At 39.3% G+C, this 267,627-nt stretch overlaps 2 protein-coding genes across 5 annotated transcripts; both read right to left on the bottom strand.

Moving 5' to 3' along the window:
* Positions 1–39,080: 39,080 nt before the first annotated feature.
* On the bottom strand, positions 39,081–214,433 carry STAU2 (staufen double-stranded RNA binding protein 2). 4 transcript variants are annotated; one of them, XM_082308942.1, is made up of 15 exons: positions 214,364–214,433; positions 195,131–195,338; positions 193,904–194,034; positions 189,321–189,480; positions 186,833–186,968; positions 157,950–158,109; positions 152,721–152,828; positions 146,574–146,786; positions 142,883–143,020; positions 139,482–139,613; positions 135,328–135,388; positions 120,906–121,213; positions 101,906–102,019; positions 41,034–41,122; positions 39,081–40,182 (listed from the first exon to the last, which is right to left on the bottom strand). In XM_082308942.1, exons 2-15 carry the CDS (start codon positions 195,327–195,329, stop codon positions 40,089–40,091), a joined length of 2,043 nt encoding a protein of 680 aa, XP_082165068.1. In that variant the 5' UTR covers positions 195,330–195,338; positions 214,364–214,433; the 3' UTR covers positions 39,081–40,088. The 4 variants fall into 4 exon arrangements, with proteins under 4 accessions (XP_082165068.1, XP_082165069.1, XP_082165070.1 ...); XM_082308943.1 differs by lacking the exon at positions 214,364–214,433 and adding an exon at positions 209,803–210,272; XM_082308944.1 differs by lacking the exons at positions 39,081–40,182; positions 41,034–41,122; positions 101,906–102,019 and adding an exon at positions 114,162–114,290.
* Positions 214,434–218,154: 3,721 nt separating this feature from the next.
* UBE2W (ubiquitin conjugating enzyme E2 W) lies at positions 218,155–261,052 on the bottom strand. The gene is made up of 6 exons (XM_082308703.1): positions 260,956–261,052; positions 242,040–242,131; positions 238,757–238,859; positions 236,077–236,232; positions 234,863–234,938; positions 218,155–230,929 (listed from the first exon to the last, which is right to left on the bottom strand). Exons 1-6 carry the CDS (start codon positions 260,968–260,970, stop codon positions 230,916–230,918), a joined length of 456 nt encoding a protein of 151 aa, XP_082164829.1. The 5' UTR covers positions 260,971–261,052; the 3' UTR covers positions 218,155–230,915.
* Between the last annotated feature and the right edge of the window lie 6,575 nt (positions 261,053–267,627).

The following is a 267,627-nucleotide window of genomic DNA, read 5'->3' as shown; positions in this document are numbered from 1 at the left end:
AAGTAACCGGTCAAAGAGCTTTTGAAGAATATTCACTTTGGTTTTCTATAGATCTTTTAGATCCACATAAAAATGACCTGGTGTGGATGCAGTTTTAATGAATTAACAAGGAAATGTAGTTTCAGCATGGCTGCAGTTATTACTGAATATAGATATATATAGATATATATCTCACACAAAAAAAAGGTATCTGTGTGGAGAATTGTGTTGTTAACTAAGCTTGTTTAGAAATTAATCTAAAGTAGAAGAAACTGTTTACATTAACCCTTAGTCCAAATTCCATGCTCTTTTGAAAAAGCCTCTTAATGACTTCCCCAGGGCCAAATTAACTCCCATGTTCTTACAGCAAAGGCACTAAGAGCAAGTACAGCAAATTTCATTCTATTACATAGCATCATTTTAATGCACATTTGTTTTTCAAAGATGTGTCAATCTATATTGCTGTCTCAGACTAAAAAGTGACTTTTAAAGTTTGATATATTCATACTCAAGACACTTATTAGCCTGAAGGAAAAGGAAAAATAAGCGGCTGACCAGTAATATCAAGTTTCTGTAAAGCATCGTGCCAATTTACAATGGTTATAGACTTACTTAAAAAGCAAGTTTCAGGGCTTGTAGAGTTCTACTTTAATTATTGAATATTTTGTCATGCTGGTTTCTCTGAATGTGCTAGCATTCCAGAAATATCACGATCCATCTCAGTTCTTGAACTGTGTGGCTGAGGGGTGGCTTGTGACTGGTGCATTCTGTGAGCATGTTTCTAAAACTTTTCAGACCCTTAACTTTTAATCTCCTAATCAAAAGTCAAGTAGATCCATATAGAGAAAGGGGATACCAGATACCTTGTAGATCTGATGAGAATTGCTTAAGTGCTTGTGGGGAGGATCTTTGAGGCTAATTTTATATTTTTCTAGTTTGTCAAGTAATATCAAAGTTGTTGCACGCAACATCCCTGGAGACAGCCCTGGATCTAGACTTAATGAAATGGATAGTGCTTGTCTTGCAGAATGGGAGACTGAGCTTAAATTCAGTTCAAGCCTCAAGAGAAACAAATTCAGTGCTAGTTTTTTCCTGATACAGACAAGCTGTTCTAGAAACAATGCTGAAACTTCTGTCACCTCTAGTCGCACCTTAAAAAAAATAGCACATAAAGAAGCTTGTCACCTGTCCAAGAGGGTTTTTTGTTGACTTGATGGCTTCTCAGTTGCATGGGTGACTCCTACGAAGCAGGAAGAGAAGACTTGTGACTGAGGATGGAGTGGGAACTGGGGTTTCCCCTGTTTAGGTTACCCAAAACTGCTGCAAATACCATGTGATGCTGAGAGTTTCCTTTATGATCAGAAACTACGAGAATTACTGTGTCTCTTTAGGGTTGTGGCTACTCACCAATTAACTGATAGACTGCATTATTTCAGCATAAAGCCAGTGCAGTTTAAGGAGCTCAGGTAAAAGTTTCAAATTAACACTTTAAACTGGTAACTTGGCGTAGGAGCTTTTTCCTTCATTCTGTAGGACAAAGCCTCAAAAGTTTACTGTTACCCCAGGTGAGCCAATATGGGTGTGCCTCTTGGTATCTTCCTGTCTTTGTCTTGCTGTAACAACCAGGTGGGATAGGTACCTGATGGAAGTTTTCTCAGAAAGCTCTTACATTAATGGTGCTAAGCTTATAGTCATGTAAACGAGGTGTTTGAAGATCATTCTATAGCAATGTAGTTCCCAGTAAGGAGGACAAACTACACCCTTGTCTTGGCACATCTACAGTCGTGCTCTAGGGTTAACAGTCAGTGGAGAGAAATCAATGCTGCCAGATTTAGGGACCTGGGGTTTTTTTGGTGTGTTTTAGTGGAGTTCCTGTCTGATGATTAGATACTTTCACAACACAGGAGTTGGCTGCTTTGTCGCTACAGAAGATGTCTGGATGACAAGTTCAGGCATTACTATCTGTGCTTGGTCAGAGGAACGGTACCTTAAGGGTTTGTGTATGTTCTGTTTAAACCAAGGCTCAGAAGGTGTGAGAGAACTTTTCCCTCTCTTAGGAACAAACTTCCTCACATTTGCCCCATGGTAAGTATACGTGCATAGACAGTTGCTGCAATATAACTGGTATGTCAGAAGTGTGTTCACAACCAGGCTTACGTTGTGGTAGCTTTCTCCTGGGCTTATGCTTTGAGAATTTGTCTGTGTAGTTCCCATGTGTACTATTCTACACAAATAGTTCTTTAGCGCCAGGCTCTCTCCAGTGGTGCCCGGAGACAGGGAAAGGAGCAATGGGCACAAACTGAAACAGGAGGTTCCTTCTGAACATCAGAAAACACTTTTTCACTGTGAGGGTGGCCAAGCACTGGCACAGGTTGCCCAGAGAGGTTGTGGAGATATTCAGAAGCCATCTGGACATGGTCCTGGGCATCCGGCTCTGAGTGGCCCTCCCTGAGTGGGGAGAGTTGAGGGTCCAGAGGTCTCTTCCCACCTCAGCCATTCTATGATTCTTCCAGAAAAAAGGGAGCCTGATTTCTGGTTAGTAGACATGCTATGAACATGAATTAGCATTTCTAAGAGCTTGACCATGTAGGAAGCAAATGTAGAGTAATCTGAATTCACATCTCCTATACCCACCTCCTATATGGACAGTCCCAATGGGCAGTAGAGCCTGGATTAATCTCATTAACTTTATGTAGCTAAATAGGAGCCTGTAAACCTAGACTTTCCCTCTATCCATGTGACAAAGGTGTCTGGGGGAGCAAACTCATCCCTGTAAAATCTGAGCTGTTCTCAAAGTGAGTCTTCCTTCTCTTCCATTCCCTAGTCTTTAAAAGGAATCTGAGGTCACCAGGTTTCTAAACTGCGTGTACCCATTAAGTAATTGGAGTGAGATAAGAGAAGTCTGGCCTTCAAGTATCTTTGCTTTTGGTGTTAGTAGTTTCTCATACCACGTACTACTTGGTTAATTTATGTATTAATTTAGTTGCAGCTTGGAGCACATAAGCTAGATGCCCAATATAGTATAACATATTCTTTCCCCCACACCCCGGTAGGCCTGTTCCGGTGGTGTATGTAGAGTTGTTAATGCACACTAAGTGCATACTTTAACTTGCATCATACTGACTTGCGCAGAAGACCTCTAAATGAGGTAAGCTAATCAGGAACAATACCCTTTTACGTCATAATGAATAAATAATTCAGGAGCAATCATTATTCTTTACATCATCGCCTGTCATAACTTTTGTGTGTAGGCAAAATCTGACAAGCCTTGTCTTCAGGAGCAACTTGGGAAAATTCGGAGGAATCAAAGCTGTGTAGCGAATGCACATAAATTAAAGGATTAAGTTACAGACCACTATGGTTCTCAAAGCGTGCATCTGTGCAAGAGTTTAACGCATATAAAAGCATTAACTTAACCTCTGAATTTGATTCCTAATTTTTCTCTGTGTCTCTGAGTAGACAAGTCCTAAGCATCTGTTCAACAAAACCAGATGATCATAACACAAATGGTAATCTGGTAAGTATTTAGCCTCAGAGTCTGTTTCTATCCGTTAATGCTTTAAATCCAAGTTTTCCAAGTACAGAAACTTTGGGGCTCTGCTCAGTTTTCCATTGCTGCCAAGTTCATACCCCATGAACAGGAAATAAAACTGTCTCTCACAGAGATAAGGTCTTCTAACAGCCCCCGAAACAGGGGGTTAGGCAGAACTGGTTGATGAGGGCACCTGATTTAAGGCTGACTTTGTTGTGAAGCTCCTAACCCTAAATTCCAGCTGTTCAGTCACACAGCTGCTTCCCTCCCTTGCAAAAAAAGTTGGGAAGTCTAGGGACGGTCCCCAACAAAGTGTATGTTTTATGTAGTTACATAAAACCCCCAAACCTGGTGTCATAATTAGCCTGTCACGTTTCAGCCTGACTGTTAAATGCTGATGTATGTAATGACAGAAAGTATGGTTTTATCATGCCATCAAAGAAATGAAGACATTCTTACCAACTTTATTTAAACATAGTTTAAGTGGACAACCCAAATATTTAAAATACCTTTAGAAGTAACATTCCAACTTACATACTTATCTATCTGCTTAATGCTGACAATACACAAACAATTCGTTTCTTCCACAAAAAAAAAGCTTTTGAGCTAAATTATGAATGTGCAGAAGTCAGGATCAAGTGTTTGTGCATGTGTGTGTTTGTGCATAAGTTAAATTGGCAGGATGTTTGTTTCCCTTTTCCTAAACAGGGCAATTGTAGCTCTTAGCCAAGGAGCCGCAATGTATTTTGAAAAAATGAAACCTTTAAGCACATCCCTGTCTGTACAGGCTGACCAAACTGCCTTCAAAATATTAGCCTGTTCTGATTGAAAACATTTTGGCAAACAATGTGCCTGGGCCAGTGTCTATAGCACTGGGATAACTGGAGCCTTTCTTTCCTAATCCAATTATCGATAAAAGCTGCTGTGGCAGTGAGACATAGGGAATAGCTAGAGCTGAGCCACTAGGAAAGCTGGTAGCTGTATCCAGGGACAGGTTTTTAGTGGGAGAGGAAGAACGGGGTGCTAAGATGGCTCTAGGGATCTCCCCTCCATGCCCTGCGCTAGCAGCGTCTGTTGCAAAGTGTGTGCACGCACAGCGTCCCGCTCGTGTGCTGACATCCAGCCCTCTCTTCTTATCGCAGCTGCAGGCAGCCCTAGTCCTGAGCTCACCTACCAGTCCTCGTCTACACCCATCCCTACTCAGAAGTTATTCTGGGATAACTACACTTAAGTGTGTGCCTGTGTTTGTGCATCGGTGTGTGTACCCTTATGTTCTGCAATAAGCATAAACCATTCCAGCCTAACTTAAACAAGAACAAGGCTCTGGAATAAGAAGTTCTGTGCTCTGGGACTTATTCAGGACTACCCAGTGCATTTTGAATGCCTGTCATACTCTCATCTACATCAACTGTCATGTCTAAACAAGCCCTTAGAAGATAATTACAAACTTTCATTGGGACGCACCCACTTAAGCTAAGGATAAGCAAAGTTAGCTTAAACTTGTTTTGTTTTCTTAACAGGCAAGAACATTTTGATCCACTGTTTAGAACAAACCTTACTCGATATAAGTTAGGTCTTTGCATACGTCAGTAGTTAATAGGCAGGCGGAAGTGTGCCAGGGTGATTAAGATGTTAGGTTTTCCTGCCATGATGAGAGCCAGGAATATTGACCTTTCCAGCTGTCTTAGAAAGGAGCTCCCAGCTAGTTAAACCTCTGGCATGTAAGGTGAGGAGTTTCATGTCAACAGCAGGATCGGAGGAGAGGGTGGAATTAAGGTCTCCCAAGTATCCCAAAACCAAGCTAGTGTCCATGCTCATCATTTTATGGGTGCCTGCAGAGAGGTTTCCTCACCAGTTCTTGTCTTGTTACTCCTGCTAGTGCAACTTTGCTTCTGGTAGCAACAGTGGGAGCCCTAATGCAGATACAGCTCCAAGGGACCAGTGTTTCTTCAAGGCCTCCGCTTTCCCAGGGCTTGCCTGTGAACTGCAATGCTTGAAATGCTGAGGATTGCCAGCTTCTTGTCCAGCAAGTGCTCACAGTGGTGGGAAATAGGCGTGAGGCAGATGAGACCATGGCTTCCAGTGGAGGGATCATAAACTGGAACAGTCCAGCAAAAACATTGATACATGGATTTTCTCATCTCTCACTTGTATCCACAATCCAAACAACCTGATAAGAAATGCCAGCTTTTCTCTGCTTGCAGTGACTCAAAATAAAAATAATTTAAACAATTGCTCTCTATATTTTAATTCTGAACTTACAGAAGTGACCACTTCTCTGGTCGTTTAACTAACAATTTTGACATTTAAAAATAATGTGTGGCTCACATCATACATCATCTGTTAGCACGTGTAAAATAAGGCACTTTGTTAGCCCCAGGGCTAAACTGAGAATTTCTGAGGAATATTAGGGGGGTTCTGAAAATGCAGGTTGTTCAAGCGATAGTTCAGTCTGGTCTAGCATTCTTTCACATCTTAATTTGGTGCAGCAAACTAGAACAAATGGAGCAATTAGGAGATGTGTAAGTGTCCTTACTAGACGAGCGAACAAACTAAGCTCTCTGCAGTAATGCCAGGTCTATGAAAAGGTTATAAGTGGGAGTAAGTTTTTAAAAATAATTTGAACTATATTTTAATATGGAAACCTTATTTATAGGCAGAGCACTGCTGAGCCACAGCTGTTGGTGAGATGGTGTTTTCTCAAGGAAATAACTCATTTCTCCTTTACTGAAAGAGAACAGTAGTAACTTTCACCAAGCCACTGTCTTACTCAGGTTGGGGCTGGGACTGGGACAGGGACTGGAAGAAAAGTTCTGCCCAAGTTCTCCATTCCTGGAAAAGACGCAAGATTTTAGCTGAAATTAGCAAGGACAATAGACTTGGAGGTAAGTGTTCCCAGAGTCTCCAACAAGCAGCTTTTAACTTTCTCTGGCTTTTTGGTATTATAAATATTTGCAGTCCCCTGTGAAGGTTCTCCTCTGAAGACCTAGAGCATCTAGTAAGAACAGTCAGGTCAGCCAAGGCAGCCCCTTTTTATTGAAGGGGCAAAATTGCACATGAAATTCCACGACCCTTAAGCTTGTGGGACCCAAGTTTCTTGTTTTCTCAAAAAAGGCATATTTTCATTTTTGCCTTCCTCCTGATGCTCGAATGATCAGATGTGGAGATGCTGTCAGTGTTCCTGGGATTCACCTTGGGAAGCCGAGCCTTTGTTACTAAATATTTGGAATCGGACCTAAAATTATTCTCTCACTGGGGACTCATAACACAATCTGCTGCCTTGAAAATTCTTACACAGAACAGCTTGTGGGACCAGGATGGATGGGAAGCGGAGAAACTAATACGGCACTCTGGGCCAGAGGGAGCAAGGCAGAGCAAAAGCTAAAGCCCCACTGGGAAATTCATTAACCACAGCTCCTACAGCTGCTGTAACTTCCTGTTCTGTCACTGTCTGGAGTTTTTCCTCAAGTCCCACTCCCTGAAGACAATTCCAGTGTCATGGTCAGGACTCTGAGGTTTCTCACCTGCTGAGGTGCTGCATCCTCGCCTCCTCTCCCTGCCGAGGCTGACGGGTCTGACCCCGGGGGGCCAGGAACTCGCATGGGCAATGCGAGAGCTCCCCATCTGTCGTGTCATTCTCACAAGGGGAAAAGGGAAGTTATTTACCATCATCTTTGTCCTTTTGCTTCTCTCCCAGCCTACACTGGGAAGTTTCAAGTGCCCACAATGAAACAGGAGAGAGTTACCACTTGCAGGCTGGGCCACACATGGGGGTGATTTTTCTAGCCCAGCCTTTGGAGAAGTTGCCCCTTGAGCCACTGTGCTGCGTTGACCACCTACAGCCCTATGAAAGCATCTCTAGCCCCAGAAAAATAAAACACAAAGCCATAGGCAGAGAGCACATATCCTAACACCCATGTCACCTGGCAGAAAAAAAGAGTGTGAGAATATATGTGCGTGAATGTACATAGATGGTTAGGAATCTCTGACCCCTCGGGCAGAGCGGTGTCTGCAGGTAGCTCCAATGTTCCCGTAGGCAGTCGTTCTCTGTCAAGCACCTTTGACTTCTCCAGGAGCCAGCTGGACATGCAGCTTTTTCAAACAGAAAGTCACCACACATGGGAGAACCTCATCCCTTAAAAAGGACAAAGCAATGCATCAGTTGCTGAAACATGGAGACAAGCCCTTCCTGACCTTGCCAGTACCTTGATCTCTGAAAGGCATGTCGTGCCCACCAGTGCTATCAGCCATGTACAGCGGTACCCTCAAGGAATGGCTCCAGATCATGTTAAGCCGTCCCACGTGGCAACCGTGGTTGAACTGCTTACTTTTCAAGGATCAGGGTTGTTAGGCCAGATATGTCGCTTGAAGCCATCCAGGCAGGCTCCGATTAAAATTAGTGGGGCTCACTGGGAGGTGGAGGCTTTCTCTGTTGAAACAGCCACTGCTTGTGTGCCAGCAGCAGCAGAACAAAACCATAGGATTTCTCTTTTACTCTATAGATAACCATCTTCTCATTAGATGGCCTGGCAGTAGTCTGGTCTGGACATATTGTTGACTTTCCAGCTGGTGTGCCATGAAAGGGTCCTACTGCCATTCTGTTGTATGGCTTCACCTGTCCTGTGCCAGTGCTGAAGTCCCTGGCTCACAGTAACCCAGCCGTGAGTTCAGGCTGCAGCTCCCCAGCCAAGCAGAAGAGCTGGAGAAGGACTACTGAGATGCAAAGGGAAAGAAGGCATAAAGGCTTGCAGGAGGCCCTCCTCAAACAGCACTGTGTAGCGGTACTGTGTCTCCAGCCATTAAATAACTGCCCGCTGTGCCTCTGAGCGTTCCACTGGATTGTTCAGGCTACAAATTCCTGGTAAAAACTGTTATCTGGATCTCACACATTGCTAAAAAAAAAACGGGTTGCATGTCATCTTAACTACTGGATCATCTCTCTTCTTTGCAAATCCTTGCTGCATGAGTACCTCTGCCTTCTTCCCTCGATAGTCATGCTGTGTTAGATCAAACCACAGATTTTCATCCTGGTCTAAGTCTTTGAGTTTGCAGTTTACCTCGCTTGAACACTTCATTTAACTTCTAAATCTGCTTCACATGTCAGATCTGTAGATGTCTAAGCAGTGAGTGCGCTTGCAAAGAGCAGTGGTTATTAGCAAGCACACACGCAAGGCAGACTGGCATTTGAAAACAAAGCTCAAACACAGAGAAACAGAGCTTTATAGCTGTCTACCATGCATGAAAAGCAGATCCAGCACACGAAAATAGCCCCCTAGTTCTTAAATCTGTATTTTGAACTGACTTTCAACCAGGTGTTTCCACTTTAATTTGATCCCAAGCATTCCTAGAGGTGATGTAAGATCCAGATCCACAAGGTAATAATGAAGTCAAGAGTTGAAAAATTATCAAGGCCTAATCTGGCAATTTAGTCCCTTGTAAATCATTGCGGTTAGTTATTGCAGGGCCATTCTTACCAACCAAGTTCTCTTGAGACTCAGCATTAACTTCGCCACCTGCTTGACTGTCAAAGAGATAAATTTCCTTGAAGGGAATCTTCCACTCCTGACTTTATTTATGACTGGGGGGAAGAGGATGGATTGACTGGGAAACTTCAATGGCAAGGGTCTGCATATGCTGAATCACTGATGCAATTCATTTAATCTGTTTGATATTACACATAAGGTCCCAAAATGAAACATATAGGATTAAGAAATTCTTCTGGCCTGTTTGCTGGACAGAAAGCTCTAATGAAATGTAGTCAATTGCTGCTTTTTCTTCTTTTTTTTTTTTTTAAACAATCAGACCCAGAAGTCAAAAGATCACATCAGAGCTATTCTGTAACCTAATGCTGCACCTCTTTCAGAGCACCTGTGCACTCAGCACCCCAATGGCGAATACCCAAAAAGTCTATCAATGAGTCTGAAAAAGCTTCTCTGCTGGGAGATAAACAAAAACCCAGGATAATAAAAATAGCTCAGTGGGATGGATCCTTCAGCTAACTGCCTAGGTTACAGGAGCAAACCATGTGAGAACTTGTAGGCGCTGAGCTGTGTTAGTGAACTGAGCAGCTTGTGTCTTGAATCAAAGATAAAGCAAAATACTTTCTCAAGCTCAAGCTTGAGACTTCTACACAAAGCATAAGCTCAAATTGCTGCTCAGACTTTTCTTCTTTTTTGCTAGTTTTAGGAAAGTCCTTTGAAACAACTGAAACTTGAGTGGACTAGAAGTAAAGAATAAAAAAAAGATTTTAGGTTTTAAATCTATTATTTCCTGCACACACCAGTTGCTTCTGACAATATTTTCTTGAGTTTCTTCAGTTTGAAATGATACAGCTTATAATGTGGGGTTTGTAGAGAGAGGTACTGGGTATGGACACACACACACACACACGCCGCAAAACTCTCAGTCTCGCCTCCTCTTATTCAGTGCCCTGAATCTGCATCCAAACCACACAGCTTATTCTGTGTAAAATCTGTCCACGTGGCAAGCAATTTTCTACTGCTTGCAGCAGTTTTGCATATATTTGTCATAAGTGGTACTATATTAAACCCAGCCACTTGATGCTGCCTCTGCTGAAAGGCAAGAAAACAGCTTCCACAACTTCTCTACCCCATCAGTGTTCCTGACCACACAAAGCAACTAGCGTAAAGAAACCTTTTACCTGAATTTGCACAGAGTGTCTCATTTCCTAGGCTTTTTAGAGGTACTTGTTTTGTTATTTTGTGCTCTTGGAGACCGCTGGAAGCAGTGGAGGGGAGGCTGTGCCTCCATTGGCACAAGAGCAGAAACCTCCTTGTTCCTCCAGGCTGATTTACCTGCCAATGCAGTGAGAATAACCAACAAGCTGGTCTTTATCACCAGGGTTTTTTCAAAGATTTATGAGAAGGTATGGGGTTGGAGGGGGAGGGGACATCCTTTCAGCCAAGGAGAATATCTGTATTGAGAGATGTAAACTAAGGAACAGATCGATGGAGAGGAACCCCCAGATCTCTGGAAGATGCCATGAGCGAAGCTCGGAATAAAAATGCATCTTAAGGAACTGGACAAAGTAAGTAAGATGACATAGAGTTAAGGCAATACTCAGGGTATGATTCAGAGATGTTTCTTTTGAGGGTGTCAATCCTGCATGCTCCTTATATTCAGCTGTACAGTGGGCAATGCCAGGACTGTGGTCTTCAGCACTGGTCCCATGCTCACTGGTAGGAAAAGGGGAAGCAGAAACGAAGCCCTCAAGCACTTTTGAGGGTATTAGAAATGTGTCCATGAAGGTGGAAGCCTTTCTAGGCTCCCTGGAAACACAGGGTCAATCAAGCTGTCGGAGAGCACAATATCCCTTCTAACACCCGCTGGCATTTCTGGAAAAGACTGACAAGTTTCAGGTCCAGAATCCCAGCAGTCCACAGCCCAAAAGACCTTGGGCTGTTTAGAAACCATTCACTCAGTTAAATTCATTACATTACTTTTGATTATATTAATGTTACCCTTTTTTTGACCCAAACTTTAGCCAAATTTGTAGAGCTGCAGGTGTTGCACGGGAAACTGAAGATGGAGTCAGCTGTCTCTCTGAGGCAATCCTGTTTACTTACAAAAAAATTCAGGAACTATGCTTTCCCTGGAGGTCTCAAGCTGCAGGTGACACTCCTTTTGCTCGCTGTTTCACGTCGCTGTCAGCCAGCACTCTGCTCAGGATACTGCATCTCCCCAGGCTTTTCTCAGAATCACATTTGTGGACAAATTTAGCAATGCAGGAATCACCCAGGTGACATAGGAAGGGGCATGACACCACAGCCTGTTTTTGGGGAGCCTTGGTAATGCATTTTGAAAGGGGCTGGTCACTGAGTTAAAAAAGAAAATACAGAAGAGACCAGAATTCCATTGCTTTCTAGACAAGTCCCACCATGTCGACCCACGGTCCTGTCCATGCTGTCTTGCTGGCCTGAGAGCCTTGCTTGCTTCTGGCCCAGCTTCAACCAAGGAAGGCTCCGGGAAGCTGCACGGTGAGAAAGGTCCTTTCTCATGCAGGGGTGGTTTTGACTACTGCTTCTTTCTTCAGTCAAAATGTTTCAGGTTTGTTTCCTAGAAGAAAGACCCACCCTTTGACAGGGGCTCAGTTTTCTTCTTTCTTTTCTTGGCCTACAGGTCAAATGAACATTCAAAGCAAGCTGGGAGTGCATCTTGATGCCCCAGTGATAAAACGACTGGGGAGAGCAGCTTGCAGATTTGATTTCTTGCTTTTTGCCTAAGTCAGGACAGCCAGAACTGTAAGCTTCTTCCTCCGTGCAACAAGAGATCTTCCAATTGCCAAATTTTGAGCAGCTCAGGCAACCAGATGTCCACAGCTCCCTGACAAATTACTTCTGCAGCACATCAGCCTCACTCATGACACATGAGCAGTCAGTTCTGTGCATGCATAGGGTGTTCTATGTGCCCGGGCTGCTCAGCTCAAGCAAATGTCCTATACTGCCAGGTTGGCTTTAAACTCTCTCTCGTCTCTTGCCTTTAGTGCTTATGGCCTTCCTTTGCCTTGATTTGCAAACTTGGGCTATTTTTATCCTCTACTGACCTGGGCAGACTGCAGGCAAAGTGTATGGGAGACTTGCTGACAGAAGGTGTATTTGTGTACATGCAAAATAATTGCATGATCTACAGCCAGTTTCCCTCCACTGTGATCTGCCAAAGTCTTCAGTGAGAACCACGCTTTGATAGGAGAGCCGGGAGATGGCTGTGGCTTTTGTGGGCCAGGAGCTTAGGAGCAGGGTGGAAAAATAGGGTAAGATGAGTGAGAGGCCATGATCTGATGAGTGCTTTGGAGGACTGGGCTTGGCTGGCCAAGGTGACAGGGACCTGGGAAGACAGGGAGGGCAGAGGAAGCTGATAAGAGCAAGCACCAGAGTGAACAGGGATTGACCCTAAGTGGAAGCCATCATCCTGTACATAAGCATAAGAGAAGTGAATGGGCTTGTGCAAGCAATTCATTCTGGCATTTCTTAACTGTTGAGCCCTTGGATCACTTAATTACACTATTTTTCACTGTGTTGATAAGAACATATAAAACATACATATGCTCAAGATATATTAAAATGAAAAAAATACCCCAGCACTTCCAAAATAACATTGGTCTTACAGAAAACTAATTAATCCTTTCCCAATCCTTCTTTCTAAGTGTTATCTTTTGAAAAATGAGCAAGAAAGGCTGTAAAATATAAAGCTGAAAAAGGAAGAGGCAATATAATCAGGGCTGCGCAGAAATTTGGGGTTAAGTCCCACCGGCTATTTTTAAAATCCAGCCCTATAGACAGAAGAGTTTGTGTGTTCAAAGGTATGAATTAAGGCCATGTGAGTCCTAATTCTGAATTTCCTGGCTCGTGTCGGTCGAAGCCATTGTACAAATGTGTGTATAGGGGTGTGGGTACTTAGTTCATGCCTTTCAGCTATCTGGGATACACTTTTGTGTTGTTTGTGTATGAAATTTAACAAATTGCTTGGAAGAACAAAGCCTGGAGAAGTAAATCTTCAGTTACAATTAGAATACACACTCTTAATTATGGGAAAACAGCCAAATCAGCCATTAATTTTCCAAACATCCGAGTTTAAGATGATTTACTGGCAATTGGGTGTGCACACACGTACACACACACACAGTTGCTTGCATCCAGCTTTACAAGAAATCTCGGGAAATATCGCAGTCTGCTTTACAGAATTACAGGAAGAAGAATGTGACTCCCTTTGCCATTATGTTTGCTGCCAGTGATTCAGGCGGAGGGGGGGAGTGGAAGGGGGAAGCTTTTGGCACAACAGCTCAAGGTCCCCCTACACTTGAACTTTGAATAAGCAGTGACTGTATCTTCAGGAGAACTGTGGGTGTTAGAGCAGGACAGTGAGATAGAGTGAGAGTGAAAATACCTCAGCAGGGGTTTTCCTTCTGCTTTATGGAAAATGATGCAAAACCATTCGTGAGTTCCTTGTAATGGGAGTGAAAAGGGACACAGGATTTATTTTTTTTCGATTAAGGCAGACAGCGGTTTTGTGAGGTCATCATTCTTAGTCACAGCTATCTCACAGCAACTGAGTAGCTTTTCTGTCTTCACCTGGCTGCATTGCTCATCCAGTGCCCTGGGAGACTCTCCTCCTGACCAGGGCTGAGAGGGCTGTTTGGATGAGAGGAGCTTTTAAAAACAAAGTTTACTTCCTTGTGACTAATCCCTTTCTGATTTCTTTTTGGTGATGCAGAGCCATCTCCGGCCGAAAGTGTGGCTGATACTGCATCTATCAATCACTCCAGGGACTTGCCCATTTGTCTTTGCCCTGGAGGAACAGCTCAAGAAATGTCTGAGAGGGTTGGAGCCTTTCCCATCGTCCTCGCACGTGTGGGACTACCGGAAAGTGAGGGTTAAAGGGCGGTGCGACCCTGGCGCAATTCCAGGATCCCAACCCTGGTGACATCCCAGGGCTGGGAGACTGAGCCCAGCCCTCCTGGGGTTTTGCTGGGGGAAGAGCCCCCTGCTCAGTCAGCCTGTCCCCACAGTCACAGGGACTTCACAGCAGTCAGGCTTCTTAGTGGTGTTTCCCTCCAGCCAAGTCCCCCAGGAACGGGTGGTGAGCAGTTGAACCCCATCCTGTGTTGGCACCATGCTTGCCTCCACCCGTGCTTAGGGCACGGAGAAGACCCCGTTACAACAGTCTCCCAAATGTTTGAAATGAGGGATGAGGAACCCCGGTGCGAAAGAAGAAACATTCACGTCTCAAAAATCAGAGAAAAAGCTGCATTGCAGACAACAGCCTGTGAGAAAGGCATGTTGCCCACTGAAAAAACATAAGTGCATTTACCTGCACACACACAGATACACCCCATTTACACAACCAGCACCCACTGGGCTCTCCCTCTTCCTGCCTTAACTTAACCAAAAATATAAACTTATTTTCCACAGAGATTTTGATAAAGATGTGGGCACTTCAAGTATATCTGTCTCATGTGTTATGATTAAAACCCATGTTAGACCAACCCATATAACAAGCTTAAGTCTTTCCTCTCACTTCAGTGGTCATTGGATCAGACCTGCAGCCAGTATCTAAGAGCTGACTGCTTATAATTAAACTGTATCCCTGAAAATATCACTAAATCCTATCAAATTCTTCTCATATTTCCTTCCAAAGCAACTCTACCCTTATGAGTTGACAATTACATACTATGCCTCATGGCAGGTTTTTAAATAACATACCAGAACTGTGTTTGCCACTTGCTAGCCCTAGTAAATTTGATATTTACACTGTCATCAGCTAAAGTGTGTTGGGCTCCTGTTGTGTGACTTTGGGGATTTGCTGGGGTTTCTATAAAACACAGGCCAGCTGCAACAGTGAAGGCAGTTCAGTTTAATAAGCTAATAAATACATTTAATGACTCTCATTATGTCTCGCAGTGATATCTGGTATTAAAGTGCAAGTGTTAGCCTGAGTAGAATGTAAAATAGAAAGTCCCCTGCTGAAATGGTGCAGTCTGTGTGAGCATGTGTATATACATAAACACACACATATGCATATAAACCGATTGGAACATTCCTACAGGAGAATGCTATGGCATTTATTTTTCATTAATTCTTGAGAGTTTTCAGCTCTCTTTGCAGCTCAGAAAGAGGAAATAATTTTAAGTTGCAAGAGAGTAGGGTAGATAGGAGTCGTGGGATAGAACTACACCAATATGAAAGTAAATGGCTGCTCGCTGGCTAGCAGACACACTGCACCCATGTCTGTGCCACTGGTGGGTAGCCAAAATAATTCCCCACAGGGCTTCTTGTGCTTTCTAATGGATTGGGGGAGGGGAGTCTGAAAGCCCCACGACTTTGAACTGCAGTGGTAAAACTGGTCACCCCATTTTGTGTGTTGAGTGTGTGCACCAAGAGGCTCCCCTCAGGGCTGACAGATGGGAAAACAAATCAGTCACCTTCATTAACACAACTTGGAGACAATGCAGGCAGCAGAGTCCCTGTACCCCTGTGGAGCTGTGGGCTCAGGGTGCTCTCCTGAGAGGATGCCACAGAAAATCCTCTGGGCCAGGTCCTGGAGTGATCTTCCAGCCGCCTGTGAGACTCTTTTTCTTCAATGCAAGGGAAGGGGCAATGCTAAGAAGGTGTATCAGCTTGCTTAGCCAAACGTGTATTTGCAGCAGAAAAAGCCAAGCAGGAGCCATGATCATGAGGAAAGACAAAAGCTCGTGCATGCCTGCACATCATACGGTGAACACCACACAAGTCACAGTACACCAGTAGGTACCCAAGCCAGCTGAAATGAGTTACCTCCGGGACTGGAACTGGCCAAGATGAGACAGCACAGCTCAGGGTGGACACCATTATCCCCAAGGGATGTCTCCAATACTCAGACTCCTTCAGGCTCTGGACTGGCTCAGGCATAGCACCAGGACTGCTGTCGGGAGGGCAGGGAGGTTTGACATTTCAGGTTAAGCAGAGACTATAGGAGGTTTTTAAAAATCCCCTCCCTGATCAGGTTCGTGATTTTGGAAAGGCAAAATGAAAGGGAGATGTTGTATGGAAAAAAAAATGTGAAGTAATTAAGTCAAAAAAGACCAGTTTTGTATTTAAAAATAAAGCTTCTGGTAAACTATTCAGCATGTAGTTGCTGAATCAAAACATGCCAATCACTAGATCATCTGGGCCCAAATGTCACCATGTGCTCTAGGCATAGACATATCTTTTTTATGCACAACATAGATAAATTCATGAATTAACTGGCTAGTATGAATTTGAGCACTACAGAAAGCAGAGGAGAGAGGCATGAGTGGTTTCTATTGTCACCACAAAAGCGAGATTATCCTAGAATTCCAAATATGTCCAATCTTTATTTTTAGTTAATATGTTAATCCACTTAACAAAATCTCCTTGTCTTGCAATGCCCCTCTGCTTTCCTGCTTGCAGGATAGAAAATTATCTTGATTATAAAAGAATCCTCTCAGGCCTTGCTTTTGGTCATTTTACCATAAACACAGAAACTCTTCTGTGCTGGTCAGGCAATGCACTAGCACGATGACTTTCCAAGCCAGGCAACATTTCTGCCACCTGAGCACGGTAAGCGGATCGGAGGGAGCACCGTGTGTGCCCACGTGCCCTCTCTGCTCTGGGCTCTCCTCAGAGGCTTCCGAAGTGCTGGAGTCAGCTCTGCGTTCGTTCGCTCTCCACGCAAGGTCAGTCTTTTCCCCCCATAGGGACCCCAGCTAACTTGCTAGCCCCAGCCAAGCCCTTTTTTTGGAGGCAGTGTGCAGCTAATTACGGTTCCAGTTAGCTCAGCTGCCGTGAAGATGGGTGCCCACAACAGATATGCTGTGGGGTTCTCTGATTCTGGCAAGTACAACAAGCCACATTTTGGCTTTGAACAAATACTCTCACCAGGAACAAACTGAGGAATGGTAACTTTTGGAGAGAGATTTTGTAGTAGGTCAGGGAGATGTGGGACAGGCTGTAGAGCACTGGACCACAGGGTTTCAGAGACAAAGGAAGTGTTTGGACAACAGGCTGCAAGCAGGGAGAGCCAGAGATGAGGCTGGGACCTGTAAAACAAGCTGGTCACCCAGGGCCAGAAAGATTGTCCTCCTTGGAGTTCAATAACACTATTAGTCACCATGAAAATATTGGAAAATGTAAACTATGGGTGAACTTCTCATGGACTAGAAAGCTAAGCTGACTCCCAGAGCATCCCCTCTGAACTGGAGATGGGAACAGTATGCAACCGCAGGCTCTGAAGTCAGCGACCCACGTTCAATGACATGGCCTGAGCTCCTGTGTCCCCAGGAAGAGGCGGGGGGTTAGAGTTAACTGTCTCTAACCAGCGTTGCTGTGTTTTCCTTCGTCTCACCACAGAAGTCAGTGTGGCCACCTGCTGTGACTCTTCCTGGGACATCCTGTACTGTTTTTCCTAGAAGTCCTTGCGGCAGAGAGAAGCTGTGAGAAGCACAAGCCTTGGAGGATCACAATCTCAGAAGGCAACAGAGGAAGAGACCAGTCCATTATAACAATAGTTTAAATCTCAGGGCATTTTTTGAAGTATGATTTTGTGAGCCTTGAAATGGCGGTAGACTCGCTGGCCCTGTTGCTTGTTTCCACAGTGGACCTTTCTGTAGATGGACATGGATATTTACAAACAGCTTATTTTCTCATTTCCAAATGCCATGTGTATGCCCCCACAGTACGGCGATGGCATTTGGGAGGCTGGTGCTGCGGCAGTCTGGCCACTCTTTGGCAGAGCATCGGGTGGCTGGTTACATGCTAAGAGACAAACCTCGTAAGCAAGGGCAGCCAGGGAGCAACAACCTCTACGTCAGATATTTCCTCTCAACTATTACCAGGTCGTATTCCAAAATGCTGCAGACTGCACAATGGACAATTCACTACTGCTTCGGACAGTTCCGTGCTGAGCTGTGTATAAACTTGTCCCCGGTGTTACGATCATGACAATACCGCTGTGATTCATGCGATGGCTGATTGCGTTCCTTAAACACCCCAGCTGCTGCAGCACATGACTCTGTTACTCTTGCTATTTGGTTTTGTTGCCTTTTTTTTTAAGGGTGAGTTTCCCTTCGTAATGGACCATTGCAAGATAAGGATGGGCGTGGAAGTGGGCTGAAATGTGACCTGGTGATGTTAGCATCAGCAGACCTGCCGACTCACTGCCTTCTACCGTGGGTGTTTCAGATTATTTAAGGACTTCCCAAACCAGCATAGCCACACCGCTAATCACAGGAGAGCCTGTAACGGCCTTTGAGCCTAGTATTGCCCCAGGGGCCACACGCCGGCAAAAAGGTAAAAGCTCGCCATCTCTGTTGGACACGACAGGATCAATGCAGAGAATTTCCTTCGTGTGCCACAAGAGGTTCACTTGCATTTTCCCTAACAGAAATGTGCTCCCAGTGAGTCCGGGAGAATGTGACTTACCTCCAAAGGAGAGGGCTGCGTTTAAAGAGATCTGGAAGACCTTGCACCCCACAACAGCACAGCAAAGCCACTGTGCCCATTTCAGCCTGAGGAGGAAGCAGATGCGCCTCGGTGAACTCACCCGGGCTGGTGTGGCCTGCTGGTGCCCTTTAGTAGGAAAATCACAAACCGGCCTCATTCCACAGAACCTTTGAGGGCCTTCTACTCTTCTGTGAGTTCATGGAAAAGTGTAATACCTTTTTTTTTTTAATAAATTTTCTTGTTTCATATTGTGATGATGACAGTCCAGAAGTTTGAACCTCTGTCTGGCTCCCGTAGTCCCCACTAGCTTTACTTTGACAATAGGTGCTCATTGGCTTTGACAAAAAGAGATGACTCTTGCTGTGGCACTTCCTAGTGTTTTGAAATCGGAAGGTGCTTTTCCGAGCACTTTGCCAGACAGCAGTCCTGCACCTGCCAAGGGAGTTAGAAGGAAGTTGAGCAGGCAGCTGGCTCAGCGGGCAGGCAGAAATGGAGTCAGAACTGGTACATTTCCAGTTAACATTTCAATATTTTCAACAGAAATCAGTTTCAATATATTTGTATTTTCAGCAGAAAGAAAAAAAGTTTATCTAGAAAACCTTTAACTGGCTGTGGTGGCAGGCATGCTGCCACTCTCTGGGCCATAGGTACTATAGGAAATATTTCCCTTGTCCTGAATCAGCTCTGAAAGAAGCTCTTGTACATTATCAGGAGGAGGACACACGGTTCCTTATACAGTCACTAAATTGCCCCTTCCAGACTTACTACGCATTGCACCACTGGCAGTGGTTTGGCCTGAACAATCTAATCATTAAAATGAGGTGTCTGGTATTTCTGGTGACTAAGAACTGAAGAAGAAAAGAGCTTTTCATTACCACTGCTCACAATGCCTTCCCCAATTTTTATTCATCTTGATAATCTCAGCCATTCTCTGCTCCCAGGCGAAAAAGAGTTGAGCGAGTCTGGTTGAAACCACACTCTTTCTGCCCAGACAAAGAGCTGCACCACATCATTACAGTGACGAGAATATTCAGGCTGGGGATACATCAAGGGCTGTGAGCCCATTCTTTCATGTGAAATGGAAGAGAGGTATTTCATTTCTTTGTATTCCTTTGAAAATGCCCACTGAGATGACACAGACACAAAGCAGACTCAGCCTACGCAACCCTGACTGACAAGCCCCCATGTGGGATAGGTAGTGAAAACTTCCTGCTCAGTGAAACCCAGATTATTTGAGAAGCATCTCCGGAAAGAAAATTGAATGCTCTGCCAGGCAGGAGAATCAAGAGGTATGATTTATCGGTGTCTGGCCTGCCTCTCCAGTGCTCATACCCCACCTTAATTCTTCCTTGTATGCTTTCTGTCTTAGGCTTGTAAGCCCAAGGTGTTGAGGGAGAAGAAGGCTGACTGAATGTTCATTTCCTGCAAGGGTTTCCTGTATGATGTAAGAACGAAAGTGGGAGCAGCAAACAGCTCCTCAAACATTAACTGTGTTGGGATGTTTGAGATTGTGTGAAGCAAATGGTACTCAGAGGCTCAAAGGAAAGTTTTTTTCATTGGTGAGTTTAATCATTAGGGAATTATTTTTTTTTAAGTTTTCCTTCTCCCCAGCTCTCATAGGAATTTGAAGGTTAAGAAGGGGCCCAACAAGCTAAAAGGAAATGTCCCCTCTCTTCAAGTTTATTATTGAAATTGGCCAGATGTCATTTGTTTGTGACTAGAAAAGGGAAGTTATATTACAGAATGTGACACTTCAAACCCCATGGTAAAAACAAAAGCGAAAATGGAAAAGCATTCAGCTGCACTCATTTACATTTGTGATCCACAGCCTGGGGCCCTTCGACATGGAGATAAGAACTGAATTTCATCACATTTAGGTACATTGTGAGCGTTGCATATCCTTGTACATTCAGTTGGATGTTGGTCAGATGAATCTGAAGCCAGCTGGGAGGGTGGGTGGCGGAGAGCTAGTGGAGGAAATGCTCTACATGATCTGGTTTGAAGTAATCTAATGTTAATGCTTTTTTCTTTCCCAGACCCAGCTGGAATGCCCTCTTGTACTTGCAGTCAGAGCTGTGAATCAGTGCCTTGTATGGGATATGAGATCTGCTAAGAAAAGTGATATCAAGTTCTTTAGCAACAAACTAATTATTCTGGCACTTGATTCTGAGCAATAATCAGAGTGAGGGAGGCAGAAACGCCATAGCTTGTAGATATCCTACTAACTTGAATAAAGAAGAGGCACCAGGCAAAAACTCTGCTACCATTCATGGATTTGTATTAACATTGAGGACCTTCTGCCTTTGCCAAAGAATGAGATGGCTTATACTACCCTGTAGTGCTTACACCAGCAAGACTTCAACATGCCCACTTGAAATTACTTAAGCTGTTTTTCTTTTTCAAGGCACGTGAAAGAGATAAATTCACCAGTGAACTCATAGGCTACAGCAGAAATTATATAAGCACCATGACATCAGATTCAGGCTCCCTAGACCAAACCTGTTGCTATGAACTACTTTGGTGAAAGAACATCCCGGAATAAAAGACACATTCATGCTACAAGTATGATTCACCCTACCTTCCCCATAAGTCTGCCAACAGCCAGTCACAATTTCTATGCTGTGAATAGCCAAGGAGTATGAACAAGAGACAAGACCAGCAATTCCTGTCCCATAGGCTTCCAAACATGAGCAGAATGTCACAACTTCCAGCTATATCACCAAGTGCTGGTTGTATCCTGAAAAACAAAAATCTCTGTGCTGTCACTCAAATTCTCTGCAAATTCTTTCTCGCATATGGTCACTTTCTGTGCATGTGCATGAGACCAGGTGTTACTTAAACAAATGCCACAGGAGTGGTGTCCAGAAGTATTTTTTTACTAGCCAGGAATTACTGCCCTTGAGTAATTACATCTTGAATCTAGGAGTTCTTAGACTGGGAAGGAGGTAAAAAGTGCTCAAGTTTCTTTGAGTAATATAATGGAAAGAATAAAATGAGATCTATTCCAGACATGTTGGCTATTCCTGTGTTAGTAAATTAAAGAGTATCAAAGAACGTCCCCAGGCACCAAAACGTATTTATGTTGTTAAATTGTTGTTGGGGTCCCTGGCACAGTTCTGGTTAATGCCAAGTAGCATTCTTCTAAAATCTTCCCAGTGTGTGTCAGGAGGTGGCACAGGCCATGGGCCAGATCCATTAGGTCGAGCGAATGTGCCTACCCCATGCTTTGGTGGACAACAAAGTTCAAGAGTATGGATGTATCTAGAACATGCCTCTGGGTCTCAGAGTTGGCAGAGTTTGAAGTACTAGTATAGATATAGCTACTGGTGACAGAAAATGTGAAATGATTTTTGCTAATTCCACTCCCACTTCATTAGACATACAACCAACGTTTTGGAAGACTACAGGAGACATACTAGAAAACTACTGGAGACAAACTCCACACTCTCTGGGGAAAAAAACATGGAAGGGGGACAAAGAACATGCCCGAGCACTCAACAGAGAAAGCAGCCTGCCTGGGACAGGCAAAGATTGCTCTGAGCCTGAGGGTCCCCAAGTGTGCTTTCTCGGGTGCCACCACAGAGCAGCTGCTAGCTGTGTGCCAGGCCATGTAGAGGCAGAAGCATTCAGCTGTTCAGGCTGTGTTTGCATACCACTTTGAAGAGGTTTGACTATTGTTAGTGACACCTGTGCCACAGGATAGGGCTCTTTCTGCTCCAAGGTAACTCTCCATAAAGAGAAGCTACCTGAGGGAAGAAGAGAGGATGACTCAGAAGGCCACCTAATGGGTACCTTTCTGGTCATACTGTCATCAAGAAATGGGATTTCATCAGGAGGTCTGTAAGATCATCTTGGGTAGCAAGAAGAGAAAGGGTTGATAAGCCATCAGCAAAGGGATATACAGCACCATTCACAACCTGATCAATGGGATGTGCTTTGAGAAAGAAACAACTGTTCATTCTCAAGGAGATCTGCAAAGTAGCAGTGAAGGAGCTGGGTGCTCGCCTCAGTATCAGAGTGAACAACTTTGCCTGGGCTAAAGGAACAAGGCATGCTCCTTACCATATCCATGCGTGATTGTCCAGGCACTGCAACAGGGTTGAAGAGTAACTCAAAGAGCTGTACAAAGTAATCACCTGTGTAGTCAATACCTACCTACTCGCAGCAATCAGAGGACTACAGAGGGTCAATGTGGATGCAAACTAAACGGGTTTTCATTAGAATAAAACTGGGGTGGGATCATTCAAAACCTCTGGAACAACACGACACCTGTTAGTTACACTGAATGCTGTTACTGCCTCTGTGAGATACAACTATTGGCTCTGTCTTGTGTGTGTCAGCATTATCCATCCCAGCTGGTCGAAATATTCTGGATTGCTTCACAGATTTGGTACAGATAGGCTGTCTCTGAGTCAGTGAACTGCCAGGTCACAGTGAAAACATGTTTTTCCTCTGTGCTGTCTTTCTTCACTAGTAATAGCCTAATTGCCTTGGAATTTGACATATACAGGTTATGAGTGATTTTGTACATTTTAATCTGATCAATTGCTCACAGTAATTTATCATTTTTCAAAAGTGAAGAAATAAAGGTATTTCAAAACGGAAGTCCAATTCCTAAGTCTTCCGTTTAGGCTGCACAAACTATAGGAACTATACCCTTGCCTTAAATGTGCAATCACAGAACAAATACGAGTGGTGGACCCGACACAAATCAGAGCAGACTTGATCTAGTTTGAGCATTGAAAGAATTTTTTTTTCATTTGCCATGCAGCCTAAGCTCAGACTGTCCCAACTGCAGACAATACAAAACCCTACTATATATGAGGGGTAAAACTTTGATAGGCTCATTTGGCTTATTTTGCTATAATAACAATACTAAACAAATGGCTGACACAGGACTCAGAGGGCATCATCCAGCAGGCAATCCACAGGACCAGCTCCAATTGTGGTGCAGAGTTCAACTCCCCTCCCTTCCCAAGTGTGATTTATGCCTAGATGGAGCAAATCTTTGACATCCTTGTGTGGAGCAGTCATCAGTCTTAACTGGCCAGGACAAAGCCGAAAGGTAAACAAAGTGAGTGAGAAGAAGCCATTTCAGTTAGAAAGAGGATCTCAGAGATTTGTGTTCCTGGCATATTCCTATATTCAGCGGGGCTTTCCAGCATAAATTAGCAATGGACCAATTTATATGTGCTCAGTGGTTTGGGCTCACAGACCGAGATCAGCCAGAGGATTCCAAGAACATTCCTAGAGGAGCAGTATTTGCCCTGGAACTGGACGCCGTCCGTCCAGAAATACACCAGATGAAGAAGCAGCTGCTAGAAAGGAGGCAGAAAGCTGGCTGCCATGAACCCTGTACGTACTGCTTTGTGTCTAAATCCATGAGGAAAGGGGGATTCTGTTCTGGCTCATGGATTTACTAAATAGGAAGGACAGATGATGAGTTTATGCTGCAAAATAAGGTACACTGACATAATACGGGTGAAATGTCAACCATGTGGAAAAAAATCAGTGATACAAAGGAGTGCTATGAGTACAAGGCTGGACATGGCAGAAGGAGCATCATCAGTGTCTTCTAGCACAGGACATGAAAGGAAGGGGTCAAGCCTGGAAAGGAGGATCAAGTCTATCAGTGAAGAGCCCTTGAGATTGAATGACAGAAGACAGGAAAGGCATATGGCTATACTGATCCAGGTCAAACATAAGTAATGTTAAGATTATGGAACAGAGAGTCCAAACCTGGAGCAGCCTGTAGCCCATCTAACAAAGAGCGTGATGAGGGAGTATGGGCTCATTTGTGCAGCAGTTTTGAAAATGGGACAAAGCGGGCATCTGAGTTAGTGCAGTCAGCACCTGGCTGTTTGTGTAACAGGGCTGTGGGAGAAGGAGCAGCACAAGGTGAGTTCAGAAATACTCCTGCAGAGATGCTTCGGTGGGTACATAGAGCCAGCCCAGCTCCTGTCCTGGTACAATGTTGCCAGCTGGGTTGGGACGCTCTTGAGCCTCTGTGTAGGGGTATCCCTGCTGTTGTCCCCTTCAGTCTGGGGACATGATATAGTGACACCTGTCCTAGCTCTGAAGGCAGCCAGCTCAGGCTCAGCAGGACGCATCTGTTCGGGCTCCATACTACACAAGAACAGCTAACCCATTTTCAGGCCCAGGCTCACTTTGGCCACCGCAGCGGCCTCCTGATATCACTAATGTATGATTGTCCACTGATGATGGAGAAGACCTGAGTGAAGTGGGTCTTATTACAGCTGGATAACTGTGGGTAATGCAGCTGAATATATGTTTATGCTCCAAAAAGGGATTACACAAGACTTAAGCTGATTATTACTTGGAGATCTCTACATGCCCGTTGTAAAGCCAGTTGGGATTTAGAGCAAGTCTCGCTCATGTTTAATTTCTTAAATAGCACAAAGCTATTAGAGTCAAGATAGTGAAGCATCAGCCATGAATATGCATATAACTGAGGTAGTTGTGATGTACCTGCAACAAGGATGTATTCTGATGAACTTGGAACATGTGTCATGTAGCTGCTAATCACGGCTGTGTCAGAGAGGTGCTGACTGCTGGCAGTGGAGGTTCAGGCTTGTCACGTTCCCTTTTCTGAAGCATAATACAAGCAACCTCGTTGGGTGGCGGATTAGTCTTGAAGACTTCCGTTACCTCTCAGCCAGGGTGTAGAGCTCCATGAGTCCTTATTCTCCTTAGCACATCTATTAAGTTAAATATTTGGGATGATCATCTTTGTGAATTCATAGGAAACTGCTGCTAGTATATGAGCTTGTCATCATAGCTTATCATCATCTAAATGTAAAACCACTTAGAGACAGAGATGGCCAGGAAGAAAGTTTTGTTTCACAGTGGTCATAATTGTCTAAGCATGAAAAGGTGCAAGAAGGGTTTGCTTAGATGGTTTCTAAACAAACATGCAAGTGAGACAAGGTCTGGAAAATATAAGCCATGACAATAAATTTTTCAGAATGACATTTACAGGTTATAATGGAAAATGTGTTGCTCCTTTGGCTCAGAAACCTGGGTGCAATTTAGAGAAACACCAGAGTTTGTGTTGCTTCCTGCTGAATGAGGTGGGGGTCCCACTTCCCTGAAGCATTTTGGAAATCTCTACTCCTTCTCTTCATGATCTGTCATGCAACGTGTCTGTGTGGGCTTGAAACACTTTCTAACAAGGCCATTCTTACAAGTAGCCTCACTGAAGAGATCTGACCACGCTGCTGAACATGTGTTTACCCAGGCTGGTTCAATAAGGCAAGACGCTGTTAAATTCTGACACTGTCAAAAAACACATTGAATTTTCTTCAGTGGTCTTGAATCTCTGCGATTACATCTTTAACACATCAATAACTTAGCCTCTGGTTAGCAAGGATCACTGAAGCATGACTAATCAGCAGATGAAAGTGTCTTTGTGGGGATTAGCTTTAATGAAAAGAAAAGGGATAGTTATTTTGGTAGTTTGAAATCTTCCATAAATCAAAGCGAATACTGACAAAGCAGGTTCATACGGTAAGAATGAAGCTATTGTGAATAAAATTAAGGAACAGCAACTTTTATATAAATCACAGGCCAGGACAGCATTTGTAAGAGAGTTCATGGGAACAAGATCATTTAACTTCTTCAGGTGTAAATAAGTGATATTTAGCTAATGTTAAAGCATTCCTAAAGAAAAACAGATGGATGAGGGTCCTTAGTAGGGAGTTTCTTTTTTTTGGTTTTCATTTTCATATCTTTTTTTGCATGCAAAGAATACCCAACTAGTTTATCTTGGCCACTTTGTTCTGTGCAGGGACAAACAGCCAACATATAACTTGTTTTTTACCACTGCCAGAGAGGAGGTCATAGCCAGAGAAACTTTAGTCTGGATCACTGATAGCATCTGTTTCTGGCTGGTGTAAATTAGAAAGTTTCTTGGTCTTCTATAATGTGGCTTGGAGGATCTCACGGGGGCCATGGGGATAGTGGCAAATAGAAAGAAATGCAAACTCCACACCTTCTGGGGAGTATTCATGTTCAGCTCCTGAACTTTAGACCTCCTATATACTCCTGTGCAATTAATGTGCTGTATAAATAATCACCCCTTGAGCTCCTCCGGGCAGTGACTCAGAGCACCCACGCTGAAAGCTTAACCCTCTCTGATGACTGTATGGGAAGCCTAAAGTTAGATTGTATGTGTTTTTGTACCTAACAGCTCCCTTCCCTTTATGTTCTGTTGGTTTATGCTGTGCCTTCTCCATTGCTTTATTGCAACTTTTAAATTTAATCCTTGTGGATATGAGAATGAACCCCAAACTCATAACCGTAATGTCAGAGTGGGTGTGTCTGACTTAACTGAACATCCTTTCAGGTAGCTGGAGGCAAATGGAAAAACCACTCAGATCCAGGTTCCCTTGTTTTCAGCTATGCTTTCCTCAGGTACTGCTGTCATATGTACTTTTTGAAAAAAAGCTATTAAAACACTTGGTCTGCACATTGCAGGAACTCTTGCTAAATGGTTCGTTGGAAATCACAAATGCTTGCTCATCACTCTAAAGACATGTGGCATTAAAAGTAAGGCTCTACTTAGAAATATCAACTTACGGTACTGCTCAGTTACCATATTGGAGGGCTTCGCATGCTCTGGAGTCTTTCAGTTTGGGGCATTTTTTTTCTTGTATGCTCTCTTGTGCTCTCACAGCACAAGCTTTCAAGGGATTCCTAAGTGAGTGACAGGGCTCTGCTGAAGAGTTTGTGAATTAAGGTCTTACTCTGATCTTTTTAGAATGCAACTTGTTTTCACATTTTTAAGACAATTTCCACATTAACTGAGGCTAACGATTAAATATTTAATATGGACCACTATTCTAACCATTGCCAATTTTTCCTTCTTCCTATACAAATGTGCTTTCTATTCAAAGTCAGTCAGAATGTGTACGTGTGTGTGCGCGCACGTATGTATTTGGGTTTTAAAATCATGGTTCAGTTATTGCAAGTTTTCTAGGGAAATTGAAGCAAATGACTGTGTGGTTACATAGTGACAAGAGTAGGATTAAAAAATAATTTTCATGGAAGAATTTACCGTACTGCCTGGTATAATTACTCTTCCACTACGTAGTTTTTAGGATCACGGTGAAAAAATAAAAACCCCCAGACCAACAAAACTCTGTAATTCCTATGTTTACATGATTCATAATTTACAATGGGAAGGAAAAAGAACGTTATGTGAAAAAATGCTATGCACATTTTTGCACAACATTCTACTGATGTATGAATCATGCTTGTCTTTGGTTAACTCAAGGGAAATAATCCCAGTAATGTATGTAAGGCAGTCATGCCCACATGTCTGGGGTTTTTTATATCCAGATTTCAGTGGAAAGAGAGATACTTTTTAAACAGATGGCAAACAAGCCCCTTTCCCCCAACTACTTAGCGAATTTAATGACATAGCTAATTATAGGACTGTATATGTTAATCCATTCATGTGCTTGCTCCATATATTTAATGTCACAAGTCAAAGGGTTCTATGGAATTGCTGGGCAATGGCAGCTAAATTACATGCAGACAATATTGGCTCTTTAAGTATACTTTTGAGACCAAATCTCTTGGGACTTCTGTTGACAATTCAGTACAAAATGTAAAATTCTGTAGCTGCAGTCTGACAGTGATGTTAGGAGAAGCTGAAACATGCTCAGAAGCTGCATCTGCCTGGTCTAAGGTGATGTCCCATGTGATTTTTATTCTCAAGGGTCAGAAGGAAGAAGGTGAGGACGCTCATTCCCTGTGAATTTTGCCCTTGGCTGCTGGCGGTGTCATGGGGCTGTGGCGCTCCCAGGGCTGTTGGCAGGAATGCCACAGCCATCTGCTGAGTTGGAAGTGCCATTCCCTTCCTCACTCAGAGCTATTGCATCTCTTTTAATCTTTCTGGACCCTCCACTCCACTAAAGAGGACCTGGTCACAATTGATGAAATACTAGACAGGGTCAGCATTGATTCAAACATGTCAAGCATCTACATACTACTGAGATCTGCCTGTTGAGGGTCAGCAAGGACTAGGAGCCACCACTTAGACATATGAAGCATCAGCCCTACCTTTTTAAGTAGGAGAGAGCGTGAGTGCTTCCTGGTGGTGCATCTAATGTTATTTTGCATGCGTTACAGCTGAAGTATGTGTGACGCCATTCATGCTGGAGGTCAGAAGCAACTTTGAAAACATGCCTCTATGAGGGGAGAGGCATTTTAATTATCTGTGAGGACAATAGCTCATTTCACTGTGACTGACAGTCTGGAGTACCTTGTACCAATAAAAGCCTGATCACAAGTGTCAGATGCACTGAGTAAATATAAACAGAGTTCTTATATCAAAAACTGTCTGTACAGTAAGGAAAACAAGCTCAGAACCAGACCATCTCTTGGTTAGTTTTATATTTGTCATATGTAAAAGATTTGTCAGTCAGGAAGATCTGACTGTTTACATCACCAGTTCTTTTTATGTAGAATTCAAAGCATATTACTAATAAAGTATAAAAATTCAGGTTAAAAAATGTGAAACTTGTAGAGAAAACAGTAATACTGTCTGGAACAGGTTAAACACCAAAAAGGGCAGAGAAAATTTAGAGTATCCAAGTTCCATAATCTATGGATCTGCCTACACGTATCTGTTTGCTTCAAGTGCTCTTTGTGATCTGTCAGAATTATTTAAAAACTTTTAAAAATGTATGGAAACTAATTTAGTCACATATCACAGACTACCTCAGGAAAGAGAAGAGTCTCACAAATCACAGAGGGATTAAGCTGGGGGGGATTCAGAAAAGTGAGGGTTGGTGACGTCTGTTTCTGTGCAAGTGCCATCCTCACCCTCCAAGTGTAGGGGCGAGGTGTCTCTCGGTTCATTTAACCATTGTGGCACCCATTTGGTTCCCACAAAATGCTGAAAACAAAATATTCATGCTGCAGAAAGTGGCTGAAAGCTAATCTCCCGTTTGAGTTCCCCTGCTAATTTCTGTCATTTTGTTACTTTCATAATTAAAATTCTTTTCTCCCCGATTTTAACTCTTGGAGCTGTCAGAAAAGCAAATCTGCAGTGAATTTAGAGGCTCCCACACTACCCCCACAAAGGCAGGGTTTTTCTCCAGCCACTTGGTCCATTCACACAGCCCTTGGTGGGGTGGAGGTGCTGATGCTCTGGTCTGCTGCTCGCCCCATTTCTGCTGCAGGCTTGTGCAGACCGACAGTCCCACATTTCTGTGCAAAAGTATTCACCTGAAAAAAACCTCCCAGGAAAGATTTTCATTGAGACCAGGCAAGCGACTCAGCCCTCTGCTACTGCTGGCTTCCTCTGGGGCCTCATCCCAACCCCATAGCTAGTCCGTGCCTTTACTCTGAAGGCAGCACCCCTTCCCCGTGGATGGATCTCTGAAGTGCCTTGCAATCCTGCAACAACCCTTCCCCTGCCCCCCAAATCCTATATTCTTCCTAAAGTCTGCTTTTAAAAATAGAGCATGCCCTGGCTGCGTCTCACTGGGCAGAGGGCCTACTGCCTGTCATCCTTGATGTCTCTCTTACTACTTGTTTCAGCTGGTTGTTTTCTCAGTATTTAAAGGCTCTGTTGTGTTCCACACTTTCAATTAAGGAGGAAAAAATGCTCTCTGTGTTGTAAGAGTGAAACTGGCAGTTGTGTGCTTTGGTTTGTAGCATAAACAGTTGCACAAGGATTCATTGGCAACCTTCCCTTCACTAAGGAGGCTATCAGCTAAATGTCACAGATGTGGCTGGGTCTTGCCAAGAGCTGGAAATGTACTGGGAAAATTCTGAAAATGCCCTCAATTAAAAAAAAAAAAAAAAGCACTCAAGGATGTAGTGTACACGTGCTAGCTGCAGCAGAGGATGGAGACTCTGCGAGCATATGGTCAGCATCTCTTCTTGCGCATTCCTCCTTACCTCTGGAGTCCTCTTCTTCACGTAATGGGCTGTGCCTCTCCCCCGGCTCGAAGCGACTCTTCCTCCTCAGCAGCTCAGTTCTTCCGTGTGGCCTATAAAGCTGAGCTTTTCCTTCTTGGTAACAGGATCACAAATAACATAAAACATTAAAAACGCCCTAACCCCTTGACACCTTTGTTATAACCAAAGCAACCGCATGATCTTATTGCTGGAACGCTTGCCCTCCCTTCCCTCATCACCCATGATCACTTCATGGTTTAACTACAGCCTAATCCTGCAAACACTTCCTACCCAGCAGAGCACTTACCAGTGCCTAAGTAGCCCACTGACATCAGTGGATTATTCCGGGTAGTACGTCCTAGGAAAGCTAAAGAGGTGTTTGTACCACTGGGCCATTTGGTTTGCAAGCTCTTGGGGGATATTATCTTTTGTCTATAAAGAATCATGCACACGCACAGTGCTGTATAAATAATTAATAATAACAGAACTCACATCAAACTAGCACATATGGGAATTTGGACCACTGGCTTTCCTGGCTGCTAGAAGAAAAATCACAATTATGGAGTTTTGAGAAAGCCTCCTGATAGCATATCTGTGTTTGTGGAGTCCGCCTCACTTTGGGGAAGTGTTTTCTCTTCCTCTGCACCAGAGGAAACATTGAAGGACCTTCACCTGGCAAGAAATGCACAGGAAGCATATTTTAAGTTAATCCAAAATCTGAAGAATATCTCCCAAAGGTAAATTAAAGCTCTTATCACCCTGTCTAACCTTTAATTGCATAACACAGGACGTCTGCGTTTTATCAAACTATAGACTCTTTTTGTGTTAAGATTTCTTTGGATTTCAGCAATGTTGCTCAAATTGTTCCTTGGTGAAGGCTGTAAGCAATAAAATAAAACTGCTAGTTTTATTTCCAGTGCACTCACACTTCTTGTTCTCAAATTTTGCTGTAGTCTTTTCTCTCCGAAATATGACAGAATGAATCTGAACGGATCCAAGTTATCAAACAAAAACAAAATATTGAACCAGGGAAAGCAAATATGCAAGCAAAAACAGACCTGAGAGGCCACAGAAGTTTGGAGCTCTATGTGATGCTATAATACAACTTCTGGATTAAAGAGAAAAGCAAAAGAGTCCCCTTTTTAAATATGATTAAGAAGGAAAATAAACATAAGGTATTTGTTAGAAGATAGTTCCATCTTGACTTCAGATGCAATAGATGGTTTCTGAGTCCGAGAATCCATGAGAATGAGCCTTTCTGTAAAGATACTGAGTATGTCATGGTCATACATTTTTCAGGCTTACATCACATGTTGCTCAGAGGGAAGGTCATCACTCAAGTGCAGTAGTCATGAAGGAAGGTAGTTTCCTTCTCAGTAAGAAGACTTCTGTTTCCTTATGGGGAGGGTGGCATACGTACATCATATTCAACTGCTGTACTTTCCACATGCTTTTGCAGACCAGACTGAATTGTAAGATACACAGGGTGAGATTACTATGAATTTTTGTTAGCAGGTAGAATATACTTCTCCACCTTCAAAGAATGCTTTAGCCACCAAAACATGGAAGTCTCTGGGCTACTTTCCATCTCAATGGAAAAAAACTGAGAACACCAGGCTCCTCCTATCCTATTCTGCAAGTACCGTAAGCACCAGGTTATGGGAATACTTTTCCTTTCTCACTCATTTAGTGAATGCTGAATAGATCTGTCCAAAGTGAAGAGGACCAGCTGGAGAGATGGATGACACCCTGCTTCAGCAGAGACTACAGCCTGGCAGCTCACGGCATTCTCCAAAGCAAGGTGGAGAGGAAGAAATTAATCTCCAGTCTTAGCTACTGAGTAAAAAGCAGATTTTTGTAGGCAGGAATTCGTCCTTCACTTTTTGTATCTTGTATCTTGTATCTTGTATTCTTTGTACCTTGCCCAAACTGGTAAGAGTCCCTGAGCATCTGCAGGATAGGGTATCCTCTCCTTGGGAGAAAGGGAGCATCCAGCTTCAGAGTCCCAGAGTGTCTGGAGTAGGAAACAGTTCATGTGGCTAAGATCAAAGTGCTTCTGAACATGGCCAGAAATGGAGATTTACAGGGGCAATCTTCTGCTTTGGGAATTTGGCTGTCTGTGGACTTTAAGACATTTTGTGTTAAGATCTGGGGTGCACAGAGATTTTTCCATACCTAGTTTGCTCCCAAGTAAGGCACTTAAACATTTGTGTATCTAGAATGTAGGTGCTTCTTAAAATAGCATTCTGTTTTCAAATTGGCAGATAGATCATTTGTATACATATATTTAAATACACACAGACACACAGACACACACAAATGTGTAGTTTGAATCTATTCACACACACAGAATCACACAAGTATATATATATATCATATTTAAGCATAGTATGCATATATAATGATACATAAAATTAAATTATTTATTTGGGAAGGGTTTCTTAGGGTTTTTTGGTAAACCAAAATTTAGAAGAATATAGCAAAAAGAAATCATGGGAGCTGTTAAGTCTCTGATTTCTCATAAAGTTTTGTTTCATGAAAATGTCTTCACAATCTTTTTGAAATCTGTATGGAAAATTTTGCATCAGCTCTTGTGCATATGCATCAGTTAGGAGAACAACTGATGCAGAGGGAAGGGACAGAAGTCTCCTGCACTTACCTTCAGATGCCTGCAAAATCTGTTGCAAAATTTTGTACATGAGGGTGTCAAGGCCTTGACAGTGTCCTTCCTCCTCAATAAGCCACTTACTTACTTTTGTAGGTCTTCACAACAGGCTGATAGATATGCTGGTGTTTCAAAATCAGTTTCAAAATTACTCCAAAGGTGATATTCAAGATAATTGTGCCCAGTTGGGATCAGATTTTCAGAAGACATCAGAAAATCTCATCCTTTCTGGCATATTTTAACTAGGTCAGTGCTATTAACATTCTGGCCCTGGGTTATTTTGTCTATGAGTTAGAAGAAACGTTGAAATAGTAGCAACATCTTTCTCTGAACTGTGTTGATCACATGCAACAAATATTTCACAATAATAAGAGTAGCTTTGTTGAAGTGAGCTGCATAAATTGATTGCACAGCCTTAGGTCTAGTGACTTTTCTTTTGTAAGGAGCTATTTCTTTTCTGTGCTTATTTAGTTGTTTACTCCTACGATGTATTGTACATGGGAGTTGTAGTCTCTGCTTACCAGATACCTACCTATAGTATTTCTAGTGCATCTGTAAACAATTCCCTACTTTACGAGTTATCATTGGAGTTGAACTTTCAATCACCAATAACCCTAGTGATACGACAATTGGGGATTTGGTTAACAAGGCTGTGTGTAAAAGCTTGTTGGAGTATAGTTACTGTGCTGCACTCTGGACTGGTACACGTTCCTCGACAAGAAAAAATTTCTGCGCCTCTTTTACTTCCTATTTTCTTTCTGTATGGGAGGAAGTCAAGCTTGGGGTGCAATAAATTGTCATTTTATGATAATAAAAGGCAAGAAAGTTTAGTTTAAGTACTTGGGTTATCACACTTACATTTGATCTACATGGCTTGGGGGTAAAATATTGGATTAAATTCAGGTTCTATTGAAGTCAATGGACAAACATCTACTGTCTTCAGCAAAGCCTGGATGGAGCTCAGTTGTTCAGTTTCAAAAAAATCACGTATATTTTAGGCAATAGGTAGTTCAATTTTTGCACCACAGACGGATGTCACATTTTGATTTCTTTTTCCCTACCATATTTAAATATGTCTTCTTTGCTTTGAACCACATATGAAGACCTCCTATCTTTAAACCTAAATAAATTAAAAAACCGCAAATCTATTTCCAGCCCAGTTCAACTACAGTGAATTGGGGGCGGGGCAGGGGGTGGAAACAGGCCATTTTAAGGCAGAGAATTTGACTTTGTTATTATTGCCCTTGAACATTTTTAACAGGTACCAGTGGCTTATAAAAAAGAAAATCTATGCTGCACATATAATCACAAACAAAAATAAATAAGCAGACTTAGGTGACCTGTTTTAATGCACAAAGATATTTTTAATATATTGTAGTGAGAGGCATAAACTGTTTTATCCAGGTTAATTTTCCTCTCATTTATTGTGTGCTGTTGGATAAAACTTCATGGGTATCCAGGCTCCCCTAGATCCTGGTTATCGTAAATAAAGGAAAATTTGGTCCTTAAATAGGTTACATTTTCAGGTTAGCAACCACTCTGTTTTGCTTTCCCTCTTCTCATAAAACAATTATTGAGGTCTATTTAATTAAGAACAGATTAGAAACATTTTCATTGTTGTTTTTTAAATTTCCTTTGTACTGAAGTGCTACAGAGTTAAAACACCAAGCACAAAAGTGCACAGCCAACCATGACTAACTGCATAAAGCAAATAACAAGCTGTATGATCAAAAACGAAAGCCAGTGCCATTCATGTGGAATAATAGAAATCATACCACCAAAACACTTCGTACACATCTCATCTACCGACCTACACACTTGCTCCGCTCATATCACGCCTCAGGAATGCAGATACAAACAGAAAGGGATCTGCATGAGAGGTAAATACCCAGAGGGGAAGCCGCGTTTCCCTGTGCTTCATCCTGACGGTACCTAACCCCTTCAGCCTGAGGTTCATTGGCTTTGGGAAGGGAAAGGCAGAGCAAGCTGTTACTCAGAACATTCTTCTCTCCTTCCAGCTCTTCTGGAGATGTCCTCAGGGAGCTACGCCAAATATACACGCTGAACGCTATTGCTCAGTGCAAATAACTTGCCATGTTTGAGCCCAAAGTCTGGTGAAGGACAGTCACTATCCATTCCCGCCGATCACAGAACGATGTCCCTCCAAAGCACAGAAAATCATCATGCAATGTTGTATTCAGGGCTCTGATGTTATCCCTGTCTTCATCATCATTAAAAAGAACCTCCCACCCTCTGCTGATTTTTCTCAGGGGTTGCAAAGGCCATTCTTATTTGAGCAGAGAAAACCTTGCCTGCTTATGGGTGCAACTGAGAGCAGGGAAATGCTGGATGTTTCTGGGAGAGGACAAAGATTTTACCAAGCGTATTTTTTTTACGTAGTGTTTTGAAACAAGCAAACAAACAAAAAACCAACCCTCTGCCTATTAACTGGAAAACAAACCCAGCTTAAAATTTCTGCTCAACTCTCGCTGCAGGAAATGGGAAATTTTCTGTTGTTTCGTGGGGAATGGGAGCAGTCCAGGGAGATGAGAACAACAAGCAGCCACCCATCAATAAAATGCATGTAGTAAAGTACTGTCAGAGAGATCAAAGGCTTTGCATACACTTTAGGAAGGATTTGATTTCATTGTCACTTCAGGCCAAGGAGGAGGAGATTCTATATTCCTGTGGTCATTCATCCCAACTACTCCCCTACTGATTTTTAAAATCTGTTGTGGCTCAGCCCTTTCCTCATGCTTCTGGCAGGAGAGATGGCAGAGGGAACAAGAACTCCTGAGGTTTCTCTCTACTTGTTATCCAAAGACCCTTTAAAAATGCTGCTGTCAAGCGCTAAATCTTTTAAATCCTATGGCTATGACTTCCATCAGGGGAAATTATATGCCGGCATAATTCTCTCTTGAATTCAGTGGGGACTCTAGCTGAGGGGCAAATTCAGCTCCACTGTAAATGGAAGGTGAATGCTGGGATGGCTGGGGACAGAAATCTGCACCCTCTTCTCCAGCTCTATGGCCCCGATGCTGCTGCGTTTTGCATATGTTGGAAGCAGCACATCTGTCCCTTTGGAAATCCGTGCTATATGTGTCAATGAGAGAACAGAAACTTCCAGTGTGTTGAGTTGTTGACAGGCCAGTGTGCAACTGGAGATGATAATTCAGATACAAAATTAACCGTGTGAATTCTTGTCCTTCGAGGAGTATCAGATACCCCCATTCACTCAGTGATGAGCCTTTTCCTGTGCAAATTCTTAGTTCACAAACCCTCAGAAAGTGTTGAGAAGATTTTCTGAGAGGATACCTGAGGGTCCTAATTTCTCTTTAGCATAATTCCTCCCAATTAATGAGTGTTATAGGTCCAGAATTTATGACAATTTGGGTTCTGAGTCTTTAAAGCGTTGAACACAGTGTTCACCACAGTGCCCTCAGTAGTCTACTAGATAGGCAGATTGCCTGTCCTAAGCCTTGTTCCTTATTCCTGCCTTATTCCTGAGCACCTCAGATCCACCTCTGTAAAATATGGCATTTGCTCATCTTTGAAAGTGCTCTGAGATCCAGGATGAGAGGTGTGGGATGCGTGCTAAACAAGGAACTAAACTATTCTCGGTGCTTTGCAAACAGAAGTTTGACAAAGTCTCTATCTCAGAGAAGGTATAATCTAAAAAATAAATTAAAAAAAAAATATTAACTGCTGTCAGAAAAGTAAACCCAACCCTTTTAAAACTAATAATGACATTCAAACATATTGATATTCTTCCAGTGTCCATCATCAGCTAATTATTAAGCAAAATGAAATATAAAGTTTGCTCTGTTGCACATGCCCCTATTTACAAACTCATATCTAATTTTAGAAAGCAAAATTAGAAAAAAAACCAGGTTACTGAAGGAAAATAAAGTGGGTTTTAGATCATTGGACTTAAGCTCTCCTCAGCAGCTTTCAGATGCTGCCAGCTCAGGAGCTAAGAGGAACAGCTGTGAACCAACAAGACTGAAGATCGGAGACAAGTCAACTGGTGCTGCAACGTCTCTGGTGCAAGAATTTTCCTTAGGCTCTCAGGAGGTTGCTAGTGATAATGCCAAACTACATTTAAAGTGCCTTTCTGTGTGTGTGTGTGAATACTGCAGGATTTTCTCTGAGAAACTTCTCATGCTTGATATGCAGGTGGACAGACTGAAACCTCTTCATTGAGACAGGAGCATTGGAGTGCCCTAGTGACACCAAAATGACATCACTGAGTTCAGGTGCAGTATCTTCATGAGCTCCATACTGAGGTCTCTGTGATCCTATCCATACCTGTAGGGAGCAGGAACTCTTTCTTCAGATTTATGCCAGGAAAAGCTCTTGTCTTAGCCTTCACTGGACCCTCTTCGGCGAGGCTTTTAACCTGTGGCTTGAGAGGTGCTTTAAAACTCCCATCTGTGTGCACTTTACCTCAGGCTGCACAGAACTTTCTCACTTGTGATTACAACAATTATTAGTCAACCCTGCATTTGGAAAATAGTTAGAAATCCTGCTACTATTTGACCCTCCCCCCACAATCTGCTCCAAGTTTCTATAGTTTTGAGAAAAAAGAGTGAGCCCTCCAACTCAGTTATTTTCCTTGGTTTTTGTCAGAGTCAGAATCAGCGTGCTTCTGACGAGCAAGAGGACCTGAGATGATAACAGTTTCATAGAGATTATTTTTCTTTACTGTTGTCTTGATTGGAGGGGCTGAATGAGCCATCTTAGGCCTAGACAGCTGGTTGCATGCCTTTGGTTGCAATTTGCTCATTTAAGAGTGGGGCGAGCATCACTTTTCTGTTCTCCACATGCACTGGAGCAAGCCTGGCACTCAAGGAAGAGGCCACCTGCAACCAAGCAACTAATCTGAAGTTTACGGGGCACATTTGTGGCTGTGCCTAGAGAATGGCACCAAGTATCAAGCTGTACCTTGAGCTTCTGAGCAAATCAGTACAAACGGTTTTTCCGTAGTGCCAGGACAGGGAACACACCACGAAGGTTCTGTTAATGCCAGGGAGACCATACTGCCAGTCTCCTTGTCACGTTCTCCCCAGCACGCTCAGCCTCTTGCCCTTAGGACAGAGTTGTCAAGGAACGGATTTGCCTCTTCCTTTTGTTCTCTGTGGGAGGGGACAGTAATGCCATTTGTATTCTGCATACTGGCAGGTACTGCTAAAGCACAGACTGAGCCTGTTTTTGAGCTCTCTGAACTGGCTGCTGAGGTGAAGGAGCAGTAGAATTTCTGCTCTGGTTGCCAATTAGGCAGGTAACATCCCTGAGAAAGACGGTGTGCAAGATCTAATTATTTTTTTATGCTGCTGCCTGAATAACTTGAGTCTGCCAGGTGCCAAATGCCTCTGGAAATCTCCCAGTTCTGTGGGAACTGAAAGGTTCAGCTTGTTCCTGACTCTTCTATGCACTCAGAGCCTAGAAAACTGCAAACTTTTAGCACAAAGGCTCCTCATCTGCTGGTGGGAGAGTGAATCTTACCCATGAGAAACACAAAGTAGAAAAAAGCACTCCACATTTTTAGTGACCACTGATTCTGTAAGAGCATGATGCATGCTACCCTGAAAGCCTGTCCCAGAGGCAAATCAATACCACTGTACCTTGCACCATTTCCTTACATTGCCATTTGTCTGCTTTCCTGCATGAGTCACTTGGGTTGTGATCCCTGGTTTACATGCTTCTAAAATCTTGTGCAATGTTGTCGTGACTGTTATGCAGTTGGTAGAAGCTTTATGTGTTCATTGCATTAGGTTTACAGAAAATAAAATATCTGTATTTTGCATAAATAAATGACTTTTAAATGCCAGGATGACTGGTCTGACACAGTAAGTTTGTAGAAGGTGGTGGCATGGGGAAAGGTAGGTTGAACGCTGGCTTTGGCATGGTAGCCAGTTATTCGTTAGTTTGTAATTTTTTTTTTAACTTCATTCTCTCAGTTGTCTACCTGTGAACGATAAAGAAAGAGACGACACTGTCATTGTACACATGAACTGATGTGGTTTTACTGCATTTGGCCACACACTTGAAAGAAATATGCTGGTACAGAGCAGCCACAGGTCTTATCACTGCTGCCACTCCTTTCACAAAAGAATGATCTTTACATCAACAGTTTTCCAGCCTTGGCTTGATAACGTTGCAGTCCTACCTTTTGCTCTTGGTCCAAATGCAGAGGTTAAAAACACTCAGTTGATGCAAACGGTGGGTTGATACAACACACAGAATGGGGTGTAGATGTGCTTCACACAACAGAGAGCAGAATTGAAGGGGAAAATGTTGCTTGGAGGCAAGACGCCTCTTTAATTGATTATGGCAAGGAAAATCAAATACCATATCTGCTTTTTTCCTGGAGTATATCGAGACTGATCATAACTAACATCTGTTCATGTTAAGCAAATACTTGTCATGATTTAAACTTCTGTTTGCATACAACTCTGAGTAGTGCATCTTAAAGTCATACATATTCATATAGAATGAAGAATGCATAATGTCTGCATAAAAAGGTAAGCTGTATGACTATATATGAAGACAACAACTACAATTCTCACAGCACTGTCATTGGTTAATTTTAAAATATTCAAGCATTATTTAAAAAACAGTAAGCTGAACTTAAAACTACACTATGAAAAAATTGTATAACTGAACCAATGCTGACTTGTTTTCCTCAATATTAATCAATTGTAAAGTTTCCCTTTTTTTTTCTAACACTTTTTGTTAATTAGTTGTTATTTTAACCTCCAGTAACATGATCAGACTTCTTCTGCCTCTGGGCAATTGAGTTATGCTCTGATCTCGAGTTCTAAGGGAAATGTTCAATTTTATTTTTTTCCACAGTTGAATAAACAGTACCATGTATACTATCTCTTGTGTTAGAATAGTGTTGTCTTCACATAAGACTCAAATAATGGTATTAGTCATTCATTTCCTTGTACACATACACCCTATTGCGTGTTGACAGGTTTATAAGGATGCAGTGGCAGCCGTGGGTGCTGGGAAGCTCCTAGACGACAGCCTTTGAATCCTTGCAGTCCTGAGCAATGGTGCCTGAGTTAGTCTGTTTATTGTCTGCTTTTTCTCCCAGATGCTTGACTTGTCTGAAAGATTAATACATTAACAAGAGTGGTAAGGTCCAGGGTTGCACATCTTTAAGACATGTTTATTAGCAGATGGCACATGAGATTCAAAGGTCACTGTGGAAGGTAACATTTTAAAGTGAAACAACAATATTTATGTTCAAATACTATGCTGATGAGATCATATGGAAAAATGCTTCTGATTAAATTAGTTTATAAATAGCCACAATATATCTATTGAAAATTCCAAATGCCACTTTTAGTCTTCTTTCTTTTCTTCTATTACTTCCTAATTTATTTAGTAACACAAGACTACCTTCTTACGCAAACAGACTAGCAGCTGGAAAAAAAATCTATACTGGAGAGACACAATCCCACTTTCTTAAATAATTGAAAATCCAGTGTGAAACCTGGCTCTATTGGCTACTACTTCAAACTAATAGTCCATATAAGAGTTTTTTACAACCTGGAAGAAATTTTAACTCTGAAATTCTCCAGGGTAAAATTCATCTTGCAGACATAAGGACTTATTAGCAGATAGCTATCCTTATTTACAGGCAAAATCATCTGCTACAACACATTTGACAAAAATCATGTTACGCTACTTACACAGAATCCATACAATGAAAAGAAAATCCTTTTCTTCAGGATTTCCATAGGAGGACTGACTGTCTCATAGCTCATTAGTAAACATTATCAGTAACACTAAACCTGAAATCTTGTTTATCCTCTCAAATTGTCATAAACTGTATGTAAATTCCAGAGGAAATAGTTTTGCACAGGTTTAAAAGGGCAACTAAGCTCTTAATTAACATTTCTTATCTACCACGCCATGCAGGCATTAAAATGCAGAGGATTTAAATGGTACTTACTTTTCATGGGATCCGTTTTCAACTTTCATAGCCCCTTCCACTGGATCCAGTCCTTGTTCTGAAAACTGTTTCAAGGCACTTAACGCTGCCTAAAGAAAAAATGAGTTGTCAAAAAAAACACTGACACAACTGTCTTAACACCAAAAGAAGGAAGGTGTGTATTTTGATATTCTAGATTTAAATAATTTCCTGTATATTGAAGCCGTTTAGGCTACAGAGCTAACAGAGTGGGTACATTACAGCTCCATGATAAACAGCTGTGCTTGTGCATGGGTTTGAGGATATCTTCTTCCTGGGTATATGAATGACTTCCATTTGTGTTAATGCAAGCTTCATCACCTACATGAAGAACGTGATATCCTTTTAGGACTCTTGTCTCTCTGGCCTGTAAAGTCTCTCCAGCTTCCCCATGTGCTTTCCTAGAGCCCACGCTTTCCAGAGCTCCTATGGACAAACTCTTGTCTTGTAGATGATTGCAGAAGGTGTGAGCAACGGGAAGAGGGTCAGCAGGACACTACCAACACTCCAAGGCTGGATCTCAAACAATGCAGCAGATTGATGTCTTATACATAGGCAGTGAAGTGTGCTAAACAGGGTGAGCCAATATGGGATTATTATGAAGAATCAGCAATAGAAGAATGATCAATTTTCAGCTGACGTTTTTCTGTGCAAGTGCATTCTTTATTGACCAGCTTCTCTTTCATCTTCATGAGTCCTGCTTTAGGACTCAAAATTGTTCTTCTCTCCCTCCTCACTGCTTTGGTAAAAGACAAATGATTTTTTGTAATTAATTTAGCAAAGGTCAGTTATGAAACTCTTAGACACCATGTGGCTGACTTCGAAAACACACCCAGTGCAATAAAACAGTTGAGGTCAGTTCTGTCTTGATGGTGAAATGTAGAGCAGAACTGAAAAACGCGTTTTTCTCTTTAATCACTCCCATCTAAGATGCATTCAGAACTTATGATGGGGGAAAAAAAAGTAACTTTTCACAGACACTGCCACCTAAGGTAACATCTCAAACACTGGAACTGACTGCAGGCCCTATGGCACTGTTTTTCACAGTGAGGCAACAACTGCTGTTTAGAAAATTAGAAGTTGCTCTCTTCTTAATTGTTGGGACAGAAAGAATCCATGTCTCTATCTTCATTTCCCATTCCTCTCAGAGAGCAGGGAACAGGAGCAGGCATTGTAATGAAGTACTAGATTTGCTTTTGTACTAATTCTTTGCCTGGATTCTCTCAACAGCTCCTTCCCTTGAAAGGTATGTTTATGTAAGTTAAATATTATTAGAAAATGTGTATTTTGGTGAGATGAATAACAGCACAAAAATTGCCAGGCTGCTCTAAAGTAAAAGACCATGTATCCCAGGTTTGTCTATAGTAATGACTAGCTGCTAAAGCTTCAGAAGGCTCTACAAGGTACTCCCACCCATAATGCATGAAGGTGGAATCTTTCTAGTCTGTGAAGTTTTATGGTTTTTGCCCTAGCAAACAAATAAAAAGCTAAACATTTTATAAAGTGTCTTGGTAAACCTCAGATTGTCACCATTACTTACCCATTCACTTTTTAGCTTTACCATGTGTTCTGAGCCCCATGTATCTGACAGCTAACCTGCTCTCTGCTTGCTCCTTCTTCTCATCCATTGACATAATTTTCCCCTTCATCTTAAAATCTCTGCTGCCTGTGTCTTTCTTTTTATCCTTTTTCCATGCTATGGCTAAGGCCTGAGCCTCAGCTTCACCTCAATAACAACTTCTCCCATTACAGGATCTTTCACTTTTATCACCCATTGAGCTCCCCAGTGAATGAATTCTCCCTTTCCTCATTTCTTCTGGTTTTCTTAACATTTTGATATATTGGCATTTTTTATTAGACAGCTCTTTCTCTACCACCTCATAGTGTCCCTTGTAGTTTTAGACGTGCATTCTCAACTCTATAAACTCTAATCACCATCTGCCTTTCCATCCTCAGTCTTGACTGCACAGCAAAATCACTGTTTGTTCAACCCAAATAATTTACCCCAGTGGCAACAAGGGTTTTCAGCTACTCTTCTCTGAACTTCTCTGTTCCAGTAACCCGACACATTTCTGCGTCCCAATTTCTCTCTTCTCCTCCTCTCCCTGGGGTCCTTTTCATCACAATGCAAGTACTACTCATTATGTGAGGAAGGAGAGTGATTTGGGCTTCTGTGCTTCCTTGCACAGGACTGCTTCTCTGTTGTACTTTAGTTGGTCATGGTTTAGCAACTATGACAACCAATCAATTCAGTGGGTAGGGGCTGGCACACAAGAATCTCCTGTCTTCTCATATTCATTTTTCCTCATGCACATTAGCAAAGCAATCAGGATCGCCTTTCTGCTTATGTATGGTAATCCAAAAACCATTACCAGGCAGCACTGCAAGGAGAGAAGGAAGCTGAGACATCTGCTCCTCCTATACAGTTTAACTGCTACCTCATCTGTTTTTGAACCCACCTTGTTTACTTTTTTATATCCATTCTTAGCTTCCGGGTCTGACGTGTGAGTTGTAAACTTGTGGAAGAACTATTTGTTCAGGTTATTTGTTTGCACAGTGGCGTGGGCAAAAAGGCCCTGATCATAGTTGGTAAGAAGAGCCAAGTAATGTTTCATTCAAGATTAGATCACAGGTTGATCATGTGATATACAGAACAGTCTGATCTTGATCAGTGGCCACTGAAATCCCCAAATTATCATCAGATTAATTAGATCAACCCAAACTTCCTAATTCCTTTCTAGAATTGCTCTGAATATGAGTATATCTGTTACTTACTACTGTTTTACTCATAGAACTGGCTTTTGCAAGGCATACCACATACATTACAGAGCATCTTTCAGGACTGCTTTCCAGAAAAACTTCTTTGGAATTTCCTGGAGGAGTATTAGCCACTATCTCAATAGAAACAGACCTTGAGGGCATCTCTTCTCCTCTAACAGCAAGGGAAGAAGTCCTACAATATAAAATAATGAACTCTTTGCCTGTAAGCACAGTTTGTTACTATATGGGTATCAAGGAAGCAAATATGGACCAGTTAGATGAAAAATATAAAATGAAGGTATGATTCAAAGTGTTTAATGGTAACCATGTTTAATATCAACACAACATCCAAATCCTAATGCTTGTAACATGGTGCAGTTTCATTTCTCCATCTCACCCTTCTTCAAGCCGTGCCCTTCCCAAACTGAAATGTGATATAAAGGATAAGATCTCAGACCTATTGTATTTCTGAAACCAAATATCAGAGAGGGGTAGCAGCAGGAAAGCAGTCCTGTACCTGTATCCTTGATCTTCCAAGTAGAGGTGTCAGGGTGTTTGTGTGAGCACTGGCGAAGAGCCAGCCCTTTGCGCCGTCTGTCCCTCATCACTAGGCTTCTCACCTTTGCTGCTGTGGAAGCCAACGATCTCTTCAAAAGCTCATGCTTCTTGCTACTGACTCCCCACTCCCCACATCTTCTGCCTCAGTCCCACATCTTTCCCAAGCCACTCCAGTGCCCCTCGTCTTCCCCTCCCTACTATCCACCCCAGAGCTCTGACTTCTTTTACAGCAGGAGAGATCACCTCTACTTCTTCACAAATCTCCCCCCACCCAGTCCCCTACTTTTTCCTGCTCCTAAATGCTCTCTCACTCAGGACCTCCCGCTGCTCTCAGCTCCCAGAGCTAAACTTTCCTTCCCCAAGTCCTGCCAACCTCCTACACCTCACAGTCCCTCTTTATCTTCCAGTTTCCTAACGTGTTCCAGGTTTATATGAGATCTGATTTCTTTTTCATGGAACCATGTCTCTCCCTCCATAGATACCTGTGGGGGAAGCCTAACTACTTATATCCCAACTTTTGCAAAAACATTTGAATTTTGGTAAAGTTTCTTTCCTTTTTAAAATGTCCATTCATGGGATGTGAGTGAAGGGCAGTAGATGAATGGTAGAGAGCGCCTTGCAGTGTCTTAAAAACTCCTCCTTTTCTTTCTCCCATAGCCTGCTTACATTTGGAAGGATCAGCAAAGCTGAGAGAAGCTGGTAAGTAAACAATACTTTGGACCTTAATAGATGTCCTTAATGTTTCTCCTCTCCCTGTTGTGCCCCTAGACAGACATGAAGATGCTGGATTCAGGAAGGAAGCTGGTAGCTGAGAGGCTGTGACCTGAATAGTCAGCAGAGTGACACAGAGACCAAGTAATCTGCAGTGAAGAAGAGTTACAAGCAGACACTGGGCTAATTTAATCCATGATTCAATTCTATTAGTCCCAACAGATTTACACGACTTGGCTTAAATATAACTTGTGAATGGCAGATAACTTAGGTTAAATGAAAAGGAAAGAAAAGAATGGAACATTTGACAGTGAATCTGGTGAACAATTTCCTCTTTTAAAGGCTCAACACTTCCTTCCATTGATATTTTTCTTACAATAGAGCATCTGCACAGATATAGAGAAATTTTTCTCTCCCCCAGAAGATTTTACAACTGTTTTGTGAGTGAAGCCCCATAGGTTACAGAACAGATGTCCTTACACATTTCTTGTATCACTTGTTTTCTGTGTAGCTACAACAGTGCCAAAAATACGATGCCAACAGGATGCACCGCACTGCTAACTGTTTGTCTTGGCTGCCATTTCCATTATTAGTATGTGTGTGTATCAGGATGGGGATGGATGTTTCCAGTCATTTTTTAGCTTTCCTCAAGTCAATTGGCAATTAGTAAATAGCATTGAAACTTGTGAATATTCTTCCTGTTTCTCGCTCTGGGGATTATGCGTCTTATAATGACAATCTAGTAACATTAGATCATTCTTTTAGCAAGAACAGCAGACAGGCACTACACTAGCCCATGTGCATTTAAGACCACATCCTCACGATAAAATTTTCACATGTTTGTTTTAGCACAATATGTGGTTTGTGTTTTTCCTCTTAAATCTATATTACATTTCAGATTATTCCATGAAGCTGAAAATTGTAAAAGTTTGTTGTTCTCTGTGGCCCTTCCAGTTGACTTTACCAAGGAGGTCTGAGACAATTCTAATAAACACACTGCTTGATACTGTTAGTTTACTGGTGATATGTCTTCTAACATCAGTTTTCTAAGTACATAAAAAAACATATTCAGCTTGGCCTTAAGCAGTGTTTTCTGAAGACATAAAATTATGGGCAGAAATAGTTATGCTGTAAAACTGAATTAAGTCAGCATCCAGAGTAGGTCATGAAGGACAAGATTTTACTGTCTCTAGTAGCTGGGTCTTAGTTCAAGGTTGAGTTTGCAGAGTCAAATGACTCATTGTAGTCATAACACCGGTAGCCACATGCCGTATACATGAATAAGTCTCAGGCTGTGCCCGAGTTTAGGCTTGAGAAAATGCTTGCATGCCAGGTTAAAATGATAGCCAGATCTAACTCTAGTCCAATTTCCCTTGCAAGCCAGAAGCCTAGACAACAGCAGAGTTAATGCATGAACAAAACTGGTAGCAAGTATATTTACAAACAATCAATGTTCATTTTTTTTCTAAGCCAAGAGAAAAAATGCCCCCCATATCAGGGAGATTCTTCCCCTCTCCCTGACAACTGAGGCCTCAGAAGGCAATATCATCTGTGCAATAACATCACAGCAAAGCTGTCTGCATCAGTAATGAGATGCATTTCATGACTTTTTAATATGTGGATTTAAATTTCACATTTAAAGGCTATTGAAAAAACCCCAACAATATCACAGCTGTAGAGGTGAGTTTGAGGACTTAGTGTCCCAAAGCTGAGCAAGAATTTAAATTTGTATGTATTCAAAATTATTGTTGGTGATTGTTTTTGCTTTCTCTTGATGAAGAAATTTTTGACCAAGCTTCCACCTGGCTTTAACTTGTCCACACCCAAAATTGCATGTATACAGAAATGCACAGAGGGAAGATATATTTGCTTGTGTCGACTTACATACATACAACAAAGTAGCTAAAATTTGACTCCTTAACATATCCATTTAATTCTCTTGAATTTACCGGGTTGGCTACATACAAGCTAAACAAAAACTAGGTGATGGGTATTGCAAACAAATCCCTTTTCCCCACAGCTTCTGTTGTAAATGAATTTACTGTATCGCAAGCAATAACTTCTGCAAGGAGTTTTTGCCACTTTCCTCACAATGTGCCGTTCTCCCCAGTTGATTAGATTTCATGTGAACCAATGTTAACATCTGTCTAAAAATTAAATTCAGAAAGGCTCTTCACACTGCACAATGTAAACCTTAATTAAATGACTTTAAGCCCTTTCCTCACACAGTTTATGATATGCATGAAAAGCACAGGGTTATAATCTGATTAACTCATGTAGTTTACATGGAAACAGCATTTTCCAAACTGATTAATCTCTGCACAAAGGCATAGTCACCTGATAGGCACTACAATTAAGGCTACTAATTGCACCTGTCAAGAGAAGGAGCTTGGAGGATAGAAGGAGTCCACTATATCTTCAAACAAAGAATGCTGATTCACAGATGTAGCTTAGAACAAGTCCTGTGTAGTAGTTAATGCTACCCCCAGGCAACTCATGCAGCCAGAATTTAAATGACACACAATCCACGTACAGCCTGACCTTGCCAGCTTTCTGGGTGTAATCCTAACGTAAGGATTAACTGTTCTTGAACAATTTTTCCAATATATTAAGTAAAGCTTCTATCAAGAACAGCATGCATGTCACCTTCTTCCACCTAGTTTTATCAGACACGTGTATTCATTCATGCCTCCCAATATTCCAAGAAGTGGATGGAGCGAAAGACACTATTCAACATGGAATTTTATTTCTGTAGGTTTTCAACTTCAACAATCTACTTAGGTAGACCGCTTGAGTTAACAGTAGAGAGAGTCAATTAGGCATGGCTTATTTTTGCATGTGAAACACCACACTAGAAATCTGACCGCCATTCTAGGGACTATGCAATAATTCCAGGAGTAACAAATGGCAAAGCATTCTCTCAAAGTCCAAGAAAGAGCCGCATGATCACCTGGGGTGAAACAGTTCTATTGCTTTAATGGTGATACACAAAATTTTCTAGTCACAAAGAGAAAAAACCATGCCGAAAAGCACCTAATTTTTAAAATAATTAAAAGGTATGAAGAGTATTTGATAAATAATACTGAAAGTCAAACTTAATGAATTTAATACTAATGTAAGAGATTAATCCAGCATAGAGAGGCTAGTCTGGTTGCCAAGTTTAGGTTGCGTTCTTACTTGTGGATGGGAATAAGAGGGGAAAGGTTTGCTAAAAGATTTGTACAGGACTCGGACTGTACGGGACTCAGACTGTACGGGGCTGTTCTTAAATCTGTATCTTCTCAGACTCCTCCCTCTTCACATATTCTCAACTGAAAGGAGCAACGTTTTCAAGTGCTACCAAAATGCTAACTGTTGACTCTGTGGCAATCTATGCTGGAAACCAGTAAGTTGGCACTTCTTCATGAGCATCTTGAAAGAGCTTTCAGGTTTGATACCAGTGTCTACTGAGGTGCGTCTGTGTCCTCTAATGGTGAAGTGAGGTGTGAAAGTTCGACCTCAGTATCAGCAGTTAAAATAAATCCTAATCAAGCCTCTTTTGTCAGATAATTTCAGCACATTTTCAGTGTATATTCTTCAGTCCCGGTCTAGAAATCTGGAAGTTCTTTTAAAGTAAATTTATTTCTAAATTCAAAACTTCATATTTCGCTTCAATTATTACAATTGAAAGAACAAAGACAGAAAGAATCATGCATCATCACAGCTTATTTATGAACACGAAAATAAATGTTTTAAAATTAAATTTCCAAGCGTTTACACTACATATATACAACCAAATTTCACCAGACAGCAATTAATCTTAAATTAATCTTGCTTATAATTTTGTATTCTCAGACAAAAGCTACTTAAACACTAACTTGCAGAAGGAAGCAAACATCCAAGTAATATAGGTGCTTTTAATAATTAGAGACTTCCAAATGAGAGCATTTAGATGGCCAATTATTGTATGGGTAGGTAGAGGTTTAAATCATGCAATTGAGACAACACTCAAGCATGGTTGAGAAGCTGCAGACAAAAATTATAGCAGATTTTAAGAAACATGGCTTTAAACCTAAAACTGAAAACAGCAGAAATGTATATCCTCAGGCAAAATCCTGCACCAGCAGGGAAGAAAGGCCATGAATCACTGTCTCTTTCATCACTGATGGCTGGAAAATATCCTTGTCAGCTGTGTTCTCAGAACGATTTGGTTTATTTAATTATTTATTTATAGGCATTTCTCCACATCACTGCCATAGATTTGTGAGTCCACCGTCATTAACCCTATCTCTACTGCAGGAGATTTTGACTTCTTGATTTTAAATAAGTGGATTGAGGTTCTCAGCTGTGTAAGAGTTCACAGTGACTTTTAAAATATCCTGCAATAGACAATCCTCTTCATCTGTCTGATCTCCGCAGTTCCATCTTGTCTTTAGCATCCTTCACTACCTAGGCAGTAGTACATAAATGAGGCAAAGACCATGTCATTCTCCACCAGGGAATGGGCCCTGACCCATATCAGCAGTGTAGATGTAGCCAGAACTGTTTTAACAAAATGAATGAGCTCTAAACTTTAAATAAGATATAAGCATGTATTCTGTTCTAAGTGGTTTTCTTAGGTAACTGCTTGTGCAGAGTGGGCAAAAAATTGGATATTAAAAGATTTTTATGAATTCTCAAAGATCGACACCAAAATTAGTATACAACAAAGTACAAACTATCAAGTATTACTCAATGCTTACTTCAACGCGGTTACTCTTCCACTTAGTAAACTGAACTTGTAAAACACACTCACTAGTGTTTAAATACTTTTTACTTCTCCTTGCAAATATCCTCTTCTTCATGAGGCAAAATGGCACTAAGGACCAGAGGTAGTTTTATTATTACTATTTTTAAAGAGAAGGAAACTGAAGTGAAGGGAGAGTACATGAGCACTTAACGCGCTGGCCCAAGGTCAGGCAATAAAAGTAAGAATCAGTTTTACTAGTTTACATGCATTTTATTATAGTCCAAGATAGACACAAAGAGATTCTGAAAAAAAGGTATTTAATGATAGAAAATAAAAGAACAGTCTACACTGCGGCCACAATTTTAATTCAAATGCCTCATTCCTGTCACTATCACCCAGCAAGCTATAATCTTCCCATTAATGCTAAACTTTCCATGACAGTGGAGAAAAAGGCCCCCTTTTAGGAGTAGAGGACAAGTGAGAGCTTCTAACAAATTTGTTTTGCTGAAATACTCTAAAGAGTACTTTTTTCCCCCCAATTTTTACAAATTTTTTTTTTTTTAAAGCTTGACATGTGTCTCCTTCCAAAGACCATACACTTTGCTTTAGACATGGGAGTAATTTCCTAAATATCAGATTCCTTGGGTTTAGCAATTTTAAAATGAAAGAATGTTTGTTCTCTCATACCAAGACCATTACCTTAGATTTTAAGTGCATGTCAGTCTAAACATGACTAGAAACTTTGGTTTGAAGACAAAAGCAATAGATTACACTTAATGCAAAGGACTGCCCATTGGCTTCTCCAAGCAGCACATTGTAGTTGCAACAATAGGGGAGTTTAGGGCTGTAGCTTCTTGCATTACAACATCTGTAATGAAGCCCAGGTAGTAAATTGTATCGTATCTCTGCTTCTGTGTAACTCTACTCCTGTGGCCCGCATATCGGCATTTGGAGAAGGATACTTCCACCCTCAGAGCCCTAATGACCAATCCCCCTCTTCACTCTCCAAGTCTCATTTTACAAGCATGTACGTACATCCAACAAAGTACCAAATCTAGATTGACAGCTAAAAGCATTATATTTAGCATATATGGCATGTAATTAGAAATTTGAGTGTTTCCAAAAGGCAAAAGTTTTTGATTCCGATCTCAGAGTATTTTTACACTGCATTAACTGGTATTTTTCTCCTAATTGAAGTTGATTTAAGTGAGATCAGAGTCAGGCCCAAGAGCTACAGGCCGAAGTTCTCACTGAAGTAGTTTGTAATGTAATTTCGTCCTTGCTAACTGTTGATGGCTTGTCCTCATCCCATTTTAACCTACAACCATCAGCTCCTTTAATGGAAGTGTCTATAAAGATCTTCTCTAAAATATGCTTTTCCAGCACACTTAATGTCTTTTAATGTCTTTCCAATTAAATCCAGATGTGAAAAGCTTAAGGAACAGTTCTCAGGACTGAAAAAGATGACATAAATCTTGCAGCTGACAGAGATCCCACTGAGCTCAGTTGGGGAAACTCACAGAGGACTTCTTGTGGGCCAGAAAAGCTGCTGGGTATAAAGGCAGATGTGTATACTCCTATTAAAAAAATTTAAATAAAAACTGACTCCTACAATGAGGTATCCACAATTATCAGGGACATTACTAACTCAATCCCTCAATGTGCTGAGCACATCCTGTGCAGTACAGATTTCCCTCATCTTTTCGGGAAGTTTATCAGAGTTGAAGAGGGTCACATCTGTTTGGGAAAGAGCCCTTCACCTTTCAGGATTGCAGCTCTTAAACCAGTGTAGGGGCTGATTCTGGAAAACACTGTCTGTCTTGGTCTCATACTGCTATCAACAGGCAGATAATGTACTCGGCAAAGCAAGACTCTGAATTTCTGCCCTCACTCCTTTACCTCCTCCATAATCAGGTTAGCAGATTAAATTGTGGTTTCATTACAGAAGAGTCCCCAAATGTGCTATTAATTATAAATTCTTACCAATCTGGTGGGAAACTGGGCATTCCTAGTAGCTGACTACCACTGCTGGGTAAATGCTGTTTGTGCAGCTGTCAATTTGGGGTTTGTTTTGCTGTAATCACTTGTACACTCTCAGGATTTTTTTATTTTTTATTTTAACAACAGTAGGTCATCTTATTTTGCCCCTCCTGAACTGTAAATATGGGCTCAGCTCAAGCCACATCTTTCAGAGGGACAGGAAATAACACCGCGCCCCCCCCCCCCCCCCAGCCTGTATTAAAGAAAGTCTCTAGAAAACTGCCCAGTGCTAACAGCTTTAATACTTTCCTACCCTCCTGCTACTTACATACTTAATTTTGAAATTGGTAAATTATCCGGACAGATCAATGATTTTTAAAGAGCAACATCCTCATGAGACACCAGAAAGAAAAAAAGGAAAAATGTTCCAGGATAGAAGAAAAACCCATTTCTAACTGAAGATTAAGTTTGAGTCCATGTTCATTACTGACAGGAACTTCACCAGAGACATTTTGGATAATATTACTTAATTTCATCGCATTTTTCTAATGCCCATAGAAAGATTTTATTACAGTTTGGTGTCATGAGTGAGTGTATGGAAACATGAAACTAGATACCTGAATTAAAGGACAGTCTTACATACTCAAGTACAACAGTAAGAGATCAAATATGAGATCTGGACAATAGCACAGACCTAACACTGAAAAGGGTAGGCTCCTAAACACATGCACAAGAGCTCTTCAAGATAAAATTCCTTCAGTTCTCAACTTGCTTTATTTTCCACAATGGCCAGCACTTTTCAGTCTATCACTCCTGCAGGGTTGAAGGCTGGATCTGACTCCCACCAAAATCAGTGCTTCGTGACCATCACTCAGGAGACACGAGGAATGCCCTTCCCTTGGAATGAGCTGCTGCCTCCACGAGGATCCCACTCTTGGCTAGCTCAGGGAATGAGCTCAAATCTCCTGTGCTTTGCTGCCAGGGACCACCAGGCCAGCTCTGATTTATAGCTTTTTCTTTGCAGTTTTATGATACAAGAATGTTCACTTGTAATTACAACAGCATTTTGTTGGCTCCCTGCCTTTACTTGGGTATGCACACCATATCTTTCATTCCAGTCTTTTTATGTCAAGACTCAAAATTTGAGAAGGAAAGTTCACCAGAAGTATTATGAAGATGCTGCAGATCTTGCTACTCCTCAAAGAGGGGACTTGTACATATTTGCTGGGGGACACGTGACCAGCTGGATGGGACACTGAACCTGGAGTCAGGAGGAGAGCTGGTCAAAATTCTTTCTCAGAAAAACACTAAATCAAGAAACAAACCTTTTTATGAGAATATGTCAGCTCTGAGAAAAGGTTTTCTACGCCCAGGATAGACTCTCTGGTCAAAATATCACAGACAAGTGCCATACGTAACCACTGGGCTAATGACTATGCTTGGGGTGGCACATTCATATACTTGTTGGTTCTTCTGAGTGAAAAAATTTCAAGAGCTCTCTAGTTCATTTCAAAGTGAATGAAAATACTTGAACTCTTGATGTGTTCTGTGGGATAAAAAATCTGTTCCATTCAAAAGACACTGACTCTGCCACTAATCTGCTGTGTGACCTTGGAGAAGCACTGTAGCTTGGTATTTTTCAGACATATACTTAGCTCCTGACTTTGAAATCATCAAGCAGTACATTTCCATCACTTGTGCTGTAAATTTGATTTTGTCATTTTCTGTAGAGGCATACACTTTTTTAGAGGAAATTCCAGGTATTTTAGATACCATTTAATAGTTAACTGTCAAACAATTTCCAGGTCTTTTAAACAAAGAGTACTTCTGTGCTAGCTTAATTTATAGAGCCATATATGTCCTATTTAAAGTGGCTGTGATTAAGAAGTAACACTAAGCTTAGATTTTTCTACTAAATGAGAAAAATTTAAAGCCAATAAACTGTATCTAGGATTTTAGCTGGGAGATGAAATAAAGGGCACATTTGTTCCTGGTCACTGAATTTTTAACCTGGGTCTGTTGCTCCTGCTGTTAAGCTCCTGTACATTCCTTACTAGCCCGTAGCGTCCAGCAATCCCAGCTCTCAGTGTCTGGAATTTGAGGTGAACTGCAAAATAAAACCACTTTTTGGGGAGAGGTAGTGTATGGTGCGTGCCACATATTCTGACAGAAGGTGGCAGCCGAAGAGGTTAATTTTTAAAAAGAGGACTTCTTCAACAGATTTTTTAAAATTTTAGATTAGATATATAAATTCCAACTTACCATTTGGATCTGAGAATTCTGACAATATCTGGAAAACCTGGAAGATGCTGCTGAATCCGGTGGATAAAATGCAAGCTGTACTTTGTTTAGCCCCTTAGTACAGAAGAGGAGAGGTTGAGCCTTATGCTTGGACTCAGCTTTCTATCTCAGGTATGAGAATAACTTCAAGTGCCCCAAAGCTTGCCTTTATTATACAGCAAGGAGGAAAGAAAAAAAAACTAGTTTTCTAGCAACAAAACAAAGCTATACTATTTCTGTCCTCCCATCCCTTTTCAAGCTTATATTCATATTTTTAATAATTTTTTTTTTAAGTAAAATATTTTAACCTGCCTTTTTGCAATACAGGAGCAGTATCATGACTTCATTGCTTCTACTTTTACCTCAAAATCCTGTGAGGGTATTTGGGTATTTCCTAAAGGTAAAACAAAAAACTACTCTGCCTCCAGTGACTCATCATTCCAGTGATCAAGTTAAATGACAGCATTGCAGAAAATTCTCGTAATACTTATTTTTCCCCTGCCTAGTCCAGTGCTGCTATTTTACACACAAATTCAACCATTTCTTCAGCAAATGCATCTTGAGGTGAAGGATTAGTCTTCACTTAAAATCAGTACCAGCTACCTTCTTACTCATTTTGTGAAGTGGCAGATGTACTATTTATTGGATTATTTTATATTTTCTACTGCTTGCAACTCCCCTTTTTAATGGAAAGGCCAAATCTACCCTCAGATTCAGCTTCTACTGCTGTTTGTATGCTGATTTAAGTAGGAACCGTCTGTGTGCACCTGGATTTGCTCTACAGTCATTAAATCCTACTTCTGGCTGCTACTGCAACACAGGTAGAAAGAGAAAAGGGTACTAACGATGTGGGACAGATCAGGCACTTCCAGTCATCTCCATGAATGCTGTCCTACATGCTTCTCTGGTAAGAATGGCATACATCGGGTACTACGTCGCTCAAAAAGTGCTTCAAGAGAGACATTAACAAGCAGGAACCAGATTTCCTCAAGAACTCTGACTTCTTAAATTTAGGAACCTCTCCAACTGGCAGTTCAGCAATGCAGATTAGACACTCCTTGACTCTGATTAACTGAGCTCTGCAACTATGGACCTGCTTTTCCTCCATTTACAGTTACAGTCAAAAATATAGATATATGTCCAACAACTTTACTGAACAGCTGGCTTTTAGTCTGGAAGATCTGCTAACGGCTATTTTATCATTTCATCCTAGCATCTATTATTAAAGTCCATTAACCATAGCTGTCAAAAAGAGCTTGTTCAAAATCTTGCTAGTTACAAAATAACCTGTCAGGGTTAGATTCAATAAAGAATTCGGGTGCTTACAAATTAGGCACTGGAAGAGTGAAGTTTTAAATAGCATGTCCCTGGAATAAAATCAAAGGTCTAAAGTTAAGTAAGTACTCAGTTTCTTTATTCGGTGTTAAGAGGAGAGCCAGATTTCCCTGAAGAACGACCCAAGAAAGCTACATGCTGAGTATGGAGCTACCTGCAGGCAATGAGGTACTCCAAGCCCAAAGGTGAACTCCTGCTCCTCTCTGGAGATCAGCTGCAAAGCCAGGACCACATGCAGAGGGCCTGGCAGCTTGGTCAGCTAGTGTCTACAGATGCACAATCCCCTCTTCAAGACAGCTGGCTCTTCCAGCTCTTCGACAGGCCTGAGCAGAGCTCATTGTTTTCACTGAGAAGAGGACCGCTAGGGAAGCGGGTGAGACTCCCCTTTTTGTCAATGGCAGAGATGTGAGAACACTTGTCAGAGTACAAGAGATGAGATAGATACAAATTTTAGATTTCTTAGCTTTAGGTCAACAAACCACACATCCCACCTCCTAGGTGACACTCTAACCTCCAGGATCAGTGACAGCGAAGATTCAGCTGTTGCAGAAAAAGTAACTCAACATTCATGGGTCAAAGAAAAGATAGTGCAAGGAAGAACCTGACTCCATTGGCTAATGATCACAGCAGTTACTGAGCTGTCCTGAGAATCACCCCATGCTCCCTAGAGAATTTGTGTTCTTTATCTAATTGATACTTTAACACCAAGTTCAGAAGTGATGAAAGCAGGAAATGCAATTCAGTACTTCTGCATTTCAGTGGCTTCTTTAACCGGTAGGATGCAATAATATTCCTTCTCATGCTTTCTCTGTGCAATCCTGACTATTTTAAGTTTTTGTTATACAGTGTCTCTGGTTATCTAGGAAGGTAGATAAATAGCTGTACTTGCATTTAGACAGTCTCCTGTGACATGTCATTATGAATACCTTAAGGCTGTGGAAGGAACTGAGTCCGAGTTCACGTTTCCTAAGTCTATGTTACTGTGTAAAGCATGGAAATCACTAGCAACTGCTCCAACCACAGCTAAGAAAAGCCTTCAGGATGCTGTTTTATCTAAGATTTTTCCATGTGAGGCACGTTAACTAATATACAGCTCTATCTTAATAAAAGATTTTATTAAGATAGATAATAATACTCCTTCACTACTCACGCTCTCTTTATGCAAATGACTCCAATAAGCCTGCTCATGTATGCAAACTCTATGAGAGGGTTTCCAGGATCAGGCCACAAGCAGTTTTACTCTGCCATGATAGAGTAAAATTAAGTTACTTAAAATCAACACACTCACAATAAAAGTAGAAATACTAATGTAACTTAAATGGCAGTAGAGACTAAAACATTATGCCCAGTCTCAGTTAGCTCTAAGAATTTAATACTTTTAGCTGTCACATAAACAATACAGTCATAGCATGAAGGAAACACTAGCTTTTTAAGGCTGATACCAGAAGCAGGGAAAATAATACACTCATAACCATGCATATTATACAGTAATATTTTTCAAGCACAAATCAGACCTAACTGAAACCATGCTTGAGATAACTGTCATGCTATCAAGTTGCAATAAAGAGAAGAGGAGATCAGACTTATTCTTTCCTTCACAATGAAATCAGTATAAACAAATCATACAATGTTTGGACACCAAACTCCTGAAACAAAGAAACCTAGAAAATCTCTTAAAACCACCCACAGACTCTGCATGCTGGTCTGTGATTATACAACTGGAGAAGATCATCCAAACTGCGATGTAAACCAATGTCAGTCTGCAAATGATAGTACTACAATGGTTCTAACAAAAAATAAAGCAAGTCCCTGGTAGAGCCATCAGTAAGGAATACTTTCATGTTTACCTAACCATTTTCCCCATAAATGAGGAATACTTTTTTTAAAACTTAGAGAAAGAAGACAACTTAATCTCCATGCTGAGGATAATAGCTCTCTTGTGTGTCTTTACTAAACTGCAACACACATCCAGCTAAACAAAAATGAGCCTGGGACCAACAGTAAAAGAGGTTTCCTAAAGCACCCCAGTGCCTACTGCATTTCAACCTGCTCCACTATGAAACTAATTTTGTCCTCATTATTTGTTATGTGGGAATATTCACTCTCATTTTTAGAAATATATATCTCTTTCTCCTACAGATGACACACAAAAATAGAATATCAAATGCTGAAAACCTTTCAGTTCTTTCAGGAAAATACAGTGTTTCTGTAGACCAGATTTCTACCTCAAAACTGTAGTTTTTCTCCTTGCCTGGCAGCCAGAAGCAAATTATTCTAGATCTGAAAAAACATGTGCCTGTCTAGAAGAGACGTGAAAGAGTATGGCCAGTTCTCTGTCTATAGATATCACCTTGAAAGTGTAAACCTCTGTGTACTTGTTAGGTGAGGCTTCACGAGATGCAAGACACAAAATATTAAGGATGCTAAAGCAGTGGACTAACCCAATTGCCCTGAAGGTGGGGTCTATGATCTATCCATTTTTTGGCCTGTTTCTACTCAATTTAAGATCCTATAGGGCTGAAAAATGTTTTACTCAAGAAGTTAATGATATGATACAAGCACATTCCCTTTTGCAAATGCTGTGAAAAGCAGTGGCATTTCTTTCCTTCTAGCTATGCCATAGAGGAATTTGATCATTCAAACATGTATTTACTAAAGGAACTTCATTAAAATCAACCACCCTTGCAAATTGGTTAATAATTTATACTTCCCTAACGTTAATCTCATTCTTGTCTTTAAGCCACAATTGACTGAACTGTAACTTGGTATCAACAATGGGTATTAGCCATACAAAAGAAAACAAAAGAAGCAGTAATGAACTGACAAAGCTTGTTAGTCTTCTCCAGTAAGGGTGCAACAATTAACAATACAGTGAATGAATATCAATCATTCAAATGCAGTAAAAAAATCTCTCTATATAAATAAAAGATATGAAGAATGGTAGCTGACAAAAACTCAACAATCTTGGAGAAAAAAAAATCTAATCATTATTACACTTGAGAGACTGTGAAAGAACACTTTATTAAGAAGATAGCAAAAAAAATTTGTACTAAACCGAATAAACTGTCATTCTTAAGAAAGTATCTTCTGCAGTGTTTACACAATGCTTATTCCCTCATATAGTCATATATGCTTCTTATATTGCTATACTGCTAGCATTCAGTCTTTTCTAGGTCTTACAATATCGTCCTTGGCTAAAAGCTGTGCTACAGGCATCAGTGTTACCAGCAGTCGTACGCTGAGTTAACAACACACTTGTACATGAACAGTCCTTTTCAGGAAACGTGAGAAAAAACATTTCTAGCTGTTCTTTGTGATCACTAGCTCTCCTGTGTTTTAACTATTGCAGTGATTTCATCAAAGCTGGTCATATAAGAAGAGCTAAAGTCAAATAATTTTCCCCAATATTTTGATATGATTTTCAATATGCAATTTTAAATTATAATATTTATAATTGAATATAAATTATTATGAATTCTAACGGCAAAACACAAAAGTTAAAAAAAATGTATTTTTTAAGTTGCATGTTCAATCAAAATGTAATTCCCACCCTTCTCTGGGGTAGGGGCAGGAAGGAGTTTTCAATAAATTGTCAGAATTGTATGCTGATATTTTTTGTATCGCAGTTATAAGTTCACAATGTACACTACATATTTTAATAATATTAGCTTACTTTGCTAATAATTTCTAAAAAGAGCAAACCCCTCCTTATAACAGCTGCAGTGGCCCAGAAGTCACAAAAGCAGAATGCCTTTGCTATGCAGGGGAGGGGCAGGCCTTCCCTTTGGGCAGGCATGTGGAGGTCCCAGCCAGCGCCAGCCTTTCGCAAGCAAAAACACATCGTGCCCGATGGGGCTTGGCCACGGGAGAGGGCAGGAGCATGTGCAGAACTGGTTCAATGAATAGAATATGAAATTAATTTATTTGTTGCTGTACAGATGGTAAAGGACTTTCAGATCTGGCTTGCTGAGTGGGAAACAGCAGCTCTAGCCCCATGCCTCAGTCTCCCTATTGCATCACAGTGCAACTGCCCAGTTTTTCTGATTTGGCAACAGGATCAAGCTCTAGCCTTGAAAAAATTACTCCATAAAAAATACGATGTGCACATGCCGAATAACAACTTACCAAGTCGTCAGAGTTGATTGTTTCTGATGAACAGCAAAGTTTGGCAGGCAGAGGAGCTGCCCATGCTGTTTGGCTTGTGGGAAGATACCATTTTCTATTGTTGTCTCTACAAAGTTCTTAATACACTGTTAGACTGAAAAGAGCAAGCAACAAAAGCACTTCTGGAAAACAGCAAAGCTTCTTCCTTGTAAAGCATTGTGGAAGGCCCTACCTGGTAGTGGTAGAAACTCCAGCCCTCCCCTTTCCCAGGGAAGCGGCAGCACAGAGCTCCTAGCCTCCTCCCAAGATTATTCTTCTCTCTGTCCTTCATTCATGTTTTTCACCAGTTCCCCTCAGCAGTGAAAAATCAGTCATCATGCTCATTTCACTGTTATGCTGTTTCAATCTGCAGGTTGCATTGGCTGACAGGGTAGATGCTATCCCTGGGCATCCAAAGAGCTAAGCATGGGGTCTAATGGAAATGGAAGAAACAGCTTTTTGCCTCTAACATCCCGTAACAAGAAAAGGGTAAGCAGAGGGTGAGGTGAGGCTTGAGACCAGACAGAAACTGATCTGTGATCCTCATCATGCAAATGAAGGACTTAGTCATGCAGTTTTCTCTTTGGAGAACGCTACCAGGCGGGAGTAACTTGACAGCTGCGCTCTCATAATAGCCAGTTTGGATTCCTATATACTCTTCAGTCCTGTATATTGTTTTATTACTTTGCATTTAGATCTAGAAGACTCCATGCACCTGCACTACACAGCATTAAACCCTATATCTACTAAATCTGCCAACGCAGAAGCCAATTCAGCCGGTGGAATTATTTGATGTGGTCACTCACTACAAAGTGGGTTGAAAGCACAAACTTCTCTCAAGCCCACCACTGCGGAAACAACTGTAGTGTTTTACTGATGTGGGAAGGACCCAAGTGAGAAAGGGCAATTTGCAGCACGCTTGAAAAAGAAGTTATTTTTGAAACAAAGAAACAAAGTTCCTTTGTTTGGTTTTAACGTGTTTCGTGACTTGTATTACCCACTTCTCCCTTTCCCATTCCCAAGGAAGGTTCCATTAATCATCCCTCTAATGGAAACACTTGTGTCTGATCACTGAGCAGTGGACACAGGCATAGTCTTGGGCATGCACTGAACAAGAAGCCCAAGGGAAGCCTAGCTGAAAAGTTTGGGAAAGCAAGGATGCCTTTTTAAAATAAACTTTGGAGAGGTCAGCAGGACAGCAAGGGGTCAGCACCAGGCAGCCAGTGGGTGGATGGCACAGGAGAAAGACAACAACACTTGTCATTAATTATATCTGTTGGAATGCTACACATTTTCCCCCCCAAGTGGTAGTACTCCAGACATCCAAGCACAATCTCTCCCACGTCCTACTCGACCCCAGGCAGGGCACATGCCAAGAAGCTTTCATACACTAGAAGCCAAGAAGTAACTAATACAAGCGGAGGTTAAAGAATTTAAATTGTCCCTCCACTTTGAAACATTTTTTTCTCTAGTTTAAAGCCATCCTCTCATAACTGTCTCTTCTACCAGTGAAATACAAATTCTCTTAGAGCTAAATATGGCTAGATTTCTGTGCCCAGCCTCAAGCTAACAGCACTCTGACTTTCTTTGCAAAGGAATAACTACTGGGAACTGGACTGCTCGGAACAAGTACTCCACTTCTAAAATTGATCCTGCAAGATCCTAATACCATGTACCACTTACCCAGGTCTAGATGTATCTGATCTGCAAAGGTGTTTTCTCCTATAAACATTTTTTGCAAAATGTCTGCAAACACTGGAGTGCATCACTACAGGTGATGCTCTTTCAAAACTTTGAAATATCCCTATTTATAAAGATAATTGTTTCATAACCAATAGTATCTTTTATTTTAATAAAATCCCCAATAAATCATTGATTGGGTAAGAAATGGCAGGCTAATAATTCATGGATGGATCCATTCTCGCTTAACCCTGAGCTCGCCAAGGACATAGCCAAAGTTCATTGTCTATTGTGAGCAGGAGACAGGTATCTCTGGAGCACGATTTATCCTGTCCTAAATAGACAGGTGGGAGGAATCAATCTCTGGAAATGTTTCTCTCTGTACTTTCACTATAGAGAAACCCATAAAACTAGTCCAACCTAGAAGCGTTGTAGGTGTCTGAAAGGTATGCAAGATGTTTCAGTGACTATATAGTTTATGAGGAAGCTTTGGGTAGTAGAACTCCTGCACAGTAGTTATAAATTATAGTACTTATAAATCAGGGAATGATATTACCTGTCCATGTTGTGAAAATTTCTGCCCATTTCTGCAGAGTGGCCTGAGATGTCTTAAAATCAGCTTGTGGGGTTCTTTAGTGTATATGGAACAAAAAAGCAGAATTCAGGGGGGTATCGTGCCAGAGAAAAGCAGGGTGTCCCCTATACACTGCAGAACCTTGTTTTTCACTAATGGAACTAGACAGAGATAACAACTTGAGCAAGATCAATCTGGATATGCTAAGCCTTGCTAATGGGTGCTGATTATTAAGTGGGGAAGAAAAGAAAAGCCTGCGCTGGGGCCACTGAAAAACACTGCACTACTCTGTGGCTTAAGGAGAAATTCCCCCACGATGCAGGGAAACCCCCTACCCTAAATCCATCTCTTTAAGATTGCAGTACAAAATAATATATCTTTTTGTAGAGAACAAGGAGATCTTTAGAAAGAGAGAACTCCTCCAGTAGATAAAAAAACAGACCGTGGCTGTGTTTTCATTCGAATGATGCATCCAACAGGGAATACTCAAACTGAGTGTTTGTCTGCCAGTTCAAGATCCAAGATGGGCTTTGAACCCACAGCTTCAGAGCCCAAGTTAAGTCACCAAATGTTTTCGAGAGCTTTTATTTAACTTTTTTTCTGTAGTTTTCAACCTTTCATACACTCATAAAACATGGGCAAAAATAGGCTCACTCTGCAAACAGAAAAATATTGTGGAAGGAAACATGCGCTGTGGTAAGGCACAGTATCCACAGGAAAGTATTAATCATTTTTTTACTGAAAAAAAGAAAAAACTACCCAATGCTGAAAAAGTAGTAGCACTGTAAACTTTTAGATGGATAAAGAATTCCAGAGTGACCCACAGTGTTTGGCACTTGGAGGTCTGTTCTTCAGTCCCCGCACTGAACAAGAGAGGTAAGGATAGAGACTAAGTTACACATAAGAATTGAAAAAGCAACCTTCCTGCCTTCCCCTCAGAAAACAACAGCAAACAAGCCAAATAATGAGCCTGGTTATGTTGACTTAAGCCATTTGCAAAACTGCAGTTCCGAGTTGTGCTTGTATTAACCAGAGACCGGATGCCAGGCTTCCTTTCCTATTTTGAGAAATTCATCATAGCTAGAAATTGCTTCTACAGGAGATGGGGAGACAGGGCTAAGACACAACACGAACACAATGAATTCACTACTCAAAACCCCAAAGAGAAGTGAAAAAGAGACCTGATCAAATCATCAGTTTCAAAAAGAAGCACCCTCAGGTAGCAGAATTCATTCCTCAAATTTTATCTGAGACCTCATTATGAAAGCAACTTGGCACCACACCCCAGTACACTTCCTTTGATTTAGCTCCTCTCCTTCTCTGAAGATGTGCATTGATTTTCCTGGTCTGTGCTACTTGGACTAGTGATGAAAGTTACAGGTTAGTGAGATTTCTGTTCCATAGTTATAAACCACATACAGACATGAATTCATAAAGCCAGAAGGGAATCTGAGTTGGTCTAGTCTATCCTCCTGTATGTCCTACTACGATAGTGCTGTCCTTGCGTGTTGACCAGAGAAATCCTATCCTATTTCACAGAATGTCAGAGACATTTAGCAGCTTCTTTCCATGGGTAAGCGTTTTTCTTCTCAGAACTCATTCTTTGTCATCTGAATTTGCATACCTTCAGATCTTTGCTATTGGTTCTCATTATGTCCTTCTCAGCTAGATCAGAGTCCCTTAGGAACCAAATTTTTTTTCTTCATAAGTACTTTGACAGAGTCAAGTCAGCTCCCAGTTTTTTCCTTTAGACATTACACCAAAGAAGCTTTCAAGTTTCTCGCCAGAAGGCATCTCCCCCCACTTCCTCCAGCAATACTTTTTTTGTGGCTGCTTTCAGAACTTACCTCAGTGTTTTCATATCCCTTTAAAACTGCTGACATCAGGAGTAGATGAATTCTTCCAGCATCAGCTTGACCAATGACCAATGCCGTATACAAGTATATACCTTGTAACTCATACTTACTATTATCTGTGACATTTGTGGTCAAGTACTGTAATGGGAACTCTTATTCAGTTGCCCATCTTATATGACCCCTGATCAGCTACTTACTTTCAAGCTAAAATTCTCCCTTCTGTCAGTATGGCTTGGATCCCTTGTTCCTTGATGAATAATTGCGCATTTAGCTGTGTCAGGATGGACTTTGTTGAATCAGCTAGGCTTACTGCATTGTATTCTACAACTTACCACTATTTAACACTCTGCTGGTCTTTGTGCTATCAGCAAACATTACCGATAGACAATTTTATGCTTACTTCCAGACCACTGATGAACATACTGCATATAACCCAAGACTGAAAATTAAAACTTAATTTTGAAGTGTGTATTTCTGTATAGTATAGAGAAAAAGCACGAGAGTCTTGTGTGCTGGAACAGATTTCTCAGGATAACTCAGGAAATGCTGTATATAAAATAAAAATAAAAGGTCAGGTCACACTTTCTGCCCTAGTCTCCAGTTTTGTGTAAATGAATGATAGGATTAAAATGGGGATATTTATATGTGCCAAGAAGACACTGCAGGTCAAGCTATCTGATTTCTGTGCAGATTAGGTACGTGGACCCTCCTTTTTGAGCCTAGTACATGGCATGTTCAAAATCCATGGCCTTCTCACACTTCTTTGGCAGATTAGGCTTAAGGAATACATATGAGATCAAAGTCTTGAACTCTATATATTAGCCTGCTGCATTCTCAACAGAGCTAACAAAGGAGAAAAAAAAAAAAAAAAAGGGATAGCTAGCCCACAACTCTCTTATAATATGAGAATAAGGTTGAATATAGCCAGCAATGTAAACTATCAAACTTGAAGCTGGGAGCTTTCAGTACTATACACCTTGTTAACACAGAATACTATATTCTGCTGAAAGGAAATGTTTGGAAGTGTCCAAAGAGATCTTACCTAGTTCTGGTGGGCTGACTCTGGTTGGTAGCTAAGCCCCCATCCAGCCACTTGCTCACTCCCCCCAGCAGGATGGGGGAGAGAATTGGAACGGCAAAAGTGAGAAAAACTTATGGGTTGATAAAGACAGTTTAATAACTGAAGAAAAAGGAAATAAAACCAATTGACGCAAAGGCAATCACTCACCACCTCCCACCAGCAGACTGATGCTCAGCCACTCTCAAAGTGATGGTTACCTTGGAAAAACTCCCCCCCTGCTTTATTGCTGAACATGATGTTATACAACATGGAATACCTCCTTGGTCAGTTAGGGTCAGCTGTCCCAGCTGTGTCCCTCCCCAGCTTCTTGCCCACCCCAGCCTGCTTGTATTGGGATACAGTGAGAAACAGAGGCGGCCTTGACCTTGTGCAAGTACTATTCAGCAACAGCTAAGACAGTGGTGTGTTATCAACACTGTTTTTGTCACAAATCTAAACTGTAGCATCATACAGGCTGCTATGAAGAAAATTAACTCCCTCCCAGCCAGACCCCGTATACTACTGGGCAACAATGGAGCGATAACAGGTACTGAATGCGGATTATGAAAGCAAGTGGTCAGATTGCTAACAGCTCTGCTCTAGCCCAAGTGGGTGTTTATCTTATTTGGCTATAGAGTACATAAAGTCATAAACAGCTGTATATCCTGAATTCAACAGCCTGAGACTGTAGATTGTTATAACTAACAGAGCTATAAATGCCCACCTCCTCTAAACAACACTGTGTTTCTTTCAAGAAAAGAAAAGATATCTGTATAATAAATGATAGGACTCTCTCCACATGAGAAAAACAAAGGCTTTCTTAAAACATGAGCTGTGCTTCAGTGAACTTGTACTGCTTTTTTTATAAGTAGGTTTTTATATGAAGCCAATTTGTCTTTATTGCCTTGCAGTCTTAGACTTTATGCTCTGCTTGCTTCAGTATTTGAAAATCAATTATTTCAAAGTATTAATGTTATGAAGAGTTAATTGCACAGATTACCCTGAAAAAGATTGTTCAAAACATTCAAACTGTTTGAAATTATTTAGGGTGGCCTTACTTAGATGTAAAAACAATGACTATCCTTACATCTTACTCTTTTATTAGCTTACCAGCTCATCTTAATTCTCAAAACTCACGCACTTATATACTACTCACTGTGTAGTTGCAGCCTGCACTGTTTCAATGACAGGATATTAAATACCCTGCACTCTGTTTCAATTTACTGTAGAAAGGAATCTAGGTCTGTTGCATCCAGAAATGGAATTAAGTTATCAGAGAATATTGATTGAAACATTGAGAAATGTTGTGGCTTTGATGAAAATTTTAATTGTGAAATAAAGTTAAAATAAGAATAAGATAGAATGTCATCTATTAATTTCAAATAGAGTATTAGAAATATGAGGCAAAATGAAGTTCTGAAAATTCAGGTTTCTGCATCATCCTCACTCAACTGTGATGTTATTGCTGGCCAAAACCACTTGGTTTTGTTCCCATAGCTTAGCTAAAAGTTTATTTGTTGATATATGATCCCAGAAAAATCATTCTCTGAGTTGGGATAGGAAAACAGCTTAGACATCCAGCCCTTCCTCTGGAAAGGTTTTCTAAAAGCTCCATTGCTTTGGTCAGACTCTTGTGTCTGGGCTCATAATCTTGGAAGAGCAAAGCCAAGAATCCCCCAAAGTTATTATTTTATATAAAGTGACCTGTTCTCAGGCTGTTATTCCAACCAGGGAGGCTGGCAAGAGAGATGGGGGTTATACCTACCTATAGTATAATAGGCTCTTCCCACTAAGCTCCTGAAAGATGAAACACTGTGGATTTTCTATCTTATAAATATCCAATTTAAGAAGAAAAAAGGATCAGGTAATCCATGAATTTAAGTGATGCTGGGATCCCATTATAAGCAGAAACCTTTGGACCTTTCTAAGTTTTACATTCCATCGCCTGAGGCATATTCTTGAATTATTTCTTGCAGAGTTCAGTGTGTTGAACAATGGGATTTGAAGTTTGGAGGAGGAAGATTCGGATACACTGGAATCATTTGAGATGTGAACATCAGGTGGGAGAACAGCCATGGTCCACAGACTTCCAGCAGTCTTCAGGGCCAGACCCCAGCATATTTCATTCACCTTGGTGACTACCCCCAGGGTCTGCATCGAAGCAGTTCCCGTGGTGCATACACTGAACACTGCAGGAGCAGTTACCCACTGCCTGCTCCAGGGGCCTTGCTGCAATGCCTCCTCCAACTCATGTGCTTGGTTTATGTCCGGGGAAAGTCAGGGTGGAGAGAAGGCAGGAAGGAGGGCTGCTGGGCACCTGCTTCTTGTCCCTGTATGGGCTGGGAGATAGCCAGTGTATACCAGCCTCAGGAGCTCAAAAGTGATTTTCTAAATAGTGAGCTCAAATATTTTTGCCAGTAGTTGTATCAAATAGATCAGAAAGTTGGAGAAAGTAGGTGGTAGGTCATCTTATTAATCTAACCATACAGATATTGAAAATTACATTATTCTGAATTTTGCTCTTTTCTAGACCTGCCAGAAACAGGATGTCCTCAATCCAAGGTTTCCACACATGAAAAAACATCAAATCACATTACAAATATTCAGGCAAATGAGCTCTGTCTTATGACAAGTCATATTCAATTCTCATTATTATCTATCAACAGTTTCCATCCTCAATGAGAAATTTTTAATTCCCTCTTAAGTTTGAAGGAAGTACACAGGATGGTTTTGAAAAATGACCTTGTGTTCTTCCATTTAATATTAAATCTGGTTTTCTTTTTTTTTTCCATGAGGAAAGAAACACCGCTTCTTTACGTTCCCTTGAAATATTTTTTTCTCACTAGTTCTGATGAAAGTTCACTACTTCTGATGAAGGAGGAAGTGGAGATGCCAACATTTGATGCTGATTCAGAGGCACCCACCACATGTTGAAAAAGCTGCTGCCTAAAAGGGATTATGTGTTCCTTGAGCTATTATACGCTTAAGAAGAGATGAATAAACTTCCAAATTCCAAAATGATTAAAAAAATAGAAATACTCCCACAGAAAAGAAAAAAAAGAGAACCAAAAAGAAAGTTGATGAAATGGAACCAATTCATGCCAAATTTTGCCAACACATTTTATATGAATAAGATGTCAGATGTCCTGGAGTTATTTGTACAACTAATCTACAAACAGGAACTGTCAGTACCAGAAAAAGTGGGTTTCATCTGCTTATTTTTCAGTTCCAGAACATTTACAAACCTGTAGCAAAGAATAATCCAAAATGACTGTCATGTTCAGTAGATTATACAACTAAGAATCAGAAGACTACTTTGTTCTGCTGTAATTTACAGCAGCATTGAGGCTGATTGAGTCATGCTAGAGGCTGTACAGACCATACATGATGTACAGCCTTCTTTGACCTCATCTTCTAGATCCTAGTTCAGAGGGTGAAAAACATCTGAAAGGAGACTAGCTTTTCAGATCTTTCTTAGTCAAATATAGTCTATTATATAGACGTGATGGTCACTTTTTGCTGAGGCTAGTTTTGTTGTCACTATTCTCAATCATCTCTTTGAAACACATTTAATAGCTTCAGGTCACTATTCAGTTTTTGATAAGTGTAAATTATTATCTCCTCCTTGCTTTGAAAGGTTCAGACAGAGAGAAAATAAAAGTTAGGCCCTTAACTTCACTAGTCTTTGGCATTTATCAGAGGATTTTTTTTAATCAACAAAGAACCATAGTTGCTGAAAATCTGAATGTAACAATCCAGGAATTACTGAACCAAACTATTTCATAATATATTGCAGTTCAGTTTCAGTACAACCCTAAGCTTTATTGCATTCTTCTCTTTAGAAGCAAATCTGCCTTAGGCATACTATTTTTGACAGTCTAGAGTACATCCTCCATAAACCTAAAATCATATGGTAAGCTCTTATTCTTAAATCCAATTTTATCCTTATTTTGGGAGAAAAACTAAAGATAAGGATCAGTTTCTACACTTTCCCTTAGCTGCTTCAGAAAAAGGAATGCAAACTGACAAAGCTTCTTTTTTCTACTTATTATTCTAATTACTTATCTGCAGTTTGGATCATGATTGCTTCTATTTATACTGGGAGCCTACACATGGCACTATTTCTGCATGACTGCTTGTCAAACAGACACCTCAAACAACGATAAACAGCTCCCTTTTATAATTAGAAATTTAGAATTTTTCAGGGGAAACAAGTGAAACATTTTTTAGATAGAAGGTGACTGAGCTGCGAATTGGAGCTGTATACCTCAAATTTAGTAACACAAACAGCTAGAGGTAAAACAAAGTCCTAAAATAAAGATAAGGGCTCACAGTACATGAAGTAAACTTTTATTAATAAAGCATATTTACACATATGAAATATTCAAAGGTTTTAACATGTTATGCAGTATGCAGCTATACTCCTTAGATTTTAAAAGTACTTTAAAATTACCTCCAATGATCCTGTTCTGACTAAAAGGTTACCCACAAATAGCATGAAACGAATGGGGTTTTTTACTAGGGAGAACAACAAAATTGTATATAGGTAGCTCTGCTTCTGTTTTGAAGGGTCATAAGAAAGAGGATGAATGTGAAATACCAGTTTTCCTTTACAAACAAACCAACATTTTAGGTCTTGCTATAAAGCCTTTACACACGGTACAGTTAGGAAAACAAAACCTGCACATCATTGTATGTTAGGAAATGATGCAGTTAAGTTGAAGTGACAGTCAAGTTTGTATCTGAAAATTAGGGCAGCTAATGGGGAGCATTGACACAAACTGTTTTTAGCCTCCGTGTAAGAACTTGACGTGCCAGTGACATGCCCTACAGGTCTGACTCACAGGCTGCTCTGCGTGACAAACTTCCTCCTTCACACACTGCAGAGCAAAGTAGCACTAAGGAATTACTTGAGAGAAAGTTTGTCAACCCCTACAAATTTTGGCAGAAAGAAAGGCACAAACGATTTTAAGAGAGCAGTACTTGATTTCCTTCCAAGGAAGCTAACGTAATGCAGTCCACTTGTTAAGAGCCTGCTGTGGCGAGGTGTTGAGAGCACTCCAGTTCAAGGGGCTGCAGTCAGTGTGGGATGCTGAGCACATTTCAAGTTGCACCCCAAATCATGCAAGCATCCAATATGCTCACAACAGTTCTAGCAGTCATCCCGAAGATTTGCACATAACCCACGGCCACACAAAAAGAAGGTTGAAGCATATGGCAAGATTTTTAATTGCTCCAAAAGACATCAGAGAACTTTACATGCAACTGCAAAATATTACAGATCCAAATGCTTCAAAGCTGTTTGTAAAATATCACTATGATGCTGTGGGACTGATTCTGCTGTCATTCTCCTCCACTTCAGTAACCCCTGCTGAGAATCTGCGAGTGCACTGGCCCCACAGCTCTTCATGAGACAGCATTTATTGAAAAATACCAGCAGAGAAAACATGGAGCTGTAGTTAGAAGATGCTGATGTAAGTGTAACTCCTTCAGACACTAACGAAGGTACATGTATACAATTACAATATTGTGCAGGTTCAGATTTGTCCTGTCATCCACCCAGTCTATCTGCTCCAGCTTAGCAGTTTCAGGAAGGTGAGCATGCTCCTGAGCAGGTGATGTGACGTCTGCGAAATTCCCCTCTTGTCCCCAGCCCCTTCCTCCCCCATTCATCCTGCCTGAACAACCAGCCCTGAATATGCTATCTAATCCTAGAAGCTCCTTCTAGGACTAACTTACTTCCCGTTTTGGTCAGTCAACTGCTTTATCTTAGCCTATACTCAGGGCTCAGAGTCGCACCTGCTTTGACTGACAACAAGAAGCAAATTGCATTACCCAGTTAATCTTTGAGATTGTCACAACGATTCACAGTGTGGCATGTTGGCAGTGTGGTTAAACTCAGCCCTTCTGCTCCAAAAGCAAATGTCCCTTACACTTTAGATAAAAGAAAGCTTTTGCTAAACCCTTACTACAGCAATGGTTACACAGATACTTCTTTTTGCCAATATCTGCTTAAGCAGTTCTTCTCCACTCCTTTTCTCTTCACTCCCCCATCACCATTCCAGCCCTTGTGTTGCTTCATTAATTATGGTGCTACAACTGTCTATCAGGAGATCTCAGTGACCTGCCTACAATTAATTTGCCAGGAAAAAAGAAGTTATATTTAATGGCAGTCCGTTTTGTCATCTCATTCATCCTACGGGCCTGAAGAGTTGCACCAAGACAAGGGGTGGCACGTCAGGTGTACATGTTAGTGTCACCACTAACAGATGGTCTGTGCAACCATGCCTGATGAACTACATTAGAAATATGATTCATTGGGAAAGTTAATTCAGTTATACAGGCTGACTCACAACAGGAACCACAGGTTTATTGTGGAATAGTGTAATTATGCTATTCTGTACAGAATGCCAAGGCTAGTTTGGCAAGACGGCTAAGCCAATCTAACATTGCGTCACTGCTAAAATTAGCTGTCCAATCTCTCTCCTCCCACCCCAGCAGCATGCTCCTGCCCCTGGGCTTCCACCACCATGGGCACCTTATCGGCCCCCAAGTGGAGCCGTAAATCTATTCTTGTATTTTCACAGGGTTCATTTTTTCTAGGTCTAGACCTCTGAACCGAGTTCCAGTGGGGCCAGGTGCCTGTGCAAAGGAGCCAGGGTGACCATGCCATTAGGAGCGAAATGGCAGGAGAGAGATGAGACCGCCTCTTTTGGTAGCAGCTAGCAATTAAGTTGGTTTAGCTTTAGTGTCAAACCACATAATAACTAATGAAACACAAAGAAGTACTACCTGTCTGTTAGTCAGTCCTCCAGTGAGCATAAAAGAGTAGGAAGGTTCATTCTCCTGGCTTAACCTGGTGGCATGTGTTAGAACTGGGCAAAGAAAGTGGATTAATTGCTGCTGAGCCAAGAGTTTTGGGAGGATAAGAGGCATGGCTCATTAGCTCCAATAGGTGTAGGGGAGGCGAAGGTGACTTTTCACCTAGGGCCTTAGGTAAACACAGAAATTTGCAGGAAAGTACTTTAAGCAGTCAAGCTTGAGAGGAAACATCAGACTAAAGTTTTCATCTTAGCTGTCTTTTTAACTAACAGTGGAGATACATTCTATGGAAATTACATGTATAGGATTAATTCTGTTTAATCTCTGTCCTGTGCAGGTTGTCATTTTTTATAGCCTTTTATTGATTCTTCGTAAAATGTTTCTGAAATGCAACTTCTATCAGTTGGTGGTTTGACGATACACAGACTTTGGCAGTAATACCAACTATAGAGTAAGAAGGGCTGATTCAGCATCCCTCTTAGCCTCAGATTTCGCACTTCTTATAAGTGCCTATGCACTAAATGAGAGAAGCTAGGCTGTGCAGATGAAGAAAGTCTTGTAATAAAATATTATGGTGCTTGGAAGCATGCTCTTCTACTCTGAATACCTAGATCTAGTGGAAGGTATCCCTGCCCATGGCAGGGGGGTTGGAACTAGATGATCTTTAAGGTCCCTTCCAACCCAAACCGTTCTATGATTCTATGATGATTCTATGAATATAGACACAGGAACAAAAACAACAAAAAAGAATTAGGGGGGGGAGGGGAGAGATTTTATCCCCTCAGATTATTTCTCTCTCTCTCACCTTGCCCACATCACAGCCTCAGCTGGGGGTGCTCTTCCCCTCCCACTGAGACTGCAGCACTGTGCAGGCAACAGCTTAAGGTTCCCAGCAAGAGAAGAGACAGCTGCCTGACTCTGTAGGTGGTCATCCGGGAGAAGACAGACCTGGATTTCATTTTCTACTATTAAGATTTGTTGTCTATTTTATCTAAAGTCTTATTTTCTAAATATATGAAAAGTTTTAGGTAATTTTAAGGTATAACAGTAAGGTGTATTTGGAATTAAGCTACCATTAATATGATAGGAGCCTAATTGTTTATAGGGTGAGGTACAGACCCATAGCTCTTGCATCTTATGGTTAATCAGAACATTGGAGGGTTTATTAGCACCTATTTTTAAGTAGTTAACTCTTTGACTGGCTATAACTCTAAAGACCTGTTAAAAGTCAAAAGATCCAATGAATTTAATCCCAGTCTGTGAGGACTCCACAGAATGTGTCAGGAACTTGGGCCATCTGTGGGTAACACTCTGCATAGCCAGTGCTACCTCTATGGACATCCAGCAACGGGCTTGATGGATATAACCTGAGAGGTCATCGAGAGCCTGAGCAGACCTCAGTGTGATAGGGGGTGCCATTTGTTTAGCTTTTGTAGCCTGCATCCAGGTTTAGCAATACACTGACCACCCCAGTTAGCAGCTTACAGCAGTGCCAGTGGACTTGAGGCTAGAGTGCTTCTTCACTGGTGACATGTTTTCTCTCGAACAAGCTCTGTCAAGTCAGTTTTTCTTTTTAATTCTTCTAATCGAAGATTTGGGGCTAAACAACTGCCATTATAAATGGGATGAAACTGTGACTTCTCTGTTATAGAATCCAGACCTTCAAAGTTTAGGCGGTAATTCCAGGTTGTTTTCTTATCCAGTATTGCTTATTCACCTGTTACCAGCCCCACAATGTTTTCATTCAACAGAGAAAAATTTGCTTGATTCCTACCTCTCAACAAACAGAAATTAACTGGCTTGCTTGCAACCATGCATGAAGACATTAGACCCAGCTGCTGTATATCTACAGAAGGCCTCAAGTTAAGATTAAAGCGGTGTACGGTGCCAAGTAAATTGACCTAACCAGCAGTTTTCTCTGGAAAGAATACTGAACAGAATTGTAATATACCTCCTCTAATTTTCTTGCGTCAGCACTAAGGATAACATTAGTTATTTGCTTCACATCATTTACAAGGAAAAAAAAGTGTGCATGGGAAAGTGTAGCAAGGAGCTGAAGTGGTAAGAGAAAAGACTGGTGAAAGGCAGGTTTGCAGGAAGGAATCTGGGACAGAAGTAGTGAAGGGCATTAAACTCTTTCCTTTGGCATTTGCTTTCTCCAGGGCTACACCACAGAGTAACACTCACGCTTAAAGAGAATAGCCTGCACAAAGCGGTTCAGGACAGGCTCCTGCTTCACTTGCATGACCTTACCCTGGCAGAGGGCTTGCATGGGGTGTGGATTTCATGCCGCTTCCCCGTGCAAGCACAGCACTGCCAGCAGAAAGCCCCCATATCCCACCCATGTCCTCACCCGCCACCCTGAGGCCAGGTTTCCACGCGGTCCCTGCTCCGGCAGCTTGCATGGCACTGCCAGCAGAGATTACTAATTACGGCAGTGTGGGTCTGTAGTGCTGACACATGCCTACCCAGACTGAAACTTGCAACTTCCTTCACAGGGGCCTCCTACAGACATCACATTTGAACAGCTGTCACTCACCCGTGCCCTGGGCCAGATTCATGCAGGTGACCTGCAAGTGAAATATTTTCCCCTACTAACCCCTAGTAGCCATCAAGGGCTCTCTTTAACAACATAAGATGTCACTATGTCAAACAAAAATGGTACTAATTTCTGGTTATGAGGCGAAAGTTAAATTTTGTTTCCTAATAATTATTTATATCAAGGAAGAAGAAGACCGAATCAGTGACCCGTCCTTTACCTTTAGTTTTCTTTGAGCCCTCTGTTCCTTGGGACAGCAATAGCCATGGGAATCACGGCTCTTTAGGGCCCGGCAGCTCCACAGCCCAGCAAATCTGCTGTCTCACTTTGCCTGTGGTTATGCTCTAGCGAACAAAGAGCAGCAAGAAAGCTGAGCATTGAATGGCCAAGGGGACCAGGGACCAAAAAACATTTCACCTCCCCGCTTTGGAGGAGTGATAACAGGACAGGCAAAATCTGTCTGCTAAATATGGTCTGGAGATGGCATCATCAGTGAGGACTTCTTAACGAATACTGAAGTCACTTGTAAGAAAGAAAATCAAACCAAAACATGAGCTTGGAAGTGAATTAACATTTAGATATTCATAGCCCAGTTGATATGTCAAAGCATGTACTTGCTCCCTCTGCCAATAAAATTGTAAGGATCTAGATACTTGGGATTACATACAAGAGAGAAATCTTAATTAATTCAATATGGCACCTTTATGTTGCTTATTTTATATGACTACTCAAATACAGATATTTTAAAAACATAAATGTATTCCTTCTGTGGGGAGACAAAAATATGGCTATTGTCCCTCTGTTGAAAAAACAGCTTATGTGGCAATTTTTAGCTATATTTGGTTTAAAAATGAACTATGCAGATAGAAAAAAATACATCTTTTTCTAAAGAGAGGCTTTCAAAGAGCCTTATGAAAATTAGCTATGCATTGGAGCCAAATATTTTACAAAAAGAACTTGGAAACAAAATACTAGTATTCTTTCTTGGATTACTCTCAAACAGGCTTCTGACTATAATAGTATGCAGCACTTGCATGATACGGACAATTGCCTTGGGACTGAGAAATCAGTTCTGCAAAGCACTAAAAACGTTGATGATCAGCACTTTGCGGGATACCGCCGATACTCTTTCTGGGACCAGTTAGCTGCTGAGACACCCAAACTGACTCAGTGCTACTGATACATTTCAAATGTTAAACATGATCTGCAGATCTGAATACTACTTTATTAAATGATGGTTCCTTCAAGCATCTACAGATAAATCCTTTTAAGTCCCTCCTGCAACAGACCAATGTTTGTAAGTATATAAAAAATTCTTCAAGAAAAGCTGTGGATTAACTTTGTAGGTCAAGGTATACACGTCATGCAAAACTGTGTTTTGCTGGAGATGGTTAAATCTATTGTTTGGGAATGGATTAACTAATTTTATAGAGAAAATACTTAGGAAAAAATAACCAGGTAGATGTTTGTGGCTTAAGAAGATCTAATGGTAAATAAAGGATCTATTTCATAAGCCATATATGGACTACAGCCATTTTACAATGTCTTAGATTGTTTAATTATTCAGAACAACTTAATCACCAGTTTTTCCTATTCAGCTGCACTACTTCTGAAACAAGCTAATACTTACAGATTAAAGCGGTGTTCCAGATGAGTAACTAGAGTCCAAAAACTTTATTGTGCAGATTTAGAAAAGGATTAGCAAGAGTAGCTGTGTCAGTGTTGGTTGACTTTCAAATACCTGCCTGTGGCTTGATTTTTCAGAAAACATTTGCTCGGTCCTGAAAAATCAGTTTCTCTGATGACTTTTTTTTAGACCAAAGCATCTCCAATCACAGGTCACTTGAAAATCTATTCTTTCTTCCTACTAACACTTTTTGATAACTACACTTTTTACACTTCTAACTACCAGTAGTGAAACAGTGAAGAGAGAGTTTCTAAAACTGAATCTTGTCAGCAAATAAATCATTGGTATGCCACTTAAATAGCTTCACTCTTGGCATGCTAAATTTTCATGCTCTGATAAGATTTTGGCATGATCCTTTAATTATTCTTGCAAAGAACACAAATAATTAAATCATGAGGCACTCAGTTTTCTTGGTATTGTTCCCAATCAAAGGCAATATGACTATATGCAAAACATCACTACTGCTATGACAATGTAAATAAGGCCATAAAACCCTAATAAAGAGATAAAAAGTAAACCACCACAGTGTATGAACTCTGCAGAAACTAAGTGGTCAGCTTCGTCACCCCCTGAAAATATGGAAAAATAAAAACTGCTTTAAAATGCCTATATAAAGGCTGAAGAAGTAAGTGGCTTTCCTTACGGAGTTTCTCAAACTCTATTCTACAGCACAATTGGCTTTGTGTATGTTTGGGGAAAAGGGGTCCAAAAGCTTCGTGAATTATTCAAGAAATCTAGAAGTATTACAGAGGACGTGTCCCAGAACACTTTGTCCCTGGCTCGGAGCCTCTGCTCAGAAGCACAGACTAAAGGAAAGCATATTCTGAGGCTCTATAGTTGGTGCCTACTGGTGATTATTTTCTTTGCACAGATCTCCAGCACCCGCTCACTTTCTTCCCCTAAGTGCCAGTGTAGGTGCAGAGGAGCGGTCTTCTTCGCACTCCTCCTCTTTCGCCATGCTCTCTCTTTCCAATCTGATCTCCCTGGCCACATGGATTAGGCAGAAAAGGCAAACGTGCCAGGCCACAAACTGCTTTGTTCCTGCCTGCAAGTGGAAAGCACACATGGAAAATTCTGGGTTATGACTGAAAGTCACAACCTACCTGTCACTCTGATACCATTGTATAAATTCTGAACAGGGACTATGGTACAGAAACAGATATAAATGCTTAGTGTGTCCTCAGAGCCAGCTGTGGGCAGCTCCTTTTTCAGCTACAAACTTATCTGAATTATGTGTCTGAGATAACTAACTCTATCTGCTGCCATGCTATCTATCTGCTGCCAAGACAGCCACAGCCTGTGGAAAGGAACTGAGAACTGGGGCTAACAACCTAATATACAATTATAGCCTATTTCATAGAGCTTCAAGCGCTTGATCAGACATAGTCCATATTACTGTAAAACTGAAGACTGAAAAATATCACAGCGGCATTGGCTATGAGACTGCCAATGCAACCTTGGTATGGTCCTTCATGTGTGTGCAGTATGGCACAATCTTTAAATACATGCTCATTCCATTCCTGTCCAATGTCACTCACAAGACAGGCATATTCAAAAGAGCAGCTCTTTTCCAAACTTGTCCCATCACAAACCCAAAGTTTCCTGATAAAGAAAGTGGCAAATTGAAAGGATGCTCTGGTATAAGGGAAAACAGCAGAGCCCACTAAGTAGAGCACAGTACCAGGGTTTGTAGTTCCAGGTTTGTCACCAGGTTTGCTGATTTTTAGCAAGGTGCTGAGCATCCTCACGCCCCATTTCCCTATCTGTAACATAAGCAGAATGATATCAACTTTCTTGGTAAAGTATTTGAGATATGCCAGTGAAAAGTGCTATGCAATAAGCGGGTCTCTCTTTTGAGAGACAGGAGTTACGCACCTCATACAGCCCTCCCTTGTCAGTGGAAAGACTGAAAAAACTTTTCAGTTTAAACAAATCTAAACATTCCTAGTCCTTGGATCGCACCTGGAACTATTTATTACCAAGATCTGATCCTGTGATGGGATTAGTTCAGCCTCAGTGTTACAGTAACTCCACTGTGGTTTCACTCTTGTAACAGGGAATAAAAATACATACTTCTGGAGTTATGTTTCATATTAGATGGTGAGCATATTTGTATGAGCCCTCATTTTCCCATTCAGCTTCAGAGGATCCCATTACAGAGTTTTGTATGGTTATTTTCTACTTCTGCATTGGGTCAAGCTTTCCCCAGGGTACACTTCTAATTCATGGTCTTCTACATTATTATTACCCTTTTGACCTAAATGATTAGCCAAAGTTTGAGGCCCTGAGGGCTGTTTCTATTAGGAGGAGAAAATTATGAAGTCAAGCATCATTTAGGCATATCTAGTTAAAAAAACACCTCCAAAGTCACCCGCCCCCAACTTCACTCTTGTTTCCTTGAATGCAGGAGATAGATACACAACAACAAAAAAATATCTCCATCCCTTCTTGAAGCCTTTTCAGCCAGCACTCAGACTTTTGTAGGACTGTCATAGTTCTCATCTAATTCTTTTTTTCATCTTCTTTCCCCCCTTTGAGTCTTTTGCTACACTTTTTCTTCTGCTTTATCTGTTTTTCCTTCTTTTCCTTTTGTCATTCTCTTTCAGACATACCCAAATTCCATAGAGATTAATTTAATATCCAGTCATACTCTTCTTCCATGTAGTTCAAATGCCTGAGTGTCCCCACATATGCGTTTGTTTCAGGAGGTGACATGTGCCTGAGATTAGGGTGGAGGCTGCTATTTTTTGAACTGCTGCTAGCACGAACTTACCTGTTTCTTAAAGGAGGAATGTAACATTCACCAAGTTCCGCAGTATTTCACCCAAAGACACATGCCAAAAGCCTGCATTTTTGGAATGCTGTGCAGACCCTTCTAGTTTGCCTACGTACCCCACTCAGCTGGCTCCAGAGTCTGCAGCCAAACCAACACTTCTGCTGGTTGTGCCAGCGGTGTGAGTGAAGGAAGCAGTCCTGTCCTCCCCCAGCCTCATCTCCCTCACTGCTTGCAGGATAAACATCTGCAATAGCTCAAAGGAAAGCGTGGTAGAGGGTCAGGAATGAGAAGCCAAGAGTGGGGGGAAGGCAGGACAGCACTTTTGGCATTGGTGTCAGCACACCTGGCTTGAAGTATTCATCAAACTAGCCTCATCCATTGAAATCTCCCTGAGCCTTGTGCAAGCAGAAATGCTTGTAGACGCCAGTAGCTGCCAGTTCTAATTTGAGAATTTGGATAGAAACTATCCACATTCTATATCACTATATGGAAAAGCGGTGAATTTTTAAATTATGACATTATGAGCATAAAGGGCCTCAATGCTTTCTACCCAACGTATTTAAACATCTATGCAAATGAATTAGAGAACATAGCAGGAAACATGCTCATGATAATCTCTACCTTGATCCTGCACCAACACAAGCAGTTTTTTGTATTTCATAGCCTTAGTAGCTGGAACCCTTAAAAATTTTACGAATATGAGAATCTCCAAAAGACTGCTATGACAGAGGAGTACAATTTAAAGAGTGGTTTGCCCTATGGCAACGGTGGCATTTGTGGCAAAGCACCCTTGTGCCTACATCCCCATCTCCTAGCCCATCTGATCACAGTGCTTTCCTCACAACGGGAGTCCAACTATTATCTTCAAAGGGGAAAACCCTGTGTGAGTAAGCTGTAAAAATAGATAGAGAGAAGCACATCAGAGAATGCCCTGCTATTACTTCCTCTTGCAGATGAATATTTTCAAATAAATCTCCAGCATCGGTTCTTGAGGCAATACATGCAGCATTCTCTAAACTACTTAAGCAGTTGTGCTATACCTATAACCCCAATCTGTAACACAAATATTAAAGTGGAAAAAGTGTGCATAAAATCTATATTACCACATTAATCTTAAAAGGACATTTGGCTAATATAAAATTCAGCATCATCTTCATTGATGGTTCAGGGAAATAAAGTTGTAATAAATTGCTGCAAGGCAAAGTACTAATGATTGAATGAGGCTATGCAATTAAGATGTAACTTTTTAAATCACCTTTGAGGTTAAACGTGGAAGAATTATGAGTAAAAGGGCAATTAAATGCCAGACTTTTAAATCTAAGGTCTCCTCATCAAAGATTCAGTTACCTAAATTGTTTTTCACTATTTCAGAGGAAGAGCTGGGTGTAACAATATTTCATCCCCCACAAGAGGAAGTAAAGAATACTCTTTCAAACAAAAGCATTACCAGGCTATCAAAATCTTTACAAAGAAAAATAAACTAATCAAGATTGATCTACGAGGGCTCTCAAGTTCCCAAATTCCTAAATGTTAACATTAGGTTATAAAAGGGAAAAGAAGTGTAAAATGTAGCCATTATCATCTTCGTATCACAACCTTGAGTAATATATATCTTAATGAAATGTGAGTTGCATGAGCAGTGCGCTTGATATTTCTATAATCTGTAACTTTTTATATAAATTTGCATGCTGTGTTTAAAAATACTTTCCATCTGAAATCTTGTAAGATTTGTTTTTGAGGAGAAACATAGATTCACTTATGCTCTGATCCTGCCGACCCTTACGTATCTGACTGACTTTAGTGTATATAACGTCTCTATTGAGTAAAGCTATTCAAATGTAAGTGTTTTCAAGATTGTGAAGCCAATTTAAGTTTACTTCAGGGGACACATGAAAAATCCGATACTTACTGACTGAAAAATTAAACTACCTGCAAGCTACAGTTGTGCGTGAAAATTATAAAAATATGCTTTCCATAGTAGTTAAAATAGTAACCATTTTTCTACATTTCCTTTCTCTTTCCAAGTGACAATGTGCTAGTACATTGGTATAAATCAATGGCAGAATTTTGTATTGTCATATCATATTCCATCCAAAGTTTCCAAGGCATGTTAAGATGCAGCAATTTAATAACCTCACTTGTTTTGCGCCCCTGTTTCTAGCAGAAAGAAATGGGGAAAAAGAAATATAAGGAAAAAGGAATATAAGAAAACAGGTTACACGCCCAAGATCAGTAATATTTCAATGACTGAGCTGTAAGATTTAGACTACTATATCTGCATCATATAAACAAATAAAGACCACATGCAATTGTCCCTTGGGCAGAATGAAGAAGGGAGAAAAGAAAGAAAGAAAGAAGCACATTTGACAGATGCTAGTCACATCACTTACTGCATGTCTCGAAAGACCTTAGAAGGCATATCTATTCCAAAATAACTAAATAAATTCAAAATTCACACCAGTTTGTTGCAAGAGCTCACAGTTTTTATTTTAAACTAGGAATGTGCTATTTTGTTTTAACTTAAAATAGCCATGCACAACCCTCCTTTGAAGAAATACCACACTGAAAAATGTTCCCTTAAGATACACAAGACAAAACTGATTCTCTTACTGATTGAAGTTAAACCAAAGTATCTCTAATTAAAAACTTCTATTTCCAGAGTGGATAAAAGAAGAGTTTAGGAAGACGGGAGAAAAAGAAGTATATTAAAATGTGGTGCTTTTTACCTTGTGCAAAGTGTATATCTTTATCTGCTCTTCATTTACACCATTAACCCTGTAGCAACTGTTGCAATGGTACTGTATGACTTTAATTGTACATCAGTTTAAAACAAATAATGTTACTTACTGCTTCCATTTGCATCAGAATAAAAATTCAGTTCTCTCATTTTCAAAAAACTTACAAGCCTCCTCACAGAGCTGTTTGCAATGGCCTTTCCAGCTTAACATTTCTGAGATACGTAGGCAGCTTTCCTGACACATGGCAAAGAGTGCAAATTACTTGAGTATTCAGCATCATAAAACTCAGTCACTGATATAAAAGCTGAAAATGTGCATACCAGCTTTTTATTGTGCGTTTACAGCCCAATTGATGTTTATGAATAAAGTTTCATTAAAAGTTGAATTATTACATATTGGGTATGCTGGCATTATATTAGCACTAAACTAAGAAACAGTCAACTGCATTTCTACTTGCTGTATGCGTTTGAGCTTCTCTACGTACATCTGTAATTTTTAAAAATTCTTCCTGCTTCTACAACAACCTTCTGCTAATTTTCTTCAATTTTCTGCTCCACTAACTTAAAAGTCATTTCCTTAAGAAAACAGATGACAGACAACCTGAGTGACTGATTATATTGTGCCATCACTTTGTTTTTTCTCTGAGGCCTTGGTTTAAGAGGATGGATGTTAGTGTAAATGACAGAAAGGGGAGCTTCGCATAGGATTTCACTTCTGTTCAAAGACAAGCTAATGCAACCTCGCTGAGGTGCAATCAACTTGACAAATGGATGCTGTGCAGCCCTGTGCCTCCCACTGAAACCCGAGAGTCTGATTTACACAATATTCCCCCTGTAAACGGAGGGAAGCCCAAATTCCAATCAGACTTAACGCTCCTCGGCTGTATAATGGGTTGATCTGATAATTCCTCCCATATAATGAAATCTGATAATAGTGGGAAAAAAAATACATCAGAGGGAATGGAATACATTAATGAACTTGTAAAAATACACTTAAGTCTTAACAGATTTAATAAACAGAGGAGGGATGGCTGAAACCAGGAGTCTTCATATGTGGTCAGCAGTTCTCGGGTTTAACAATGAAGCTGACTGAAAATACAGAGTTTCTATTTACAATTGACTACATTCACCACACCTTTTTTCAGATGGCCAGGAAAAGAAAAAAAAAAGCATTTAAATATCAAAGTAAGCTTTGTAATATGTTTACATGTCTTGCCTTGTTCTGTTTCCCCTTCAAACTAAACTAATTCTATGATACAAGCTGTTTTCTCAGGGAAATGTGAGTCAGATAGAAATGTTTTCCTACCCAAGAAACAGCGTTTCACTTACTAACTGGAAAAAATAGGAAACATTTGCTTTTAGACTTTTAAGATTTTTTTGGAATTGAAAAACAAAGACAATTGCATTACAAAACGCTTTTCACACAAGTTCGACAGCTGGCACAAAAATTAACCAAATGTTTACACTGGAAAAATGTCACAGAAATGTCTATTAAAATCAGTATTTTTTGTGTATCATAATAAACTACTCCCATTGCCATTGCTCTCTACAAATAAACATTTTGCCTTAGCAGCTACAATTGCGACCAGAAGCTGTTCTCACACATATACGAGTTGAGTAGTGCAGGATTTTTAGAGTTTTATTTACTTTGCTGTTGTCACAAATAAAAGAAAAAAAAGAAGAAAACTTATGCAAACATTTCATGCTGAAGTGAATGGATTTCAACAGCTGCTGATTTGGTGACATCGAGAACCCCAGTGGAGATGTCCTGCTGAATTAACGTCTTGGAAATGTTAAAAAGAAACTTCAAACAGCCCTTGTTTAGCAGGCGGTCGAGGCTCGCTCTCGGTGGGGATCATGTGAAGACTAGCAGAGCAGTCACTCAGTCATGAATCAGACTTGTCAATAGTTGCCTATTTTCTCAACAGGTGTCTCAATCACATGCCATAATCCTTCCCCCCATAGGCTTCTGTTTAACAGAAATCGCTATCGCACAGGACGCTGGTTTTGCTTATATGAGACATATATCGATTTCTTAATAACCAGCTCCCTCCTACAGTCTCTACTGAACTTTATATTTGGTATAAACATGCCTCTCTCGCCTATGTGAGCTAGCAGGGAAAGTATGAGAACTGTAACACAGAAGCGAGGAAGCATTTAATCCTTTGTTATTGCTGCAGATAAGCACGGCAAACACTGACTGATCATCCGCTGTTTTGTCAGATAATTATGAAATGCTATTATATTGAGGTACCCTTTGTGAATCACTATGCAGTAATCACTTGGTACTCAGACAGAAAAAGGTATCACTGACCTATAAGATGTTACTGTAAATAAAAATGTAGGGAAATACTTCATATTGACTAAATAAAATAAAAAGTTTAAATTAAAAACCTAGGAAGCCATTTTCAAAAAGATTTTTTTTTATAACTACCTTTCAATCATGAGCTTTTACAGTATTTTTTGTAATGAAATTATTTTTGCTAAGTTTTGAAATCCTCATTTCTTTTGTATGACTCATACATACATGTAACTACAAAAGTAAATTAAGTCCTATGGGTCACAGCTGTCAGAATCCTGAAGAAATACAAGTATTCACAGAAAATTTTAAATTACATACTGTTTTTACCCTATAAAAAAGTATTTATGCTTACAGCTATGCTCTTTGAGCCACATCAGTATTAAGCAACGCAACAAAAAGATTTTTTTTTTTCTTGGCTTTTCTGTCAAAAAGCAACAAACCAGTAAATATTCTACAACTCTTACTGAACTTGCACAAATTATATCATCTATGATGTGAATTAGAACCAACTTTGTATCACCAAACTAATCTGGGCTTCCTGTTGTTACCTTTGTTTTCCAATTTCACCTATTATATGTACACAAAATACTGATGATCTGAAGTAATCTTTTGTATTTTCATGCCAGTCTCTTCCTGTATCAGTGGAAGAAGTAAGTTTGTAAAAAAATGTGGGCAGGTTAGTAGCAGTGTGCTTCGCTTTTATAGTAACAGCTCCTGTAGAAACTACGGCTTCTGCCTGACTCGCAAATTAAACATAAAAGGAGATTTACCAAAAAATATATCACCTTTATGCAATGTTTTCAGATCATAAGCCCCCTCGTATCAGACTTTATAAAAAAGTTCCCCAAGGAAGGTAAACTCTCCAAATGTAGCATACAATTTAATAATTTCCAAATACCTTTGAAATTCATGTCAAATGAAGTTAGACAGTAAAACTGGTGCAGTTTGATCATTCCAGCTGTATGTCAAAATTCTTCCACGTTGTTGGATAACATGAAAGTGCAGCACCAGTTCCTGTCACCCTCAATTTGAAAACTTTTGATATACTACCTCTGAGCACGGAGCTGTTTAAATACTATCTCTAACATCAGTAAACTGCATGTACCACCTGCACCATGACTTGAATTACTGAAACACAACACTACACAATTAAAGAGATCATCTCAGATTTCAGCAGAAAAAACATTGTACCGAAGAAATTTATATCAAAAGAAAATATTTTAAATATATTTCAAATGTGAAATATAATTTGATTGTGTATCTGATGTATACACAGATTATTAATTTATAAAGGATACACCACAGTGACAAGTTGTTTTAAGTATGTTGATAGATGCACATAGTCTGGGCCAGAGCTTGAAAATGCTATGTAACTGAGTGACTTTACGTACAAGTAATCCCTGTGAATTAATTTTAACTACTCGCATAAGTGCTTTGTAATTTGACATATAAGTTTTTGTCATTTCTGTAAGAATGAACATAAAATATATACATTAATTCCTATGTTGTACAGACAGCATGTCAGCGTATTTTTTTTTGCTCTGAGGCGATTTGTAAGAATTTTGTTCCTACTCATAGACTTAATTTTATTTTATTCAACATTGTATAAGTATTTTGACATTGGACTGGATTAATCAATCGGTTTCAACAGGACTGCTCAGATGTATGCTGCTTCCTGTGCATTTGTAGACAGAAGACTTGCATTTTTTAAGGTTTATTTTCTCTATAATTTCTGACAGTATGTAAGGCTATTATGCAGAGAATACACCAGGTGATTATTTAGAGAACACAAATACATCCTCAGCAAATGCAACCTTTAATGACATTTACTTACGAAACTCGCCGGGCACTGATTGATTGATTCTGAATGGGAGCCCAGCCTCTTACAGACCACATTCATCAAAAGCATCCTAATCATACCAGCATATTCACATTTTGAACTTTACTCCCAGTACACAAGGAATGCAACTCATATGAAATAATGAAATTTAGGGGAAATTGAATCTCGTTTTCTATATGTAAAGACCTAGTTTCAACACAGATAATGCATTCTTACTGCATTCTCTGCTTTCTCTCCAGCAAAGAGCAAGAACTAATTAAAAAACAGCTATTTTGGAGCAAACCCCTAATGTTGACATGTAATCGTTGTAAAAATGGAACTTTCAACAGGTAATCTGCAATGATGCAAGTTCCATCTCATTCAGATGTAGCTCATTTATTCCAGAAAAAAGGACAAAATGGAACAAACTACACTAGCAAAAGTAACGCAAAGGCAAAAGTGTTGTTACCAATAGAGATAGCATTGATATTCTAGAACTGGACCATGCTTAGCTCTAAGGTCCAAAGTTTAAAAGGTATATTGACAGATTAGATGATTCTGAAAAAGAGTTAGAAGAATAAGGTGAGTATGCAAAATCTTCCCTGTATTTCAAGACTAAAGAAGCTCATGCTATTCTGCTTATGAGAACGTGGGTAACCTAACAGTGGACCTGCAGTACCTACAATGAGAGAGATTTGCACGGAGATGTCTCAAAAAGTAACAGATAAAGACAAAAACAAGATCTTGTAAAAGCAGAGGAAGATTAGACAAGAAGAAAGGCACACAGCTTCTCTCAGACTACAATAGGGTAAGAGTGCTATTGAGCCTTTTCTTTCTTCTGCCAGACAAGGAATGTAATGAAAACTTGAGCTGTAAATGCTGAAACATTGTCTTTAGCAAGTTTCCAGTGCCAATGCACTACACCGGTGTACTCGTACTGTCCATTTCAAGACCTGAAAGGACTTTTCTGACTTCTTCATATAATAGAAACCAAAGCATGTCACCTGGTTATACCACTCTTAGGTGGCAACTTGGCTTGCTTACCTTCTAATTTCTACTTGAAATGGAGAACGTGGTCAGGAACACAGAAGTACGTTAACATACACCCTAGAGTTTTGTTCCATCTGATAAAGACCATCCCTGTCAAAATTGCACTCCTGCTCAAATAATCAGTCAAATACCAGTCTTTGATACTCTGGGCTGCTGCTTTCTCAATTATGAAATGATATGTGATCCGGAATGAGGTTTTAGAAGGGAGGTCTAGGAGAGACGTAAGAGGCATTACCCAAAAGGAAACCTATGAGACACTGGCTCTTCAAGATACAACCCAGCACACATATCTGTTCTCAGGACAAGGGCTGCGAATTCCTGTGATTCCAACAATGAGCCTTTATTTTTCTATACTTCCCTCCACCTCTTTTTCTAAAACCACAAACAAAATTTTCCCCTTCAGTCACTTTTGGCCAGCAGGAGGCAATGGGCATGCAAGTACCAGCTACAATCACTTGTAAAAGAAAATAGAAAGAGCAAAAGGGAGTTCAAAATACAAATTATTCATTCTACTATAAAAATTGTGATATGGCTGGAAACTCTAGCTTTCATGCAGTTTGGATGTTAAAAACTAACTGTAGGAACATCAGTTCTCTAGTATGACTGTGTTCAGAGATGCCATGTTTTACTCTCATGCACTTAGACAAGATCTCAGCCAAAACAAAGATGGGATACTAAACTCAGGCAATGTAGCTACGTTTGGTATTTCAACTCATATCAACCTCCATTCACATCTGTTGAACTTGTGTTTCTGACTGTCTGTGCATTTGCACAGACCGATCATCAGGTAATCTAATGGGACGACTCATATGCAGACCTACATGAGTATGAAAATGTTTACAGGATCGGGACATTTAGCCAGAATTTCTTAATGAACTAGCGGCGTGGATACTCATAATGGGTAAAGCTCCTGTAAAAGATAAAGCGTGCATCTGTTTAAAAGCTGTGGGTGCTCTTTGTTTCTGAATACTGTAGTTTAAGGTATCTCAAATCAGAAGTCCAGAATTAGAGGGTGTATTTGAAACGTAGGCTTTAATTTATCTCTCGAGGCTTTAATTTGTACTTTAGACTTTGAATCACAGTCCATATTATTTTTGAAGCTTCATGATTAACCTTTAACTGTACTAAAACTGTTCAGATATCATGAGTGCTACTATCCTGTTACACATGGCACTGTCCTTAGGCTGGTGATAGAACACATCTTGCCTAAATATCTCAGCAAGTGATAACCTTTGAAGCCACTTCTGGCGGGCTGTTACATCAAACTGTTTCATACCTTTTCATGCTGTCTTTCATTTAAAAAGTCTTTCAAGCAAATAAGAATATATTCCATTTTTTTTTAATCTTACACTTCATTTTAAAATGCTACAGTTTTTTATTTAATCAAAACAGTCTTCAGTACCTTTTAATCATTCAGCTTTTTTGTCTAAAGTTGAAGGTTTATTGAAAATAGCCACTTCTTATCGCTTTTCTCACTGTTTAGTCATGATCAGAAACAAGATGTTCCTTAAGATATTTCATAATTTCATCAAATTCTATACTTCCTGTTTTTCCAACTGGTTTCAGTACTGTTCTCTTCATTCCACTGCTTATTTTGTCACATTTCCCAAGTCTTACTATAACTCAGTGCTTGTTATATTGCTGTATGTTCTAGAGGCTATTTAGATATGAAGCCCTCCTGGCTTGTTATCCTAAAAGGCATATCTTGTACACAGAAAATAATCTGCTTCTGAAGTTAACACTTAGCTTGCTAGTATTCCTTTCAGTGACATTCATTGACATAAAGTAGAACTGTGACAATTTTATTTGGTCATTGGCTTAATGCAAGTTATTTTGGTTTTTGACAGGTAAATAAAATCCTGCTGTTTTCTCATGACTTGCCAACACTGTTAAGATAGGAAGATGTATGGCTAAACATATTAAAACACAGATTCTTAAGGCAGATGCAGTATGACCTAAAAAGTGTATTAAAGCACTCATTTCTCTAGTTGAAGAACTAAGACATATTGCACTTAAAAGGGGTGTGTTCAGGGGAAAGTGTGGAAACTCATTGCCATGCTGCTCAGCTGACTCTTCAAGAAGCTCCTTTGTTGCTAAAAATGTATTAATGAACTTCCCTCAACAGTAAAAGTTACTTTCACAGAGCAGCTCCAGCCGTATTAAAGCCATCAGCTTTTGCTTTTATTTTTCACATTTCATTACGTCTGTTAAAACATTTGTTAAAGAGCAAAACTGAGAATCCAAACTGCAAAGTTTCTTTAAAATCCCAAATACTGTTCTTTACTGAATGTTGGTCTTGTATCACTTAACCCTCAGAAACACTCTGACCTGAAGAGAGACACAAAGCCATCAGAAATAAGAAGGATGCAGCCAAAATTTTTATTTTTCAGTACACTATACATACTTCTACTCCGATTGAAAGTCGCAGCAAAACAGAGCCTTTGAGAAATGAGGATGAATTTTGACTCTTTCCATCTACATTTGTCTCAGGTGTTACTTTTTCTAAATGTAAAATGATTCATTTAAAAGTATAACTTTCCCTTTTCAATAAAAATATATATTGTCCCAAACACAATTTCCTTACACTCTACTAAACACAGACAGGGATGGCTAGAGGCTACAAATCTTTAGGTTCTCCACTGATGCATTAACTAAACAAAAAAGACAACCTTACTTGTTTCAGAAAGCTTTATTAGAATAGGAATCTTTGAAGACAAACACAAAAGATTCTAATATGTTTAGATTTTATAATGTAAACAACTAATTTAATGCATCACTAGCAATATACAATAGTCGCCATCTTGCAACATGAATGCAAGGAAGAAACTGATGTAATCTGTGAGATATTTCAAAATAATTAATTTGAGAATAAAAAAAGAACTTTTATTGTGTAAACTCTCCCTGTTTGCATTTTTTAAAAGGATCAGAAAACTGCAGCAGTTGAAACTTGCGAAATGAAGATAACAAGCAATCTTTTGAACTGGCCTCTAAATTAAGAACATGTAATTGCCTGAGAAAGGGTACTTGATCAAGATGGTTTTAAGTGTCACTTATCAGGAGAGTTCCAAAAAACGCCACAAGATCCAGTTTATTTAAATGAGGGCCAAAGAACTTTCAAATTTTTGCAAATTTTGCAAATGGCTAAATTGTGTATTTGCCAGCATGTCAGACTTCTTCTGTGCTAATATTTTTGTTCTGTAAGGGCAAACAGGGCTTTAAGCATTTTTGGGTCAAGCCAATGTTTGATGCCTCCATTTAATTTCTTTAACTCCCTCTCAAACCCATATCTCCTTGCTTAACCATTTTGCAGCTTAGAAAATTATATCTGATATTCCTTTCTGATTTTTTTCCTTTCTATTATTTTCCTCACAAGCACTGACAGACACATGAGGACAAAAAAAGCTCTATACACTGATCGCTGTTTATTTTTTATTTCATTTGAAAGAACGATCCTGTTTTCTGGCACACTCCAAAATCCAGCCCCAGGTCCTGCAGTATTATCTGCACTGATGAACTGAGGCACCCTGGGAAGCCCCTCTCACATGAACAAAGCTTCGTGTACGTCCAGCTGTCCCCTAAATGACTGACAGTGTATTATTGTACCACTTTGCATAAATGACAATGGGGTGTTGAATCAAATATGACAACATAGAAATCTCCTCAATTCATAACTTTATACAGCATGCTGTGCTAGAAAAAATTACCCCAATTATTCGAAACAATGTTAAATTATGAAATATTTAGGGAGTAGCCAAATAGGACTGAGCTGTTGAACAGCCTGATGTTTTGAAGTAATGGCTAAACAAGCTTTTTCATGATCTTACAAACCAGCTAAAACCTTTAAGTTACTGGGATGAGCCTTGTAGCCAGTATCAGTAAAAGTGTGCTTTTCATGTAAATAGTTGTGGCATGATGTGCATAGGGACTGGGACTGCTCAGAGCCCCACTGCTATCAGCACACAGAGAATCCAGCCTTCAGCACTTGTCTTACTTTATCAAGCTGCCAATATAAGAGATTCAGCAACAGTAGAGGTATAAATGCATGCCAAGATGTCCTTTATGAACGCATGCCATGTAACCAAGTTTTAAAAATCCTGAAGCAAATGTAAAGCTTTTTACAGAGAGCTGGAGAGCTGAATGATGAGGAAGGGAAGCTTTCATGTTCTCTGCAGATTATGCTTAGAGGAATTACACAAGGGAGGAAGAAGACGACTTTCTGGGTACTGCTGGGGAGCACAGTGACTCCAGCTGAACATGTCTTACTACCTTAAATTGTCTTTGTAGCCTGACCTAGCAGTCCCTGCTTGGGATCCATGTGGCAACTTCCAACCAGGAGGAGCACATGGCTAGGAGGTTTGAACAATGCCGCCACCAGCTGGATATGCACTGGTGGCAGGGATGGGCTTGGCCGTAGAGCAAGGCAAGCATACTCTTCCTGAAAAATATATAGACATTGGAAAAAGCAGTTTTGTATTGGCTAAATCTGCCCCCGGACTTGGGACAGGTATTCTTCAATTTCAACTGCAAATAACTTTAGAAACTTTGAAGTTATCTGTTATAGGTTGCTTAGCTTAGGCCATTTGTAGTGAAAACCACAGGGCAAGATTCACTTGATCGTCGATACTGGACTGTGGAAAATCCTCTTTGACTCCCAGAAGGATCCAAATCCTTCTTTTCACGTTTCAGAACAGCACCCTAACTGCTGTCTTGTGGGGTATTACAAAATGAGAGTCCCCCCAAACTTTTCTGCTCAGGCAGCAATACTGAGCACGCTTTTTAAGCAGTGACTCAAAGAAGGGGACTACTCTGTGGTTATCTCTTTGTGTCCCTGTGGCTACCCAGCTGTGCTGCTCTGTAGCATGAGGAGGGTTCCTACAGAGGATTCATGCTCCTGCAGGGACCGGCATAGAATAAAATTTACATCTTCTGCATCTTGCATAAGTGCATGAACCGCTGAGCTTGTAGGTAAAATAATTCCCACCAGTTTTGTGAATCTCAGCCATTTTCCTAGTTTCACTACAAATGCCCAAGTACAGAATTAATTATTTTTTTTGGCTAGAAGCATTTTTTTCTTTATTTTGGACCAATTTGAACTGTTTTTTTGAGGGGATGAAGGATGAGAGAGGAGATTTTGGACTGTAAAATCAATTATTTGTACAGCCGTAAGGATCTGTGGAAAACTAGGTCTCACAGTCTCTCTAATGATGGGAAAGAGAAAGAATGAATATGAAGAAATACGTATAAAATTTAAAGTTTAACTTGAGTTCACTGTTTTGGTTTTGTTTGATACCTCCATTTTAGTGTTTATTATCTCAAGTCCTGAATCCTTGAGAGAGTGAATTACTTGGAAGCAGTCTTAGATTTAGCATATGTGTAGGATCTTGCTGGAATGAAGCATTAGTATTGGAGCACAAACAGTCCATAAGGGCTACAAAATGGAGGACACAAGTACATACGGAGCTTCTGGGAATGCAAGAACTCCTGTATCAAGTGAGGATATTGCACATTTGATGCCTTGAAGAGAAGGTTTGTTGGTGACTTCTTCCGGTCTCAAACAGTGGGATGTTCTGACTCGATGATCTGAGAAACCCAGCATGACTACAAAAACCTGGATGTGAAATGAGTTTGGGAGACAAGAGAGGGACTCGGATGCTATGTTAAATGAGTTATAGGAAAAAATATAAACACCTTTTTCCCTGGAGATGTCTAACACTTTCCATCAGGGCACCAATGGCAATCATATAAAAAAGGAAAGTGAAATAATTTTCTTTGGTAAACCATTAGTGATCAAGCTAGGCTAAGTCTTCAGTTCTTTCTTGATGGGGTATTTAAAAAACCGTCCAAGGAAGAAAGTGGGATGTTGTTGCACCATGGATGTGTAGGAACTGAGTTTAATCTTAGCGCTCCTAAACAGCTCCACAACTTCCTCATGCTCAGCAGAGATCCAGACCTTTAATGTACCGATCTGTGTTAGAGGTAGCATAGCTAAGAGAGTAACTGAACTTTAAATTGTACAGGAACTTGCCACAATCTGCATGCATGCATGACTACTTTTATACTCTTTCCATTACTTAACAAAACTATTCCTTTGTTTTCCCGGTAATCCTACCTCTGCCCAGAATAGAAACAAGTTGGCCTACAACAGACTGAGAAAAGTGCTTCAGCACTAAAAACATGGCCAAACTACATGCAGGTGAGTGTGTAAGTTATGTAGACACAACAGATGACAGGAGTTTGCTGTGGGAATGTGGTGCTGGAAGAGAGTCCAAGTTTACAGAAGGGCTTAGACTAGCTCACCACCAGGGCTGGGTATGTTGTGTAGACCTATCTCAAAAAGAAGGAAAAGTTGTTTAAACTCTGAGCAGATAGTCAGAGGAAAATTGTACCGATTTGATGAAACTAAAGTGGTGACACAGAGGAGTGCTCAGTTTTGTTATCCCACTGTATTTCACAGTACATAAGCTTGGCTATTCCTCTGTAATTGCTTATAAAACCCAACTTCCTTCATTTCCCTTTAAGTCTATTGTCGGAACATTTATTATGAGATCCTGGCTTCTTAAAATGAATTCTTGAAACGAAGGGGTGTAGGATGTGAAATTTAGTTTCTACTTGCATTATGTAGATCCAGGGGTTGTATGATGATTATGTAAACAAAAAACTATGAAACTTCATTTGTACTAGGTGAATCCATAATGCCAGCCATGTGATGTCATTTCAAGAGAAGTGGAAAAATTAGGTGGCAAACACAATTTTGGCAAAAGCACAGTTCTTCAGATGCAACATGTGCAAATCATTATTTTGTCTTGCAGAATGGTTAAGGAAATGTATTTTGAAATGGCAATTATAGAATTAGTGTGTTAAGCAACTTCATTGAATGACAAGTGATTAAACACATATCAACAAAGAGACATAGCATTATTTTGATTAGTGTGTGGAAAATGCCACAGAATAACTCTGGCAAGTACAGGGTGGGCAACAAAGTTGAGTGTATGTTTTGCTAACACCTTTCTCTGTCTGAAATGGAGGTGCCTACAAAATAGGGAAGTGGGTTTTGGTTGAGTGTTAGTTTTAATTCATAAAGTTTGAAAGGCTTTACCAGTCCTAGAAACTAAAATGAACATAGCTATTAAAATGAAAATCATCATCATCATCATCAGGGGTCAAGATGAAAAATGCAGATCCTTGTCAATCCCAACTGCAAGACAAGCTACTAGGCGGGGTCTCCTTCCACTTCATTTTTGCCTCCATCTCTGTCACCAACTTTTGTCTAGTAGGTGTATGTCTATCCATTTTTAACTGTTGAGTAGGAGAAGAACCTACCTCTGTTGTCTTCCCTCTGTTTTTTCCTGCCAGGGAAAAAGCTGTTAGATTTCTTGATACTGCAAGTGGGCTGAATCTCCTGCTGCAGTGTGACAAGGCAAAAAACTAACTGACACTTTTAGCTTTTCCAAAGTTCTCCAATACCTTTCCCTTTTAAGCTTCTTCCCTTCCCTAAGAGCCACAGCAGCAAGAAAATTCAAGATTTTTATATTTCACCATTGGCCAGCTGAGCCTAAAGTAACAGCAAAACAAACCAAACCAGAAACAGATTGCAAACTAAGGATAGCGAACAGCTGGCCCATGGTCCATGGAAGGCTGGCTCATTGCATGTTGTTAATGCCTGTCTTTTCACTTCCACATGCTACGCTGCACCAAAAGCCTGCTAAGGTATTTTAATGCAAGCAACTATGAAGGGTGCAGTTCCAAAGCAGCTAAGTTTCTCTAGGTCAGGGCTGCTATGATCTTGTTATTCCTCCCTCCTTCTGTATGCATTCCTGTTCTCCTCTTTATGCCAGATCATGCTACTGCACAGTGAACAGGTTTAAGGGTACTAAACAAGACAAACATCTCTACAAGAAAACCACTTTTCTGTACAGTTAATTTTTGCCTCATCCTCTTCAAGTGACATTTTACAAGGTGAGTAAGCTGATCTAATAGCTTGCTGCTGTGGAAGGGGATGGGTCCCCCTCCTCTTCTCTTGGTGGGCGGTCCTGATGTCTTCCTTCTTTCAGCTCTGGTACTCATCTAAGCCCCAGAGGGCCAGTTCAACTCAGCTGGCTAAAAACTTGAGTTAGTTTCTGCCAGCTCAGTAGTTTAAGAAGCAGCCAGGATTGGAGATGAAGTCAAGGGGAAGGAACAACCAAGTGTTGTGGTTTAGCCCCAGCCAGCAACTAAGCACCACACAGTCGCTTGCTCACCCCCTTCCCCCAGTGGGGTGGGGGAGAGAATCGAAAGAGTAAAAGTGAGAACACTTGTGGGTTGAGATAACAACAGTTTAATAATTGAAATAAAATATAATAATAATAATAATGATAATAATAATAGTAGTAGTAGTAGTAATAATAATGGAATGAAAAGGAAAATAATAAAAAGAGAGAGAAATAAAACCCATCACTTGTCTTTAAGTGATGCAAATGAAAAACAATTGCTCACCACCAACCGACTGATGCCCAGCCTGTCCCCAAGCAGCGGCTGCACCCTGGCAGGCCAGTATGAGAAGCTGAAAAGTCCTTGACTGCTTAGCAACAACTAAAACATTAGTGTGTTATCAATCAACATTATTCTCATCCTAAATCCAAACCACAACATTATACCAGATACTAGAAAGAAAAGTAACTCTATCCCAGCCAAAACGAGGACACCAGGGTAGAGTCTCCCACCTTGAAGATATTCAAAAGCTGCCTGGACATAGTCCTGGGCAACTGGCTCTAGGTGGCCCTGCTTGAGCAGAGGGGTTGGACCAGATGACCTCCAGAGGTCCCTTCCCACCTCAACCATTCTGTGATCCTGTGAACCTCACCAATCTTATGAAACCTCACCTATAGTTGTCACCAGGATATTTCACCATTTTTTTTTTTCCAACAGAGAAGGAAACAGTCCCCAAAACATACATGGTCTTTGTTTGTCATCGTTTACATGCCAAGCATGTAAGATACCCAGAGACTGCAACAGTAGCATTTCATATCCTGCTGACATTACTGTGTAAACAAACATGCATACACAAAGCACTGCAAAATCCTCTTCTGCATCTTCAGCAAGAGGCAGTCACGTTGGGAAGCTACTCGGGAAGCCCTGAATGAGAGCACTGAAAGGGTCTGGCAGGGAGATAGCTGTGCCTTGGTTTACATTCTGTTCCCATTCCACAGTGAATTAGTAACTCACTTTTTGAAAATGAAAGATTACACATCCTGAACAAATACAAACGTTTTATCTCAGGCTCATCAAGGAAAACTTCAGCAGCTGCCAGGGAAAAGCAAATGTTCTGTCACGTACATCCAGATTGAGATAATGCGAAACAGAAGATGAAGACTACAGAGAGAATGTACTAACGCTTCCACGCACAGTCGTGGTGAGCACAGCAGACGAGGAAGAAGTACCAAATAGCAGAAAACAACGTAGTGAGCCTAACTAAAACCTGATGGGATGACTCCTGACTGCAATGTCAACCTAAGCGGTGCAACTTTCCCCACACAACAAGAGCAGAGTGAAGTGTGGTGCTATATATCAAAAGCAGTTTATATTTCTGTCCCATGTGAACTGTCTCTTTTGGAGCACAGAGCGTTCAGCTGTGACCATGCCTGACCCTGAAAGGTACAGAGTCGTCAAGGAGAAGGCAGCAGCCGGCCAGATCACACTGGCAGGAGAAGGAGACCTAGTCGTGAGATGTTTTTACAAGATGAGGTAGGAGTCCTGATGCTGAAAGGGCTGTGAAGGAATCACCAAGCCTTGGGAAAACTGCTAGATTTTTACTCAAACTGACGTTTTCTCATTTTATTGAAGAACCCACCCCAAAGAAATGAGAGCTGCATTTTCAGTAAATCAAGTAGAAATGAGCTGACAAGTGAAGCACATAACACCAGCCAAAAAAAAGGGAATACATGTATTTTTAAAAGAAAATCCTAACTTTTTCTCATTTTTTGGCTATGTCCAGGACACAAACACCCAATGTGAAGTAAATCTGAACATCTAGAAAATACTAATTTTGCCTTAGAACAAAATTAATTTTAAGCAGGAATTAATGTAGTGTCCAGCAAATATTTTTTTTTTCTGATGTAGAAAGGTATCTTAACAAAAAACCCAATCTCATTCATGGTTTTTGGTTACAGCATTGGGCAAATTCTCATCCTCTGCATACTCACTGACTGCACCATTAGTTTTTTTGGCTTTTGTTTTTCTTACAGAGTCCTCCCTGCTGGACTCTCTTATCAAGTCTATCTCATCAGCAGCTCTTCCACTTCTACAATTTCTTATTCTCTTTCTAGCTGTTTTTATACTTGATAATAAAAGTGGTAATAGTGGTAGATTATATATAACATCATTACACAATTGTTATCATCTGTCCTAGAAAATAAAAGTATTCTATTTTATGCATTGTAAAGTGTAGAAGAGTTCTAAAAAACGTGGTCTAATATACAACACAAATATAATGGATGGGATTAAGAAAGCATGGACTAAAAATATAAGTGTAAAAGATTCATTGACATCATTTTAACCACACATCTCATTGGGACTATTGGGTGAAGTAAACAGCAGAAGTCAGTAATGAACGAATGAGCAGTATTGCTGGCTCCAAAAAACACGCATATGTTAAAACCTCCAAAATCATCAAAAAGTATTAAAGTAATGAAACTTTAAGAAAATGCACTGGTCTTTGATCTGTCTCCTGAAATTTAAGTAGAGAACTGGTCAGCCCTCAATGAACATCAAGTTACTGGAGGTTAAAAACACAGTTGTACAAGCAGAGTACTCCATGGCAAGCATTCAAAATCTCAAAATGAGCCCATTCTGTTCTTTCTCACCACCAAGACTGACTTGAAAATAATTTTATTAAAAAATGAATGTTCATACTTTCAATTTTCCTGCTGTTCAGCAAGCCTTAAGAATGCACCCAAGATGTTTTTTCCAGGGTTTTCTTCACAGGTATGACAACCACAGGGGTATGATACCCCTGAAGCAGAGCTCTACAGTCACTTAGAGCTGAAGCATTCAGAAAAACAGCAATTATTACAAAGCCACTAAAGATGTTTCCAAAATACACATGCAAACATGGAAGCTGAGTTTGACACTGGCTTGTTCAAGACGTAGCAGAAGTAGTCACTTCTTAGATTGAAACTATGTCACAGGCCATCTTATATGACACAGACTGCCAAGTTTAACCTAGCTACCATTACAGTGAGCTCAATAATTTGTGTTAAGTGAAGTACATCTCTTAGCAACTCAATGGCATTGACTAGAAGTCTTTAGGGGAAACAGAAATCTCTATTTCCTTCAATAATTTGCTCCGACAGCATTACATCTTCTAACTAAAAGTTCTTGGTACGTCTGTGCTCAAGAATTCAAAGAGCTCTTCATATAACCCAGTTTGCTAAAGCTGAAAGGTATTCATTTGTATCGGTAACAAGCAATTCAGTGTTCAATACTTTGAGAAGCTAAGCAGGCAGAACTCTCTAAGACTTTCAGACTAAGCAGTAGAGAAGATGTCTTTATTCATTTTGGTTGGGTTTTTGAGCACCCTCTTCCACTTAGCTCTAACTTCCTCTCTTTATCCCACTTCCATGGCCTTTAGACATTCACTGCCCCATTTCCCTGCACTTTCTTAGTTTTCTACTCCATTCCACCTATTTTTGCTTTTTTTCTGCACCTATTTTTTGCCTCCTATCTTTAAATTTTTCCTTTTTCTGTCTCCCACCCCTCATGCCTTGAATTTTCTTAGTGACACAAACAGAACAACTACCTGGACTTCCTTTCTGTTTCTTTATATTACCCACATTCAATTCGTTCCTTAGCTTCACCCTGTATGCCTGAAGTCATACTAAGTCCTGAAAATAGGTTGTCTCCAGTGCCACAGCAAGGTAGAAAATACCAGGATTCATTACCATTAAGGACAAACTCAGGTTTGCTTGAAAAAGCCACTCGAAAGTGGTGGCCTTTTTAATTAAAAGCTGCTTGTAGCTAAATTCTACTGAAAAAAAGCAAAGAATAGTGGCCATTAAGGAAAGAGAAATTTATACTTATAGTCAGATACTGGGAAACAGAAAATTGAAAAAGAAATAATTCAGGAAAAAATATTCTAAAACCCATTAAATTTCTACTAAAGAGGCTGGCATACCTGAATGCAAAACCCAACAAAACATGTGGCAGGTTAGACTGCAGTGGTACTTTAGGAACGTTTCCCTTTTTTAGTGTTTGCCAAAAGAAAAATGAAAGACCAGCAATTGCTTCCACAATACTGCTTCATGACCAAATGAGATATGCCTTGTTAATCAGATATTTGAAATACACACTAATTAGTGTACCAGTATGAAATGTTTATTTTAATCTGAAATTGCTCAAATGAAGTATGTGGGGAAAAAATTTAAACTCACTAAAATCACAAGGTAAACCAATCTAAAGAATGAAAACTCCCTATAGAGTATAGGAAAAGAGCAAGTGACTTGAAAAACTGCTGCGTCAAGTCTTGGCATATTTGAAAAAGCAAGATAATATAGTTATGTAGGATTGTAACCACACTGGTATCTGCTGGGTAACAAATCTCCCACTGGATGTGAGTAGAGAGATACATTACAAAAGACAAGTCCAATCTAAAAGGTAGACTATAGTGCTGGAGATGCCATTGGGAACCTATTTTTCTTTTTTTTTTTTTTTTCATTTCTGTATCTTTTTTTGATCAAGGTATGTGGTCAGCTGTGGTTCTTCTTCCACAATACAGTGACAAATCTGGTATACAGCTATTTTATTAGATATTCTCACACAACAGATTCCACCACTTTCCCAGAAAGAAACTATTCCAGAGTCTCATTCAGACAGTTTCCCATTAAAAAAATAGGAATTATAAAATCTATATTTTAGAATGAACATGAGAAAAATTATCTTCATAAACACAGATGTAGACAGATCCTGAAGTCAAACTATGTCAGGCCTCATAACTGACACAAATCAACATGCCTCCATTGAAATCACAGGCTTTTGGGTGACTAGTCCATCCTAATTACCATACAATACAAAAGAAATGCTTTAAAAGTAACAGATGACATAAGTTAAAGAAGAGTTTCTAGAATTTAAGTTTTATAGCATATGGGTATCACGCACTTATTTCATTTGAAACTTTAAAATGTGGATAATTCAGCTTAACAAAGGTACAGCAGTTCTGTCTCCTATTTTTATAGGAAGAATAACTATCAAATATACCTGCTGTGAGGGAAACTGTAGAAAAACAAGCAAAATCATACTAATCACACAGGAACAAGAAAGAAAAGGGGAATTTTTTTTTTAGTTTGTCCATTAAGAGTTCTAAGTTTGTCATTAATTAATTAATTCCAGTGCCTGACAAACACTTGATGTGCTTTCTGTTTGTTTGCTAATGATTCAGTTTTCTCTACTTAGGTGATGGCAAATAATGCGCCAATCCAGCCCTGCCACCCCCTTATCAAACACAAGCAGTCAGTAGCATCTCTCTTCATCCAGAAAGTGGAAGTCCTTTGATATTTAGGAAGAGGATGAGCAGAAATTTGTGAATCCTGTGGATCTATTTTGTGACCCACTGGTTGGCACTTGGCTTTTAGATGATTATTTTCTTTTGCTTTCAGCTCAGATGAAATCTTTGCACAAGTGATGTGGGTTCAGTATGCAACAACCACTCCATCATGTAATGACAAAACATTTTTCTTTCCTTTTTAAAAATCCTGTGGAAAATTATGTAACTAAACCCAATGATGAATATTTTTTAAACTTCAAATTGAAGCAAGATTAGGAAATTCTAGCTACATAATGGCCCAAGCAAACTTAATTCTACCCATTTGTGCAATTGCTATGATACAATCTTTATCTATGTGATTTTATGCATTTTTTCTTTCCTCCCAGAAGAATGTCCTGTTTGGAGCACTGAATGGGTACACTTGGGATCAAACTAATGCTGCACATAATCTGGAATTTCCGAATTTCTAGGTACTTGATTTTGCAGGCTCAATAACACTTTTTCATTTAGATGTCTTAAATATATAATTATTCAGATGGCTTAAATGTGCTTTTTGCTTACAAAGTCTTTTTTCTGTTTACATATCATACTCTAGCCTAAATAAATGCTAAGACAAAGGCCAAGCTGGCTGGTAGCCCAGAATGTAGTTGTTACCAAATTGACAGGGACCACCTTAAATTCATTGAAATGTCTAAATATTGTATTTGAGTTATAACTAAATTTTAAAAGGCGATCTTTACTGAAAGAAAAACGGACCGACTTTAGAACAGCATAAACAAGTTGCTGGATGAAATGAGAATTGAATGGATTAAGTCTGTCGAAGTATGTTCTGACTTACCACAGCTCTCCATTACTGTAAAACACCAAACACTTCGGGACAGGAAGTATCCTCATGTTACCATGTAAATAACTAATGGGCTTAGGTTATGTTAACAACTAACTTAGAAACTTCCAATTAAAAAAACCACCAACCAAAAATATCACTAAGACTGCCTGAACTTTTTCCCCAAAAGTAACTTATTCTGATAATTCTTAAGGTGACTTTTCCTTTTTCCTTAGAGACTCTTAAATAGAGCCTGATAAAATGTATGGTAAATGTGAACACAGTACAATTTAAAGGTGGCCTGCGAAGGCAAATAAAAATGGTACTTTTTCCAATCTACTGAAGATCTGCAAGGTGCAAGGTTTGGTTTACAGTTTTCTTCTACTTGTTTCCTTTCTGCTTTTAAAACTTTTGGAGTATCAAAGTCTTGTCTTGCTTTTATACATGAGTGTTGGAGGACAAGAAGACTAGAATGGAAGTCCCCCTCAGTTCCCATCTGGAGCAACAGGGTGATGAGTGATTAACATTGAGATTTCCGCCCCCCCCGCCCCCCGCCCCGGCTTTTTGCCAGAAGCTCAAATTAAACATTTTAAGAACAGCCAAACAAAATGGGAGTTTTACACAGTCTGATTAAAAATCCCTTTCCCCTCTCAAATTCTGGTTTCTTGTGACAGGTGATGGCTAGAGATGATGGCTTCATCTCTCTGCTCTTCCAGCTATCCATAACCTTCTAGTAAAAAAAGGACAGACAAGACCTGATACGACAGGTTAACAGTTGGACTCGATGATCTTAAGGGTCTTTTCCAACCTTAACAATTCTATGATTCTATGATTCTATACATAAAATTAAACAAAACCTTTGCAGAAACCTTACATCTGACTTTAAAACCAAAGCAAGCTCTTCAAGCTTTCCTAATATGTCTTAAAAATACATAAAAGGCAACATAGTTTTGTCTCCTTTTTGGGTCACTCTTTAGATCTAATCAGGATTTTACTATGGCAAGATAGGCAAATCCCAGTGACAAGAACATGCCATATGGAAATCACAAGATGTGTCGAAATTTAAAATTTACTAATGCTGACATTCTAGCCTTACTAGATATTAATAAAATTACAAGAGTGTGGGGTGAAGGTATTATACCTGGTCATGGCTGGCTTCAATGGAGCTTCCGATACCTTGGAAAGTCATCTGCACAGGAGACAGTGTCAAACAGGTCATACATTCTTTGCCATTTTGTCTATCACTGTAGTGTACCTATAACAGAATAACATACGTAATCTGCTAAACACCAGGTTTGTACAAGGGAGTCATGCTAAAATATTGTCCCTTTTCAACAAGTTTTTAAGAAGAATTCCAAACATTTATATTGAATTCATCTTTAATATCAAACAAGGAGTGGGTAAAATATTCTAGGTAGTCACATACTGAACTGGGGCCAAGTTTTCTGTGATATGCCTGTTGGATAGTTTTTAAAGAAGTGCTGTGTTCTTCCATTTCTGAGACATTTGAAACTGAATTCAAGATGTTGTATCTACACAATTATAAGAATCGAGTTTCAAATTATAGTTTCTACCCTAGATGTCATTTTTAACAGCATTTTGTAGCTTAGTTTTAAAACATCCATGTAAATCATTATACCTTCAAAAACTTGGCAATAATAATTTTAGGTTTTCAGTTGTAATGCCATTTATACTAAAATCCACTAACTTTTTGACATGGCTATGTAATGTTGTATATTTGAATTTGATTTTGTAATTAAATCAAAATGACAGATAAAATGGAGAAGAATTAACATTCTTCTTGAGATGTCTAGGCTATTCTTTTCTAAGAGTAACTCATTCCCTACTGATGTCAAGAAGGGCATGTTGAACCTGAATCTTGCATGAAATACAGAGGAAGATAGTGCTTCTACTTGAATTATTCTCCTTGTCTTCAAGTTCCCTTCAGATAGTTCTTAAATCCCCTAAAGAAAGGATAGATTTTAATACATTGAGACAAAATTAAGTTAAATGTTGCCAGTGTTCCATTATTAAGAACAGGTTGCCACTCATGCTGAATTGTTGAAATATTACAGTTCTCTGCGTAGCTCCTGGCTTCTAAGCAGGCAGATCAAGCACTTTGTTCTACAGGAGAGGTGGAATTTAGTTTATGGTGGTAATTTACATTGGCTATGTGACCCCTGTCAGAAATGGAAAGAGAGATCAGCTCTGCTGGAGACAGACCTTTTATGTTAGTATCTATTTACAGCTGTACAGCTCTCAGGCAAAAGTTACATGATAAAGCCTCATCTTGACATTTAGGCTACAAAATTAAACTTTATTATTTCTGAAGACAACTAGGAACCATATTAGACTTATTCCTGTGGAAAAGATTTAGTGGCGTATATGATACTTAATTGTACACCACGTGGATTAAACCCCCTGTGCCTAACTCTTCTTTGCCACAGGTGCAAATTGGGAAAGCTTCAGCTGAAGCAAAACCAGTGCAAAACTGTCTGAGTGAGAGGAAAACCAAGTCAGTGCTATATTTCAGAATTACTTTACTGACAACACATCAAAACAGTTTTGCTGTGGCCAAAAGTAAGATACAGAAAGCAAAATTCCTGTACTGTGTATAGAAATATTGGTTTCACTCAGCCCTTCTTAAAGCATTCTGGATTATGCCTGTCTCTCTTCCTCTCTCAACCCCCACAATATGCGCCTACTAAATTGCTCGTGGCTCTCTGCCAGAAAAGCCATACTACTTACTTAGAAACCACAAGAGGCCCCTTCACATATACAATGGTTTAACTTTGATTAATCGAAAGAGGTATGAAGGTATGAAATTTGGCTTGCAAATATAAACTGAAGTTCTTTAAATGTCAGGCACTACTGTTATGACAAGGACTTATCAAGCTTCCACAACTGCGGTATCTGGATGCAAGCTAGATATTCTGCTGAATATGTGTTGTGGGAATGCGATGTGGAGAAATGGGGCAGAAAAGCTCAAGAGGATGATTCTGTAGTGCAAATATGACATAGGAAAAGGGGCAAAATCTGGCGACCAAGAAAAGTATGTGCCTTAGAGCACATATGGAGAAATGGAAAAATGGCACTTTCTGAACTGCATAGCATGTTTGTAGGCTTATTTTTAATGAGAATAATATGAATAAGGTTACACTTTCACTAATGTCCACTGGAATAAAGCAAGGTTAACAAGCTGAAAGAGCAGGAGATATCCAGAGGAAAAATTATGATTGGTATTACAAGACACTATTATCTGCAACAGCAGATTTGATCCACACTCCCTTTAGAGTCTCACATTGAAATTGCAATAAATTCAGAATTTTGGTATCTTTCTAGGCTTCACTTTCGTGAAGGAATTTCATGATGCACTTTTGGCCTCATCTGAATGTATCAAGGCCATTATTTTGTAATTTCTTAGACAATAGTCCTCTAATTATCTCTTGCCCTGTTGAAGCTCTTCAGTTGAACCAAAACAAACACTTCCTATGTTAATGATATGAATAGTGATATAAAAACCAGAAGACTGGACTTTGAATGGGGACAGAATAAAACTTTGTCTTTTCATCAAATCTCTCTAGTCTATAGATTTGTGCAGGCAGCAGAAACATTCAGATTTCTTCTACATTTGGCACGTGTATGTGCAGTTTCCCAGTAATCCTGTTTTGTTATTTATCAGTCCAGCTGCTACATTCTCAAACTCTCCATTTTATTCCTTTCTTCTTCAGATTTGATCTATGATCCAAAGTTTGGGATTTTTGTCAACCAAGAGTGCTAGGTATTTACCTGTCTGAACAGAATGTCCGAAATAGGCACTCAGAAAGAAATGGTAGTAGTTGAATAGTTATCAAATAGTCTGAATAACAGCAGATGCTTCTAGATTATCAGCCAGCAGTATGTTGCAAATATTTCAGTTTCCATGTCCGTGCTATTATGACTAAGCATGGGAGAAACACGTACGTCTATAACTGGTTTAAGAACATCATTATCATCTAAGGCAGGGGAACATGAAGGCATAGCAAATACTTGATTCAGTATCATCTGCAATGAAGGAGTGGCAACTGAAGGCTGGCCAAGCGCTCCAATGGTGATTACGTGGCCATTATTGAGATTCACGACAACAATAATACTTTTATAAGTTCCTCAGTGCCTTAAGAGTCAAGAGTGCTTAACTACAGCTCATCTTGGCAATAACTCTGTTAGGCAGGTGAGGACACTTTGTGGACAGACATTAAATGACTCATCCAAATTCACTGGCCACTGGCAGGAGTGAATGGCAGTGCTGGGACTATAACCCATCATTAAGGCCTCTCGCCTAACCACAATTGGTCATTTTCCCTTTCCATATATTAAGGAGGTAAAAATCAAAGAGTTATGAAAATAATTACTATCTATGTCCAGGACCTAATTTTCAGCCTTCAATTTTTTGTAATTAAGGGACACTTACTTACAAATTAGCTCAGTGCATTTTAAGGATTAAACAGCAATGACATTTCACTCATTAGAATTCTGAATGTTTTATTTGGATAACATATAAGCAGAGATTTTATAGAACAGCATTAGGATCTGGTTAGAAAATAATGGCCAACATACAGATGTCCGTAGTAAGGGTTGTGCAAGTTTCTGAGTAAAATGCAAGACTCCAGTCTCAGACTATTATAAGTGATATACACGTAATTCTCCTCCAAGGTATGTCTACACAGCACAAAGCAGTGCCACAACAACAAGATCCTGGCAATAACTCTAAATGAGCCTGCTCATTTATCAGAAAAAGCATACAGCACTGCTAGTTTTTCTCCTGGGTAACTACATACGTGGAGTACCTGAGATAAATCGTGTATAACCAGCTCAGGAATCCCAAACACAGCACTCCGTTGTGCTGTGTGGGCAGGGCACAAAACCTCCATGTGTGAAACACAAAGTGCATCCCAGGCATCAAAATAACAAAACAAATTCTAGAAGTAATTTTTTCCACAAGCACATGCCACAGATTTACTCATACACGTATGCTTTCATGTTCGATATTCTCAGGAGATGCAACTGTATATCCTTTTCACAGATTACTTCAGTCAGGAACAAGCTGCATGGTATGAGTATGTACAGAGGGGTACTACTAACTGGCATATGTATACAGAAATGTATGCGAAGGTCTGAAACCATTTGACAACTATGTTGAAATTTGGCCCTTGTTTTTAATATTTTAAATTACTGAAGAGATGCAAATATTTGGATGGACATTTATAGCTTCACATAAAGGAAGATATAAGATGAACGTTTACAATGTTACAACTGAATGTGGAATGGCATAGCCAAAATTCTCAACCTCATATGTTATTTTATAAAGGAGAAACTAAATTACACTGCATAAAACTGCCTAAGAAATTACTTTTAAGGTTACTTCTGTCATAATGCTGCTCCAAAAGCAGGAAATTTCCCATTTCTTTCGTATTTATATAAAGATGTCTCTTGAATCTAGCTTTACTATAATACCCTTCCCTATGTGCAAGTGTTCTGATAGAAACTGTAAAAATATTGCAGGATTTGTCTTGCAATAAGCCACTTTAACACACTGAATCAATATGCAATTTCAGATAATGGCCATAGTTAATCTGCATAAATTATTCTGTAAATACAATGTCCTAACTTCAAGCACGGAGTAGTCTGCTGGTCTTCAATGGGCACTTCTGCATTTGAACATCCATCCTTTTGGATGAACAAGGGCTATGGTTTACTGACTCACAACTGAGGAAGGTGAAAGACCTGTTATATTACTGCATAGTAGTTAAGTTTAACTATAATATACTAAACTACTGTTAAAAATGACCTAACTGTGCATTAATAAGAGACTGAGGGGAGCAAAAATAAAGGCTACCATTTTCACACACTGCTCCTTAGATGTTCACAGTTTGAAACACAACTTTTGTCTGGCCAAACACTTTCTATCTTGAACATTTATTAACTTAAAAAAATAATATGAATTACCGAAAGAAAGAAGTCATCTGTGACATTGGAGTTCATGTTTCCAAACAAAAACTACTCTGAGTCAAAGCATCAGCAGGAGTCTTAGAATGCTAGACAGAAATAAACTAGGTAATAAAATGCCATTATGTTCAGCAATGCACAAATCTTCTGGATTGACAAGCCTGGACTATTTTGTTAGAACAAAGGATGGTATTCCTTTAAATCTGCCCCTTAAAGGGAAAGCACCCAATTTAGTCCTGATTTACAGAATAATTTCCAAGATTTTACATAGGTTGCTCTGGATTTACAGCAACAAGCAAACCAGAATGGGCTCAAAAATCAGATGTTAAAATAGTAATTTGACTTGGACAAGAGTGTCATGAAATATTATTCTTCCTTTAGCTTCCTGGTGAAATGCTTGTCTTTTCCATATTGGTCTTTTATTTTCCTCTTTCTGTTGCTCATCTACTGTTAGTCATGCCATCTAGCAAAAAAAATAAAACAATCCTGTTTGTTTGAGCTCAAACTCTGTTTCATGCATATTTATTGGTAAAGAAACAGTCCTGGCGCGAAACTAAATTAAATATACTTGCTCATTTCAACCATTTCCTCAAAGCCAATATTAGGAGCTTTCACAGTATAGTATTCTAGGACTTGAAAGTGTGAATCTTTGTATTAGCTTTCCTAACAAATAATAGATTAGTCTCTTCAGACATGGAGCAGTATGAGCAAGATTCTGAATACCACTTTGCATTCTTACTACCTGCTTTACAATTCCATATATTTTATTTGTGAGAGTAGAACACGAGTACAGTAAAAAACAAACAAAAAAAAATTGGGGAAAAAATCCTATTGTATGAACAGTCTTTTACGACAAGTTGAAGCATAGATACAAAAAACAAGATCGAGATGAAAACAGTTGTCCCAGATGAAAAAACAAGACATACAACAAAAAAATTTCAAAAAATCAGAAAAAAAGCATTGAATCAAACTGTTTCCTGCAATGCTGGAGTTCCTTGATGTAGTGCGACTACTAAATATAGTATTTTACTAATCTCAGCAGGGAGCTGGCTAACTGCATGCCTGTCAGATGTTTTTAATGGTCACCCCCTGTGGAACAAATCTAAGGAGTGCATGAAAAACACCCACATTTAAAAAAGCCCCCTTGCTAGATCATTAAGGAAAGATAAAGGCCTGTACATTCGGATGTGATATATAACACAATCATTGTGTCAAGAAAACATATGTTTGATTAGCGTGCCTCAGGTTCATTAATCGCTGTGTCTGCTTCACAGCAGTGGGCAAAGTTTCTACCGTAGCTACTGCACGGAAGGGTAAAGACACCCGGTAGCTTAAAGAGTGACAGTTCAGCAGTAAATCTTGAGCTAGTCCAACATGTTCCTCTCTTACAGAGTTTGAATAGCAGCTGTATTGTAGTCTTAAATCTTCATTAAAATACAGTCCTAGGGTTTAGACTAAGAAATAAGCCATTACTGTACCATAAATAGGTAACAACAAGACGACTAAAGGCATTGTCACAGGTTACTGCAGTAATATTGTACACTGCTGACTATAGTAAGGCAGACACTTGACATCTGTAAAAACATGCGGAATACAAATAAGAGAAAAACTTACTTGATACAGTTCCCAAAGAGAATATATAAAATATCTGCTAAATGCAAAACAAGTTTATCATCTCAGCCAAAGAAACTTGTACATCCTTTTTTCATGCTATTTAGATATCCTCTGCATTCAGAGCTCCTGTTCCAGTGATGCAGGAGATCTGGAAAGTTTGGCCATATATTATGCTCAGTCAAGCAAGGGAGACCCAGCTCCATCCTGCCTCTGGGATGTGATGTTTGGTTCTAATCAAGAAAAAATTAGCTAACACCACTGCTGTCACAGCAGCGTACAGTAAGGTGCTTACTGTTAACCTTCCATCTGTTCAACCTTAACCCAGGTACATATTTATAAAGATGATAGTGTTCCTGTGGAGCACATGCAAAGCGAGCAACTATATTTTCAATGGCTGGCATTCAAGGGAGCAGAGAGACCTGTTTGTCTGATAAGGAAGCTGAAATCAGGAGATGGAACATGGCTTTCTATAAAAAATCAAACTTATGTTGCAGGGTACCTTGCTGCCCTGTTCACTTCCTCTGTTCTATAACTAAGATACGTATTATTTTGTAGACAATAGTAAAGAGTAGTTTACCTACAGTGATCTAAAACACTGAATACAATCTTCCCCCAAAAAAATGAATAAGAAAATCATGATAAAAATGATAAATTATTCAGAAAGTAAAACACTGCAAAGCACTACAAAATAATGTAAGTTATACCTGACATGGTTTTTGCAGAAGCAACTTGTCTGCCTCTGATCCATTCACCGATAATTATTCAGGTAAATACTGTATTTTCAGGGAGAGGAGTTGGAATTAATTTTATAATTCACAATCAAAGGAAATATGAAAAACTGGCAACCCTGGAATCTCCTGTTTTCATCACATGACCTAAAAAAGGGAGGGAGGTGAAGGAGTGTGTGTTCTGCTAATAAAGTACGCAGAGGACGAGCATGGTACGGAGCATTCGTGGAGGAGCCTGTATCTCAGGTATCATCCTGAACAACTGACTAAAGGGAGAGAGGAACCTGGTTAATTAGCAGAGAGAAAATAGTTCAGGTTTAAAACCACTTTCTAGCAAAAGCATCAATGGAAATATGTTTTCATGTACACGCATTTTCATTATGAAAGTTGTCACTGGAGTGAAGAGTGAAGCAAGCATTAACTATTCTCTGTTTGCAAACTGCCTGTGAAAGCCCCAAACGCTGCATTAATGAAGAGGGAACAGGATCACTGTGAAATTGCGAGTACAAAAGTGGCTGCCTGAGTTTGCTGAAAAGTCTGATGCTGATACAGACACTGGCTTTGTGCACTAACCTAGATATAGGGCAGTATGTGGAAAGAACCACCCTTCTTTAATTAAAACAAGAAACGATCATTTAACTTCTGAAAATTATCCTGCTTCATTGTGCTCCCAATTCTGAACGAGACTGAAGGAGATGACAGCCAAAAAAACCTCTGAGAGCCTTGGCTTCAAGTCACAGAGGGAGGAATAAACTGTAACTCGTCTCTTTTCTCCTTCTTCACCTTTTCTTGTCACTTCTCTTTTTAAGGGTTTTTGCTTGAGAGCTGAGTTCTCTTATTACAATTAAAGCTAAACCCCAGTCTGCTATGAATTCACCATCTCACCTTCGCATTTTTGCCAGCTGAAACTTCCAGCCTTTCAAAGTTTTGGCTGTATTCCAAGCCAAGGTCCGTAGCTAAGTTATCAAGTCACGTTAGGATTTACTTAGAAAGATTTTGGCAGGGAACACGGCCCAGCGCATTTAGTGCTGGCTGCAGTATTTTGAGAGATCCTGACAGCTTTTAAACTTTCTCATACGTAAACCCCCTAAATTCTAAAATTGGTTATGAAAATATTATTCACATTTTTTCCATGGACCAAGTTATGTGCAGGGATATGTGGGAGGATTTTAATGGTTATTTGCAAGACGCCGAGGAGAAAAGCTAAAATGTTTGTTACCAAGGTGACATCCACACCACACCTGGGGACCCACACAACGCCATTAGCCAGTTATTCTCCATTGACCTTCTTTCCCTTTAGAAACTGAAACAAAAAAGGAGCACCTGGCTGTTTCTGGAGGCAAGAAGAGCAAAACTTCAGCAGCACTTGAATAAAGGGCTTTCTTCCTTGCAAGAGGGAGAGAGGTAATGACAGCCAGAATAGAAGAAAGCTAGTTTGGACAGTTTTTTGGCCAGAAGCCAGGTAGTTGGAGACCTCGTGTCAGAAAATTTACTGCCCCTTGTAGCTAGATTTGCATTTGTTTTCCTAATTCTGCATGCTCTTAAATTAATTCAGAAACATTCTTCCTGCAGCAAATATTACCTCCTGCGGTATGCTCTATGAATGAATATGCTAGGTTTCCAAACTTACATATCTTTCCTTATAGAAACTGATATGAGAATGATTCATACGGTTACTTTTTTGCAGAATGACTACCACTATTTTGACTTCCTTTGAGGTCAAAAAGAGGGTAATACGGACTAGATGGTCTATAGTCAGCAGAAACATTTCTGAAATAAATGGAAACTAATAAAACCACTTCTTGTAGATCTACTCTGGGTCACTGCCATCAGCTGTGGTACTGCCTACCTTCTCTCTGAAGTTAGTTGATTAAAAAACCTTATAAACCAGAATGCAATGAAGTCCAGGTGCTTTGATTTTTACATGAAGCTTTCTCAAGAACAATTCTTGCTATCAGCTTGTTCTGTTTTCTCTCTCCCTCTATTTCACATTCCCAACATGTTTTCTTACTTTTGGCTAGTCATGTATAAATTAGGGTTTAGAGACCCTGAAGCCCTTACCTACATAATATAGCCATTTGATTTCAAGTTGATTTTCAGTGTAGTAGGACACCTGCAAGTTTCTGAGAGCCAAGCAAGGACTCTCAGTTAACAGGTTGCCTGGTGCTGTGCAAATCACAGATGCCACTAACATTATCAATAAAATCCTCACTGACCCGCTGCCTTGCTTGGAGGAACCTTCTTTCCCTGTTAATATGTGTTACCTTTACAACAAACATAGCAGCTGTCAAATAAATGGGGAAGTTTTGTAGCAAATAACCTGATAAAAAAGTGTAAGTTTTCTTCAGAGCACAAAGGTGGTAAGTTCACACAGATAAAAGGAGTTCTCCTATTTCCTGACTTCTGCCCAGTGGTACACAACTGTAAAGATGCCAGTGAAGTGTAGAAAGCTGTACTGGTTTTAGCTGGAATGGAGCTAATTTTCTTCATAGCAGCTTGCACGGTGCTATGTTTTCGATTTTTGATCAAAACAGTGCTGTTAAGCAGTGCTCACACAGCATCAAGGCCTTTTTTGCTTCTCACACCGCCCCACCAGCAAGGAGGCTAGGGGTAGGCAAGAAGCTGGGAGAGGATACAGCCGGGACAGCTGACTCCAACTGATCAAAGAGATATCCCACACCATATGACGTCATGCTCAGCAATAAAAGCTGGGGGAAGATGGAGGAAGGGGAAGCTTTGGAGTTACAGCTTTTGTATTCCCAGGTAACCATTACGCATGATGGAGCTCTGCTTTCCTGGAAATGGTTGCACACCTGCCTGCTGATGGGAAGGAGAGAACGAATTCCTTGTTTTGCTTTGCTTGCGTATGCAGCTTTGTTTTACCTATTTAACTGTCTTTATCTCAACCCAAGAGTTTTCTCACTTTTACCCTTCCTCTTCTCTCCTCCATCCCACTGGGCAGGGGGAGTGAGCGGCTGGGTGGGGTTGAGCTGCCTGCCAGGGATAACCCGTAACAGTCCTTCCTGGCACCCGATGTGGGATATGAGGGGTTCAAGATAACGACAGATTCGATCAGAGTATGCTAGACCAAATTCATAGCTGTTTAGCTACTAATTGGCAGGCTCCTGTGCTTGCCATGGGGCTTGCTTGCTTTGCTGTATATGAGAGTCTGGTACTTGTTAGTAGCTGATTTTTGCTTCTGCTGTTTCCTGTACTCCGTATCATCCTATTCTGCTCTGCCTGGGAACATACTGGTAACAGCAATGGGCTGGCAGATGGTCAAGGCATTGCTGCTGCTCCTGTGCTGCTGTCCTGGGCAAGCTGGAACTCAAGTCTAGGGGACTGTGACCATAGATAAGTTCACACTGGAGCACGCACATCCAGAAGCATATGCGGCTGTGGAGTAGCACAGGTACTCCCCTGAAGGAACTGTGGCCCATGAGTAAGGTCACACTGGAGCAGGTACAGCCCTAAGGCACAGTGGTGTGTGAATAAGCCCATGCTGGAGAAGGGGCAAGGGGAGGAGTTCATTGTCATGAATGGCCTAGTCCAAAGGGACAAGGAAAGGAGATTGTAATGGATATACCTCTTAATTCTTGTAACCCATGATTTGAGCTGCATTTTATAGGAAGTAATATAAGCGGGAACCACATAAACCAACGGAGGACAAGTCTCACAAGAAGCAATGAAAGTGCAGCAATGACCCAACCTGAGCTGACTTTGGTGCCAAATAACTCCACACAACACACCACCTCTCCTGTCCTGAGTGACCACCATAACAGATGGAGCCCAAGTCATGGACTAAATTAACTCAAGGGACATTTGTGGACTTTTTAAAGGGGTGACCCACAGACTAAGGGAACGAGATCTCTGTATTGTATCAGAGGATGGGAAGAGGGGTGGTGGTTAATGAGGATCTATTGGATACTGTGGGACCTGAGCATGATGTAAATGTTATGGAATAAGGGGTGGAGAATATACTGGTTTTGGCTGGGATGGAGTTAATTTTCTTCAGAGCAGCTTGTATGGTGCTATGTTTTGGATTTGTAACCAGAACAGCATTGTTAGCACACCCATGTTTTAGCTATTGCTGAGCAGTGCTTACACAGAGTCAAGGCCTTTTCTGCTTCTCACACCGCCCCAACAGTGAGCAGGCTGGGGGTGGGCAAGAAGCTGGGAGGGGACACAGCCGGGACAGCTGACCCCAACTGACCAAAGGGCTATTCCATACCATATGACGTCATGCTCAGCATATAAAGCTGGGGGAAGAAGGAGGAAAGAAGGGATGTTCAGAGTTATAGTGTCTGTCTTCCCAAGTAACCACTATGCGTGATGAAGCCCTGCTTTCCTGGAGACGGCTGAACACCTGCCTGATGATGGGAAGCAGTGAATGAATCCCTTATTTTGCTTTGTTTGCACATGCAGCTTTTGTCTTTATCTCAACCCACGAGTTTGCACACTCGCGCCCTTCTGATCTTTCCCTCATCCCACTAGGAGGAAGTGACTGAGCAGCTGTGTGGGGCTTAAGCTGCCCACCGGGGTTAACCCACAACAGAAGTCTGTAGTAATTTGAACATCAGGCAATAGTTTGGTAATTGGCGGAAGTGGAAACTTCACATTAAAAAAAAAAAGCATCCAGAAGAGACAGAAACTGAGATAATGAGGACGTTGTCAACCATTTCTACAGGTGTTTATACACCCTATGGGTAAGAGACAAACATTGCTGTTGAGATTATTGTACTGGCCACTGAGCATGTCATAGTACAAACACACAGGAACATAATCTTCTGCAAAAGGCCAGATTTCAATACTTTCAGTGATGACAGAGCACATCATTCCACACGTCATTTTACAGAAACCAAAGTGACCAATGAGCAGGTACAGTGCTAGTAAACTTGACTACAACCCAAGGCACCAGGACAGGAACCAAAAGCTCGATTCCACAGCTTGTTTTGCAGAAGCAGGTATTGATAAACATGGCAGCACAGTCATTCTCGAGCTACTTCAAGGGGTTTCATGAATACTGATTTTAAAATATAAATTCCAACTGCCCTTTGAATGTTAACATTAAGGTGAATCAGCTGATCACAGTTCCCTCTGGGCCTGACTGTACACGACTATTTTAGAACAATTTCCCTAATATTTGCAGTCTGGTCAATCCTGCTGGGAGAGAAGTCTCCAATGCCTTGGGGGCTGGGTCTAGATGCACAGTTATACACATAGAATTACAAGGGGGGTGACCCCAAATGTGGATGAAACAATATTTGCTTTAACAGCCTTATTTCAAAAGTATTCTCTAAAATTATTCTACAAACATTTTTGGTTTTTAATATCCTAATACTTCCTGATTTTTGGAGATAAGATCTTCTTCAAAGAAGCATTTATATAAAAACAGTTTGCTGACATAGCCTTCAAATCCTTTTTACATTGATGATGCCAGGAAGCCTGATGTTATAATTTCAAAAGCTTCCTTTAATTGTTGTTCGTTTTTTCTAATTTGAATGAGTGATGAGACTTTTGTACTCCCCTGAACTAGCCCATTTGCTGGGATTCCAGTTCCAAGCTGACAGTGGCCACAAACTTTTCTGCAGCTGACACGTTCAAGGACAGAACAGTATCATCTGGGTTTACACTCTAGTTTTTAGCACTTGCTACACTCTCCCTCATTGGCTTTAGCTTGGGACTTGCTAAAACATACCTTTTGATTCATTCATCTGCAGGGAACTTTGAAAATGCACTCTCTCTGACAACTAACACTATAATTGCAACCATATTCATTATAATAGATTTAGTACATAGAACCCGTCCCCCCCAAACACAGTAAAATTTTACTCTTTTTTTTTCCTCAAAAGTGATTTGGGGGAATCTGAGGAAAATCGCATCAGCCATTCATGACTCATGAGAGATGGTTTGGGTTTTGTCCAGTTTACTACAGCTCAGCTCCATTTCACTCCTAAATAAATGATTACTTGAACAGAATCACCACAAAACGGTTCAACTTCTAACTACAACTTTTGTAGTGTAGGCTCAGTAGATAACTACTGAGGAAGAGTGGAGGTGAATGATGTAGTGGGGGGCCACTTTACACAAAGCAGTGAGCCACAAGAAAGGCTGAAAGAAGCAAAGAGAAGTTGCTGCTTTCTATCCTGAGAGAGGAATGGAAATGAAAACAACAACAACAAAATGCAGATCATCTGTTTTAAAAACTGGGACAGGACATTTGGGATGGGAAGGTAGTCTACAGTCCATCAGAGACCCAGACACAGGAAATGCCCACTGATTTTCTGGGAAACCACAGACACTTCATTTCAACATGCTGCTTCAAAGCCCTCTATTGAAGCTTTCACCTCCATCACAGCATTCTTGTTAGTCTATTTTCATTTCTTCCCATCGGCCTCCTCAGCAGGGAGATTCTGCTGAGAATGAGATGCAATACTAAGCATTTCTCAGAATGCTTTCACCTTACTTCTACACACCAGAACAATAAAAAAGTCTCATAAATCCCTTTACTGAAGTGATTTGAATCTGGAATCAGTGGGGAATGCGTGAGGTTTTCTTCCTGATGGTTTTTCTCCCTAACCTTCCAATCCATACCAATGAATTCTTGCAATTTTCAAAGCTAATTCAGACATTTGTTTTCTGCAAGAGCTCAAAAGACTAGCAAATGTCTTGCTGTAGCCTTCTTCTCCTTCTTATTTATCATGGCTTTTTTTGTGAATGTGACAAGTTTATGGAAAATTTTGAAGTGCAGTCCTGTTGCCCAAATCCATAACTGGTGGGTCACTCTGTTGCCTTCAGAGATACAACAACTTGTACAAGTAAATGATCTGGCCTTAGTTTTCCAGTCCTAAGTTATACCGAAGATCATCAAAAGAAATATCCTAGTGTGCTGGCAAAGACTGATGAATCTCCAATTGAAAAAAGTCCTGCTTGCTGTGGGAAGAAAAAAAGATAGACTGAAAAGGGACAAGATGTTGTTTTTACTGAGGTAAAAAACAGCTTCAGAGGTAAGGAAGAAGAAGGGAAATAGCTAATGTCAAGACTCCCAGGGAGCTCTTGCAAATTAAGTATGCATATTTCATTGGGTCATATAATGAACAAGAACTAACGAAAGGAAAGCTGCTTCCATCTAGTGAAGTCCAATGAATTTTAATTTAACTAAGTAAGCAATATTTCTTAATTGTCACCTGCTTTGGAAAAGAACTTTTGAATTGAAATTGTTATTTCAGCCATCATCAATGAGTTGGCATACTTGGACACAAAATGTTAATAAAGGAAGATAAAGGCAATTGCATCAAATTTCAATATGCGAAAGTTGTGATGATAATAGTTCATATTTCAATTATTTTCTTCAGGCTTAACCCTGAATCCTTCACTCATTCCTTCTGTATTAAAAATTTCCACTGAACTCAAATCCAATCTTCATAGCTGTGTCTAGGAGATTTGCTGGAGAAAGGGTTTCAGGCCCAAACTCTTCATCGTTAAAAAGACCAAGAACTCTTTAACTATCACGAACACTGTCAACAAGTTCTGACAGTGAATTTAATATTGGTCAAAGAGAAAGAGATCTCAGATAAAAGAAGGTTTGGGATTCACAAACCTTCGCAAACTCAGGCAGGACAGATGTGAAGGTCACCCACTGTTCTTTACTTGGGAAGCCGGCACCAGTTCTGTGGTGCTGCACTCTTTAGCAGCCACAGCTAAATCTGGGAGAAACCAGGGAATGGTCACAGCACAGCCCAAGCTATGACTGACGGCTGTTTCACATACTATGTCAAGTCTGAAGAAGCCAGGCTTGTCCCTTTTTGCTCTTCCTGTCAGTGACTACATCCTTCAGCGAAAGCGGTGAGCAGACACCGACAAAAGTACCACTATCAATCACACCAAAATGACAACCCACAGCACGTGAGGAAGTGTCTGCATCAGACAACACAGTACAGGGCACAAGTCTCAAAGGTATGACTGACTTCAGGCAATGAGTTCACAGTGTGGGGCAGCAACCCAAATTTGCAAAGCACTATGTAGGGTGCCCAGGCTTACAAGTGAACTGGAAGACAGGTACCTAATCTGCACAGGTGTTTATGAAAACTCCAAGAAGCATCTACCTTTTCAGATGATTTTACACCTCTAAATGACTTGCTATTAGCATCCATAGTGCCTGTGACATTTTCAAAGTTGTATTTCGCTGCTTTTCAAAGTTTGACCTGATCCAAGAAATTTGCAATTACATACAGATCAGACCAAAACTATAGCTCTTTCCTTGAAATTCAGTGAGGGTTGAATTTCCCTGAAATTTTCCTCACATACGTATCTCAGTAGTGAGATCCAAGCACTCCTAGACTGATTTCCAAATCCAACCTCCAACACAGCAAAATGAGTGTTTGTTTTGTTTAAAGCCGCTGTAAGGAAAAGTTTGAGCGCAGTGTCAACCCTCATACAAAGTGCAGAAATTTAGCTTAGGCCCACCTCTGCTGACAATTCAAAACCACGCGCTGAAACGTAGTGGCCATGAGTAAACCTGACTCTAGAGCGTCCAGCAGGACTTCTCCCGTGTGTGCCGTCTACTCAGAAACGTATGCCTTCGCTACTGGTTGGGGAAATGAGAAACATTTAGAAATGCCCAACAATAAAACATTTAAATCTATCAATGTATAAAATGGAACAGTTAGCCATTAAACAAATGCGGGGGGGGGGCGGGGGGCGGGGGGAAGATATAAATTCTGTAACCATTGCAATCAAAGGAATACATCACGTAGAAACTATATCCTGTGTGAGGTTTTATTATGAGGCCACTATGGAGAAAAAGTTAAGATCTCTAAGTCCTGCCAATGCAGCAAGCCAAGTACGGCTGCAGCCACGCACTGGGACTGACTGTGGGCACTCAATCATGGCTTTTTAAATTTTACAGTCTTTGCTTCATGGAAACTCCCAGGGGAATTTCCTGCTGGACTACCTGTAACTTGTGTTTTGCCTCAGTAAAAACTGGAGGCTCAAATTATTCATGTGTAAACAGCTTCTCTAAATGTTTCCATTTAAACAAACTCTGAATAACTTACTGCACTTAAATGGTCAGCAAAAATAACTGTAACTTTCCTAATTGAGTTACAAAACAATGGCCAAAATACCACATAGTCACTTAAAAATAACAATGTTACCAAAGCTGAATTTTCCCTTAAACAATCTCCAGGCAAAGTCTGCAAAACAATTAACTGGTAGATCGTATTCATAAATATGAAGCAAGCACTAAAAATGCTTTATTCAGAGTCTGTAAAGGCTTGCTTGAAGTATTTGTGTTTAATTATCACTGGTAATTTGAAGCCTCAGCCTTGAAAGTATCCAAGCTAAACACCTGTTTTTCAGTGACTCTGAGCTGCTGCTTATCAATTACAAATATCTTTAGAATAATAAGCCATAAAACACAAAAATGTAATTTTTTAGTACTTTTCCATACATTGGTCCCAATAACTCTTAATATTAAGGGCTTACAATAGAACATGGCTGAGATCATACACAAACAGTTTAGAAAATTTAAATTAAATAACCACATTTTAAAGACGTGTCCCCTGCAGCTAAAGAAGTTCAAAAAAACCATTCAAATAAGCAAATAACATTTTTTTACATTTACAAATGAAACATCATATGAGTATTTATTGATTTTTTTAAAAATTCAAAAATACATTGTAACACAACAGAATGTATACGTTCTTCAATGAAAGACAAAACTATGGTTATCATCCGGACCAGAATACAAATACATGCTAACAATTTAAAAATCATTTTGGGTCATTCAGGAAACATGAAACAAGCTAGCTGTTTGCAAATGCAGTAGTTTTCTACTTAGTAAATATGCCTGAGAAAGTTAACCTGTAAAGAAATCGGCTTTTAAACACAAAGAGCTTTCTAGGCTGAAATGGTGAAGAGACCTGTGATATGCACCTGACAGGCCACTGAGCCATTTCCCACAGAGATTCTGTTCACTGCTCCACCTCGGCTCAGCCATCCAGCGGTGGCAGAGTTTCACATCAATACCAGGCTTATTCAAGCGAGGTGTTAAAAAGCAGGCTAAGATGATGTAAAACCATCAGTTACATACATAGCGGATAGATGTTAATAATTGAGATTCTCTACCAAACTCATTGGTTTGTATCAGGGCCAAGTAAAAAGTAGTAGTCTAGTTTATGGATGAAACGGATTATATTTTTTGGCTCAAGTTAAGACCCTTTAAAAACAATTTCTACATAAGCATCTAGAATCAACGCATGAAAAAAAACAGGACAGACACAACTAATCATTTTACAGTAACCACATACTGTAGGCAAGTAGGAATCAAAACAGTAACATAAATTGTGCACCGGTTCTGTGAAAATAAAGTGTTACTAGTAGACACAAGCAATCTGACAAGATGTGAAAGCGAGCAGTGAAAACTTCACGGATTGAATTTCTTTTCATCAGAATTCATCTGTTTCTACTGCAGGCAGGTAACAAATGGAACTCAGGAAAACTGAATTCCTATTAGCAGCTTAACTCTACTACGGTGAGGCTTAGGCTTTTACCGTTTCTTGCATTAAGAGACATTCAAACTAATGAATCAAAAATGACATTTTAAAAATGAAGACCAAAAGAATGCTGAATGTACATTTTGGACAGAAACAGCGTTAGGTCAAATCCACAACTGGTGATATCTGATGTACGCAAATGTAATTTAACTATGCTGCTTATGCAACAGAGCATCTGACGCTATTTCTCGAATTCTAGCAGCCTCTTTTAAATCGCTTCCAACAACGGCATACTTTGTAAATTACATGGGCTTTGATGAAAAAAATCATTATCAGGCATGCAAAAATTCTAACAGAAACCTCCCATTTCCAGAATTTAGTTACATGATCAACTTACATATGCTAGAACATATGAAACCAACTTTTCAAATGAAACAAATTCACAACTCTGAAAAGGTAAAAAAAAAAATAACAAACCAAAAACCTACGTCAGGAAAAAGAATATTTCTACATAGCTAGTCCTATCCTCCAATGGTGCAACACAGTAAAATGAGCTACTATCCATACATGCATGTAATTTTGCATGTAATGGTGATCGGGAAGAGGCTTCCTTTTCCCATCTTCCACACTGCAGAAATGACTGGAGGTACTACAGAGGCTGTCACTGTCCTATGAAATGTAGGGTATTTGCCATTGCTGGATACAGGTCATCAGTGCTGAAGGACTCATGCGCTGACCCAGCACAGTATGTCTTACATTCTCTAGTACTGACTGTGATGTCAAAAACATTCTGCGTTGCTCTGACACCAGGTCTGCTCCTAGGCTGCACCTTCTGACCAAAACGTTGTTCTACAGGTCACAACTAAGAGGTGCAGGGCAGGAAGCAGAGTAACGGCTTTAACGACCCGGCCCAGAAGACAAACGCAAAGTTAAGGTGGTGCGTCAGTACCTTCTGGATCAGAGTCGAAGAGAGAAACCAATGCCAGAGCAGTATGTAAAGCTTCTAATGCCAAGAGGTGAAGACTCTCAAAGAAGTGCAAGTAAAAAGCATAATTGAAGCCTGTAATTATTTAAGGAGAATAAACAAAGGAGAGAAAGATGGCCTGCAGTAAGGTGAATGAAAGGAAGGAACAAAAAGAGAAGGAGGGACATGTATATTGGTGCAGGGTTGTATCTCCTGGACCCAGAAACTGCCTTGGACACCAGCTAATTTTACAAGATAAGTTACATGCATGCCCATATTCAAGAGGGCAAGAGTGAAACCTTGATGGCAATGCTATGATTCTGGCTGAAGAGCTTCATTTTCCCCCTCCCATACCTGAAAGCCTTGAATCCTTGCCAAATACTCCAGCTGTTTTGAAGGCTGCACTGCAGAACAGGGGGAAGCAGGAGATATTCCTTTTAGACCTATGGCTTCGGCAGTTGGAGACGTTCCATTCATGAGAAGTTCCCTGGCAATCGTAGCTGTGCTATTTGTTGTAGGAGATATGCTGAAGAAAGAGCTAGAAGTCTGGCTCATTTCTTTGGACGACAAATAGCTTACAGTGGTACCAGGGGCTGATTTGTTGCGGCTTGCTTCCATCTCTTGATAAACATCAGGAGAGAGATGGAGTATTCCCTTTGGTGCTGAAAGTAAAAGCAAAGATCATTCTCATTACTCTAGAATGGGTCTGACATGTAGACTATTTTCATTAACATACTGTGCAGTGGAAAACAAAGTAAGCATTCAAAAGCGGTATCTTTCTTCCACAGTAACTGTAAATGAAATTGCATAATTTATTTAGAAACAAAGCAGATCTGAACTGCCCCTCTTCTTCCTCTTCCCCCACTCTTTTTAAGAAGGTACAACCCTGGACTTTAAAACCGTGGCTAGCACAGAATACACAACATGAACAAATAAGGTTTGGAGATCTACAAACCACGAGGAACAGCTGCTACTTCAAAATAGTAGCACAATCGTTATTTCACTACAACCTTCTGCCTCCTACCTGATACAATAATTTAGGCTGTTATTTCACAAATAATTTAAACTAGCCTATGTTAGCACTGCTGCCACCAGAAGTAGTTCTTGTCTCTCCCACCTGCAGCTGCTGTTTGTACTCTCCAGCTGGCTCTATTGCTTGTGCCAGCACCAGCACCTGTAGGACCACGCCGTGATGCTCACAACAACGAGCTGTTGGAGGCAAAAGAAGGGCAGGACAGCTTCTTGCGGTAGCAGCACTGCCTCAAGTGCTGGCTTAAACTGTTTGCTGAATTAAAACGGCCGCCTGTGCTTAAATAACCTTAAACTGCCCTGCAGCCACATTGTTACTGTGCTAATGACTTATGTGACTGACTGCTCTTCAATGAAGAGGAATTTATTTATTTATTTATTTAGCTGCATATATGGCATCCTATAGTTTGCAAATAGCTATTTGCCTTGCACAACATTTATACTGAACAAGGAAAGCATGTACGTGACATCATTAATATCAACAGGAGCTAGGGTAAACATTAAAAAGATCTAAATTTATTTATGCTAATTACTTTTAAACATTTCCAGTGACATGTAAATTAGGGATAATTTGTCTACATTTCAAAATTTTTAATATATTTTCAGAAAACATCTCAACCCTAAACCTGCTTGAAAACAGGAGTACATACTTGACCAGTTTTGCTGATATTCCTGTGCATGGAAATGTGCAGAATTAAGGCTGAAGTTTGCTCGTTTTCATATACAACGAAGCATTTGTTGGAAACATGAGTACCCAGTTTGCTGATATAAGAGGAAAACCTCTTTCTTATTATTAATAAATTGAAAAATGAGCTTGAAATGTGTAATTTCATATTAATAGCACACTTTAATCTTCTAGCACATATTTGAAAATAACATGGGTGAACCTGAGCCATATGGCATTTCATTTGAGGGATGATAAACCTGTTTGTTAACTGATTTAGTAATCCCAAGAGAAATCAAAGGGTTCAATGCTTAATTCATTTGCAGAACATATTAAATTCATCTCAGAATGGAGAATATATTCAAAGAAGAGAAGAAAATTAATTTCCAGTTACCTAGAAAGGATTCCTCTAATCCTAGTAGTGCAAGTAGTATTTTTAAATAAAATGTCTACCACAAGGAGAAGACTCAAAAAATATTACCAGTAATTAACATCCCCATTTTCAGCTACATGGTGAAAATTGAACTTCCTCACCACTGACTCCGCAAACTGCTTACAGGTGAATCTTTTAATCGATTTACTCACACATTTGGCTTTTAAATTAATATTACTTTCAGAAAGCTGAAACATCAACTTATACCATTCACAAAGACGTATCTGTTATTCACCCAATTGCTCTCCCCACCTACCTTCGTGGCGCTGGGGAGCCTGGCTGGATCCTGAACTCTATCTTTAAAGGTGTTTTACTCAGTCTTACAACTGGTTCCAAAGCCAGTGGACTCTGTGCTGAACTTGAGAGCTAAGCACAAATTCAAGACAATGCTACAGGGAAAGACGGAGGACAGGGTCCCTGAAATTTCTTTTTTCTCCATTTGGGACAATTTAGCACATAACCTTATAGATGACAACAACTGTGTAAACACGCAGCATTATTTTAAAGCACTTAATCACTATATGATAGAGTGATTCTATACCCTTTTTCTGAGGCTATAATCTCCAAGGCCTATCACTGCTCATATTTTTAAATAGTCTTATACAAGAGTTACATGAATGAAAATTAAAATAGATAATACAGATATTGATAGTTGACGTTAGGTTACAATACCAAACAGCAACAATAATATGGAGTGGCAGGTGTTCACCACCTCCTAAGACCTGCCCACTGTAAATCTGATTCCCTACAAATATTTGAGAAACGGAAGTGAAAATTGAACAGAAGGTAAAACAATACCCTTGTTTAGAAATAATATGACATTAGCCCCCCTCAAATCAATTTTAGAAAAACACAGTACCACGTTAACTTAAAAAAAGTTTTAAAAAGTTTAAAACCAAGTCCAGTGCTGCAGATGTCTGTTCCATTGATGTAATATTACTTAAAACAAACATTATACATGCTTTCTCAGCCATTTCACTGTTTTTACATGATCCACCCAAATATCTAACTGCTGTCTGGAACAATGGTTTGGAATACTTCCAGATTACTAAGCTCTCTAAATGTTAAAATAACTAATATGCAGCATATGATGAATAAAAAGATATTGAGCAGAGTATGGCAAATGCTCCTAAAGTACTGACTTTACTCTAATGGTGATGTTAAATTAATAATAGTACTTTTACACTTATGCAACACCTTTCTGCTAAAGACTTCAAAGTGCTTTATAAGCAATAATTAATTTAAATCATACATTGGCTCTGAGAGGCAGATATTATATTACTATCATTGATTATCTCTGGAAACAAAGTAATGTAATATTCCAGACATTACATTAATATAGTTGCAAGCTATTAACTTTTTATATTCAGGGCCTATGTTTCATGAAGCTTCTTAAAAACTTGCTTTAAAAAGCCAATAAAAACTTGGTCTCTTTGAAAACTTCTATCAAGCATATATTAACTGTAATTCATTATCTATTTTTAATGTATTATTGAGGATTTTTTTAGTATCATTCCTCGCTGTTGTCTGCTTACTTCAATTCTGTTGAATTGTAGAAGAGTGTATACATGTAACAGTTTAGTTACAGTGGTAAAGATGTTATCACAGGGAGTATGACATCAACAGAGGAGTAAGTGTAAGAACAAAAGAACTCTTCAGAAATTGTCTTAATTAGTCTTCAAACAAGCACTTTAATAAAAAACATGGGAGAAAGAAATACTATCCTCTAACACCTTTTTGCATTGCAGGAGAACACCTCTAGGTGAATATTTTCATATTTTTGTTAGTTTTTCAGCTAAAACAAATTTGGATTTTTGTGTCTGCTAAATATTTATCCCATACTAACTTCACTGTACTCCAAAGGTAGCATCGTAATTATTAGGAGTCACAGATCTATAATACTACCATTTAGACCAACAACATTGCACCTTCTGCTGGACATAACTTAGAGGTACATTCATGAAACATGTTAAAATAATTTCCATCTATATTATTTAAACCTGTGGGCAAACGTGCTATGAAAATATGCAGGCAATGTAATCACTAACATTTGAAAAACACGTCTTACTCATCCTTGGCGGTAATTGTTAGCAGTCTCTCACAATCTTCTGAAGTCTCTGAAAACCCCACACCAAAGACCTCTCTTACCTAAGAATAAATTTCTTGATCTTCCATTGTCTACTTTTGCTGTCATGTACTAGACAACTGCAAAACAGTTTAGACTGCAAATGTACGGTTAAGATACAAAATGGCCCAGCTATCCTTCACAAGCCTTCCCCTTGAAGTGTACTCTCAGTGCTTTGATTCCACTTCTTTTCATAGCAGCAGTAGTAGAGGCAGTCTCCAAAAATCTGTTGGAGTGGTGTTATTTTTATTCCTAATCCTTCCTCTACAGGGTCTCCTTGGCTGGGAAGACAGAAGGACCTTTCTACAAAAGGGTCCTCCACTGTCTGGACCTTCACTCCTTCCAGAGTTCACAGAAAACAAAACTAGCCCTCGGAGGGACTTTCTGCATGGACAATGGGGCGAGGAAGGAGCCTGACAATATCACCAAATGAGCCTCAATGTAATAAGACGCCACAAAAATGGGATTTGCTGATACAAGGACAGTGACAAGTTACCCTACAGCAGTGGGCTACTAAGTTAAGAAAAGTTCAGAGTGATAACAGTGTTGCCTGCACGCTTACAGGTATTAGTGTCTACTGGTACCACTGGTGTCCCATTTTCAATTTTTTACTTCTGTCAGGAAGATCAGAAAACATGAAAAGCTGAGATTTTGATTTTATCATTCAATTCCAAAAGATGACTTACAGAATCAGGCTTGTATTGTCAATGCACATATAGATCAGTGCTAATTTTCCCTCTTTTCTACATGACAAACAGTGTAGGGATACCCTTCCTCTGCCTTCACTCAATGACTTCTCCTGGCTCAAGGTCATTCATTGACTTTTCGTATTTCAAGGACACTTGGTCTAAACCACAACTTTATTCTTTCTCAGAGAACCATAGTTTTCTCCCTGGGCTCTCACCTATCCTACAGGAAAGCTATACCTGTTGGTGCGTCAGAAGCAGTGTCAGCTGGTGTATGACTTCCCCTGACACCCCTGAAGGGCACATGCTCTTCTCTGCACTACAACCAGTGATATGGGGGACCAGCATGAAGGATTACTTTCATGTCTTGTGTAATGATGCGAAGTAAACCATGATGTAATTCTGTATATGACATGCTCATACATTAACACCCTGATACTTGAAATAATCCATCACTGGATGAAAAAAAGATTTTTTTATAAAGAGATAATCGGTATTTTCAGAACTGAATAAAATAATTGATACGTAATAATCAAAAAGCTTTCTTTCAGATTATGCTACCTGTATTCACATTGAATAAAGCCTTCTTATATTGTGCTGCTTAAAATACGTGGTGAAATCTTGTAGTAAGGCATTCGGCAGGAAAAGCTAGACCCAGATCTAATCCTGACTTTGCTATTATGTAAGTCAAAATGGACAAAACCTTAAGAGGCATGGAGGACTTTCATATGCAACAATTCCTCCATAGAACTGGCTGGTTTTCAACATGCCCTAGAATATGGTCCATTACAAATCCACTGAGAGCAAAAAAGAGAATTTAAAAAACCAAATAATTATTTCAATAACAAGACTGAAAAATGTAAATATTATCATAAAAAGAAATTATCATTTTATACTCCACTCACTGTAAAAGCCTATTTATATACTAGACTATTTTCAAATTTTGTTTTATTACCTCAGTAGGAACTCAGAAAACGTCAGTCAAACAATTGAATAGGCAAATAGTATGGCCATTATGTTCTCAGTAATAGTCTACACACAATCTTGGCTTGGAATACGAAGATGCAATCATTACCTACTTAACACAGCTATCTGTGGTATTTCTAAGTCACCAGCTACTGCAATATTCAGACATGAAAAAATGTTTTGTCATTACACAATGTCCTTCAATCAAAAGATCTTGTCTACATGACCTTAAACAAACTGATGTTATATAAAGTCACTCATTAAAATACTAGTTTATTTAACCTTAAAATAACCATGACACTGAAGTAAATACTATTTAGTTCTTCACGAAGTCAGGTCTTGATATCCTTAATTTCACTGGAACATTTTCTGTACAGCCAAAAAGGAAATTACAGTATCGCAGGAGACTTGAATTGTATACATTTCTGTAACATTTGGTGTTTAACTCATGTGAGGGAAGTCCTTTGAAATCTCCCACAGCTTTACTCCTGCTTGGGAACATAAGATTTTGGTAAAAATAAGACTTAGTGTTTGCAGTGGGGAATTTCTACAGGATATTCTATGAAATATTCCAATAGACAGACGAAACACCTACATCATTTTTTTTTACATGACAATTTCTGCATCATAAGTTTCCATCAATATATCAATGTACCAGATAGCCTAAGATTAAGATGAAGCAGGTTCTGAAAAGAACCAATCCAAATGCAGAAGAAAGGACAGTAGTCTTATCAGTAAAGAGGATCAGCAAATTTGGAGCAGGAGCAAATCAAGCTCGTGAGCTGACAGATTAAGGTGCTTGTAAAAGCCACAAGAAAATTATTTTTGAGGGGGTAAAGCAATTAGGAGAGTGCCTAAGTGCAACCGGAGGTGACTCATGCAGGCAAGACTATTCATTAACAGATTAAGAAGGGAATGAGAATTGTGATGATGAAAACAAAGGCATGACCCAGACGCAGAAGAGATGTAAGAATGCCCAAGTCTACTAGATAAGGATAGAGAGGTTGCTGAAGCTAAGAAGGTCAAGGGGGACATCAACAAGCACAGCATAGGTATGAGTGAAGACGAAATCAGAGGAGGAGAAAGTGGTGGGGGAGTGGAAGTCATAGGGATAAGATGTTTGATGTAAAGGAAAGAGGATGGAGAAGAGAATGGAGAATTAAGTCTTGGTTCTGGCAGCAATAAAGCCTCAGTTCAAGCGTTTCAATTCTTCAAGGACATTATTATGCTAGACTAAGGGTGAGGTACATGGTGGGTTCCAGGCTGGGGGGAAGGGAGTAGGAAAAGGAGAAAAGACTTCAGAAAAGTGAAAGTATTTAGAGAAACACAGTATCGAGGTTAATTGTGTGATACTGCTCTGTTTGCTTGGCTGAAGACAGAAATCCAGATGCAGATAATTTGCAGAGTTGCATTATTAAATCTGAATTTGAGAGCTAACATCAAAAAAAGCGCTCTGCATTGCTATTTCACATGCAGTTTTTTTTCAAAGGAATAGACTAGCATCCTTGAAGAAATGTAATTCATATAGGAATTTTAGGGCACCGGGAAAAGCAAAAGGAGAATTTCTCTGAAATTATCTCTACCCGCAGAGCTCGCTATCTACTGTCATGGTGGCTGTTCCCTCTTTACCCATTTTATACATCAAGAGCTTAAGGATTAAGCAGTCTCCTAGAAAGCTGGCTTTGGCTGCTTCTCAGCCGGAGGGCACCCAAACTACAAGCCTCACAGCCCAAGTGTATGTTTCATACATATGCACAATCCATACTACTCAGGAACCAGGCAGCAGGTTGCTTGCAACACTTTTTTTTCACCTCTATCTAAAATATGCAGAATATAATATCTGTAAACCAGCCAGGAAACGCCAGAATACATATCTGCACCTTCACTCACAAGTGCTTTAATCAATAGACAGACTACAAAGTCATGATTCCTTTAGATCATTCCTCTGTGGATTTCTTGCATTTTGACAGCATCTGATTTTTTATTTTCTGTCTGCAAATCATAATGATATTATACACACATCTCCAAAAGGTGGCTGCCATTTTCCAGATTACTTGGCACCCCATGAGTACTCTCCTTCTGGTGAAGAAGTAAACTGAATGTAAGTCTCCCAACTTTCTGGACAGGTGTTTAAAACACTAGGTACTTTAGAAATACCCATTATACTCTAAACTCAGTGAAGAAAGTATCACATCTGAAGATGCAAAACTTGCAGTACTTTAAGCACCTAACCGAGCATGTCAAAAGGGGAAACATGGGAAAAGGAGGAGGACCAACCGCAGTTATGGTCTTACACACCTGAGTTGTGCCCAGATCCCACTTACACACAAAAATGCTAATTTGGATCTTGCCACTAGTTCTCAAAACAGCACTGAAAAAAATAACCACACTCCCTTCCCTGTTTTGTTAATATTAGGTGGTTTTTAATACTAGGTGTTTTAGAAGTTTTTTCAAACTATTTCAAAAAAATATATGCAAGTTGTATTTTATTGGTATTATTCTGGATAAATCATTATCTCATTCTCATTGCTAGATGAAACTGAAACATAACACATTAATTATTAATAATGTCAAACACAGCATAGATTTCCTAGCTTCAATAACACAGGGAAGAAACAAAATTGGACAAAATCTCCTCTGCTTCTAAATTTAATTTTCCTATGTCTTCAGTTAGAAAATCTAGTTATCTCAGACACTTGCTAGAAGATGGGACGAATCCTTTTTCTTTTTGAAAATGAGCACATCAACTCAGCAGCTACAGAGGCAACATGTTATTTAAACATAACCAACTGCTATAACAGACTCTAGCCAAGGTTGTGAGACATACAGAGTCTAGACAAGTGGCTCAGCTGATGAAACTGCTTCCTGAAATGCACGGTGATGGTGCAATGTTCACCTGACAGTATATTTGCTAAAAAACCCCACAAAATAAAACAAAAAGCCCCAAACCAAACAGATGGAAAACTACTGTTCTGTGGCCTATGCTTCATCAAATAAGTGGTGTTGTCAACCCTCTTACTGTGGTTTCTATTCAGAATGACAAATAATTCAACAAATGTTTAGTGATGTAGCAAGAGTGTATTATAACTGATGATGTTTAGTAAGTTTGGAAGCAATTCAAAAGTGAAGTCCAATGAAACGGAAGTACTTAGTGAGCAAAAATGCATACAATCCACTGCAGATCACCTTTGAAATACACCCAAAAGAATTAAATATTTCAGCAAAATATAACACATATAAATTCCAATGAAAAATGTCTGAAATACAAAACAAAAACGTGATTCCCAAACTGTAGACTTCAGTTACTGTTCATGGAAATACAGGGGTATTAAATTATCTACTGGAAGTCTTCACCAAAATGCCCAGCTGAAAAATAAACATGTAGAGGACTATAAAAAAAAGTCCTTATAAAACTAGTGAGGGCCAGAACTATAAAGTTCACATAAATTTTGTTTCCTCCAAAGTGAAGATGTATCACTATGCAAAATTTCATAAATACATGGTTTATTTTGCATTTATTTTCTCCCCCCAAAATGGTGGAGAAATATCTAAGTAAGAATTTGAATGTAACCATACGGTTAGGGCTTACAACAACACCATATATTTTCATAATTTTTATATTTCTTATATTCTTAATCTCTTATTATTTAAGTAGATTTTAAAAAATACTAAAATACATGTTATTTATGGAAAAATGCTCAAATTTCCTCATCACAGATTTAAGAAACTCTTCTGAATATCTATTTGCTTTTTTCTCATTGCTTTTTTTTTTTTTTTTTAATGAGAACAATTGCATGAGATCAAGTATCTTTGTTCCTTAGGAGATCATGTGCTCCTGCTGCTCATTTACCATCTGAAATCATAATCATCTGTTGGTGACAATCTAATCATCTTCACAGTAACTAATTGTGATGTCACAAACAAATGATTATGATTTCAGGTGGTGAACAAACAGCAGGAGCAGATGTACTCTGAAGAACAAAGACTGTAAAGTCATGCACGAATCCCTAGTAATAAAATGTTAGACAAGAAAAACAAAGAGCCTGTCCTTTACAGAGAGGTAGGATTGCTCTGAATGTATTTTTTTAATTATTAGTTTTTCAATACTTACTTTGTGACTCCCAAAATTGCTGGAAATGGATAAAGGAAAACTATACTATGGAAAATTGAGGGTGGGGAACATATAAAAACTGTTAGGGTCATTTTTTTCCTTGTTAGAATTATAATATATAAAAACACTGTTACTGTTTCCTTTTATTTTTATATATTTTTGTTTTTCACAGCTCATCTACAGCTTCTCCTAAAACACATACTGTATGATCTTTGTGATTACTCCATCCAGAAATATAAAACCAAAATATGTTCTCAAGAGAATGCACTTTGCATTAGGATTGTTTATTTGTTTCATGTTTTGTTTTTGTTGATAACTGCTTAAGTCAAATCCAGAGAGATAAATGAGCATTCTGTTGACAGTAAACATCTCCTGTACGGGCTGCAAATGCTTGTGGTCTGCCCACAGTGTCTCAAAGTCTCTTCCAGAAGCATCAGGGAAAAAACCTCACTCAACTTTCTTGTTATTTCACATGTGAAAAATGTCTAAGATATCCCAAACCAAGAAACAAATAGCTTCTTGTTTCATCTTTAAGATTGTGAAATGAAGAGGAAAGGTAAAGAAGTAAACCTGGGCGAAGAAGATTTGCCAGTGAGGAGGAGGAACAGAAGTGAAGTTTGGTAACAAGGATAGCTGCAAAAGTAACATGAAAGAGGAGAGCAGGAGAAGTTAATTTTCAAGGATATTTAACAGGGAAAACTAAAAATGCATTGAGTATGTAAGAGGATATAGACTGTAGGGTATTTCTCAGCAAAAACGAACTACGTAATAAGGGTACAACGAAATCTGTTCTTCAACTGTACTAAAATACATACCTGTTATGGTATTTGTTTTTGTTGTACTAAAGTAGACAACTTCACTTTACTATTCCAGTTTTATTTCACACAGTTTCAGATGGAAACAGTGCATTATGCACACAAAGAAAAAGTATCTGCCTGCAAAAGGAAACTGATGCACAATACATTGTCCTAACAGGACACAATTGTTTTCCTGGAATAAAATTACTGGAAATCTGAATAAGACCTGCCAAATGGTAGATATAGCAATCTCAGAGCCTCGGATTTTCAAGACCACTGAAAGTTAGGTTTCAGGGTAACAACAAATGCAAACTGTACATTTCTCTTATAAGCAAGGATATAGAAGTGAGGAAGCTCCTCCATTTGCCCTCTTTAAAACTTCCTACAATAATGATGACACTGCAAGAGCAGATTCACCTACCAACAACTGTTGTTCTTAAATATAAACTAGCATATTCATACCTGAAAGGATGTGACATTTTTGATCTCAAACAGTGGAACTCGTTTGGAACTGCCTAAAAAAACCCCTGCACTTCACAGGTGCATGAGAGATCATGCATGCAAGTGATTTCTTCTATTCAAAAGGAGAAGACACGTCAAATTTCCTCAGTTCTCCTTGACTACAAAGCCCTGAAGTTATCTTGGACTCTGGGGCTTAGGGGAAGATCAACAGGCGTGTGCAGGGAAAACTCTTAATAATACTAGTTCTTCTTCAGGATTTTTTATGTATTCCCTGTGCAGAAAACTAATACATAATATTCTACCAGAAGAAGAGCAGGCAAAGCGCTCATAGGCAAACATGTACTTGCAGATCATCCCCCTACTAAATATTAGCACAGCATTTCAACAAGTAATCATGTCTATGGAAAACTGGTGAGAAATATCACATGATACTGCATAGATCTTCTCCAAATGTGGCAATCCCCTGACCTCAGTCACGTCCTGAAAAACAGGCCTCTTCATAGAGCCATTCAGTAGGAAGGTATCAACTGAACTTACTCGTTACCTAAATAACATACAAAAATGGTCTATACATTTTCTATCCAGGAATCTGTGGTTCCTTCCTATACATTACAAATAAATGGTGTGATATGTGTACGTTGAAAGATCTACAGTATAGAAACTACTACAGAGGTTTTCTATATAAAACTATACTTTAATAGAGTGCCAATCAATACAGCAGATCCATAATTCTATCAGAAAGGCCATTTTAGTTTAGAAATACCAAGAGAGGTTTCAATGAGAAACTCAAAAAGAAGACCTACTAGCAATTCATCCAGCCAGGGGTGATATCACATTAACATATTCAAGGAAGAAAAATGCATTTCTAGGTCTTCCATGAATCCTAGATGAGACTTTAAGATGAAGAAAGACTGGTCTGTCCTCTACATAACTGTAACTGATTCATTCTCCTCTTATGCCTTTACATGGAAATCACAGTTAAGCTGTAAATTTTAAAGAAAATACCCTGGAAGAGAAAGGCCCTTTATGAGGTGAAGAGTTAAAAAAATCAGTACAAAAAATACATGCCTGTTGATAACATTTTGGGTTCAAACCCTTCCTATTTTGCGAAAGGATAGCACAGTCCCTCTGAAATAAAAAATTATACACTTTAATCAGCTGATTGTTATTAACGTTGCCTTCAGATTGGAACCCTCAAAAAAGGAGTTAAGGGATTAAGCCCAGTGGACTCTGAACAGAAAGTCAGAAAATTATTCAACAGAAATTTATTTCTGTCAGAAATAAATGCTCTATGTCTATTGACATGACAGCTACACCTCCTTTGATTTCCAATTTACTTGGAGATCAGAAGAATGGAAATGAAGGCATCTAGAAATGTCTTTCGTGCATTAGAAAAGCATCCCAGAATGAAAACCTTTTTCTGTACCACGGCCTGTGGCGGCTGCAAAAAGGTCTGTGACCAGGTCAATCTGTGAAAAATAAGTTCTTTGGTCAGTACAGGTTTAAAATATAATTTTTGTTGATCTTGTCTCCTGTTGTGTGAATTTGCCTTTGTGTTCTCCTTCTAGATTTGGATTTACATGTATGACTGCCAAAGTTTTCTTGCCAGATGAAGCCTGGGAAAGGGATTGTTTTTTTTGTTGGTGTAGTAGATGGTTGAGATGTCATCTATAAGCATCTTTGCTACCGGACACTGCAAGGATAGGAGAGAAAAGCTAGAGGTCTTAATTCTGCTGTCCCAAACTCCAATATGTTAACATTTGAAGATGTTAACATTTGAAGATGTTTCACAGGGCCATATTCTTAGAGATTTTGATGATGCAAACAGAAATTATTTAGAAGTATTGATGGGGATTGATGATAGGGCTGGAAGGAAGCAACTAATAATAAGTCTTAGATCCTGTAGAATCCTTCGTTTCAGGGAAACACAATGGCATGTGCTGACTCCAAGATCACTTTTAAATGCTAGCAAACTTTTGTGTAAGTTGAAGTACCAATTATTCGCCAGGTCTAGTGACTGGGAAGACTGCATATATACTGGAACACTACTGAACTCCCTTAAAACCTGCTTTTAGGACTATAGCCTTCAGACGTATATAGGCAAAAAACAGAAGGTAGCTCATGTGTATGTCTGTCTCTAGTACAATCCTTAGTTGAGGGATATAATGTTTGGGACTCTTAAGAAGTTCAAAACTCAACACCGCTCTCGAAAAGAATCCAGGGCTCATTGAAAAGTGAAGGAAGTACTATTTGTATCACCTTTACCACTCTAAACAGCAAAAAACTAGGTATAAAGTCACAAAGGTCTGTCCTATCTCATTACTTATTGCAGAGCAACTGAAGTCGGTGTTCACCAACAAGGTCTCTCAGGCCTTTGTGTCTATAGACACTGCTCAAGGAAAAGAGAAACTACCAGTAGTGGAACCTGATCAGAGTCAGGGATGTCTTGAGAAATTTTGAGCCCATACAAATCCATTGGACCAAATGGGATATATCTTAGCATGCTGAGTCAAACGGCTTATGTCATTGTGAGGCCACTCTCTATTATCTTCAAAAAGTCATGGAGATCAGGAGAGGTCTCCAATGCCTGGAGAAAGGCATCATCATCATCAAAAAAGGCAGGCTGGTCAGCCTCACTTCAGTCCCTGGGAAAATCATGTGGTAAGTCCTCTTAGAGCCATTTGTGGGCACACAGAGGAGAAAAAACACCACTGGGAACAATCAGCATAAATTTATCAAGGATAGAAACAGCCTCAACAACCTGATCGCCTTTTATGATAAAATGACGGGATTTATGAATGAAGGGAGAGCAGCGGACATCATTTAACTTGGCTTTAGCAAGGCTTTTGACACCATGTCTCCCACAGCATCCTTGTATCCAAGCTGTGATGTTAGAATCTAGGTAGATGAATTACTAGATGATGAAAAACTATTTGGATGATCAGGCTTAGAGGACAATGATAAGCATTGGGGGACCTAATAGCAGCCTTCCAATACCTAAGAAGAGGTTGCCAAAAAGATGGAGCCAGGCACGTTACTGAGGTATGTAGCAGAAAACCGGTGATGATAGTCACAAACAAGCAGGAGATGTTCCGACTGGGATAAAAGGAAAAAAATTCAATGTGAAGATAATTAAGCATTGGAACAGGCTACCCAGAGAAGCTACGCAATCTCTGTCCTTGGAGAACTGGAAAAAAGACATAAGCAACCTTGTCTGAACTCTGTACTGATGCTGCTTTGAGCAGGCAGTTTAGATGACCTCCTAAAATCCCTTACAACCTGAAGGATTCATGATTCAATGAGTAAATAAAAATCTCCTTATTCCTTCACTCATTCATACCTATACTCACACAGAGGACATTCAAGAGTTAATTAATCTAATTGCAATAAAAACCCTAAAATATTTACAGAAAGCATTTCAATTGTCTCAAATAATCCAAATCCTACAGAGACAAAGAGAAGTAAGTATAAATATAAATATAAATTTAGAAAGCAATACTTACTGTTACTTGTTGGCTCAGGAAACCCAACATTCTGGCCATTCCAACTCTTGTTTTCTCCAAGCTGAAACAGGTAGAAAAAGACAAATAAGTAAAAGGCAAATTACTCCTTAAAGAGAACATTCATGTTTATAAATTTAGTTGAAAAATTCTAAAAAGGATGACTTGAGATTGCCACATCTGCTCACAAAACTTTGCTAACAAATCTTAATTTTTGTCTAACATAGGTTATTTGAGGAATGTACCCATCATGAATAAACATTAACAACTATTGCCTAACACTGAAATATAAATGTTTTCCCAAGGATTAGGCTCAACTCAATATGTTACCAAATCAGACTTAAAATCAAATGTTTTAAGCAGCTCTCAACTGAAAACATATACAGACAACAGAGAAATTACATTCTAAAACAAGAAGATCCTAATATCTGCCTATGAAAGAATGCATAAACACTACAAAGTACTTTGGGTGTAATTTAAAAATATTTACTTGCTAGGAATCCACTTAGTTACTGAAGTGGAAGCAAAAAAAGACTGCGATTTTCCATTATTTAAATATATAGACTTTTTTGAGGAAGCTAATTGTCTTCAAATTAATTTTATTATGTTTAACACTTGGTATTACTCTGACACAGAAAAGGGGAGCAATTAACACAGAAGTTCAGAATAAGGCCATTCTTGAAGTCTACACAGTAAACAAGATGGCAGTGTTCTACATTTACATGTAATTGTGGATAAATAAGTCCAAGATTCCTCATGAACTAGGAGCTATTGACAACAGCTCGATGAACGTGAAAAAAATGATCCTTTTCAGATTTCACTGGGATTTTGTATGCAAACAGAAAACCTCGCAGCAAAGCCGTCTCTGTGCCATGACAAAGTTGTAATCATTTGCTCTGGAAGAGAGCGTTGATTGGAAAGCGAAGGAGGATCAGACGGCTGAAATCTGTCTTTGCGTCTCAGAGGTTGCGTTAAGGCTGTTTAGATTACTATCATGTTGTAATGCAGACCACTAGGTGATATGTTTTCCTTGGGAAAGAGGAGGGAAGAGCACACTATGCAAAGCAGCTATTCCAGTGATTGTTTCCCTGCCTTTCCTCATCATGTACATCCCAATGTGCTTACAGCCTAGGCAACAGGCAATAGAAATGGAAGATATTTAGTGGAAAGGGAGGATAGGTGTTAGAGCTGGCTCTCAAACTGGTCACCCACTTCCATGCACTTTAATTTCACATAACTCCTTTTACTCGTATTATGAAGCAGATAATATGTGTATTGGGAAACATGGAAGAAGACAGTTCTTCAAATGAATAAGCAATATGAAATCTATAAATATGTTTGCATTTACTGTTGTCTGTTACAACAGCCTGGTTTTGTCATGAATTCATACTGTGCACCCGTAACATGATCTGAAAATCAGCACGAGCACGGCGCTACAATATCAGAAGAACATTTTCAACTCTCCTCATTCCTCTCTTTTTACTATTTATTAACTTAATCATGATTGGAAATTTAACAAGAATTCATCTATCAGTAAGTTATCCTTTGTGCTGCTATCTCACATGAATGCAATCTACTCTGGTTTTCTTCTCTCTAAGAGAATAAAGGTGGCAAGAAGAAAAGAAAAGTTGGAAACATTAAAAAATGAAGACATTATAACTCTCATTTTGATCCATAGAGCTAAAACTCTGATAGCTGCAAAAAATCTCCCAGGGCACTTTCAAATTGCTCTCCTCGGGGCTCTGCACATCCATCACTCATTTCTTCCAGGAATTGGATTACTTCAGAAAAGAGCAGAGCCTTTACTTTTTTACATTACCTCGATTACCTGTTTACCTGTGCTGCCATCAGCACCATGCATGGCTCTTGTAACACTCTTAGGTCTTCATTAAAACAATGAGTGCAGTCACATTTTATGCACCGGGGTTAAGGAAAAAAACACTGAATTTGGTTTTGCCTTTTTTTTAAGGGAGGAGGAAGGGGATGAAAGGACTCAGGGAAAGGGAGGGAAGGGGAAAGAGAAGTTTCCTTTTTTAAAAGCATCAAAAACAACACAAAGTGAAAATTGTCCATTAGATGCCAACCTGACACGTCAGCTAATCTACACTGGGCCCCATTTTGGATTCAAAGAGAGAAAAAAGTACCTTCTAATGGTACATATTTATTGTGCAATTTATATGGAAGGAATTTTGCAATGCTTGAATTGGTAGAGACCTACGGGCTATTTTCTCTCTTCTCCAGCACAGTTTAGTTTGAGAATTAAAATGCTTTCATCTACACAAACTAACTTGTGTATCTGCTTTAAATATGTTCAGTCTGTTATACACAGAAGATAAAGCCAGATGTTCTAGATATTTTATGTCCTTAACCTCAACAAAGCTATAAAAATTTGTTCTATGATCTTGAGCACTCCCACTACATAAAATTTGAGTAGTTCACATTTTTTGGATACAGTATCATGTTTGCTCATTGTGTTCAGAATAATATTAGGCTATTGTATGCTATTCTATCAATTCTAAGATAGCTATGTCTGCAAGTATGCAATTAAACCTGTTTTTTTAAAGACAATGCACTTGTAAGCAATAGTTTATTAAACGTAGGGAAACGAAGTAGCAGCACCCCTTTTTAGCCACTCAGTTTTTTTCAAGGATTTCAATGTAACCACAAGTTTCCACTGTGTAGAGCTCTCCAAAGCAACTATGTTGTGGGCTGAATTTTTTCAGGCTTTATCTCTGAAAATTACTGAGTAAAAATAGTTCAGCCAATTTGAAATCCAAGAATGAAAACCTATGTTTTCCTATTAGGAAAAAAAAGTTGACCTTTCTGTTTTGCTTTGTTTTTCAAAAAGCTCTTTGGCCAAATTGGCAGTGAAGAAAAAGTTGAAACTGGTAAAAAGTATCTTCTACAGCAGAAAAGACTCAGCATTCTGGTGAAAAAGAATTATCATTTGACTCTATCATAAGCCTGTTTTGAAATGGCTACGACTGCACAGTGTGTTCTCACTAGGAACACCATCTAGCCTCCAAGTACTCTGTTTAGAGTATTGCACACTTGTATATGACTAAGATATATAGTGAAGAACGTAATGAAGGTGAGTGTGAATAGTATATGTGGAGCTGCTCCTCTGAAAGGAGAGGGAAACAGAGGCAGGTGGAGCCAAGTAACCAGTATGGCATTTATCTCTTCCTGGCTAGGAGTACAGAATGCATAGAACAGAGTATCTTCCTATATATTTATTTTTTTTTTAAGTAAAAAAAAGGGTGTTTCAGAAGATATATAGATAGATAGATAGATATCATATTCAGATTTATAGATATATATTATATTCAGATTTATCATATGGTCCCCAGAAAAGCCCAGCAGAACATTCTGTTGACCGAGCTAGCTGGTGCAGCCACAGAAAACATTTAAGCCACGATCAAAATATATACATCCAGTGATTCTGCGTAAGACAGAAGCTGTTCAGAGTCCACAGCTTAGTCAAATACCTTACCAAATATCTTTTCAGGATACAAAAGGCAAAACCTTAACACCCAATTTTAGTTACAAAACCTCCCATCAATAAACTCAAGACAGGAGAGGAGTGCTAAGCTGCACACCACTAACATGGAAATACATACCTGCAACACATACAAATTTAAATGTAATTCCTTCTCCACAAAAAAAAAAAAAAAATGACACACATTTTCTTTCTCAGTCCTCAAACCTGAAAAGGCTATTATTTTTCTGGAATGCTTTTAGTGCATATGCAATGGAAAGACAAACATTGACTATGATGACTACTTCATGTATGAAAATTATTAACATCACTCCTCTCAGTCCTCTCATGGATGCCCAGAATGGAATAAAAGCAAGAGGCATGTTCATCCTGATTTGTAAGTAGAAATAGGCACACACATCACATGTACACTTTTGCACACACACTATCTTCTGGAATTACATTTCTGTTCTTAATTACTCTTACAGGAGGAGAGGCTGCACTTACTACTAACTGCAGCTATAGAGCTGTAGCTAAACGAAGGCTGATCTCTGACAAGCAACCTCCTAAAACAAGGGGTGCACGAGTTTAAGCTTCTGTTCTTACTAAGTGATTAGCTGATACAGCTAAGAAATCCAGACAATGGTAAAATGTGGGCATCATAACAATTGGTTCTCACCTTTTCTGGCTGGTCTTGAAGAGGAGCAGAGGCTTTGTAACCCAGCTGTAGCAACATTGCTTCTGCTGCATTTCTTTTAGCTATTTTCTTGTTTGGGCCTGTTCCAGTAGTAATCTCATTGCCTACTTTTACCTTAAAAAGAAAACATTGATCATAATCATGGTAACTGCGAGACTCCTTAATATCACCATGTAATAATCTAGCCGATCTACCAACAACCGTCAGCTCTTTTGATGAAGATGCAATCTCGGAAAAGTAAGAATGCAGCACTATGATACCACTTCATACAGAGGAGCTTGTTTAGATTTTCGAGAACGTCCGCAAACTCGTACCAAAGAGGTGCATTTTTCTGTATCTCAGTGCACACACAGTTGCCTCTTCCACCAGCCTCTGTGCCAACCCCATTCTCCCTGCTGCACATCTTCCCCACTCTTGCTCCCCACTCTTTCTTAACGCGGCAAGCGCTAAAGGATCTGGACTTCCTCATCCTTGTAGGAGTGTTGCCTGCAGCAGCTCCCCACCATCATCAGGACGGTATTCAGAAAAACAGAGACACAAACAATGACCTAGAGATTTAAATGAGAGTGGTTTCTAAAGACAGATGAAAACCATGTTCACATTCCTCCCCCTTTGTCGCACTGCAAGGAACACGGGGGCTGGGGCTGCTTTCTTTTCTGCACTTACACCTGCCAAGCTTCTATCAAAATAGTCTTTGGAAAGAAGGCTCTTCATTGGACCTGTGGTCTGTACTACACGAAGGGTTTCTGACAAACAAGATGCCTTTCATAAAACTAGGAGAAATTAAAACCTCAAAATGAAGACAAATTATAGACAATGGAGATCCACAGAGTGAGGCTCTAACTTATTCCTTGGGTTTGGTACCATTCTTGAACTCCTGAAGCTGTATGTGTCTGGTTTGTGATATTGGCACTGTCATTACTATTCCCTTATGCAATATTCATAGCTCTTTGATAGCTATCATTCATGCTGTCCATTAAGCCATTTTATTTGACAGATTTTCTCTTAAAATAGTGTATGGTTTCAAAAGTGTGTTAACCAAAGGAAATGAAAATAAAATAAAAATAATAAAATAGCCAAGGTGATCTGAATAAAAGAAACTGTAGAGGTCAAAGACCTGAAACAGTCTGGAAAGAGCTTTAAAAAAATTGTAAAAACAGACAAACAATTGTTAAATAAATACTAAATGTTATTTAGTAATTTATGTTATTCAATAATTATTCACTTTCCTCAAATTATCATGTATATATTTTCCTAAAAGTTTTAATTTTTCTTTACTCAAATACCTATTAATTCTAAATACAAAGAAGAGGTTGTAAATAAATAATAATGATTATGAATATCCCTTCAAAGTACATATATAATTAAAAAAAAGATTTGGCTACCTAAGACAGAAATATTAATAATCTTGAAATAAAAACCTCATCTTCTATGCAGTTCCGCAATCACAATTAGAAAATAGCCAATCTGCTACAAGTTTATATGCAATAAAATTGAGGGACTTTAATGGGACAAGACAAAATGATAATTTATAACATGGCTCACAATAAATCAATGTGCTGCTATTTCTCAGACCTGTAAAACTGGTTTAGCTATTATTATAACCTCTATCAAGGATTAAAGGTCTGACTACAAAGAGAAAGAGCTTTCTGAAATTAACTTTGGGAACAGAACACCAACTAATGTCATCAGAGGTTTTCTTCTGTTTATCTAGTGGTCAGGACAAGTAATTGGATCCATTTCATCACATCTAAACTTGCTCTTTGTGTGACAGATAAAAATGAACATATTATCTCTGGATATTTTACTTCCACATTCAATTAAATTAAATGAAAACATTGCTTAAGTCGTTTATACAAAGGCTTTTTATTCTGATAAGGTTTTTTGCATGTCATAATGAATCCACTGAGACTTCCTGAAGGCGGAAGAAACAGCAGTACGATTTTAGTATGAAAATATAAGAAAAGGGTAAAAATGGGGCTACGGCGTTTAAAAATATAGATAATAAAGCAACTGATAATGGAATTTCTTTGACCCTTTCTTTCAGAAGTCTTCCTAGACAAGGGAATCTTCTACATATTCACTGCTTTTAAGATTACCTTTTTTTATTCAAACCAAAGATTTTGCCATTATTGAGACTCCTCCAATGGAAAAAAACATTCTCAGCCCATCTTTCTCATACTGGACTGCGTTACACAGTCCTCTTCTGACACCTCACACAACCACCTCTAACTGTGGACATTCCCACGGGGGTCTGAGCAAGGGAAAAGGGATGGTCTGTGATAGGATCACTCTTTTTCAAATACTTTCACCTAACACAAAAAGTTGGAAAACCAAGTTTATACTCATAAATCAGATTCTGCAACAAAAGGAACCCAATATCTTCTTTTGCTTCAGAGAGAAAAATAATAAATCATCAAGAAAGACCACTGAGGTCCAAGGAAATGAAGATTGCTAGCCTATCTTGATAGACATGAAGGAGGAACTTAAGTCTTTAAGTGAAAACATAACTAATTTTCTGGAGAAGGAGGTGCTGGAATGTTATAAATTCTGCTTCTGATCGGAAGTGACATTTTGGTGCGGTTTGTAGACAACAAGTCAAAACATGTTCAGGTATGCTGTTCTGAATTGTTCCGGCACAAAATTACCCCTGAGTGAAAACACAAGAGAAAAGAATTCTTTCCTGTTCTTAATCTTTCTTAACCTGCTGTTGTGCTATCTAACAAAATATCATGGTTACATCAAATCTTTGTGAATGTTCTTAATTTAAAAATTAAAGAAGTATTAACGATCTACTGTTTCTGTATTAGGTCCAGAGCTTTTAACTGGACAGGCTAACACATGTGATGGAAAACTTTTTTTGTGGTATTTCAGATATGAACAAAGCCACAAAGAAACTGAAAATCTGAATGGAGCTCTTACAAGATTTATAACACTATTTCTTTAAACCAAAATGCTTGGCAATTTGGAGATATCAATATCCATATTTCAGAATACTTGTTTGTATTGCAATCCTCTGATCAACAATAGCAAAAAAATTTTTTTTTCAAGAAGACAAGTAAATAAATCATGAACCAAAGTAACATCAGGGATAAAGACAGAAACCATCAGGTGAAATAAAAATAAGAACAGTATAGAAAAATGCAAAACCCCTACAAGAATAGCATCTAGAAGGCACATAACCTAATTGCCGTTTGTTTGACCAGGAGAAAGAAGAAAGTTTAAACTGGCTTTCTGATACTGCATTTCATAATCTTCTTGTATAACCGACCATAAAGCAAAGAGCTAAACACAGAGGGATCCACTTCATATTATGCCACCATTTTGCATGAGTTTGAACACAACAGCACAGGCATTATCTCTAACGTGACAGCAGATGATACCTGCATAACAAACTCTCGACGGCGAGGCATTCCTCTTTCTGAAAGAAGAACATACTCTGGCTCCTTCTCCTTTTTGGCCTGTTGGATCTGAGCCAGACGACTGATGGGATTCATTCCTTGACCATATTCTGGTCCAGTCTAAAACAGGTTTAAAAGAAAGAACCTTTATTTCAGCATATATCCATACAACTATTATGCTGCTTCAATAAATCATTTACGAGGGTTACCTCTTCTTTAATACTCCCTTTGAGAGAATAAGAAGTAAATCTCTTCCCATCTTCTGATCATGAGACAGAAGATAAGAATCCTCAAGCTCAAAACTGCTTCACATAATATGCATCTATTGTCTGCCACTGTTGCAGGCAGTGTACATACCTAGCATCTGTAAGCTGCGAATACCCTCATCTATATATGGAGGTCCTATGGGGATGGAGGAAAATTAGCAGATTCATCAATCAATTATATCTCATTGCCCTATTTCTATGACCCTTCCCCCTAACCCTTTAAAATAGATTGCTACAATGCTGGAACATGCAGTACGCTAAGAAGAGGTGGGATTTACATGGGGACAAAAAAGATTTGCCATATAACAAGGAAGCCGCCTCTCTCAGCCTTCCTTCCCAGCACTCCTGACTTCCATCCTACAATGTAACTGAAGGTGTGGAAGGTTTACTCTCTTTGCATGTCATAGGAATTCACCCTCAAAATACTTTTACGTAGTGAAGCCAGAGAGGAGTATCTCCAATAGCTAGAAGTGTTGCGAGTTGTGAGCCACCCACAAAGTATTTCAAATGCTTAACAGACAATAATCCTCACAATAACATATCGAAATATACAGTTGGTGGGGGAATTGATCTGATGGGGGAAAAACAAACGGATGGAGAGACAGGTCTGTCCAAGGTTACAGAGACAGGTGAAAACCTACAATCCTTACAAACTACCTAGTTCTGAAATCCTTTTAATATGTTATTACTCACATGGCAAACACTCTCTCAAAGCAAATAGCTATGAAAATAGTTGTTTGTAGATCTTAAGGAGAAGAAATTAAGACCCAAAAATATTTATCTGAAGTCATATTTAACTGATTTATATACCATAACACAAAGAATAAACTTGCAAATGTAAATGGCATTTGAATGTAGGATTGTTTTTATGTTATTAAGATATTCCCTTTTCATGAAGCCATCTGCAGGATAAGAAAAGATCAGCAGTCATGCTTGTCTGAGCTTCTCAAATAAGAACAAACAAGTGGTCCAGAACCCAAAGAGTTATCAGTAACTGAATGCAAAGACCAGAGAGGGATATTATATTAAGAAAGCTGTGCAGCAGATCCTTCATAGCGTAACTGCTGGAAGATGTAGGTGAAAGAATTAAGACAATGTCATGCACAAGGGCAGCTGTGTGGGCAAGGAGCCAGGCAGAGACAAAATGCAGAGCAGGCTAAATAAAGTGCAGGCCATAAGACCTAGACTCATAAATATATATACAAATAAAAAGAAGCTATTGTTGTAACTTTTTTTGATTCTCAAAACATGCGCAGGTTAAATTAAAAGAAACTGACACACTGAAAGTATTTCAGAAGTTTGGATATTCAAAAAATAAAAACTTTCTACATATCCAGGTTATTTTGGCTATTAACGTCTCTTTCTAACATGGCCAACTTTGGATAATTCCATTTAAGATTGTAATGTAAATGGTATATGGTAATACAAGAGATTTTTACATTATTATACCCTTAGCATCTTTCTTGAGAAAAACTTTCCAAAATGAGACAGCCAGAGCCAATAGCCTTTCTAGATCTTGCAGCTTTAAAGCTGCATTAATGCTGATGGTTTTCCATTCAATAATTTTTTATGATCATTTTTCCTATAAGTTTTTGAGAATTAGATCCCCAGAATTTCAGTAGGAGTCAGGTATCTAATTAATCCAGTTTTTTTTTTGAAAAATCACTCATTCTGTTTTGAAGGCAAATGAAAAGAGGAAGATGATGAAGTAAGTCCTTTGTACATTTTGCAATCCTAGTTTTGCACTCTCCAAAGTATTTGCTTATTTTAGATGGCTTTTCTGTTGGCTGCTCCTGCAGAACTCTGCACTCGGTGTACTGGGTATACAGATTTCTAATGGTCATATTTTTTGTAAAATAAGTACTAATTTACTTATTTTTACAGCCTATCAATGTAACACTCAATGAGGACTGAGTTCAAGCCATACTGGTATAACGCTGTCCAGCCTAACATAATGCAAGCCGTGGACATAATAGAAGTCAGAAAAATTGAAAATCTTTTTTTTTTTTAACTAACAAGAGGCAAATACAGAAAAAGAGATGAAATTTAGGTCCTAAAACTATATTCTGAAGCACAGGTTTTGGACATGTCTTTTCCTGCAATTCTAGTCTCAAGGTTCCTGATCTGCATAATATGGGACAAAAGTGACTCTCTAACACCAGAGAGAAAGTGCGCAACTCTCCACCATTATTTACACTGACCTAAAATGAGTATGAAAGGCTATTAATGTGTCCTTATGTACACCTAAATGACTGTCCAACATACCAGACAATAGAAAATCATGTACAAAGAGTTTAACTACTTTCTCACAAAAGAATACTTCCTAAAATAAAATGAAGTGTAGCAGATGTTGGCCACTTCGAAAGCCTCGTCTTCTGCACTGAACAGATGACAAGTTAATCTGATGAGCTGTTCAGTGCTGAGACTAGGTGGTGATGCTTCATAAATATATGGACGCTATGTGGCTGCTTTTGTTAGATCATTTGGAAGACTAATTACTTCAGATGAACCTTTGGTTTTGTATGAGTTTAGGATGAGTAGACAAACCAGGGCTAGTCATCGCAGACTGACTGAATTGTAGAAGTAGCAACAAATCTACTGCCACCAAGAATAAAAGCACCATTTAAGAAGCCTGAGCTCACAAGAATCCCAAGCCTCTAAAGGAAGCCTCATCAGTGCAGCGAGAAGCGTATTAATATCCTCTGAGACAGGGCGTGTTTAATGGTGGGATGGTTCAAAGTCCACCAGTCCTCCAAGTCTCCAGTCAATTTTCTATCTGTATTTGAGAGCTAAAGAGCATTATCAAACACAGGCACATGAAACAAAAAAAGTATTGTCCTTTGGCGCTTGACAAGTGACACACTAGGCTGAGATGCCAACATACTCTTGGCCTTCTTTCAAATCTTTCAAAAATCAAAACAAATTGAAGCTGAGGCCGCAAAACTCTCGAATCTAGCTCCACGAGGGGAGGAAGATGGACTGTGCACCATTTCCCCATATATCTACTATTTCATATATCTCTCCCCTTCTCCAAGCTGAGGAGGGGGGAAAAGACCAGGGAGAGAACCACCATATATGCTAGCAGGGCCTCTCAGAGGAGATGATGCTAAAAATTTACATGGCTGTACAGAGCTGCTTGAGGTTTTGATCCTCCATTAGAATTGAACCAAACCCCTGAAAACTTCAGTGATGTGAGCTTGGTTCTTAAGCCGAGGACCTTACAAGCCATTATGTTTGAGAATTTCACAGCGTTCTCAGAATTTAAAAAAGTACAGGCATATTAGCACAGGCAAACCAGTAACAGTATCAACAGAAAATGACAAATAAGCCTTTGCTGATTTAAAATCTGAGTAACTCCGTTACTTTCTGAGCAAACATTCTTAATTCTGTCAAAGGCGGACACGTACCTTCAATATTGTTTTTGGACGTTTTTTAAAGTAAAGTTTTGGTTTTTCAATCACAGGAAGAGGAGGAAGTTTCTTAAGTTCTTGTAGGACAGCCATTGCAGCACGTTTCTTTGAGAGTTTCTTACTGTTGCCTTCTCCTTCTGCAGTGAATTCTCCTACTGTAACTCGTGTAACAAAGCTCTTCATGTGAGGAGGTCCACTCTCTTTTATCACCTTTTAAGCAAAAGTAACATTGAGTCAAATCACCCTACAAGAATATAACTTAATGTTTGGATCTCTGCAATGTACTTACTACTAATGCAGTTTTCCTGCTAATTGAAAGCATCAGATGGGTTTTCATAAAATTTGGACAAGTATTAATGACAGTTCTGGGTTTGAGGACAGAAAATTAAGGCTAACTAGAAAAAGCAAACCTAACCATCATATTCAGTGTTTCACAGAAAATACAGTAGACCTATATTTTCAAAAAGATTTATACAATAACACAATACACAACAATAATGCATATTTAAACCAAGGCTGCTGTTTTTTTCCTTGCGAGGTGCTTCATGCACTAAAGAAATTCAATTCATGAAGGTCTACCAGGCTTTGGCTATTACTTTACATAAAACATATTCAAAGCTATATTTATATGGCATCGCTTCAACCCGTTCATAATTTTTTTCTATTATCATTAAAACATAGGATGTTCACATATGGTCCCAAACTCCAGTCTTAAAGGTCCATATTTTTATGCTGTCCTAGCTGCAGGCAGCATGCCTGCTCTCAACTCTTACCTTGCCAGAGTACACAACTCAGGGCGATACCCCATACATTTGAAAGGCTACCACAGTCTTGCCTCCACGACTCTCAGCTGTCCCTCCCAACAGTACCAAAAGGAATTATCAAAAGGGCCACCATAACTCACACAAAAGCCAATCAGTTCTGAAAAGTTTCATTTATTCATTCCCTTCCAAACATATTCAGGATGACAATGAGAAAACCCATTTGAAGTACCTCTCCACTATTAAAAGTTACAATAATATGGAAAAAAATAAAGTTCTGAATGCTGTACCTTCCTTTAGTTATTTTTCTGTCTTCATTTTTCCACACACACATCTCCTTGTAGGAGGCTATACTGTTGGGATGCATTCACCAACAACTCCCAGCACTGCAAGTGCTAAGATAGCCATCTCTTCCTGTATACACCGTTTACTGGTCTGGATAATGTCTATGAGGAATTAGAGACCTCATTTGGGAAAAGGTTCAGTTATTTTGTTTGATGGGCGGAAGCAGCTACCTAATTTAATCTTTGTTACATGTAATGTGTATAAGGAGACATTAGAGCATCTGACAGGCACCTCCTTGTATTATCTTCAAAATCAATACAAATACATATTTTTTCAGTAGGTGCAATTATATCAAACCATTTGTTGAAGAAGTATAACGCCTGAGTGCAAGGGAATTGAGGTAAAGGTGCTAGGGACTTCTTGGTGTAATAGCTATATTTTTAATGGGCTGAAACCTTCAACCTTAATATTATTACAACATGTTTTATATTAAAGTTCTTTTTATCAAGGTCATGTCCCTTGCATTATTTAGTTTTGCTGTTACACTGTAATGAGGTCTCCTTAGGCTTGTATTTCTTTTTTAAGCTCTCTTTTGTGGCAACTTCACCCAGCAAATACAATTATCACAGCATATATCAATAAAAAGACACAAAATGAAAATTAACAGACATCTTTGTCCGCATTTTCCCAGAATAAGACGACATCTGCGCCAGCTTGGGATTGTTCTGTTGTAGACCAGGAGTGTTCCCACTCTAAGATTCCAGGTAATAATTTCAGAAGCGTTTTCAAGATTGCCTCACTTGAAAGTTGCCCACTAGTGCTTCACCGGGTGAGAAGGCAGCAGTGCTTTCGAGGCATTGACCCACGCTGAGCCATGGGAAGCTGCACTGCCTGCACCACGGCTGGGATGAGCCCAGCACCAGGATCTCCGGCTCTCAGGCACAGTTGGGCTTCATATCAGTGCTGAACACCTTCATCGCACTGCAGTGTTTCCCACTCTGTTTTAAAGGTGTATCTTAATCTATCCCTGTACATTGCTATCCAAGTATTACAACACATTGGCTGTAAAACATGGCTAAATTAACCTTACTAAGGTCCTTAATTTTTATGTGGTCTTACTAATACCATTATATAGGTGTTTCTATTTACATGCAATATAATGTATTAATAAAATATACAAGAATGTCTATACTGACCAGATGAAAAAGGACAAAATAACTTGCTTAAGAAATATAATTGCTGAGTTCCTAAAATATGAGTTTTATATAAGTTTTCTCATATATATATAAATGCACACACACACACATATATATATATATGAAAAAGAATGTTAATACAAAACCAGATTATGTTTTCATATACATGAAAATATATTTCCTAATATAAAACTAATGTATTCCGGTGTGTTTTTTATCTTTTAAACTTTTAAGTATGTGACACAAGGTAAAGAATTGCCTGGAAAACATTCAAAACTGTTTCTTTGTTAGTGTGCAAATGAAAAAAAGTCTGTGTTGTCAATGGAATGAACCCCATAGGATTCACATGGGTTCCAAATCAAGCTAAACATCCAATTTTGGTAATTTAGCAAAAAAAATATTTACCTAACAACATTTTTGGTTAACCCTAGATTTTAGATCTTTTTACTCCACATGATTTCAAACAGTTGTGCTATAAGCCTAGGGCCAGAAAACACTAAAAAGAAATTCAGTCTTTGCTATCCAAGAACACTATATGCATTAGTACATTAAACTATTTCCTCAGTTGAAAGATACAACCCATGGACCAAATCATGGCTAATTTAAAGCTGAGAATTTGATTAACGATGACAGTTCAATACACTTTTCTTTTTCTGTTCCACTGATTTAAAGAATAACTCCAGCAAGAGAAAACACATGGGGCCAAAACACATCTAAGGTCAAGTTACATCTAGAGTGAATTTGGCTCAACTTAATGAATCATGCTGACAAATGAAAAACAGCAGTACGATTACAATGAAAGAGCAAAGCTGCTTCAATTATTAATGAGACTCCAGGTAGAAAATTCAAAAGATTATGACAAGATTAAATGGACATAAAAAATAATAGAGGAGACAAAAAGCAGGTCAAGAAAAACATGTCACCTACATCCACGATTATTTAGAAATGTTAAAACATCAATATATTTCCGTGTGCTTGTGTGGGCAGACATACCAGATTTTCCCAGTTAAAAAAAAAAAAAAAAAAAAAAAAAAGTCTGGATGTTTTATTAAAACTGGAGTGAGGAAGGGTGACCATCACGCAAAACCCAAGTGAGAGCTACTCAGTATGTCACCCATCCAATCTGAAAGCCTTAATCCCCAGGAGAGCAGGAGCTAGACGGGTGTGAAACTTCCCGCTGAGAACTTGCTCAGTCTCCCAGAGTCAGCAATCTGGTCTGTTCCTGGTTCAAAATACAGAATCTCTGCCTCACTGTGATAAGACTGGGACACAAGAAACTGCAACTCTTTTTCCCAGCAGAATGCTAGAAGGGGATGGAGGGGCAGAAAATTTGCCTGTTGTATTGAGAATATTATTGCATTTGCTACCATAAAGAAAGAACACTCCAATCCAGAGAAAAATGCTGAAAATAAAATGACAATCTGAAACACCTCAACATGTTCTAATACCTGAAGCTGTTGACCTCAGTTACATCTTCTAGGCTCACCCAACTCCTTACTGCCAAAAATGAAAGTCGGAAATAAAAAACATATATGTTTCAAGAGAACAAAAAAAAGTAAGATTTTAGCCTACTGCAAAGGAGGGAATAAGAAGCAAAATGACCATTTTACAGCTATTCTAACAATTCCTGCAGCAATTGGTTTTGTATCCCTCCTTAAAAATTGTTCCTTGAGAGTCCCACGAATACCTTAGAGGAGTTGCATTTTGACTTAAAAGTTGATGAATAAAGGCTAGTTAATGATGCACCAGTGAGAAGTATGGAGTAAAGCTTGTTCTTTGTTAGAACTGAATGCTTTTATTTTAGTTAATAATTTAATCGATAGTAATTCCTTATAACTCGTTCTGAAGTTCCTAGGCAATTAAAACTAGCCATATTACACAAAGCAGGATAGACAGAAGAAACCCACAGGATTCTGCACGCTCTCCGTATTTTCCACCCCTTGTGCAATTCCGAGGACATGTTTACATAGAACTTTACATATCTTTATCACCATTACTTAGTTGCATAACACAGCACTGTTGGAACATTGGCTAAAGCTTCGTCAGATGAAGACAAGGCAGATCATTTTATAGCTATTGCACAAAAAAAAAAAAAAAAAAAAAGCTAGAGAAAGCTTTGATGCCTGCCTGGAATAACACAAAATCATTTGTAAATAAAATCTTATTAGAAACATCAGATCCTGGGGATTACCCATAATTGCTTAGCAGTTTTATTGAAATATAAGCCAGTACTAAGTTCAATCAAAACTCTATTTAAGAATGTCACCTTTACTTAGATTTAAAGGCAGGAAATAACACAAAACCTGTCAGGAGAGCAAGAAACTGTCTTTTTTCAATGTTGTTAACATTCTTTGGCAAGTGACACATTACACTTTTCCTGTACTAAGTATCTCTGCTTCCATTCTCTCCTTACTAAATGCTCTCCCTTAAATAAGCTGAAACACAGGAATGAAATTAAGAAGACATTCAAAGCACTATCCCTCTTTTCTTTCCAACCTCCAAGCTATTCTGTGACCCATGACCATTCATGTCCTTGTATTTTAGTGTATCGATTTGTATGGAACTATTCCAAATACTTTTAAATACTTAAGGTAGAAAATGACATGTGAAAACTGAAACATTAATAATGAGCTTCCTTTTTGAAACACAGGCATGTGTTTCCATTATGTCTGGTCTTATATAAGAGTTATGTTCTTTCCATGTAGTTGCAAATTGATATGCCAATACCCCCAGACACCCCAGTTTTATCCTCAAGATTTTACATTCTCTTAACTTTCTAATTAGTCCATATTACATAGACCATATAGATGAAGCACATACATGTTTGTTATACTGAGGGATTCCTTAGTCAAAGACAATATTCTTTGTCTTTGGCTCTCTTACCTACCTTCTGAGAGATTGCTCAGATTTCTAAGAACATCCAAATAGCTCATTTAACATTGGCCAATTCATGGATATGGGCCAAACACGTGAGTAAACTGCATACAGCACACTCTAAGGCATGCCACAGCATAATTTATTTTTTTGGCATGTAAATATGTGCCTATGCTTCAAAAGGAAAAAGCACTGGAGAAAATGGCCATCACCAGTATAGGCACTACCCACATCCTTCATATATACTCAGTTTAAATGTAAAACAAAAAGCAAAAAAATAAAACTTTAAAGACCTACTTACATTAGCATTTTCTGCATTTAAAAAAAAAAAAAAAGAAAAAAAAAAAAAGCCAGCTTGAAAGTCTGGTGGTTCCTACCACAACAATGTTAGATTTTTACAACCAGTTTGTGTAAGAACTTTCTCATCGGAAAAATTTTCCTGTTACTATCACTCATTCTCCTGTAGTTAGTTCATTGATAGCATTGGAGCTATTCCAAATATTCTTTATTACTTAAGGTAAACAAAGGTGTCAGAAGCAGGTTCATAGATAATATCATATGAAATGAGAAAAAAAAAATCATGAAAGCTTAAGTAGAGATAGGTAAGGAGTCAAACAGCGTGGAAGATACTCATGACTTTCTGAAAACAGCACATCAGATTTTGTAGTTCATGAATGCCTGCAGTTAAAGCAAAGAATCTGGCTGACTGTTTCGAAGTTTATTGCAAATCAGATGGAGTGTGGCTGCTGATTCTAATCCCATAGCGCTATACAGAAGATGCTTGAACTGTCTTTCCGCCATCCACTTGTTTGCAAACAAATATTAGGTCTCTCATACTTCTGAAAGAGCATCTAGTTTAATAGCAAAAATTCAGTGTCTTAGACTCTGATACACTACCAATTTTTTTTGTTTATAATTTGCATGAATTTAAATGTCATATTCATAATGTATTAATATTAGTAACTGTGTTGAGTTTTAGTGGCACTTTTTTTTAATACTTTCTTAGCAAACAGATAGGTAACACATACCTCAAAACTGACAGGTATATTGCGCTTCAAAGCAATTTCAAACACTACACTGATCTCAGACTTGTTTGCATCTTTATCTTCTTCTGATTCTTTTCCTGTTTCTCCATTCTGAAAATGAAGAATACATAATCATATTACAATTTTTAGAAGATGAAAAAATATAATATGCTTCTCCCCCGATTTCTCAAAGACTTTTTTCTCCTGTCATGCTGTAAATCAGTGTTTGTACATCCATCTCAGCACCCCATTATCAGACACCCGCTGACCATGAAGCCATATATAATGCATTTATGCTTCATATTAAAGGAACACATATACATTAATTTATAAATTAATGATAGATGGCAAAATAACTTCTATGGATTTTAGACTTATTAATGACATGGATAATAATCATCTGAATACACACTTCTTGTATCGAACATGAGGATCAAACAGATCCTTTGAGCTGTTTCTCAGTCTCTCTGTGGGTACCCCTTCCAAGCAAGGAAGAAGAAGAACTTCTTGAAAAAGTACAGAAGACTGTACTTTTCTCAGAAGAAATTCAGTGAATCACCCCCACACTTTGACTGGGTCACCAGGTTACAGGTGTCCTCAGCAGGTCCAGCTGGTTAATGGCCCCTCCATCGACTTCCCTCTGGGAGTTATGACCAGTGTGAAAAGGTAGTGACAGAGAACAGCTTGCTCAACACAGAACATTATTTATTTATCCATAGGAACATAACAAACAGAGAGGCTAAGAGATAAAACAACAAAAGGCACATGCAAACATTATCCTGCCTAAAATTCAGCTTTGCTTTGCACTTTAGGTAAGTCTTATTTTTCTCAGACAACCACCAGCATGGGGATCAGTCAAAGAGTTACTGCCTTCCACAACCGCTACCTTTTGGTGTTTGTCCCCCAGGCCACATCTTCCTTAGTTCTCAGAGGTTTCACTTTCAGCTACTTTCAAACTGCAAAGCCCTGAATGTTTCAAACTGGGATCTCTCAACAGCTATGTAACCTTGGCCAGGCTCCTAATTTTTTATTAGTGGAGGTAAACATCAAAGAAACTTGGGCTGAATTAGGTGGATTCCCACAGAGCTCCCATCTTACATAACAAAGTCTGATCTAAATCTTCAGCCACCAGCATAGCTAAAAAATCCAGATACCAAAGTTATAAAATAACATTAAAAAAGCATTACGTTCTTCACATTAACAATGACATTTATCAATCTTTTCTCTACCATTTGTTAATTCTTAATATATTAATCTTTGAGATAACACAGAAACAAAAATGCAGCAGTCAGCTACAGCACACAAATGTGAAGCACTTTTTGTCTCATTAAATGGTTGCAAAATTTTGAGTCTGAAGAAGCAATTTACATCCCTGACATTGATCTAGAGCTAAATACAAAACAAAAATTTATGAAGTTTATAGAATCTCCTGAAAATAAAGGGTGCAGTGCAAAGCAGTAATAAGGGTAGTTAGAATGAAATTATGTAGGAACTCTAGCTCATGTCATATAATGAAAAGTACGACTGAAATCAAGAATGTAGGTCATTATTTATAGGACAGTCAAAGCATTGATTCAGTGAAGGACTTCGGTTCACTGAGAAAGATCAACTGAACAGAGTTAAAAGGACAATATTTAAAAGTAGATTATATTTTGAATATAATATATAGATATAAAGAATATAAAAATAAAGAGTGGGGTACGACTATTCTGTAAAAACCTTAGTGAGAATCTTACTCAGTATTGTATTCAATTAAGTTTGTGTTTTATAAAGGACACTGATAATCTGAAAAGCTGACAAAAAAATCCACAAGGATGAACTACTGATTAGAAATAACAACTTTACACTGAGACACTATGGAAACAATCAGTCCTATAAAAAGATTCACAATTACTTAAGCATAATCTGTAAATGTATATGGGGGAGAGATTTTTGACATGTGCTTGTTACATTTAGCAAAGATAAGAAAATACCAATTAGACAGAAAATGAAGCTAAGCGAATTTAGAAGAAATACCTTGCAATTATCTTTTAAATGGGGAATAATCAATCACTGGCATAATTTACATAAAATAATACAAAGCTCACTGGACTGTCACTAAGCCTTTAAGTTAAGAATTTTTAGGTTTTCTAGCTATACTCTAGCTTAACCAGATATGTAGTCTAATGTAGAAATTACTGTTTAAAATTTCATTATTAATACAAACACATTGGTCCAGAAAATCCCTGATTGTCCCTTGTGCCCTTACAATTTCAATCCTTGCATATTTTCCACCACACACAGTAGAGAGCCTAACCATGAGTGGAGACTAGGGAGGATCATAGACTTTAAGGCTTAGACCTTAGTACGGAGCAATAAAGTTTCAAGCCTTAGTCATATGACTTCCCTAAGGAAGACAAAATATGTTCAGGAGTGTCTCAAGTACTTTGGATTTAAATTTGATCCTCATTCCACAACTGACACTTTAATTGTAAGGCCTTTCTTAGCCTCACATCTATGAGACAGCAGAGGTGCTTTGGCAGACACACAATAGCTCTTTTATGAAACCGGGTTTACATGCACCTGCAACCCTGCCCTGTTTGCTGATTGCTTCTTGTTTCTGGTCACCTTATGCTCTTCTACACATTTGTGCAATGAAGTATTAAGATGGCAATATTCCTCTTCAATGGTTTAATTTGGATAAAAAAAATGTATCCTTAACTAAGTTTAAAAAAAAAGGGAAAAAAAGGTTCTCTTGAATGAAAGAAGAATATACAGAAGCCTGCATTAAGCAAACACGGTCATGAAGGCCAAAAGGTAAAGGCATGTATTTACTGCACTATATTCCATGGATCTCATTCCAGTGAATTTCACTGAGTCACTAATGGGATGCAGGGCTATATCGGTACCAGCACCTCTGTCCTCACTCCCCTCCTTGCTCTCATTGGAAGCACAGTGGCAGTGACTGGGGGAGAAAGAAGCTCAATCAGTCATGTAATTGAGGCCAGCCAGACTCTAATGCGTACTGGCTCCGATGCACGCATGACATCTGAGGAATGGTGAATCAATCGTCTTCCATGGTGGACCCAAGCAGGTCAGTTCTGCTGAAGAAAGCAGAGTTTTACTGAGCTGGACCATGTCCTATGGTAAGGACACATCCCACCACTGCATAGCAGCCCTGCGTTCACTTCACATGACCAGCAGCAGGGAGGAGCCTGAACCTTGGCACCATGAAGCCCTTAAATTCTACTTCAACCAACCTCCAGTTCTCTGGAGAGCTAGACTTAGCTCCACACGATGCAGCTCTTTGTACTCCATCATGGCTTAGGCATAGTGTCACCTCCAGCCTTCTCCAGCCACCCACAACTCTAACCCATGAAGTGACAGAGATGTGTCTTCATGACTAGCCCGCAACCAGCTCCCTTTACGCTCAGCATGACCAAGCCACAGAGATTTTCCTGACTGAGGACTCGATGCAGTCTCCTGTTCACAGACACCTGCTCTTGAGATCCTACAGTATCCCAAGTGGTCTTCAACTGTTGCACCAGAAACTCACAGTGCTCCCACAGGTCTTCTGAGTACTATATGAATGTCTCAGCTAATCTACAGTATCGTCTCCTGAGAAGTCTTCCCTATTATTCTCATAGCTAACTGTGGATTTGATTCAGTTTACATATATAACTTATGGTCGTGAAGAGAAGAATGAAGTTACTTCATTAGCTCATGAGAAAGACAACACTACAGCATGCTACAAGAATTTAGGAAACTCAATTTGCCATGACTACATCTTCTAAAAGCCTGCACATCCTAACAGACGCTGATGTAAATACACGCTAAATAGAGCCAATTAAGCAAGAATGTTAATTAAAGATTTTATTACTTTTGGTAGGTAAATTACATATGTACATGGGCTATGAAAACTCGGTATATAAACCAGGTACATATCCATGTTACATATATATGATTTACTTCCATCTACTACTTATTATCCTATGCACTTAGTGGTTTAATCTCCATTCTGGTTAATGGATATCTTGAATTCAAAGATTCTTTTGATAAAATATAATATTAAACATATGATTTTCAAAAACTAAGAATATGCTGAGCTAAAAATAATATAATATTTCAATAATATGAAATTCCCACTCAGGTTTGTGCTAAGGATTCATTATCAACCAATACATTTGCCTGGAAACCAAAGGAGAAAGGAAGGGAATTAACAATGAGAAAGGAAACAGGGATTCTTCCTAAGACTTTATCTATTCTTTTTTAATAGTTTTCCTGTTTAAAAAACAAATCAATATTAATTATAGTAAGTGATTTTGAAGAGAATTTCCTGATCCAGAAAAATAATATAGCAAAACAAAAGGGTGAGTAAAACTCTCTTTGAATCAAAAGAAGGACATAGACACAGGGTGAGGCAGAAAGAACAAAGATTTTTTTTAATACAGAAAATTATTTCCATTCTTAAAAAGCAGCTCAAAACTACCACACAAGACACTGAAGGTACTATTAGTAAGGTTTTGTACTGTGCACAGGGGTTCAACAGGCATCATCAGAAAAAAATGTACAAAATAAAAAGATCATCTCCTTACTCATTTATTTTGGTTTATTTGACAGGGCAATTTTATTATATTTGTCCTTTCAATTTGCAAAGATTATTCTGAGAATAATTTTTCTGTTAAATATTTTTTAAAATACAACACAATGTTTTCATTTTCAAGTAGCAATATACACCACTTACAAACACAGCAGTGACAAAACTAGCTGTTTAAAAAGGTACTAAGTGGCTAAAAGCCTAAAATCATCAGATAGGTGATCAGTAGCCGTCAGTGAGCTCCGTCAGGTTCTTAGGTACACCGAGGACAAGTCATTTCAACTGTAAAGATCACATTCATGGCACAACACACATTCAAGATTAATAATTCATTCTCCATGAAGCTACTGATTAAATGGACATTTTGTCCACTTTTGGTATAACCTCAAATATTTTTTTTTTTTTTTAATTTTTTACTTCATCACTGTTGACAATCCCATCTTTAAAATGCCTACTTTTTTTTTTGTTATTTAAGTCTAGTTTCACATCAGGTTTGCTATTATAAAGAAATAAGACTAACAATTTGTATTGCTTCTCTAATTACTGAGGCTAATATGCAAAAAATACTAAAAATTAAATATTGAAAAAACAGAAATTAAATTGTTTGATTTGGTATCTTAACGTGAAGGTTAGGAACAGCTTTCTGAAACACAAACCTGAGGTAATTTTTCTGGAATAGGTTCATTCTGGAGAGCTTGAAGGGCCTTCATTGCAGCATTATGTCTAGCAGCTTGACGAGTCTTTCCTTCACCAAAAAACTCACTGTTGCCAACAGTTAACTGGACATAGAAAATTTTAGGCACTGGGCAGTGATACCTGGAAAGAAGTCATGAAAAGAAAACAGCAATATAAGTTACGAATTTTAACCATCAATTTTATGTAATATAGAACAGTAGTTAGGGATACAACATTATCTTTTCTCACAGAGCAAGAACTAATGCTCAAACACATGATCATTCCTCAGCAAGACCGTCAGTAACTCTGATGGCAGCTCCTACGTGCAAACCAGCTCTTCAATGAGGTCTACTATATTTCAGCCCAACAGCCCAGCTCTGCTCCTTTCTTGGGTTGAGTCTTGAGATTAAACCTAAGGAGAACTGAAAGCTCCAGTGGAAGCCATGCCTGGGAGACAACTCCTGTCCCACAGGGAAGTGGCATGGAGGAAGAAGGATTGTGAGGTCTCTCAACTGAAATGTGTCGGCATAGCTCAGCTCCTAGGGACAACAAAAAGCCAGACAGCAGAGAGTGAGGGACCTGGACAATGTACTTCTAGCCCCTTTTTAAAGGTCAAGTATTGAAATTATTGTAGAGGATAAGAAGGAGTTCTCTTCCAAAGCGTGACAGAAGGTAGGGAGAAACTCTCCTCCAACACTGCAATAGCCAAAAATTTTCTGGGCACTGAAAGAAAAGCAGCAATCACCACCACATTGTTTTCCTTTTTTTTTCTTCTTACAGAAAAATTTCCAAATATAATAGCAGGGTTTGTTCTTCTAAATATGTCTGAAAGGCACCAAAAGAAAGATAAAGCAAAAAATGGAACATTTTCCTATGAACTGGCACAGCTATTATTCCTCAAAGAATATCTTTATTCATATCATCAACTCCACATCTTTATTTTCAGTAATAAAAATAGCTAACCCAACCCATACTCCCTACCTTGAAACCTGTCTCTCACTAGCAGCGAATGAAGAAAGAGACGTAATGCCATTCTTGGGTTTGGGTGGTCCTGTCACAGCACTGTGACAACTAAACATAAGAGCTTGTCCACATCGGCAATTTCTACAGAAAAGAAGTATTTCCCCCCCAGACTCAGAAAAAGCAATTCAGCACAGACAATTAGTTCTGGTCACTGTTAAAATTATAATCTTTTAAGAGAACTTTTCCAAAAAGTCCTCTAATTATATTCTACGTAGGTGAGGGACTTTGCTTCATACTCTTTGCTCTCTGGTCTAGTCTGCCTGTCCTCCTTCCTCAAACAAAGGCTTTTCAACACACTGGAGATTTAGTCCTTGGAAAAATATATACCTATCAGAAACGGTTTCTCATTTATGACAAATAACTTGTACATATTTTACAGCAATGTAAAAAAGCCCACGATTCCAAAAGCGTGGCCAAAAGCTAGGTCCGTCACAACAAAACGAGAATCACTCAAAAGCACAGCATTTTCCTTCTTCCTCTTAGAGGACCCTGATTAAAGCATGCTCTCTTTACTTTCATCTGTTGACATGGATGGTGATTTTTTTTGTATGAAGACTTTCTGACTTTTCATTAATAACTGCAACAGATTTGTTTCAACTATAAAACAAAATAAGAAGTTTTTCAGATAGCAGCACACTTCAAACCCAAACAAGTGTGAATAAGCATTCCAGTCTCAGTGTCCCTGAACTTTGTGCCTAATTCTAAAAATACATTTATATGGAAAAAGCAAAACCATAATACTGGCTCCAACAAGCCTCTGGCTATAGGGCCTTGGAGGGGTGAGCTAAGTTGCCTTTACGACATGCAAAAAGTGGGTATTTACTTTGCTTTCCTGTTTACAGTTTAACACAGTTATAGGGAATTATTAAGGCCTGGAAATGCATTTGCTTATGTAGCTTTTTCATAAAATTATAGAATAACTCAGGTTGGAAAGGCTCCTGGAGGTTATCTGGTCCAACGCAGTGCCCAAAGCAGGGTCAAGCTCTGAAGTTACACTGTCTTGTTCAAGCATTGCCCAGGGTATTGTCGGTATCTCCAAGGATGAAGATTCTGCAACATCTCTTGGCAACCCATTACAGTGTTTTGACCACTCTTTCTGGAAGAACATTACAAAGCTCCTACATGCATAATGAAACTCAAACACCATGGTGCCATTCATTAACAAGCAGCTGTTAAACCAAAAAACCAGATAGTTCAAGAACGTTAATTTCTGTCCCACCCCACTGTGTCCTTCCATTGCTTCCGACATACAGCATTCACCTTCTGCCTCCTTCTGCTCCTAAAAGGTACAAACACAATACCAAGACACTATCGATGTGACAAAATCTACAATAAAAAAGTGCAGTGGCTTCAGACTGAGATTTGCCTCAAAAAGAATGGTAGTTTTTCAAGTGAAAGGGAGAATTTCACCCTTTCCCTTCACTTAATGAGTTTACATTAAATGCTTCCTATATCAACATTTTCCTTAGATTTATTAGTTTTATTTGGTTTGCAATATTGGTTTAGGGAATATTAAAAATAAATTTAGGGAATATGCGGCAATAGATGTAAATAATACCTTGAAAAAATGTAAATCTAAGGAACAAGAACAGGCCTTTGACACCAAACATAGGTCAAACTATATTTCCGAAGTGAAAAATATTACACTTATTTAAAATCAAGGGAAAAATAATTAAAAGCTTCATCAGTATAGTCACCATCAACTCCACTTCTTCTACAGCTGGCTTAGAGCTGTCTGTCCCTGACTCCTCTACACTGCAAATGAGATTCCTCTGAAAGTCTTTCCTTAGTTTACCACAGAAATACAGAATAGTCGAGGTGGGAAGTGACATCTAGAGATCCCCTAGTCCAACCCCCCTGCTCAAAGGAGGTCAGTTACAGCAGACTGCTCAGGGCCCCTTCCCGTTGGGTTTTGAGTATCTCCAAGGGTGATTGATTCAACAACCTGTCTGGCAATCTGCTCTGGTGTTTGACCACCTGCATAGTAAAAAAGTATTTTCTTTTCTTGTGATTAAATGGAATTCCTTGTATTTCAGTTTGTGCCTCTTTTTCACTGGATACCACTAAAAAGAGCCTGGCTCCACCTTCCTTACCCATCCTCTTCACGTATACACATTGACAAGATCCCCCGGAGCCTTCTCTTCTCCTGGCTAACCAGTCCCAGCTCTCTCACTCTCTCCTCAGATGAGAGATGCTCCAGTCCCTTAATCACCTTAGTGGTCCTTCACTGAATTTGCGCTGGTATGTCCGTGTCTCTGTTGTACCGCGGAGCCCAAAACTGGACCCAGCACTCCAGATGTAGCCCCTCACCAGGGCTGAGTAGAGGGGAAGGATGACCTCCCTCAACCTACTGAAAACACTCTTCTAAATGCAGCCCAGGATGCTGTTGGCTGCCTTTGTTGCAAGGACTCATTACTAGCTCATGTTTAACTTGGTGTCCACCAGGACCTCCACGTCCTTTTCCGCAAGGCTGCTTTCCAGTCAGTTGGCCTCCACTGTGTAGTGATGTATGGGGTTAATCCTGCTAAGGTACAGGGATTTGCATTTCCCTTTGCTGAACTTCAGAAGTTACTCTCTGCCCACTTCTTCTGCCTGTCGAGGTCCCTCTGGATGGCAGAGGAACCCTCTGGTGCATCAGCCACTCATCCCAGGTTTGCATCATCTTCAAACTTGCTGAGGGTACACTCTGCCACATCATCCAGATCGTTAATGAAGATATTAAAGAGTACTGGTCCCAGTATTGACCACTGGTGTACACCACTAGTGACTGTCCTCCAGCTACACTTTGTGCCACTGATCACAACACTTTGAGCCTGGCAGTTCAGCCAGTTTTCAAACTGCCTCACTGTCCATTTATCTAGGCCATACTTCACGAATTTGTCAATGAGGACATTATAAGAGACAGTGTAAGAAGCCTTGATAAAGTCAAGATAAACAACATCCACTCCTCTCATCCACCAAGTTAGTTATCTCACTATACAAGGCTATCAGATTGGTCAGGCACAATCTTACCTTCTTAAATCCATGCTGACTACTTACAGTCACCTATCATTCTTAATACGTTCAGAAACTGTTTTCAAGATCATTTTCCTCATCATCTTCTCAGGGATTGAAGTGAGGCTGACTGACTTACTATTTTCCCAGATCCTTCTTCTTGCCCTTCATGAAAATAAGAGTGAAATTTGCTTTCTTCCAGTCCTCAGAAACCTCCCCAATCACAGCAGTCTTTCAAAGATGATCCAGAGTGTCATCACTATGACATCATTCAGCTCCCTCAGCACTCATGGGTGCATCCCATGGACCTGTCCTGTCTGTTTAAATGTTCCCCAACCTGATCCTCCTGCATCAAGGGTATGTCTTACCTGCTCCAGACTTTCCCATTGATCTCAGAGACCTGGGACTCCTGAAGACCAGTCTTGTCAGTAAAGACTGAGATGAAGGTATTTTGAGTACCTCCATCTTTTCCATGTCCTTTGTCATCAAGTCCCCTGCCCCACTCAACAGTGGGTCCCTAGTCTTCCCCTTGCTGCTGTAGAAGCCCACCTTGTTGCCCTTCACATCCCTTTCCAGATTCAACTCCAGATGGACTTCAGTCTTCCTAACCGCATACCTGCACACTTGTACAGTGTCTCTGTATTTATCCCAGGTCACCTCACCTGGGTCACAAACCCTGCTTGAGTTTAGTCAGAAGTTCCTTGTTCATCCGTGCAGGCTTCCTGCTGCCTTTGCTTGGCTACCTGCACATCAGGATGGACGGTTAAACTGTTCTTGAGCTTGGAGGAGGTGAGCCTTGACAAGCTCTCCTGGTTTCCTCCTCTGTTCAGGACCGTAGCCCCTGGGATTCTTCCAAGCACGTCTCTGAAGAGACCCAAGTCTGATATCCTGAAGTCCAGTTTGTATTTTGTGATATTTGCCTTGTTCTCTCAAGATCACGTCACTACCTCATGGCCACTGCGCTGATCCCAACCTTCACATCCCTGACCAGTTCTTCTTTGTTTGAAAATGTGAGCTCCGCCAGGAGTGCCCCTCCTCACTGATTCCTCAATTGCCTGTGTCACAAAGTTGTCATTGATGCACTCCAGAAACCTCCTGGATTCCTTGTGCCCTGCTGTGATGTCCCTCCAACACATACTGGAGTGGTTAAAGTCCCCCATGGGGACCAGGGCCTGTGGGCATGAACCTTCTTCCAGTTACCTGAAAAAGAAAAGGCCTCATCTACTTCTTCTTTATCATTCAGTCTGTAGGAGACACCCACTGCAATATTGCCCACATTGGTATGCCCTCTAGTCCTGACCCATAAACATTCAGCTGTTTCATCACTCATCCCCAGACAGAGCTCCATGCATTCCCACCGCTCTCTCACATAAAGGACAACACTCTGTCCTTGCCATCCTGGCCTATCCTTCCTAAAGACCCTGTATGCATCGATTGCAGCACTCCATTTGTGTGAGCTATACCACTGTGCCCCTGTGATTCCAGTGAGGTTGTATCCCTGCAGCAGCTGCACACAGATCTCTCATTCCTCCTGTTCATTCTTCATGCTAAGCGTGTTAATGTACTGGCACTTCAGAACCCAAGTGTACTGATTTCCCAGAAAGGGTGTAAGGATTTCCTCCATCATGCTGTCCTGTGGGCTTTTCCTTACTTGTGTGCATACACTTGGGGTGGGACCCCTTCAGCCTTGTTTTGTTGGTTTTAGGGTCTCTCCTGTCAACATCGCTCTTAAGTCTTTGTTTACTAAATTGGCCCATCACTTCCTCACTTGATTATAGGTCAACTCCACTCTCCATCATTTTAAAGCTCTCATGACCAGATTGGCCAATCTGTTGATAAAGATGCTTGCCCTACTTGGTCAGGTGGATCCTGTCTCTTTCAAGCATTGATCCTCAAGGAGCATGCCACAGTTGTAAAAATAAAATCTCTGTAGTCATGCTTGTTATGCTCCACGTGTCCCCCTGCAGTATCATTGGCGCCCACAATGAAGAGCAGCAGTAGGTAGCAGTCTGAGGAACAGATGACCCTTGGCAGTCTCTCCACAATGTCCCAATCCAAGCCCTCGGTGAGAAGCAAACCTCCCTGCACAGCAGGTCAGGTTCACAGATGGTGGTCTCCATCCCCTGCAGTAGGAAGTCGCCCAATATTATTAGTTGCTGCTTCCTTCTGGTGCTGCTGCAGGACTTGGGCTTGGCTGGATTGGGTGCTTCAAGAGCTCCCAGGCCCTCATCTGATGCCATGGCACTGAACCTGTAGTTGCAGATCTGCAGGTGGAGCAGAAACCTTCCTCCTGGTGCCAAAAGTTACAAGCTTCCAGCCTTTGCCATCACAGGACTCCCTATTTCCCAGCCCAACAAGCGCTGATTCTTCCTGATCCTCCTTTGGTATGGTTGGGGGTTCGGGCTCCTGTACCTGCAGGGTCTCAGAGAAGATCAAATTGATCTCTTACTCATCAGCTCTAGTGATGTCACCACAGTTTGCTGACATCTTCCTGCATCTCCTTTACTTGGTAATACAGATCCTCTGACAGTGCACACCTCCTGCAGACAAGACCACTGTCTCCCCATCCCAGCTTCCAGCAGTTCTCCAGACCTTCAGCTGCAGGGAGCTGGAACTAGATCTGACTCGAGGTCTCTGATGTACCTGATGTGCTAGGAACTGCACCATGTGGTGCATTACCACCACTCCTGAGAACACACACACTCTCCTCAGCAGAGTTTCTGTCTCCCTTCTGCATGAATTGCTGTGCAAACCATTGCATCTGCCAGCTGTCTCTGGGAGCAGTGCTCTAGGCCCTGCACCGGGCTTCTCCCTAGTACCTGCGGAAAGGGAGCTTGACTCTCTCTAATCAGGAGACAGCTGAAAGAAAAGCCCAATGCAGCTTTTGATCAGGAGTAGCTGACAGAGCTTGTTGGCAGCTGCTAGAGCTTGCTAGAAGCCACAGCCTCCTGTAGCTGTCCTTTCCCTGCAGCAACAGGCACCCTCAAGTTCCTCAAAGACTTCCCAGGAATCTTCCACCCAGAAGTTGTTCTCGGAAGATCTGGTACTAGAGCCTGGAAACCACTGCATCTGTTGGCTGCCTCTGTTAACTGCAGCTTAGCACAGGATAAGCTCTGTCATGCAAAAGCAGTGGGCACCTTGATAGCGCATCCCACCTCATTACTTCACAATCCTCTTTAAATAACAAGAAACGTGGTAGTGGTGTTAGCAGCTACCTAGATTTAGGGAAAATACAACATCCGTCAGAAGTTCCTGTTTCTTGTTGAGTTACTAGCCCTACCTTTCTCCCCATTACATGCAAAGGACGAAAGCACGTGAACCTTAATCCACTTTATAAACTCAGATCCTACAACTGGCCCTCTCTTTTCCCTCACCCCTCCCCACCTTTTCTTTTAAAGAGTGTTTAGGGAGCTATTTATGTGATAATATGGAAAAATGATATTCAGCCTGTGGCTCTAGAGCCTCATGCAGCTCTTTGGCATTGGCAGAATGATTAGGCTTTTACATGGTTTTGATTAAACTTTTCTTGCTCTGCTTGGCCTCAAGCAGAGTTAACAGAGCACTGATATTACAAACATTGCCAGGAAAGTACAAAGGAGCACCTGAAATCCTCAGAAAATGGACTAAATCTGTGAGGAAACTGGCTTCTCTACAACATGGAACATGTCAAATAGAAACAAACCATCCTCCTTTTTTCAGTGGTGAGGACAGACTGTATTAACAAAAGCCTTAAAACTAATCATAATATTACAATCTGAAAGTACAGTGCAATGATTAAACCGAGTTTTAATATGGAATGATTCTGCATCCTGAAGATGCACACTCATGTAAGGAACAACCCCATGCAAAGATAAGATATCACATCTGCCACTGATCATTAACAAACCTTCCCGATATATTACATTTGAGTCACTAAAAAGGACTGAAAACATTAATAATCTTGGGAATATTTATATAGAATTTGCTGATTATTATGCAATAACATACCAGCACAATATTTTCCATCACATGAATACCTAAACATCAGTCCTACACTCCCTAGCCCTCTGTTGCTCTGTTCAGCTACAGAACTCAAACAATCAGGATTTCCAATAGCAAAGCTTCACATACAGACTCGTTAGGTTTCTGAAAGTTTTAAGGCCACCTACATTTAAAGAATATGCATCTCCCTGCATTCTACATGGTGGCTACAAAGGTTAGGATTTTCCTTTGGAGAAAATACTTATGTATAAAAGATTCCCAGGTGATACTGGCACACTTCTCAGAACATAAGCTGACAGACACAGCCAAATGACAGAAGATTACAAGACTAGAAGACAACAAAAGGACATGTGAAATGACACATTCAATTGGAAGAAAAAAAAAACCATGATAAAGGATAATACTTTAGCAACTTGTTTTAATAGGTTATATGTGACTGGTTAGTTTTCATCTGGCTCTTTTGGACATTTGAGATTCTTAAGAAGATCCCTCAAATAAGAGATCTGGAAAGCAGGTTCTCTTTATTCCCTCTAAGTTTCATAGCATCAGAAATCTACTTTTTAGCTAATGCCATTGGTATCACTTTAGAATAGTCAACCTGAAAAAGGATATTTGCTCTATGACTGTGACCTTGAATGCCAAGTTTCAGCAATGAGCAAATATTTACAACTAGTTATAAACCCCTAAAAATAGGGGTTCATAACAGAAATGCTGACAGACCTTAACTAAGTTGGTGTGAGCGGGCGCCACTATAATTAAATAAATCACCAAGGTCTGTTGACAATTAGAAAACTCATTTTGGTTTGCCACAGAGACAAACAAAAATTCTGTTCATTATAATTTTACTGCAATATGATGTCATAACATGTAAGCATACTGAAACAATCTGCTGTTTTTCTAGCCAAAATATTAATTGCATACTAAGGAGCCCTTGGGGCCTCTTCCTTTTTGGCCATCAAATCCACACACACAAAGACAAATAAAGCATTAGTACATACATTATGTGCTCAAACTGCATTTCCTGCATTTCTCTGGATTCCTCAATGGCATAAACGTTTCTGATAAATACTGTTACTTTATTCTTAGAAAGGGGGAAAAAACAAGTGCAAGCTGCAACTCAAGGAAACCAGGAAGTTTGTTTAGATTTAGCCTCCTTTTCACTCTTAAAAACTCCAGTGAGGTTTTTTCTAAATTCTAATGGCCAATGTATTCTTCACTTATGTAAAAAAGAACAAATAAACCTAATTACTTCCCCACTACACAAGTGTTATAGGAAGTATTACCCTATTCCCATTTCATATTGCAAAGTGAAGAGGAACAGGGACCATTTTGGCCAAGATGAGGGCCACTAAAATACGAGATACAACATGGTACGGGAAAGTCATTCTTCAGATGCCAGCTCCATGCTGAAAGGGTCATTCTCTGCACTTTTTCCCTCTGGCTCCTTTTCCATACCAACTCAATCAGCCTGGCAGCCCTGCTGACACTGCTTAACCAGGCAAATGCTGTGTACTTTGTGAGGAAAGGATAGAGAGCCACAGGCTGTGCAGGGGAGTAGGAAACAGCGTTCGCTGTGAACAATTTTTTCTCCGTAACATTTGAAATTTCTCTAGGGGAGCAAGTTGCTTAGTGCAGCTGTTCCCTGGCCATGCCCTGTTTTTCTAAGCCGTCCATTAGCCACGTGCATTTCTTACAGATGTGAGTTCTATGTTTTGAAGAAGGAAACATGCAGTACAGCCACGTTTGTCTTCATACAGTCCACCTTCTGGTTCTTTCAGCAGGTCCACAACAACACCTGAGAACAAAGAGGCTCTCTTTTCCAAGTACTCCTTTGGAGAACTACAGTCCATTATCCCTGAATCAGTCTGGCTGTCCTCTTCTAGATTACCTCCACATCCTCCAAAAACATTCTTAATTTGAAGCAAGTAGGACAAGGCACTATGTATCACTTTAACCAAACACATCCCTTATTAGATGGAAAGTTACTTTTCTGAAATTTCTATTCAGCTGATTTATTTATATAGCCTATTACTGTTCTCCCTTTTCCTAATGTTGACCTCCCCTCAGCTACATAGATAAGATTTAAAAAACCAAATAAGCATGTATACTTGCCCTAGATTATCTTTCATTCGAAAGATGGTTTTAAACTATAATCCGAATCTTTAAGACTTTAAAATTCATGTAATTAATTCTGGATGATTCAATATTCTTTCTATATATAATATTTGTTGTGATAAGTTTATGAAACCAATTTTGACCTAGTTGTAGAAACCTGCTCCACAACAGAATGTTTAATTGACTGTGTAAGAATTGTAAAGAATAATCATGTGATGGAAACATATTAACAGAAAGAGATTCAAAAGGAACTGTTAATTTTCTTAAAAATAATGAGAAAACCTAATAAAAATGTTTCCCATTTTAAGACATAGAAACCCCAAACCTTCTCTATTTCAAACGTAAGAATGTAAGCAAAGCCTGCATTAAACAGTCAAGATCCACGAGTTGCAGGCAACTGCATAGTGTACTCCTCTTTATCTGTTAAGGTCTATTAGAAAACCAATTAGATTACTTGCTTCCAGTTCTGCTGGGAGGATGATCTAGAAGCTGAGTTGATACTTAGCAATCTCCTAATGTTCAGCTTAGCTATACTTTTACATTTTGTTTTGTGTCAGTACTATCCTTTAGTTTATATAGCTCATTTACTTTTTTGCTATGTTTACCCTCCACGTCGAGCTTTCCCATTCCCTCTCAGCCTTTGTTTTGCAAGGGAACAAGTCAAGGTATTTTAGAAGTCTTCTGTATAAAAGGCTACCCACTATCCTGATAATCCTTCACAGCCCTTCCCTATACTTGCTCCTGTTCTTAAATATAAGAGTCAAGAATGGTAGACAATATACCATATGAAAGGCTAACGGTGTTCTGTATAACAGCAATATTTATATATCTTTGCCAGAAATATCTTGCTCAACACATCTTAAAAATCACATTTGCCTCTCCTCTGGTTCAATCACAGCAGTTTATCTTAGTTTACTCTGCAAATAATTAATAATACTAGATTACAATCCTGTTCTGTGATGTCCAACTGAATAACACTCAGGTGACAATAGAGTTAGTACTACTAGTGCCTGTGGTCTTAATCTTACATTTTATACTGGGAAGTCTAGTCTCATCCCAGTTCTAATGTGTCAGTCCTCATGATCATCCAACTCTTCCTGCATATCTTGATCTTCCCGTGTAGCGATGATGCCTTCTACATCCCATAAACATCTTCCTACTTTTTGTGCAAACACCTTTAACAAAAATAGTTAGAAAGGTGGATTCTAGAACCGGAAGAACTACACTTAATAATCTTCCTCCAAGTTTAACTTTTAATATGGCTGATTATTTTTCTTCTCCTTTCCCACCTTGCATTTCTTATACAAATCCCCATCTCCTTCACTTTAATGAAAAGTATCCTTATCTAACGCTATAAAATGCTTAACTGAAACCCACAAACATAAGATCTACTTTACTCTCTTTAGCTAAAAAATGAGTTAACACGTAACATACAAGGTTAACACATTAGTCAGACACAATCTACCTTTAGTATACAGTAACTTTGTGTTGAGTTTTATCCTTTTTTACTTCCATGTCTTTATTTATACTTTCTTTTAAACTTTGTGCTGAGTCTGTGAATATTTCATGAAGTTAATGATGATTCCCTTTTCTTTTTTTTTTTCTTCTTCTTCTTCTTTTCCTGGGCTAGAGACTATGCCGTTCCTTCAAGCAGCATGACTAACTTAATCAAAAAAATTGACTCATGTTTTCACAATCACAGTATCGAAACATTCCTGAGTAAAAAACAAAAGGGAGGGGGATTCAGTTTAACATAACATTATCTAATGTGGAATCTTCCCAGGAGAATTTGCGATGACAAGATGATAATATTGCCATATCACTGTATCTCTGAATTACAAGTTGCTCAATACAGACATTTGACTGAAATAAATATTTCAATATTTACTCTGCACATTCCACTACTTTGTTTACCATTTGCAGTAAATATGCACATTGACAAGTAAAAAACAGTTGCTCATCAAAAGTAATTAGAAGAAACCAACAGAAAGCTACAGACTTTATAAGTTAAATACTTCAACAGTCACAGATTAAGCTAACAAGTAATACGGCAAACATACTGAGCAGCTATGTAGCACTAGTTATAGAGAGATGCTTCCATGCACAGTAAGTTCAGATCTCTGCTTCCACTTTTATTGCTCTCTAGAAGAATCACTTTTCAATGTGCCAGAAGGGTCTCAAAACCAGCCCAAATACCGTTCTTTAAAACAAAGAAAAACTAGTTCAAGACATATGAGAGGAAAAAAAGAAAAAGGCTAAGAAGAAGTAAAAGGAAAAAACCTATGGAAAAAAAGGATCATGAGATGAACCTTCCAAAGTACTGTACACTGGAGACTGAAGTAGAAAAAACACGTGAAAAATAACAATCAAAATAAGAAGAGAGCACAGAACAAAATGCTATGTGCTTCTGAAGAAGTATTTTTATCTATCAACCGAATAACTAAGTAATGAAAATGGTCAACACAACTTCCAAGTTATTCTTGACAGCAAAAACAGCATAAATAATGTAAGAACATAACAAGAATACTGCCTCCAGAGTTTACAACATTGGAAAATGTCAAGTGAACAATGCTGAAATGGAGATGGGGGCTGGGGGGAGGAAAAGATAAATACAGAGAAAAAGAAAATGTTCTTTTCCGTGACATAAAAACAAGTACAATAAGAATAAAAGAGAAAACATAATGAAGCTGTGATGTACACTGTATACTTAGAGGTTAAAGCAGATATCCAGAAGACAAACATCTCAAACTCTTATCTACTTCAGCTCATAAAATTTCCCATGAACTGTATTACTCACTAATCTTTACAAGCATGCAGAGTGGTTACTGAGAATGCTGTCCAAATACCCATTACAGTAAAAGAACATAAACAATGTTGCATATCTGACTACAATATAATTTTCTTTCTACATAAGAAACTCATTTCAAAAAAAATCATGTCACTTGCCAGCCTAGAGACTAAGCAAATGAGAAAATGAAGTACCTCTCTCATTTAATTTTATCATATATTTATACCGGTAATATAATGCTAATAAAAATGTTACTAACAATATCATCTCAGGCCTAGGACTTCATAGGAATTAATTAACCTAAAAGTCCACACAGGAAGAAGGCCCAAGAAAGCTCACAGAGTGATTCTCACCATCGAAATCAACTTAAATTGAAATAACTAGTGTATATTTGGGCTACAATCTGTTCCCACTTGGAGGAATGTAATCATACAGACATTAAATTGCATTATCCTGAGTAAAAAATTTAACCTATCATTTTAAACATAGCAATTAAAGGATTGAAAGGAAGAACAAACTGAAAAACCACACTTAATTCTGGCTTAACAAGTCTCCTCTGAGCAGCTGAGTGCAGTTAACTGAGGATGCACACTCTCCTACCTCGCTAGTTATCATCTCTGCATCCTCTGAAAATGTACTATCATGGCCAGCTACAGCTTCTGTCCAGAAATCTTCCCACCTGTGCCATCAGACTTGCAAAGAAATGAAATGTGAGATAGAGAGACCTTGGTCAATTGGAAAGGGAGGGAATTTGTGTTGCCCTGCACTGATCCTACCAGCATGCTGAAAACAACGTGGATGGCCTATGAAGAAAGCTTTATCTACACCTGGGAGGGGAAGGGAAGAGGTCTGTTAATCAATCACAGTGAAGTCTGGAAGAGGCAAAAAGGTAGGAAAACAAAGAGATGAGTGGTGGAAGTCTTTCAGTTCTTTTCTACTTAAAAGCATAAAAAGAGCAGTATTTCCTAGGGAAGCTTATTCATGAATAGCTGACATAATACTCTTTCAATTCTCAAACTTTAATGGGCATAATGAATTTATACCAACGACTGACAAGTAAATATAAAGTCATTGGTGATAAAAATGTATAAGTGATGCAATGAGCGTGCAGTAGTAGCCATCACCTACACACAGTGACTTGCCTCAGTTGGTCCACCGAATGCAATTTAGTACTGAATATTAATACGGAAAAAAAGTTAGATCATGTTTGGTCAATATACTAAAACATAAGGTTGCAGACTTGCTAAAAGGTAGGAAACATAGGAAATGTTTATAAAATGGTGTGGAATTGTATTCTAGAAAGCAGGGACTCCAAAAAAGACTTGGAGGACAGAGATACCAAGGACTGCTGATCATATGTGTATCCAAAATGGTTATTATGACCTTTGACTTAGTAAACAAGGTCAGTATAGAGATCACCTTAACTGAACTAAGGCCCAGCTGCTGATGGTCACCTCCTGAAGAATTCAATTTCTGTTTTGCTGACACTAATGCCAGACTTGAATCTAAATCAGTAAGGTGGTTAGACTCCACTTTCTCCTCTTTTGTTATGGAAAAGAGTTTCAAAGCTGACAGAGTTGTTTGTTTGGGTTTTTTTCCAGAGATGATTTCCCTTTTGATCACAACACTGGGGGATTCAGCCCTATTTCAGTGAAACAAATCATCCAAACAAATCATGTTGCCAAAGTACCTGATGCTATGAGTGCAGCTATCCTTTCTGTGACAATAACCAATTTAAACTGGCATTTTTCTTTAAAAAGTTCCTAAAAAGACAAGCGGATCTTCCGAAGATCCTGGTAATTAGTATTTCAGAAGAGATGTTAACTGTACTTTCTTTCACAGAACACAAGCAACCACCAAAATCACTACTGTAGACAAGACATGAAGATAAATTACAACACAGTGGTTGCTGGCAATAAGTTCTGCATTCAGACTCCAAATATTCTATCATAAAATCATCTTGAAAACCTTTCTTGAGAAGATTTAATACTTCCTTAACCTGTGGCAGAACCTTCAGTTCAAAAGGGACAAAGACCTTGGACTAGGAGAGAGTACAATTCCAGTCAGACCTTACTGAGTTATAATCTGTCAAAAATTAGACTCTAACCTTCTTTTTGCTTGCTTCCCTCAGGAAAATTATGACAGCCTCTAAAACTAACATTTGAGCTGTAACAACAGTTCACCTGTGTCATTACCAAAAAAGCAAGCAGACAACATATTTACTGGTAACCAACGTTCAGGTTCTGGACACAGCAGAAAGGCCATAACATGAAGGGAGACCAACTAGCCTTGGTTCCATTGAACCCAGTATCTCACAGGTATCTCAACTGAAATAACCACAGTTCAGCAGAAGTACAGGAAAAAGATAAGGGTGAATAAAAAGCCAACTGTGGAAAAAAGGAACACACCCAAAATGTTCCTGCTCCTGGAACAGCGTTCTGAATCAGTGCTTATTGTTATACAGACCAACAACATTACTCTTCTGTCTGTATTCTGAAAGTAAAGCTGCCTTAAAACAATCAGGTCTAGAGGAAGGGACGGGGGACACCCAGCGAGTTGCAAAGCCAGCAGGATGAAGAGATTCACAAGGTGTTGGGGCAATGTCGACAGACAGACATTAGGCAACCAAAGATGACGAAGATGTGTATTTCACCTCTTTATGCTTTTCAGCCTAAGTGAGAACAAGAACAGTCATGGCTGAAACTTGGAGATGCAGATCTGGGGCCAAATGTACCTTCTCTAGAGCAGAGAAAGATCTGAGGAAGTTGAAAACCCAAAGAAAAGAATCTACCAAAACCTTGTCCCATATATGGAAGCTTCAGGAGAAATACCAAAATGTGAGCCAAGGACCACAAAAGGACAGGGCAGTCCTCTTACCAGACAGAGTAGGAAAGCAAGTGGTTTGAGGACCTCACTATTATCCTGAATGAAAATGAAGAAAAATATTAATTAAGACAAGAATAGGGCACTGGGATTCAGGAGCTCCTCTGTAAATAGGGCCAAGAGGTCATTGACAAAACTACTTAATCTTGAGTGAAGACAGTTTAGAAGAACGCAATGGTGCAAAATGTCATGTCTTGCGTACCACATTTTAGCCATGAAGAGTGATGAAGCACCTAAAGTTCTACAGCTAAGGCTAAAAAGATTTCAGTGATACCAGGTAAGTGCATAGATTTGGAGAACAAAGAGACACTGTACTGGGAATACTACCCACAAAGTTTGCTCCATATTCTGTCAGCTTGATTTTTAGTCTACATAACATTAACAGCTGACAATGTAATATTGTAAATATACTTGAGAGTATATATTTTATTGATCCCTGACAGGTTAAACGCACCCATTAAGGCAGTGGATGGTAGCAATAGGATGCATTTGCCAGAAGGATTACATGCACGCTCTGCCAGGACACGTCACATAACACCATTTTGTGAGCACTGTGGAACTTCACCATAACAGGGTGAGTGGACTGCAGAAAAATCGCTTTCGAACAGAATTTAATGGAGTCTGTAGATTCCACAGCAGGATCTGGGCTCTCTGATCCCAGATACTCCATGTATTTTTGTGATTTAAAACACTGTAGAAATTAAACATTAGCTGTCAAAAATTTCATTGCAGGAATAAATATCCTCTGTCGTTTTAGGAATTTTTGTATTTTTTTAAGCCAACCATACTAATCACTATTGTCTAAGCTGATAGCTACTGGCAATGGCAAAGCTCATCACCTGCAAGCTCCCTTGCCACTGTTCTTTAGGGAAAACTATCTTAAGACAAACAGATGTTTCTGCTGTTTTAAACCAACAGGAAATGGACTGACTTTCTCCCTTTTCCTTTCCTAGAAACAAATACTAGCAAAGAAAAATCCTAGCACAGCTGTACTCAACACTTTCCTTATAACAATATGTCTGTGTGGGAGGCAGGCAATGAGTGGGAACAAACAGGCCAGGGGAAGTGAAATGTAGCATGCAGAAGATGAACACAAAGAATTCATTTAAAAGTCTGTGAGTGGATTATTACCCCGTAATGTTGATACACTAGCAGGGTAACAACAGTGTGATGTACAAGACTTTGCTTTAAGATATGATCTGAATCTCATCTCAACTGGTAATGTACAAAACTGAATCAGTTATCAGCTGGCAATCTCAATGCCTTCCAAGTGAACAGATGTTCAAATCATCAGAAAGCTTCATTAGTATGAACAGACTGCAGGTTTGGTGGCCGAGTTGCAGCCTTATCTTTAAGGAACTGTCTTTAGGTTAAGCCTGAGAATGAAATAATATAGTGAAATGCAGAATTCTTGCTGTCTTTGTGTGGACAAACCATACACTTCAATTTTCACTGCTGACAAACTGGCACCTTTTACTCACACTAGATTTACATAAAAAAGGGAAAATGACATTGAAGTTATTCCATTACAGCCTCAATCATTATAGGAGAAGAAAACTTGAAGAAAACGATGAGAGAACACATTGTAGCAAACCTGGTTTTAATTGTTTTATGCTGGAATTACGACATTTTAAAGTCATGAAAAGCTTCAGAATAGAGAAAGGCAACTTTTGAAAGAGTGCTTCTGCTGTGACATTCTTGCACCAAAACACAAATTCATGCTGCCATCTAATGGTCTAAATAAGTCATTTCCAGCTGAACAATTAAATTGCTAATCTGAACAACCACTTGCATTACTCTTAGGACTATTTTTTCTTTCCCTAAATTTTAACTCTCTGAAACCTGTATCTGTTGTTCAGAATGAAATTACAGTGTTTTTAAGGAAATATGACCTATTCTAACCAAACTCTTAATTTCTATTTCCAAGTAGTTTTTAAAGTTTCTCCCGAAAGAGTGTTTGTCCATTAGTCCAGAAGGTTGGGAGGAGGGCCAGGAATGCAGAAAAGAGTTTTTGCAAAGTCAGTCAGTAAACATCTTTATCATCACACCTCTTAATCCATAACATCCAAATTTGAAGGACAAAACTTTGCAACGCTGACTGGAAATGCAGCCAAAACATCTCCAACTCCTTCTGGCCTTTTTAGGAGACGAGTGTTGTACCTGATGGCTGTAGTCTGAAGCCAACAACTCTAGCAAGGTAAAAATCCCAGTGCCACTCCACACTTCTGACCACAGGGTTTATTCTCCTGTGGCTAACTCAGCTTAATGCAACAGGCTTCAGAACTGAGGGTCCACTTCATCTGGGGAGCCAGGGCACTGGTGTCCACAGCCTAACAGCTCTTTGCAGCAAAATACTACTTTGTTCACTCAAAAGCATTTCAGTTATTTGCATGCCTGCCTCTCCTTAGAACTGTTATTACCCAGATATGTCCCTAAAGCATTTGTTCTTCTGATACTTTTCTAGAATCATAGAATCGTTAAGGTTGGAAAAGACCCTTAAGATCATCGAGTCCAACCATTAACCAATCACTGCCAAGTCCACCACTAAACCATGTCCTCAAGCACCACGTCTACCCATCTTTGAAACACCTCCAGGGATGGAGACTCAACCACTTCCCTGGGCAGCCTGTTCCAATGCCTGACTGCTCTTTCTGTGAAGAAGTTTTTCCTAATATCCAACCTAAACCTCCCCTGGCACAACTTGAGGCCATTTCCCCTCATCCTATCACTTGTTACTAGGGAGAAGAGACCGACCCCCACCTCGCTACAACCTCCTTTCAGGTAGTTGTAGAGAGCAATAGGGTCTCCCCTCAGCCTCCTCTTCTCCAGGCTAAACAACCCCAGCTCCCTCAGCAGCTCCTCAGAAGACTTGTGCTCTAGACCCTTCACCAACTTCCTTGCCCTTCTCTGGACACGCTCTAGTACCTCGAAGTCCTTCTTGTAGTGAGGGGCCCAAAACTGAACACAGTATTCGAGGTGCCGCCTCACCAGAGCCGAGTACAGGGGCACTATCACCTCCCTGGTCCTGCTGGCCACACTATTCCTGATACAGGCCAGGATGCCATTGGCCCTCTTGGCCACCTGAGCACACTGCTGGCTCATGTACAGGCAGCTGTCAACCAACACCCCCGGGTCCTTTTCCGCCAGGCAGCTCTGCAGCCACTCCTCCCCAAGCCTGTAGCATTGCATGGGGATGTTGTGACCAAAGCGCAGGACCTGGCACTGAGCCTTGTTGAATCTCATGCAGTTGGCCCTGGCCCATCGATCCAGCCTGTCCAGGTCCCTCTGTAGGGCCTTCCTACCCTCCAGCAGGTCAACACTTCCACCCAACTTGGTGTCATCTGCAAACTTACTGAGGGTGCACTCGATCCCCTCATCCAGATCATCAATGAAGATATTGAACAGGACTGGCCCCAACACTGAGCCCTGGGGAACACCACTTGTGACCGGCCGCCAACTGAATTTGACTCCATTCACCACCACTCTCTGGGCTTGGCCATCCAGCCAGTTTTTAACCCAGCGCAGAGCGCACCCATCCAAGCTGCAAGCAGCCAGTTTCTCCAGGAGAATGCTGTGGGAGACAGTGTCAAAGGCTTTACTAAAGTCCAAGTAGACAACATCCACAGCCTTCCCCTCATCCACTAAGCGGGTCACCTTGTCATACAAGGAGACCAGGTTAGTGAAGCAGGACCTCCCTTTCATCAACACAAGCTGGCTGAGCCTGATTCCCCCGTTGTCCTGCACGTGCCGTGTGATGGCATTCAAGATGATTTGTTCCATGACCTTCCCTGGCACCGAGGTCAGGCTGACAGGCCTGTACTTCCCCGGATCCTCCTTCCGACCCTCCTTGTAGATGGGTGTCACATTTGCTAACCTCCAGTCACCTGGGACCTCCCCGGTTGACCAGGGCTGTTCATAAATGATGGAAAGTGGCTTGGCAAGCTCCTCTGCCAGCTCTCTCAGTATCCTTGGGTGGATCCCGTCTGGCCCCATGGACTTGTGAGCATCTAGGTGGAGGAGCAGGTTTGTGACTGCCACCTCTTCAACAACTGGAGCTTCATTCTGCATCCTATCTCCATCTCCCAGCTGAGGGGCCTGAAAACCCCAAGGATGACCAGTCTGACTATTAAAGACTGAGGCAAAGAAGGCATTAAGTACCTCAGCCTTCTCCTCATCCTTTGTGGCAATGTTGCCCTCTGCATCCAACAAAGGAAGGAGATTCTCCCTGGCCCTCCTTTTGTCACTGATATATTTGTAAAAACATTTTTTGTTATCTTTAACTGTGGTGGCCAGTTTATGTTCCAGCTGGGCCTTTGCCTTTCTAATCTTCTCCCTGCATAACCTCACAACATCCTTGTAGTCCTCCTGAGTCACCTGCCCCTTCTTCCAAAGGTGGTAAGCTCTCCTTTTTTTTCCTGAGTTCCAGCCAAAGCTCTCTGTTCAGCCAGGCCGGTCTTCTCCCCCGCCTGCTCGACTTACGGCACATGGGGACGGCCTGCTCCTGTGCCTTTGAGACTTCCTTCTTGAATAACATCCAGCCTCCTGGACTCCTTTGCCCTTCAGGACTGCCTTCCAAGGGACTCCGTTAACCAGACTCCTAAACAATCCAAAGTCCGCCCTTCTAAAGTTCAGGGTAGCGGTTTTGCTGACCCCCTTCCCTACCTCTCCAAGAACTGAAAACTACCATTTCATGGTCACTGAGCCCAAGACAGCCTCCGACCATCACATCACCCACCAGGCCTTCTCTGTTCATAAACAACAGCTTTCTCTCCCTGTTCTCTCTGGGGAGAGATTTTTATCTTTTTCCAATCCTTCCACTTCAATAGTCAGCTAACTCCCACTATAGCACTCATAAAATTATTACAAATCAACATTCTTAAGATTATTTCTCGGAGTAGGGTTCAGCTCTAGGTTCAGATGCCTAAATTCAGGTATTTAGTTAATGTGTAGAAACTAAGTTGCTGTTACAGTGAAGTTCTGGAGAGATTCATACGAAATGTGGACATCCTAGTTTATGGCATGACAAACAGCATTCTAGACTAGTGACTGCTCTGACTAGACCTTCCACTGGTTATAATGGGAGACCGTGTTTCTAGTGCACAGGCAGAGACTATTTGAGAGGCATCTGAGCTTGGATCTGAATCCCACCAGCACTCTAAAGAACAGCATCTAGCTGCCTGAACACAAGCACACAGTACCATTTGAGATACAGTCATGTACCTAAGACATCTGCATGATGTCACACAGCACTGATCCATGAAAAGCACAAGTTTCCCATGAATAGCTGGAGTCCCGCTGGATTATATGAAATGGTATGATGACTGAACCCCGCTTTTAGGGATTCCTTCAATTGCCTAAACTTAGCTATGCAGGGCCATTCGAAATGCTCTAGAGTATCTTGCCTGGCCTTCAGCTGCCACTCTAGTAAAGGTCTCCTCTAGGTCTTCTGCCAAATCCACCATGTGGATATCTCAAAGACCCTACAATGTCTCAAGCGCACTAGAGGCCTATGTTTAGGCAACTTAGTGTCCTCACATCGGCCACAATACATATGCTTGGGAAAAAAAATCTGCTTTCTACACAGCTGTACATAAAATCCTCCTCTGTTGCAGAAAGCCTCAACAGAAAGTCTCAGTAACTGGAATTCAGCAACAGATAATATGCTAACCACGTGCCTGGAGTCATGAAAAGACTCCATGGAGTAATCTGCACTTTACCTTTTCCAGGCTACTGGCTGATCTAATCAGTACTAGATCAACGTCTTTCAGTTCCAACAGCCCTTTACATTATGCACTGGACTATTCGTGCCTCAAATGGATGAGGCCCTCCCTGCAGAGAGAGGTCTCCTGCTAGAAGGTAAACAGGGTGCTCAGGCAGTGCAGGACTTCTAAATGCCAGGATTATTTCAGACTTCGTTCTCTTTCTGTAAATTAGATAACTGGGTTGTATAACTGCAGGTGTACTTCTGGAGATAGTCTCAACAGATTTTACATTGTCTCCTGCAGTGCAACCCACTCACTTCAAAATTTGGCTTCTATAGCTGTTCTGGCTAGATTTTCCTTTTTTGTCCCCATAGGACTACGTAACTTTTGTGAAACAAATGAAGTTGGGTGAGGATCTAGATTGCATTGCTAAGCACTCATGTCAAGTAACATTAGCCTCATATCTGTTCCCTGTGATGCACATGTTTAATCTTTAACTCAGCATTCATAGAAGAAACAAACTTTTCATTTTATTCCATTCTTTCACCATACAATCTTTTATTAATCTGATCTGACAATTTTAGTAATTTATCCAATAATCACAACAGTCTATTCTCTTTTCAATCATTAGATTGGAGAACATGTTAATCCGCTATGAAGCTAGCGGTTGCAGATGTAGTTGGCCAAAGACCGGTCCTCAAACTTCCTTTTACTATACCTCATTTTTAAAGTGCTGATTCAGTATTTAGGGCACCGGTCCATGGGGCCAATATACATAATTTCAGGAACAACTAAGCCTAAGCAAATAGTCCCATTCAGCAACTCAGTACCCAGCAGAGGAGCTACCTTCCCGGTAGGTAGGAACTACCTGCCCACGTAGGGTGATGCCCTGTGCTTTGTGGTCAGGCAGCTTGGCTCGCTCCAGAAGAGGCAAAAATATGCTGCTTCTCTATTTCTCTTAGTTTGGTCTTGCAAACAGCACTGTAAAGAAGCATTCACTAACATCAAAGAAATATGTGCTCAGAATGACTGGGCTGTGAAGAAAAAGAAAAGGGGGAATGGTCTGTCCACTCTTCCCCATGCACTAAGGAGAAAGGTGATAAGTCTTCTCCTTAGTCTGTAATACAGAATACATATGCAGGAAGAAGCAACCATATGGAAAATTAACATGAAGGCTCAGTACAGCAGAAGCTGTCAAAGTGCACAGAAACTGTAGTTTATCCCAGGGATGCTACCACTTTGCGTGACATGCTTATAGAACTATCGCACCATCCAAATTCCTCAAAACCAAGCAAGAAACTGCTCTAATTACTTTGTTTCCATTCTTTAGCTTGTCATTTTTTTTTATTTTCTTTGTTCCTATACTTCACAAGTGTTTTTGATTTTGAAAGCTTTTTTTTTTTTTTTTTTAAATAAAGGTGTTTCAAGCTCTCTAGATTGTGGTGAGACACATTTTAAGGAATTTTATATAATAAGCAAATAACTTCTGAATTCTTCCAAAAAACAAGGGTTGAGTTTTGTGTTCTCTTTAACACTACTTCCATACTAAAACATCAAAAGCTGCTGTTCAGTTTCTAGTAGTTTTATTTCTTGGCTGAAAACATTTAGTTTAGGTAAGTCTGTAAGATATCGTGTCTGTTTTGTCACTTACAGACATTCTATAATCAAAAATACTGCAGGACAATTAAACTTCAGGAATTACTCTCTTCAATTCTAATTGAAGAAAAAATAACTTATAATAAAACAAACCAGCATTCTATGGTGACAAGGCAAGCTGGGTGACCCTGTAGTCAGAACCGATATCTTGTTTCATTGTTTAATTGCTCTAATTTTAATACCTATGGTTTTAATTTTTTTTTACATAGTTTAAGCCAACTGCATACTCAGGGACGCGAGGGAGTACGGGTTCTAGCATTGGCTACAGATACGAGTAGTATGCATATGTTTCATCCTCAGCTCTGCCAATATTTCTCAAACCTGACCCGCCGTTTCAAGGCTTGGCCTCTTCTGAGTAGCGTGCCAGTTCTACTGAATGGTGCCAAATGGTGTGCTGACAAACGCGCAACCTAAATCAGCTAGTGTACAGTCCCTGAAAGCACCAGCACCTCCTTTCCCAGAGTCAGTTTGCAAGGCTCTTAGATAAAAGAAGGCATACAAAATGCAACATTCACCATTTTTAGGTTCTCTGTAATGTATATTGTTTGAACTGAAAGGTCCTCACGTGCCTTTGTTGCAAAATCGCTCAATACTCCAACTTGTGAGGCATTAAACAGGTAGTATACAACTGATAAATTTTGAGTGCCAAAACAGTTTTTTTCCTTTATTACAATTTCTGTTAGTAATATAGAAACCTTTGTTAAATAAAAAGTTGCCTAACATGGCTGAATTCAGGGTTGACAGCTTTTTTAAAAGCTCTGCCTTATCAAAGGGCATCAAGCTTCCTAGTATCAAACTTGCATGGATTTTACTTGAATAAAGAAAATCCAGAAAGGACTCCCAAGCTGTCTCATCAGAATGAGATGAAAAAAGTTTGAAGTTCTTATCTCTGTTGTGAAATGAACTGCAGTACACAGATACCCAACCTTCCAGAGCCCTAAGCTGATAACTTCACATGATTCAGCTCAGCATCACGCAGACTTTATCAGCTCAGGTCGAGATGCAGTGTAATGGCAATGACCCAATGCTGTTAACAATCTAGCGAGTATTGCAATCACTAGCTTGACTGAAGAGCCAGGTTAATACATCCATACCTCATCTACTCCCAAGCTGGACTGTATTTTATCTACTTAACTACCCCTAAGAGGGGAGCAGATTTGCCCCGCATTTCCTAACTTAGCACAGGAAGAGGCTAAGTTAGGAATTAGAGCTTACCCCGGTGTTAGACACTGCCTTAAATGCCTTACCCTCTGCTTTGCTAAGAGTTTTGCATTTGCAGTTCTGTAGCCTGCCTTCCACTTGCAGCTCTGTAACCCTTCACCTAAGTCACCTGGCCAGTGTTTTCCAGTTTCTCTAGCTGTGTTTTTCCCTTGCTGTTCTCCCCGTGCTGTTATTCTCAAGGCCCTTCACCTGCTAATACCAATACGTTGACAGTGTTGTATCTATAGTGTACCATAGCCCTTCTCTCCTCTGCCCTTTTCCTATCCCTTGGCAGTAGCTTTTGGTATACATTACAGAGCCCAATAACATGCATGCACAAAGCTCAATAAGCAGCCAGCATTCAACACCTGCCCTGATGCAGCACTATCAGCATCATAAGCTAGAACAAGCAGCAGGGAGCTTGAGCAGGTCCTGATGAAAACCACAGAATTACTACGGGAAAGTCTTATGGGGAACCCTTGCTGCATGGGAAAGGACACCCAGAGGAAGATGCTCATCTGGGCGACCCCACCACTTCCCTTCCAAGCTGGCCACTAGGAAAACTTTCCCCTTCCTCTTTTTTTCCTCTCACTTATCCTCTTTCCTTTTTTCCATGAAAGTAACTTTCACCTTCAGTATCAATTTAAGCCATCAGCCACAGACCTTGCAAATGGATCTCTGCATCTTGCACGTAAACCTGTTTCACCATGCTCTGTGCTACTGACTGCCCATATAAATATGCCATGCTGCATGCGAGAGTGTAGTTCTTCACATGCTTAAATCAACCTGAGCTGCCCTTAACTTCCAAACACACATTCCTGCTCCCTCTCCGGTGAGGGCACAAGCTCCTGTGTGACTAGGTGAGGAGGTGTTTAAGGACAGTTTTAAGTCTAGGAGTAACTTCTCCCTTTCTCTCCCCTGCCAAACTGATTCACTTCCGAGCAGCTCAACTCCCAGTGCTGGAGCCAGGAAACTCACAGGGACACAAAGTCTGGGGGCAAAGGAAGGAGGAGGAATCACTGCCACCTCAGCATAAATCATCTTAGCCTGACATGGAAGCTAGCCCTCAACTTTGCATACAAATAGCAGCTCTTAGACCACATTTCCATGAGTTACTGAAAAGGATCTTTTGTGCCACTTGAAACACTAGACTTAACTGGTTTAAAGATATGCCCTGGGATGAACCTGATACTTTATTTTTTCTTCAAGTCACTCATCTTGCCAAAATCAAAGTTCCCTAACACAATCTCCTAATATTAATCTGTATCTTAACCTATTTGAAAAGTACATTTTTTTAAACAGAGATCAGTAAAGGGAATTTAGTCACAGTATAAAAGACAAAAACAGCTTCCAACTTACTTAGCATATTTTGTATGTTTTAATAACAGATAATAATCTACAGTCAAAAAGTCATTAAAATGAAAAATACTGATTACAGCATATTACCTACATTATTTTTCATATCTTATTTTTAAAGAGTCTATATGGTCTGCATTTACTTGGAACTCCAACAACTCTTCTATTCTACTACCCAACTGCTAAAAATGAGCAAACGAATGCTAAATACAGCATGGCAGTAGGAGGTAATAAATGTAACTTAACATACCATGGGAACACAATACAGTACCACAGCATGTGCTTCATATTTGAGACTTTGCTCGCTGTTGTAACAGATCCAGAATCTGTCTCCAGACTTGCCCCGGTGAGGGTGGGTAGGAGGTGCGCGGCGATCCCAACAGGCAGGGCGCAGCACATCGAGGAGCCAGCAACCCACGCTGTAGCCAGCCCGAGTTGGCGCGGTGCTGCAGGGCCACTGGCCAGCGTGGCTCACAGGATGGGGCTGTGCTGCACAAATCCCTTGCCGCAGGACAGACTCGCTGCAAGAGAGGGGCCCGGGGGCGGCTCCCCCTTGGTACCACCTGTGTGGCCTTGCCTTTATCTAACAGCACAGCAAGAAGTTCTCATGTCAACATCATTCCTGTTTTGACTACAGCAATGACAGAGTTGTTTCCTTGACAGAAAATCCTGTAAGAGCGTGAATGACTGAGAAGGGGAGGATCTCTGCTGCGGCCGAGGTCTGCGTGGCATGCTGCACGTGGGTCGCCATCCTGTTCGATGCTACACTGCTTGGGGCTCCCAGAATCTAAAGGTGTGGAAGATTACCTGCGCTATTCTCGTCTTATACCGTCAGCTCTAATAAATAGCATTTTAAATGATACCTTACAGAGTCTAAGTGCCTTTCTTACTGGGATCATAACGGACCAGCACCTCCCAATGCAAAACAGGGTGATGACCAATTATTTCCAACACAGGAGTAGTCCCAAAACAGTACTATATGGCATCATTGTGCTGTTTGCTCTTTACTTTGGTATTTGTGTGTGAGCTGGTATATGAACTGGGAGTATATGTTTATGCAGATAGACAGGCACATCTAGTTATTTACTACTTAGTTTTAGTTATTTATCAGTTGACTAGCCACAGTATTATTAGCCACCCTGTGTGGGCAGCTGCACTCAAATAAGCACAGTGAAGCAGGCAAGCAGAGATTCTGGCCTTCTGTCCCACCCTGCCTGTTTGTTCTGTGATCAGAAAAACCAAATGCCCTTGGCTACCTAATGCGCCCAGAGAAATAAAGCTCATGTACCATTTTAACCTAACATGGGAACACGGTTCCCATGAAAGAGTTCCCAAAGAAGCAAACTTAAAGATTGCACTAGACATACCAATCATTTTCTATGAAAATAAATAAAACCTTAAAAGTTAGCAACTGGTAAGTGTTTCAGGGTTCTGCTTCCACAAATATACTTCAGTAACTAAGATTCCAGAATTCCCCATTTTATGTTTTTTACTAGCTTGCATTTTTTTCAGCCTAGCCTTTCTATCTGTTAGTCAAACTAATCTCATTGTAAAAGCAATTTAAATAAATGTAGGATTTCTAAATATTAACAAAACTCATTTCAGGCACCATAGTTAGCTTTTTAAACCATGACATATGTAAGCAGAGACTCAGGTCAGCAGTGACTAGAAATACAACACAAGTAATACAGTAAGCAGGCACTGTTCTGTAGAGTAATAAAAGAGTTTTCTTCCAGGTTATTTTTGTTTGTTTGTCTTTTATAGTTCTAGGTATTGTTTCTATTAAAAAAAAAAAATCAGAATGAAATGTTAAAACCCTAAATTTATCATAATTTAAAAATTTGGGAAAAAGTAAAATAAGATTAAGTCAATGAAATATTTTCCTCAGACAATTCTGAAATGCTGCATTTTCATTTCAAACTCCTTAATTTTTAAACATTGCTGTAAATTCGATTTCTAATAAGAGAGTAATTTTGAACAAAAACACTTCTTCAGAGTTCATAACTTCGTTCTTTTTGATAATTATGAGATGCATAAAAATTAATAGGAAATCCATTAAGCAAACCTTTATAAGAAAGGCAACATTTTTCACTGATAAAACATGCCATTAGAAATTCCTGACCTGTTTTGGTTTTGTCTTATTTTACAGATTACACTTGGCATCACTTTTGGAGCTCCAAAAGACCTGATCTAACATAGTTCCTCTGTGGAAAAATAAGGAAAAATGGGAAGAAAACCTATCTCAGAGAAAGAAGTTCTGGGGATTGCAAATTAATACATATATTACCTTAAGTTTCTCTCAGACTGTTGCATTAGATACAAATTACATTTAATTCAGGGTGAGCCAGGACAATTTTTCCTATCTGTACTAAAACTGTACAAATACCAAAGATGAAGATGTTTCAAAAATTTAGAACATATTGAAGAATAAAATATTTGTATGGTCAGTTAAGAAAACTGCTCCACCCACTTAAATTTTTAAATTTTTTAATCTTTAAGAATTTGATAGTTTAAAAACAAAATTTTGAATACCTTCTTCTCAACGATTACTCCAACTTACTACAGAAAGGACAGCATTGATGGAGGGCTCTGAATATAGGTTTCTAAACTGTGAAATAAGGGATTTTTCTTAACCAAACACTTAACCAAACACAAACCAATCCTTTTCTTAACCAAGGATTAAGGAACTGAGATAGCTGACCAGGCCAAATGATTAAAAAAATAGAAACCTGAGAATGGTTTCAGGCCAGTTTTCAAAATGCAGCCCTCCTAGTTTTATATCCAATTTCTAAGAAAAGAGTGCTTCATTTTTAATGAGACAGATTCTAATCACATGACACAAAATAACAGCAAAGAAAAGCAAAACCTCTCTCTGAAGTTAATGCTCTGCCTCCTCATTGCCATGGCTGTAGACTGTAACTCCAGTATGCATATTAAAAAAATAGAAACAGTTGGGTTACATGTCTTTATTCCTTTTGACATGCCTAGGGCACCTGCCTTCTTTTAGAAGGAGATTATGAATGTTTCTAAATAAGGCTGCACAGACTTTCCTTCGTAAAAATCTGAGTTTTATTTTACTCTGAAATGACCTATGACGTTCATAAAGATTTAGAACACATTGATAAGCAAAGGATAAAAACCATCAAATAATAGAAAAAGTACAAACCTCTGATTGTACATGCCCCGGAAATTATAATTTGCTCTGTAATTGGGAATTGGCTTTGGATCTAACGGCCTGTAGATGGCAGGCTCTCCTCTTTTCATAGCCAGACCATTCAGTTCCACTGTTGGAGTTATACTGCCTGCAAAAAACAAAGAATAAATGTCAGGCACTTAAATCACAAATACTGCAAAACACACAAGCAGGACTAAGATAAGCAGCAAAGAAAGATCTGCATGATATTTTTTTTGCTCTTAAATTAAAAAAGAAGCAACTACAGTGACATTTCAGTTTCTCTAAAAGACGGTAATACAGATGCCAACTTAACCACAAGCAATGAAAAGAACATTTAAACATTTATCTCAGTGCATTCTCTATGCAGTTACAACAGATTAATCTTCACATATGAATGAGAAAGTCAGTGCTATAATCAAGCTGGTTATTCATCTTTCCAAAGTGCTCTAGAATACATTATGACATTTTCTGAAACTACAAAGATAAAAGAATAATGCCTCTTCCCGCTGAATGCCATTAAATAAAACCACAAATAGAGAAAAGAGGATTGAAATAAGCAAGCAGTAATAAGCATTACTGCAGTCATTTGGTAATCTTACAAGTTAGAAAAAATGTTTTATTTGCAAGACTTGAAAACTTCAGACTACGGCTAAAAACTAACGATCTAACAAACTGAAAATGCAACTACTGGAAATCAATGTCACTACAGCCATCTACTGGTGACAGAATACAAAACCAGAAAGCAGCCAGCACTTGCCCACCTGCATGGTCTCCTAAATACCAAATAAAAAGCTACACTGTGACTTCTTTTTTTTTTTTTTTTTTTTAAATAAAATGTTCTGCTACAGTATTCCCCACTTGTGCTGTTTCAAGAAAATCCTAAATGACCTAAATGTAAATTCATTCCAATCATTCCAATAAAAATGAGTTACTATTTTCTCAAAATATTTTCTTAAGAGGTTCAAATGAATCTAACCTTAAAACAGCTACGATGAATTTGCCAGTCTGTCATTGAGGCTTTATATGCCAAATGATGACAATTTTTATGCAATACTTATTCAAAAACTTCAATCAACAACAATTTTGATATTTTCCAGAGCAAGAAATGACTAGGAATTCAACTATATAATAAAAATGCAAAATGTCATTTTGATGAGAAGATACCTGTGCATATACAATTCACCCTTCTTAGGGAAAAATTACAGTGTTAAGTGATAAAATTTTTTAATTAATTCTCTTAAAGCCTATGTCTTTTGTTATCAGCTTTTCCCTTTAAGAATATGCTCAAAGCCAAAAAAAAAAATCTAAAAGCTGAGTGATAATCTGCAATGTTAAGAATTAAACCCAGAATCTCTTTTTATAGAGGTGTGAGCCTCCTGCTTTCTAAACAGCCGAAGTCACAGTGACTGCCGAGGACACAGGGCAAAACCAGTGCCCTGGGTCTAGAGAAGCAATGTATTGATCTCCAAAGGAGCAAGAGAATACTATCCCATCACTCTCAACCAATCCTTAATGGCTAATGCTCAGGATAATACTCACAAGCTCTACAGGAAACTTACTCCTGCTTTTCTTCCAACATAGAGAAGATTAACTGCAAAATTACCCCATTTTAAGAAACTGGCTGAAGAAGACTTTTTTTTAAAAGGGCAAGGGGCAGCAGAGGGAAATAAAAAGGGAAGAAGAGAAAAGGGGAAAAAGGCAGGGGGAAAAGGAATGTAAAAAAAGAAAAAAAAAGGAAAAGATTACTTTTTCACCATTTGCTCTCTTTTATATTAATGTGAAATAAAGTTAGGAACATTTTATTTTATTTATTTTATCGAACAAGACAGAATGGATCACTGAGCATGTGGCTGAGATATGTACCTCAAAAGGTGTTGCATGCATAGAAGGCAACTCACAGGTAACACCTCAAAATGAAGGATTCAAGACACCAATATACATTCTTCCTATTGTCCAAACAACAGTTTCTAAAGCCATGCGAAAGCTTTTTGAAAGCACAGGTTGCTATGAAGGAAAACCTACTATGCAGGGATTATCTGTCAAAGTTCTCATGCCAAAGCCTGACCTTTTATTTACACCACAGATGCAATTTCACAGGATTGGACTAAGTAAAATTTGGCTCTTTCATCAGAAAATTAGCTAAAATAACTCTTCAGAAAAAATGTTTTACGATGGTAATAATGGTCAGTTCAATCTGGTTTTGTCCCGTCTGTCTACTGTTGATCGTGTACAACCACTTTGTATACATCTGAGTCTTATCTAAACAATCATATTTACTTATAGCTCAACCATTTTAGGTATGAGCATTGAAAATTCTCCTGTGCAAACTCCCTACAGGTTCTTCATTATACTCGTGTACCCATAAGACAGCTATGTTGATTCTCATCGTCCAACTTAACTGGTATCTCGGTTAACTTAATTAGTGGCATAATATTCCAACAATTCAACAAGATTTATTTCACAGAGGAAAATGTCATACCTGGATTATTGTTAACATTATTTTTGGGTGGTCTAGGCGTTGGTTTGGGAAGGGTAGTTTCATTCAACGCTTTGCTAGCTGCAGCATGTTGGGCCTTTTTAATACTGCTTCCTTCAGCTTCCCAGGTCTGTTCTCCGAGAGTCAGCTGCACTGTGAACATCTTCAAAGACAAAGAAGAGGTAAACACTGGCAAGATTATCACTGTGGATTAGACCAATCTGTATAAAAACTTCCAGGGCTGAAGAGAAACCATGCTCTCTTTTCATTATATTCAACTCCCAGATAACACATCTGGTTCTTAGAGAGATCAGTGAGTCCTTATCAGTGGGCAACATTTGGCCTTTCAAATGACAAAGTAGTGTAATGTTAATGTCATCTATCAAAGAACAGAATAATATTTAAACCAAGTAATAATAACTGCAAACGGATCCTTTGCTCTTGGAAGACTATATACAGGTCAGTTAAGACCACATTTCTTCACACATTTGAATGCGTTTAGTCACTTTACCTGTAGAAAACAGGTAAAGAATGCTACCAGGAAAAACAAGTAAGTTTGCAATAATTCTGAATGGATATAAATGACTGCACACTCTTCGAGGCAGTGGAGAATTTGGCCCAAATAGTTTTACCCAGTGAAAGAATTTCCCACACAACCTGATTTCTGAAAATAATGTATATTTTAGGGCAGAGTCACAACTCAAATATGTTCAAAAATATAAAGTAAGAAAGAAAAGAAGTATTATCTTGTTGAATGAAACTGAAGTTCTTTAATGTGGACTCTATAGTGAAGACAGGAACTGTAAAAATTCAGAGTTCAGAAATGGACTACTGATAAAAACCATATATATTTTAAAATCTGCAATAAAAGATTATTTCAAGCAGTATCTACACTGTGCAAGTCGTGAAGATAAAACTCAATGCGTATTTAAGATATTAGATAGAGTCTCTTCTGTATAATACGTACATGGTTTGTTTACATTTGAGCATCTAAGAATGAGAGGAGAAACGGTAAGAACTCAATGTCTTTTCCATATCAATTCCACACATATAAGGCAGGATTTAAGAGTCAGATACACACAGTAAACTAAGATATACCTACCTCAGAAAACAGACTAACTTGCTTGAGGCAACATAAAGAAATCTACATATTAGTGTGAGCAGTATATAAAGTAAAATTTTCATTTTGATAGTTATTTTCTCTACAATTTTTAAAATTATTTAAACATGCTAGATCCAGGACCAGGTATCTAGAGATGGGCATGATGGGCAACCTTTAAATTTGCCTTTACATATATTTTCATTTAGCATGTACTTGCAAACAAGCATTTGAACACAAGTATGTATGTGCCTCCCAACTCAGCCCTACACACAGGCACACAGTGCATATGAACTGAATGCTATAAATTCATACTTGTGTCTTAATTACAGGCTTCAGTTTTGGCCTACTGTAATTTTCAGAAGCACAGTGCAAGTCCCTGTATCACAGTTCCTATCACCATTTTTTCCACAGCAGTCGTGACAATTTCCTCACAGACAATGGGGGAGAGAAATAGTCTCTTAATTTTGCACTCTGTCAAACCCTACCCCTATCTGAAAGCTAAGCTGGGTATTAGAGCTAAATACCCATAATTATATAAATTATCTACAAACATACATCCTTATTACTAAAAGAACTGAAATTCGATTTCTGGATCTGGACTTTATGTATTTTATATTTTGCAAGAAAGTATCAGTGTAGTATTTTTATAGGAGGAGAATAATCTTGAATTTCAAGAAAAATATGATCAGTAATGGCTACTTATCTACCTATAACTCTCCTCTTAGTGCTTAGAGCAATGAACAGGAATTTAAAACAAGAAAGGGCTTGCTCAGTAAATGTCTATAGCCAGAGCTCTAACCTTCTCACTTAGCCCATCTGACAAAAAAACTCCTGTAAAAAACCACACACAGTAGTAGGTGGGAATTTAATTAAAGGAATCAAACTGCCTAAAACCAAAATCTGGAGCAGCCAATGAAGAACTGAAGTTCTGCAAGACCAGAGCTGACGGTTCTGCTATGGATTGAGAGGCATTTCTCACCATCTTTTTGAGAAGTTTGTATTCCTTACGTCCAACCTAATTTACCTGATGGCTAGAGAGTGGAAATGCAAAGGCCACTGAGCCTTGTGCTTGTTTTCACTCCGCTGTGTTCGTAAGGTCAGTCTCCCTTAGCTCTGGCAGTTCTTTCCTCCTCACTTTTTCTGCATGTAGAACTTTCTTGCCTCCTTCCCGGCCTTTTGAAGTGCTATGTCCCTTACCCCTTTCCTTCTTCTCTGTACCACTATCCACTTTCTTTTGCCTCTGTTTCTTTTAAATTTGTCTCCTGAGACGCCATTGACATAGAAGCACGGAAGAAATGATTGATCTGACTAATGTACTCAAAAATGTTTTTTATGATAACATGATTTTTCTTATGATGAAGAATCTACCTGGAGGGAAGACTCCTAGAAACCCTAACCGCGCTGCCAGGAAGCACCACTTCTCTCCCAGCTCCACTGTTTCTGGTTTCCCATTTTACCCCAATTGTCAAAACTTACTTTCCAGTGACAACTAGAAAAAAGGATATAAAAATTTACTAGCATTTGTGGTCACGACACAGACAGCTGTCTTGTAGAGCATGTCTCTGAAAATCATGAAAACCACTAGTGGACAGGAACAGAATATGTGTAGGAGGAAAGCAGCCTGAGACGCTCCTTAAATGGCAAACAGCAGCAGCATTACATTCTTCAGGTCATGCTTTCAAGGACAAACTCAGCTCTGTTTCACATATTCTATCAGGTATATCATCATATTACTAGCAAGACAGTATACTAAACTGCTATCACAGTCATAATAATTCCTATGTCTACGCTTTTCATAGGTCAAAGGTACACAAGTCTGCATAATCTTATTAATATCACCCTTGTTCTTCATCCCCTTCCCTCCTTTGTTTTTCTCATTTGCTGCACAGGTCAAAATCAGACAATATTCTTCAGAGTCTACAGAGCACATATCTTTCATTTTTTTGACTACTATAAGTGTAATTAAAAATAATAAGAGATAAATTGAAAAACTAAAAAATCAAGAAATCCATTGAAAATCTGGCTTTCGAAAGTGCAGCTAATGCAGGCTGAAATATTCAATGATATTCGTTCCTTTAAAAGTAGTAACAAATATATGTGAACTATTTCTCATCCTGCTAAAATTTAAAGTATAGTATGAACGTAATGTAATGTAACTCAAATCTCTTTACTGCTGAGGAATATGAACAGCCAAAACCACACCTTTGGTTCAACAAAGCACTTCTTATTTCACAATAATGGAAAAAAGGTAACAAAATAAATACACAACACAACAGTGAAAAGTTACAGAAAGCGCAACAGATTTAACATGCCACAACTTAAACCAACCAGTGTATCCTGTGGTGCCAAACGCCTCCAGGAAGGGGAAGAGCACTTCAACTTCCATTCACAATGAAGGATCCTAAAAGCTTGTTGATTCTCAGCACCCCTGCCCTGGCTGACATCATTTCCACCAGCATAAAGGATGCATGAACACCAGCCAAACCAGAAGGTCGGTGATTTGCATCAACTCTGCACTAGCTGACAACATAATGTGCAACCGAGAAACAAGGGGCAATGGCAGAGAGACAGCCCACAACTAGATGAAACTGTTACTAATCTGCAGTGTGACCTCACTCTCTTACACAGTTTTGCCACTCTAGAAATATTGAGTACAAAGCAGGTATTAATTACATCATTGTCTCTCAGAGTTTTTCAGGCTTTTTTCTCCTCCCCCAGATTGCTCCTAACTCGGGAGGAAATTCAAAATTACGTCTGAAAATTATTATCATGAGAATATCCCTCTGTGCTCCCCGTCATCCAAAAGTATCCTAATTTGTACCTATGAAATGAAGTTGGATATCCAAATTGATATGAGAACTGACCAGAATTAACTGTCAGTTCACTAGAAACTTTAATGCTATCATCATATTAGGAGTCTTAATATCACTGTAAATCTTAAAGCTGCACAGAATTTAAAAGAAAGAACAGTAATAAAGTTTGTGCCCTATAATGCAAGATCCAAAGATATGGTATCAATGCAACCAACTTTACGGACACAGAATCGTATCAATAAGCGCTTTAAAAAATGACACAAACTAGCTTTGTCATCATCTGCACTACCATGAAACAAATGCATAGGTTGTCATCAGAGGCACGCCGACTAGGGAGAAGGATTCAGGCAGTTTAAAAAGCAAACACTCCATAATGATTAAGAAAGGGTGGGGATACCCTGGAAAGACCTGCACAAGGTCTTTATAGAGACCAACAAATATAAACTCAAAGGTGGAAGTCAACATAAGGTACAAAATGATATACAGGGTTCAACAGAAATACAGACATACTTTCTGAAAAAGGAAAAAAAAAAAAGAAAGCAAAATAAAGAACAGTAAGAAATCCCTTACACTAGAAATGTGGCTGTGTTTGACAAGCGTACTCGTCCAGACCATGACATTATCTGTTCAGCATTTAAGGTATGGCTCATCACCTGGAACTGTGACCTTACCTTGGCATGAGCAGGCCCTCTTTCATTCAGAAGCTTATACTGGGGTTGAATTCTATTGAAACGGGCTAACTCATTTACCAGACACATTGGAGTTTTCTCTTTGGGGTTTGCCATGTTATCTTGGAGAGGAGCTGTAAATAAAGAGTCTGTAAAGTTTTTGTGGAGAAATGTATTCTTCACAACTTTGCAAAGCTTTGCAAAAGCAGCAGCATGCTTAGAAAAGAAAATACTTTGGCTAAAAATAATTTTTGCACATACACTAAATACAACATTTCAATACCATTTACTTATTAATCATATGAGAATATGTGTTTTACAATAACTATTTTGATCACATGCGATTTGAAAAAACACAATTATTTCTTTCCAAAATGTCTCTATGAAAGATGACAGTGTAGGAGGACATATACATATGCTATGTTTTCTATGTCACCAAAGTTTACTGTCAGGAGTATACTGGTTCCAGAATGACTGCTCTTTCAGAATGGTTTCTCGACACTTTGAAACAGAAGTGGATAGCATAAGAGTTGCAAGACAAATATAGCAGATGAAACTCTGTGGTCCCCACTTGCTTCTCCCTGCTTCTTCCCAGTATTTTAGACTCTTCTCACAATAATGAAGTCACTCTCAGAGGACTCCCAAAGAACACCTTTCCTCACCCTTTAAGAATTTTGTTCCGCTTTTCTTAGACTACTTACTTCATGTATACTGCCTTACTATTTTTTAACTTTCTGCTATTTCTTTTTCAACTTATTTGTGTTTATCCCTAACATATACTGTCACTTCTTGCTTAATTTTTTAGGATAACATTTCTGTATTTTATACCCAGTTCAGCATAGGAATTGCAGCATTTATTAGGCTACAAAGGAAACACCAAATACTGCCAAGCAGTCTGAAGACATTCTGTTCTAGGGAAGAGAAACACACTTGGAGACCTTCCTGCACCACTAAAACTCCTCTATAAAAGATACGCTCAGAATCTGACAATATAGACGTGTGCTTTTCTGAGCTTTTATATCATTGATCAACACTTCACTGTAAGTCTGAGCTCAGTTAAAGAAACTTAACTTAGTAAACAGCTTATTTAGCCAAAATATTTTTCTATGGAATTTTTTTTCTTTAATTTAATCCTCTTTAAGACCTAACTTTTTTTTTTTTTTTTTAAATTAACAAGTCATCAAAAAGATTCATTTGAACACCAAAGAATATATACCTGGACCAGCTTACCTGGTGAGTTGCTAGAAGGCGCGGGATCCACAAGGCCGGCAGTAGGACTGCTACAACTGGCAGCCGATTCCGAAATGGATCCATTCATTGAGGACGGCAGACCCAGTGTATTTGTAGTTGTAACTGGTAGGGGTAGCACCATAGGGGACATGGTAGGTCCAGACAGGTTTGCTGTAGTCTGCATCTTAACTTGTGCCATTGCCTATCACTGCAATAAACAAATTACGATAAGCAGGGCACTTTGCATTTTGAATGTCAAATGACGGTAGTGATATTAACACTTCTTTTTTGCTCCTGGATCTGTGTCACAAAACTATTCACAAAAGTCATGCTTCTGCACACATTACTTCCAAACTGATGCGCAGAGAAACGGAGCTCACAGCCAACGAAAATCACCGGAGCAGAACCCACAAGCCCTGACTCCAGGTTCTGTTGCTCAACTGTGGGGTGACCCTGCCTGAAATACAGTAGGAAGAATGATTATTCTAGAATAAAATTCCATATAATTATTCTGCAGATGAGACGAACACCTGCCAATTTCTTCAAGAGAGGATGTCTTTGCAACAAGCTGCCATAGCAATCTTTTGCCATAGTTTTTCCAGTAAAGCGCACACAAAATATCAAATAAGGCCACAGGAGAAAAATCCCTATTTTTTCTGCCTGTTACCAAACTAGAAAAGAGAAAAAATATGAAGAGAAAACAAACAAACAAACAAAACACTAAAAAAGCAAGTTCTGAAAAATCACTGCTTATCCAGTCAACAGGTAGAGCACTTCAGTCCTTGTATAAATTAATTACTAGCACAGGTACCAGGATTTCCTAAACTAGCCTTTAACTCAGTGCCTAAAGCATTTACTGGGAATATGCCAGGTACTAATTATCTCTCTCCATCTGCCCAAATGAGTTTCTTTATTACCAATACCTGTTCTCTGGCTAAGGCTACACTCCTAAACAAACCAGAGTCAGGGCACAGCTCCTTCATACTGTTCACTGAGAGAATGCTCCTTGGCAAAATTTTGGCTACTGACAAAAAACTCTTGCAAAAACCACATGGGAGCAGTCCAGAGGCCAGCAGGCACCCCAGGCAATTCACCCAAATAAGTGAGGAGGCAGTCATTCTCAGTCCTCTGGGGAAAAGTCTTGGGCTTCTCCTTTTGGCATCAGGAGCAAATAAGATGATGTATTTTATTCAGTAGCAAGGACAAAGACTGTATTTTTTTAGGGTTCATACACATGATGTGATCTGTACAGAGCGGACAGAGAGAGGAACCTTCTAACAGCCAAAAAATAGCCTGGGGACCTGGGACCTTTCCTGGCAGCAGCTCTGGTCGCTCTGGCTAAGGCAGAGGAGGACAAGCGCCCAGTTCTCCTCCATCACAGGCAGCACCCTTACCACTAAGCTCTACTTCTGCTGGGATAATTCTCTCTTCCTAAGCAAAAATCCTATCCAACACCTGAAAAACTTTCTAACCAAGGTCTTATTGAAATGAGTACAACTATATAAAAATTTTTTATTACTTCAGTATTATTGCCCCCCCAATCCGTTAAAAAATATCCAAGTATCTCTACTCAGAGGGACAGTATTGTTGGATTAAGATCCCAAATCACTTGATACACCACAGAGTGCAACTACTTTAGCACAGTTGCACTAGTATAATGAACATAATAAATCCTATTACTGTGACTCTGTGCTTTGGAGAAGAGTTTCAGACTGGAATGCCATTTTTATTACTGAGGAAAGACAGAGGACTGATTTAAATCTCTGGAAAGGCAAAAGTAAAAAAAATTAAAAATGAAGCTGAGATGCAATCACTTGCCCTTTTCATAAATATCGTAAGATGCTAATAGTGACAGATTTGAAAAATAAATATGCAGTCAGCTGAGATATATTCAAATACTTCACGTGTTCAAAAATATAAACTAAATTCAGACTGTAAAAATCCTACTGTCACTTAGCAGCAAACGTTTTACAATACAGCAGTATTGTTAGAAGGGCCTAAACTTAAAGACTGAGAAGGTGTATAACTATAGAATTCTTTGGCATACTATGTGTTTAATTCTGATTTTAAATATATTAGTATAGATCAGAATGAATTCAAAAAGTTTCTTAACTGTAAACATCAAAGTCAATGGTGGCAGAATCGGGCCATATTTACTAAACATCTTTAAAATTAAACCAACATAATATGAAATATCATCACAACAATTAAAGTTTAAGAAACTCCTTAGAGTATTTATAGCATTTTAGCTTATAAACATGAGTACAAGAAAGCCACCACACACACAGTACTGTATCAGATACTACTGAACACCTATTCTCAAGCCCTGCCAGTTGTGAATTATCCTTTCAGCTTCCAGTATTTTGAAAGTTTGTTCTTCTTTCAAGAAAGCAGAACTTACTAATAACTAAATAAAATCATGTGTTTTAAAGTATATTTATAGCTCCTATAGTCTTTCTGGGATATTCTGTAGGATTGATCCTTTTCTGTTAAGGATAAAAAATCAATTTGATAATAGTATCAAGGAACTGTAAAAATGAACAAGATAAAGTTTAGGAGAAAAAAGACATTCTTTATCCTACAGTAAATTAAGTAGGAAATTAAATTGTGAAATTAAAAAAAGAACTTATTACGTGTTGGGGTTTGCTTATTAGTTTTCTTGTATATCTAAAGCTGAAGAACTCCTACAAGAAACTATAACTATTTTGTAAATCAATCTGCATAAACAAAAATGCTCAGGAGGTAAATATAATTGTAGGGACTAACTCTTAAGTAAATGAGATATTATGCTGGTTTTGGCTGAGACAGAGTTAATTGTCTTTGTAGTAGCTAGTGTGGGGCTATGTTTTGGATTTGTGCTGAAAACAGTGTTGGTAATACAGGGATGTTTTTGTTATTGCTGAGCAGTGCTTACACAGAGTCAAGGCCTTCTTCTCACACCACCCCACCAGCAAGGAGGCTGGGGGTGCTCAAGAAGCTGGGAGGGGACACAGTCAGGACAGCTGACCCCAACTGACCAAAGGGACATCCCATACTGTATAACATCATGTTCAGCATATAAAGCTGGGGGAAGAAGAAGGAAGGGGGGGACGTTTGGAGTGATGGCATTTGTCTTCCCAAGTAACACTACGTGTGATGGAGCCCTGCTTTCCTGGAGATGGCTGAACACCTGCCTGATGATGGGAAGTAGGGAATGAATTCCTTGTTTTGCTTTGCTTGTGTGCGTGGCTTTTGCGTTACCTATTAAACTGTCTTTATCTCAACCCACGAGTTTTCTCACTTTCGCCGTTCTGATTCTCTCCCCTGTCCCACCAGGGGGGAGTGAGCAAGCGGCTGTGTGGGGCTTATTTGCCAGCTGGGGTAAAACCAGGACAGATATAGAGATAATCAATTTGTAATCAGCTACAAAAATCCACTAATAGAGAGATAACAGAGAGAATATAGTTGATATAACGCTGTCATGTCATTTTCACATTACAAAACAATCTTTGATGTCACCACAAAAAGGGGAAAAAACTTATATGCTCCATTTTTTCTTTACATATTTTACATATATACCAGTGACATCCTATTTTATAAACAGTGAAGCTAAAACATTTTGAGGCTTTCCAGCCACAAGCACAGACCAGTCTGCTACTACACAACAAGATGTAGGACTTGAGGGAGGCAGATTTCACTAAGTTGGTCAGAGATGATATGCAGTTATATAATCAAAATAATTTTAAATCTTCTACATAGATATTTCTGAAAAATCCGTCATATACAAAAAGGACAATTTCTTAGGATATTAAAGGATACTATTAGAAAGCCCACACACCTCATTTCAGGTGGCTAACCCAACTCACATCTAGGAAACCGCTACACCCAAGTGTCTCCAGAGGAGTTTCCCTCGATGCTAGGCAGTGGTTACAGACGCCTGGATCTCTGTCAGAAAGCTGGACTGCGCAGCTGTGACTGCCAGCTTTGTGTCTTTATCGAGCCGCCAGCTGCCATGCCGAGACGTCACAGCAATGATATTTCTTGCAGTCTCAATCACATACACGTCTACCCAGTTGAAGTCCACAAGTCACAGTGCTGCAATTTTGGTAAAGTTACGTTCCAGAGCTAATGATGCCTTCTGAAGTGCTGCAATGTTTTTTCCTCTCTTAGTCTAACCTCCACAGCTGTATTAGAAATGTGACAGCAGACATTTAAAGGGATGTAAATATACTATAATTGCATTTTCCTTCATGTCCTCTTTTGAAAGCACTTTGAACGCAGGCCATTACACAGGTTTCAATAAGCAGCTGGTAACAACTGAGGGCCATACACTGCTGAGTAAGAAAAATTACTTGACATATCTTGTATTTCATATACCCAATACTCATACATTCTAATTGGTGCCTATTTTTCGCAACAGTATCACATTAATGATGCCAGTTTTTTTTCTGCAGAACTGCTACCCAGCAAGTTCTAGCCTGTGCTCTGTTTGTGAATCTGACAGTTCTGCAGTTAATGAGACTTTGTACTTGTCTTCCTTGAATTCCATTATTAAAAAAAAAGAAAGAAAACAAAAAGAAAAAACAATTGTCTCAGTTTTTCAAGATGACATTGAATTTTAATTCTAGTTCTACAACGTTTGTAGTCTCCTCCAAGCCTGCTCTATAGCATCTACAAATTTAATAAGTGTACTGTTTCATCCACATCATCAATGAAAACACTGAAAGGTACAGGAACAGCATTACAATAGACTGGGGGCAGTATCTAAGCAGGCAGCATCTCAATGTTTTTTTCCAGACCAACCCCTGCTTTGGTCAGCAACTTATTAATGCGATTCTTCTGTAAAAGTGCCAAGCCATAGTACCCTAATAGACATAACAGCTTCCTAACTAAGCAGGGTTTGGTTTTAGCCTTAAAATTTCATTAAACTCTCCATTTTCCTTCTATTCTCCTGATATTACTTCACTCAGTTACACAAAAGCATACAAAACTGCCAAAAGCTAAAATGTATTTCTTGCATGCCGTTTCTCACATTTACGGTAAATATTTATACGTATATGTACATCAATATAAAAAGTACTACAGAAGTCCTAAGCTTTGTGTAATTTCTTTTTACTGTGTTATATCTAGCAGCTTATTTGGGGATGACAGAAAACACACAGCTCTGCATTACCTTCAGAGCAGCTGTTAATGCAATCTTTTCTGTTCTATAAAATCAAATAACGAGATAGCCACACAGTAGCAGTTTAGCAACAGCATGACTTAAAACAACAGTCAGCAGATGGTTATCTACAATTACTAACAAAATTTATCTTATTTATACATTTTAAACAGGCAAAATTGACAAACTACGCATGAAATTGCACAGGGTCTATATTTATATCCTATATTACATATTTCTGCTGGTCCCCACTGTTTCTCCTCCCCATTTGCTCCTCCATCAATTTGTTGCTTTTTGCCTTACTAGGGGTGGTTTGCCAACAGCCAGGCTTATCTAATTACTTGCTGCCATAGCAGGGGGCAATCCCGTGTCCTCTCTCCCCTACAGCAAAAAGCTAATACTTTTCTGTCTACTTACCTCACTGAACCAGCTCATGCGCGGGTGAGGAGGAAGATCAGAGGAGCATCCCTCCCTATACAGGGAGGGCCATAAACTCCTGACCTGGAGCGGGTGCAAGGAATTAGCCCTTTCAACTCCTGCTAATCAGCTTAGCTTCACTCACAAACAGTACACTGAAGTTCAGGTCCTTCACACCGTTCCACACAAAACCCACGATCTCATCCCTGACAATTCCATCTTCAGAAACCTGTGGCCTGTATTTTTTTTTTTTACAGTGCCTTACACTGGAGAATCTTAATTTCCGTGGAAATTAGCCAGTAGCTATGTCCAGATGAACAACTAAGTAATACATGACAGCAAGTGACGTTAGGCTTTAAAAGCATTTTACTTTCCTGAAGTATAAGGCGGGGGGCGGGCAGAATCACTAACTCTTTTATTTTGGTTATTTTGTTAAAATAATTTACAACCAAAGACAAAAATGTACACAAAAAGGAAGGTGAATTGACACGGAATATTAGGGACTGATACTCAAAATCCAAGGAGATGCAAAGCTTGATTACAAAAAGGGTCCCCTACTTGCTCAGAGCTAAACCCAGCCCCTGAGGACTGACTAAATGCTACACTTTCTTACAAGCAGCCTCCTTTGCTCTTGGACTGGAGCAGAAGAGCATTGCAGATAAACCCCCGGGGAAGGCAAGGCAGGGCCAGGCAGCTGCAGCGAATGCCAGGTCAGAACATTAAATCCCATCACACTTTCAGAAAACACAGAAGTTGTTTTTGTAAGGATATTATCATCCACAGAGGAATATCCTTTGCAAACTCCCATATACGATCAGTAAGCAGCTTTCTGAGGAGAGGCAGGAAGGTATTTTTGGAAAAAAAAAAATAAGTAGGAAATTGACTAGATTAAAAATCTGCCCTCATAACCATTTTTAGCCGGTTCTTCAAACAGCAGTCAGCTCAACTTCTCTTTTGAATTACTACACAGGACAAGCAGATTAAAACAGAACAAAACAAAAAAAGGACTTAAGACTCAGAATACGGAGCTAGAAATTGCTTCATCTCCCAGGCTTCTTTCATCATGAAACTATATCGGTTCCCTAATCTCCAATACTATATTGATCCAAGATGCTACATGAAGCACAAGTCTCTAAATCAATAACCAGATTACCGTTACTTGGGAATACATATTATTTACATTTGTCACCGATTCAATCCTTCTCTAATGACTCTCTTTACAATAGCTTTGTGTAATTTTGAAAAGAAAGGAAAATTTCCAAACAAAACCAGACCAGACAAATAAGGTAACTAATTATGGAATCAAAGACTAAAAACTAAGATCTTCTCATTCAACAAAATGGGCAAAGGGGGGGATTTTTGTTGCCATTTAATTATCATGTGTTAGCAAGGGGGCTAGAACGGAAAAGGCTTATCTTGCAATCGAGGTAAGATTCACACAACTTGAAATACATAGTATATGTCACAGAGCAAACAAATATAATAAGCAACTGTTTTGGATGTAGTAAGTTACTTAAGCCACTACAGCAAAAGACAAGTAACTAATATGAAAAACCTGTGATCTATAAGGCCATCTACATGCACAGTGTATCTCACACCACAACACCATACCGTATGGCGCTGCTGTACAGTGAGATATGAGGATTCAGGTAAGTATTAAAGACATCTATAATTTAGGTTTCCCAATATAAGCAAGGTGTCTAAGGACAATATAAGCAAGGATTCAAAGGAAATACAGTATGGAACTCAGTAGTCCACCCATGGTTCACCAGTGCCATTTGAGATGTCCTAAGATACCACATCTGGATACCTGCATATTCCATCAGCTCTGCCTTCAACAAGCACAAGTCCTCTCCCAGAAGACCCATGCCACAGCTGACACTGCACGTGGCAGATGGTTCAGATAAACCCCGACATGAAAAGGCAAGGAAATGGCAATAATATCTGTGTTTAAACAAATGTGTTACACCACTAGTCAATACAGCCAGCGGATTCAGGAAGTTATTCAAGGTGATCAAAAAGCAGGCTTCTAATTTAGGATTAGCTAAAACACTCAGCTGAGTGGCAGCTGAAGAGTAGACAGGATAACTTAGTGTCTCAAACTGCACTAGATGTCAAAATACAGGCAACTGAAGCCTACTCAAAGTTTACTGCCAAACCTGTCTCCGACAAATAAGCAATCATGGACCTTATTAAAACTAACAGACACAATTACAGAAGCAAATAAACTCCCTTGCAGGGAGGTTCCCCACCTAGTATATTTGCCTAAGATGGGTCTTTTTGTAAGGAATGATGGAAAACGCAGAGGTTAGGGCACTGACTGTAATTGTGAACATTTGCATGTGCAAGAGCCTAAAAATTTGTAACAAGAGAAACTTAACAGAAATTGGAGCATATTGACAGGCAGGAATGCAACTCTTCCCTTGCCTCCCTGGCAACAGCAAGGCTGACATGAAAAAGCTGAGAAAGGAGCAACTCAGGCCACAGTGTATCTTACTGCATACAGCAAAACTGAACAACCCCAACCTGTACACATGGCTAATTTTCTCTTCTAACAGGGAAATGATAGTCAGGTCCTGTGTATACTGGACAGCCACTTGAATTCTCAAGTGGAGGCTTCACAGGCAGACATGAAACAGAGATCCTGAGTAGAGAAACTATTAATATTAATCTTGAACCACGATGGTAAAAAAGGATTGTTATTCTCACTAAACCACCTCACTGATACCAAAGATCACCGAAGCAAAGGCTGAAACAATACAAAAAACCCAAGCATTCGGAAATCCCTTGGAGAAGGCAGTCTGCAACCAGAGCAAACATTTCATGGGGACAGCTGCTTGGCATCAGGGAAGTTCAGGAAGCTTAATTACAAAACTCCCATTTGAAATGACAAGGGATATCAATCAGATTATCAACTCGAAGATTTCAATGCCAGAAAAAAACTAAAAGGTAAGGAAAGTCAATCTGTTGCATCAGAAACTGAGCCAGGTGGGCATCTCAATGCTTTTCAACCTGTTTATAACCCAAAGGTCAACGGGGAAAGATTAGGCTGTTTCATATAAATGTCCACTACTTTACAAAGATAAACTCATCACAAAGTTTGTCTCATTTTATTGTTGCTGTCCAGAAAACAGAGAAGATGATCAAAAAGCCATGGAAATTTCCAACAGCCAATATGAGCTGACCCAATTCTCACGCTGCCACAAAATTTATGCCCAGAAAAGACACTGAATCAACAGAATATTGCTTCAGACACAGCCATCAGTTTGACCCAGCCAGGATACCCTGAATTATTACAGAGAAGAAAATGTGAAACTCCTCCATGAAACAGCAAGGTGATCATCAGAGCTTTTTTTGTGGAAGGCCTTCCATATCCAAAATCCATCATGGTTTGAAGTATATCCAAAAAACTAGCCTATACAGTCTTGCAGATCAGAGGCAGGACATCACACAGAGTCCCCGACACTAGAGGGTAATATCCTTCTTTGTATTCATCTACTGCAACTGGGAGCAACCACTAATCCAAAGGACAAAAGCTGGCTGCCCAGTATTGTAATTCCTTAAAGCTCTTCCTTACCATGACTGTAAACTACCTATGACTTCTTGAAAACTGAAAACTTGTATCTCCCCAGACACTCTGCGATAGACAGTCACATCCGAAAAGATGACCTCACCTGGTTGCACAATCCTTGGAGAAGGGAGAGCTGGACAATTGAGAGACTCTAGGCAACACTGACACAAATTAAGCTGAATTTTCAGGGATACCTCAAAATTTACCCACACAAAACCTATCAGAAAGGTTCAAGGAGACAACTAATCAATTTAGTGATTCCAGAAATTGTGAACACAGAAGATGAGATTAGAAAAATGTGGAATGAATTACTGAAAATATTTTTTTTTTTTTACTTTCTGGGATAAGTCATTCAAGTGCAACCATTTAAATATGCCCCTGAGACTCAAAGGGTTATACAGAAATGGTTATTGGCTAACATCATATACAGAGGTCATCACACCATCTTACTGCAGATGATGGGCAGGTAAACCACATTCGCCTTAGGTTAAACAAAAATGAGTTACTAAGCTTTTTCATGAAGAAAAATAGCTGAAAAGAAGGGAAGCCTAAGCCACTAGTTTAACAATCAATCATCAGCTTAAAACTGCAGAAGAGGATTAAGTAAATGAAAAAAACATGACTCAGACTTAACACACTGCCGCTACAGACTCGTTTGCATCAAAGCTGTAATTGTTTTCTTATTTGTGATATTGGAGTCTTATCAGAGCTCCTTCCAAGAGTCCAGTTTCTTATTTAGTTAATATTTTTAAATTTCTCTCATACATATTTCTAAAAGCTGTATTTTTTTTCAATTTGTGCTAGCAACTAGTAGTTATATTCCTAACATCTCAAATAAGCTTTGACTGACTGTAAATTACAAAATACTCTTATTCTAAGTAAAACATCCCTCCAACTGTTATTTTGTTCTGAAGCAGGCAAAAGTTGCTTCTTGACTCAAAGTTTATTCCTTAACTAGAAATGGCGTATTATTAATGGAATTCAGAAAATTATCTCGGTTTTCTTTGACTGCCTGTGACAAACTACTTCTCAAGATCATCTCAAGTAAGAAAGCTTAGTGAAGTAGCAGAAACACACCTTTTTCTTTGCAAAAAGTTACAGCTCTTGCTACTAGCCCTCCTCACACCGTAATCATTCCCCCATCATTAACAGCTACAAGATCCTCAGAGAAGGAGGTTTCAGTGGACAAAGCGGTGGGTGTTGTGCTCTGTTGTTAGAAGCAGATACAATTCTGGTTTGTGTGCCTTTTTTTGTTCTTCACAAGTGTATTTAAACAAAAACAGTATTTCACAGCTAGAGTGATTAATGCCCACCTTGAAGTCTCATACAGCTTCCAAGAAGTTGCAGCTCCTAGAGGCAGCTGGCGTCAAATTGCCATCTCCTGTTCATGAATCACTCCTGGAGCTCCCTCTTATCTCAGGTCTCCCATAGACACGTTTTGCGATGCTTGGATATAAGATAATTTCAACATACAGCTCATGAGAGCTCACTGAGGGACAGAATGGGACCTCTGCTCATAGGCATAGAGTACCTTGTCAGGTCAGGAGTTCTGCAATGCGTTCAAAGAGCCTCCTGCCTATTTTAAGTGCAGCTATCCTCAGTCAATGATTAAAGGTAAAATAATTACCGAGTATTGGATTGGGTGTACCAAGTTCTCTGACTGAAGAAAAGCACAAAAATATAAGTTTTCAACTGGAGAAAATTAACAGTTTAGAGATGCTATGCTTGGGGGCAAGGTCATAAACTGTTGCAAAACTGATGACACAAGCCCAGCTCGACAAGAATGAAAACAAAGAGTCCAAAAATTAAGGAAGCGGACAGATCATATGTAGCCAGTGGTGATCTGAGGCTACTAACATTGGACTCCAGCAAACAAGATGGGAAGAGATGCACCTGGAAGAGTGTAAGAGAAAGCCAAAGGGAACAGAGCTAACCGATCCAGCCACACGCAGCAAGCAGCTATCGATGCAGACTCCTCAAGCATCCTGAGAATGAAAAGAATCATCAACAATTCAGCAAAGTACACAAGGACAGCAGTCGCTTATTGATTCCTTGTAGCAAAGCCATGCTTTGGACAGAAATTATGAAGTTGTGCGATGAAACATAGTGAAATAAATTATTTATCTTTGGAAGAAACTACAGATTATAGAAGAAAGATTTTGACAATCTGGGAAGAGGGAAAAATCCTAGTGGCATACTTACAGAACCTTTCAGAGTTAGCAAAGGCAGAAAACACTGAAGAAAAACTGTTGGATATATGATCAGTGCTAAACATCAGCTAAACATTATAAACTTGCTGCACATTGAGCACACATTCTGCTGCAGCACAGAGACTACACGCATCTGGCAGGATGGCAAAAGGTTAATCTCTGGAGTTGAATCAGTGAGGAGGATACTAAACTAACAACCAACAACAGAAAAGACGAGTGCTGGTAAAGAGATTTGGTTCAAATTGAGCACACCGTGAATGCACAGAACCAGCATGACAAAACCAGACTTTTTGCTCCAACTCCTTATGTACTAGTATTTAGGAGTACCAAGTAAGATATACCATAAGCTAGCAAATAAGAGCTCTCCATCCATATAGCTGATGATTCCAAATAACTTGTTTCCCCAGACCAAAGGAAGTTATAAGCATAACTACTACAGGAAAACATGTAAACAAACTGTGAATTAAAATTTGGAATTCTTTCAAGTATTTTTACACAAATAAAGAGTTGGAAATAAAACAATGGACAACTCTGGCTAAACGTGTAACCTGATTCAGTGGTAACATGAAATGATTCAAAATAAAAGGAAACAGCACCTAGAAGTGAGTGAAAGTGAAAAAGAAGTTTGCATATATGAGAAATTACAACACTGTTTGCAAGAGCATAGGCTCACGACTACCTGGAGACAGAATGGATGGACGGATGATGCTCTGAGCTGCCCTTTAAAGGAATGTCTTTCTCACCACTTGCTGTACTTTCAGGACTCCAGGGCCATTAGCTTCAGCAGGGTAAAGTTAGCTTTTGTGACTTTGGAATCATCCTAAACCGGAGTGAAAGAACAAACTTGCTTTTGAACTTGCAGGGAGCTAATGATTCTGTTCACTACTGAGTTAAGACTCCTGTCCCTTACCTTCAAAATCAAAATCAAATAAACAAAAAGCACTTCCAAAGGGAAGAAGGACCCCGTTTTCTAGGATCTCCAACAGAACACGCATTATTTGGCTACGTATATACGCTTAACACAGTCTCATCTGCAAAAAAGGATGCTCCTCGCTGACAAAGGGAAGGAGTGCTCTCAGCCCAAAGGCCATTCAACATCTAGGCTGTGATGACACGCAGCAGAAGTTTAGGTAGAAGTGCAGACCTCAGGGCTGTGGAGCAGAGGTTTGCAATCCAGCGCAATAGCAAAGACACACACATTTGAAAAGCAGAGTCAGCCCTGGGACTAGAACTGCCTCGGCTAACCCTGTTCACCTGCAGTGCTCTGTCCTGCCCTATCTTGGGGATATATTAGGTATATTAGTTTGATAGTAACTATGTCTCCCTTGCTCCTGTCAGCTATGAGGTGCCTGAGCAAAGGTAAACAGTACCAGGCAGTATTTGCAATGATAGCAAATAAAACTGCTGCTTTTTTGGTGCTAATGTCAAAATTCCTAGTAAGCACAGAGTTGGCTTAAAAGCCTTGAAAAGGTTCAAAGTACTACCATGACCAAAAAAAAAAAAAAATTCAGATCCAGAATGGGTAAGGTGCTGCTTGCATCTCTCTTAAAATACTTGAAGTATGGTATTAAAGCTATGGTATTAAAGATCCGCTTCACCAGCTACAGCAGCAGTTTGCTCTCATGCCCACCTGTAATGAAGGTGAATGTTGCAAAGTATCAAGGGGCTCTGAGTGCCATAGGCTTTGAAGAGAACCAGAAAAAGAGAGACAAAGTTTTATGTATAGTTTAATGGTCACATGAAAAAGGGCCTCCAAAGCCACCTCCTCTGGTGAGCTGCCACTGACAGTAATTTGTGGAACAGCCAGTTTCAGAAAAGCCCTGCAATATAACAGCTAAAGAAAAGTGCTATATTAATTCTTCTCCTGGGACCTAGCAAACACCTACGGTTGCCTGCAAGTCCACATCCAGAATGTCCTCATGAATGACAACTCCATCATGGAAATGGGATCCAGTCCTGGCATCTTCAGTGACTTTTCACGTGTTTAAGGCTCTAAGTGATAAACACCAGCCAGCAGAAGAGGGGTGCAGAAAAGATGATGCGGATCCTTCTCCCTTCTGAAGAGGTCAAATCCCATACCTAACCCTGTGGACTCAGCTAAGAGAGAATGTTGAGAAACATCTCTGAGAAACCAGAATGAGCTTTACCTGCCTCCTGATCCAGAACAAGCTTCTCATCCCCTTTCATGAAGGGCAGACAGCCTTAGCTGCTGTGCAGAAGCTGAGAAGACCCTTTTTCATACAAGACTAGTAAGTGTGTTGCACTGAATTATAAGAGGGACAGAAGGGTTTTCAAGAAAATCCCTCTGGAGTCATTCATTAAGATTCCCAGGCCTTAAACAGGTACAAAAGGAATGTCTCTCAGGTGTATACTCTTAAGCAAAATACCCACTGGCAATGTCCACTTGAGGGACAGATGGAACACAGTTCGAAGCAGGCAGGTTTAAGTACTCTCAGATACATAAGACTGGACCAAAAGGCAGAGAGAAAACATTTCCCATAGTCTGGAAAGAAAAAAGCCCTGCAACCTAGTATCCAGGACTGAAGAAGGATCAGAAGGGGGGGTGGAATTAAAACAAAACAAACCAAAAAACCCACATGACTTTTTAACAGGAAATTTAGATTATTTCTTGTTCTTATCTCGATAACAAAGCCAAAACTCCTACAGACTTTGTTATTTCATTTCTTTATTTGTACCAGTACAACTGGATACGCTACAAATTGACCCAACATTGCTCTGTATCAGCTCTGCACTTTCACCTTGGGAACAGTGTATCTTGATTTCTTCCCGTCAAAATGTATCAGTCGTATGGATGTGTCCTCTGGGTGACAAGAAAGAAGGTCTCTGTCACTTACAGCCAGTTACTTATCCAGACAACTTCAGTTACTGACATTAATCTGCATGTTTAGTGTACTGAAATTTCCTTATATTTGTATAACACTACTTTTTTAACTGGGTTTATTGTATAAGAAACTGGAAACTACAGATACGTAACAGCTGCCAAAAAAAAAGAAACTAAGAATAGCAATAGCAATAAAAATTAGGTTCCTCGTCTCTTAAAGAACTCTTCTTGTTCCAACAGGTGACCATTTCCATTGCAAGAAACTTCTGGTCTCCTATGCTTAAAAATGTTTCCTTCAGCCTGGAGGCAAACAGCCTCCTCAAAGCTGGCAAGCGGCAAAACTGGAAGCGTGACCACTGGTGGTACGATCCTTTGGAAGTTTTCAGAAGACGAGACTGTAAACATACCCTTCGAGCATGTGGTATTATGGTAAACATCTTAGTAAGCTGTCTTTTCCCAGAAACTAAGGATAGCAGATTAACCCATACTCACCATAATACTTAGCCGCTGGCTATCACCAGGGTCGTCCACAAACACCAACGGGAATCTATGCTCAAACACTGATTTCTAATTAGGCTAAAAAGAGGCCTCCCCCCCCATCATTTTAATGGTGACTAAATTAGAAGATTATGGGGATACAGAAATATACTGATGTCACAAAATTAAATAATTTAATATGCAAAAAAGTGTTATTTACCAGGAAAAAAAAAATAAATTTCATAGTTTGATTTTATTTGGTTAAGTATCAATAAATTTGTAACATACTAGTGATGTACTATACAGAAGTGTACTTGACTAAAGCAAAAAAAAACATGTGGTACGACACAGGTGAGCACACTGTGACCCTGGAGTACAGATTTCACTACTGGGAAACTTTCCAAATACTACCAGCTTAAAAAAACCCAAACAACACAAAACAGTTCTGTTGAGATGAAGTACGAACAAACTAGCAGCTAGAGACACACATGTGACTTTAGTATTACACTACCACAGATGGTTTTTCAGAATTCATTTTTAGATTAGGAGTTGTGACAAGCAATTTTTTTTATTCTAAATAGTTTCCAGAACAACGCCTGACAAGACATCTCTCAGATTTTTACTGAACTCTTGATCTTTTAATGCAAACATACTTTGGATAATGCTGATCACGGCTAGTCGCTGACAATGAGCAGACCCCCTAAATGCAGAGCCCTAGACTTTTTATTTTTATATATGTATATTTATATATATTTTTTATATATATATATTTATATATTATATTTATATATATATAAATGTTATACATGGATTCCATTTCCTCTCTTCCAGGAGTCTGTCATGTGCTCCCACCAACTCTATTCCCTCCTTGCACCATAAGTCCTCTCCTCCCTGAGCAAACCTGCCAGCCCCATTCCCTGGCCTGCCTTCGCAGCACTCCAGCCTCATGCTCCATATGCCCCTCAACCAAATGGAAACCCCTGCCTTATCCTTCTGACCTGCTGGTTTCAGAGACCGCGTATATGGTACCCGTCAGCAAAGAGTAAGCAGGTGAAAGCGGGCTGGCGGGGTGAGAGCCCCAGGCAGGGCCTCCGGCAGCTCGACTCTTACATGGGTGTATTCACAAGCATTCACGTGGTGAAACGAGCAACAGAAACAGCCGAGAAGCGTGAAGACAGAAAGGGGTAGCAGAGATTCCTGGTTTCCCATGTGGATTTTGACATCAGTACCCATAGCAGCTATAAAAGAGCCATTCTCTGCCTTTGTTTCTCTTCCTCTTTTTGGAAGAGAGAGAAAATTGAAGAATTATTGTGAAAAATACAGTCTATGTGTGACCCAAAGATTAGAAATGCAAAATAATTGGTTCTGGCAAAAGACAGGCCTAACTCCTATCTTACAGATCTTGCTGTTGCTAACAGGAAATCAATGTGAGAAGGAAAAGTGAAGCTTTGGTGGCTTATTAACAGGAGTTACATTGTTACAGTTATCCCAAAAAGATGCAGGGTTAGGTCCTTCCCCACCACATCAGTGTGACCCATGTGAAGAAGCAGATACTTGACTCTCCAATGGGAGAAAATCTGTGCACGTGTATACAAGTATTCATGAAGTATACACCAAAAAAAATGGCACTAAAACCTGCACACTTTCTAAGGCCTGCTCTCCAATGGTATGATATTACAAGAAGATGTATTTTGGGCTGAAGGACTGGACATAATTGATGAGGGTTTTTTCCGTCTTTTTGAAGACTGACAAATCAATAGCCACGTATTTTGGGCAGGTCAAAACAAACTGCCTAGATAGAGCATGACAGGTGCAGCTTTCCTAATAGTTGGAGAAGCAGTCTTGGAATCAGAGAATCTGCTTCACTACAGCCTGTTGCCTAACCTTCCCAAGGTCACTTTTCATGACACTTTACGAATAAAACACATAGTATTTGATTCACTTCCCACATTCACACCAGTGTAAACCAGGATTTCAGTGGAGTTATGTTTATAAACCTGTGTAGGAAAATCAAGCCTGGTATTTGCACCCAAAGAAGGAGCTGATTGTGTTAAGTGCTTTTTTAAACTTGGTCAAGTCAAAGATGGGGATAAAGTTTTTAGTAGGGTCTGTTGCGATAGGACAAGGAGTAATGGTTTTAAACTAAAAGAGGGTATATTTAGACCAGATATAAGGAAGAAACTTCTACAATGAGGGTGGTGAAACATTGGAACAGGTTACCCAGAGAGGTGGTAGATGCCCCAAGGTCAGGCTGGACGGGGCTCTGAGCAACCTGATCTAGTTGAAGATGTCTCTGCTCATTGCAGAGGGGTTGGACTAGATGACCTTTAGAGGTCCCTTCCAACCCAAACTATTCTATGATTCTATGATTAAAACACCTCTGATCAGGTTTTCCTGCAAGTAAAATTAGGAAGTTCCTTTACAAACTACTTTCACAATTCAGGATGTAAGATTGTTCAAATTTATTATTATTTTGACATAATTCTTGGGGGACAAGGTAGCTTAAGCTGGCAACAAGATATATAAAGACTTTGGCCTCCAGACTACAGCCTGAACTGAACCCAAGCTGGATGACTTCTGCTAAAGCTGAGCAACGTCGCTGAAAAGTTCCCTGCAAAGCAAAGAAAATCTGAACTGCCCTTTCCCCTCAAAAACTATGAACAAGCAGGCAGTCTCAATCCTGTTCCTAGTTGTCAGCAATAGGAATCTTAGCAAAGACAGGCAAGAGCAGAAATCTCTCTCTCCAGGAGTTTTTCTAGGGCAAAGCTAAGATCAGTGGCTGGAAATCAGTACTGGAAATCTTACACTGCTGCTGGCTTTCTAGAAAAAAGATTTCATTCAGAAACCTGTCAGCCTGGCACTGTTTATAGGCAGCAATGTCAAAACAAAACCTGTACAGAACCTCCCTGTATTTAGTAAATGGCTTAGATACATTATTATACTGGTGTAGACTGCTAACCTGGAATTACCACACAGCTCAGGAAGACCTTATTCCTGCACAGCTTGATGCCACTAGTAACATAAGCAAGATACAGCAATATATGCTCGCTTACAGAAGCGCAGTGCAACTACACCTAGTTACACTGGAGCATAGTCTTACTTGTGCCTTGCAACGCCATGGTTATTCACGCACGTTCCCCATTACTGTTCAAGATGGTGTTTCACACAAAGAGAGGGGCTACAACAGCAACACTTCATCTACTCTTTTGTATAACGTAAACTTTTTTTTAGTACCATGGCAGTTGCACGGGGAGCATTCCAAGCACAGCCCAAGAAGCTTACATCTTGGTATCCACAGAAACCGCTTGCTGGTTGTAAGGCAACACCAGGCAGATGCACTGTGGGGAAATTTTTTGCTTGGGTATCACTGGCTTGGCGGGTGGGACCCTGAGCGCTACAAGGCAAACAGCTCCGCTGCGGGGTTCGCCCTCCCAGCGCGCCCCAAGCAGCCCACGCTGCCCCAGGAGGGCATGGCTGTGGCTTCCAGGCCTGCCTGCGATCGAGACAAACTTTCTCCCACCAGAGAGACCTGAACACCGGGAAAATGCCGCCCGCCGCCCCAGCGGCCTGGGCTAGGCCGTTTAACGGCAGTGCCCCCCTGGGTCCCAGCCCCACCTCCGTGACAGCCCTGGAGCCCTCCTGCCGGGCCAAGGCCAGCAAACCGCCCCACTGCCCACCGCTTCGTGGAGGAGACGCCGACATCCATTTTGGGAGCGGGAGAGCCCAGTCCTGCTGGCAAAGTTTCGGGCCCTGTCCGAAGTTTGGGGGCAGCGCGAGACCGGCAAAGCGGGGGCGATTAACACGACGTGGAAGCAGGCGGCGGCCGAGCCGCGGGGTCGGCGCCGCTGAGCGGGCGAGGAATGCCCGGCGCCCCTCGCCCCGCCGGCGGCGAGCTGCCACCCAGCGCCCCCGAGGCCGCGCACCTCCACCCGGTGAGGGCGGGCCGGGCCGGGGCGGGCCGGGCCGGGCCGAAGGACGGGGGGCAAGTTCGGGTCGCGCCCAACTACTTCCCGAGGTCTGAGGCAGGGCAGGCCCGGCGCCGTCCCCGCCGAGCCCGGCGCCGCCGCACGGCCCGGCCCGGCCCGGCCCGGCCGGCCGCGGCCCGGCCTTGGCGCAACGGCCGCCGCCAGCAGCCGGACTCGGTGCCGGGGGGAGCAGTGGCGGGGGCTCCTCCGCGGCCCGCGGAGGCGGCGGCGCCGGGGCGGCCCACCTGTGCCCCCGCCCGCCCCCAGCCACCCGCTGAGGGGCGGAGGAGGCGGGCGGGGGCCCCGGGGCGGATGGCGGGGTTGGTGCCTCCTCCACCGCCGCCCCCCGCCGGAGCGGAGCGGAGCGGGCCGGCAGCGCCGTGGCGCAGAAGTGCCTGCCCGGCCCCGGGGAGGTGGGGGGCACCGAGGGGCCGGCGGAGCCCTCGCCCCGGCGGCAGGAAGGGGGAAACGGGACGGGGACTCGGACATCATGGCTGAAGCAGCCCTCCCCCCCCCCCCCGCCTCCGGCTTGGCCCGGCGCGGCTTCCCCCCGTCCCACGGCCTCCCCGCCCGGCGGCGGGGCGCCGGGCCGCCCCCGCGGGCCCGGTTACCTGCTTCCCGGGGACACACTTTGGAGACGCCTCCAACATCGGCAAACACTAAAGAGAACTGACCCCGCCGCCGCGGCGGCCGCCGCCGGCCCCAACCACTCCACCCCCCCTCCCCCTCCCCGGGCCCTCTCACCGCCGCCGCCCCGCCTCGCCTCCTCAGCGCCGCCCGCCACCCCCCGCGCCCTCCTCCCCCGCCGCCCCCCGCCTCGCTCCGCCGCCCGCGAAGGCCTCCCGGCGCCGCGCCCGGGCCTCGCGTTCCCCCCCCGTTCCCGCGGCGCGAATGGCCCCGTCCGCCTCCCTTTCCCGGCCCGGCGACGCGGCCCTCAGCGCCTCTAGCGGCGGCTCGGGGCTCCGCTCCCCGGCGGGGCCCGCGGCTCCCCGCGCTCCCTTTCCCCCGTGGGAGAAGCGGCCTCGCCACCGCCGGCGTGTGGAAGCCCCGACCCGGCCCCGGGCCCCGGCAACAGCGAAGGAGTTTTTTCATGTTGTAAAGCGCCTGGCCAGATTTTTACCTCTCGTTTCTCATCTTTCCTGACCCCCACCGGCTCGCTTCCCGAAAGCCGCTTGTCTGCACTGGTGGCAGATGCTTCTAAAAGTGATTGAGCTGCAAGGAGCAAAAGAGCGAGGTTTAACGGAAGGAAAAAAGAAAATAAGGGCTTGCAGGCGTGGAGGTTCAGCCTGCACGTCACTCAAACCCTCTCCTTCCCCAGGCGACCAGGGCAGCAGTAGCCCAGCTTGGCTGCGAAAAACCTCCCTCCTCACACATTGCCAGGGCTCAGCCAGATAAAGCCGTGGCTCGCTTGGTGCATTTTTTTGGATGGCCCTATTTCCGTGCCCTTCCAACCAACACCAGTGCCGTGCTTCTGCCATCAAGTAACATTTCCCTTGTTGCCTCCTTTCAGGTTTTGCATGTCCCCTGCAGAAGGCAGAGATGGACAGAGAAACAAAATAATTAAAAAAAAAAAAAAAAAAAAAAAAAGGCAAAGCACTCAGCAGTTAGATTTGGGGATATGCAAAATTGAGATTGAAGGCTAAATGGTTTATTAGGAGATAAAGTGTTCCTTTAAATTGGAAATTAACAGAAGAATAAAAAGGGGGGGGAATCAAAGACATGAATTTCTGACCATCTTTAGCACTAAAAAGATAATGTTCAAATTCTATATCTCAAAGTAATCAAAAGTTTATTGTTCATTAAAAAAGGCGGCTTCTGAGTTTAATCCACAATCCCACCTAATTTAGTTTGTAAAAATCAACTTTCTTGATTGGCTCAAGTAATTATTTGCCAAGTAAGACAAACCAGGAATTTTTAAATCCACAACAAAGCCAGGTAGAAGCATCAGAACTTGAAGCAATAAATTTCCTATCTGATTTGCAAGACTGCAGTAACAAAACTCTTCAGACTTAGAAACAAAACCAGATTTTTTTGGCAGAAAGATGCCTGTATCTTTTTACTAGGCAACTGGATTGTAATAATAGCTGGGAGAGTTAGAACATTAGAGATGGCAAATGTAATCTAAAAAAATCCCAGATATTTAAGTCAGGCTCAGAATGAGTCCAGAGTTCATATTTCCTCCAGTATCTGTTATGCCATGAGATTTTTTTTTTTTTTCAATTATGACTTGAAACCAAGTGGTGGATCAGTATGACAACTGAGCAAAAAAGAAAAGGATGTACCTGACAGGATTCCCAAGTGCTCATGGTATAAACATGCTCTAATAGCACATAGCACAGGTGAATTTTGGTAGTAAGCTTCTATATGATAGACAATAATTTACACACCAAGTACATGAAATGACACTTCGCGGCAGGGCTGTACTATGAGTATCTGAGTGATAGCAAGGTTTTATTCATACTAACAGAACACTAATATGACATTTATAACCTGTTTAAGCACGCTTTGGGACCTCAGCATTTGCCAAGACAGTTTTATACATACCCTGTATTCAGCTGTGGTGGCTTGTCATCCTCCCCTTCTTATTCCTCCGTTGTTTAGTTTTCTGTTTCTGAGATTCCTTACCCCTTATTTTATCTCAAAACTGAGCACAGAAGTACACAGTATAATACAATTTCTTATGTATTCTTCTGATATAATTTAGCAATGGATAATAATGTAAGGACTTTTCATAAGGCTACTACGAGTTTTTGCATAAGTAAAGTTCATTCAGATGCTGAATCATGACGATGTCGAGAAGTTTGTGGGTTTTTTTAGTTTGTTGTTTTGGTTTGTTTTTTTTACAGGAAATTTTACTTTTTACTTTACTTACTATCACTAGTTTGAAGAACAACCCTACAGTATAGCATATACTTATTATCGGTGTACCCAACAGAAAAATGCATTCAGTGAATGTCAGCATCAGGTGACAAGGGAAGTTTTCTGAGCTTTCTGCAATAGATAGATATAATCCCAACAAGCCTCTAAAAACCTCGTCTGTGCTATTATTTCAATACCTAACATTTTTATAATATTGCTATGACTACAAAGCTAAAAGCTTAGTTTAAAAACGTATCTTGAACTGTATGTATCAACTCAGAAGAGTCTCATATCTTACACATTCTGTGCTGCAAACGGCATATAGCTGAAAGAAAACTGAAGAGAGCAAATTTTATCCAAAAACTTACCATATATATATATGTGTGTGTGTGTGTGTGTGTGTGTATATATATATATATGTATTTTAAAGACAGTGATGACTTCTGGAACTAATTTTGTCCAAGTTTAAAACAAAGGATCAAGTATTTTATAATCATTTTAAGTCCATGATAGTGTTTTGCTTTTCAGTAAGTTTCCTATATGATTGGAGCTTTACATATATGAACAACTAACTGGCCATTCTTTAGATTTACTGTACCTTTATGGTTTTTTTTTCCTCCTACTGTTGAGATACTGGGTAAAGGCTAGTCAATACCTCCAATAAGAGCAGCTTAATAGAACCTAAAAACATCTCAATTTTTGAAAATAGGGGATGCATAGTTTGTATATACTCATCCACTCTACTCCATTAGTACACAATGGGAGTGTCACAACTTGCCCAACAATCTAGTTTCAGTAGGTAAGTTGTTAATAGTAGTAATTAATTCAGTATGCAGTTTGAAAACAACAAGAAGAAAAAAAAAAGCCACACTAATGCCTAAAGGCCTGCACAAATGCCTAAGTGGGGGAGAGGGCACAGAGTAATTTGGTCCGTATACATGAGTGCGGGACACTTGAAGACACTTGGCCTTGTCATTTTTAACCTCAGATTCTGAAAAAAATAAATCAGCACTTTCAAGCTGACTTGCAAAAATAAAAATATTTTAATTTTTACTGATATTAGAATTATAATTTTTTTTTTAAAAGTCATTAAGAAATGAGTTTCCACCCCTCAATACACACTGGTGCAACAAAACAAACCAACCAACCAAACAAAAATCCCCAAAGAAAATGCAGTGATGTATTTAACAAGGAGGAGATTGACAGAACCACAGAAGCAGCAGCCTGTTTTTAATCAATACATTAGAAACAGAAAAATTGGTTGGAAAAGACATCTGAAGGTCATCTGCTCCACCACCCTCCCTGCCCCCTCAAAGCAGGACCAACTTTAAAGCTGGATCTGACTTTGGAGTTAGCAGGTTGCTCAGTTTAGTTCTGAAAATCTCGAAAGGATGGAGACTTTACAACCTCTTCCAGCAATCTGTTCCCGGGTTTGATAAAGTTTGTTTTTAGCTGTACTTTTAAAATATATATTAAAGAACTTAGATAATACTTCGATACTAAAGTTGAAAGAGTAATTAAGCTAATACAGAGAGCTCATAATATACCAATTGGAAGTAGATAACACGTTGTTTATATTAGTCATAGTCATTCAACTAAATGAAAGCCTCTAATAGTTTAATACCAGAAGAATGGGTCACTTGATTATTTTAATAATATTTTTCCGATAACTAAAAGCTATTAGAAAAGCAAAAGACAGGAGATTAGGATTATATTTGAGTAAAGACCAATATTATTAATAAACCTAAGTCTAATCAGGCAGCTGCTCTCCCCAATTACAGGTGCAGAACCGCAACTATGAAAGATTTTTGACTACAACGCCTATCATACAAGTGACTAAAACAATTTATCACCTTATGTAGTACATAGAATGAGACACATGAACAAACCAAGATACAATAAACTTATGAGTAAATACTACACAGAGTTTTCTCAGGTAGTGGAAACCATTTATTCTTTAAGCTTCAGCGAAGACTCACAACACCAAACTTGAGCAACTCACATAACACAGTATCTTTCATGATTCATGTCTAAAATGAGAGTTCCCTAAATCAGATGAATCACACAATCACTTCAAGAATCTAAACGAAGTGAACTAGAACTTGTGCTTGTCAGCATATATTCAACTTTTTCCATCATTTCCAATTACTGTTAGTACTAAGGACATTGTGCAACCTTTAGGTCCTCATCTCCTTTAGCAAGCATTGTTTTTTTAGAACACATCAAAGTGAATCCAACCAAACCAATGTGCTGATTTTGCAAATACAAGCTTACATCTAGGTCTCTTGTCATCAAGGTATCAAAGCCAGTTCTTCATTTGCTGGCCCACTGACCCAAATTCAGATCGCTTTGCAGGTAGAATTGTATTTCCCTGTAATTATTTGCTCCCATTGCTCTCATACATCTGTCCTAGAAATAGTAAAGCCTTGTCTAAATAAAAGATTTATCCTTTTAATAATGCTAGTGAAATTTAAAAATCATACTGGTAAATTATTTTATAGTATATAGCAGGAGTTGTATTACACATTCAGAAAACTTGACATTATTCATTATCCTAGTTCATGTATTCAAAACTGCACAAAAGCTAAGTCTCTAGTTTTCATTTGTACATTTAATTTGTTTTGGGGTATAATGACATGACTGGTTGTATGTCAGCTATTTCCATCATTTTCCATTTATTTTCACCACAAGGAACTCTAAGAACTTTCTGTGTAGTCATCTGCTTCCTACAACTACAGAAACCACAATTATGCATATTTATGCCTATCTAGTTAGAATGCATAGTAACTGTATAAACTTGTGTGTGTATATGCACAGTTAGTTAATACACACAAGCTCTTAATCTATGCTGAATGCAGGGAACTTCTCATTTCCTATGTGTTTTCCAGATTTAGAAAAACCTAGGTTTGGATTACTCCTGTAAAACACAGATCACAGAATTTTAGAAGAAAACCCAGACAATTCATGTTAATCAGGGCTTCAAATGGCTTCAGGCAATGAAGACAAATGTAACTAGAGTTCAATGAATTAGCTAGAAGAATACCAAAACTACCAACCTGAAGATCATGGCGTATCGGTTTTCCATTACAAAACACACAGTCAGACATTTCGGAATCGCCCACTTCTGCATTACTGGGCTTTGCTACTTCATGAGAATACATTGGCTTTGCTCAGGAGAGAAGTACGGGAAAGCCAAAGTGTAATTACAGGCCAAAGAAGCAATAGATTCTACAGGATTAAATTCCTGTTTACAAGTCTGGGTTGTTTTGTGTGTGTTTTGTTTTTTTCTTTTGTTGTTGTTGTTGGTTTGGGATTTGCTTTACTGATGGCATTCTGACTACATAAAAAGGCCTTCAAACAAGTCCAAACTGCTATTTTCATTGACAGTGTTGTACGAGAGCATCACGTCCACCTTGAAGTGCTCTGGATTCTCACTGCAAGCACAGATCACAGCAGCACACTTCAAACACAACCGGAGCTGCACCAGTAACAGCACCCGTCTGTCTGTACATCAGCGTCAATACTAGGTACATTTATTGGCATAGTCGAGCTGGTGAGAGATTGTATCTAATCATACCTATTGACACCTTTACAAGTAGCAGACTGTAGCGGACGAGGTCACAGAGAAAGCAGGGAACAGGCCTTTTAAATCCTGAAGAAAGTTGAGGTCAGTGTTGGACATGAAAACTAAATATTTCACTCATCGCCAAACACAATTCTTGTACTGGCATTAAATTTACCTGATATAGTTAAGTAGATATAAAAGGGCACAACTAGTCTGGAGAGAATTGAACCCGTAGAAAGGTGCTTTCCATTCTGCATAGCTCGTTTGCTTTTCTACCTGCCTACATAAATTACACTGCTACAAAATGTGTTGCGTACTTCACTGACAATCGTAGTTGTCCTGGTGTGGTATGGAATATAAAGCAAACAAAGCCTAACCCTCCTAAAATACTCCTTTTATTGCAGGACAGTGGAAACACTCTGCAACAAGTTGAAAAGGACTTGAATTTCTACCGCTTTGTAGAAGTAAACAAATTACTTAAGGCAACTAGGCAAGATTATAAAATTATACAGTAAGTTAAACCTATATTAAATTAAGTTTTAAAATTATTATTCTCTTGGAACAAGGACTATCTTAGTCATACATGGAGTCAAACAGTAAGCAGAAAAGAGACAGAAATTCTCTGTGCACAGCATTATGCAGGCTCTTCATACAGGAAAAGGCTGGTTTTCCCCCGCTCAGAAAAAAAGCAAGCTTCAGAAGTTACTAGTATTGTAAACATGAATCGGTAATGACATAAAGGGTTTATCATAGTCAATGGGAACAACACTAAAGCATTGCCTGCATGTGCTTATAAGCATAGAATCTCATGAATGGAAACCCTAAAAGCAAGGACAACCAGCAGCACTGTCACTCAAACAATGTTTGTTTTTAGAGGATTACTGATGCCTTCAACTTCCATTAATACTCTTTCCTGCCAGCATCCACTAGCTTCAGACTGTTTGCCCAATTTTTTAAGTGACAGCTCTCAGAACTAGGTACGTGCTACTTTTAGGGCTGGCAGCAACATGTGAAGTATTACCGAGTAAACAGGAGGTATCACATCAGCTGAAAATACGGAATCTACGCATCTATACTTACACCAAATGCAATTTAACCACTCAGTTTCACCTACAACGTAGCCATTTCTAGGTGAGCTTAACATGCAAGAAGTTTGCTGTACATTATGTATGTTATAGCCACTAATGTTGTAACTTTTCCACAGGACAACAGTGAATTAATAGTATAACAATGTATTTTGAAAGAGACATGAATCATATTTATGTTAGATTAAGTTGATTAAAGCTGTTTGGCTTCAGAGCATTTGACAATCCCGTCAAAGTTAAGTCTCCAACCCTTAGTAGAAGTTTCTGGGGGACTGCTAATAAAACTATAAATTACTGGCAGTAATGAAGCACAAATTGTCATGTATGGAATCCAACAAAAATACCTGGACTAAATTCTATTGCTATATAAAGGAGTAATACAATTGACAGTAAATTTTGCAGCAGTTCAAACTTTACAATTTTTTTAAAATGAGCAGTCAGCACAACATCTCCCATTAATAACAATTTAAAAAAAAAAAAATCTTACCCTACATTGTCATCAGATCATCAGTTTACAATTATGTGCTAGCTGTGCCAGGGCAACAGTAGTTTGGGGGTTATAGGAGTTCTAAAATATTTTGAGAATTGACACAAATGCATTAATTGGATGTTTCTGCTAAAATGCTGCTGTATAGCACTTAACTGAGCCAGATCTTTCCCACCCATCCAATAATTTACCAAAAGCATTAGTTTTGTGATGACTGAATGTTGCTGAATTTGACAATTTAAGCGAGAGCAAACCCCCACATAATTTCAGAAGTTCAGTCTTCGTTTAACGAGAGAATGGCACCAATCTACTACTGAACAGCAATTAAAAATGCTCAAAAAGGGAACATCTATGACAGATATGTACATTTTTCAATTTCTCTGAAATTTTAAACAAGTGCAGTGCCCACATGCCTTCACAGAAGTTAGCGAAACATCCCCATGTCTGAAAATGTTTTGATCCTTCAAAGCCATATTAAGACAAAACATAAGCAATCTACAAGGCACTGCATCTTTACAGATAGATGAAAACCATCCCAAGATTTTCAAATCAGTTCCTCACTACACCTACAGTTCACTATGGAACTCAATATATTATTATTTTATATATACTTTTGACAAAAGAAAAAAAATAAACAGAAAAAACACCCTAGATAATAAAATCCAAATTTGGAGGGAGGCAGCCTGTAAGTTTCTACTTCAAGATACAAGCTAGGAAATTCTCACTTCCTTTTCTCCAGATTATTTTTAAAGCATTATCTTTACTTTTAAGAAAACAAAGAATGAAAATGTAGAAGTTGATGGTAACCTGCACTTTTAAATGAAAAGCTATAAATAAGGTCCTTGTACCAAGGAAGGTAAAATACAAGATACATATCAAGATGGATATACACTAAAATCAACCCAGGTTAATGCATGGCCTACGCAAGATTTATTAACCATCTTTAGTATATTAAACTAAACATAAAACTACTGTGGAGACCAAAACCAAGAAATTAAGCTCTATGACAGAAAGAAGCAGTGTTCTGGTGCAGACCATGCAGCAGGACTCCTTTCCAGAGGCCAAATACTGCAATAATACTTTGCAAATACAAGAAAGAAAGAATTAAATAAATGCTTTATCTTGTGACAAACTCAGTGACAAACAGTGACAGTACCCTCTACTCAAAATCAAGCAAGGTACACAATAGCTGCCTTGAAATGCATAGAAAACCATCTCACCACAAAACACTATGGAATCTGCTTATGCAAAGTTCACCACAAATTTTCCAATTAGATCTTTGGTTTACTCCAGAGAAGCCAGAGACATTGAATGTGAGGTGCAGGGATGCTCCAGACTGGGCTGGCTGGCAGCAGACAACTCTTGTCATACTTACCCAGGTACATCCAATACTGGAGAAAAAGTTTAGATGGATTTACATTTCAGAAATCATTCAGGAAGACCTAAGCCTTACTATGTTGCATGCTACAGTCACTAACGTAAGGAAATTTGCCTTCTGGATGAAATGCCCATTCATATCAACATCCAAATGGTAAACCTTCATAATCTTCACTTACAAGTGTTGCACAGAAATGAGTCAAAAAAAACCCAAAACAAACCAGCATTACAAAATAGCTGATGGGGAAAGTATAGAAGTAGATGACATATTTAGATGAGCGTAAGAACTGTTCAGAGAAGTTTTTATGGAACAGAATCACAAGCTTTTCTACATAGCATTCCCAAGTAGTACCTGAGATACCAGGAAGACATGAGTAATGTCCAGATATGATTTAGTCTATTCCTACAGACTAAAGAAAGGAAGCTGACAGAAGGAACTTTCAGAATTACAAAGAGACATAGCAAAGTGCCATACCAGGTCTATTTTTCACCTGCAAAACTTCAGAATCTGTCGTCAGGCATAGAATGAAGTCTACTTGGCTCAGTTTACTAGGATTTCTGGAAAAATTATTGCAAAGGAAGAAAGAAACCTACTACCCCAGTTCATGGAGAGGGCTATCCGTCCTCTGAGTTGTAAAGTTTGATTGGACCAGTGCTTTTTCTTAGTATAGCATATCCCAACAAACTCTGATACTGGTTTTCATACAGGACTTTGATCCTTCAGTTGCATCATGACCATAGTTGCATTGCACTTGCCCTCTCCCACTTTTGAAGAGCTTTGTAACATAAGAATTACAGCTTGCTGCAATTACTGATGTCCTTAAAAAAAAACAACAAAAAAACAAAAAAAAAAACCCCAAAAAACAACCAACCAACCAACAATACCCCACAGCACCAGCCACCAGTTCTCTGAGAATCTTCAGAAATCTATTGAACTTAACCTTCAAGAACTGGTTGTTCCCCCTCTCATTGCTCCCTCTCCCCCCGACTTTGTGAGCATAGCTTATCTCCATAGGCATCCTCATCGTGTTAGTCAACACAATTTGCAGCAGCATTTGGAAGATCATTCCCAACACAGGATTGTCTGGACTATTACTTTTTTAAGGAAGCTGAAGTCACCTGTTACTCCAGCGTGATGCTGAAGACAGAAATTACTGCTTGGGGCGTATGATAATGCACAGATACATGAGAGAGGAAAAAAGAGTCAGTCTAAAACTCAGTGTGATACAAAACACATTGGTGCAAGGTGATACCCTCAATTTCTTTTTTCCCCGTAAACTCAAATCCTTATGCAAATCAAGACTTCAGGCTCAACAGACTCCAAATCATCTGGAGATTGGGTGTTTTATCAGTCTTTGTGACTTGTTTACTTAGTGATGTATACTTCCTATACTGCTACTTTCAGAGTACTAACTTCAAGAAATTGTCTACACCCAATAAAGGTGTACGTTATTTTGTGCATGTGAAATATAGCTACCGATGTTTTCTGTAGACATATGGACAGTTTAGAGAACAAGAGAGAGTCAAGAGCTATTCACCCTTCGTCACCAGTCAGAATGACAGCTGTCACACGCTCTTTACTGATCCAGTACAAATAATAAACTGAGATCAAAACCATCAGATTTCAACCATCTTTTGAACAAGACCTTCAGAGGAAAGGGTGAGACAAGGAACAGTGTGGTTTTGTCCTGAAAACCTCCTATCACAGTGCAAGAGTCCTGTTCTTCAAGCATACAATAGGCTAATGAGATCTGTACCCGAGACTTCTGTCTCAAGTGTTTTCTGTATTAGAAGATGACTGTACCACATTTAGCTTTCTATCTAATCTCAAGAACATTTGATTTGTAACATAATAATTGCCTTCCTTTTGGAAAATAACTGGGCATTTTCTGAGCAGCTTCACTGAATCTGTAACTCTATATTTGATTAAGGTTTGACAATGTTGGTCTGACAAAAACTTAACCAAAAATATCCATACAGAGCAATGCTAGCAGCCTTGATATTTTGAAAAAACAAAACCCAAAAAGCCAACGAAAAAAAATCCTAGGCACAGAAACTCAAGGCATCTAAATGGAGAGGTAATAGATCACTCAAAGGCTTTGGAACAACTTCAGAATTTTTACTAGAAGAGAGAGTTACAACAGATAGGAGAATCCCCTGCCATAGATTGTCATGGGCACTCCAGATCTCCAGCTCTCAGGCTTCTCATAGCACGTAACTCAGCTTCTGCATAAAACAAGGTTTCTATACTTTACATTATGCAGAAAAGTCTGAAGATATGAATCAGGTTTCAGCCATCACCTCCCAAACCCCCGTTGCACAATCTTCTCCATTTCTTGCACTAGCTCTGAAACTTGATTATGCAGCAAGCTGATTCAATTTGCTAATTGAGAAGATTTTCACATTTTCTTCTCAAGTCAGTTTCCTACTGGTTTAACATGCTGAATCATCTCAGTGCACACTCAGACAATAAAGCTAGATGCAAGGTACCAATATGAATCACGAGGCTGGAACAGAAGGAGGAGGCGTACAAATTCCTCCTTTTCAGTGGCAGTAAACTAAGAGAAGACACTGAATAGCAGGAACCCGGCTTGACTTTTTCTCTAAGGATAAAATGCCCTGGAGAACTGCATTAGCACCGTCCAGATAGTACTGTAGTCCTGGGAAGACAAAGGGCCCCGAATGTTCATCTGGAAAGATTTAACCCTGACCTACTTGGCAGAAAGCACTCCGAAGGGCTCCAAGAGAATAGGTTCCTACCTGCTGAAGACAAGACAGAAGTTTTAAGGTCTTATAACGGAGATTTTAAATACCAAAAGACAGACCAGCATGAAGGAAGCAACTGTGGTCAGTGTTACAGGATTCCAGATTGCAACATCTTTCTTTGAGGTTCTTTCATTATGGTTTTCAGTTCTTCATCGAATTCCTGTTCCAGAAAAGTAGAGTCTCTTGTAAGCAGCTCTTTCACAAGCAGAAGTCAAGACAAAAATGACACTTCAAAAGACAAAGTTACACTTGCAGATAGCATGTATGTAAACTGAAGGGGGTTAAATACAATCTAATCTACTATTACTGACACACACCTTAAGAACTCCTATGGAGTATTATACTAAAAAGACTGTGGACAGAGTCTTATAAATCTGATGTCTACACTGATATCATACACTGCATGATCAATTGATTTTGCATTTAGTTTTTGCTTTTTAAATACAAAATAATTATCTGAATGAAATCCACACAGGTTTCTAAGGAAGCCACTTCAAGACAGCAATTACTTTGGAACCACAAAGTTTGTGAAAATGCTCTTGCTTTGTAATTTAAAAAAATCTTCACTTTAAGTAGCTCCACAGAGTATTTCTTAAGTTGAATCAACTGCTCAAAACCCCTCAAACACTACTTTAAAAAGTACTTAGGGTCTGGACAAAAAAAAAAAAATATGGCAAGTGAGCAGAACATCCTGTATTGTTATTATCAGTAAAATGAAATAAAAATTATTTCTGAATTATATTTTAATACAGTAAAAGAAGGCTCATGATATTTCTACTCTTCCAATGTTATTAAGGTATTTCAAAGCCTGATGGTTTGGAAAGTTCGTAGAAGTCCTTTCGAAGACTTTTGTGTTCCTATTGCTTCCACATTAGGCCAACAAGTACCTGCACACAAAGCAAATCCCAAGTCTCTCTTCCCACCCTGCTGTGTAGCTGCAGCTGAAGATGGAATATCACTAATGCAGCTTAATTCCCCTTATCCAGTTCAACACTCAACTGTTCAGGTACCACTGCTTATGAGCGCAAATCCAAACTGGATTGAGTGATTTAGATTAGAAGTAACTGGTTTTAAAAGCAAGTTTGTTCAAACCTATTTTTTTAGAATGATCAGGACTTGTGAGTGTGCAAGCTGAATTGCTCTACCAGAGGAGAGAAAAACTACATCAGCCTCCCCCCAACAAAGCTGGAAATTATACTGCTGCACTATCACAAAGCTTTTAATATCAACAGGACAACTTCTAAGAAACATGAGTGCCACAGGTGGTTTTTTTCACCTCTGTTTTTAAAACATCATTCATTTTAATAAATATTTACATATACAAAAAAAAAAGCACCGAGAACAGGACTGGAAAGTCTTATTATCAATTATATTTAAAACCTTTCCTGAAAGACATTTCTGTAATCTGTTCTTTAAAATTTAATTATTGACATCGGAATTTTATGGTCTCCTTAGACCGTACCTTAGATGTGAACTACATTTTGTCCGACTTTCAAATAAAGTAATAACTAAAAATCAAACATCCAGAACAGTACTCATAACATATATGAATTAAAAAACTTAATTTTTCACAAAAATATTTTTTTTTAGGTATGAAGAAAGTGCCTTGCTTTTTCCCAAAACAGAAGCCATCATCTCTTGAATAAAAAATTGTACAAAAGTGAAAGCAATTACTGATATGAGGCATCAGAAGTTTCATTTAACAGTCCTGACATATGCTAACAAAGTAACAGAAACTCTCGTCCCACAACTGCAAGCAAACAAAAATCCTGGATCTGAAACTCCTCATTCAATATTTGAAGTGTTTGTCAAATAGCAAAGATCCATGATAAGGAACTATTTGATCATCTATGAGAAATGAAAGCACTACATCTTAGTGATTTTTTTTTTTTTTTTTTTAAAGAAACTATTTCCTTCAGCTGTTACAACAGACACCCTCTGGAGAAAAGAGGAAACACCTCAATAATATCCAAATTCCTCTCTTGATATCCATCACAGCATTTTGGAATTCCTGACAGCTTTGTCTCAAGAGTAGCTGACTGCAAGGAACAGTGCTTCTGCACTCCACCATGAAAAGGTCCACACGTATTTCCATTCAAGGGTAGTAATCTATTTTAAAACAAGAATTTATTGTGCTGTAGTATAAAGACACTAAACACGAAACAAAGTGTTTAACAACATGAACATTGACACAAAATAAAAGCAAGATCATTTCAAGCCAATTCCGTAACCATTTCATGTGAGAAATTCCAAGTGAAAGTTACATACACAGGCTCACCCTATGGGAAGGATGGCACCACCTTCATCTAATTCAAGCCCTATTTCAGGACATCATAGCATTGTCAGAATAGTTGCATTATTTTGAGGGCTTGAGTGGTATATAGACTTTGTCTTGGCCCTCTGTATATAGGTGATCCTACCCACAGATCTACAAGAGAATCAATGCAGGCATTTCTACTGTAAACTAAAAGACCTGAGGTACATTCTCTTCTAATCTACCTTGCATCTTTTTGATCTAAGTATATTATAGGGGGGGGGGGGGGGGTATTAAAGAGCAGCATAAATTTGGTTATTTAACTTCATTGTAGTCCATGTGATAGCACAGGTCGATAAAACGCATAATACTTTGCACTACAATGTACATCTTCAACAAAATACACACAGTATGTCATAAAGCTTCTCTGAAACCATGTATTGTAGTATGGCAAGCCACCATATGAAAAGATACATGAATCTGAGAAGATGCACTCGAACCATTTCTTCAGAGACATTACCTTGTGTCACAATAAGGTCTCTTTCCGGTGGACTATTTGATAGGATCCATTATGTGAACCATTCATACATGAATTTCTCAAAGATGCGTCAATGCTTTCAATCAATAGAGCAGTTAACATGAATATACAGATTAAATATCAGATTACTGCTCTTTCATATGAACCATTTCCAAAAATAACCAGTTTGATCACCTCACAACAATAAAATTTTGCTAAACAAAAAGTTAGGAACAGAACTATTTCATTTGCTTTAAATGATTATTTTTGGCTCTTAAAAGAAATTGAATTCTATGTTTTAAAGGCTCATTGTGAAAATATATACACACATCAAATTTATATCCAAAGCTAGATTTTACCATTGAGTTTTAAAGGCCAAGAGATATTTTCAATACAGTAGAAAAAATAGCAGTTCCTGAAGTATATTGTAGCCTCACTTCACTGGCAATATCCTAATTCAGCTGCTGTACAAAACACTTCTCTGAAGCAAATCCATCTGAACTCTAGCCACCCTGAGTTAAGCATCTATACTTTTTAAAAATGTTTTAAACATTAGGTAACAGAGAAGTATGTACAAGGCTATAAAACTTGTCAATTATCATACAGCAGTAGGGAAACAAACAAACAAAAAAATCAGTATTTTCAGCCAATTTTCCATTTGTTATTTTAGTTATTCATTCTGGGTTGGGGTTTGGTTGTTTTTTTTTTTTTTTGCTTTTGTTTGTTTTTAAATCAAGTAGTTACCTGATTTAGACATTCATGCATTAATCACTGGATTTTTTTTTTTTTTTTGAGTGCAACAATAAGGCAACAGTAAAAAAAAGTTATAGAAATTTTGCATATGTGTAAAGGTATTAAGTTTATAAAAGTGCTTCCTAAAAAGACAACCTAATTGCAGTATCAAAATATTACAGAGTGGTGAGAACAACTATCTATTATTTCAATAAATGTTGCTCCATAGAAAAATGTCAATCTGATTTTAGGCTTCTTCCCCTTTTTTGGTGAAGTAAAAGCCTGGAAAAAAATTGGTATGGCTGCGTGGGACAAGCAAGTTAAGAAAATATACTTTAGTCTAAACTTAAATAAGAAGGTCCACACTTTTTTGTCAAAACATTAAGCCTCTGTCAAAAATGTATTTTTTTTCTTTTTATAGTACAGGATTAAAAGACAAGATGATGCTTACAAGATAAAGAAATAATTTACATGAAAATATCTTCTGACAAAGCTTTTCAATCAAAATATTGTTTTGTAACATTCAAACATGACATACAACAACAAAAGAAACAGTGAATGCAAACAAAAGATGTTATATGGATTGCTTTCAAACACATAAATAAATGAAATATTGGTGTAGGCAGTAGGGCTCATGCTGATGGCTAGCAGGAAATAACAGTGTGCAATCTATTTGGAAAAAGCTCTAAAGTACAAATTACAAGCCCAATTACGGACTGCAGCAAATTCAGTTATATCACTGCCATCCTCTCCTATCTCCAAAATAAATTCTTGATTAAATCACTCATACCCTAAATTACTCATACCTTTGCTTCAGAGATATGAATAACTATATACAAAAAGTAGTTTTATTTCACCATAGGGATAACATTGTACCTCTCTGCCAATGTCACTTGAAAAACCTTCCATGTCAAAACAATTTGACAGCAGATAAACAATTTAATAAATATGCAATGATCTTATTACAGTCCTTCAGCTAAGCATGTTAACTCATGCTGCTAGTTTTGTGATCACAGTGCATAGAATCCAAATATAAAAGAATGGGGTGGCTTTTAAGGTAATGGTCGATCCCTTGCTTATAATCCAAATATATCCGAAACTTTCGTAAGCTCTGTCATGCATCAATCTTTTTTGTGGCAGGAGCAAAACCTTTCCCTGGTACAATGTCCATTGCCGGCAATGGATGCACCAAAACCGTCAAGGAGCTCAGTGTTATTGCACAATATATGAAGACCTGGAATTCTTCCAAAAGCTTAAAATAAAAATAATGGAATTATTCTGACATTTCTGGACACCTGCATTAATACTGTATGACTAATAAAAGCATGTCAGTTGCATGGACTGAACCAGCGATCAACATGCGCCCAGAATGCACACTAGTAAAAATGCAGTCAAAGGAAGTAGTCTTCATTGCCTATAGGTCACTTCCAGTCAAAGGTTAAAGTTCAAAGACTGAATGATCAAAGTGCTCATTTTCTCAGTAGGACTATCTTCTGCTACGAGGATCACAAAATGGTGGCATCAACATGTGTCATCTTTAAAATAAAAGAAGAGTATTTATGGAAAACATATAAACATTCTAAGTCCAAATTAGCAAGGTGCTGTACGCAGAAACAATTCCTAGCATAGACAGTAACATGCAGTGGAACTACACCGATTGAATAATTCTGCTGTTTTGTTCAATAATGACTCAGGAAAAAAAAGAAGAGAATATCAAACATAAAACTTCCAAAATACACATACACCCCCCAGCATATTACTATTAGCAAATATTCCATTAAAAGGACAGTAATTTCCACATTTGATATTTAGAAAGCCACTCATTAGGAAAATTAAAAACCAAATATGCTTCACATTTTGCCCCCCTAAAATTCCAGCAGGTCCACATCAGTTATCGCATTAAGAAACCCTTTTATAAGGAACACATAAGAGCTGGCAGAATGGGCCTCTCTTGATGAGCATTCTCAACCCTTTATACATATACATATATATATTCATTTATTTCTCAAGAATCAACACGAACTATAGCTAACAGAATTATGCAAAAGTAATAGGCTACAGCTGTAATCCTAAAAATCTTAAACATTAAAATAACTTACTTTCACTAAATGTTATATACCATAATTGGACAGAACATACTACAAAAAGAAGTGTTCTATGCCAGTCTTTTCTGCATTATGCTCAATATTAAAGTAAATATTTGTCTGTGAAAGGTCTCCCTTTTAAACTTTCTCTTCCACACATCGACCTGTAGTGTATTTGCATCTGGTAACAGTAAATATTAAGCTTGTTAACAGAAAGCAAACTTACTGGCTGGTTATTTTTAATGCACTTACTTGTAACCTTGTATGCCTAGAAAAGGTAGCCCCATAAACAGTATTTCCACTGTTTACAGATTTAGTATGTACAAAGTAGCAATGAACAATTCTACATTCTCACTGGAAAACAGTATGTCATCAGTGCTATTACATGTAAAAAGCCTCTTAATTTTCATGGGGGGCAAAGAACAAAAAACTGTACATGTAAAAAAGACTGGACAAGGATGCAAAAGAGATATAAGGGGTATTTAAACTGTATACTAAATGTTTAGGCCAAATACCAGAGAAAACACTTTGTAATTAAAAAAACCCCAAAAACCACAAAACAAAAACAGTAAGGAGGTGCTGGTTGAAAACAAACACCATTGCCCTCTTTTTTCACAAAAATCAACCTCCTGACAACACCAAAACCAGGCAGCAGCTTTATGAAACCAATTTCAGCCTGGATGCCCAAGAAAACTGTATCTGGAAGATCCTCCTGTCTTTAACACAGCATGATCAACCCTCAGATTGAAATTCAGCACGGAATTCAATGTACAGTTGAAGGCGGCATTGGGTAGGGCAGACAATCTAGAAATATTTTTAGTTATCAAAGATCACGAGTTGTGAAACAGGGCTTGCGAGGACATCAGTCTGTAGCAAACAAGGCTCTGTAACTCTGCTTATGGACTAAGTTGCTTGGTTGGGGCAGGGATGAAATGAGAGATTAAAAACTGTAATAAACTAAATGCACAGAGACACACATGTCAGAATATATCTCAAAGTGTCACTTTATCCCTCTGTGTTCATATTGGCTTGCTTTACATCCAACTCCCAATCATGCACTACTTGCTCCCAGCTAAATAAATTCCAGGCACCTACTGGAAAAAAAAAATTCCTTCGAAGGCATATGTTTAAAGTGATGACAGTCTCCCTTGCTCCTCGTCAAAACACAGGGATTCAATTTCACATTAAAGCTAAGCCAGTCCAATGGACAATTTTTTGTCCAATGGACGTTAGGCGTGTTTTATTTTTTAATATAAGAATTTAATGGGGGGGGAAAACCCAATGAACTTTTAATCATGACTTCCTTTGTAATTAGTACTTAGAAAGGAAGTTAAAAACCAAATGAAAATATAATGAAGCAAACCAGAATGAGTTATTTACATGAACCGACTTGCTTTCTCTTGCCTCAGGTTTGTTTTTAGGTTGCTCTGAATTTGGGAAGGGTAAGGTTTTCTGACTTTCAGAAAACAGCCATTGTGTAGTTACTTTGAAGTAATTAAATTACTTGTTCTGTGGACTATAAGCAGCTTGATGGTTTTGAGCCACAATTATATAGCAACTTTCAGAGTCAGATAACCCACATTTCTTTTCATCCTCATTTGGTGTTTTGCGTAACTCAAATTGAATTTTATGAATAAGAAATCAAAGTAGCATCTGCAGAATGTTCTCCTTGATAGACTTCAATCCTGAATCAAAACGAGACTGTAGTACAAATTCCAAGTAGACAGAACATATTTTAATCACAAGATAAAGCCAATAAATGAAACTTTACTTCTGTCTCTTCAAAAATAACTATCAAGTGAAAATAAAAATACTTAATAAAAACTCTCCAAAAATTGCCAATAAAGAGAAAGCAAAACTAGAAATGGGGAAGCATCAAACACATTACAAGAGTACGAAAACAGAAAGGGAAGAGAAAGTGACTACTGAATAATCTGGTGAAGACGAAAAACTCAGCCTTGTGGGCGATAGGATTATTGTTCTTGGAGTCAATTTTAAAAACAACATAATGTAAAACCACATGATAAACAGTCCTGAGTTTCTTAAATACCTCTTAATCCCATGACATACAGCACTCCTCTTACTGTAATTGCAGTCATCTTGTTTTAGAGATACTATTAGAGTATTATGAGAAACAGAGTTTCATTCTGTTACATTACCATATATCAAAGACCCATGGGTCTCAGCAAGTATTATGAAACTCAAGTTTTTATTGTTAAAGGCATCCATGGGCTTTTAAGAATCTAAGGGTGAAGGCTTTGGCATTTGCCTCTCCAGTCATTAACTCCCACTGTCTCAAAATACCTGGTCTCATTTCACCTACAGGACAGAACACAGAACATGTCCTGGGGTGGGGAGGCAGTGAAAAACAGATGATGTCTTATGATGGAGCCTTCAGTGAAACGTAGTGATGGGATCAACTCCTCCTGCACCACCCTAGCATACCGTACTACCTGCTCTAACACATCCCTTCCCAAAATACATGGGCTTCTGATAACCACCATTTGTACAGTATTTTCCTAGGGAAAGCAAAGAAAGTATTGGCCAACAAGAGAGGAGAGAAGAAAAGGATAGCTCATCTCTACCCCCTCCTTCTTTCTTCCCTCACCAATGGAGTGGATAAGAAAAGCACATACAGCCAACCCCAGCTCTGGGAAGAGCATGACAAACGTTGAGGCAGAAGAAAGAAACCACACAGTAAAAAGTCAGATAGAGAAGACATAGAAAGAAAAGAAAAAAGAAAAACAAAAACAAAAAAAAAACCAAAAAACAAACCAAAACAACACAACACTATCACTGCAGGCACTGTAGTACTATATGTAGCAACTTTAGGATGGTATTTTTTATCATGTAGATGTAGAATCTTATTACTATATTATTGACTATTAGTTCTTAAGAGCCTTTAAGTCAGCCAACTGTCCCACATTGGAAATTCTGATTAACAGTGGAAATCTATTAAAACACATAGCTGTTCACAAATATATAGGCATCTTTTAATCGCCATAAAAGCTGTTAAAGCATTACCACCACCACCAAAAACCCCCGGGTTTCAAGCTAAACCTAGTTTCATTACGGACCTTACCCAACCCCAAACTTAAGACTTGTCATGGACTAATATGGTTTACAAGAACTTTCATTCAAATTCAGTCCTACAATTTAAAACATATAAATCTGTGCTGTTTAAATTTCCATCAGGGATTATTAAAATGTGATATAAAAAAAAAAATCACAGCAGAGCATCTCAGAAACAGGATTTTAATAACTTTTTTAAATTTAAAAAAAGAGTTAAAGGCTTTGAATGCATTTATCCTACTTTCCTACTTTTTAATTGCCTTCAACCTGAAAAAAAACCTTCAAAATTCCTGGTCTTAGTTCAATACTTACCGTGATACCACCATTTTGTTTTCTTTGGATTCTTGTTACACGTTCTTACATAAAATGAGTTATCTGGAGGTCGCCTCTGCAACAGAAGAAAAGACCTACAAATAATCAAACAATCCTCATATCGTAATACATGAGCTATTTAATAAGCTTATGAAAGGCTACCACGCGAACGCAGTGAAAATTAGGTAACAGGCAGGGCTAGACCTTTGTCAAGAAAAATCTCTTAAGGATCCAGGTAACAGTTCTTACTGGAGATACTCCAAGCAAAACATGAATGAAAAATACCAAGTGATTTGGAGATAGATAGGGGGAGAAATAAATAAAAAGAAAGAAAACAACCCACAAGAAAGGAACAGCTCTTGTTCAAAAACAACAACCAAATGAAATTTCTTTGCAGTTTGGAATCTAATTCTGATTTTATTAGACCCAATTCACATCTGTGTGTCTCAGCTTGGAGTGGGTGAAAAAATGAACTTAAAACAAACATCTATGTCTGATCAATAATTCATATTCTTCAGCTTTCTTCTTAAGTGGCATCATTATGCAAAATCAAAGTCATAGGATACAATACAAAGCCATTTTGGGGGTGTCTTTCACATACAGATGACTAGGACTGACTAGGATGTGACATAAATAGGCATGTTTGGATAGCACAGCTATACAAGCTCTGACCACATCTAACTTCCACAGATATTCCACTGCAAAAGAAATGGCCAAGACTACAAGGGTAGTCTCTTTACAAAAAACATCTAAGGTATCAGTGCCAGTCATCTATGACCGAAAAAGCAGCTTAGCACCATTGACTTTCCTGAAATGAAAATGATCGAGATCATATAAATAGTACAGCTGCAAAGCCTTACCAACACCTGCACTAAAGACAGTAATAGTCATTTTTCACTGCCTTTAGAGACAGAATAAATTTACAAAGAATTGTCCTAAAACATGACTGAACTTCACAATTAGTACAACTAGAAGGGTTCCATCCACTCCTCTCTTCCAATAATGATATATGAGCAGGTTACCATGAAAACAGTTACAAAGTACTCACTGCACTGTTTATTGTGCAGTTCTAGCTTAGTACTTTTTCAGTAGTAGAAATGTAGATATAGTAGTTTTGCCTAGTTTAGAATTTGAGAAATGAAAATCTCACTTCGCAAAATAGAAAACTATTAACTACTTCTTATTCTACTCCAACAGTGCTAAAAACCCCATACCTTTTCTTTGCAGCTGGAAAGCATGCTAATAATGCTAAGACAGACAGATTGCACTGACAGCGCTGGAGACCAGTCTTCCGTTAGAATGGATAAACAGATATGACCATTGCTATAAACATGAGGATGAACAGGAATATTGTCTCCAGTAAACATGACCTAAAAAAAAGAACAAACATAACTGTAATTTATTGTCCACATTTTAAATAAGACTGTATTGCTTTTGGGAAAACAATAATATCTTATTTAAGAAGTGGTTCTGCCATGTTCACTTACACTAAATATTACACTTTACTATGTTAGGTTCATTCATTTTTGGAAGCTATTAATTGAAATGTAAAATAAAACAATGGAAGCCTAAATAGCTAGTGAAGATGAAGTTAAATAAATGGTTAAACGTAGGGGTTTTTCTATGAATAGTTATACAGCATAGAAAAATGCAAAGGTAACAGTGTAAAGACATCAAACTAAACTTTTTGTATCTTGCAGCCTCAGTCTTTTATGTCCTAAGGAATACAGTTGCTTAGCCAAAACACTGGATTTTAATGATTTCATAAGCCACAACATTATACACCAGGAAACACAACAAGATTCACAAATGAGTATTTCTATAACCTTGGACACAATAGAAATTAAGTTCTGGACAACTCATCCAGGTTCCAGCATAGAGTGTAAAATGCATCAATCCTATTAACTATAAAATAAAGGACTTGTACAACTGAAGTATGTTACCATGTAGGAAATATTTTTATATTATTATTTCAGATGGCATATGTTTTTATTTGACATAGACGAATATGGAAGAACAGCATTTAGAACCTTAACTCCTCTCTATTAAAAGATAATATCACAGTCAAAAAAGGTTGGAAAAGCAATTTTGACAACTATTGCTCTTACATCAAGTTTTTGTCAAATAGACAGTTGGCTCAGGACCAATGGAAATGGAGTAAAAGTGAAACATTTGTAGCAGCATTATCCTCCTGAGCTCCTTATCCAACATAAGCACTGCCATCTTTTATGCAATGACATAATAAATCTTTACCACTCATAACCATAATACCCAGAAGCCTCTTAAGTGTTTCCAAGTTATAAAGATACATATATGTGTAGAAATATGCATACATGTACACAACACACCCACCTCATCACCGACTACAAGAAAGAAACAACATCTTCATCATATAGGAAACTGAAATTAGAGAGCTTAACCTATCTGCCAAATAGGTTTCTAAGGCAGCAGAAAAACTGGATGGAGAATGATCTTTCATAGGTCTTTAAACTGATGTCTTAAGCATCGAAGAGCTTACCTTCATAACCCAGTAATGTATTTCACTTCTAACTAATGTCTTCCCTTTATAGGAAAACCAGAACTAGGCATACTAGGTAAGTAGAACCATGCACACTGTGATAGACAACATACATTTAAAGGCAGAAAACAACCAAGTGATTAAGCAGCAGAAGTGTTAACTGTCCATTCAGAGTAAGTAGATTTACAGGAGAGAGAATTATGACCCAGAGGTTTGTAATATAGAATGAACTTACTGCACAACAGCATTTTTATAACAGAAATTCTAGCCATCTACAACAATCAAGTATCCAGTACTTAAAATCTTAATTTTTTTCTGTGCTAAAAATCAGTGTACATTTATGGATCTAACTTGCTCATTTACAATAAATTGCACAGAGCCACACACACAGGTTGGGTAACGAGTATGAGCAGTACCTACTTGAAACCAAATGAAAGTGGCTACTCTCCTGTGGGTCACCTATGAGTAGTTCACTGCAAACCTGATGGGGTGCAGAAGTACAGGTGGCCAGTTTGTTCCTTAAAACCTAAGACTGAAAAGTCAGCATTCCAGTTTTTATCATGGTACCTAAACATATGTAATGTTTATGGTTTAAGTGTCTCTCTCAGCTCCGTGCTTCAGTTTCAACACCAATGAGAAAAGTGTCAGAGATGACTCTTGGAACTTTGAGCTGAAACAGACAGGACAAGAACTAAGGCACTCTTGCTTTTCTTCTTCCTTTTTCAGAAGAGCAGAGGTCATAGTTTTTAACATTCCCCTCAAGTAACAGAGGGATGGATGTACAGAGCTCATTCTGCAGCCTAGTAGTACTGCTGCCCCTTCAGTTCTTTACATTGCTGTGAAAGCAATACAGTATCTCACACCTCAATTATAACGACTGGATTTGCAAGCCTCTCATAAAGATATCACATATCTATGAGAATCCCTATCACAAGCGCAGTATCTCCCCAGCTGTATTAACAACGGCAGCAGAGAAGATGCAAGAGGCTTAAAAACAAACCAGAAAAAAAAGCAGTTGGAAGCAAAAAGAGAGGGGACGAAGAAGCAGTTTGTTGTTTACTCTACTCCTACACTGCAGTGAAGGGGACCTTCCTACTTTACCCTGTGTTGCTCTTTCATATGATATGAATATCAACCTCAAAGAAGCCTCCAGTTGATACTGCTCTTTCATCTCCTACGAAACCAAGTAGACTGTCACAGCACTACACCTCACTGTAGGGTCATTTTTAAAAGAAAAGGCATCTGCACAATGTCTTTAATACAAATTAAAGTAACTAAACTTCATGTTAGGATATGTGGATGATACTAATATTCAGCATGTGTCATGCAGCTATAACCTAAAGGTAGCATTAAGCAAGAAGTAACAAAGCAGTTACCTGAGGCGAATCAAAAGGATATCGACTACTGAACTTAAATAGAAGCTGAAATTTCTCCCCTTCATATAGCGTTCCTGGAGCACCTTCCATGTCTACAATCCACCTAAGGAATGCGGAAAAAATTGTTAGTATGGTGGACTGATAAATTATAATTTTACTCCTGGACCACAGGACTAATCAAATCAATTACCAATCACAGCCAAATCTTCTGAACTCTCCGTTAGTATCATAATTATCACAAAAGTGAATAACACATCAAGCCTACATTTGAAAGAAAGAAGCTTGGTATTTCACATGCAGGTACCGGATATAGTGCTGCAAATTATACAAGTAATTGTGACTTGAACTCAACACAGACCCATCAGTTCCCAATAAAATGACTGTTAATGTGAGACAACAAAGCTGAAACAAAAGACCCATTCCAAAGTTTATTCCTATACAAAAACAGGCTTGGAAGGAAACAAACTAGTATGCATTCTCTTTCATGTTGTTTTACTTTTCTGTCAAGGAAATCATCAATTCAGTTTATTAAAATAAAATCTGTATCCAAGGGGGAAGAGCAACGCTCCTCTTGCACTTACACCTCTGGAAAACTCAGAAATTAAATGGTATATAACCTGCCAGGTAATGGAACCAAAACTGGAGAAGTTAATAGTATAAAAAGGAAAGGGTCATAGAAAATTAAAAGCAAACCAAAAAAAGGGATTCTTTGCAACTGTAATAAAGATAACACCTGAACATATCGCAGTATTCTTTTCCCTCTGCTTCTGCTCCTTCCATCATAATAACATGGAAGTAACTGACAGGCGGAGCGGGGCGGGTAGGGGGTATTGGGTGTAGGTTTTTTGTTGGTGGTGGTTTTGGGTTGGGTTGTTGGGTTTTTTTAATCCAGTCAAAAATAGATGCTTTGCATATTGTTTAACACATACAGGAACACTCTGCTATCTAACTTCTGTCATTCTGGAGTTCTGTTGTTGATCACTTAATACCATTCTTTGCAGCATCACTTCCCCATTTTTGTCTTTCACCCCTGATTGAGTTTTACGCATTTGAGCAATAGGGTAAGGTAAAGATTCAGCAAGAGACTACAAAAACGCCCAGATAAGATTTACATTACAGCCAAGCAAGGCAGCTGAGATTTTTCAGAACAGCAATGTGTGCGGAAAAGTCAACATCTCCTCCAGCTGGCAGTCTGATGATCCTGTTCCCAACCTCTCCATCGTCCTGTCATATACACCCTCCCCATGTATTTAAGCTGTGCTGACTTTTTTATCATCCCCTCTATCTTTTTTTTTTTTTTTTTTTTTTTTTTTTTGAGAAAAATTGCTTCTCTACTGACCTCCTAGCTGTCACACTCTTCAGGAGGAATGCATCTTCAGCGGTAGCATGATGATGGCTGTACTAGCGTTCTGTATTTTAATTTTGTGAAGACGCCTTCAATTTAATCTATCTGCACTCCACACCACTTATCTCTTCTTATGCCTTCTGCTTTTACATTTATACACATACTGCACCAATACTCTTCAGCTTTATTGGTCCTTGTGATCCAGAACCTTCACTTTCAAGTTTTTAAAATAGTTTCATTTACTAAGTAGAAGATAACTCTGCCTGGATGTTGCTCCTTTTATGGTCAAGGAATCACTAGAACCCATCTTTCCTGTGTGCTTTACTGTTTAGCCATCTCAAATTTCTAACCCTTGTGTATTTAAAATAGATGATTGCTTAACATTTCAAATGACCCAGTTACATCATAGGATCCAATTATTTTACTCAACGTCTTTCAAAATCAAGCTACTATTGCTACACAAATCTTTACTGCAGCAGTTCAAACTCTAACTTGATTAATGAACTCAGAACATGCTACTTTGCATCAAAAACCCTCAAAGAGAAAAAAATACGACGTTACTTGTGAGAAAGCTTCTTAAACAGTGACAACTCCAGAATCTAGCATGACAGTAAACAGGAAGGTTTTATTTGTAAGGTATTGAAAGGTATAAAAATTGTACATTGCAGAAAAAAATAATAAGGTAGTACTCTGGGAACAGAGACATCCTAAGAAAAATGGAAATCCACAAACAGAAAGAAAAACCAACAGATTTTTTTTTTTTCCTTTTCCATCTCTTCATCTGCTGGAAACTTTCACTTAATAGCTGGGTTTTTTTTTTTAATGAATAAAAAACACTTGCAATATTAATTTGAGTCCGTTTTTCAGAAAATTTAAGTATTTTGCTTCCCAAAGAAAACCCAAAGTAAAGAAAGAAACACAAGCTGTAATTCAGCAGTTGTACAGCAGTTTATTATTATTTGTACCAAATTCTGGGAAGTGCCATTTCAATCTGTTTTAGTCATATTCATCTGCATGAATTATCACAAAAAACAGCATCGTTTAAAAAGCAATAGCAGTGTTGAAGTCAGCATATAAAAGGCTTAGAAAAGCCTCATGTAACATGGTCTGAGCACCACCACCAAAATTGCAGATATGAAGCAATGTCAGAAGTCAGCTGTATGTTATGTTTTTAAATTGAGCCATCAATCAATAATATAGTCCAGAACATATAGCTTGAGATTCATACTTATAAATGTTTACATCTGCTAAGATTTTTTAACATTTCTCTAAAATTAAACTAAGAAAATTATCTAAAAGAAATGTCAACACAGTCTAAATCTTTTGAATTTCAGTCAATTAAAAAAATAGTTTAAATACCAAGAACAACACCTGACCAATTTCAATGGACAGAACACAGAATATTTAACCACTTTTCTCTTTCCGTTTTGCTAATCACAGGAAAAACTACAGCAGGGAGGAAAGTGCAAAGAAATGTATTTAGATAACTTTGCTCTTTAAGAAGCTTCCTCCACTTGCTTCAGAGAAAGGAGGTAACAGAAATTAACAGCCACAAAATACACTCAACACAAATAATGCAGAAACTCTAAACCAGCTACTCCATTATTTCAATAAATTTACAGGGGTTTTAGAGGTTAGTAGCTATGAGAGATTGTTAAATTATTTTATTCTAAAATATGCAGAAGCTTTTACCAATTGACATTTTGTTAGACAGTGAAATGCCCAATAAAAATTTAATGAATTCACTATCCAGCTCCTGAGAGTGTCCAGCACGTTACTGCAATACGCTCATTAAGGAGAACAGTGTTTCATTTCCTAGACTAAAAACAAAAATTCAGAATGTTACTCGGAATAAGTGGTCGAAGTGGCATTCAGAGAACTTTTCATTACTTTCATTTTTCAGCTTGATAGCAAAAATAAAACAGTATATATACTTACTGTGTAATTGAATTTTGTACACTCTTTTCATTTAGAGTCATTCCTGGAGGTGGATCATTTTGCAATGCCAATAGTTCTTTTTGTAATCGTTTCTATAAAGAAATTGTATAGAATAGTTGAAATATTAAGTTCAACAATAAACACACACTAAATTACATTTCATCAATTATTGAGAGGTAAAAGGAGATCTATTTGAAAATTTAAATACAAAGTGAAACTGAAAGGTGAGAAAGGGAAGACTCCTCTCCTAGAAATTACGCTGAGAAGTCACAGGCCTTAAACCTACATTTTTGGTAAAAGGCAACAGCACCTACATTTGCAACACTGCTAACTGAAGAACTGTTGCGTTACAAAATACACAGAGGTGTCCAGGATTTTGTGATATTACAAAGATGTCAATCAGAGCTCTACACCTAGCAGGGAACATTTCATATTCCCCTGATAGCATCAGATTTACAACTAATTCTCCAAGATTTTAACAGCACAACTCTTCCTCCTCTAAGTAATTTAAGACACTTCTGTCTGGCATCTGCGCAAGCCTTTGCCTTGCTCTAAGTCATCCCAGAAGACAGAACACAAAAGTAAAACAAGACTATGTGACTTGCAGAACACAAACTATTTTATAACTTTATAGTAACTGCATCTTAGAACTTACAGAGTCATAATATTTAGCAAAGTGTTACACCAGTACCTCAGGTAATTCTTACTGATTTTGACAGGGATAAATCGGTAACTGCAACCAGCTGCTTCTGTAACAACTACCAGAACTGTTTCCTACAATCTATGGAGCAAGGGAAATGCAACCTCTGTGAAGTGCTATCAGTGGCACTGGTTTCAGAGTGTATTTTCCCCATATAAACAGTTATGCAATATGTTTTGTCATTTCCAAGCCATCTAGATAACGGAAAGTTCAAGGCTTTCTCATTTCTTACTCTCCTTTCTCCTGCCAACAATTTTAATGTTTACCACCTACCAGTCCGCTTCCATCATCCTGCTAGTCAAAACGATCTTACATAAGATTTAAGCCTGACCTAGCACTCAAGAGAAATAAATATATATGGTTGGGGGTTTAGTATCTAATTTTGATTCAACAAACTTTTTTTTAAACGTAGGTTGATCACACATTTATAGCTGTTTTTTCCTAATTTTCCAAACAACTTTTCTGATGCTTTAGTAGAACTTAAAAAAAATATCCACAGGGGAAAATAAAAAGTGTTCATTTGTCAACACAAAAGTGATTCAGTATCTCATTAATACCTTTGAAATAGGACTACAGTAAATTCAGACACACAACTCCTAAAGAAAACGCCCTCATACATTCACAATTTACATTCTGAAATAACTTTCTGTCTCTGTCAAACAGCTCTGAAAACTTGCTTTGGGCTTCTATTTTGAAAGTTCCTACCTTGAACATAAATACACACTTTAAAAGTCTGTTATTTGCAAGCAATTAAATAAATACATTTTGAAGTGAAATGTTATGTCATAAAAGAATTTTAAAGGCTGCTATAATTGCTGTACAGATATAAACAAACTGAAAAAACAATGCTAGCATTCTCATAAGAAAGCTATATACATTGCTAACACAGTGAAAAACACATTAGATACCTAGTGTTCATCTTCTGCTTTCTGCATAGTTTAAGAAAATTTCAGATTATGAACACCAACAGTGTTTACCACCACTATTATGAATTAAACTGCAAAAGAACAAAGGTCCAAAACCATTTTACAAATCCTTAATTTGAGTGGCAGAGATGTTTTGAAGTCAATTCCCTTTCTGACGCTTTCCAAGATCATCATCAAATAAACCTCAATGGTAGTCAACCTGCGTATGCCTTGTCACATAGATCATCATATAGAGAAATATTTTAAAAGTTCAGAGAGGAGAACCTTATGTGATAAGGGAAAATTCAAACTCTTTCCCTTAAAGAGGAGGTTTGGAAACATTAGGTAAGAAATAGTAAAGAACAAATTATATAAGAACAGCAAATAATTCAGTAGATCCATTTACTTACACATGTAGACCAACTATCCAACTCTGTCTTTATAAAAAGGAGCCTAAAATCCATTTTAAAATTAAATTAAAAACAGCCACAATAAGGTACCAGTAACAGATCAAACACAGTAATTTGAAAAGAGGAAATTTTGTTTGCTCTGCATCCTACCAAAAATTCCAAGTTATCAACACTTAAAATAGCATCTCATTTAAAGTTTGGACCTTTGGCTCTTTTCTCCAGCAACCATCTCTTCAGTCCAATACAGTCTCAGTCACACTTTTATCCATCTCACCAGTGCAAAAATATTCTGACTCCTTCACAGCTTTTCAGTTCTCACATATAATATTTATGGTTCTTTCTAAAAAAACAGTAACCCAAGGAAAAAAAAAAAAAAATAAAATGTGTACTTGATCAGCAGAGTACCACTGAAGTGCTCTGTTCCTCCGATCTCAAACATTTGCTGACACTGTCATGGGGGCCTGTCCATTAAATGCAAATAATACCTATAGACAACACATTGCTTCTCATCAGTTGCAATACAAAATATATTAAGACCCAAAAATGCATCCCAGAGAAATAACAGGAGATACTATTTACACGTCGGGTCAAAAGTATCACAATAAACAAAATCATATTTTTAAAGACAAAAAAGAAATTATCATTTGTAAGTTAGCCAGTTCAAACAAGTATCAACATAAGTTCAGTCTGACTTGTATCTGCAGCTCTCAGTGAGAACATCAATAAAAAGCCACATCCATGTCATTCCCATATAAAGCTGAAAAGAGCACATTCAGTAGAAAACGGGTATGTTATCTAACTATTAAGCCAAAGAAACTCAGTAACACAAGTCCCCCAGAAAAGCAAGCCTATAACATTGCTAGTGTTGTAATGAAATGAAAACAAGCTTTAGCAAAGAAATTTATCATTTTGAAATAAGGGAACCCACAAAGAAAACCTGACTATGATTAGCTATTATGCATAGAAAACTCCAGTGCAATTTTGATTAACACTAAGTTCCTAGGCACAGCTCCACACTGGAAAGGTAGGGAGGGGATGCAGAGGTCAAGAAACCCACAGCTCTTCTGGACTGGTTTGTCCTTCAGAGGAATGTCCAAACAGAACGAAGTATCAGCAAAAGGCGTTATTCCCTTCAGCCTTACTGTAACCACTCTAACCCTATGCCTATCTGAAGTATCAGCTGTGTTCTCCATTATACTACACCCTGATAGATTTCATGTATCTCAACATTGCTCCTCTTCAGGGTAAGACTGGGGGAAAAAAACAAACAAACAAACAAACAACAAACCAACACCCCCCCCACCAAATGAAGAGGATATCACTGCAGAATTGCAGGCAATCAGGACTGAAGACCAACAACTGCTATTAGAGATGGCACAGAATCCTTTTCACTTTTATTCTCTCCAGCTATACTATCTTCAATAACTGCCCATGAAATTAAAGGATAAAAAGACCATTTTATAATAAATTCCTAGATTTCTCCAGTCCTCATAATGACAGGAACTCAGTGTTAGACAGCTTAAGGGGAAAAAAATGCTTTTAAAGATTTCCTAAGTATTACTCTAGCCACTACAGTCTGAAGATAGAAGCAAGGCAAAGTCCTTACAGAAAGCAAATTACTTTTATTGAACCAACTGATACACATTTAAGATGTGATACCTTTGGGAATCAAGCCCTCATTTGGTTTTTTTTTCCCAACTGGAATAATAAAATATACTATCTATTTCACAACTCTCTATTATTCCATTAACCATGCCATACAAGTTAATCATACCTTATCTGACGAACATAGCTGGGTATCTTTAATAGGCTTTCACCAGACATTTTCAAAATTTGGTTTGTTCTATCAAGCATCAACTCAATTACGTCTGTACAAACTAATGAATAGCTGCCTATAGACCTTTTGCAGAAGACGCTCGAGAGTACTCTACAGCAACTGTAACAGAATTGTAGAGGGCATCACAGCCTACTAACCAGAATTCATTCAAATACTCAAAGACTGTTTTACAAGAGGGGCTAAATAATATTTAGAAAATTGTCTTTTAGTCAAGCTCTCTGGTCAATGCATTCCAGTGTTCAACTACCCTCGTGGTATAAAATGTTTCTTTTCTATCTTATTGGAATATCTCATGTTCCAATCGGTGTCTGTTGCCCCTTGTCTTCCCACTGTGGCTCTGTTTTCCCTATCACCCTCCCATTTGTTTTTTGTAGGCAGCAGCAAGATCTTCTCTTTGCCTTCTCTTCTTAAGGCTGAAGAAATCCAGTCAGCCCCTCCTTGTACATCATGTAGTTCAGCCCCTAACCATCTTGCTGGCCATCTGTTGGGCTCACTCCAGTACATCTATGTCTTTCTTGTACTGGGACTCCCTGAAAACCATACTCCAGATGTGGCCTCAAGTGCCAGAGAGAGGGAAAGAATCAGTTTCCTCAAGCTGCTGGCTACATGCTTGCACACACAGGCCAATATGCAGCTAAGGATATTCAGAAAATTTGGAGGTACTCTCCAAAGATATTACAAAGGACTATTTTTTTATTTCCTCTCTCCCTTACCACAACTTAAAATAATTTGTCTTATGTTATGTCTCCTTAATACACAAAAGTGGATTATCAGGAGCCAGATCTAGTTTAAAAAAAATAAATAGATCTCTTAAATGAAGCCCTTGAAGGCCAGATTCATACAGTTTAATTAGGAAATTGAGCTCCCGGTTACCATAGTAATTCAGAAAACTTCTAAAGTTTAAATGCAAAAACTTGAAATTAATTCTGGTGTTTAACAATATTAGTACTAGCTGACCAAAGAGGTTACGAGGAACGTTAATTTTCTCAGAGTAACACTAAGTCTAAAGACGACTGTAATATCATGCACAAATCCAGAACACGTACTCTTAGCTTCAAGATTCATTTAAAAAATACATTCAGTTAAGTACTTTTAAAAACCACAACTGATATACCAAGCCTGCACGTTACGTACAAAAGGCACGCTGCAACTGTATGTTTCTGAAATTAAGCATTTGAAAAGGAACGGTTTCAGAGGGAGAAAAGCCTTCCTCGTATTTGACAGCCATGAATACAGAAAACTTTTTCTGGCACAAAATTCTTGAGAATAAGCAGCGACATACATAGCAGGACAAAGTATAATGGATTAGCACCTTTCAGACAATTTCAACCATCTCATTTGTAGAATCTTATAAACTTAGGACTTGAAGATACCTCAGGGAAGTCACCTCTCCATCTTCCTAACATAAGGATGGATCAAAGATTCTTAAAATACCCTTGTAGTTTGAAGACTTTAACATTTTCCACATCACCCTCTCTCTTGCTTTTGTAATTGGAAGAATTTTCTTCACAGTAAGAGATTTAGGTGAGTTGAATAAATTATGTCAAATTACTTCTCTTACGCTTCATGGATACAGAAGGGAATTCTTTTATTTATTTCAACTTACTTCTCTCCAAATAAAATACATAATTCTTTCAACTCCCCCTCTCCAGTTCTCATTTTCTAAGCATTTAATTTTTGCTGGTCTCCAGCTGGCTCCTTAAATTTGTATTTTATATATATATGTATTTCTATAAATATATACATATTTATATACATAAATGAAAGAAGAATGCTTCATCATGACACTTATGTGAATATACCCCAGAGATTTGGGTTTTCTTTGTAGCAGCACAATACTTTTGACTTACATTCAGTCCGCACTCATAACCCTGAGTCACTTCCACACCAGCACCGGCCAGCCTGCTAGTCATTCATATTTGCAAACCAGACTCCTTTTTCCCCTCTCCTGCCCCTATTAAATGCTTTGTACTCTTCTCAACCAAATTGCATGTTTTTGATTTTAAACCTGTCCACTTGTTGTCACATATGTATTTTGTAAGAACACCTATAGCCCAATCATCCAAGCCGCTTTCAGAAAGCATGAAAGCCAATGCAGACTGCCCTCAAAATACCCTTTGGTAGGTCCACTCAGCTGGCAGAACCAAACGCCCTCTCTCAATCAGACACCCAGTTGAAACCAGAGTGATTTTACTACAACCAAACTACAACTGTGATACCTTGAGAAGTGGTCTTTGCGGTTAATAAGGGAAAAAAAAAAAAAAAAAAAGAATCCACTGGTTTGTACCACATTTTCTTGTGTGCCTGTTCAAATGTCACACTAATGCAAGTCAAAAATATTTGTACGGTCAGAATACAGCTACCTCTCCTCTTTCACAATAATTACCATACAGTAAGAGGAGGAAATCATGTTAGTTCTATGCGATTCTTCTTCTGAAATCCATTTTGGCTACTTTTTATCTAGCTACTCACATGTTAATTGTTGATTATATATTATACCTATAGGTATCGAAGACTATTCGCCCCAGTGATTTTCAGAAGCCACCCTTTCACACAACAGTAGAAGAATAAAAACAGTATTTATCAACTGGAAACTCACTCAAAATAATTGTCAAAGAGCTCTGATTCAGTTGCTTAAACACTTAAAACAACCCAAAACCAACAGCTGAATCCTAGTGACTGACATAATATTCAGTGCCTAAGAGGTACTGAATCTGTCCTTTTTGTCTGGCGTGATTTACTGCCTCGTTGTTAATTTAAGTATCTGTGTCATCTATTCTTTGTTTCCTTTTCTAGTCACAGGCTCATCCCTTTCTTCATCTTTCTAGTGATTTAGAAAAACCTTTCTTAATGCTCTTCAAATCTGCTAATTTAAAACAATGCACCATGGGTAGATTTCACTCTTCTATGCTTGTCCCTTTCTTTCATATTGAGCTTTAGCAGTAAATACTTATTTTCACTTTTCTGTTTTGTACAAAGCCTTTTCAATCTTCAAGTCACAAAATAGCTCCTCATGTAGCCATGCTGACTTTTCCTATATTTTTCCATGTTGACACAGCTTTCCATAGTAAATTAGTATTTTCTTCTAGAAACTTGTAGCCCTTCAACACTCTTAATTGTCAGAAGTCCTTCTTTATTTACAGATGTCTAGCTGTGTTAAGATACGCATCTCTAAAGTCAATACCATTATTACTTTTGCTTTTTTTCTTACCATGAATCAAGAATACCTTTTTTTTCATCACATACTCAAGTTGCTTTCAGCCTCTCAATCAGATCCTTTACGTCAAAATACAAGCTAGTGCAGCTACTCACTTCCACAATAACCTCCAAACAGATGTTTTCTATACATTGATATGCTCTTGGGAGCTGCGCTTGCTGTATTGTTCTTTTCATACCACAAGACCATCTTTCTAATGTTTCTGCTAACCCATCATAAGATTTCATATAGAAGCTCCCTTCTTGCTTGTCCTTGTTCTTGTGAAAGAAAATACGGACTGCAATCATGGAGTTATTTACACAAAGGGGGAATAAATGAAGGATGGACAGGCAATCTTAATTTGATATTTTCCTTATTTTGAGAGAGGATTTTATGCTTAAACATTCTTTTAATGTAACTTCCAAGTAAACCAAAACTGAGAAGTATCAAAGTGGTAAAAACATTCACTATCTAGAAGGAAACAGAACAGCAAATTAGGAAGATCAGAAATCAAAGACTGTGTAACATCACAGTCCTTCAATTAAAGGAATAACCAGCTGCAAAAGGCAAAGAGTAGTGACATAACTAGTTTACACAAGTATTTTCAAAAAGGTGTAAGTCTTTGAAACCAAGATTACTCAATTCACCTACTTCTACAGGAAAGGATGATTCAAGGATGAAACTAAAGAACACAGCTTAACACTGATCCAAATATCAGTTCCAAAAGAAAGTTTATTCAAGCAGTTGAGACATGACTGACATAGCAATAGATTGTATTCTGTTGCTAATTCTGTCAAATAGGATTTGTGCAACCCCTTCAGTTATCCTCCACAGATTTTCTGAAGTGTCAAGCTCATAAGACTTCTCAAAGCATATGGAGCAAAGAACACAAAATGAACTGGGCGTCAGTGGAGTAAAATTCCTGCTGGCTCCCCAGGCAGCTCACAACAACCTGTATCATTTCAATCCTGATAGATGGCACTCACTGTCTGTCATGGTTCAAGTTAAACACATTTCTAAAGCCAATAGCGTCTAGCACCTTTACTAAGCAAAAATACACACTCTTCTTTCTCCAAAATGGCACACACCTTACTTGGCTACTTCTGGAACTGCTGTGGTAACATCTCAAATGCCACAGCTGAATTCTCACTCGTGTTGATACCTTGTGAATCATATAAGGAAGCAGAAGGCAGGGCAGAAGCACATAAAAAGATGCAATATGTGAAAAGAGGGAGAGGGTAGCAATTTAGGACAGGAGGAGATTTGGAGGTTGGCAACATGAGTATTTCAGAACGCATCTACTAGAATCAGATAGTTTGGTTACTGTGCACCATTGAGCTAGATGTTATATATCACATAAAATATTTATTAACAGATACAAAATTATTTCACTGGTCTCTGTGTCCCTGTCAGCTACCCCAAAAGGCAATAACCTATATTCCTAAAGCATATATGACGATATCACCATCACGTTCCCCAAAACCAGGGATCTTTTGTCTGATTCTATCATAAACAAGGACTGTACCCATGGACAGACAGGTAGACAAACTTTAACCACAATCCCCCACAAAGAAACAGTGCAGTCAAAGGTATTTTCCTCCCCCACCATGAAAACTTATCTAGCTCTTGTAGGTGTGTGAAAATTACCTTTCTCAATGCCTTTAAAAAGGAGTATCACAATATCATGTGTCTATTTCCAGTTCTAAGCCCATTGTCCGAACTCTTACAACAGCTTTGCCCCTCCCTCGGAGAACTGGAGCCTAGAGAGTTCAAGTTTACAAAGCTATATGCAAACACAAACATGTGTACAGTGAAAAAGTAAGGCAACCTTAGTTATAGGGGTCACTACCAAGTACGAATTATGTACATACAGCTGAGAGCAACTAAGATAGCCAATGAACATTGTTTCAGTTAACGCATTATACTTCGTAATTGGAGGGGGCAAAGCATACATACACTCTTACATTGTCTCTGTTGATTAGCAGTAAAATATTAACACCATAATCCAATCAAGTTCAACTGTGTGCCCATACTCCTGGCTTATTATCCATCTCCTCAGAGCTGAAAATACAAACTTTATAAAGGTAAAAAAATACAAAGAAAAAATTGAAAAAAGATCAATGCATATATTCAACTGCCTTATCTTTGCAATTCTTGATTAATCCACTTTTGGTGTTTCAAGAAATGCTGCATGAGATGTGCTATGTCTTAAATGGGTAAACTAAATGATGATCTATCTTAGTCAAATACCTTACCAATGAACAACCCTTAATATACACTTGAAAGTCTATTTTAGAGACTTTCCTTTTTTTTAGAGAAAGGAAGGAAGAGAGAGAAAGGCTGAGCTGATTAAACCAAAAGGAGATTCAGTACACGACCAGATATATTACGGGCAGTGGTAAGAGTTTGGTAGAAGACAGGTGGGGGAAAAGCAATTTTTCTCTACCAGTAGAGCAGCAGAAACCTACCAGTAGAGCAAGGAGTGGAAAATGAGCAAACAGATTCCTTTCATTTCTGCTGGAGGAAATGTTCCATCACCACATCTTCTTTTACCACTAACACAAGCGGTGATGGGCAATTAAGCTGGAATGTGGCAGCAACTCTACTAGCCATGCTCAGTTAGGCAGTATCATGAGGATATGAAGAAACTGAAAGATGGAACAGTGACTTCACAGACTAGGAAGCATAGGTGTCCAAAATATCTGCACTTGAATTTTCTTAGAAATCTTCTTTTCCGTGCACTCAAATTCCCTTTTCTTTGTTGCGACAACGTAAGAAAGGAGTAGCCTTCCAAGGCCAAGACTTCCTAGACATTGTAAACTCAAATCTTAATCTGGCTTGGAGATCAAAGAGGAAGAAAAATTAACTCATAAATAGTTAAAAGTTAAAAATCAATCCCACAGGGGCTCCACTCTTCTATTTTATGCTGGTAAAGCTGCTGCACCCTAGGGAGACCTAACAATATTTCTTCAGTAACTACTAATGATTCTCTTCCACACCTAAAGACTGAAATGTACCCAGCAAACTGTGTTAGCATAAAAGTACTGTCAGTCCTATGATCAAGTCCTGGCAAAGAATTTACATTTCACTTACGAGCTACAGGCTGTCACCTCCTCCCCCACTCAAGTTACAAAATGTTTCACAAAAAACATCCTTTTTGTTTTGAAGAAGTTTTTGCATGCAGGAGACAGATTACTTTTTTTCAAGCACTGCCTCACTGAATGGAGGCAAACAGTCACCTTGTACCAGAACAGGAGTTGCTGTTAACAGGCTCCAACAACACTGTTGTTGCACCACCACCATGTTGTTTCATAATGCAAAGCTGTTACTAGTCTGCTAGTACAAACTACAGGCCTGAGAGAGTAAGATCAGTAACAACTCTATTTTCAGTATTTTGGTTCTTCCATTCACACATTTCTTACTGAAAAGCATCTCAAATCCAGAACATGAAGTTCTAAACACTGGGTAGATAGTCCTGCTTTTCAAACAAAACTCCTCTACAGAAAAAACATTTTTAACAGTGTAAGTAATGCTGGAACTGATTGCATGTTACTCTCTAATTAGAAACCTAACTTTAAATACCAAAAACCTCTCAAACAGAAGAGAAACAAGATTAAAACCGGTGACATTTAAGAAAAAATTAACTGCTACAGTCCATCTTGCGACTTAAGAAATCTAAAGAAAAGATGAAAGAGACAGTTCCTACAAATTAAAAAAATCCTTTGTTTCCTAATCAATCAGAACATTCAAGAAAGCCCCTGCAGAATATATCCCATTATTCAGGTGAAATCATTTCGCCCAGACTCCCAAACTCATAAGCCACCTGTATACTTGATTATCACAACCATTGGTGAATTTTTCCTAATCAAAGTTCTTACGGTAAGATTTAATCAAGGGCCAGAGGAGGAAAGAAAGATAATTGACTGGATGTGCCCAATTAACGCTTCAGCAGGACACATAATAAAACAGCTTCACAAAATACTCTGTCCATACAAAATAATACCAGGATTTGAATTTGAAGAATTGTTTTTCAGTTTTATCTATTTTTGGCTGAATGTCAGGTTTTCAATCTGTACTGAGAATGCAGAACCAGATTAGTCTCCTCCTTCTCATTTCTAATAAAACATGTTAACATCTGGCAACCCAGTTCTAATGTTATTTTCCCAGACCAATCCATACTTCAAGTCCTGAATATCAGGCATTTTATACATTTCTCTCTTTTTAAAGGAACCAAAAGGCAATTGCATGAATCTTTTAACGAGCCACTTACAAATAAGTTTCCACCACTAATCTTTTGTTCTTCTGAGCATTTAAAAATTTCATTAGGTTATGCATTGGGGGGGTGGGAGGAAGGACTGTTGATTTCTCAATTTGATAACAAAATATTACCTTCACATGCTCCAAGATGTTCTAAAATATTTGACGGGAAGGTCAAAGCAACACAGTCCTCTTCTAAAGGGAATAATATGCTTGACTTAAACTCACTAAGAGACAAGATCAACCTGAAATCAGAACTACAGTATAATTAAAGATAAAACAGTAACTACACACACCACACTCTGTACTCCACAGTCTGAAAAGCTTTTTGCCAGATAACCAAATTTTTTTACAATGAACCTTTCATTTTAAAGCAAATTAAATGAAATCCAGTAATGAGAAATAAAATGAAACTGACAGCTAGTCATCTGCTTTATAAATGGAGTCTTCAAATGTACCAACACCCAGCACAAGCCTCACAGTACTAAGAAGTCAAACACAAGTAATTTTATCTTTTAAGGACAAGAGTCTGACATTATTTGAACTGCTTCAGTTAGAGGAATGGATTTACGATAATAGCAAGGGCTGGCACAATGAGGGCAACCATACATCTACCAGGGAATTTCTTATCCTTATAAAAACCATTCCAAAGATTGATAACTGAGAGAAAATGCTGTATTCTGACAAAAGCCTTTCAGAAAGAAAGGGGCAAAATGTTGGAAGCTGCAAACTGTAACAAGATTTAAATACTCATCAAATCCATATCCCTAAATATGACAGGGAGAGAATTTCTAACTTAGGAAACCTCAATCCATTCACTTTCCTTGTCCCTTCTCATTATTGGCCACCAATTTCTAATCAAGAAGAAATACATAAATCTGTGTGAACAAGTAGCATCAAATCCCATAAAGCATTTTATTCCAACAGACTTTTAGAGACAGTATTTGCTATACTCTAGTAAACTATTATCAACATTTATTGGCATATATATACAATTTTTTTCTTGAGGCTGATCAAGCAGTGTTTTAGCTAAGTTGAATAAAAAAGATGACAAACAACTTTGTGTTTGTAATCGCCCAAGGAGAAACAGTTATTTTTTAATACTGCGTATGAAGGAATGAATAGTGAGCATGCTCAATCAGAGCACTAATTATCAAAAATACGGTGTCTCGCATTTCCTGCTCTACCACCGTTAACTTCTGTCCTTTCTTTTCTAACACATTAATGCAGCTCCCAGGGAGGCAAATGATGGGGTTCCCTCCATTCTTCCCCTGCCACCCCAGACTGATACCTGGTTTTCATTCCAGTGATTCAGGTTGCCTCAGAGGAAAAATAAACAAAACCAAAGGAAAAAAAAACAAACCTGCAAAGGCTGGCACAGATTCCAGAATACCTTTTCAAAGCCCTCAACTATCAAAAGCAGGCAGAAGACAGGTTACCTGACCTTTCTTCTATCACAAAATATTGCTTACTGGCTCTTCTTATTCTAAAGCATTTAATCTTTATTTTCATTTGTTTTTAAACAAATTAAGTTATGACAGGTTTAAATGAATATGTAATATTGCCTCTTCCTCCCTTCGAAAGGCAAAAATGCAACCCACAGTTGACAGTTCTGTCACAGTCCGCTACTTCAAAACCATGCAAGATGAACAAAATTTTTCGCTCCAAGTACTGAGTAAAAGACCTTCATTGCCCTCTTCCCCAGTGAGAACTTGAGCCTGCAAACCGCTTGAAAGCTCATCTCTTGGTTGTAAACCAAGGCTACATGAGAGACATGATCATTATACCAAACACATTTGCATTGGTTGAACACAGCCATAACTACGGGTAAGTTGAAAGGAAGCTGGGCCTTCCCTCTTTCATATTAATACGGGTAATTTAATCACATAACCTCTGGGAGTATCCACCAGTACAGCCTATACCTGTATAATATATAGTGAAGATCCTTTACTCAGAAAGTCTTAGCTTGGTAGAATTTGAGCAAACAATTAAAAAAAGTGCTTGATCACTGAGTTTCGCACATTGTTTGAGCTAAGCTGCTTTGGCTTACTTAATTACAAACTCACAGAGCTTTCCAAGGGAGCAGTTTAACAAGACAACATTCCCTGGCTTTTGCAAATCTATTGTTTTCTCTTTTCCCCTTCTCAGAGCTTGAATAGCTAGGCCTAGAAGCAAGTATAAGACATTACCAAACTCTGAGCAAAAAATATTTACAATCAACCGGAATAACTATTCTTTACAATAAATATCTGTCTGCTCTTATTTTCCTGGTTTAAATCATGCACATATTTATGAGATATCAATGTTCAATGTGACAAGTTGAAAGCATTCACAATTTTCTATATTTTAGCTACATAGTTGGTCTATTTGGAAAAAAAGATCTACGGAAAACACTCAGGGACACTGGTTTCAGTAAATTTGTCTACTACTGCTTTCTCTTTCGGAAGTGAATTCTTCCATTCTAGCTCAAAAACTGTGCAGTTGCTGCACAGCAAAGTGTTTCCCAAAACCCTATTTATACAAGCAGATACAAAAACAAGGAAGAGAGACTCCTTAGGGCCTAAAGCCATAACTTTGATTTTATTTATCTTTAATGACTTAAGTCTTTAAAGACTAGAAATTTTAAACTTCACTTGATATTTAACTCACTTTAAAAGTTTATTAAAAAAAGCCCCACGATTAAACGAAATCATCTTGGTAACATAACCATAAATTTTGCATTTATCTTATTTTACAGTAGCATGGCTATGTGCCAAAACTAATATACCACATATCAGTACAGACTGATAACTGAAGGTTACATAAAGGACTAACAACCTCTTAGTGGACATGAGAAACGCTTTTTACTCTCCACTCATTCTGGTCTCAATTATCGTACTTGCATTTTTCAGTTTAAAAAAATGATTGAAATTTTTATCTTCAACAGTATTTCACCAATGGCACCACTAAATACTTCAAGTTGTTACTAACTACCAATAATTTCATTGTGCTTATATCCCAGAATCGGTTATATAATTCCAGTAAATACTCATTTTCTTTTTATTTTTTAAATATTTTATTTGAAATAACACAAATAGCATCCTGTACTGTGACATGTAACATTAAGGAACACATGTACATCACTGTTGAAGTTCCAGTTGACTGAAAACTTTTCTCCCTTAAGGTTGGGTTTGTTGGGGTTTTTTTTGAAGATATATTAAAAACAGTTTAGAATGTTTCCCTGGACAAAGCTGTCAAATAAGTAAAGAGAAAATTATTTCCAAATTATTAAATAAAAATGCTGCCAATATTGAAGAAAGATTAAGCAATAAGGAATTGTTCTGAGAACAGCTGGAAACACAGAGCTTGCACTGAGGCTACAAGAGCAGGTAAAGAATAGAACCAAGGAAGTTTAACCAAAAGTTGGCATATCCAGAATATACTATTTTCTCATAATTTAATTACAAGGCAATTTTTCTTGATATTTCAGTGGCTTGTATACATTTTCTCCCATCCTCTACCCCACTGGCTGAAAACACTGGGGCAAAACTTATGGGAAGCTTCTGTATTACAACTGGTTTGTGTTTTGTGATAAAAGTTCCTGGTAAGCTCAAGCTAACACAAATTCTGCATTGACATCTAGCACAATTATTTTATTAAATGCCTGTTTAGACATACATTTTGAAAAAAATATTCTACTGCTGTAACAAGACTTTTCAAGCAGCACTTTTTATTTTGATGTGTGCATGTATTTTGATGGCAGCCCACCAACATGCAGTTTTCAAGGGCAAAAAAAAAAAAAATCCTGATAACACAAACGCATGGTGAAAGCTAACATTCTACACTCTTTACTAAAGCTGTTTGTGTCATTAATTACATTAGCTCTGTATTTAATCAGGTTTAAATATCTACCTGTACAAATTTCACGTGTCTAACTTTAAAGGAAAGACCAGAGGTTATTTTGGTGATAAAACACAAACCTAAAACTGTTCCCATAAATGTGTTTGTGAAAGCTGTTTAAATATGTCCAGTCATAAGTCAGGGTTTGAAGTAACCTGGTATTAAAAATGAAAGGAGGGGAAAGGTAAAATGGTAGTAACTAAAATGTCAGCATTACAGATAAAGCCAATCTTTCGAGTTTAAAATGCAAATAATTCATATCTGTGCATTGAGGGAAAGGCCTTAATTATCTAACACTTTGTACAGCAATGATATATTTTCCATGCATTTTCAGCTGAACTTCCTTGGTTCTATTTTTTACCTGGGCTTCTATTCTTAATGCAAGTTCTGTTTACCAGCTGTTCTAAGAACAACTGTTTATCGCTTATTATTTCTTCAGTATTTACCACATTTTTATTTTATCTGTAGCTTTAAGACTTCAGATTACTAAAGATGCTATACCAAATTTTCTAAAGCAAATCCATTCTATTCACTTGTTCTACACTACTTACAACTTTTCAGAATACTTTTCAGAATTTTTTTTTTTTTTTTTTTCTTTTCAGGAAAAGTTGCACAAGCTTGGGCTTTTTCTGGGAAAAATGTTGAAAAAAATGCTCTTCCTTCAAGGTTTGTTTGGGGGTTTTGTTTGTTTGTTTTTTAAGAAAAGAATTATCATTTGCTTAAAGTTATGCAAACCAGGTTTAAACTAATCTAGCAGTGTCAAATTAGCCACCACTTTAAACAATACAATGGTTAGAAAAACAAAACACAGGATCTTGTCAACATTGGCTTCTATTTTTCTAGAAGAAAAGCATTACAGAAAACTACCATTAAAGAATGTCCACACAGACAAAGATCACAACAAATTTAAACTATGCATGTAAAGGTTCAAACTCCCAAATTTTACAAGTTACTATGCATCAATTGAACCGCAGTAGCTCTTCAGGTTGATTTTCATTGCCAGTGGCAAAAAGAGGTGATTTGTTACAGTTTCAAAGCTTGCCTTGTAGGCTGACTAAGAACAGACTAATAAGATAACTCTAGCTTTAAGTTAATCAGAGAAATTTTAGTGGATCTGTAAAAATAAGATGTAATTAACTTAGGGCATCATACATTGCTGTATAAAATTACAGCAGTTTAAGAAGTGACTAAAACTTATTTAATGTACCAATATATCATTCTTATCAGAAATATAAATAATACTGCCATAATGGTACAGTGATAGGCTACTGGTATAGGTAGAGACTGCAATAAGTTGCACAAACATTTCAGTTAAACATTAGGTATTTAAAAACATTGTACGTAACATAAAAAGGAGACATCCTTTTTCTGATTAGGCAACTTACACATTAAATGTTAGCAGTCATAATAATAAATTAAATGATCCTGAACCGAAAAGCACCTAAAATTATATACAACAGCTTCCTTTGTAAAATGTTTTTCACATTGAAGATTTAAATTTTAATTAATAGAAGAATTCAGAGCCTTGAAATCTTGCTCACCTGGGAAGGTGTCTACTACTGAGAAACTCACTAATTTTACAGTTCATTTACTAATTTTTCATTTATGCTTCCTGTTTATTTAAAAAAAAAAATTCCCAGACAATTCCTTTTGCAATTTGCTAAACTACATTACTAAATTATTAATTTACTAAACTCAGGAAAAAGTCATCGGAACACTATACAACTAGCAACATGTAGACCAAAAAAATTCCATAAATTTCCTTGAATCTCTCATCAAAAGACACCAGAACGCCATTAAAAAAAAAAAGTGTAATCTTACAGCTGGTATTTTTAAAATGAAAGCAATTACTACACTAGACTTACAATAGCCATATTTTCAGGGAGTACTACCTCCACACATAACTTATCTTACTTTTAGGCAACATTTGTCACATGTATCCTAAAAAAACTCATTTTATTTGTAATCCTTATTTCCCCTTTACAGAGTGAGCAACAGGAATGAGGGTGAGGCAAGCTGTAGAAGGTCATTTACTAGGCCAGAGACAGCAACACAGTACAGGTTTGCAAAGTCCCACAGAGTGCCTCCTTCAAGTTTCACAACTGTCATTTCCCTATAGTTTTCACAGAGTTTTGTAAGAGATTCTACTAAATAATTATTGCCTCTATTTTGCAGTTATGCTTGTGGAAGTCTGAACATTAAAAGAAGAGCACTACAAAAATGCATTTGCCAGATAGAGCTGATAAAACGAAGGCAGATTAGACTATCTGTCTAAACTACTGCTAAATGAAGAACATTCTGTACAGTACCTTCAAGTTCTTGATCCCATTTCATTTCAATAACGCAGAAAGACGCACCATGGGGTTTTTATGTTTCTAAACTTCATGAGCAGAATTTTGACCCCATAAAGTTCAATGCTTTGACATTTAAACTCTTTTTAGCTATGCTAAATCCAGGCTATCAGGACAATTAAACTAATTTCATTCAGTTTGTACACTCTTTCTTGGCTGTTCCATTACTAGTGACAAAAAATATAAGTTATACTCCACCAAAATGAAAACAAGAAAGAGAAAGCAGCAGTTTGAGAAAGAAAACAGAAGTGCTAGATCATCCAGATCTAAAGCCAAAATGGAAAGCTGCAAAAATTCAAGGATAAGAAGGGCAGTTACAGGTGAAATAAGGAAAGACAGGGGCCACTGCCACAAAACCCAGCGACCTTTTCTCCTGCCCCAGTCACAATAAATCACCACCCACTTGGAGCAGCACACAGTGAAAGCGATCCATTCTTCCAGAGCAATTTCTGCAGCTACTATTTAAGAACTCCTTCGGAGAAGGTATGAATAAATAATTCAGCTGGAAATACCTGTCAAGCAGCAGGATGTTTCATGCTACTGTACCTACGGCAACCCCATCCAACCAAGTAAAACCAGGCATTGTCTCTCCACGGACTAACACCACTAACACCATTTTAGGGAGAAGGAGGACCCCACAGGCACACGGCCTGGGACAAAACTTGCCTGTCCCAGCCCCCCCGTGCCCAAGAATTACAGCACCGTAACCCCAGAAACGCCCGGGAAGATGGAGTTGTTGGTCACATCCTTCGACACCGTCCTCACGGTGTCACCGGGGGGGGTCTCCCCGACCCCCCCCCGCCCCGCTACGCTGCGGCCACACCGCCGGGGGACGGGGACGAGCCCGCCACCTCCCACGGCGGCCAGCGAAGCCTTGACCCCCTCAAACCCAGCCGGGGAGGGGGAGAGGGATCCCTTCGCCCTCCCGTCGCCTCCCCAAGGAGAAGGGACACCTCTCCCCGAGGCAACTCGCCCCCCCGGCGCCCGGTGCCTCCCGACGCCCTCCCGCCTCCTCCCCCGCCCGCCATCCTGCCCCGCCCGCCCTCACTTGCGGCTCCCTCCTCCCCCCCCCGCCGCAGCCGGGCCCGGCCTCGCCCCTCACGGCCTGACCCTGAGGGTCTCAGCTCCATCCCGGCGCCGGGCCGGCAGTACTCTGCCTCCCCCTGCCCGCCCCGGCCCCTCCGGGCGGCCGCCAGTCCCCCTACCCCCGCAGCCGCGCCAGAGCCGCCGCGCAACCGGGCCCCTCAGCCGCTGCCCCAGCAGCTGCTCCGCCCGCACGGCTCTCCGGAGCGCACCATCACGCACACGGCCGGGGGAACGGCTCCTCCCGGCTCCGGGCCGGCGCCCCGGCACTGCCCCGGCTCCGCCGCAGGCTCCTCACCTGCATCGACGCCATGATGGATCCTCCCCCTCCCCTCTGCGCCGCCGGCCCGGGCCCACACAGACGCAGCGCCGCGCGCCCGTCCCCTCCCCGCCCTCCCCGGTCACGTGCCCGCGCCGCCGGCCGGGGCGGCCGCGCATGCGCGGGGCGAGGGCGGCGCGGCGGGGGCGGCGGGCGGCCGGGCCGGCCTCGTCCTTGGGCTCCCGCCGCCGTCCCTCCCGCCCTTGCCGGCCGCGGGGGAGGCGCCTCGCCGGCTCGCCGCGCCCGTCGGGGGGCCGCCCCGGTGCTGCCCTGCCCCTGCTCGCCCGTCGGCGGCGAGAGGACCGCGCCGGGCTGCCCTTGGGGCGGGGAGGGAGCCCCGTCGTCCCCCGCGGTGGGAGCGGGCCTCAGGGCCGGCCGTCACCGCCGCCGGCGGGCGGGAGGGGGCTGACCCCCCGCCCGCCTCTCTGTTTGTAAAGGTTTTTTAGATCTGCACGTCCGGAGTTTTTAAGGGATTTAGTTAATGCCGGGGGTTAATGCGGGCTTCCCGCACGTCTGGCGCGTCCTGGCGGGAAGGTCGGATGAGGGAGGCCCGGCCCGGCCCTGCTCGGCTCCTTGGGCTGAGATCCCCCCGGGAGGTCTGCTGGGAGATCTGCTGGGAGAAGGCCTGCCTGCGACCTGGGGCGCTGAACGGGTCTGCTGGCGAGGGGAGGCCTTTCTCTGTGCTGCTTTGTCGTGCTACTCTGCCACAAGTCTTCCGTCTTCAGATAATCTGATTTTTCTGCAGCGGTGGTCTGGTGGAGGATCTATCCAAATTAGCATGGGTATATTTTAAATCGGAGCATTCCTGGATTCTACATTTTCCTTTCCTGGACTGGAACATCCTCTGGTCTTTGCATTGGATATATTTGTGGTAACTGTGTAGGTAAAAATAAACTAGCACCACTCACTAGAAGCAACCTGCATGCAATCAATAAATTAAGAAATTTGCAGGAACACCTTTCATAAAGCAGTTATTCCAGCTGTAGTATTTCAGACCTAATGGATCCTCAAGATAAACCTACAAAATATTTTTCCAAAGACAAACCTATAAAACTCATAATCCTAGCGGATATGTAAAACCGAGGATTTAATAGAGATACTGATTTTATAGCTCATTATAATCTCCATCTCCCTGCTGATCTTGCTGTACATTCCAAAAATGTGAGGAGTACCTTTGTCCACACGCAGATTTTCTGATGATGCTAAAGAATCCCCTTGGGTCACTTCTGCTCCATCGGTAGCACCTGATTTTTGCTTCAGAGATAGCCTGGTACACATCCAACTAAATTATTGAACAATTGGTCTCAGATTGTATTTACCTCTGAAATCCGTTTCTTTAATTGTAGACCTAAAGAACGGTTGTACATCTGAAAGCCTGCCTGCTTTCTTTACCCATATTGTTTAGTGTGATGCAAGATACTACTTCTACCTACAAGCTTTACCTTCCCATATGTTTTTATGCATCCTCAACCTTGAGCTAACTGGAGGAAAACAAAAACCCAGCAAAACACAGCATCAGCTTTTAACTAGTATCCAGCATCAGCAGTGTTGCCAATGTTAAAGTGAGCATACAAACTTCTGGGGTTTGCTTAAAGGTGAGAACAGAAGGCAGCAGGAGTATCCGTGCCCTGTAAGGTAGCTGCAGAAGGGAACGAGGCTCTTGGCTTTGCGGGAATTTGCGGATGACAGAATTGAGTGTGCGTCAGTTTTTGAGTAGGAAAGGAGACTAGCCTATCAAAAATAAGGATGGAAAAAGTATTGTGATGTAAACTGAACCCTATACTTTTTGTCCTCTAAATTCAACCTCAATTCTCAGTCACCAGCAATGGGCTCCTGAGGCTGTGCAAGCTGGCATTGCTCTACTGACTTCATTTAAATAACACTTAAGTCAGGAGAGTCTTTATGTGTGTGTTTTCCCTGGAAGTCAGTATTTATGTAGTATATGATTTTGCAACACCATTTAGGTTACAGAGGATTTATTGCATTAAGTGGACATTTAGACCTGGTAGAGGTTTCTTTTTCCTGCAGTTATTCAGAACTAACTTAGGCTGTTACAGCATTAAGTGGAACGTCGCTATTTCTGTTTTACTAGCTGTTGTTTTGCATGATACAAACATATGTTTATCCTAAAATACATTTCTTAATGCCATATGCCACAAAGATAGCAAGAACATCAAGTTTAAGCAACGGACATGTGTTCGGCTATAAACATGGACATATTGACTATCCATGTTGATGTAATCACAGCAAGATAAAACTGATTTCAATCCATTATATTCAGTTTCTTAACCCTGTTCCAGAAAACCCTGTTCAAGGTCAGGAGATATGAAAAGGCATAAGCTTACGAATGCCAGCGCACTTCATAGACTCCAAGCTGGTTTTGCATGGAAAGGTCAGCTTTGTAGTCTTAAGCTAACTGTAATCAGTACAAATTATGACTTCTACTCTGTAATAAAGAAAAATTATCTCTGGACAAAAAGCCACCTTAGCAAAAAATCATAGTTTTTAACTGCCCTTGTGTTTGAGAAGTCTTTTTTTTCTGTCACACGGAGCTTTGCAATGTTAAAAACAAGGCACCTCCCACATTTTGGACTAAAATATTGTTTACTGGGATAACTTCATCTATGCTGCAAATCCCATTCCTGAGGATAGCAGGCATGAAAAGCAAGGGGCAGTTTGCCCTTCACATAAACAATAAAGCATAAATGAATTGCTACCCACCCTAATTTAACTGGATATGTAAGAAACTAAAGCATGACTCTGCAGCTGAAACTCGTGACCAGAATCCCCCCATCCCTAAATTCACTTTGAGTGGAGTTTATTCTTAAAGGACTACCAAAGGTATCTTTTATCACTGTTGTCGCATCTTTGTTTTTTAAAGTGTCATGCAATTGCCTAACATATATGTGCAACATTTTTAGATCCTTGTCATCATGGGAATAGGGGCAGCTGGAGAATTATGCCTGTGTTTTATTGGTTTTTTTCCTTTCCCCTTGTCTCAGTAACCTGGCTTGCAGCGAGTGCTTTTTAATAAGTATTTTCGTACAGTGCATAATGCTATAGGGATTAAATGTTTGAAGCACAATAAGAAAACAAACACTATTAGAAGACTCCCAGAAAGAATTTATATGAATATCAGTATTTTCTTCCTTAAATACAGTTCCATTCTTGATTTTGTGATGGCTCATAGTATTCTTTGTTCTAAGTTATTCAGTAATCTCAGCAATGAAAGGCCCAAAATCCCAGAGTGGGTAGATTTCACAAGGAGTTGGTTATATTATAATTTGCTGTTCATTTCAATGTTGACCTTTACCTATACAAAATGTAGGAGAAAACGCTTTTGCAGTTAACCCTTCCTAATCTGTTGCAGGTGTAGAGATAGCCAATGCAATAGTTGTTTTTTTAAAAAGAAAGCTTCAGTATTTGACTAATGCAGCCTGATCCTGCACCAGTCAACATAAGTTTTGTCAGAGACTTCAAGAATTGGAGTCCTAAGTCCCAAATATTCAAAACATTATGGGTAAGAGGAATTTCATCTGTTATATTCATTATTTCAGAAGCTATCTTGCACTGATCTGATCAAATACATGATTATGACTCATATCGAAAACATATCAAAAATGTTTGTTTTATATGTTTAAATGTCCTACTAGCATTGTTTCTGTAAATATTCATGAATTTGATCTAAAGATCCACTTTTCTTCAGAGTTTGCATTACCTTACATTTACAGGAAAAATGCAACTAATGTTCAAAGTTCATTGATTAGATAATTTTCTGATGTATCTAGCCAGTTTCACAACAGTCAAATATGTTTCTTGATTAGGGTCGCTATAATTTTATATTCCATTCCCTCTGTTATCCATAATGTTTTCAAACATTACCAAATAATTTTTTCCTCTGCTCTCTGTTTTTTTTTTTCTATATCATTCTTCTACATACTGAACTATCACTGCCTGCTGCCTTAATTTCTGCCACTATAATAACATGGGAGCTTGATTTCGTCTGTGTCTGCTGGGCTTTTTTAGCTTTCCCTCTTATCTCCTTCTCATACAGAAGTCAACTGCACGTCACGTTAACCTCCCCTTGTTACCCCAGTGGCATAGCAACCATAATCTGCAGTGCCAGGAGACCGCATCTCACGAGCGTGGAGGACGACATACCTCTCAGAGGAATTGTGCCAGCTTCCCCTTCCACTCTCGCCTGCCAGTTTCAGGAAGGGCACTGAGTTGAAAATGTCTGTGGAACAGAGATCTTCTGATAAACACAAGCTTCATGCATCTGCAGGAAACGCTGTCTGCATTATGCAAGTAAAAGATGTAGAATCAAATCAAGACAAGATTGTATCGAGAATGTGAAAGAACATGCATACATAGCTGAACATGAAATGTACCCTAAATTTGCAAGATGTCTTTGACCTGTTGAGATTTTATTGTTGTTTTATTCCTTAGTGATAATGTAGCTTTTTCATCAATGACTTGTTCCATTTTTATCTTTCTTAGTTCTGGATAGTAACAGGCACATTATCACTTCCATCCCAGGACTTTCAAAGGGCTGAATGAAGGCTAAGGGAAAGGTTTTGCTTTATTCCTGATCTGCTGCAAATGCAGCATCTGCAGAAGAGGGTCATCCTGTTCTCGGCTGTCATATGCTTCCATTTTGTCTCTTGTATAGGATTTGACCATTTTACAGTCACTGCGTGATCTGTGGCTTTCAGCTCATCCACAGCAAGACTAAACTACCAAAATAATTTTCCATCAGATCAGAAAAAGCATCTCCCCTGTTCTGTGGACACACAGTTTTTATAATTACTGCAGGGGAAGAAGAAGGACATGTGGCCAGGGAAAGGAGTGGAATTGCCTGTTTTAGTAATATGCTGTAATTACCAACTTGTAGTAATTGTCAAGCCATGGTTTTTGGCACCAGTCATCCTCTAACTCTTATAGATGCTGTAAAGATAAATACCTATAAAGGTAAAAGCTATAAAAAATTAAAATAATGAGGACTGTGTAGGACCTATCCTCAATTGAATAGATTAATACATTAGAAAGTGCAAGGTTATGTAATTATTAATTGTTCTTCCACATCAACAGCATGCATTTCCAGAGCCCATGTGAGCAGATTGATCACTGTGTCTATCAAATACGAGGGTTCAGACTCTGCTCAGTGATAATAAATACCTTTAAAATTGAAATATAACCATAATGTAGTAATTTTTTTTAACCTGTGAACCGAAGGCTTCTCAGGTAAGCCCAAGAGGTATATGAATACCTAGTTGATTTTGTTATTAGGAATACACAGAAGTGACTCTGACTTCATAACCAGTGAAGAAGGTACTGAGAAGTAATTTTCAAAATTAGGTAGCTGCTAGTCTAGAAGCACGATAAAACTGCTGGAGAAGAGGCTTCTCGGGTATCTTACACAGCTGTGCAATGAGCTATCAGAGCTCCTGAGGGATGAGAAGCAAATCCTCCAAATGCACACATCAGACAGCGTACTGCCATCGCCGGACCCTGCACACTACTTACAGACCTTGCAGAATTTCATTTTGCAGGCCTGTACCCCAAGATGAGACTGGTCCAGCCTGTTGGTTTGCGTTTGTTTATTTAATGTCCCTCGGGAAAGACAAGACTTCATATGTGGTATGGCTGCCATGAAGCGGAGCTATGTTATGAAAACACAATGGATGAGCAGTTACTTGACTATTTCAGCTAAAATTTTTCAGACAGTTCTCTTGTTAAGTCATAGTTGTTTATTACAAGTCAAATATTTTTCATTGTTTAAGTGCTCTGACGTATCAGAAAGCAGCTTAAATGTTAGTGCAATATTCATAGATCATTTACATGTTTCAGGTAGTTTGCTACAAATAATTCTGACTCAAATGCAGTGTCACTTCTGGAAAACATTATATGTCAATTTAGTATGGTAATGCGGGAAGTTTTTCCCTGTATAAAAAGAGAAATTAAATGCTTTGGACCAAATGCATTTAGATTCTAGATATTTTTCAGCCTTGGTGATAGCAACCAAAACTGAGAACTCTATATGTAAGAGTGAATTAACCTGCATCACAAGTATCCCATTGTTTTACTAGACAGAGTAACAAGAATTTATAGCAACCTAAGACATGAATTATGTATTACTTACAGTTTTGTGTAGTGGTGATTTTGGAGATAAAGGTTTTCTATTATTTAGTGCAAACAGGATACCAGTAGTATTTTTTTGCATGGGAAGAGAAGCCTTAGCTATGAATTCTCACCTGAAAAGGCAGTTTTAAATTGAATTAACATTAAAGGAATTAACAGTATTTGTTTTTAACTTCAAACTAACTTCTGGTTGAGGAGAGAAATTGGCAACAAATAAATAAGGAGTAGCATTAATCTATGCCTGTATTCCCAGAAGACTCATCTCACAACCTGAAAACCAGTAACTTCAGCACTGTACAGAAAGATTTTAATTTATCTAAAAACTCTCAAGTTGCTTTCACCAATCTAAAATGCATTACATATTTCGGGGCAATTTTAACCTAATTTTCCAATTCTACCCTCAAGAAGTGAGGCTACAAAACATTATGTGATTAACATCTTGAAAACTGTCTGAGTATATAAATTCAATAGGATAAAACATTGAGGTACTCCATTTGCCAAAGAACAATC

This window comes from Platalea leucorodia, assembly GCF_965183815.1.
Source record: "Platalea leucorodia genome assembly, chromosome: 1".
NCBI lineage: Eukaryota > Metazoa > Chordata > Aves > Pelecaniformes > Threskiornithidae > Platalea > Platalea leucorodia.
This window is presented reverse-complemented; position numbering and strand designations above follow the sequence as displayed.

What these genes read in the sequence shown, in the direction of transcription:
- STAU2 (XM_082308942.1), bottom strand. Translation starts at nt 195,329, where the DNA reads ATGGCACAAGTTAAGATGCAGACTACAGCAAACCTGTCTGGACCTACC. An exon ending in GTCCAAAAACAATATTGAAG is followed by an intron (nt 143,021 to 146,573) that starts GTACGTGTCCGC and finishes AACCTGTTTTAG; the next exon opens with ACTGGACCAGAATATGGTCA. An exon ending in CAAGGATTCAAGGCTTTCAG is followed by an intron (nt 102,020 to 120,905) that starts GTATGGGAGGGG and finishes ATTCTGTTATAG; the next exon opens with GTACACTACAGTGATAGACA.
- UBE2W (XM_082308703.1), bottom strand. An exon ending in ATCCTTTTGATTCGCCTCAG is followed by an intron (nt 236,233 to 238,756) that starts GTAACTGCTTTG and finishes TCTTTTTTTTAG; the next exon opens with GTCATGTTTACTGGAGACAA. An exon ending in TTTCCAGCTGCAAAGAAAAG is followed by an intron (nt 234,939 to 236,076) that starts GTATGGGGTTTT and finishes CTTCTGTTGCAG; the next exon opens with AGGCGACCTCCAGATAACTC.